This window comes from Melopsittacus undulatus, chromosome Z, assembly GCF_012275295.1.
Source record: "Melopsittacus undulatus isolate bMelUnd1 chromosome Z, bMelUnd1.mat.Z, whole genome shotgun sequence".
Lineage (NCBI taxonomy): Eukaryota > Metazoa > Chordata > Aves > Psittaciformes > Psittaculidae > Melopsittacus > Melopsittacus undulatus.
This window is the reverse complement of record NC_047557.1, coordinates 16,440,774-16,729,131: the sequence shown is the minus strand read 5'-3', so window position 1 is coordinate 16,729,131 and position 288,358 is coordinate 16,440,774. Positions and strand designations below refer to the sequence as shown.

The 288,358-nt window shown below is 37.6% G+C and overlaps 1 protein-coding gene across 1 annotated transcript; it reads left to right on the top strand.

The window, feature by feature from the left end:
- Positions 1 to 71,081: 71,081 nt before the first annotated feature.
- On the top strand, positions 71,082 to 266,700 carry HCN1 (hyperpolarization activated cyclic nucleotide gated potassium channel 1). Its single transcript, XM_005151964.2, has 8 exons — positions 71,082 to 71,461; positions 95,754 to 96,177; positions 177,159 to 177,320; positions 203,473 to 203,691; positions 222,167 to 222,313; positions 247,255 to 247,495; positions 263,796 to 263,960; positions 265,892 to 266,700. Exons 1-8 carry the CDS (start codon positions 71,082 to 71,084, stop codon positions 266,698 to 266,700), a joined length of 2,547 nt encoding a protein of 848 aa, XP_005152021.2.
- The last annotated feature ends 21,658 nt before the right edge of the window (positions 266,701 to 288,358 follow it).

The following is a 288,358-nucleotide window of genomic DNA, read 5'->3' as shown; positions in this document are numbered from 1 at the left end:
CAACTTGAAGTGTTGGCGAGTTCTACGAATCAATAGTTTGTTGCAGTGTAGAAGGAAACATATATTTATGTTAGGGAAAAAAGCTGAATGCATATTAAATCACACTTATAAGAGAATACATTTCTGCAATAGCCTATGAAGTGTAATACTGATACAGACACCAAATGCCAGGTAGCTTTTCTGAGATGCAGATGACATGCAAAAGGAAGCAAAAATGAGTAAGAACTGTTCTTGCCACTGAAAGTACCAGCACATAAAAGATCCTAACCAGACAGTTCTGAGACCATCAACTTCTATTTTAGTGAAACAGGAGACAGGTCTTCTGTTCTATTTTCCCCTCTTTTGACAGCAGCAAAAGATTGGGATAATAATTACTGCTCCGAAATCTAGGTGGTGAGGCTCAGTATTTGAAGTTATCTCTGCTTTAGTTCAAAAACTTTGAGGCTGGCACAGTAATTATTATATAACTCCCAAGAATTTTACTTTAAGTTTTGATGATGTTTTTATGTAGAAATCTATAATTAATCCACATATAAACAAGCACAGTTTTAAGATATCCATCACAACTTTCTGATATTAAATGTGGACGGGGTTGTCCAAGAACACCTACAAATGGGATGGACTGTTTGATTTTAGTCAACATAACAGGAGAATTTAGCCACACATGAAAGTATTGGTAAACTTAAAAGCAGAATTACAATTGAGCTTAACAGTGAAAGAATTCTAATGGAAAAGACAAAAGGAAATATTTAACACAGAAAAATGCTGAGGTATATGCCAAGACAATACAATTCTTTCTACATGATGCCTTATGCAACCTCTGAACATAAAACATCAGTCATATTTGCAGCAGTTATGCCTCTTTGGATAGAAATGACAGTGTCACACACAGTGTGCTGTGGCTTCCTTTTTGAAGAATGTGCAACTCTCAGCATGATGCAGAGAAAGATAATACTGCTGGGAATATGACAGTGGAAGGAAATTCTGCGGTGAACGTGCTGACTGCATTCTCTGCAGTGCTGTCAGGAAAAGAACACTTCCACATACTAATAACACAAGTGCCAAAGGATAAGATATGGCATGTTCAAAAGCAGATGAATAAGACAAAGATAGATGTAAGGGACATGCATCCAGTTTCAAATATGGAATGTATTATTCCATCTCTACTGTAAGTAAGTATCAAGAGAACAGAAAACAAGATTCATGAAGCCTGTTTTACAATACCCAGAAGTAATAGTAAAACTCACAAAATGAACAGGAAAATGCTTTGGGTTTTTTTTCCTATGAGGAATAATGGTTATAAAAAGACAATCAATCCTGACTTGCAATCCATACAAAGACACATGCAATTAAACAAAAAAAAAAGACCCAACATAAGTGTATACAGTACTAAACATCAAGAAAAATAAGGAAATCATATCCTTTTAATAATTTTTGTTAAACTGAATGACAGGTTCTTTCAGACTCCTTTCCTCTGCAGTAGTTTCCAGCATATGAATTGCATGAAGAGGGTACTCTCCACACACAAAAAAATTGACTGTTTTCAAGACAAATCTGTAGCTGCTTGCTTTACTCATTGGAATAAATTACAGAATACACTCCAAAAATTCTGAAAGGTAGTTAGTTAATGACAATTTACTAAGACAGTGAAGTACTCAGGTATCTGTTCTCAAACTTGTCAGCAATCCCCTTAAGAGTAAGGAAATTGCTTGCAAAAACTTAGGTCTTACATCTAAAAACTATATAGTGATTAAATCCTTTCCTGAGCTTTTATCTTACAGGTTTTGCTTGCTGAGGTTTTTTTTGAGGTGAGGTTGTTGGGGTTTTTTTAAATAATTTGTTGCACTGGGTTTCATATGAAAAACCCTTATTTTACTTTAAAATTGTATATGAAAATGAGAGTGAATATAGAGTAAAGGTCTGAAGGAAAGAAAGGCAGAGGTGGGAAAGGACAGCAAAGACAGATTTAGTCTTTTTTTTTGTTTTTCATTTATGCTGCCCATAAGGTTTTAACTGAAACATCTGCTCTTTAGTTGCCATAATTATGAAATTTCTATGCCTTTGACTGAGAAGTATCAAACTACCAAAAGATGAGAGCGCAAAAACACATTTCTACATACTCCTTAATTTATATTTTCATCTTTATTTGTGAAATCTGAAGAATGGAAAAGACCAATTAAATCATCCAGTCATTCCCCCTACTGACAGCTCTGAATAATTCTGTGTATTTTCAGGTCCTGAAAATACATCATTTACATACAGATGACAAAATACATTTTAATGAGCCAGGTTCTTTCTCCTGTGCTATCTGAGCAGAACTGCTCAGATGAAGGCAGCTTTTTGTCACAACAGAAGACTTCTAAGAGAATATTCACTTCAGCTACGATGAGTGCATGTTACTGGATGAAGCAATGTACTTGAACCGTTTATTATTATGCATTTCAGCACACCATAGCAAAAGGGCACATGCTAATCAAGATCAATCAGCACACCTTCTGAGGCCTTTTGTGTCCTAAATATTACTTAGACATGAGGCAAAATGTCCCAGTGCATATGATGAGGTAAACTTAAGTAAACCCCCTTGTCATTCAGTTAAAGATCAGTGAGAATCCACCATGAGTTCACTACAAAGTCACTCTGTCATTAGTGAGCAGCTCAAACTACCATTTGGCTATAATTGTAACCTAGAATTTTTAGCTATTAAAGAGTAATAAGATCAAGATGAATTTGTCATTCAGAAGATGACCAGCAGGCTGGGCTTTTGTCATGTGTCTCTTAGAGTGGAGTTAAGATCTGTATCTCAAACTTCAGTACAAGACCCAGTTGGACATTACCATCTTTCCTCCCCCCCGCAAAAAAAATGCTGCCTAAAAGCCATGCTTTGTGGAATAAGATGGAATGTAAAGACTTATTGCACCTCACTAGTATTTCTTTCACATTCTTTTAAATAAGATTCTTTTTTTAGACATGGCTCTGTATGACAATTTGAATGAGATGCCCAAACTCTACTTTGTTCTTTCAAGCTGTTCTCATCTGTTGGCATTCTGGTGATAACAACATGGAAACCATCATAAATCTACATGCAACATTTCTGAGGAACAAGTTCAGCAAAATTGTACAGACCAGACACTGTTCATTGCACTGGAGATTGCTTTATACCACTATCCAGGTGAAGGGCTTGACAGTAGGGAATTTTTTATAACAGAAGTGAACATTCAGACAATATTGAAGAAAACTGGAGATTTTACATCATGCAATTACTGATAAAAGTATGATAGCAATTATTATATAGAATCTATCAACCTGAATATACCTTTTTTTTTCTTTTTCATAATTCTTAAGTTTTTGAGCAGAAGTCACATAATGCTATATCAGATTGCTGGTAATAAGATTCAGGCAGTTTCTGCATCTATTTTGTTTTTCCTACAGAACTGTAACTGTAAGCCTACCAAGATTTTACTTTGTTTTTATGAGCTAGAGCTTTTTCAGAATAAGAGAACCATTCCAAATACATGGCTTTGCAAATATATACAAATGAAGATATGATGATCAATTGGAAATTTCCCCCAAGCAATTGCTAACAAAAGCCCCAAGCAGTTCTAACAAGTGTATACTGTTAGAAGTCACAGGCTAAGAAGAAAGCACTTAAATATACCAAGTGTGTAGCTGATCTATTAGCAATCACTTTTATTTCCAGATATACATAATAATTGTTCCAAATATAAATACTGTATTTATAGAATATGTTTTTACAACATGTAATGTAATTAAGGCACTCTACATTTATTAGATAATTTTGTAAATTATATACTTTTCTCTTGCTATTCATTTATATAGAGGGGAAGTGAGTACCTCACAGAAATTATGAAGCAATGGTGTAGCATGAATGGGAACTTTGCTGAAAAAGACTAATTCCAGAAAATTAACATAGACATCCCTATTAAAAACTCATCTTCATTTGCTGTTTCATGCTGAATCACATACTCTGCAATTCTGTATCTAAGTGGTTGAATCACCATCCCTGGAGGTATTGAAAAGACGTGTAGATGTGGCCTTAGGGACATAATAGACTTGTCAGTGTTAGGTTAATGGTTGGACTCAATGACCTTAAAGGTCTTTTCCAGTGATAAATGATACTATGATTCTATCATAAATTACCTGAAGGAACAGTTGACTATTTTACTGCATTACAGGAAGTCATCAGAGCTGGCAAGATCAAAGCTTGCTCTCCAGTGCAATTTTCTTTCCTCTCTATGCATAAAGAGATACAAAGAATTTAAAGGTACTGTACACCTTCATCCCAGAAATCTTATTTATCATGTGCTGTGCAAGAACACAGAAAAGCAAATAACAGTAGAGCAAGCATCAGGCAAAATAAATGTCAGTCTGCACAACCTCACTGTTTACCACCTGTGCAAATCCCAAAGGGTGCCCATAGAAGCACAAACACTGTGATTAGTTCTGTCACTGTGTTTTGTGTACTAACATATACTACAAAACATGGTAATACATATTGTCATAATTCGTGACAGCATATTAGTGACTCACAACCCTGTTTCCCCACATAATATGGTATAAAATGCTCCTTAGAAGACCCTTCTAAATATTAAAGGTTCTTCATGAAGATGGTCCATAACCAAAGCAAACCATCGCCAGAGTGGTGGCATTCATTAGCAGCATGATTTGCTCCAGAAATTTCTCAACCTAAAGAACTATTTGTGACAGTAAGAGACACTTTATGCCAAAAATAAAATCAAAGCATTGTAACATATAATTAGAAAAATTAAAAAAGAAGCATTAATCTCACAGCCTGTGTGCAGATGAATCTCCCCTTTCTGACTTTGCTATTTTACAACACTAGGAAACACAACAGATTGACAAAATGAGGCAAGAAAAAAAAAAAAAAAAAGAAGAGGAAGGAGGTGAAAATGACAATCCTCAGAATCTTTTGATTCAGCTGAAATAGGAAAGGAAAACTTGGGTATTTGTAGCATTTGGCTCTAGTTGGAGGAATTACCACCTTGCATTACATTTTTCTATCTGCTTAGTGATTTGCTGCTTTGGGAGTTGCTCAGTTACTATAAGAGCTGTTATTCAAATCAAAGCTGAGCTGGCAGGATTCACAGGGCTCTACTCCAGCCTATCTGTAGCAGATGGGAGAATCAGCTATTTTTGGCAACTATACAGTATTGATGTTTTTCTTTTTTTTTTTTTAGTTACAAAGCAGTGATACAGAATGCATCTTTTATTCATGATACACTGAATAAAAATTCATGATACACTGTAAATAAAGCTTAACTTCATTACTTCAGAGGCTGAAATACCATTTGTGCAAAATGGCTGTATGACACTTCTGTATTTTGACTTTGAAGTAAGTCCTGGGGATTTCACTAACATCATCAATCATGATCAATATCGATATCTCTAATTTTCTTTTTGATACAGAAAAAACAATTCAGTATTTGTATACTGTGGAGAAACAGAAGGTAAGTGTTATCATGAGCCATCTGAAAATGCCTGTCATATAAGCTTGAAAGGAGTTGTCTTTCCCAGTGTACTTCATCTTGTTTTTCCTGGAGACCCAGGAGGATTTGGTGAAAAATATGCAAATGAAAAAATAGATTCCCAAAGGATATATTTCAGTGAAAATAACTTGATCTTCCAAATTGTAACTAATGAACAAACAATCAGTTAAACATATTCTATACTTCCATTCACCACCATCTGTTCTTGGCAAGATTGTTTGTTCCCAGTTACAAACCTAAGCAAGTGCATGACCATCAATTTAAGGGAGAAAAGTGAATGTTGTGAATGATGCAAGGAAAAAGTGTGGCTGTTTTTCACAAAACCCCAATCTATTTGCACTTAAATGGCTAGCAGATTTTAACATTTACCAGAAACAGGGGAATGAGGCATTGGTACCTCAAAAACCCAAGGAGAGCAAAGTCACCTTTTTTCAACATGAAAGTCCCTTTCATTGCAGGGAGTTTTCTAGTTGTTGTCTAGGTCCTCTATACCTTTTTATTTGGATTCTATTTAATTTCATGCAGTAAAAATCAAATGGGAACAGTACCCAACTACAACAAATGGTGTTGCAATTTCAGGATGTAGGTAATTTCAGCATATTATGAGACCATACCCTACAAATAATTTTCTTTGGACACATGTAGGAAAAGGGTCCTGACTAGAGTATGGCAACGGACAGCTGGATGCTTCCATGTGAACTAAGTTTTGTCAGTTTCATGCAATTTCAAATCCTCCTTTCCGTTTAGGAAGAAGTTCAGTACTGTGAGGGTGCTGAGGCCCTGGCACAGGTTGCCCAGAGAAGCTGTGGCTGCCCCATCCCTGGCAGTGTTCAGGACCAGGTAGGATGGTACTTTGAGCAATCTCATCTAGTGAAAGGTGCCCCTGCCCATGGTGAGGGTTGGAACTGGATGCTTTTCAAGGTCCCTTCCAACCCAAACACATTTTAACACCGCAGGAAATCTAGCTGATTCTAATGGTCATAATGACCTGATTCAGAACTAAGTTGATCTCCTTTATATTTCTTCTGTTGATAAATGTCCATCTGTTTGGTAGAAATATGTGACTATGGTAGATAGAGAGGAAAAATTCAGAACTTGAGCTTTTACTTAGTATGAGAATACTATTTGATTCATGTTTGGTATTTCAACATTTCAATTTATGAAAGCCAAAGAATTTACTTAAAAAGTGAAACTTAGTTCGAACCCCTGAATTGTTCCATGGACTACTGTGACACTTGAACCAGGCATTTAGATAAATCAGCATTAAATCAGTCTTTAACATATAGCATTTTCTAAAGCACATCATACAAGGTGGCAGTGATCCACAACTCTCCTGTCTAGGAATCAAGATACCACGTCTTAAAATGGAAGAAACACTACTTAAAACCTTTGGGATTATAGCAGTAGGGGAAGGAAGAGGAATACTCCAACCTATCCTGAAAACGTCTCAGCTTGCCCCAAATACAGCTAATGTAGCGAAACAGTACAGGAATGCCTTCATTGTACCCAGTAATGCTGCTAACATACTGTAGAACAGATCAATTAGTACAGCCATGCTAGGTACTAAAAAATGTCTTGCTTCAAAAAAGAACAGGTGAAGTAATTTTGGGGATTAGGAGAGAAAAAGTAATCATAATCAGGAACCTGTGTAATGAATTTATACAACTGTCAACAAACTGCAACAGAAGGATCAGTCCCTCGGAGCAGATGAGAGAAAAGGAATGAAGAAAACGTACACACTTTAAAAAGCCATTCTGCCCACAAATTAAACAACTCAAGAGAACCTGTGGCAATCCAGTGAAGTTCCCATCAATTAGAAAAGAGGAAATAAGCCCCATTTTAAAATATTGATAAAAGGAAGACCTGGGGAACTGCAGGTCAATCAGTCTCACCTTGGTGTTCAGCAAGATCATGGAGTAGATCCTCCTGGAAATTATGCTAACGTACATTGACTGAGGGCAAATTATGCCTGACAAATCTGGTGGCCTTCTATACCAGGGGTATGTTGGCAGACAAGTGAAGAGCAATATATCTATGTGGACTTGTGCAAAGCATTTTTCACTCTCCTTCACAACATCCTTTTCTCTAAACTGGAGAGATGTGGATTTGACAGACGGAACACTCAGTAGATAAGGAATTGGCTGGATGGTTGTACTCAAAGAGTTGTGGTCAATAGCTCAAAGTCCAAGTGAAGCTCGGTGACGAGCTGTGATCCCAGTGTTGGGACTGGCGCTGTTTAATGTCTTTATTGGTGACAGGGACAGTGGGGTTGAGTGCACCCTTAGCAAATTTTCCAATGACACCAAGCTGTGTGGTGCAGTTGACATGCTGAAGGGAAGGGATGCCATCCAGAGGGACCTTGACACGCTTGTGAGGTGGCCAGTGCTAACCTCATGAAGTTCAGCAAGGCTAAGTGCAAGGTCCTACACCTGGGTCAGGATAATCCCAAGCATGAATACAGTCTTGGTGAAGAATGGATTAAGAGAAGCTCTGTGGACAAGGACTCTGTGGTGTAGATTGAAGGAAACCTTGACATGACCTGGTACTGTGCAAATGGTTGGTACAAAGCCAACCATATGCTGGGCTGCATCAAAAGCAGCACGACTAGGAGCTCAAGGGAGGTGATTCTGCCCCTCTGCTCCTGCGAGATCCCACCTGTGGTTCTGTGTTTAGCTCTGGGGCCCCCAATGTAAGAAGGATGTGGACCTATTGGAGCAAGTCCAAAGGACAGCCACAAAGATGATCAGAGGGCTTGTCCTGGGTTCAGCAATAGCAGTCATTTTTTCTCCTTCTTAGTAGCTGGTGCAGCGGGGAGCTGAGGGGGAGTGGCCCTGGGAGCCAGCAGTGGCTGAAGCGGCCTGGGAAAGCAGCCCTGGGAACCAAGCAGCAGCAGGAGCAGGGCTGGAGGCTGTGAGTGAGCAGCTGCCGGTGGAGGAGGTCAGAGCTGTCGAGGAGTGGAAGGAGGTGGCTGCTGAACAGCGGGAGGAGCTGAGCCCCACGGAGGAGCTGAGCTCCATGGCCGAGCCCAGCCCAGTGGCAGCTGAGAGCATTCCCTGGCAGCCGCCCACCAAGCTGCACGAGCCCGAGCCGCAGGAGGATGCAGGAGACCACACAGAATTTCCCAGCAAGGCAGAGGAGGAAGATCTGGACTCAGAAAAAGAGAAGATGATGGTGGGAGAGCTGGCAAGCAGGGCAGCTACACCAGCCCCAGTGACAAGTAGAGCAGCATCTTTTGAGAGTTCTGAAGGTTTTGAATGGCCTTTGGGTACCATTGGGACCTGCCTGCTGATTGCGATGGGGATCAACATGTTGGCACACATGCAGAGTGTGTTTTACCAATGACAATTTTGTCTGATCTCAAGAGTTAAGCAGAGTTGGGTTTGGGTCTTGTCTAGGGTTAGAGGATGATATAGGAGGACCAGATTTTCCCCAAGGCTGGACAGTCATGAGTGGCAGGGCGTGTGGGACAGCATGGGCAAGTATCCAGTCCACTGGGCCCCTCCAGTGCTCTGGAAGCATCGGAAATGGAAGGCAGCTGTATGGAGTAGCCAACAACAGGCTGCAGAAACTGCTGAAGGGGAGGATGAATTATTTTGAACCTGGTGGACCCATGATGCTTCAGGCCAAAAGGGCAGAGATGCAACATACAGATGGACTCATGATCCAGGGGTGGACTTAACAATGGACACTATTGCCCAGGTTATGCACAAGTGTGAACAATGCACACAGCCTCTCCTGCTCTGAAAGACTGTTAAAAGAAATGGAGCCTGACATCATGGACCAGATGGACTCAGCAGCTTTATAGGGACTGGTCCATGCACTAAGATAAGAATGCACTGAGATAAGAGTGATGGTATATTGAAAATGTGGGGTCTGAGCACGACGTGAACGGCATGGAATAACCGTTATAATATGGGTTCAGCGGTAGCAGTAATTTTTTCTCCTTCTTAGTAGCTGGTGCAGCGCGGTGTTTTTGACTTTTGGCCTGGGAACAGTGCTGATAACACCAATGTTTTTAGCTACTGCTCAAATGTTTAGTCTGACCAAGGACTTTGTGAGCCTCATGCTCTGCCATTGAGGAGAGGAAGCCGGGAGGAAGTAGAGACAGGGCACCTGAATCAAACTGACCAAAGAAGTATTCCATACCACAGCACGTCATGCCCAGGATGTAACTGAGATTTACTCGGAAGGGCTGGAGGACTGCAAGGTTGGATTAGGTATCGATAGGTGCTCGGTCGGGCGGGGTGGGTAGAGTTATCGGTCGGCAGGTAGTGAGGTGTCGTATTCTTTTCCCTTATTTCCCTTATCATTATTATTCTTGGTGGTAGCAGCAGTGATTTGTATTATACCTTAGTTACTGGACTGCTCTTATACTATCCATAGGAGCTGCCTTCTTTTGATTCTCCTCCCCATCCCTCTGGGAGAAGGGGGGAGGGAAAGAAGTGTGTGTGGGGGGGACAACAGATGTGAGAGAGAGACTGTGTGGCTGACTGTTTAAACCATGACAAGTCTGAAGCATCTCTCATATGAAGACAAGCTGAGAGAGTTGGGCTTGTTCAGCCTGGAGAAGAGAAGGCCCAGGGGAGATCTTACAGCAGTCTTCCAATACCTAAAGAGACCTACAAGAAATGTAGAGACTTTACAAGGCACGTAGAGATTGAACAAGGGGAAGTGCTTTAAACAGACAAAGGGTAGATTTAGATTAGAGATTAGGAAGAAATACTTCCCTTTGAATTTGGTGAGGCATGGGTACAGAGAAGCTGTGGCTACCGCATCCCTGGCACTGCTCAAGGCCAGGTTGGAAGGGGCTTTGAGCAACCTCGTCTAGTGGAAGGTGTCCCTGCCCATGACAGACGGGTTGAAACCAGATGATTTTTAAGGTCCCTTCCACCCAAAACCACTGTATTACTCTATGATCTTAGAATCATAGGATCCTAGAATAGTTAGGTTTGGAAAGGACCTCAAGATCATCTAGTTCCAACCTCCCTGCCATGGTCAGGGAAACCTCACACTAAACCATGCCACCCAAGGCTTCATCCAACCTGGCCTCGAAGACTGCCAGGGGTGGAGCATTCACAACCTCCCTGGGCAACCCATTCCAGTACCTCACCACCCTAACAGTAAAGAATTTCTTCCTTGTATCAAGTCTAAACCTCTGCTGTTTAAGTTTCAACCCATTACCCCTTGTCCTATCACTACAGTCCCTAATGAATAGTCCCTCACCAGCATCCCTGTAGGCCCCCTTCAGATACTGGAAGGCTGCTAGGAGGGCTCCACTCAGCCTTCTCTTCTCCAGGCTGAACAGCCCCAACTTTCTCAGCCTGTCTTCATATGGGAGGTGCTCCAGTCCCCTGATCATCCTCGTGGCCCTCCTCTGGACTTGTTCTAACAGTTCCATGTCCTTTCTATGTTGAGGACACCAGAGCTGCACACAATACTCCAGGTGAGGTCTGACAAGAGCAGAGTAGAGGGGCAGGATCACCTCCTTTGACCTGCTAGTCACACTTCTTTTGATGCTGCCCAGAATACGATTGGCTTTCTGGGCTGTGAGTGCACACTGAAGCTGGCTCACATTCATTTTCTCATTGATCAACACCCCCAAGTTCTTCTCCACAGGGCTGCTCTGAATCTCTTCTTTGCCAAACCTGTAGCTGTGCCTGAGATTGCTCCGACCCAGGCGTAGGACCTTACACTTGTCATGGTTAAACTTCATGAGGTTGGCATCAGCCCACCTCACAAGTGTGTCAAGGTCCCTCTCAATGGCATTTCTTCCCTCTAGCGTATCAACAGAACCACTCAGCTTGGTGTCATCAGCAAACTTGCTGAGGGCACACTCAATCCTACTCTCCATGTCAGTGACAAAGATATTATACAAGACAGGTCCCAACAAGCAAGCCCCTGACCACCTCTCCCAGAGCTCTGTAGTCCTTCTTTATACTCCTCAGGCTACTACTATCCATATCTCTAGCACCCACATGTATCACTAGAAGCGGGTAATAGTCTGTGGGACTTACTAGAGCAGGCAGCCTCTCCGCAACATCCCTGATCCGTGCCCCAGGGAGGCAACGCACCTCCCTTGCGACCGCGTCAGGCCGACAGATGAGCGCTTCTGTCCCTTTCAAGGCAGAGTCCCCTACTACTACAACCCGTCGCTTTTTCCTGGCGGCACCAGTAGAGATCTTCTGTACCAGTGCACCAGCCAGCTGTTTCTGGTGCAAGTGCATTTCCTCATTAGCCCCCTGCAGGACAGCAAAGCGGTTCTGGGTGGGTACAGCAGATTTAGGAGGAAGCCCCTTGCTTTTAATTGCTCTCTTCCTCCTTTTGTTGTTTTTTTTTTTTTTTGTTACTAATTCCCAGCTTCCCGGGATAACAGCCTCCTTCTTTCCTCCATGAGTTAGAGGGGAAGCTTGAGGCCTCCGCACAGTTTTGTCCTGGAGCAAACAGTCCTGCTTCCTCTCAGCTTCCCTGACATCTTGCAGCTTACTGACAGCATCCTATAGCTCAGCCACCTGCTGCAGGAGGACCTCCATCACGGAGCAGCGAGTGCAGCCCTGCCCATTGTGTACCCTCCCCTCACCAGACCAGTGCAGGCACTCTCTGCACTCTGAGCTCTGCACTGCAGCCTCCCCTTTTACCTCCCTTTTACTCTGTCTGGGTGCCTACGCTGACCACCATCAGGGCAGCCAGGGCAGAGCTCCCAGACCGGGCCCTGGTCATACGATGAGTGCTCACCATCCCGCTCAAACTGCCATGAAAACTGCTTCAACCCACTCTGTTCAACACGCTTCCAATCGTTCGCGCTCCCTGGGGCAGGTTTGTACCCAGTCAGGGCTGGTGCCGCTCCTGGCCCCGCTCCCTGTGAGTCCCTGCTCCAGTCAGCTGAGCTGCCGGCTCCTGGGCAAGGCCTCTCGAGGACTTGAGGCTCCCTCAGTGGCTCTCACTGCTCTGAGTTGAGGCTCCTGGGCGCTGATCTCCCCCCACTCCGGTGGTGAAGGCATCCTCTCTCGAGCTACTCACCTCACAAGTGACAATCTTAACAGTTCTGGAAACATTTAATACACAGAACACTTTTGGAGACAATACTTTGGCTGCTTGACAGGGCTGTATGTCAGAGTAGGTTAAATGTAACTGGGAAAATGATCCTTAGCAGAAATACAAGAATTTTCACAGAGAAGCAGAGAGATGTTGGAAAGCATGCTTAACCAAAAATAAAGAGCAAATGGTATCAAGTTTGATACCTGGAGCATTCAGCTTAATCTTCAAAGGACACAGGTAGAAGTATAGCTAGGAACAGATATGTCATGCACTGTGATCAAAAGGAATTACTGCTCCAGGTCTAAAATTGCATCTGGAGAAAACCAAGTGGTAAATTAAAGTTCTCTACCATGATATTGGCTACAATAGCTTGTCTTTGTTAGCAGTGCCCATTTTCCAGATGGCTGGAACAGGTTATCTCCATGCTGTTGACTCATGCTTTAAAACACAGAAGCTGAATATTTGTCACAGAACACAAACTTTGTCTCATTTCCTAATCCACATACATCAGAACAAAGTAGGTGTATCTTTTCCAATTGTTAGAAGCCTTCTCCTTCTCTCCCCAAGGCTTATTGAACTGAGCTGAACCAAGCATCATACTATAGTAACAAGTGGTGTCCCTCAGGGATCAGTGTTGGGACTGACCTCGTGTAACATATTCGTCGCTGACATGGACAGTGGGATTGAGTGCACCCTCAGCAAGTTCGCCAATGACACCAAGCTGTGTGGTTCCGTTGATATGCTGGAGGGAAGGAATGCCATTGAGAGGGACCTTGACACACTTGTGAGGTGGGCTGATGCCAACCTCGTGAAGTTTAACCATGACAAGTGCAAGGTCCTACGCCTGGGTCAGAGCAATCCCAGGCACAGCTACAGGTTTGGCAAAAAGGAAATTCAGTTCAGCCCTGCAGAGAAGGACTTGGGGATGTTGGTCCATGAGAAAGTCACCATGAGCCAGCTTCAGTGTGAGCTTACAGCCCAGAAAGCCAATCGTATTCTGGGCAGCATCAAAAGAAGTGTGACTAGCAGGTCAAAGGAGGTGATCCTGCCCCTCTACTCTGCTCTTGTCAGACCTCACCTGGAGTATTGTGTGCAGTTCTGGTGTCCTCAACATAGAAAGGACATGGAACTGTTAGAACAAGTCCAGAGGAGGGCCACAAGGATGATCAGGGGACTGGAGCACCTCCCATATGAAGACAGGCTGAGAAAGTTGGGGCTGTTCAGCCTGGAGAAGAGAAGGCTGAGTGGAGCCCTCCTAGCAGCCTTCCAGTATCTGAAGGGGGCCTACAGGGATGCTGGTGAGGGACTATTCATTAGGGACTGTAGTGATAGGACAAGGGGTAATGGGTTGAAACTTAAACAGCAGAGGTTTAGACTTGATACAAGGAAGAAATTCTTTACTGTTAGGGTGGTGAGGTACTGGAATGGGTTGCCCAGGGAGGTTGTGAATGCTCCACCCCTGGCAGTCTTCGAGGCCAGGTTGGATGAAGCCTTGGGTGACATGGTTTAGTGTGAGGTTTCCCTGCCCATGGCAGGGAGGTTGGAACTAGATGATCTTAAGGTCCTTTCCAAACCTAACTATTCTATGATTCTATGATAGCTATTTGCATGAAAAAGTGCAAATAGGAATAATTGTCCTAAATTCTTCAACAGCTGTTAGAATGGTAGGGATAATAATGAACAGAGAATAAGTTTGGAAATGGGGTTATAAGATTATTAAATTCAACAGTACTTGGGGGATTTATGGGTACAGGACTTCACAATTAAGGCACAGTTAAGCACCTCCTGGTTGCTATCCTGACCATTTTTGGCATTTTTTAAGGTGATGGGCATTAAACATAGAAAATGCCATACACCTAGAAGGATCTGCAAGAACTTGTCAGTGCTATGAAATCCTCTCAAAAGTGTGTCGTTTCTTGATTGTGACTTACTTTACCTTTTCAACTTTAACAGTCCGCAGCAGTAATACAGAAAACATTTTCAGATAACGGCCCAAAGGCATGAGGTATTTTAGCAGTGAATTTTTATTTGAAAATACTAACATTAAAGTGAATTTCAGTGTTGTTAATACCTCAAGATTCTGAAATTCTGTGTTCATAAAATAGTAATGCAACCTTGGTACCAGGGGACAAACACACTGATGGAAATGTAAATTCACTTTAAGTCATATTCAAGCTTCAGTCTGCTGAGTCAGGTAGTGGTTTTAAATTTTATATTAAAACTGTCTCAATTGAAATTACCTGCTTATTTCACAGTTGACAATTTTTCCCATTCCAAATTGAACAGTACTTGAATCAATGACACACAGAGAAGAGATATATGTATCACCTTTTTTTTATAATTGAAGTGCTGTATAGAAATCTCAACTTGTCCCTAACCGTGTGAGAAAGTACATATATATACTAAAATAAAATAAAATTAATCTTATAGATATAAACTTACATTTCATATCTATTCTACCCAAAAAAGCAGAAGATAACAGGCCAGCAGGTAACAAAATATTTCTCAGGCAATAATGTAACACCAAGGCAGGCACTAGTGTGGTCATCTACAGTTCATCTGAGGACTTCATAATTAAAAGAATTAATTCAAGAAACAGAAGTTACAAAAAGATGAATCCTTTAAAACAAAACAAAACCATAGACAACCATGTTTTAAACAGTACATTAAACTTAGCCAGAAATAAAAAGTGAAACTGTAATAGTGAATACTTAACATTGCACATAGCTGTTTGTACTGTCACATTATATAAACTGCTATAAGAAGCTGTAAGTCTGGCTGCTTTCCTCCAGAAAAAAAATCTTATGAGAGTACTTTAAACAATAAAGCACACATTTGCTTAATCAACTCCTAACCTATATTTCAGGTTATATTCTCAGTTCTTTCCTTTGCTTACAACAAAATCAGAGAAAAACAACACCCCCCCTGAAAAAAAATAAAAAACAATCTAAAATTTTTGTTTCGTGGTTACTTCTCACATTACCTAAACCCACCTAAACAGATTTAATCCCTAAGAGCATTTCCACATTTCTTTATGTGCTCCCTATATCCAATTCTATATAGAGGATTGTGAGGTCAAGAGAGGGTAGACTCACAAAGAAAGAAATGTTACAGTTATTGCAATAGTCCTTCTCAGCTATACAAAACCCACTAAGGCACACAAGGAGGGAAGTTACGCAGATTAGAGACATTTGCTAAAGTGAACTTTGCCTCCTCACCATGGTTAGCCATTGTTCTTATTACACAGTGAAAAGTTTGTGCAAGTATTTTAGGCTGTGGATTGTTTGCCAACTGGAAATTGAGCATTTGCTATTCAATTATTGATTAGTTGAGCCAATTAGCAGATCATTTAAGCTGCATGGTATTTTTCTATTTAAATGAGTGAATGAACTTGATTAATGTAAAAAACTTACTTCCTTTCTACAACAGTGTATTACTTGCAAATATTTGCTTCTGTTTACTTTTGTGCATGGATAAACCAAAAAACTTCACACATCGTGTTCAAAGGCATTCCAGGATTATTCCTTCAACTACTGCTCATTCATACATTGCTGTGGTTTTATCTTTTGTTATGGACAAAAAACTGATTTCCCAAATACCTGAACACAACTGAAGAACAGAAGAATTATGACAGCACGTAAGACCCAACACCTACATGGTCAAGGATGCCACCACTGACAGGGGTCGGGAGCACAGACATGCAGAATCCAAAGAAGAAATAGTTATCCTGGCATGACTTCCAAGCTTCAAAGAACCAGTGATTTACTTGGATACTCTGAGCTAGAAAGTTACACAGAGTGGTTAAGAGTCATGCACTCACAAAAAAGAGGGTTAAAAATTTTAGTAGAGGAGTATTTCCATTTTTGATCTCCACAGATCTGTGTCTAAGCACTTCCCATTTTAACAACTGTGGTGTAAAAAGTTCTCCACTTTTGATAATTTAGCTTGTCCGCTGTCTAATTATTTCATTGGTTTTCCTTACTCTATTATGCAAAATCCACAAAAGTTTATTATGTTCTATCCCGTATCATTTATGTCTTCATTGATCTATATAATGAAGTTAGTAAGTGATCAAAAATAATGCAAAGATGGTGAAGAGAAGCATATAGGGAATAATCAAAAGTAATGCAGTGTAGCAAAGAATTAGTCTTGTGCAGAGAGAGCCAGTCAGTGATTTATGGTACACACCTTTATGTTTTGGATAAAGTAAAATTATTGAACCTTAAAATACAAAACATAAACAAATACAAAATTCCCTTGCAAAGACATGCTCTGAACATCACTGAGTACTGCAGGTAATATCTGAGTGCCATTCAAAACACTGGGGCTCAGCTGTGTAGTTCCATTCAGGTTCCATACTTTTGCTAACTTTTGCTCCCCGATTTTCACAGTGGTGAGATAAGACTATATGCAGAAATGAAGTTCAGAATTCGCATATATATTTCTACCATTTATGGGTTGTTTTACTGACTACCAATGAGATAAGCAAGGCAACAAGACATTGACTATTTTTACAGTCACAGAGGTCTAGACTGGAAGTGACCTCTGGAAATCATCTGGTTCAACATCCTGCTGAAGGGAGACCTTTATATTAGATTTTCCAGGGATTTGTTATGGTAGGTCTTGACTCTCCCAGATTTCACCAATTCTTTGGGTGGTCTACTCCAATATTTAACTGTTATGACAGTGAAAAATATTTTTTTTTTTTTTTTTATCCACTTATAAACACAATTGCTCCTGAAGCAATTCCTGTTGCCTCTTGTCCTGTCATCATGTACTCTTGTACAAGAGTGTACCTCCATCTTCTCTAGCACTATCTTGTAGGCACTGGAAGAATACACTTATGCTCCACCTCAGTGGCCTTCCACTAGACCCTCGCCAGTTGTTCAGTGTTTCTCTTTAGCTGGAGGAGACCAAAGCTAGACACACTTTTCCAGGTGTGGTCCAAGAAGTGCCAAGTGGAGGGGAATCATCACATCCCTTAATCTCCTTGCTGTGTTCCTGTTCCGACAGTACTGAATGCTGATGGCCCTTGCTGCTTCAGCTGCAGGGTGGCTCCTGTGCAGTTCACTGTCCCCAAGGGCCCCAGGGACTGCTCTGCATAGCTGCTGCCCAGCAGGCACTGCCCAGAAAAGCTGTGTCCAACGTGGGTGGCTGCTCAGGATTATTCCCTCCTGGTACATGACTTCACATTTATCTATCTTTGTTAAGTCCCACACAGATCCCAAGGTTAAACTCTGTGCCCTTTTTCTTACTATAAAGTTTAAATTCACTGGATTTAGAGGTTGCTAAACTAAATAGCCTGCAATCTGATTCAGAGAAATAAAGGTTGACATTACAGTAAATGTGCCTGCCTGCTCTTCAAGAATCAAAGTTCTGTCTTTCCCCTGTTATTCATGACAGGTCATCCAAGTGGTGATGGGTTATAGAATCATAAAATCATAGAATAGTTAGGGTTGGAAAGGACCTTAAGATCATCTAGTTCCAACCCCCCTGCCATGTTATGTACAACACTTTCATACCTCAGGCTGAACATCCTTGAGGTGCAGCTTATTGAAACATAGAATGCCTTTTTAAACCACTCAGCATTAAACCATTGCCCTTTTAAAGCATTCAGCATATAGATATGGTAGAGCTCAAGCTGCTTTCATCCACAGATGAAAAGATGAAGATTTTCCCTAAGTCTGAGTAAGCCTACTCATTCACAAAAATACACCTTTTTCTTTAATTATAGTAAGAACAGAATCAGACTTCTCCCCTCCATACAATCAAAAAGCAATCTAGAACCATAGTACAAGTTGGTTTGTTATGTTTCTTTCACTGTTCCTTCCCCTCCCTTGCAGAACAGATTTCCACATGGGAGATGAAATAAAGCTATAAGCATCACTGGGGGGAACTGCTGCACTCCTGTTTTTTGTTTGGTTGGGTTTTTTTTTCCTCTGAGTATAAAATTCATTGCCTCAATTACAGAAGCTACAGACCTTATCAGTGTATAAACATTTTAATAGTTTTCAATTTTTCCCATTAAAATGAATAATAAAGTAGTTTTTCATAGAGTGTAGGAAATGATTGGAATTCTTTGCAGCAGGACATCATGGATGCTGAAACTCTGGAAGAGAAATATATAAAGTACACAGACACTATCTAAGCCTCTTCTTGAAATACTTTTATTTCAGTGCTGGGAGACAAAGTAATAAAAAAACCCCTTTTCTTTCATTCTGCCCTAAGAATTCATATTTCACCACTGTCAGAGATCAGGTTCCGAGCTGAATGATTGTTTCTCCTAGCTTATTAATGGCCTCCCTTATGTTTTTATGTTTTCTGTGCTGTTGGTACAAAACTGAAGTAGTCAAACTGCAACTATTTTATAGTACAAACTATAAAAGGGAGTTTGTACTTCCTGTAATTGTATTCCAAAAGGCCAGGGTCAAAAAGAGATTTCTCTCAGTATTAATAGAGGGTCCAAGCCCTAATGAAGGTGGCACCATGAGCGCAATTTCTCTGTGTTTGCTCACTAAATCTAACAAAGTATTCAAACACAGGTTGAATTCAAATGTGGACATGGACTATCTAGCTTAGAACTTGGAAACAACATGAGTAGTTCTCTTAATATCATGCACATTTATCTCACTTATTTCAGAAATTCCTTGGAATAGGAACATGACAAAATTATTACCATTAAAAGCATCTCTTTCACTCTGAAATGTCAACCCTGCAACTTATACAGAATGACAGAATTCTATACCCTTAGATAACTTGCTGATTTCTTTGACACAGTACAGGAGGACACAAGCTTTCCAGCACACTGCTGATTTCAGAATCAGGTCCTACAAGAACTGTGACAGTTCACCATCTTTATTGAACTCTTTCGAGATGAGCTCTTTAGTCTGAGTTTAAATGATGTATTTTAGTCAGTTATGTAGGTACTTGCTGAGTGCATGAACAGCATCCAGGCATTTTGTTTTCTTGTAACAATTTGCCTTATGAATGTGCCAATAGAGAAATTAAGTCCATATTGTAAGGGGTTCATATTTTGTTTTGCTTTTATGAAAGATGGAGCTCCATAGGAACATTATTTTATTTTCAATGTTATATAAGATTAACAAAGGCCTCCCACTTTCAAGAAAAATTATAAAAGAATAGCATTGATTTGAAATTGTGCCTAGTGCAGATGGTGATCAAGCTGACATAATTGCTTCACAGTTATGGAATATATTGCAGTCTTAGGGTGCAATGTTTGATCAAAATGAAAATGACATTCAGATGCTGGATTTCATCGATAGTTGTGGCTCCAAGAGTACTCATTGAAATTCAACCATTATCTTAAAGATTTTCCTAATTGTTTTGAGACTTGTTTTGAGCAAAGTAAAATATCAAAAATATAAAGCAGTCAAAAATTATTTCCACAGTAGTGTATTGAATCTAGTGTCATCTTCAACTGAACATTGCAAAGTGGTTAAAAATCTAGAGTGGAAGCATCTCATTACTCAGTCTGAAAAGTTATTTTATATTATATGCTTTGCAAAAAGTCCAGGAGACTTCATCCAAAAACCAGGATATGGACTTGAAGTCCATCTGACTTCATCTGCAGAGCAGATGCAGACAGTCCTGTACTACTAGTTATTATTTTAGTCTAGTAGTATTGCTGATTACATCATTCGGTCAAAAGCCAAAAAGTTGCAGAATTCTCTTTCAAATAAGAATCATAGAATCATTTAGGTTAGAAAGACCTTTAAGATAATTGAGTCCAACTGGAAACCTGTCACTGCCAATTCCACTACTAAACTATGTCCCTGAATGATTCATCTGTAAGACTTTTAAATAGATGGTGACTCAACCACTTCCCTGGACAACCTGTTCTAATGCTTAACAACCCTTTTGGTGAAGATGTTTTTCCTAATATCCAATCTAAACCTCCCCTGGAGCAACTTGAGGCTGTTTTCTCTTGTTCTGTCACTTGGCACCAAGGAAAAGAGATCGACACCTCCATCCTGCAACAACTTCCTTTCAGGCAGAGAGCAACAACCTCTATGCAGCCTAAACAACTCAGATTAAACAACCAGAATTCGGGGTACAGCCTCATCAGTGCCCAGTATGGGAGGATGATCACGGCCCTGGCCCTGCTGGCCACACTATTGCTGATACAGGCCAGAATGCTGTTGGCCTTGTTGGCTGCCTTGGCATAAACTGGGTCATGTTCAGTGGCTGTCAATCAACACCCCCAGGTCCTTTCCCACCCAACAGCTTTCCAGCCACTCTGCCCCAAGCCTGGAGCATTGCATGGGGTTGTTGAGACCCAAGTGTAGGACCTGGCACTTTGATTTTTTGAGCTTCATACCATTGGCCACAGCCCATTGACCCAGACTGTTCAGATCCCTCTGCAGAGCCTTCCTATCCTTCAGCAGATCAACACTCCCACCCAACTTGGTGCTGTCTGCAGACTTACTGAAGGTGCAGTTGATCCCCTCATCCAGAGAATTGATGAATATCTTAAACAGAGCCAGCCCCAGTACTGAGTCCTATGGCAGACTGCTAGTGACTGATTGCAAACTACTACCATTCACCATTCACCACCATTCATCACCACTCTTTGGGTCTGAACATCCAGCCAGTTTTACAAAGCAAACTCAGTGCCACTCCAAGTCATCAGCAGCCAATTTTCCCAAGAGAATCCTGTGGGAAATAGTGTCAAAGGCTTTACTAAGGTCCATATGAACAACACTGACACCTTTTCCCTCACCCACTACATGGATGGCCTTCTCATAGAAGGAGATGAATATCGTCAAGCAGGACTTGACTTTCATAAACCCATGTTGACTGGGCTTGATCAACTGATTGTTCTGTATGTGCCATGTGATGGCACTCAGAATGATCTGATCCATAACAAGCAAATTCTCATGCATTCAAATTCTCCTATGACACTACACAAAATGAGCTAACACTGGAACAATTTTCTTCCATGTAACATACCTCCATTTTACTTCACTTCAGCTCATTATATTTCCTGAGGAACCACATATCTTTCTGCAAATAAATAAGCACTGTTTCATTAGTATTAAGCAGATATTTTAAAAAGTAGCATTTTTATTTTAGCTACAGAAGGCCCTGCATCATATACATTTAATATGTATAAATTTGAGAATAAATAGAAGGCATGTATCTGTGCTATATATTTTTCCACTTTCTAAATAGGATAAACAGAACCTGCTATAAAGGATAATAATCAAGTTTAAAGCTGATAGAGTATATTCAATATTTCTTCCTACTCTTCATTATACATGCATTAATATGATCACAGAAATCCTTGTTATCACTCTTTCTTCCAATGTTATTCTCTTATTTAGTTTCCTAGTGTACAACTGAGTTTTAGGCAAATAATTTCATGGACTTGTGCACAGATACTTTTCCCTTAAAGGTGCTGTTAATTTAGAACACCACCTCAAGGTATGTTTGCAGTTACAATTATCTCTTTTATTGTGCATTGTACTGACAACAGTCAGTCTCATCTGTCATTCTGCCTCCCAGGCAGCTAACTTTGTTATTATCCTCCAGTTTCTCATAGCCTTCTCTTCTCCAGTAGTCACAAGTGTTTCCATGTTGTCTAATGACACAAGCTAAATGTTATCCAAACAGCCTGAGGAGAGGGAGAGAAAAGAATTTCTTTCCTGTTCACTTTCTTTTTTTTTCTATAAAATTGGTTATTATGAAGAAATACATATTTTTTCCTATCACATTTTGTATTATAATATAAAAGTACAGGTGGCTGAATATGTCTTCACAGTCCTGCTGTACTTTGGATATTTTTCCCTAGTTTAGGTGTCAGGTCTTCCTCTTCATTTGAATTTTAACAACCAGCATGCACAGCTGTGAACTTCCCAGGAACCATGAGTTTGTTTCACTGTCAACACCATCATCCCATGGTACTGACCACCACATAGTGTCAGAGCTGCATGTCCCTATAAACAGAGAAAGCATCTGGTAAAGATATATCACCTGCTTGTTTACTGTGACATTTATAGATTTATAGATGGAGCCTCTCACTTCAGAAACAAAGTCACAAACAGCAAACACCAAAGAGATAACAGAGTGCATGAGGTTAGTGAAGAAAGCTTTGTTAGCAGTGACAGCCATGAGAAGAAGCACATATGATTAGTGCTCTTTAATAGTTTGGTCTTTACAGCACAAGATACATTGACTGGAGTTCCAGTTCTGTAATGAGTAGCTTGTCACATACACATTAACTTCTCAGAAGTAATTACTGATTTTGTTATGCTGTGGCTATGCCTGCCCACAAAATAATGGTCATTGTTTGCTCAGATTGTCATGAACGGGTACAGAAAACTGGATGAGTTTATTTAAAAAAAAAAATCTCAACAATAAAGTGACACAACAACCTTAACAGATTAAAGCAGACAAGATTAATAGAAAGCTCTCAGAAATGCAAAGTAATTCCTATACATAAGAAAATGATTATACATATAATCACACTTGCTCCAAAAGCAAAACAAAATGACAAGCCCTCATCTCATGATCATGTTGGAAAACAGGAGAATCACAACAAAAATTCATAGCTGTCTAAAGTGGTTGTAAGCCTGAATGGACAAAATGCATTAGAAGCCTGCTGAATTATCCAGGTTACTCAAACTTCTGTTAAGGAGCCTCTGGTGCATGTCTGTTCATGCTTTGTTCTTCATCTAGTTGTTCTTTGTTCTTCATCTAGGATAATTTTATGGATGGGATGAAATAAAAGGATTTCACTTCTCTTTTTTTTTTTTTTTTTTTCCTAATACAGAATTAAGATGTTAAGCAAGTCCTGAGCTTCCCTGATGTCTTCAACTTCCCTTTAAATGTTGACCATTTTAGGATGTTTGTCAGTTGTTAACAAGCAGCAGGATCAGGGCTGGTGGCAGGGGAGGGAAGGGACAGAACTGAGCATTTCTCATTTCTGGTTTAATTCTGCAGATTAATCAGAACAAACTTTAAGACAAAAATGTTTTCCTGAAAAGCTAAAAATCCATAGCATATTATGCAATTATAGACTTAGAAGTGTCTTCTCTCATTCTTAAGTGCTTTGCTAGTTTATTTTTTTGCTCTTGCTTACCAAGTGCATTTGATGTTTTTCTTGACATAAAAGAATGAAAAAGAACAAGTGTTAACAGTGCCTGGAGTACATCCATATCTTCACAGTAAGATTCACGCAAGCAGATGTCCCTCAGGTTGCTACGCAAAAACTTCATTATTGCAGTGGAGACTGGCACAAGGCAAATAAAGCAAGCTTAGCTGCACTGTTAGTTACATTAGTCTCTGACTATAATATCTCAAATATCTGTTAAATGGCTCAGTCATGGAAAAGGAGGGTTACTAAAGACTCACAGGAAAGATTAAAGCATTTGCATGCCATAAATCACAGCTTGCTTAAAAGTTTCTTTGCAATGAGTATAAAGAAGATCTGGAAAGAAATAAATAACTTGCGCAATAACTGATTTACACAATTATAAAATTTTTAAAGAACCCGTAAACTTGAAACTTTGGCAACTAAAGACATGATGAGACTCTATGGTATACACTAGTGCAGGAAAACACAGCTAGGGAGTGTGGAAGTGCATTATAAACTTGCAGGTACTTACACTAAATACTGTATGCTGTGTAGGCACCTGCTTGTAAAAAAACCTGTCAGACTTTTTAGTTTTTAGTCTTTTCACCATGGGGTATGAGATTTTGTCACAAACAGCTGTGTGCTATGAAGCATGAGGGAGAGAAACAGGAAAAAAAAAAAAAAGATCAGAATGAAATTACAGCTTAAATCTAGTACCATGCATTTTTAAAGACATTTACTTTGAAAACTGTACAAGAAAAAATTTGGGAAGCCATCATCTCCTATTGTTTTATAACTGTTGAACAGTGGAATTAAAAAACTACTAGATATTACCTTCAAATCTGAGATGTGCAATAACCATTCTAACTCCAATTACGCTTCTGATTCAAGAAGACGGTTGGCAAAAGAGAAAACAACATTGAAATCTCAAATGGAACTATCCAAATCATTAGCTTTTTAAATGAAACAAATGAAACTAATGTTTTTTGTAGAATGAGTATATTCTGTAGACTGAAATTTCACTGGCCTGACAATAATACAGATTGAGGTATTTCAAGAATACAAAAGGTATGTAATCAGTGATTGCAAATTAAATTTCTCTATGCTGTTAGTCCACAGCAGGCTTAATTTCTAGAAGCCAAAGGCCTGGGGTTTTCTACCAAATTGTAATGCAAGCAGCTGTTCCTGAAAATTGAGTGCAACAATAATTGAATTCAGATGTAGATAACCAAATTCTCATTCAAAACAATGTCAAATGTTCCTTTTCCATGTAGCTTTGATCCATTAGAAATTCATACAAAAAAAGCCAATCATATAACACAGACAGCATTCACTGAAGTCAAAAGGAAAAGAGAATTGAACAGGACTATTCAGAGTCTGCAAGACAATACTGGTATAAAACTCAAAACAGAATCTTGACTTGTTCTATCTGCCTCTAAAAAGTTCTTGATCACTTTATTAAAACCCAGACTTTTTGTAAACTCTGAAAAGCCAAATACGGTCACCTATACTCCCCATACGTTTCATCTGTGTCTAGCATACATTAAAGAGATTCAAGACCTGTTCATTTGGTATGTGAGTGAAGACTGAAGAGCCCAATGAGATGGAGAATATGCAATATAGTCACCATACTTGGGCACCAGGTTGGCTCTCAATACCTTGATCACCTCCATTATTGGAGACTACTGTTCAGGCTTATGGGAACTGAACAATGTCAGATACTGCCAGAGTAATCATGATGAAAAACAATTGTAAGCTTCAACTTTAACAGTTGTCACTACTGTTTCATATGGGATAGTCCTGTTCTATTCACTGAAGTCATACAGTTCAACAAAATGGCCAGAGTTGCAAGCTGGTTGTACAATGACCAGCTTCAAATAAAACCGATTTTAATTGCTGAATCAGGAATAGCTAAAAAAAAAACCCAAACAAACCAAACCAACTAAAGAACAAAAGACATAGCAGTCTGTTCGCAGACAGAGAAGATAACTCAATACAAGTTGTAATATACAACAATAATCAACATCAGGAGTAAAATGCAAAGACCAAAGACTTATATGGACTAGCAAACATCAGTTCTTGTAGCTGTTTAAGTGCCTTTTTCTAGATTTGATTTCTCCTTCAGGGAAAGCTGCATAATGACCTGTGTATGTTGCAGATTCATACAAATGAACCCAAGACCAGACAGAATTTGTACAAGTAACAGAATATTATTATTTTCTGACATAATTTCTGTATATATGTCATCACAGTCTTGGGAGTTAAGTAACAAAATACAAAAACTAATCTATTTAAAACTGGACCTAAAAGAGAACTTCACAATACGGAGCTTCTCAGAGATTTATGTATGCTTGTCAGGGAGCATCCTGAACTGTGCTGGAAGGAATCTAGGACAAAATGATGCATTGTTTAGGACTTGCCTTACGGTTCAAGTTAAAACAGCTGGGACCTTCAATTCTTGTTACTGTGGGCTACACCTAATGGATCATATTAAAGCACAGTGCTTACATTTTGTATTTCTATCTTAAGATGCTCACTCAAATTTATTTTATTTAGGAAGAAAGCTGACATTTCATCCAGACAACTATCAATCAGTTCAGCTGGTGCCTTAATGAGCCACTCAAGTGTAATGGGTATGCTGTGTTTCAATTCAAGCTACAGAACAGATCAAGACAAATTAATTACATCCTCAGAAAGTATTTTCATTTTCATTGTAGAATATTTGTACATCAATATAAATAGCTCATAAGAAAATTTAAAGTTAATTCAATCATATAAAAGGAGCTGTCTTATAAAATCAATCTATTTTCTAACTGAAACAATATCAACTTACAGCCTCATTTTCAAAGACACCAGTTAACCTAGCTCACTTCAGAAAATCTTATGCTCATTTTCTGTTTCCTTCAGGGATGTCTTTTCTAGGACAGATTTTGATTTTCCTCTGAAGAATAAATTGACACCACACATCCGATACCACAAAAATGCCGAGGTGGAAGCAATTCAAGTAAAAAAGTGAAAAAAGTTTAAGGAAAATAAATTTTTTTCAACTGACATGGCCCATGTGATCAAGATGTCTACTAGTTACAGGACAACTTCAGCTGCAGAGAGAATGCATGACCTACACTTGTGGTTCTTGTGGTATAGGTTCTGTAAAAGCTTTTATATCTACAGTACTGAAAAAATAACAAAGACAGCATTACCAGGACTTCATAATCAATTCCATTTTCTTTAGAAAAAAACAGAAAACCAAAACCAAACAAAATTAAAAACCCAAACCAAACCCCCATACCTCTCCCCCTCAAAAAAAACCCCAAAACCAGAAAAAAACCCAAAACCCCAAAACCCCCAAAACAATAAAAAAACAAGTGCCTTTTGCATATCTTTCATTTGAAATGGAAAAGTTTGCACGATTACTTATTACATGATTTGCATTGCACATTGACATTATCTCTTTTAGATGGAGAAATGTATTGGAATAAGTTGCAAGAGGTTTGTATTTTCTCTTTCACCATCTTCATCAGAATGAAAATAAATTTGCCAAAGAGAAAAGACCATAATCAGAACCACTATCTGAAATGCTCACAAGTTCATCAAAATGCTCTAATTAGTAACAGTAGCCCTTAGTTGCAATTTTCAAAAGCAGAGGACAACTCTAGAAAGCAGGAGAAAGGCAGCAGGAAGCATGATCAATGAAGAATGCAGAACCTGCATCAAAGATTGTTCTTTTCTTTAGATTAAATATCCCAGGATATTCAAAGGTTATATAAACCACTTTTAGCAAGTTTATACGTATCTGATGAAAGGAAGTAAGCCATTCATGGTCACAATAGGACAAAAAGTTATAACAGACACATGGTCATGACAGGACAAAACCTAAATAACTTTATAGTTAAAAATATTCAGACCAGATATTAGAATTGTTTCTGTCAAGAGAAGACAAGTGAAACAGACTGCCTGACAAGGCTGTGGAATATCCATAATTTCTTAAATACCTCACAGATACTTTACAGATATTGAGAAAGAATTATAAATTAGTACTGGTATTGGGTATGGAACAATTAGATGATTTCTTAGGATCCCTCTGAGTCAATGATTCAATATTAGTCTGGTTTATTTTATATTCTGATGATTGAAGATTATGCTTGAGGGCTAGAATAAATTTTAAGGACTAAATATTAAATTATTGAGAGTCATTTGCTTAGCACATTTGCCTCCTGTTAATGATTGATTATACAATAAGACAGCAGAATAAATAATGCCATAAGCAACAGTTTTTCTCTTTTTTCCAAAAGATTGTTAACTATAGATTCTAGAGATAATTCCTGAATTTTAGTTTTCCTCTCTAGGATTCCACATGCTATTGACTTCATCAGGAGTCAGTGGAACTGCTAGTGCATGGCATCATCTCCTTTAATTGTTCTCCTTTGGCTGTTGAACTGGTGTTTCACAAACCTAGAATAATGTCATATCTTTATGTAGCACATGCTATTTAAATCAGTATACCAGAATTTTTGCTCTTAATTGGATTTGTACTATATTGTTGAATTTTCTCATTTGTCTACAAACAGATCATTTGAAGTACTAGACGTGGCTTTTGTGCTACTATAGGTCTTTTTTAACTTGTTTTACTCAACTTCAACCCATATTAGTCAGCTGTTGCTAGTCAGACATGAAACGGAATGCGCTTTAAAAGTTTATAGCGTATTTCAAAAGGTATTCTGTATTGAACTGGGTTATGAAAGACACAGTATCACCAAGGCAAAAGCAATCTGATACTGCATCAACTAAGGGCCCTCATGCCAGAAGTCACTATATTATTTAGCAACACTTTTTTCTTCAGAAAAAGTACAGAGCCACATTTCTGTTTGGTTCCTTGGTGCACTAAATTTAAGATAGAAAGTTAATGTGTCAAGAACTTTATGAACAAGTTTGAAAGATCAGATGAAACCTATTAAACCCTTTAAAAACAAATTCATTATGTCATTTAGCCTCAATCCCAAAACCTCCCCCAGGACAGCTATTTCTTATTGATGAAGATCTTCATGTGACACTGGCTAAGCACCATGATTAATTATGTGATGTTTAATATATTGGAATATATTTGTGCCAATGACTGAATATACCACATTGTTAATCCAAGCCACAATATACAAATTTTCCTTACAAAGACAGAAATCCTAACAGCTACTGAGAAGTCTCTGTCCAGGTCTAGCATTCTTGATTTATGGTAGATGACCAGACAATTTTTTGTCTTCCATCCCCAATAATAAAATAAGCCAGTTCACAATTGCACAAGCCCTTCTTTACCTTAGCTTCTTTTGGAATGTTGGATTCTGATTTATATTCAATGTTTGTTTCGTACATCCTTTTCTACTTAAAAGCTTCTGATGTAGTAATTTGCTGTGGCTTTCCTAATTTAGTGTAAACACTGATACCTGAATTTTCTTATGTAGCGAGTATGATTCCTTATTATCCTTTCTAACTCTCTCTGCATTGAAAGTCTATTTATTTTTTTTCAATTTCTATTCTATGTTTAAATCTAATTCATGCAAGAAGCACTGAAAACATGAAGCACCAAATTAAGTGCTTACAACAAAGGGCACACTCATTAGAAGACCTGTGCAACTGCTACCTATTCTGCAGGCATCACTGAAGCCATAGCATCAACATCTGCTTGCAGGCTGGCCCACAGATCTCATTCTAGGGCAAATCTGCAATAAGACAAAAGCCCTGGCTGCAATTCTAAGTGATATTACAGAAGGCCTGTTATCTTCCAAAAACACCGAGGCAGCTCTTGAAAATGTAGCCTGGATAAAGCTGCCTTTGCCAGAAGGAGTCCCACCATGCGCTCTCACCACCTTCCTGCTTAAGGAATGTAACAGGGTGTGGGTAACATGGTGATCGCATGAAGGGTGGCTAGGAATGCTGGCAGCCTGTTTTCTGAAGCTTGGGAAAAGCGCAGTCAGGTAAAGTCTGTATAAACTGCCCTAGATAGCCACAGACACAACTATATTATATCATTGCTAACAAAGCTGTCAAGATCTGTTCTGCCAGACTAACAGCAGCACGCTTTAAATGCAAACTAAATCAGAGAGCAGTCCTAGATTTTTTAACCTGTGTGACAACTGAAGATGTTTGTGCCACTTGAACTTACCACACCTACAAAAAAGAATAACCCTGCAGCTGCTCTATGTCACTGACTTATTTTGCTTCTGACATTCTGTGCTGATTTATATCTGCTAAGACTCCCCAATAGCATTTGAATCTCAGAACTGCATAGCTGTAAAGACAGGACTGAGGAGGTGTTGATGATTATGCTTACAATTATTGTTTTGTCACATGGAACTCTGCAACAGTATTTCATGAATGAGTCATAGTGAATTATGTTTAAATTATAGATTGTGACTCATTGATTTTCCTATTGCTTTTATCCTTCCAGCATTCTTCCATAAGAATCTAAGAGACAAGAGAAATCCTGCTCTGTCAGGCCTAGAAAAGGAGAGCTATTCATCTACACCCAACCAGTCAGAAGGGCCAAGAATGAGGAATAGATCACCCTAACCAAACAAAAAATTTAGTAAACCTTTTCTTGCATCTTCTGTAAGTCATAACTTGGGGGAGCTACATGATGGAAAATCTAGGCACAGTCTCGTTAAGTAGGTGACAGAACAATCCTATTTATGGTATCGCAACATCAGAAGCTACATTTTCTTGGTTGTTCTTGACTGCTTTCATCATTAGTACAAACCAGGCTAAATCAATCATTTCTCTGAAGGAAGAAGCAGAGAAGCAGAAGTTTATATGAAGAAAATAGCTTTTGCTAGCCACAGTTCTTTGGTTTTAACCCTTTAAAATTTCCTGGCTTTTCTTTTCTTTTTTTTTTTTAAATATATATCCTTCAACATTACTCTTTAAACAATGAAACTCATGCCAGTACTAGCTATTGTTCCACTAGTGCCATGTTAGCTTGTAGCACTAATGACACTAAGAACATGCAGAGACTGGACCCACCATAGAAAGCCTAGACTAGATCTAACACAGATTTGGGCAGTTACTTCTGGTGATAAGTGTAGGTCATATGGCAGAAGGTGTTTCTTTCCCTTGACAGTGGAGAGGCTACAGCCCTTTTGCTGCAGTAGGGTGAGGAACATGCTACCCTGTGTCATGCACTCTACCTCAACTGCACAGAAGCATCCTGGTGTGAGGCTGACTCCATGGCTGCAACATGCGAGGTACACCTGCTTTGCAGTTACATTCCCATGGTGGCTGTGGCTTCAGATGTGCTCCTTACAGTGGGGAGTGCAGCTGAAGAAGGACCCTTTCTCAACACACCTGGCCTGTGCTCTGAAATCAGCCTAGGTGTGGGGGACATCAGCTCTTGAGCCAAAAAGAATGTACCAGAGACTGTACCTGGATAATGGCATTTCAGATGTAATCAGAGGAATTAATGCCAATGAGCAAATTAATCTCCATTTTAATTAAGAAAACTTCTCCAGTGAATAATCAAATTCTACAGCTGGCTTGGGCATCTCAGAGCAATAAAAAAAAACAATGAGCTTATATCACAGTCTCTTTTAATGGCATATGGTTCTGTGTTAACTGAAAATAGAAGTATGTGAAACACTGTTAACTGCAAGGTAATTTCAGGGAAAAAATATTTATACATAGCAAGTTATATATACAAAATATATTTAACTATATATATAGAAATGAACAGAAAATACCTAGATATACATAGGTTGATACATATATTGATATATATGGAGAGATATCTCCATATAGATATATTAGATATATAGTGCATATATATCAGATACATATACAAATTGATATATTGGATATTTTTCTATATCGTTATTTATATATGTACCTATATATCTAGCTATATCAATACAAATTTATGTTATTTAGATGTACCTATATAATTATACATATAAAATATTTACATTTCTAGATCTAAATATATGTAGAGAATACATATCTATACGTAGAAAATAGGTATAATACAAACCTAGGGGAAAAAAAAGTATGTAACTCAGATGCATCATGTTTATTCCAGAAAAAAATGTTTCAGTGCAATGTGGGACATGCCAAATCACCTACATATCTAAAACTTCACGAAGAAAAATGCATCACAGTTTGGATTTCATCTGAATGTTTCATTTTAATGGGAATTTTGTTCCTAATATTTAATCAAACATTAAAGTTTTTAATTAAAACATACACCATGTTCCCAAATACTAGAAAATATTTTCTATTCCTTTTCCAAGATTTGGCTTCACTAAGCATTCTGAAATCAACAGAATCATCTTGGGTTTATGTTAGTATTTTTTTATGGATAATCATCTGGTGCTAACTATTACACATGGCTGAAAAAAAGAATAAAAATAATCTAAGATATCTGGTAAGCCAGAGGAATCTTTCAGCAACGGAGTTCAGATACAGGTCAATACAAACACCACTAAGTCGCTTAAAGGATATAATACTCTGGTTCAGTACTAGGAAACTGGTAGAACTTAGAGTTCTGTTATTTCAGCCTGGAATCTCACCCTACTGCTCAATTTATGTGACATGCTATGAACTTGCACAGCTACTAAAAGTCTAGCAGACCACTACAGTATGAGGTACTTACTGATGTAGTTAGTGAGCAGTAGGAGGATACAGCCCTCTCAAAAAATAAAAAAGCCACAGTAAGAGAACTTCAGAGAGGTTGCATAAACACCTAGTGCTCAGGACAGCAGGTGGCTCTCCAAGAGTGACCAACAAGCTGTTTTGTAGGAAGCATCAGTCTGTTTCCAGTTCTTTTGCTGAGCTCAATATTCATCACAAGGCCCTTGGGCCCTTGAGATTCCAGCAACCAGCAAGAAGAAAACAGCATGCTGGGGGAAGTGGCTGCCACCACACAAAGGTAGCCATGGTCAGTCTCCTGGGAGGACCAGAGGCTTGGCTTACAGCAAGTAACCTGCTTTTTTGCAGGATGCCATCTCAGCTTCCTACCTGTTATTCCCTTGCAGGCAGAGCCTCCCTTACAAGCTTTGTCAACATTAAATCAGTAACCCAGTAAAAACAAACTCTTCTGTGTCCCTTTATTCCCGGAGGATTCTCCCCTACTGCCTTTGAAGCCTGGCTGGCTGCTGCTTGCAGTCTCCCACCTCTGTACTGCAATTACCTGCCAAGCTCTCTTACTACATGAGTAAGCTCAGCTGCTCACCAGACAGGAACAGTCTCCTACGCACTTTTTGGGAAGACTCCAATATATGCTATGACTCAAACTCTGTAAACACCACTTTTTCTTTTTTTTTTTTTTTAAAAAGAGAAGGAAGAAGAAGGAAGGAAAGAAGGAAGAAGAAGAAAGGGATGAAGGGAGAAAGGGAGGAAGGGAAGAAGGGAGGGAGGGAGTGAGGCAGGAAGGCAGGAAGTATTCTTTTCAAAGAACAGAAGAAGAGAAAAGGGAAAAAAGCAATATGGGCTTTACGACATCAACTGCATGACTGTGCATATACTACCCATGAAAAAGATTACAAGTAGTGAGTGGGCAGAGATGAATGCATTAGGTCCATATGGAATGCATTCATCATACCTGGACTTATATGGACTTAAGTTCTTAAATAGGTTTCACTCAGACTTAAACCAGCTACGGTCAAATTACTAACTTCTTGTGTCTTTCAAGACTTCAGGATTTACTGAAAGGGTTATTGCTAGAAAAGGCAGTCCAGGCATAAGGTAGCATCTTACCCACCACCCACAGCCATGCGCTACCAGCAGATACCCTGTTGGAGATGCTCTGCCAGGATTATGTGTTCATTTTAATATTCCAATAAAAAAAAACCCCAAACCAACCAAAACAAAAAACCAACCTCTTTGAACCACAAGATCAAAACAAAGACAAAGCAAATCCTTTTGAGATCATGAATAAAAGGCATACCAAAAGCCTTACAACCACATGAGGCTGACATTTTGTAACCAGAGAAATAGTTATGCAATACTTTCAGAAGCTTTCCCAGTCCATACAAGACCTCTGTGGTCAGCTAGAACCTTAGCCTGAGTATAAAGAGAATGTATTTTTTTTCCAAAGAAAACTACAATGAAAGTTGTATGGATATATAACCATTCTAGATCAACTCCTATTCTTTCAGAGGCAGTGCTGGCATCTTCAGTACCTGAGAAGGTACAGAAAGACTGCTTCAAAAAGTCTGCAATGTATTCAATAATCCTGCTGTAGGAATTTGTTGTCATGATAGGTGTTCTATAGGAATTGACAAATGCATAAATAAAAATATAAAATATTTTGCAGAAATCCTCTGCAGGAGACTTATTTTGCCCTGGACATGCTGCGATTTGTTCTGTGTTTAATACTGAGTTTCTCAGAAGTATCACAGTTAAATTACCCCCTTTGTATCATGCACTCAAAAGAAGTGAATGGCTATCATCTATAATCAGAACAAAATAAATCAGGACACAGAAAGCAAAATAAGTTCAGAAGACAATGATTTTGAAAAATAAAGTTGTCCAGCTCACACAATAAAGATGTCTGGAAATGGAGCATCATATTTCATTACAGACACATTCAGTAAGGAAAGTAATTATACAAAGAATGAGATAGAAACACTTAACTGTTTGTAGTTCTGTGAAGACCAGGGTTAGCAAAGTAAGAGAACAATAACCTTCTCAGAAAAAAGTAAAAATTTCTCAAGATGACTAATATGTATGTGATGAACAAGATGGCATTGGCAATGTCACGGAGAGTGAGGTGTCCTCATTATGCCCATCTGTATAGTTCATACTTGAAGTTTGTGAGCAGAGTTAACTCACAGCAAATACAGAATACAAATACAACTCTTGAAACAATGTAGGACATCATACTATTCTAATCAAAATTAGAAGTGCAATATTGTAGTTCATGCAACACCTCCACAGCCAATAAGGGCTACTGGCAGTTCTTGAAATAAGCTTTCTCTGGCAAATTGTTAAATTGCCAAAAAAGAGTTTGTAACTACTTTAAGACAACAATTTGCATTAGGAAGTACTAGACTTATGGATTTATGAAATGCAAATGCCTTGCTTTTTTTCCCTGAATATCCTATCATTCCTCTGAATATCTCTGAATATCCTGTTAAAAGACTGTACCCATCTGGAAAAGACTGTCCATTTAAATAACCTAAACATACCCTAAATCCAATAAAAATCATAGGCAATAGACAAAACTAAATCATTTCTTAAGCCTTATAATTCCTAAGAATAATCTGTTTTGGCTAAAGATGACAATTATAAAGTGACCATTAGATCAATACAAAGCTTCTCTGTGTGAGGTAGTATGAACGAAAAATATTGGAAGTAAGCAATTATTTAAAACAAGTGAAAGAGTAAGGTTACAAGAATTCAGAACAAAAATTGCTACATTTTGTCCCTCAAATGAGTTAAAAGGTGAGAATAATGCTGCTATTATATCCACATAGAGGAACTCCAATTTCAAACCAAGATTGTCAAACTTTATCAGCTTGCCTGCTCATCATATCATGGGTATTTTTCTAACCAAGTAAGGACTCTCATAACTGGAGCACTATGTGATAAGAAGACAGAACTGATTTGAGAAGGGGATGTGAGGAATACTTACTTTTAGGGATTCCCTGAGGATCAAAACATTTCTCTTCAATAGCCTTAAAGCACAATACATAAGCAAAGCAGAAATCTCACATACACAATGAACATTTTTTTTTACTAGCCTGGTTGTCACTTAGTTTTGTCCAAGTTACAACTGAGTCAACAACTATTCATCTAAGTACTGTTTTTTTGTATATATGATAAAATCCTTGGTAGCAGTAGTTGGTAGCAGTTCTTAGGATAAGTATTATCACTTGCATATGAAGCAAGTAATATACATATGAGGTATCACTTGCATATGAATCATAGAATCAACAAATCATAGAATAGTTAGGGTTGGAAAGGACCTTAAGATCATCTGGTTCCAACTCCACTGCCATGGGCAGGGACACCTCACACTAAACCATGTCACACAAGGCTCTGTCCAACCTGGCCTTGAACACTGCCAGGGATGGAGTATTCACTGCCTCCCTGGGCAACCTATTCCAGTGCCTCACCAGCCTAACAGGAAAGAACTTCTTCCTTATATCCAATCTAAGCTTCCCTTGCTTAAGTTTTAATTCATTACCCCTTGTCCTGTCACTACAGTTCCTAATGAAGAGTTCCTCCCCAGCATCCCTGTAGCCCCCCTTCAGATACTGGAAGGCTGCTATCAGGTCTCCATGCAGCATTCTCTTCTCCAGGCTGAAGAGCCCCAACTTTCTCAGCCTATCTTTGTACAGAAGATGCTCCAGTACAGTCACTTCATCATCTTTGTGGAATCTCCCCTGGACATGTTCATATGAAGAGCATATGAAGTAGATGAGAAACGAGAGTTGTTAAGAAACATGAAATACTGGTGGCAGTGTAAAGGAAAAGTGTTCTCACCAAGTATGTCTCTCAGGTCTTTTCTGTGGTCTCTTGCAGTGTAGAGGACTAAACTCATGTTAACGGAATTAACAGACAAAACCTAACTGTTTGAGGTCTTAATCTCACCATATTCACTAAAAGCAAAAAAGCTTCAGTGGAATTTCATAACATTCAGGACATGCAAATGTGAAGCAAGCATTATTTAGATTTACTCTGACAAGTGATAGAATATGGCCTTGGATCAAGTTTGTAGGACACCTCCAGTAAACTGCAGTGGTCTTCTTTGAACCTAATGAAAAATCAGGTGTGACAGGAAGCAGCTGAGAAGGAAGCTTTAAAAACCATTACATTATCTGATTTGACTGTGTAAAAATGGGGCAAAGTTCAGATAATTCTGCTATTTTGTTGTTACACATGCTTTCTGCCACTATCGCAATCCATACAAGAATGAGAAAGACCAACATGGTGACGACGAAGAAAAGATGTTGGATGGAAAAATGGCTTTAAACAGTTACTCATCTAGATCTACATATTTCAAATTTAAAATATTATTTAGGTGGGCTGTGCAACTAAGTACAGTGTTACAAGTCAATGACATATATCAAAGCATAGATAAATGTCGTGGTTTAAACCAAGTCCCCCAACTCCCGGAGAGTTAGGAAGGAGAATCCAAAGAATGTAGCCCCCACGGATTGAGATAAGAATGGTTTAATTGCTAAGGCATAACACAAACCCCCTACTGCCATTTACTACTACAAATAATAATGATACAGCAAACAGCAAGTGAAAAGAATACAACACTCCACCAGTCACCAATCCATAACTCACTCCACCCTGCCCGGCCGAGCACCGCGTGCTCCCTCCTCCATTTTTCTCCAGAGCTCCACCCCTCCAGCTCTCTCTCTCTCCCAGTTGCATCCTGGGCATCACGTGCTATGGTATGGAATACCTCATTGCCTAGCCTGGGTCAGGTGTCCTGTCTCTCCTTCCTCCAGGACTCCCCTCCTCCACCTGGCTGGAAAAAACCTTGAACAGAAACACCCTCAAAACATGCTCAAACCATGACAATAAATTAATCCTAGTATATTGACAAATGTGAACTTCAGACCTCACTTTCAGTGCAGTCTCCAGTTGCAAATGACATTTAAATTACAGGAGCCCAATTTCAACAGTTTTATTTCTTCCATAAAATCTATGTGTATTGAAATTTGTCAAGAGTTGTGGGGGGAAAAAAAAAGCAAGGTGTTTTAGAAAAAAAAAAGACAACAGTTGAATTCACTGAATTAAAATAATTTCTCTGACAACTGCTAGAAAGCATGTTTTGAATCAGGGACTTAAATTTTGCTAGACAGAAACATTAGGTAACATTTTTGAAGGAATATGAAGCAGGAAATTTCAAGATGGTGAAGAACATCAAGGTGAACAGTAAGTTAAAGAAGAGCTGAAGAATTTAAAAATTCAAAATCCTAACTTGCATTCCAAGAGTCTGTGATTAGTGAGTCTCTAGAAAACAGAAGATAATCCTTTTTGTCAAGATTAGAGCCCAAGTAGTGAATAGGTACGGCCTCAGGAAACACAAGAGTATTGATTAATCAGCTGTGCCATGTAAATTTTAGATTATTTCTACAGTGGAGATAAATCATTCATTTCTTCCTACAATCTAGCTTTTAGCATCTGACTGTATTGAATTGTGTTACTAGAGACTATGTCATTAACAAAATTCACTGAATGACCAGAGAGTGATTAATTCTGGAGCTACTTAAATCCAAAGCCCCAAGTGTCTTATGGTATTTTGCATTTACAGCACTATGATATATAACTTACAAAACTAGAAAACACCACACACATTGAGAGCTATTAGTAGTCAAGTACTGCAGACAAGTCAAACCCTCCAAAATCTATGTTAGGAAGACATTGTGTAATAATCTCTTTTAATTGCTATAAGCTACTACTGATCCATTACTCATCCAGTAGCTGAATAACCATGCTACTTATGCTACATAATTTCATTTATGTGACTTCAATATCACATCTAAGTTTCCATTTTATATCACATACTTAATGAAATTTGTGGAGAAAGTTTGATCTAACTGGAAGCAAGGGTATTCTGCATCATGACAAAGAAAGTCACTGACATGTGGGACGTGAAGGATCTCATACACTAATCAAATTATTTATTATCAAAAAATATCCAGCCTACCAGATAAAAGTATGTTTTCATCCAAAAAATAACTGACAGCCATAATTTTAAATGATTGTTTTTAAATACATTTCTTGTCAGGATGCAAATCATAGACTTCATTCTTCATGTTTCATTTTGGATGGTTTATTTTAAACTATTATGTTCAAGATTCATGAGCAAAAATTTCACAGGTATCAAAATAAGTTGACTACACAGCTCTCTGTCTTTTTCAAGCAAATATCCACCAGGACTCAGGATAAATCTGGAAAGCTGATCCGATTGCTTTAACTTCAGAGAATCCCATCATGTGGTAATGGTCTTTCCATTTTTCAGAGAACAAAGTTCCCCCAACTCACAACCTGTTTTCCTACACACAGTATGGCAGAAAGACTGCATATCATTTCACAGACACCTGCAAGCATCAGGGAACTTCCCTGAGCACAGTTCCGTGGAAGCTAACGCTGTTATCTTCCTTCTGAAAATCTTTCAACTGAAAATCCACATAGATCACAGTCTGATGTCTGTTTTTAATCTACAACTGATCTCAGAGATGCACTAAAAAGCCATACTCAGTTACCTGGGAATATGGATATACAGAAACATGCTGTACTGAATTTTCAATGTAAAAAAGCCTGGTAATTTTTACTAATACTGGAAGGGATGAAGATGAGGCATTCTGGGCTCTTGCTCTGTTACACCACTCTGGACTGCAGTGGTTTACCATTTTTAAGTCCATTCTGCAATTTTTACAGGAAAGGAAAGAAAAAACATACCATGATGACATCCATCAACTTCAGTGAGTAGAGTGAGACTGACCTGAATCTTCAAAGGTTAGGTATTTCTTTTCATCTGTCACTGCTGTCCTCTAGAACACGCTCACTGACAGTTTCAGTATCAGCTGTAGCAAACTGTCCCTTTGCATTCTGGCCACATTTGTGTTCTGATCACATTCAGGGTGCATCATGCCCCCAGTTTCACAGCCCACATTGACCTGCTGCCTGCAGAGGCAGCAAGTGCCAAAAGCTCAGACCCTATCAGCAAGTTTGAGAGGTTGTCAAACACAGGAGGATATCCAGCATTTCATAGCAAAGGAATTATAGCTGGTAACAGTGACTGCTTAAGGAAAAATGTCTTCTACTATCCTTCCTATTCCCCATCTTTGTGTTCTATATCAAACATGACAGGCAACAGAAAACATCTTGTTTTACAGTACACAGGTCCTGAAACACTCAATTTCCCAGCAGCATTTCTCACCATTTTACCATTGAAAAAGACATATGGAGTGGGCTACTAATCTACATAACGTACAGTCTGCAGTTCACTTTTTTTGAAGACAAGAATCCTCTCTGACTGCAAATGTCAATCAAATTGATTACATGCAAATACCTATGAGACACATGATGTGTTTGAAGAGGAACTGAAGAGCATTGAGTTTTTAATCTGACCAAACATGAGATGTCTTTCCCTTACCAGATGCTTTCCAGTCAATTATGGTGGACACTTGCAATAATCAAGATGGAATTTGCAAGACATTCTTCCCTGACTTGCCTGTCCATTTTCGCCTTCCAGTTCCTTAAACCTATTTGTTGTGTGCTGCTTCATATTTACCAGCTTTACAGAACAAGACACACACTGTGTTAGAAGTATCAGCAAAGAGGGTTCCAGTATGATTCAGAACCCTCGGACCTTTTAGGACACAAGTTGACAATACATTAAGCACTTCAAAAGCAAGAGCTTGACTATATCTGCCCATCCACCCCATTCTGGGATTTGCACAGGAATCCACCTGTTTCATTCTTCTTAGCTGATTCCTGAAGTGCATTACATAACTCGATTTAAACATTTCTCTCCTGTTAAAACTTTATCAGGATAACACCTTCCCTAATGCATCTTATTTGGGAAGGCAGTTATGGTGCTGCCTGTTACTGATTTACATTAGAGAACTGACTTCTGAGTAATTTAAAAGATATATTTTTGAACTAAACAAAATACCATCGATGAACATATATGTGAGCCAACCCAAGCATTCGGGTTACGTCAAACTTGCTACCCATGCAGATGAATTTATTTATGTGCAATACCTACAACTAAAATTTCTTGGAGCTCCTGCATTGAATTAAGTTTTCCTGGCACAAAAAAACCTGCTAGAGTAATTTCAAACTATGCAAGTAATACCCTAAAACAACAATTAGGTTGTGAGAGAACATGATGTTGCTCCAGTCTTGACAGCAGCAGTTTAACTTTATCAGTATCTACACTACAATGGGTAGGAGACTATAGGAATTTTCAGGGTTACATGCTCTAGAAAACACTCTGAGTGTCTTTTGACAGAGACCCTCAGAGTTCTCATTACATGCGGAGAATAAGCAACACAAATTACAGGGCATTTAGGTAAATTTAGTTAAAAAGAGATCATGAGATCTGTCAATAAAAATGATACTTCTGTCCTGCAGTTGATTGTCCCGGAACACAAAAAAAAAACAGTTGGAGAGGTAGGGACTGAGTTTAAACAAGCCCAGACGTGTTTACCTTGTTGCAGCAGATAGATAGCTGAAATTTGAGGTATTGCCATAATGTCACGTTTCCTTATGCTGATCAAAGAAACCTGGAATTAATATAGGCTTTAGTGAACAGAAGAGATTTACTCTGAATGTTAAGTTCTGTCTTATAAATGCATTAAAAACCAACTTACCTGTGCTTACATACAGCTATTTATAATGTTAACAAGCACAATTAAATTCTTCCAAGACAGAAGTAATACATATTAAGTCACAATTCTGCTCACAACTGTTATATTCTCTAATGGGAGCCAGCAGCTCCAGGCTACGTACAAAACCTACTATTGAGGGGAAACCCTCACTGTGCTGGGTCCAGAAACTACACGTATGCTCTGCAGAAGAGCAGTAAGGACATAACTCGACCATCAGGAATCAGTAAAAAACATTTCACATAATCCCTAAATATCCAAAACACTAAACGGTTAACAATTACATCTTCAGACCCATTTTCCAATAAATTCTATTTCTTGCTAGTTTCAGTCTTCTGAACCATGTAGTACTTGCTTGATTTCCCCTAAATCATCCCAAATCTCCCATTTCAGACTCTTTTCATACCTAACTGAACAAGGGCTTTAGCTTCTGAAAAAAACAAACCTTCTTTTGTCTTAGATGGACTTAGGCAGCTCTCACTCCCTTAAAGCTTTTCTCTAGCCCCAAGTTACAGTTAACATTCTCACAGGCATTTATTCATCTTGAGTTCAAGGATAAGCAGCTGCAGAAGGTATTTCATTGCATTTCTGCCTTGGGTTTTTCCATGTTTGTGGATTGTGTAGAATAGGCACTTAGTGCTTTCATAAGCATCAGATTCATTCTTGGTGCATACTACAAAGACTCTGTGATTGCAGCTGACAGGGACCTTCAGCTGAGCACAAATGAAAGCGCTCATGAACAAATGCATAAACCCCTCAAATTTTGGACAAAATCTAAGCAGAGGAAAACATTCGGGGAACCCCAGATGTGACAATCATTCAGCAGGGGGACAGTGTGTTACTGTTTGAACAGATCAGAAAAAGTTTTTTGTAGCTTTTATTTTTTTTTAAGAGATGAAAAGAATGCAGTCACAGTCTTGAGCATCTCAATCTTTCTTTTTTTTTTTTTATACCTAAAAATACCAGAATGCTATTTTGCCTTTCAAAAACTGCTTAGCACAGAAAAAAATGTTTTGCATCTGTTCCTATGCAACAATATGCAGCAGCTATGCAGGGATTATCCATTCAATATTTAACATATTTTACATCATAATCTGCAACAGCCAACATTTAAGTAATATTTCAAGTATGCTACTACTTTAACTTGATTATGTTGAGCAGAACATATTACATGTAAAGCAACAATGATTTAAATTTAACAAAAACATATATATAAGTTTTGAAAGTGCAAATATAGTTGTTGTATTTCAACATACTGGTTAGTGATGGGTTTTTCCTCAAAAAAGTTTAGTTCTCCTAATAATATCATGTAAATCATAAGTGATGGATATTAGGTAAATCTAACAGACTACATAGGGCCAAATTTAATTAATCCTAGTTTACATTGTCTGAAATCTTTATTAGCTACATTGATTGAAGTGATTGCAAATCACTTTGAGATTCACTTTCAGATTAGTATGGTTTTGAACTTAAATGCTTGCTGCAGGAGACAAACTGGCAGTGTTGGCTTTACTGTAGTTTTCACATGTCTGGGCAGATCTTAAAGATGTGACCTCATTTGTAGCCAGCCAGCTCAATGCTTTGAGATCACTTTTTCATCCCATACGGCACTAACACATTTAATTTCTCAGAATAGTTGTCTTTTGAAAAAAAAAATCAGCACAAAATGAACAGAATATAAAAAATTTCAGTGTGTAATTTTTCTCTGTTTTTCAACTGTACTTTCTTATAACTGGAAGTGTAAGCTTTAGGCAACTGCTGCATCCTTTTGATGTCTTCTCTTGTTTAAGCACTGTTTCCCTGAATGACAGCCTTCTTCAATCTCATGAGACCCAGTTTTGTAGGCTATGCACAGATCTCATCTTCCGATTTTAAGACAAGTCTGCTCCATGAAAGGAGGCTGTAATCATAGCTGATCATTACTTTCGTAAGTGCAGCTGCAGAAGTTAAAGGACTACAGAGCTTTTAGAAAAATGTGGCACCTCATACTTCCCATTTCAGATTTACACCACAGTATCAATTTAAATCCTAATTTAAATCTAAATAGTTCCATTGGGGGGCCTTAAATACAGAGAAGTTTGGCTCTATATTGTTAATAAAGATAGTTCATTATAGCTAGTACTTTGTTAAAATCTGTTAAAGATGCTAAAAAAACTCTAACAAAACAAATAATAAAACTTTAGCTTTCAGCAAGTCTAAATTGTAACACTTCATTCCATCCAAACAAGACTTAAAGAAGATATTTATTTAAGTAAAATCAAATTAAGATCTTAAAGTTGGATGTATATTAAAATGACCTAATGCCATAATATTTTGTGCTGTCATCATTATGTTTTTCAGCCTGCACAGAACAATGACTATGTTTTCCTTGAATGCTGAATTCTATGCTGATTATATATACTGCCCTCACTGAGATTATCTATCTGCCTCCCAAATGTTGAACATTTTTGGTCTTCATGGATAACATTTACTTCATACTTTCCCTGTGTCTGACTCTTATTCAAATATTCAGACAGTGAATTGCATACATGACTGTACCCACACTGCTATACATTAGTACCTTTATATTACAACTGTTATCAACTACCATGTGTTCCACCAAACAAATTCATCAGAGCACACAAAAAATAACGTTCTCAGCAACCAGCAATCTGAAATTCTGAGTTGAATTAATTTCCCTAAATTTGTTTAAACAGCATTCAGAACAATCATTTTTTTTTTAAACTTTGGACTTGGTTTTACACATAAATCCTCTTTGTTCAGGAACACGCCATCAGCTTTCAGTGCATTCTGAGGATGTTCTTATCGTATGTTAATTTACATAATACATGATTGCTATGAATCAAATAAATCCAATACTATCCCCTAATGAAAGCCAAAATGTAGGAAATAATTCTTCTTTATTTTTAGCTGTAATTATATAACCCTAATTAGTTTTAATTCCATGAGACAAAGGAATCTCTACATGGTGTTGTGGATAGCGCTGCCAAAAAAAAAAATCCATCAAATTACTTCTCTTCAAATGTAATTGTGCACCTTTCCTCAATTATTAGTTATGTTTCCTTTGGAAATTCTCAATGGGCATGTGTAAAATCATGTAGAACCCTTCAGGATTCTAGTTTATAGTAAGCCATTACAGCCCCCTGCAACTGTTTTAAAGTTAGTTACAAAGATGAAAGAACCAACCTTTTTTACTAATGCCAGAGGAGTTAAAAAGGGACAGTAGTCACAAACTGTTGCTTGGAAAGGTCAGGCTGGACATCAGGAAAACAAGTTCTTCCCTAGGATGGTAACCTAGCAGTTTAGAAAAGTCTACTCAAATATTTCTGTAATTTCTATTTCTTGGATATATTCCAATCCTATCATGGCAAGGCTTTGAGCAATCTGATCCAACTCTGAAGCTAGCCCTGACTGGACATTTAAGGTCCGATAGTCCTACATGCCCTTTTCACAACTTTTCTATTATTTTATGGACCCGTATATAAACAAAAGTACCGCATCTTCAATTTTTTGACAAGTGTTGAACAGGCACACTGGCTGGTCTGGTTAATACCTTTCAAACTAATCTTTACTAGTTTAAATTGCAAGTGCTTTTGAGTACATGGACTAGAAGATTGGAAAAGCTACAGGAGTATCTTTCCTCCTACTGTGATCATGCAAAAGGGGCCAGATTTGCAATTAAAATATGAAGAATGTGAAGAGCAGGTAGTATTGCAGCCAGGACAGCAATCTGTTGAGAGCTGTATATGCAGGTACAGGGGGCTAGTTTTTATAGATATTGTCTGTCCTGATTACATAGCATGACTTCAACTTTTCCTCTTCCTGAAATCCAAATCACCAGATGTTGTATTGGCTAGATAAGCTGGTGAATAGAAAAAAACAGGTGATTATACATTGGACCATGAATAGCATTTATCTGCATACTAGCAAGAGAATGATTTCCCTTGCATTCTATAAGATGTGAATGGACTTCCCTGAAAGTACTTAAAAACCCTCATCATAGTGTGAGAGAGAGAGATATGCAAAAGCCCTGCCAACTTTTGTTACTCAGTTTAATCCTGTTCTCACTGAAAACAGCATCAAAAAGAAGCTGTCATTGAAAATGTGTTTTGCCAGAAGCTATGGAACAGTCAGTTATTTTAAATCACTGAGTTCAGAAACTAATTCAGCAAGTTTATGACTTCCTTCTCCTCCCTATAGTGTTGTTGATGGTCCTTCAGTAACACACCTGGTGATAGTCATCAAGGATAATCCTTCAAACAAACTCATGCTGAAAGAGTGAGAAGAAGATTTTTCTTAAGAATTTTTCCGTGGCATTTAAGTAATCTGAGTAGCTTCTAAACTCCTGCACTATGGCAAGAATTGTCTACGTCCACATGTTCACTTGGGAAACAAAGGAAGTTTTTACCTTTTTTTCCCCTTCTGGTTATCCAAAGCAGAGCGCTGCTTACACCACATGAATAAAACATTCCTTCCCTCATTTCTTATGTGCTGCTTAGAATTTATCTATAATACAGGAATCCAGTAAGTTGATTTTATTTGTACAGTATTTCTGTAGCAGCTGATTTAAAGAATTTACTGTTACTCTGGAACAGTTCCTTATCTACTGCTCCTCTCTTTAAAAGCATTTTCTATTTAAAAAATTATGCTGAGCACATTAAACTCTCTTAAGAATTTTAATTTTGCTTTCCCTGAATTTATCAGCTTACAGTTTGGAGAGAGTTTGCCCTTTATACAGGTCAGCAACTTGATGCAGTCATAACTACCAGCTACCCAGTTCCACAATAGCTGTAGGTCTCCACTGGAGGTCATTTTTAGGATTGTGTTGACTAAGCATAGTATTATGTCATAACTAGTTATCATGATTTTAACTTAAGTGGTTTTTATACCCAGGCCAGCAGGTTTACATTATAATTTATTTTCTTAGGAGAGATGAACATGGGATGTTCCACATGAGAGCAATAGCTGTCAAACTGTACTGGGGTACTTCCATCTGAACCACTTACTATGCTGCAACAAGGTCTGTAAACCTGTTTAAAGAACCTCTCAGAAATAGTGGGATTTGAAGGGAAGCTTTAAGATAGATACTGAGTAACCACCGTGAAGAACAGACTAATTTATGACTCATAAACACCTTGATACAAAAATCCAGAAGGGTAACATTGCGAACAAGCAAAGAAAGGTGTAAATTCTACTAATTTTGCTCATTATGTTGGGAAAGCACATGAATGTCAGCTAACCTTGTTTCCAAACATCTGCAGGTTTAAAGTGAGCACCCTCTTACAAAAAAAACAAAAAAAAAATAAGCCCCCCCCCAAAAAAAACCCAAAACAACAAAAAAACAAAACTAATGAAAAATAAAATTAAAAAAAAATCTCCAACCATATTAGTTTCATCTAATTCTGAATGCCTACAGTCATGTTCAAAACCAAAGTCTTTATTAATTGGAAGGTACATTTAATGGCAAACTTGAAGTGGGGGTTTCATCCCTTGTCACCTTTGTTATCTACTAAGTAGTGACAGTGTAAGCTAGTTAACTAGTCTTAGAGATGACACTAAAGATCAGAATTCTGCTTTGCAGATGCTTTCTAAGAAATCAATCTGTAGCAGAGATTTCACAGGCACATTGATCTGTTAAATTATACAGGTAACTGGTGAGTATAACTACATGACTAATCATGATTCAAAATACTTGCAAGTATGACATGATATCCATAGAAAGAATATGCTTGTGCAAACTGTTTTAAGTAGAGATGAACTGTCCTCAAACTAGTTGTGGAAGGACATTTAACATGGTGACAAGTCAGAGAAAATAACTGCAGAAGGCATAAGCTGAAAAGTAAAATGACCCAAGTAGAAGATAAATTAAGGGCATCTGAACCACAGCCTCACTGATCTACATCCCAACTACAGCAAAGTAGAAGGGCTGATTCAAGGCACCTTGACTGTGAGACCTGGATGAGGAGTAATTCAGGATCTGCTTTTACTTTTCCAGAAAGATGCAAAGACAATTTTTGACCTGTCAAACTGTCCTTCCCATTTGTATCTATCGTTTTCAGTGGTACATAGTTATCATGCACATGTAATATTTAAAGGACTTTTTCTTTTGGAGCCTTTCCAATCTGTTCATAAAATCTTGTTTAAAATCTTTTAGTGAGATTTTTGGGTATGTAATTATTTTTCTAAAAAAGCAGGAAAGATGTTTTGCTACCAATCACACAGGAATGTCAAAGAAATAAGTACACAAAATAATGATCTAGTTCATTCAGTTATTAATGGGAAACACATGCAATAAGCAGACACAAAAGTAGTAAATTAGCCTGAAAGTTCACACTTGACTTTTTTTAAGCATCGAGAAATTATATTGTAGACATTAATACATTTTCAGGACTGGTGCAATTTATAAATTCACAGAAAAATAAAGATTCTCTTACAAGTCAGTTAAGAATTATTAGCCTAATTCAGCTTCTATGAAACAAAATGCAGAGATTTACTATTAAGAAATTGAACTGTGCTGTCAAGAATTAGCACAGAAATATAATATTACTTTAGAAAGTGTCTAGCAGCTGCTCTCAATATCCTTGCTTTTGCTAGGATTTTTTATGATGTTGCCAACAGCTGCTCTTCTAGTACACAGTATGCCTGTCATCTGTCTATAAAATGATTTCATTTCTGAATAAACAAGGAACATTTTGATCTCAAAAATAGGACATAGCAGTCAATAGAAGAGGATTCATGGAACCTATTTTCTATAAAGAAGTAGTCATTACTTCTAGCTCATCTGGTTGTTTCTTCATTGTAGTAACTGTGTTTTGTGTTTGAAATTGGATGACTCCATTGTCATTTTCAGTCACAGGTTTCTAAGACTATGTGTTATATACAAGGTTGGACTTTTGGCCGAGTCTAAAGACGGAATCTGCTCTCTTTAACTGTGAGTAACAGGCCATTACTTTCTAAAGTGTCATCAAAGAGCAGTGCTGGTTAAAGAAAGGACTTATTTACTTTAAGTGCTCTGCACTGAGTGCCCTGAGATCCATTGCCTTATTGGTACCCAAATTACAGTGATTCTTATAATTTTCCCTGTGAGTGGTCTTTTACAGGGCTGAATTCTAACAATTTGTTAGTAGATTACCATGGTAAAATGATCAGGTTAGTAAATAAGTCTATCACTGACAGTGACATAGGTCTTAAAAAGTAATCTGAACAATGGCAATGACTGGAAAGCTAGGGCATGATGCAGTGATAGGGTTATAAGCTATGCTACCACTCAGAAAAGAAATTTCATCATGATGAAAAGCTTATGAAAGTATTTTTATGAAAAAGCTCATAGACGCCTGTGTGCAGCAGCAGTGAAAAAGCAAATTAAATATTTGGAATAATCAGGAACAGAAAATAGAACAGAGAGCATCATTTACTGTAAGAGTGACAGAGCACTGGAACAGATTGCCCAAGGGGGTTGTGGAGTCTCCTACGTTGGAGTTATTCAAGGCCCACCTGTACAAGTTCCTGTGTGATGTACTCTAGGTTACCCTGTTCTTGCAGGGGGGGTTGGACTAGATGATCTTTCGAGGTCCCTTCCAACCCTTGAGATTCTGTGATTATGGTACTATATAAATCTGGATAACACCTGTAAGCAGCCTGTGGTTTGGTTCTTTTGTCTCAGGAAGATTACAGTAAAAATAGAAAAAAGGAGAAAGAGGCAAAAATGATGATCAAAGACAAGAAATATCTTCCATAAAGGGAATGACTAAGTGAAATAGGTCTCCACAGCCTAGATCGAAAAGGGGAAGCAGAGATATCACAAGAGGTCTATAAAATTATGACTAGTAAAAGATGAGGTGAATTCAGCTTGAGTCAACTGAGGGACTGCACAGACAGTCATTTGCCTGGCAAGGATCATCTCAGTGCTTGACTGCAGACTGAAAAAGAATCCCAATGAATGGTGAGGTCAACATAGAAAACTAACACTCCAGAAAAAGAGAAAAAAATAGAACACAAAAGATGTTGAGTACTGGTAGCTAAAGCAATTGCTTTTATCTCTAAGGCATGATGTAAATGATTTACACTTTCCACCAATTTGTGCCTCAGAGAAGAAATTATCCTACCAGGTTTAACACCTTTCATCTTTATTGGTATGATGTTTTTCTCTAAAAAAAATAAAATAAAATTATTTCTGGGAAATATTATTTCAGGGAAAGGCTTGCAACTATAATTTAATCCATTTCTTAACTGCAGTGTGCTACTTGATACTATTTACTTCCACTTTTTAGCATTTCAGAATATATGTTTCAAAATAAAAAAATCCTAATTCTCTAAAATGCAATGGGAGGACTTTGATTTAAAACTTAAAAATTAAATACAACAGATTACTTCAAGTAATTTGTGTACATCTGCCAGTTTCATGACTCATGTTTCCACATTGTTTCATTTAAATTGTTGTGATAGTTCTGTGGCCACACTGAAATAGAGGTAATAAAATAAGTATTTGTATGTCATTACCAGTGCAAGAGCAGGATTACAACAAAAAATCAATCACTTGCAGCTGCTTCATTCACTTGGAAAAAAAAACCAAACCAAAACAAAAAACCAGGTAAAAAAGAATTGCATTTTAAAATCACTTATTTTAATTTGTTTCATTAAAGGAGAATGAGAGGGACAACTATACTTGAGGATGAAAGAGCAGTATCTAGTATTATGTTTCAAGGCAGAATACAAATGCAGAGATACTTGGGAAAATAGTAATAGCTTGAAAGGTAAAAGAATACTGCAGATTCAAATACCTTTATTCAAAACAACAGGATCTAGGCTTTCAGAAAGTAGAAGAACTTAAAACTTTTAATGATTAATATAATTCAGAATCATAGAATCATAGGATTGGAAAGGACTTCAAGATCACCTAGTTCCAACTCCCCTGCCATGGGCAGGGACACCTCACACTAAACCATATCACCCAAGGCTTCATCCAACCTGGTCTTGAACACTGCCAGGGATGGAGCATTCACAACCTCCCTGGGCAACCCATTTGTCCTGGTTTGAGCAGTAGCAGTCATTTTTTCTCCTTCTTGTTAGCTGGTGCAGTGCTGTGTTTTGACTTTCGGGCTGAGAATGGTTGCGATAGCAAGTATGCTTTCAATTACTGCTCAAATGTTTGGTTTGTCCAAGGCCTTTTCTGAGCTCATGCTCTGCCAGGGAGGAGGGGAGGCCGGGAGGAAGGAGAGACAGGACACCTGACCCAGGCTAGCCAAAGAGGTATTCCATACCATAGCACATCATACCCAGGAGGTAACCAAGAAGGACCCAGAATGGCTGGAGCTCTGGAGGGGATGGAGGAGGTATCAGTCAGTGCTCAGTCGGGCAGGGTGGGGTGAGTTATGGGTCGGTGGCTGGTGAGATGTTGTATTCTCTTCACTTATTGTTTGCTTTATCATTATTATTTGCAGTAGTAGTAGCAGTAGTGATTTATGTTATACCTTAGCCATTAAACTGTGCTTATCTCAACCTGTGGGGGCTACATTCTTTGGATTCTCCTTCCTAACTCTCTTGGAGTTGGGGGAACGAGGGAGGGAGTGAGTGAATGAACTGTGTGTGGACTTGGTTTAAAGCACAACAGTTCTTTTTGGCGCTAACTCTTGAAATCAGATGAAATAATTGTGGGCAAAACACAGCACTGCACCAGCTACCAAGAAGGAGAAAAATGACTGCTACTGCTCAAACCAGGACACCATTCCAGCACCTCACCACCTTCACAGTAAAGAATTTCTTCCTTATATCCAGTATAAACCTCTGCTGTTTAAGTTTCAACCCATTACCCCTTGTCCTATCACTACAGTCCCTAATGAATAGTCCCTCACCAGCATCCCTGTAGGCCCCCTTCAGATACTGGAAGGCTGCTAGGAGGTCTCCACGCAGCCTTCTCTTCTCCAGGCTGAACAGCCCCAACTTTCTCAGCCTGTCTTCATACGGGAGGTGCTCCAGTCCCCTGATCATCCTCGTGGCCCTCCTCTGGACTTGTTCTAACAGTTCCAAGTCCTTTCTATATTGAGGACACCAGAACTGCACACAGTACTCCAAGTGAGGTCTCACAAGAGCAGAGTAGAGGGACAGGATGACCTCCTTCGTCCTGCTGGTCACACTCCTCTTGATGCAGCCCAGGATACGGTTGGCTTTCTGGTCTACAAGTGCACACTGAAGCTGGCTCATGTTCATTTTCTCACTGACTAACACCCCTAAGTCCTTCTCCGCAGGATCACCATGAATTTCCTTTTTGCCCAACCTGTAGCTGTGCCTGGGATTGCTCCGACCCAGGTGTAGGACCTTGCACTTGTCATGGTTAAACTTCATGAGGTTGGCATCAGCCCACCTCTCAAGAGTTTCAAGGTCCCTCTGAATGGCATTCTTTCCCTCTAGCATATCAACAGAACCATACAACTTGGTGTCATTGGCAAACTTGCTGAGGGCACACTCAATTCCATTGTCCATGTCAGCGACAAAGATATTAAACAAGACCGGTCCCAACACCAATCCCTGAGGGACACCACTTGTTACTGGTCTCCAGCCAGACTTTTGTAGTCCCATCATAGAAGGCCACCAAATTGGTCAGGCAGGATTTCCCCTTAGTGAAGCCATGCTGGCTGTCGCCAAGCACCTTGTTGTTTTTCATGTGCCCTTGCATGCCTTCCAGGAGAATCTGCTCCCAGATTTTGCCAGGCATAGAGGTGAGACTGACTGGTCTGTAGTTCCCCGGGTCATCCATTTCCCCCTTCTTGAAACCAGGTAAGTGACAAAACAATACCAAGGGTAAATCAATAAATCCCATATTTAAATGCATAAATGCCAGCTGCATGTCTATATTCTGATTTAGAAATGCAGATTTTAAAATCAACTGTTGTTGTTTAAGTCCAGCCAGTAACTCAGCACCATGCAGCCATTTGCTCACGCCCCTCTTCTTCTCCCCCAGGGTGGGATGGGGAGGAGAACCTAAAGAATGTAAACTCCAAGGGTTGAGGTAAAAACAGTTTAATAACTAAAATAAAATATAGTCATATTGAAATAATACCAACAATAACAATAATAATAATTATTATTAGTAAGTCATATTCACAACTTTGAATTTTGTTGTATTTCACCAACTTAAGCTTATTTTGGGGTCCTTATAAGGACCATGTCCAACAACTTCATTTTGCTACCAGACTGGGGTGCTAGAAAAAAAGACAGAGCTTGCTTGCTATTTTAGAAGATAACGTACTCCCACAGACTGGCCCATGACTATGGAGGAGATGACCAGAGGAACTATGGACTATCACAAACCTTGCAATTTCCTGCTCCAGCTGTAAAATGTGTTCCTGCAATCTGGCTTTGTATCGGACAGAATGACATACAGATCCATCAAACTAACATATCTATTTGTGCACATCAATAGTACATACAGGTACAAAATATACTTTTCCAACTGCATGCATTTCCCTCTCAAGGGAAAAAAGTGAAATAATGAGCATGTAAGAGATGGTAATCAATTTCCTTAATGCATTACTTGAAGGCACTCAGGCTTAAGTGGTAAGAACAGCAAGGGTGGATGAAGCCTATATTAGCAGAGTAGGATACCTCAACAAATGGTAGAGAAGACACTGTCGCATTAACACCTTCTTATAAAAAATATTAATTTCTGTGAAATGAACATTCTGTGCTCACACACTATGTCTACCTGTTGGTTTGTTTTTTCCTTAATCTGTGGGTTTGTTTGTTTTTTTTTTTTCTCTGAGTTATTTCACTAATACCTTTTGCTTGACCAATGAAGCTCTGGACAGCTGTTAGTCAAACTATTAAACATTTCCCTCAGTTCACAGGTTCAGTACTTAGACCTTGATTTGCTCATTATTGTGGTGGACCGTTAGCAGTTTTTATTATTTAGGTATATTTTTATCCTCAAGCTGCAAAATGCTGACTTACCAGGTTCTACTCCAGAAAGTGTTTCAAGTTTTATTCACCGTTTATTAATGATCTGTCAAAAATAATACTGTCATGCACAATACTTTCCAAGCACAGAAAGCAGACGAGGTTTTCCCTCTGGAAATTTGGAAAAGCAAGTTCATAAATTATGAAAGTCTAAGTGGTAGACAAGGAAGAGATATTACAACAGAAATAAGCAACAGCTCATTATATCCTGTTGCATTTTATGAATAAGCATTCCATTAAAAGTGGTTGTCATTTACATATGTCACATCCAGCTTCTAGCACAGGGAAAGGTAGCAGAGCAGCACACTTTCCAGTGTTTTTAGGACTGCAGCATAGGCCTGAAAAACACCAGAAAACACTGAGTTCTGCTCATTTATGTAACACTATATTTCTTCTGTTTAGCCTTTTGAATATCAGGTAAAGACCCATCCTAAAAATATTCAGTGAAAGCACTGTGAATGCAGCATTAGCAGAAATAACTTATTTTTATTAATTATTATTTTAAAATTATTAATTATTAAATTGCTATTAAGTATTCTTGCAGTTAATCTAGCCTGAAAAACTGTGCTTTGATATCTTGCTGTAATAAAGTTACCAAACTGAAGCACCTGTGACAGTTCTAAATTGTATCTCTCAATCAGAAATGGATTTGTATCCTTCTGGGGAAAAAAAAAAAGAAAGAATAAAAAGTAAGAAGGTAAGAAGTTGGCCTAAACAGAACTTATCTAAACGTACCTAAATAGCCCCAAACTATAACTTAAAGCCATGCTGAAAGTTATCAGGCAGTAACTTTCTCAAGCCAAAGCTGCAAATTAATGCAACATTGAAAGGAAGCATGGTATTTGACATATTGCACAATAGAAGTAATTTGCCACTGTAGCTCAAAGAATCATTTCAACTAAGCTAAGTCCTGTATGTTTGGCATTCAGGAAGGCAAAGTGGAATTTTGTTTATCTGCAGTAACAATTGATGCATTATTTCTGTGCTAAAATAATCAGCTATGTGAGGCAGACTTGTTTTTGCAATATTATATGCTACCACTGTGAATTTCTTGATGCTGGGAAATCTTTTTGAGCATCTAGCAATTGCATTTCAGGACTACTGAACACAAAATTTCAACAGAATAATGAAAAGGTTATTCTGGCTGCTTTTGGAACTGTAAAATTAGAAAATAAATTCACACTGAACATTGGCATTTCTGTCTATTTATAAATCACTACAACTTTTGCTTTCAGCGTCTGGATGCATAGATCCCACTGTGACAACCAGCACACCTTGGTAAACATCTCAGTCCTGCTCATGACTCTGAATATCTCCCTATAATTTATGAGAAATCCAGAATAGAGGTAGATGTTCAAGTAGCTTCCTACAACTAGAAGAGCCATTGGTTTCAACATTTCTAGCTGCCTTAATGATCCCAGACTCATTCAGGCATTGAACTCACAGTGATTTCATCAGAGGTTGAAGCGCATGTGAGTATCCAAGCCAGAGAACAAAGTACCAGTGCTAAATTTGCAGGTAGTGTTCATTAGCCGAATGGCAGTACACAAGCTGTCTTTACTTACTTTTTGTTTGGTCTTTTTAGCACACAGAAATGTTTTAATTTGTACTGATAGATCTAGGCTTAAAAAAGAATTTCCACCCCCCTATATGCAAGTACGATCAATTACATAAACATAAAAATAGTGTGGGTTTTTTTCAATATTATGAAGTTCAAATTATTTTTAGCTGTTGGTTTTAAAGTACAGCTTCACCTCAATGCTCGTAAGTGGGACAATTCCCATCCCTAACCACTGGGAGGTAGCAGATGTACTATATATTCATTATTTAGTGCTCTCTAGAACTGTGCTTGGTACATTACCTGATACATAAACCTGTTGACCCATGCTGCCTACGGATGTTACTCTTCTCTTTAAATTGACTTAGTTTTGTTGAAAACAGTAAATTAGATGCAGTACAGTTAAAAAACACCTCAAATATTATATATAAACATAGATCTAATGGCCAACATTTTTACAAGAATGCTTTGAATAGTTATTAGTGACATTAGTAAACAAGTTGCTTTTTGATTTTTTAAAAATATTTTTTAGAAAAAAAAATTAAATTATTTGCATTCTACATAGGATTATCTCTACAATATTGTAGCTGTTCTCTTTCCTTGCTCTTGTTTTTTATGAACATCACTTTTCAGATGAGTGATTTTTTGAGCACTACAGATCTTGCCATTTTACTTAGTGAAATATACCCAAAAATTTAAAAAAAAATTACCAATTCAAGCATTATCCTGATATAACATTTTTTTCTTGGTATTTTGGTTTTCTAGAGAATAAAAACCCAGTAGTGCTGTAAGATTAAATAATCAGTGTTTACTGGGAGACTGAACACATTAATCAGAGAAATTAGTCTAAACATATCACAAGAAAGGGCTACTGTAAATATTTCAAAACTTCTTTGTTGTTCTGCAGATATCATGAGAATAGCTCTTTCTTTCATATTGTTTAAGAAAATGTAGAAAAGCCCACTTGCACAAATGAATTATGGATAAGAACGGGAAAAATGTGTCATACTAAAAATGTAGCTGGATTTTGTTTTCCCTTGAATAAGAGCATGTGAGCAGCTCCACTGACTTCATTTACTCTGTTCAGTACCAACAAAATAATGATTGCAACTTACTGATATTCAATAAAGACTGCACCAAAAGCCAAATACCTAGTCAGAATATTAAACAACTAGTTTTATTTGATTTCAGACACTACTACTTAACAGTTTCTACTGTGAATTTCTACAATTTACACTACTACTTGCATATTTCATTATTGGTCAAATAGGTGTAAAGTTATTGCTCAACATAAACAAATGGTTTTAGAAAAATACTTTGCCCAGCTAGATGTTTATGCAAAATTTATCCAGCTTCCCAAGATCACAAAGAAACAAAATAAAATTTACTTCCAAAGTAGTTTATGGATTTAGTTTTGTAGTATCCATTTTCAATTTTAGGAGAAACTGGGAAATAAATAAACAAAATTTTTTAAAAGCTTTACCTTAGAGATTTGATAATTATTTTTTTAGTTTATAATTTAAACTTAATCAGATTAAAGATTTCAAATCCTGCTGTTTTACTAGATTCTAACACCAGAAAAAACAACAATCCCTTTGCCTTTCCAGCTTTCTCCCTGCATAACCCAGCAACATCCTTGTACTTCTCGTGGGTTGACAGTTCCTTATTTCACTGGTGATTTAAGATTTATTAAGCCAAGAAGAAAAAAAGCTGGAGGTCGGTGATTAGAACTGTCATTCCTGAGGGAGAAAAAAAAGCTGTGTTCAGTTGTTTTTCACAAAAGTAGCCTTTAATTTCATCCACTGACATTCTGGTATTATAAATCCAAGGAGACCTAGCCAGTTTTCTATTGAAGAGGAGAAAGTAAAGGGTGGAAACTCAAATCTTTCTTTTAAGTCATTTAATCCCCATATTGTCAACTGGTTTATTACTAGCTTGTCTGTGGATTTTTACCACTCAATTAGTTTCATACGCAGGAAATCAAAAAAGCTTTCATGACTGCACTGCAAATCTGCAAGAAAATTAATTCATTATTGAAGATCTCATCTTGGGGTTTGAGTAGCCTTCAGTGAGGTAGTTCTGAGGACAAAACCTTAATTGAGGGAGTGATAGAGGAAGAGACTATTTGAGTTTGAAAAAAGTAAGTAATACTTTTTTTGGTGAACAGCTACCAAGGTAAATTCAACCCCTCTTCAGAGGAATTTGTGGTGGAATGCAGATGACACAGCAATTTTGTTATGTTTCAAAAATATTTTTGGTAATTATGCAATCAATACTGGAAACCTCTTTCCATAAGAAGAGTGCACGTTTTATTGGAAAATAATATGCCTATAAATCGTTTTTCTATACTTATATTTTAGAAGGTGCTGACATTCACTTTCTGTGAATTTTATGATTTGCTTAAGAAAGCACCTATGCCAAAAAGACTTTGGAAACAAACATCAGCATTATTTCTTATTGGTATAATCTTCAAATAGGAAATACTGGCAAGAGAGGCAAAGTGAATAAATCTATAATTGCTGTTACATGATAGTCTTTTCTCACAGAGGTCTAATGATGAATTTGATTTATAAAATATTTTTTGTTTGGATCTATGAAACCCAAAAGCCACTGTGATATATTGATTTTTTCAAATAATATGCTACATTATTTAACCTAATATGCTGTGTTTGAAAGAATTTCTCTCTCAGCTGCCTATAGAATGTGACACACTAATTTGAAACATTTTCTAGCAGTTGATAAAGCAGACTTAAAGATGTTAAAGAATACCAGGTAGTGTTTTATTCATTTCAGAAACTCGGTGCCAGTTGGCACATCAGTTTCCATTTATCCTCAAGAAAATGCTCGGTAAGAGAGGCCCAGGAAAAGCTGAATGATTTATTCAGACTATGAGGTTGTAAGTCCACTTTGGTCAGTCTCTTTCAGAGTTTATTCTCAAGTCAATGCCCTCAGCTACATCCAGCTTTATTATGCTGAAGAGAAAGTTTGTGGAACATAGAAAAAGAGATTTTGAGGCTGTGAACTCTGTACCATGAGCACTTTTCTGTTCCTGTAACAATCCTACATATTCTGCTGTCACTGATGTGAGTACAAACCACACAGTGAGCTGCCATTTGAGATTTACCTAATACGATAGAAGAAAGAATTTAGGGGTCTTTCTTAATATTTTGGCATAATTTTACTCAAGTATGAGTGAAAGTTACAGTCTTTTTTGCTATAGAAGGAAACTTCCATGTGGCAACTGCAATAGAAAGATCTATTGATGCTACTGCAGCTGAACCATGCAGATGTTATCATTATCCATAACTCAAAAAAGTCAATGACATTTAAATTATTTCCTGTACAACAAATGAATAAAAAAAGCTTTTAATCTTATTAGTAAAGACCAAAACTCAAAGACTTCAATATTTCTCTAGATAATTTTGGCAGTGCTGTTCTGCCTAGATGAAATTCAATCTGCATGCAAGAGTACCAGCTCCAAGATTTTCATCCTCATATTTTATATATAGAATTCAGCATACAGAATTTACTATCAATTTGAATTTGACTCCATAATTTGTAAAATTTAAGGAAGATACACTCCTCAGAGACACGATGGAAATAACAGATTCTTCTGTCACTTGCATTGAAATAATGCCATTAATCCACTGATTTCAGTACAATAATTTCTAACACATATTAACATTTAGGAAAACACTGCAGGTTTTATTTTATCCAAAATGAAGGAAAACCTCTGGATTTGTGGTTCATATATTTAGCATAATCCTAAAATTACAGAATCAACATAGAATCATAGAATGGTTTGGGTTGGAAACAACCTTAAAAGCCATCTCGTTCCAACTTGCCTGTCATGGATAAAGACACCTTTCATTAGACAAGATTGTTCAAAGCCCTGTCCAACCTGGCCTTGAACACTGACAGGAATGGGACAGCCACAGTTTCTCTGGGCAGTATGTTCCAGTGTCCTACCACTCTCAAAGGGAAGTATTTCTTCCTAATCTCTAATCTGAATCTATCCCCTCTAGTTTAAAGCACTCCCTGCTTGTTCAATCCCTACATATGAAGTCCCTCCCCAGCTCTCTTGTAGTCCCCTTTTAAGTAATGGGAGCTGCTCTAAGATCTCCCCTGGGCCTTCTCTTCTCCAGGCTGAACAAGCCCAACTCGCCCAGCCTGTCTGCATAGCAGAGGTGCTCCATCCCTCTAATCATTTTTGTGGCCCTCCTCAGGACTTCCACAGGTCCACATCCTTCTAGTGTTGGGAGTCCCAGAGCTGAGCTCAGTACTGCAGGTGGGGCTTCACAAGAGCAGAGCAGAGGGGCAGGATCACCTCCCTCGACCTGCTGGTCACACTCCTTTTGATATAGCCCAGAATGCTGCTGGCTATCTGGGTGGCAAACGAACAATGATGGGTCACCCTGAGTTCCTCATCAACCAACACCCCATTCAACAGAGTATAAAATTGCACTTTACAGTGCATAGTCATATGCAACTTTTACATTAGTCAGTGGATTGCACAGAGTTAGTTGAGGAAAGTGAAAATTTAAAATCTCAACAGTGCATTCATGAATTGTTATCAAATGGCCTGGGCAGCTTATTAGCTGCCTCTGATAGGGTTACATGAGCTAGAACATGTGAACCTGTAGACAACCCAGATTAGCTGAGGGAATGTGCACTCCTCTTTTTCAAATATTTCTATCAGCCCTCCTAAAAACTGTCTGGAATTTTAATTTATACTAGAACTTCAATTAGCACATCTTGAAGGTAAGTTTGGAGGGAATATAAAAACAGAAGACTAAAGATGTGTCCATACAATGAGCATCAGCGTATACAAAGATGATCACTTTGATGAACAGGTGAAGGACTGCATATTAACCTGAAAATTACACTGAGATTAAACTCAAAAAACTGTCTGTCTTGTAGTGGAAAATAGTTCTATGGGTAGTAGAAATTTTTTCCACTCACCACCACATTTTTGAATCTTTAGGAAAAAGAGCTTGGGGAACATGGAAGACTAGAAGAATCTTCTGCACAGGTAGAAAGGACTGACTGGCATCGGATACCCTGCTTAGATTTCACTAGGTCCTGATTTATTGAAAAAGAGTTCTTAAAAAATGCTTTGGTTTGGTTTTGTTTCTTTTTCTGAACAGAAACTGTTAAATTACCACCTTTTGGTATAATATTTCTAAGATTAATTCCATGAGAAAAAACATACCAAAGTGTACTCAGAAGCCTAATCCAAACCAAAGATGTATCTAGATGGGTACAATACTGTAAAATTAATATTCGGATCTCAGTTCCCCAAGACACGAGGTGCATATGAAAACATAAACATGTGCATGCTCTCTGTGAAATCGAGAAGACTACATAAGCTTAATAAATTTGCTGAATTACAGAGTAAATTACTAAAGGTAGATAAAATTAAGTATGTGATAATCACCTAGAGAATGCAGTAAACTGCTTACCAGTGAAGTCAGATTAAGCTTTAATCATTTATTAGGTTGTAAAAAATTTGTTTTAAAATAACATGGCTAAAATGGGATTTATTGGTTATTTCTAAAATTTACAGAAATAATCCTGCAAGCTCTGCAGTGTTACATGTTCCTGCTAGACACCAGTACAATATCTTTAAAAGGATGACCACAGACCTCTCTCTGAAGCTTGAATTGATTATCTTTTATAACCAAGATAAATAATCTTGTGCAGTATGAGATTTTTTTTTTATTTATGTCACAGCACACTTTGTTTGATTTATGACTGGAAGTGAGGTGACCTGCATGACAGTTTCCTCTTTCAGAGTTTCACAAAAAATCACTTTTTATCTCAATGACCATAGACCAAGGCATCATATGATAAAATCTGAAGAACATTTACAGTGTAAAAATCACTATCAAACAGGCCAGTGGTCAATCAGTTAATCGATGCCCAGCACACCCATAAAGGTGTTTGTCTTGTTGGACAGTCAGGGTCAGGGAACCATACAGACTGGCTTAGGAAAGATTAGGAAAAATGTAGAATCTAGACATTGTCTATCCTGCAGAACTGAAACTAGTGGAATCTCACTTAAAGAGCAGAAATATATGAATTTCTATCATGACAGAATTCTTAAAGATGGTTAAAAGTTTTCCCAGGTTATTTTTCTTCAATAGATGACAGCCAGACTTGCTTTATTACAGTCAACCTTGCTTCCAGTGATAATTTGATCCTACAGGTAATACAGTGCAATGATAACACTTGATGCTTTCTCAGCATAGCCTGCATGACTTTTGTATTAATAACATTCAGCCTTAAGGATTATCAAGTCAAATTTTTCATATTTAAAAGTTAAAATAATAAATTTCTACTGTTTTCTGAGACACTAGCTCTTCATTCAGCATTTCTATATATGTAGTCTCAAACCAGTATCATATTTCAAAAACAAAAGCTGCATAGATGACTCACTGTCAGTGCAAGTATCCAAGTCTCTTCATGCAGAATGAATGGACACACGTTTTAAAAGATGCACTATTTTAAAGACAACACTATGAAATACTTCAGTACGATTAACACTAGAAGTTCTGATCTGTTGGATTGCTTCTGTACATTAAAATTCAAGTTGTGTATTTAAAATTTGAATTCTAAAAGTCAGAAGATAATTTTAATGAATGTTTCTTCCCTGTGAAAGACTTTTTCCACAGTCCTATGGGCATTGCTAAAATTCTACCACTGTTATTTGTATTCTTTTTAACAGTCTCCTTCTAGAAGTGTGTGATCCATGTTTTTCCTCCTCCTGTTTCCATGTGGTAGGCAAAGATATTCCATGACTCAAAAAGCATTAGCAACTGAATAAGTTTTTGAGTGTACTGAGAAAAATGGAGAGACGGTAACAGCCACATTTCACAACAGTAGAAAAAGTGCTTGTGTAGCATTCACTGGCATAGCTGAGCATATGCTCTCCATGGTTCTTTAGTCATCTGCTTGGAGTGGGCAGCAGTGCTGAGGAAAAGACAATCTGTCTCTCTGTTAATGAAAAGCAGCTCTCTAATCAGAGTTGATTAGTATAAGGGCAAACTGTTCAGTGACTTAGAAACAGAGACACATGAAAAACATGTACAATCACTGTAAAAAAAAATTACCTTTTCTGCTTGAGCAGCTCAGGTAATTATGGTATATGAAACAAATACAGGAAAGCTTGTAGTACTTGTATACTTGAAGACAGAATGCAGGAATATAAAATATTTTTAACTAAATACATCTGGAAAATTATTAAGCTATAATTTAATCATTATAACTTTAATTTCCTCTCAAGTAGAATACCACCTAATTTTAAAATATGCCTACAGTTCAGTACAGAAATGCACAAGACAGCTTCAAAAGACATAGTAGGGGCAACAGAATAGATCTAGAAGTGTTAATGCATCACCTAAGCTCCTCTCATTCAGCTCTCACCTGGATAGCTTGACTCACATAGCATTCCATGCTTTTGCTACCAGAAAGCTTCATATAAACAATCTCTGTGCAGATAGCTTTACTATCTCTGAATGTTTCTCTTAGCTGCAGGGCAGGCATGTTGCTTATATAGATCTGAAATGGCAGGTGGCCCAGCAAATAAAAGTGAAGGTCCAAGTCAGCAGTGTTACCATGATCCTTCTTACTTTTTCTCTCACCAGAGAATACACTGCTAGCATTTTATCAGGCAGTAGTGACAACATAATCATGCTGAAGACTGGACTAACACCTTCTGTTAATAAAATCGTCCATGAGTGAAATCCATTTGTATTCCTGGAAAAAAGGGGATAAAAATTTTGTCAGCTGCACAAACCCACAGATTCTGAATTTTTTTATTTTTTTTTGTGCCAGCAATCTGCCTTAGGCTGAATTTTAGCAGATGGACAAAACAGCTCTTTTTTTTTTTAAAAAGGAGTTAGACAAAACAAAATATATTTCTCTTGTATCCAGTAGTGGTAATGTTTTCTTAGAATTTCCAGAATACCCAAGATTCTAAGAAAAAAAGACCCCATACTGGTTAAAGTGTCTTTTGGACAGGAAATAATCGCCAGTCTTTTTTCCAAATACATATTCATTTGTTTTCCAGTTCGAGTCCAGAATCAGAAATGGAACTCACTGTTCTCCTGCTGCCAGCAAATATTTATTAAATTCATTAGCAAAATGTCTCTCCTCCCTGTCTAGTACCAACTATACAGATGACACCAAGTTGGGCAAGAGTGTTGAGCTGTTGGAGGGTGGGAAAGCTCTGCAGAGGGATCTGAACAAGCTGGATCAATGGGCCAAGGCCATTGTATGAGGTTCACCAAGGCAAATTGCTGGGTCCTGTATCTGGGCCACAACAACCCCATGCAATGCTACAGCCTTGGGGCAGAGTGGCTGGAGAGCTGCTCCTGGAAAAGGGGCTGGGAGTGCTGATTGACAGAGCTGAACATGAGCAGCTTATGCCCAGGCAGACAAGAAGGCCAGCAGTATCCTGGCCTATATCAGCAATGGTGTGGCCAGCAGGGCCAGGGCAGTGATCATCCCCCTAAATTCAATTCTGTGTTCAGTTCTGGGCCTCTCACTACAAGAGAGACATTGAGGTGCTGGAGTGGGTCCAGAGAAGGGCAATGGAGCTGGTGGAGGGTCTGGAGCACAGGTGTGATGGGGAACGGCTGTGGAACCTGGGGGTGTTTAGTCTGGAGAAAAAGAGGCTGATGAGTGTCCTCATCACTCTATATAGCTACCTGAAAGGAGGTTGTAGTAAGGTGGGTTTCATTCCCTTCTCATAGACAGCACAAGATAGGAGGAGAGGAAATGGCCTTAAGTTGTGTCAGGAGATGTTCAGATTGGATATTATGGAAAGTTACTTCACAGAAAGTGTTGTCAAGCATTGGAACAGGATTCCCAGGGAAGTCGTTGAATTGCCACCCCTGGAGGCACTTAAAAGGCACAGATGTGGCACTTAAGGATGTGATTTAGTGGGACTTGGCAGTTTTGCATTTACAGTTGGATTCAATGATCTGAAAGGTCTTTTCCAACCTAAATGATTCTAGTTCTAAGTCTGTGTAGGAGTTACCTCTCCACTCTTAACTGGAGAGGTTTGATGATGGACCTAGATGTGGTCCTTTATTAGTTCTGTGGAGTCTTGTGTGTAAGGCTCCCATAGGCATGGAATTCATACACAATAGACTATTAACAGAGCACTGCAAAGGCTGCTGGTATTCCCTCTCTACATCTGGCCATATAGATATATGTCACCAACTGACATAGATCAACTATTGTCAAAAACCAAGTTCCAATCAGCTATACAATATCTTAGAGGTGGAACCCATTTATAATTACTAATTCATCTACTTTCCGAGCAGGAGAGGTCAAAGTATGCAAATCTGCTTCAAACCTAGACAACCGGTATCTGCAACTTAAATACTCCAAGTATTTATGGCAATTCAGGATGTTATATTTGTTCAGCTGTGCACATGGTACTGTTTGCTTCTGCCAGCTGTGATTGCTTATTCCCCTCCTTTAGCTGCAAGAAAGTTGCTGGTGTGAACTGGGGAATAGGAAGTCTGACAGCAAAACTGGGACAATCCTTTCAGAGTTGTGTGTTCAATGTCACGATTTAGACTGCATCTCTGAAGGAGTGCTATCAACAGGCAACAGTGCTGTGTGTTCTAATTACACATGCTAGTAATTGAAAGGTGCCTACCACCAGACCAGCTAGCAATGAGTAATACAAAGAACCTCTGAAAAATGATTACATAAATATGTATGTCAAAGACACCAAGTGAGGTACAGTTCTAGATTAGTGCTGAGACCATCTCTGTACTTCTCTGAACTCCTTTTTGTTGCTGAAAAAACTGAAGATTTAAATTAACACTGAAATTTATACTTCCACACTCTTCTCCCCAAAGTACTCATTAAAAATACAAACACCTTATCACAATTTCAATCTTAAAAAAATATTTCCAAAAGTTGTGAAAAGCATGTAGATTTAATAATTGTTTTGATAAGTATTTGGTTTTGTTTTGATTCCCCTTCCCCCCCCTCCCCCTTGCTGGCTTAATAGCTGAGATTTCTTGATTTAAAATAATTTAAAAATCTACCTATAACTTAGAAACAACCGGAGCACGCCAGTTTTTGTAGGCATGTAGCAACCATCAGCTTTCAAGAGTTTAAGTTATCCCTTTAAGAAAGATTGTGATAATATCTTAAAAAAAGTATATCTTACTTAATGAATATTATATTGAAGACAGATATTTGTTCTGCAAAACATTGATAAGGAAGTGAATACAAGACATATCTTACGCATATTGTTTGCTGCTCATTTCTACATCTGTTAAAATATGGTGGTGAAATGATGGATCTTAGGTACTTAAACCAAGACAATCATCACACAAGAGCATCTTGCAGGATTAAAATTGACAACAATTAAAACCTTAACTAACGAACTCAAAGTCAGTAAGAAGACATTTTCTAGCAGTATCTAAAATCACCCTACTGGCTCTGGTACCATGAACAAAGTTAGGATGAGAAGGTGAACAAGACTGTTGACTTCTGGAAAATCAGGACTAAGGAAAGAAAATTATTTCAAAGGTAGTCTAGTATCTGTCACAATAAATTCACATTGCAGCCAACTATTGGACAACATATACCTAGCCATAGAATCATAGAATGGTTAGGGTTAGAAAGGACCTTAACATCACAAAGTTCAACCCCCCAGCCCTCACTATGGGACTAGACCATGTCACCCAAGGCTCTGTCCAACCTGGTTTATGCTGATATTCACACATCATTGAAATATACGAGTTGAAAAAAGCATTTCCTTTTTTGGTCCTGGAACTTCCAGAGGGAAGAGATACCTAAATTGCAAGCACTTGTTTTTGAGGAGTGATTATACAATTATGTAGGAACATTGTGTGTAACAGGAGGAAAAAGCAATTGTTAATGTGAAGTTTCACTCCAGAGGACTTAAATGTATTTGCGTTTTTAGATAACTGGTCTATTTTTCTCATGTTACAGAGAAAAGATTCAAGAAGCCTGAATATAGTTGCTTCCCAGCACAGTATTTAGCACTCTGAATACTATCATGTGACCCTTCATAGCTTTATATACTGATTTTAGAAATGTTCACAGGATAAGGCTTAGCATTAAGCAGGTATCATACTTTATATATGAATTATTCAGAATTGTCCACACCTTTGCTGTATGAAATCATAGTTCTTCAAACCAATACAATCAGAAGATAAATATTATTTTAGAGAAAATTTAAAGTTTATATGGAGTTGAACTGCATATGAACTAAATCAAAAAGTATTATTTTTTATCATAACAAAAATGTGAAGTACAATGTCAAAGCTATTTAGCCCATCAGCTAAAGATTTGTCAGAGAAATTGATTTACAGATTTCTAAAGCACTGCAAATATCCAACAATGCAGACAGTACCAAAGATTAACAAACAATTTTTCCATACACCTACAACCAAGATTAAAAAAAAAATAAATTAATCAAATCAGAATTTCTTTTCCACCTTTTACTTTCTTTTTGTGGTGGTGGTGTCTCCTAAAGATTGGATAAGGATCTAGCAGGTTATTGAACGAATAATGAACAAGCATTAAAATATTGTTCTTCAAAAACAGTTAAGCACTCAGAGCACACAAATATCCTATCAAATTTAGAAGTGATTTGCATAAATTATATTCTAGAGCATTCATAAAAAAACAGTAGGAATTTTCTGTGCTTTAATTTCACCCTGGGATACAGGCAACAATAAAACCTTCCTGTCCCACTTTATCAGTTGCTGTTGTGAAACACCACATTCAGCTGTTGCAGTAGGGCTTCCAGCATCATGCCACGCCAGAGCTGAAACACATAAACCATGTTTCTGCAAAATATCATATCACTGCTTATGAGACCAAACAGGGAAGCAGCTGCTTTTCACGCTTCGCAATAAATTTATGTGTCAATTACCTGGTCAGGAAAACTTAGGACTTGAAACTTCTACAGGTGGAGCACATAGAATCATAGAATAGTTAGGGTTGCAAAAGACCTTAAGATTATCTAGTTCCAACCACATCTGCTCTTGTTGGTCTTTAGAAAAGTCACCAAGATCACATTTACATCAGTGCTTGCTGTGGATATTCAAACTATACAACAGGATAAAAGAAAAAAATTCACATAAATCCATGGATGGTTGCTATTTAACATTCACACTTGAAGGTGCACTTGCTTTGTGATAGTTTTCTTCAAGGGCTACACTAATGATTGCAAAAGTAAGATTCTTCCTTCTTTACAAACATCATGCAATATTAATATAAAATTTATTGACAAAAATTTGTTGCCACTAAATATGTATGACTGAATATTCAAAGTAATGTAAGTATAGTGGGACCAAATCAAAATTATTTTATTACAAACCTCAAGTGACCAGGCACAGAAAACAGTATATATTATGAATTGAGCTTGCACAGCTAGTCCTATACTCGTAGATACTGCCTTCACTCCTTGCTAATCCTGCTTTAGCACTTCATTTGATGGTGATCTTCTGTTGAGAAATAATATTTAAAAAAATCTCACAGGGCAGGAAAGTAAAACTTGAGAGACAAAAGCTTTGTTCTGTAGTCAAGCACATCTTACTGAGTCATCTCATAGAAGCCCCAGTTTCTTCACTGAACAAAATACATATGCTTCAATATACGGGCTGTTCTTTTAGGAGGGGTGGGGTGTTTTTTGTTTTGTTTTTTTTTTTTTTTTAATTTTTATTCCTACAGCTGAACTCTTCTGGATATATTTAGGTTACATCAAAAGGAAAAAAAATATGAGAAAATAAGAGAAGTGGGACTGTGTTTTCCACAGGCATAAACAATTTATTGTTTGGCAGAAGAAAAGGAGATTAATTTTGAGGTATACATTTGTATTACTGTTATAGAGTCATATAAAACACTGGAATTAATGATGTTATAATAGTCTGATGGAGTTCAGTAAGTAATCAAAATAATTCAATACAAACAATTAAAAGAGCCTAATAAATTTTTAGTAGTGAACCATTATTGGGTTGTTTTTTTTTCCTTGTTCTGCTAGCAGGGATTTCTTGGAAATTTAATTTATCTATTCTATTTTTTTTTTCAGTGTGCCTCCTGACATAGTCACAAAAGCAAACTTGACAGAAAACAAGCTGTACCTTTTGCTAAAGTAAGTCTGTGACCTTTCTACCACATGTAGACCCGGTGCAGTCTTCAGAACAATTCACACATCTGGTGCCACATTACTTCTCTGTAAAACCAGCTTTCTCTCATCTAAACTACCATGTTGGCTTGGGCTTCAGAAGAGTTCAATTTCCTGGCTGAAAACAACATAAGTTATTTTGAAGAATCTATTCTCCTACATAAAAGTAGGTTATGAACATTCTTTCTCATCCTTACAATCTCAGGATTGCTATTAAAAATTGCAAAATGCTGAGATGTTAAGGCTACTTAGCCAATTAAAATACTTATGACAAACAGCATTTGGACATGCATAAGTAAGCATACATTTTTTCTGTGTAGAATAAAAATTCTAAAAATCTAATCTTTGATCACAGGAATCACAAAGTATCAAAATAACAATTTTACAAACACTTTTATTATACATATGCTGTGTTTGAGAAGCATGCAGATAATGTGTTACATATAATGCATGTTATTTTCTCTCATTAACGAGTTTTCTTAAATTGTATGACTTTTTGATGTAATAAAAACCTTTTAGACTGATGTAATGACACCAACTGAAATAGAATATTTCCAGATTCTTTTAGTGGAGAAAGAGGGGGAATCTGGGCAGGAACAGTTATTTTGGTAGGTCTGTAGTGCATACTATGTAAGGACAGCTGTCCATGGACAAGTATGACATTTGAATACAAGCTAAAGTAAATTTTAATAAAATAAGAAATTGGATCTTCTTGCTGTGCACAATTTTCATAATCTAGAAAAGAAGAACATCACCATTAATTCAATGTTCACCAATTAAAGGAACGTACATCAGAATCTGCTTACTGCAGCTCTAAATGTCTCAATTTTACTGTTCTGATTTACTCCATTACAAGCCAATTTTCTCCTGAATAAAACTAGTGTTGTTTACCTTGTCATGGGAGAGACCATCCAGATCAAGGGCTGCATGCAAAACTTTCTGAAATAAGGACAGCAGAGGTAGGAAGATTGCTTGTTCTCAAAGACAAAAGGTAAGGCTGCAAAGTATACAACTGATGTGTGAAAAGTGTCATTTCCACTGACAGTGAGGCGGTAAACTGTGTGAGTACATAAAGCAGCACAGCATTACTTAGCCTTTTCATCCCTTGCCTTTATGGGTTTCTGTCAAATATGATGTGAGCTAATTCTTTCAAAGAGCAGCAAAACAGAAATAATTTCTTAGTTTTTAATTATCATTTGGTGACAGACTGGATGAGGGAAGGAGGTGGGCATCATCTGGGGATAAACCAGTAAGAAGGTTTTGTCAATCAGCAGCTGTGCATGAGCTGTTAGCAGCTGTGCACACACTCCTCACTACTTTAGGATAATATCATACAGAAAAGTATCACTGCAGATGATAGAAGCTTTATATATGTTAGCCCCCCACTAATCACACTGTGAGCATATTCCTTCCTGTGCTGGTCACTGCCCAGCCTCCAGCTATCAAACCTGGTGCATCTATACTTGCCATCTTCTTCCACACTAACGTCATGTTAACATTAACACCTTTCACATTTAATATATTAATATCGTCCAAAAATGGTGAGTTTAAGGTCACAAGGCATAAATATTCAGTTAGAGCTGGAACTGCTGAGAAAAGGCCTCAGATCCAGCTCCCCAGTGCACCTGATTTGCACTGTGCAAATTGTGGTGTGCAGATTTGCAGGTGTGTTCCTCTGTCAGAGTCTGTTTTAAGCATCTGTTATGTAAAGGACGATGTGGGTGACAAGAAGTAACAAACATCACTGGAAATACTCATGCCAAGCTTTGGAGACTTTACTAATTATTTCTTTCTGTACTTTTCATGTGCAGAATGAAAAGTGTGTTGAGAACGTGTGAAAAACAAACCTATGTCAAACCAAATGGAATACCAGAACCTATGCATATGTGCTGTAATATACATACTGTTACGCTTCTGCAGGTATGTGTAATGATACAGTTACTGTGCTGTCATCTGCAGATACTGACTCCCCATCATTCTCTAATCCAAACAAACCCACCTCCTTTTAGGATAAATATCAGCATCTTTCAGTTTTCAGAGCAGAGACCAAGGCCCTCCTCCTTGCTCACAGCTTGTAAACAGCTGCTCACCACAGGCAGAACTGCTCTCTCACATACTACCCCACCCAACAACCCCCCAGATACTATACAGTCATTTGGATAACGTGTGTGTAGATACCCAAGGCAATACACATCCAATTTCCTTTGTGTGTAAAGAGTATTGGGAGATGTAAATATCTCCTGCCTCCTTTTTGTCCAACAGCCTTCTCTCCATCTCCTGTCGGCTTTTTAACTATAACTGACATGCTTCTATGTCAGCTGCTGTGGGCTCTAGATCCGTTTATACACAAACAAAATCCATCACCTCTTGGCAAAGGTGGAAAGCTGGGTTCCATGGGCACACTGGCCACTTCACACCTCCCAGTGCGATGGCAGCACTGCCCCTGCTCTCAGTCCTGCACTTATCAGCAGAGGGAACCACTAAGAGGTAGCAAGATGCTGCCGAACTGGAGCAAACCGTTTTGTGTGTGAAAACGGGTGTCACTCAAAACATGGCTTTCCCTCCTCACTCACACCCCCTCCTCCTTCTTCTCAAAGCGCAGGTTCTGACTTCGTTCTCAGCAGCACGAACCCCAGATGCCTCTGCTACCTCTGGTTCATCACTCAGATCCATCTTTTGCTCTCTTTCAGTCACTCTGCTCCCTGACAGGCACCAAACAGGCTTCCAAGAGGCAAGCAAGCAGCGGGACCACCCTGCTGCTTCACTCCCAGCCGCTGCTTCCAGCCCTAGGCCGCCGCACGCCTTGCTCAAGGTGAAATATCAAGGCCGCTCCGCTACATGCTGGCAGAGCATGGTCGGGCTCCACTTCTCTTTCCCTCCCTATCTCCGCCCCGCCGTGGCCCTTCCGCCTCAAGCATCCCCCCTCGGCACCCACCGCCATGTGGCTGTAGGAAACCCAGGACACCGCCCAGCGGCCACCGCACAGGGCAGAGCCCATCTCCCCTCCTCCGGGCCCGCCCCTCGGTCCGAACACCTCAGCCCCTCAAGGACTCCGGGGCGCTCAATGTCAGGCGGGCGGCGCGGCGCGGCAGCCGGCAGGGGGCGGGTGAGGGGAAGCGGTGCTCGGAGGGCGGCTCAGAGGCGGTGGCGCTGGCCATGCTGGGCGGTGCGGCGGCGCGGAGCTGAGCCCTGCCCAGCCCAGCCCAGCCCACCATAGCCCAACCCAGCTCATCACAGCCCAAGCCAGCCAAGAGCACCACACCACACTACACCACGGCACGGCACAGCACAGCACAGTACAGTACAGTACAGTCGCTGAAGGGCAGCGGCGGCTGCGAGGCATCCCCGTGCTTTCCGTGGGCTGGGGCGCGCCTGCTCTCCCCACAGCATGGAGGCAGGGAAGCGCAGCTCGTCAGCCGGTAGCCGGGACGATGGCAGCGCTAACTCCTTCCCCTCCAAGCCGGGGGCCCCGGCAGAGAAAGCTCAGAGCAGCCCCGGCGGCGGGGGCAGCGGCGTGAAGGAGCATGGCAACTCGGTGTGCTTCAAAGTGGACGGCGGCGGGGGCGAGGAGCCCGTGGTGGGCTTCGAGGATGCCGAGGGACCCCGGCGGCAGTACGGCTTTATGCAGCGGCAGTTCACCTCCATGCTGCAGCCGGGGGTCAACAAATTCTCCCTCCGCATGTTTGGAAGCCAGAAGGCGGTGGAGAAGGAGCAGGAAAGGGTTAAAACTGCGGGGTTCTGGATCATCCACCCCTACAGCGACTTCAGGTGAGAGCGGGATGGCCCCGCTGCAGGAGGCAGTGCGTAGCCCTGCGCCTCGCACCGCGCCAGGCGCGAACTTCGGCGGGTTCCGGCCCGGGGTGGGTGCGCCCCGCGGAGATGAGCGGCTTCCCTGCGCATCGTCCCTGTCCTCCCTCGTTCCCTTTCTCCCTGCCCGTGGCCAGCCTCGCTGTTCCGTTCGGTGTCCAGAACTTTGCCTCTGCTCTCCGCGTTACCGACCCGGGCGGTGGGGAAAGGGCTGGAAGCTGGCCGGGACCCTTCTCCCTGTTCATTCCCCGCCACGGGGCTCGTCCAGGCCCGGCGCTCTCCAGCGTGCTGCACCCGTACGGGGCCTGCCGGGAGCGCACGGCCAGCGATGCGGGGCCGTCCCGGGCTGGCTCTGCCATGGCCTGCGGTGGGATAGCGGGCACGAAGCGGCGGCATAATAACCAAAATCTAGCGGTCCTGGCTGGGCGCAAGCCGGTTCCTTCCTGAGCACCCGGTGTAAACACTTGTTCAAGGGGTCGCGTGAAGGAAGTGTGTCTTGAGCAGAGTTGCAGCAAAACAACTTTATCCAATCTAAGGCTGTATGGAAAACCTTTTTTTCATGGGTGGACGCATAAATGTGGTTCTGAATTAGCTTTGCTTTCACAATAAGTTGAATGTACGCAAAATTGGAATATTCATTATTTGTACAAAAATCAGTGCAAATAAATTCCTGGGAGGAGATAGTTCCCTTTAAAATTACATTTTAAATGAAAGATTATTTCATTGCATTCTCTGTGCCAGCTGGCTGTATGCCTTTGTAAATGTAACACTCTTGACGATATTTGCTGAAGAACTATCAGTGTCGTTAAGCATATTTAATCAATGGCTCGAATTGAACAGCCTGCGTCTGTACAGAAAGTGAGTTGCACTGGATACCATGTTTAAAAAAGGAAAATCCAGAACGTTCAATCGTTACATAGATCATCTAAGAAAAAGTAGGTTAAATAGAACATGCTTCCAGTGGGAAAAGGAGAAAACACTTTCAAAGTCCAAGTTTCTGCAGGACTGCACAGAGTGGGGTGTTAGGCAGAGAGCAGTGCTGGCACCTTGCTGTCAAGCCTGAGAGCAATACAGCCACAAGAGTGGAGGACCAGGGCAGCACTGGGTTATGACTTGAAATCATGCTTCAAATCCCTGCTTTTTTCCTGGCTCCCTGGAGGCAATAAGCTGCACTTGTTCTTTTCCTGGAGTACCTTTCCCCCCCGTGCATGCCAGCTCAGCTGCACTAGCAGGTGCATTAAGGGGGGAAAGAGCCAAGAGTCCACCCACTCCCTTTCTGCCAGCCGAAGAGGGATGTAGCAGGTCACATCTGGTGCTGTGGCAGCATGTGTAGGGGATTAGGTGGGATCTGATAGCCTCTTACTTACCCCTGTGTGTGCCTGAGTAACTTTATTCATGTGAGGATTCCACTAAAATGAATGAGATTATTCTTGCAAGTAAATTCCCTCATTTTGTTGTAAGCTTAGTTTATGAGCAAGGTGCACAACCCAACGATGTTTTGGGCAATAGGATTTTCTGCATCCTGTTGTGCAGCATGTAACTTTTCAAGCTGATATGCGAAGCAGGTTATAAGTATGTTAGTTCTGTTTCATTACAGAAATATTTTCTAATTCTGCCCTCATTCATTCTTAATATGGGAAGGTTTAGCGATCATAGTATGTTTACTTCTTTTTTTTCAGTAGGAGTAAATGACACTGTATCCTTTTCAGGCCTGTTGTTCTCATATTCTTAAATTAATTGTATTTTTTCTGGGGGTTTAAATGTTTTTATTTTGTTATAAGGAGCTGCTTGTTTTTGAAATAAAGATCATAGTATTTCATTAGTCTTGGGATGATGTGGCCTGATCTGGACCCTATTTTTTTAGCCAATAGTAGTGTTTTGGTGAGAGGTATGAGATGTTTGTGTTGTTTTTCCTGAAATAATTCTCACTGTATAATGCTACTACCTTTTTTTGGGTGGCAGTGTTTATAGAAATGGATGAAGAAGTTGCAGTATATAGTCTATTTATTTTCCTATATGAGAATTACGACAATGCTAATGAGTACTTCCTAACAGTGTCTCTGTCCCAGAATAATTGCATGTGTAAGAATAGAGTTTTGATTTATTTTTGCTTGTGATTTTTTTAACAATGTAATGCTTGCATGTAGTCAAGCCTTAAAGCATCCAAAAAGATAGGGGTAATCAAGTTTCACTGTTTTAGTGTTGATTATCACCAAGAGAAGGAGCTAAATTTTCTATCAAAATAACAAGAAGGTAAAAGGCTGAGTATTTTACAGTTTCCAAGTGGAAAGATTTAGAGTAAGTTTGTAAATGTAGCTATTATTAGAGTATTTGTGGCACATATGAAAATGGACATTGTGGTAAATTTTGAATAGAGGCATATGCAGGAGAATATTGGGTTAACCACATAAGACATGGGAAAATTCTGGTATAGGCTCCTGTGGACTCTCATTTATTTCTGTTTTTCTAGTTCGGGATTCTCGTGTGCATTTGCTGATACTTTGGTTATATTTCTTGACCTCATTCTCAGGATTTTTATAAAACTTTGTATGTTTATCTACACGAAACAATATTTTGCTGTGTTGTTTTGGGGGGCAGACAGCATCCTTGTTCCCTCCTGCCCCCCTTTTTTTTAGTATGAACAGCATGTGAAAACTGTGTCTGTAAACTCAGTGCTCTGTGAATCGGTTACTCACGTCCATGCGGGGCTTGGTCTCTAGTTTTATGCCTCTCCGTCCTGCCTGTGTTTCAGGGAAGAATTTGCTCTTCATCAGGCAGATACACCCTTGGAGAATTAAATTCAATGAGTATTACATAATTTTTCCACAAGGGGACCATTTTGTTCCTGGTTGTCTTTTCCCAGTCTTCTGAGGTTAATGTCTAATTTGGAAGCTGTTATGTAAACCGAGCACCTAATGCACATCAAACCCAGCACAAGGCCTCTGTTTATCTCTTTGCAGCCATGATTACTGTGTCTCTAAACTTGAACAACAATTCTGTGTAATTGCGTGACTCACAAAAGTTAATTTATCGTCAGTGTTTTGGTTAGAGTTTATTGAAGTCCTGCATGCTTTTTGTGAGATACTGAGTGCCTCCGGCCATCCCTGCTCACGTGTGGAAGAACGAGCCTGTGGGAGAGCATCACCCATCCAGCCCGTGGCCTTGCAGCTGCCTCGTGAGAGCAGCACAAAGCTAGTGGGAGATGGGAGCAACTGCACGTGGTTCTGATGCTGTATTTCACAGCAGAGTTGTTATGGACACAGGCGTTGGGTGACTTTTATATGTAATATTCTTCTGGTATTAGTGGAAATGAACATGGCTGATTTTTCAGATGATTAATTACTCAGTGTCCTTTTGCATGTCAGTTTTCTTTAATGCTCAGAGGGCTTGCTTGTATGTGCCTGGGCTGTTGGTCTGGCTGAGTACGTCTCCATCCGTCCCTGTCTGTGGGTACACAGAGAAACCCGTGCTGTCACAGAAATCTTGGGTTTATTACCACATCACCTAGGGCATCTGTAGTCAGCAGTCTAAAAAGAAAACAGAGTTACTACCTCCAGAGATACACAGAAGAGCCATCTTTTGACCAGAAATAGCAATGTGTGAGAGAGACTGAGTGGGAATAATACATGTCTAAGTAACTGTAGCCTTTGCACTTTTGATGGTTACAGCTCTCAGTTTGATGTTTCAGAAAAGCCTTTGACTGAAAGTGGGGACAAAAAATTTGAATTGGCATCAAGATGAAGTGAAGTAAGACTGTGATATGGAGTTGTCTGGCAGGGTAGCGGATAAGGAAATGCAGTGCAGGCAGGGCTGAAGGTCTTTTTCCTGTGAAGATGCATACAAAGTCTGAACTGATTTGCAACAATAGCAACAAACTATTAACATTTTGTGTGGGGAGACTCTCTATGGGTAACTTCTCATCTATTCAAGTAGCACAAAACCTTATTTTAACAGTAACAGAAGAGTAAAAGCAGGATTAGTTCTGAACCTTGGAACAGAAAATTTTAGAGCACAGTGAGTAGTAAAGGTATGCCAGAGTTTCTTTTTTTCATGTGTGGCATTCGTGTTTCAAAACCTTTTTGCATGCACATTTGAGGGTTATCATGCAAGAGTATAAGGTTTATCACAGAAATCTTTATAAATCATAGAAAGCTTTATCAATGTAACCTTGTAAATAAATTTAATGCTAGATTTTAATCAGGGTAAAAGACACAATTATATTTGCATGCGTACATCTAGATACTCACAGAAGAATATTTTTGTGTCTGTTGCTATTTAAAACATTCTGTTATTTTCTGTAGTTTTATGCAACCCATCCATGTTGTCATGCAAACACGCAGCTTGATTTTTCAATTAAGTATGTGCCAAACTGCAAGTCATAATTGCAACATATTATTATGCTTCATATTTTTTATTATACTTCTCTCCACTTTGAACTTATATTAACCTTATGCAAATATTTTCTTTGTAATTTGTACCTGTCTTTTGAACCTGCATATGACCGCCAGCTGTCACCCTAACGGGATAGACTGTATGTGTTGTATGCACAGCTCACATAGATATTTATAACATTTGTGCGTGCATTGGTTTAAAATCTGTTCTTCTTTGGGACTGGTCTTCACTCTACGTGTTATACCTGCCATTTATATTTTAAGAAGCTTAGGGTAAGCACTTTGTCCTCTTTTGTCACATGTCTGTAATGTCTCCGTTGAAGCTAATGAGATTTATCGTTTTGTGAGCTGTTACATACTTAGGTTTATACAGAGCAGTAGAGTTGGAAGATAATACTGAACGCAGTGAAAACAAGATGTGTTGTATCATACTTGTGTGTAATTGATACAGATATATGTATGCAAATTAAGTATATAAATCATATTGGTTTTATTAAATAAATCAGACACAAATTAGTATGGGTTTTAATGTATACAGTATGTCACTGGTAGTGTAGGAGTATGAAATGTCTGTAATTTTGGATTCTCAGGGTAGTCAGATACAGAATCATGACATGTTTAGGGGTCATCTCAGGCTTCTTGCTCAGGATCTGTCATGAGGCTCTCCTACAGAATTGAGACTTCTGAATTATTTGTTAATAAACTGATAATCAGGGATTTATAATTATACATTCCTTGCACAAACCATTTTTTTAAAATTATGTTTTTATGACTGAAACACAGTTTTAGCTAGCGCTATCTTTCATGTATCATTTTCTGCTACTGTTGTGGTGAACATAATTTTTTGTTTCTATTGAAGATAAACTTTGTGCAATTGAACTATTTCTATTACTTGAACATTCACTCTTTGTATATGATGAAACACAAAGAAACTTTTAGTATTAAAAGGATGATTAGTGGTGCTTGGCTTTTTATTTCTTGCATTCAGACAATTATTTGCACTTTACTTCTGTAAATGCCCCAAAGGATAAAATGATAAAATTCTAGTATTAATGCATTCATAATGTCTGAAAATTCTTCCTGATAGTATGTTATGTGTTAAGCTTTATAATAGTTCCCCAGGTAAAATGCAACCCCCACAAAGGTAGCCTAAAGAGAAATATGATAAGTCCTCAAATGCAGAAATGGGTCTTACAAAGAGGAAAGAAATTACATAGAAGTAATTGTGTGAAATTGGAGCAACAGATACTTCAATTAGACTTCCAGGAACCAGAACCAAAAAAAAAAAAAAAAAAAAAAAGGCAACAAAATACTCTATTGGAAATGCTTTCATGTGGAATATGGGCTAGAAATGCATTAGGTTGTTTATCATAGTCATTTTTTAATTATTTTTAATATTGAATAATGTCTCATGTTGGCTGTCACTGATTCATTTGTTATGAAATCTAGTTCACTAAAGCTTGCTACTGGCATTTCTCTTTGTACCAGCTGTAAGGATGTATGAGTGAAAATTGATAGGTAGAAGTGTTATGTTGTGCTTTCAGGTGTATGAGGGCCATACCATCTTGTCCCTTTCAAGATTTTCTTCAAAAACCACAAAAGCAAGCTAACTGGGTCCACCTGAGGTTGGCACAGCAGCCACTCACCTTCTGGACCTCTAAAGGGTGTGGGAAGGATTATGCCTTTGCTTGTTCTAGGAAAGCAATTCATATTATTGATAAGTCATTCTTCCATCTCCAGATAATGTAGAATACTGTTGCATAGTTTGAGCTCACATATGAACATTTCCCAAGTTTCATTAGTCCTGGAATAATTGCCCATTCATTTAATTTTATTCCACACTTCTGAAACTCTTACGGACTTGAACATAGAATAAAGTTTACAGCAGACAAATTGCTCAGTAAGCATAACAAAAAATTCCTTGGTTCTCTGAGATAATCTAATTTAATTTGGCATGTTTTGAAGATTGCTAGCTGCACCTATGAAGAAATGCCAAAGTACCTTTTTTTTTCACTGCAAGATGCTTTATTTTAGAATATTTATCTACTTCACAGCAAATAAAGACAAATATCTTCATCTTGATTCTGAGATATGATTAAAAAAAATAACCAAACAAAAATCAAAATTAAATGTTACAGAATTCCTGTGAATAATCTAGAAGATTATATTTTTGGGAAGTTAAAGAACTTGCCTAACAGGTGAGTCTTTGGACTTTAACCTGGGATGCTCAATATCATGAGACTTCCTCTTCAGTTGTCTATTTATTTTGATTGCAATGAGAAAAAAAGTGCTTAATTAATGTTATCTCTGTGTATACTTACCGAAATACAGACCTCATAAGATCAACATCATGCTTGGACCCATGGGGAAAAAGAACTGATTCTGTAATTCCCAGTGATTATTTTAGCAAGACTGCCTACTTCTGAATATGTGCTTAGACTTTGTTAGCTCATCAGAATAAGTAACGATATTATTGAGTCAGTAAAAGGTTTTCCTATATACTAGGCTTCTTGGACTTGAGAATATGGAGGGAACTGTGAATTGAATACTATGTAAGAGCATGGATTAGTAAATAAAGGTCTGGATTTAGGATTTGGTTTGGGGGGTTGGGTGGCTACAAAGCTAAATAAAAATTGCATAACATTTGATAAGTTCAGGCTCTTTTTTATGGTTATATAATCAAGTTAAAATCTGAGGGCAGTTTCTGATTGTTCAGCCTGGGGTAGCAGAAATAGAGATGTATGTAATCAAAGGTCATTTAAAAAGTACCCATCTTTACCTCTGCATTTCTGTCTACCTATCTAACATCAGTTGCACTGTAATATTTAGGTAAATTTTGTCAGCTGCTTTTGAGAGGCTTGGTTTGAAGGTACTAGAAGGCAAAAGAACTTTTAGAGAGTGTATAATATGAAAAATAATGGAGAAATGTACTTCATTTAGTTGTAAAGAAGAGGTATCCATACTCCCCTGTGTTTTTATCTTAACAGCATGCCTGAAAGCTGTCTTTTATGTCAACATGAAATTTTTGAGAGAGGAAACTTTTAACCTACTTTACAATGTTCAGTTTTTAACCTAACAGTACAGTACTCGTTAATTGCTTAAAAGTCCTTTAGCTGTCTATTCCCTGATTCTTTCCCAGAGGCATGATTTAATTTTAAAAATCATGGTGTATTCAGTTCTAATTATTGGAGGGCTCGTTCTAGACACATAGTAAGGTATGTTAATGACCAAAAACTGTATCAGCTGGAGTCAATGTCAGTACTACCTCAAGGACATTGTCATTTAGCTTCTGTAAAATCTCTGCTAATATCTTTTAATCTGATGACAGTCAGATTCAGACAAGCTGCATGATATTTTGCAGTAATCTTATTGCCTTGGTTTGCAGTGCAGCTGGAATAAGTATGGGTATACTTGTGTTCAGAAATGTTCATGTGATTACAAAAGAAATTAAGTTTGCTTCCATTACATATTTAAAAAAAAAAACAACCAAACCACAAACCCTTTTTTATTTATGCCAGTGAAGTTCCTGTGTAGCTAGGAACATGATTTTGACCTTATTTCAGTAACTTCTATGTTGTTTATGTGGATATCTTATGTAATGAGATTATTTAATTAATAACTTGAGACATTATTGGAATTTAGTGGGCTGCTGATATTAATAAATTTTCTACCTCTAAAAATGTCATTTATTAAAAATTCCTACTAAGATATTTTGTTTTCAACTGAAAAAACACAGGCTGCTTTATGCTCATAGTCAAAGCTAGGTTGTTTTTCTTCTTTTTTTTTTTCACTTGGTTTATTTGTTTGATTTTTAATGATGTCATTAAAAATAGCCAATATACAAAAATATACATAAAAATTGTTTTGAATGCAGGGTTGTTGTTTTTTTTAGGTAGTGTTGCTCTTTTTCATTCAACTCAGTCTGCCGTCCAGAAGGACCTTGACACACTTGAGAGGTGCCAGCCTCATGAAGTTCAGCCAAGCCAAATGCAAGGTCCTACACCTGGGTCAGGGCAATCCCAGGCACACCTACAGTCTGCGCAGAGAATAGATTGAGAGCAGTCCTACAGAGAAGGACTTGGGGTTGCTGGTCAATGAGAAACTGAACATGAACTGTCAGTGGTACGCTTGCAGCCCAGAAACCAACTGTATCCTGGGCTTCATCAAAAGAAGCATGACCAGCAGTCAAAAGCTGTGATTTTGCCCCTCTAATCTGCTCTCTTGAGACCCTACTTGGACTACTGTGTGCAGTTCTAGTGTGCTTAACATAAAAAGGACAAGAACTGTTGAAACAAGTCCGGAGGAGGCCACGAGGATGATCAGGGGACTGAAGCACCTCCCATATGAAGACAGGCTGAGAAAGTTGGGTCTGTTCAGCCTGGAGAAGAAAAGGCTGCCTGGAGACCTAGTAGCCTTCCAGTATCTTAAGGGGGCCTATAAAGATCCTGGGGAAGGACTCTTCATCAGGGTCTGTAGTGATAGGACAAAGTATAATGGGTTCAAACTTAAATAGGGGAAGTTCAGGTTGAATATAAGGAGGAAGTTCTTTACTGTTAGGGTGATGAGGCACTGGAATGGGCTGCCCAAAGAAGTGGTAAATGCTCCATCCCTGGGGGTGTTCAAGGTTGGGCAAGACCTTTGGTGACATGGCTTAGTGTGAGGTGTCCCTGCCCATGGCAATGGGATTGGAACTTGATGATCTTAAGGTTCTTTCCAACCCAAATCATTGTATGATTCTACCGATGTTTCCCTGTCTGGTTCTGTTGTATCTTACAGTAATTTACCAGAACCTCCATGAAACACCTCTTTATGGCATGACTGCAACAATAAGCAGTGAGGTTCTGCTATGATCTCATGTTAAACAAATCTGCAGATTGCGGTAAATTTAGGGTAATATACCATAGAATGCTAATGGTATATTATTATAGCTGTCTCCAGGTCAAACTACAGAAAATATGCAAAACTTTTGTAACAGACATAGAGTAAGATCTGTCCAACTCTACCTAGAAGACAGAATAAATGTAGAGTTTCAAAACCATAGGGATCATAGAATCATAGAATTGTAGAATGGTTAGTGTTGGAAAAGACCTGAATATCATCTAGTTCACACTCCTCTGGAATGCAGTCAAGCTGTCACGTGACTACTGAAAGGTTTTCCATCAGGCTCCTGAATAACTTTTTTATGTTTTTTCATTCCAGGAGGACTTAACGATTTCTGTCTGGTAGAGAAATTACTATGAAACCAGTGATAGGTAATACCACCTGCTAAAACATATTACTGCTGCCTCACTGTACAGTTGCAAGCTTCTGGGCTCCCTGCATACATCCTGCACTACAGGCTTCTTGGGATGGCTATGTATAGGCTTATTTGCACTTGATTTCTTAGTGAAGGTAGCAGCCAAGCTTGCCAGTCACTGTGGTTCACCTTGTCTTTAGCACCAGACAAGCTCAGTAACAGCACAGAGATTTCCTATTCCAACTAGGAATTAGTCTGTTAGACACAAACTTTAAAAAAAAAAAGTCATAAAATAAATCTGTTGTATACCTCAAGCTTCAGTTCATTACTGGTACCTTTCTTGTTACCCAGCTTACCAAGTATACTTCAGAGATGGCCTTTTTTTCAGAGCTGCGTGTCCATTTTCTTGGAAACTGTCGTCTAGATGACTCCCTAAATACTGAATCCTGATTTTTCTGCCTTTTATTTATAGCATTTTTTATGGTCTGATTTTCAGGTAGTGAAGTCCATCTAAAGGGAACTTACATTTCTTGTGTGAAAGTTAGCAAAAGCTAACGTGATGAAATTGAACATGCTGTTACTGTAGATCTAATAACAAGATACTTTTCTGAAATTGTCCCCTCAGCCCGTTTATTGCCAGCTTGGAAATTCTAGTGTGGCTTCCATTACCTTAAACATATAAGAAACAGTTCTGTAATGTAAGGGAGTATGGTATCAAGTGTAAGCACTGCCAGAAGGCAGGCATCTACCAAAGCATTTAAAAGGGTCAAAATCAAAATGTCTGAAATCTAATGGCTTATTAAGTAATAGACATTGAATGTATGGGACAACTGAGAGATAAATAACCTAATTTAGGCACCTGGATTACCAAAATTGACTTTTAATTTAATGCATTCTTTTGGTAAACATCTGAAACACATGGTTTACTAACATACCGGTGTTTTTTAAAATTTGGGATAGTATATTAAGTGAAGCAATACACTGTTGGCTATTGAAAAGTTGAGTAGGATTTGGATTCTTACTCTACATTACTGAAGAAGTGAATTTATCATGATGGCTGATCTCTCTGAAATGGCAGAAGTCTAAAAAACAATTTCAGTGTTTTTGATGTTGAGAGGAATTAAATCCAGGACCATATAAATAATTGCATTATTTCATATGTGTATTTCTGAGCTCTGTGTGAACCAAATGCAACATAAATCATGACTGAGTCAGTTAAATGCCTTTGGGTTAATTTGCTATTTAAAGGTATTAGCTATGAGTTTAAAATTTCTTGCTTCTGTTTAAACTCTCCTCTGTTTTAATTTCCTAAAGGCAGATTTTCTTGTAGTCTGCTGCTTTGTGGTGCTCTGTCATTCACATGCATGCTAATTTTCTGTTTTCGAGAGGTGATTCTTATCAAGACAGGTCCAAGGAATACTCCTTTAGTGCTGTTCAACATGTCAGCATTGTTCAGCAACTTCCACTATCCCCCTCGTTTCCCTGACTGTGAATACTGCTGTATGTGACTATGTTTTTTTCTATAATTTCTAAGCTGTAGCCAGCTTTTGCGTTCTCCACAGGCTAGACCAGATTTGTCGTTCTGTGGAAGAGGTGGGAGAGCTGGAGTGAACTTCCACTCCCACACTTGTTCCTCACAGCGTGAAAGAGTTCAGATTTGCTTCAGGGAAGGAGAGATAGTTTTATAGCCCAGGAGTGCAGGTAATATGAATCTGTGTAAAATGGTGGCAGATGTTCCTGCTGCGACTACTGACTTGTAATTCCATGAAGTGTCATTGAATAGCAGCTCATCTTAACGTTGACTGTACATACCGATTTTCTGCCACTAGCAAAATGAGCAAAAAGAATATGTGTTTCCAGCACAAACTTTTCAGTTCCTGGAACGGCTTTGAAAATGTCATTTTTACCCAGTGCTCTGCACAGGGTGTGCAAGTTTATAGTATGTTAGATGATGATCCAAGATGGAAGTCAGGAGCCTGTCTATCTTTGGATTTCAGAATGAGCTAGGGACCTACATACTCGTAAGCATCTGGACTCTGTGCCTGAACATGTTTCAGAATTCTAACCGTAAATGGTAAAACTGATTTTTAAAAAATGTCATCCAGTGATGCTGTGCATTTGCAGAACTGGTATATCACAGTAATTTGAACACACTTCATGTTTCATTTCTGTCATATATTTTGATTTACCACTTACAGATCAATATATTTTCTGAAATTAAGATGAAAAGTTCTATTAATCATTTTTCCTCTCGGTTTCTTGCTGTTATCCAACAATGAATTATTAAGATCTATTTGGCTGTTCTAATTATTACACATCTTTAGCTTAAACATGCTTTATGAGCTCATAACTCACTGTCCTCCACAAATGAAACATAAATATTTGGCTAAATTATATTTTGTCTTTCTGACGAATATTGGCTTGTGGCTAAAACCTCTTCTGAGATCTCCAAAGTAAAATGTTTTCATTTGCTGAAAGCCAGAAACCTATTTATTATATTTAGACAACTTCATTTTGAGTGAATAGGGATAGAAGATAAAGATGGACATCTGGTGTTTTATTCACCGCAGTAAATGGAAGCTCTTTTTGTTTTTCTGTATCGAAGCAACAGTCATCTGTCTGTATGGGAGTAAATAGCTTCCTTGATATTTTTGCTGTTGTTAATAGTTGAGGTCATAGATCCTCAAAGTTTCTTTGAGTGCTTATTTTAGAGCAGCTTATCAGTGGCTATGATTATAGGCAACTTTACTTGCAGGCAAACACTTTCCCCTGTCACCCTTAACCTGTACTGTGGCTGATCCCGGGAGCAGCGTGAGGGCTGTGCTGTCATTAATAATATGGACTACTTCAGTTAAATTCTTGAAGACGGGAGAATTCTTGTACCAGGAGACTTCAAATTCAACTGTAAAAAACAAAACACTCTACCAAAATGTAGAACGGAGAAGTAGATTATTGAATAATTCCCTTTTATATTCTTTCTGATAAATATTTATAGGTGAAGCATATACAAAGCCTGTGGTTAAGTCTGAAAAATTTTCAGATCTTAGTATCTTTATCAATCTTTTATTTTTCAAGTTAAAAACTGGCATGTTTTTCTGAAGCTTAAAATTACTTAATCTCTCTTTTTTTTTTTTTTAATTTTGCTTAAAAAATGAAGGCAACTTTGAGGGAGAAAGCCCCTTATCTAATAAATGTATTTTCTTTGCCAACTCCTCTTTAGATGGTTTCATCTCAATGAATATAGAATAAAATTTTAAATTAATCTGTGCATTTGTAGCATACATCTTCCAGTGACTCAACAATCATTTCACATGACTAAATTAAAACAAAATAATCAACAAATGTATTTTATGCCAATAATTTGCCATAATTTAATAGATACTTTTAAATACAACATATGTTTTGTAAATTTAATACGTACTGGTTTTAAGAAAGAATCTTGACCATCTACTTCAGATGATGTGTATACCTGGAACAAAATATAGTGGAACCTTGTTTTTTAAATGCAGCCAAGTGATGAATATGACCTGCAGTACTGAGTCTGGCAGAGGTGTACTAGCAGAAGAAAAGGCCTCTTTGTAAAGGCAATCTCTTGGAATGCCTGATATTGCAGATTATCTCCTGTTTTGCGGATCAAAAAACAATATCATAAGTAACTATACATAGAATATTTTGTTGGTGGGTGTTTTCTTACCTTTTTTTTTAAGGCATTTGATTATGTTTTTAAAAGTAACCAAAGCCATTCCAAGGCAAAAAGAAAAAAAAAATTCTTTTTTTCTTATATTGAATTAAATTACAAAAGGGCCGTTCAGCAGTCACTTTCCATTACACTGAGGAAGTTCATAAATGCCAGAGACAGATTTTACATCTCAGAAATTTCATTTGTATTTCAAACATCCACACTTTGCTAAGCTGTTAGCAGCAGCAAGTAAGTGAGTTTCACTCAGGCCTACTTGTGTGGAACTTTCTGGAGTGTTAGTGGGTAAATACCATGGAAAGATGGTGAGAGAAGCAGAGGTAAAAGGAACAAGATCATGGCTACTTAGGCCAATGACTAGAACATCCTTAAACATCATGTATTCTCTTTCTTGTTTGCTTTGTTTGCTTTTCTGGGTTTTCCTTTTTTGTTTTAAACATTGAATATCAGGTCTATCTGATTACTGCTCTGTCTAGCTGCATAATTAGCTGATTTGTTTTGGCAGTGCAGGCAGAGTGTCATGCTGTCAAAAGGATGTTAAGACTGGAATGTGCAGTATGTAAATTGGGAAAGTTTAAAGAAATGTTAAAATTACATTGCATCTGCTTAGATACTGTGAAAGGCAAATGGCTAGCAAAGAGGTCTTGATGTAAGCTGAATAATGAAAAAGGTGGGGATTTCTGAATGTGGCTGTTGCAAGAGCTGCATTTTATTTCTGGTAGAGACAGGTGTTTTAGTGTATGAAATATGAAATTATGTTTTGAAAAATAATGGTAAAACTAAACACCGAACTTCCTAGCTGAGCATATGTCTTCCCACCTGCAGAGCTTCACCCTGTAAAAAGGAATATGTAATAAATACACATGTGGAAAACTATAAGCAAGCTTGTGGAAGATTACTTCTTTTGTTTCTTATATTATTTTGTGTTGTGTGCATTGTTTTTTCAAGTAGTTGATATTTTAGATGAATTGATATGATGAATTCAGTAATAACAAATCAATAATCATACTAATGCAAATTTGTGTGTGTACATTTGAGCATGTACCTGAATGTCTCCTGTGCCTGCTCAGAAATCAAAACTGTTCAGCCCAGATGTTGTAAGTGCAGAGTGATTTCCCTTTTTATGATGAAGAGGATCTGAACCTGTACTTTTAATTTTCATAGCACTTCTGGCATAGATACTTTCAATAATAACACCACCTCTTAGAGTTCTGCTTTAATGGAGCATAAAAGTGAGAACACCTCTCCAGTCAAGTGGTTGCTTTCCCTGGGAAAAAGCTTTTGGTTCTTGCTCTAGTTTATGTTTGTTTAGGGAAAGAGAACGTGAGCAGTGTACCACACTTCAGGAGACACATTATACCTTGGGGATGATGAATTTTCCTGAGACATGGGAAATCCTGGGCTTGGCTGTCCGCAGGTAGATGAGGAAAGTCAAATGGATTTTTTTTTAGGTGTTGGTACGGTATGGAGCTGTTTTGCAAAACGGGGATAGCCATGACATGACACTAATTACTTATCATGTTGCTCTGTTTTAAATTTTATCTTTTTCCTGTGCTTTTCTAAAAAGCATCTGAAATATATTTTAATCCTTTTTCATCAAAGGATAAGGAAAAGTGAAGAGAATGATAAGTTTGATTTGATTTGAACACCATTTCCTCAGTTTCTTGTGTTATTTTCAGAACAAACACGAATTAATATAATTTCTTAAATACATAAATATTTTAATTAATTAGTTTTTGAAGCAATTTTTTTTACACAATATTGATACATATTACAATGGAATAACTAATTCTTAAAACAATACTTCCACTTATTTTAGAGGGTTGAAATCTCAGTACTTATTTTTATATTTGAAGAAATATAGGCTATGGAACCAAAGATCAGTTTCCATTACTTGTTCTGCATTAGAATCGTGTACATCTGTGTAGAGTCAAAAGAGGTCTATAAATATTCACTCATGTATACTTGTTTTCACTCATTATATAGGAGTACAAAGTCTGCATGTATAATCCATCAAATTTTTCATACCTATACATAGTTCTTTCACACTTTTTTGCATCTCTGATTTTTCCCTTCATGACTTTGAACACTACCTCTTCTTTTTATAGTTTAAACATAAAACCCAGTCTTGCTTTCAGTAAAGTTTTTCAAGAAATTATACACGAAATTCTAGTAAATAAAAATTATTGTTTGAAGCTGCTTGTCTGAAGATTCTGTATCTTTGTACAGTTACACACATGAAGCCAATTTTACTTCTTGTTATCAGAATGAAATTGTTAGTAGTATATATGTCAAATACCAAAAATCTCAGTGTCTTGCTGAACCAAGTTGATGTTCCTAGTCTTGTTGGGTTTTTTTTTTTTGTCAGAGATTTTCACCTCAAAAAAAAAAATTGTCCCATTTCATTTGATTGTCACAGGCCAGTCTCCTTACCAAACTCCATGGCTGAGGTCTGTCAATAGCTACTGAGCAGTTTCTTCCACATCATCTCCTTCCCTGAAGATGAGTAGAGAAAATGGACTTTTCCCCATCAGCAGAAACTTTAAAAATTACACTGATAATTGAGAGATTAAATTGGCTAAAAAAGAAAAATCTGTTAAAGACGAATATTAGGTGATATTGTCTGGCTTTCTTGGTTTTGCGAGGGGGTGTAGGTTAAGTTACCTTCCTTCTCACACGGTGCTTTGTTGAGAAGAATTACAGAAGGCTTCTTCCAATTTAAGCCTCTGAATTTTTACTTTGTATGGAGGCATCCTAAATGTCATGTTTCTAAATGGCACTCTTAAAGTTACTGTCACTACAAAATTCTTAATTAATGCAAGTGTTCCAACATGAGATACGAGATAATTTTGCAGCTGAAATATTTTTAGATCTGTCTCTTTCAGACTTTTTCTCATGCCTGTAAAGTGGTCATTTCTAATTTGAGAATGTCAATGCGTATATTCAGTGATCTACTGAATAAACTTGCTGATACTTAAAGAATCAGTATGTGGCAATTTGAAATTGGTGTAAGAGCTGGTAGCATGAAACTGAAACAAATCTGTTGGAGTCCCTACACAAAATGTTGCCTGATACTGAGAGGCTATGTTCTAACAGTTTGAATGTAGAGGGGTAAATCTGAGGAAGACAGATTACTTCTGCTGTGATGCGTGTTGATGCAGAAGCAATCTTGATGATTTGAAATATATCTGTTCTGATCAGCATACAGGTCAGCATAGACAGATTAAGCGTTTTCCAGGAGAAAACTCATTTGTGAGTCCTGACGCTTCATCAACACATTTTTCAAGCTGGTAGCTATCTGGACAGGAACACTACCCTGCTTTTTTACTGAGGAAGAGGGATGATGAAAGGAGGAAGTGTGTGAAGATGAGGGAGTGATAAAGCCAGTATCAGAGCTCCACTGACAGTGGTGCGCTGTTCTTGCCCAAGGTTAAGTGGAAGTCAGCCTTTGATTCTTTCTACTGTAGCTTAATAAAGTTCTCTGGAGGAAAAACTAGAAATATCAAGCACTTTTGATAAAGGATTATTGTCTACAACCAAATAGACTCATTGTTAAATAATATTGCTGTAATATATAAATTTATTTTTTTCTTCTTCCTCTCCCATGTGCAATGAGGGCAAATTTACTTCTGTAACTTTGCTTCGTGGAAATCTGAGACTTTATTTAATAATGCATAGGAAGTGTTATAAAAACTTTAGGCAGAAGCTATTGCATGTGTACCAAGAAAGCAAGAATTAAAAATCTTTTGATGAAATGTCCACTGCTTAAGTATTAGTTGAGTCCATTAAAAAAAAAAAAAGAGGAATATTAATTTATTAATGTTACAGTCACTTTTCATGGATAGTACTGTGATCTTCTTTTCTAGTAATCAAACCTTTGAAGCACTCAGGCTTTGAACTTAACCAAATGCTGTAACCAAAGTCTTTTGAAAGTAGTTAATGGCTGTTCATTGGCTTCACTGGACTCTGATCAAGTCCCCCGAGGGCTGCATTTATCTAATCATCTGCCTTGTGCATAGAACCGTAACTGAGCAACAAACTGCAAATTTCCACTCCTAAGTGTATTTAGTTATCAGATGAAACTCATGAAGTGTATTTGGAAATGTCCAAGTTTGTAATTTTTAGGCATGTTCTATGGCTATGTCATAAAGAAGACAGTATTGCTGAATTTTACTAATCTCTCTTTGAATTCCTTTTTTTTTTTGGTATGAGATAGGAAGTTATGTCACTAGTAAAAAGATAGGGACAAGGCACATAAGTTGGATCTCCAAGTATGTATCACTAAACTTGAAATAAAAGACTTCACTATTAGTCTGAAATCAAATGAAGATTTCTGGGGTCCGAAAACCTCACTTTTATTTTATTTTTTAAATCTATTTCATTCTGAATCAGAATGAAACCGTTAAGCATGAAGATTCCCAGGTCCAGCATTGGTCATAATTCAGTCAGGGAAACTGAGTTTTCAGAAGATCAGCCTCTACCTCATCAATGACTGACCAGTCTCAGGCAGGTAGGGAATGTCTTTCTGTTGCTTCAGCTGATTACCTGTGAGGTTAATGGAAGTTTATTAAACTTGATACGTTTTAAATTAAAAAAGAATAGCAAAGATTCTGAATAGGGTTGAAACAGAACTGAAATAGGGTGAATCTAGCTGAAATTTTCACCTGAGAAAGAGTCACAGGCTTCTAATTACTAATATTTATGCACTTGAAGTATAAGAGTTACTGTTAGTACTCTACTGTAGTGTGTGCTTTACAATGTAAAAGGGTTAGGCATGAAAGGTACTCTGTTTCAGGTTTGCAAGATTCCTTGTTTGTGTTTACTTAACATAAGCTAAGAGCTGTTGAATTGGAAATAGAGGAGATTAAAGAATGAAAATAAAAAAAAAATAAGGAGAATAGTTTAATTTTTAAAAACAAAACAAAAACCCTCAACATTTTGTCTTTCTAAAGCCTTGCGAAATTAAATACATTCAAACAGGGAAAGTTTCATCTGTGTACCAAAGGGCAACACAACTGCAGAAGAAACCTGTTTGTTAGCGCAGAGCTGGCCAATGTAAGGAAGTGACACTTCACTAGTCATTTTAATGCATTTGTATTAATGTGATCACACAGATAGGTTACAGTAAATTCTACATTTGAATTCTTAAAAAAAATGCTGCTGATTGAAAATCACAGAAGCACTCAGCAACACATTTGCAACATTTAAACAGAATTTGTTCCATGGTGGATGTTGAATTCAGTACTTCATGTTAAAATAGAAGGGATTTCATACTTTGTATGTTTTTTTTCCAGAAGAAGCATGTTTCTCATTAGATGTGTTTATGTGTAAGAGAGAGACAGATGGGCAGAATGAAAATGGGTATCTGGGCAGAAGGGGGTATCCTCACTTTCAGGTTGTGAAAAAATACATGGTGGTGATTTCTCAGAAAGCTTCCAAGCACGGACACCTGTGCCATCATGAAGAGCCCTCTATTTCTGCATTCCCCTGTCCTTTCCAAGTAATATCTGCAAATTGCAGATGTTTTCAGGCCTAACTTTGCTCTCTTTTAGTAAAAGCATAACATAGTTGCACAGCCAGAGAAAGATGGTGTGTTGTATTAGAATCAGATTCTCACATGGATAATACCAAGTTCAGTGCATGTTACAATATTGTAGTAAAGTTTTAAATTACTGTTATTTCTGCTAAGATTGTTTTGTTCTATATAGGACATTGATTTCTCTGTTAGGTAAACTGGTGATGCGTGAAAGCAAAAGAAATAAAGCTGTGTTTGAAGGTGAGATAGAAAAAGTCAGTCATTTCACTGAGCATCTGCTAGTCAATCAAAATATTTAACTAAAGAGGAGACAAGTTTTCCATGGGAAGCTTGTGAAATTTTTTTACAGTTCCTTATTCTCTGAATATGTAGAGTGAAATCATGTTTCAGATACATCAGGTTTGGTTTAAAAGATAATTTACAAACAATTTGAATTAACATCTTTTTCAAAGATTGTCTTATTTATTATATTGCTCATGAGTATTTGTGACTGTATTTCACTAGATTTTATATATATGTTCTGCTCTTTTTTATTAAATAATAAGACTTTAATGATCTTTCTGGAGAGTTGGAAAACTTAATCTTCAGGAAAGCCCTGACAGTTCTGTAGCCTCAGGTCACAGTGCTTAGTGTCATTGAGGTGCTGTTCATTCTGCTAGGTGGCTAGTGACACCACTGACAACTTGGGTCAGTATGGATGCACCATAAGGATAGTTGTACATCAGACTACGCTGATGAAAGGACATTAAGACCGCTGTGCTGTGTCAATAGGCAGCGACCACGAAACAGTAAAGAAAGCAAATCTGAATTACTTTTTACCCAGTTGCATATGTGGCAAATTATGTAGCCAATAAGTAATCTGAGAAAGTTGGGACTGTTCAGCCTGGAGAAGAGAAGGCTGTGTGGAGACCTCTGCAGCCCTCCAGTATCTGAAGGGGGCTTATAAGGATGCTGGGGATGGACTCTTCATTAGGGACTGCAGTGACAGGACAAGGGGTAATGGGTTAAAACTAAAAAAGGGGAAGTTTAGATTGGATATAAGGAAGAAGTTCTTTACTGTGAGGGTGGTGCGGCACTGGAATGGGCTGCCCAGGGACACTGTGAATGCTCCATCCCTGGTGGTGTTTGAGGCCAGGTTGGGCAGATCCTTGGGTGACATGGTTTAGTGTGAGGTGTCCCTGCTCATGGCAAGGGGGGGTGGGACTAGGTGATCTTTAGGTCCTTTCCAACCCTAACTATTCCCTGATTCTATGATTCTAATCTAGAGCTGAAATGTCTTTCTTTTAGGCTCCATTTTCTCTGGGTTGGATATATAAAGTGGAAAATAAACTGCCCATTAGAATTCATAGTGCCTTACATTATTAAGCTTAGCATAAAGGTTGATTAATTAATGCTAAGTAGTTCTTTATCGCTTCTTGCGTAGGCACTTATTTTGAACAGACTGTTCATCCTATCCAGGGTAGTCTGTGGCAATAAATAAACCCCCAAAGCTTCAGCACCATGTTCCAGGGCTGTAAAAAGTATCATGTTATACCATAAATTTTGAAAGTATACTAGAAAAATTATGAGTGATATGATCACTGAAAGAGGGCTATGAATAAAGTTAGTTTTACTTAGGAATACCAAAGAAATTAATTAGCATGCTTTTTTTTCTTTTTTTAAATTTTTTTTAAATTCTTTTTTATTTGTTCTAAATTACTTTTTATAATTTGGAAAAATATGCCTCAAGCAAGTTTTTTTTATAATACTTGACGACTTTTTCACCTAGAGATGGTAAGCTTCTGAGTCATCCAGAAGCATTGAAAGGGTTTCAGCAATAGTTCGCTGTATTGCTGACCTCTGTATCTTCAGTCAGTATCAACTAGTAGTAGCTGTACAGAGTTAGCTTCAGATGGGTAGTAGTTCAGAGCTGTTTGCTATGGGGCTATGGTCAGTTCTTCCTTCTTGTCATGAGCTCTGAATCTGCCCAGCCTCTTTTTTTTATTTGTTTGTTTTTCTCTAATTCTTGGAGATTTTGTGTCATAGGCCTATTTTTTCCTTGCTTTTTGTCAGCGTTTTACACCACCTTATATAAACTGGTAACTCTGAGATTAGAAGTTTTAAATTTGAAACCATACTCACTGGACAGGGTGTGTGTGTGAAATAGTAAAAATAACTAATGCTAAAACCTGTTTGCAACAAAAAGCAGCTTCTGTGTCACAAAGGCAGCTCCCTGAAGCATCTTGTGAATCTTTTCAGCTTGCTCTTGGTTTCATGCATAGTAGGATGTTCCGAACCAGTAATCAAGGAACGCATTGTATTACTTTTTCTGCACAGGTCACAGAAGGGTAATACAGGGAATTGCATCTTGTTTTTCTCACCTGAAAGAAAAATACTATATAACATAGCCAACAGAATGGCTTTTGGAAGCCTTTTCCTGAAAGGAAATGTCTGATTCATTTCCAAATGAAAAATCACAATATAATAAGGGTTTTTCTTACCAACTAATCAGCTTATACTGTACTGTAGACTAAAAACAGACAACTGGTGCAATCTCACAGTCTTTCTCATGCAATCTTGCTTTATTACTGAAGCCCTAATGCTACCACTTTTGCTGACATTCAACATCAGGAACTCCAGTGTGTTTTGCATAATCACAGTACACAATGATCCTTTAAACTGCAGATTATTTTAGGATAAAAACGCCTGATTCTGTATTATGTTTTATGTTGGCTGGGTGGCTGGCTGTTGTGCAGCTTTGGTTAGCCTTCATTGCATAACTGGCCCCTGCACTGGTGAAACATAAAGGTCAATCTGAAATCAAGAAATGCTTTGCTTAGTGAGGCACAGATACAAGTACACCTCTTGCTATTATTTCTCAGTTGTTTTCTACTCCTTTTCAGGATTCCTGGGAGACATTTATACTCTCAGAACAGTTTTGTTCAGTAACATTGTAAAAGTGTGTGTGGTAGTCGTGCCTCTAGATCATAGTAGCAGTGATATATGAATTTAGAGATTCTTTCTCTATGGTAATTCCTAGATCACTGAAAAGAAATCTAGCTCAGGAAGAAGCCTATTAAATGAATTAAAAAAGATAAGAGAAATTAATATTAAAGTTTTTTTCCAAATACAATACAGTTATTGTGAATGTCATACAAGCTAAGCAAAAATACATACAGTCTGGAAAAAATGGGATATTTATAGTACTTAGTATTCACAGTTATTGTAAGACTGAAAATGTGTAAGACATAAATCACATTGTGGTACACAGGCAATTACTTGTAAAGCCTAATCCATGCAACTCCTTCAGTACCAGTTAAAGGTACTTTGCCATAGAGTTGTAGAATCATAGAATAGTTAGGGTTGGAAAGGACCTTAAGATCATCTAGTTCCAACCCACCTGCCGTGGGCAGGGACATCTCACACTAAAGCATGACATGCAAGGCTTCATCCAACCTGGCCTTGAGCACTGCCAGGGATGGAGCATTCACAGCTTCCTTGGGCAACCCATTCCAGTGCCTCACCACCCTCACAGTAAATAACTTCTTCCTTATATCCAATCTAAACCTCCCCTGTTTAAGTTTTAACCCATTACTCCTTGTCCTGTCACTACAGTCCCTAATGAAGAGTCCCTCCCCAGCATCCCTATAGGCTCAAATCCATCTCTGCTCTCAAATGATAAGCAAGCCTAGTCTCTATAGGTGTATCTTGGAATAAAGGATTTTTGAACTGGGAATTCTTTTGCCACTCTTGATCCTATGTTACTCTTCCTTTAGTGTAGTTTACAGTTACAGTTAATTATTGTGTTCTTAGATCAGCAATTTGTAAACTCAGACATATTTTCATGCATAAACATGAAATAAAAGGAACTTATAAACCTGGATTATTTGGCAAATACAAGAAGCAATCCTTAGAATCTGATGCAATCCTTATACTTGACACCAGTCTAGCAAAAGCTAAACTTGTGGTTCCAAAACTTTTTTTGGCCAATTAAGCAATTATTTTTGTTAATTTCCAAGAACCTTTACCAAGATGAGGGTGTTTGCTGTATAAAAGAGGCTGGTGCTAGTGTGGCGTAAGTGGCCTGGAAGTCAGTGCTGGAGAAGTGTGCTGGTGACATGTTCATCACTTGTCCACTGCATCGGGCCCCATGTGGCTCCTCTGGAGCAGGGAGATACTTGTGGAGCCACTGCTGACTCCAGTCTTCTAGAAGGTCTAATGAGTCCATGAGGAGCTGTTGTTGATTGGTTTCTGTGCCTCTCCAAACCAAGTTTAGTTGAAACAAGTCATATTCTCAAGCAGAACAAGAGGTTGTAAAATGGATTCAAGCTTTGTCAAATTCAATTGCAGTTCTTTTATTGAACAAGCATAATTTTCTTTGACAATTTAACATTTAGGAGTTACCATAATTTTCTTAAAATCTGTTTGGTATATACTACCATTGCTTGGAAATCTTCCATCAGGATATATATATGTTTTCCATGTAACAGGTAGGTTTGCTCACTGTTTCCATAATAGATACTAAAGTTCTGGGTCTGGCTCTTCGCCATATGTATCAAGCACCATTAGCAGTATTTTAAGAGTGTTAGAGCAGAGCCTTTGGATACTTCTGGATCAAAATGGTGAAATGCAGTAGCCATATTATACTGTGCAAGTTGGCAGCTATTATTACCCAGACTTCTTAGTTAGCTCTGGTAGAAGATAGACTACGAGGTTGTAAAAATATATGAAAGTTCAGTTCCGGTTGTAAAAATGGATGAAGCTTTTGTTGTTACCTAATTTTTGTTTCTATTTTTCGCTTCAGTGCTTTTTTTCTTCTCCTATAATTTTATTCCAGCACTGTAATGGTATGATTACATTTATAAAGAGGTACTTAAATTTAATATGTTATCTGTTAGATATTTGGATTTCCATTTGGATAGAAGCCTTAAAAAATATTGTATTGCTAAAGCACTTCTGATTAGGACTAGACATTGGTTTTAGTTACATAAACCTACTAATGAGTTTTGTTAGGAGTCTGGGTACACATGCACACGTTTCAGATATGTCATGGAGTTATAAACCATAGTACTTTCTTTATCCTAGATGCATGTTCTTGAGAAAAAAAACACATAATGAAACTTATTAATTACTTCTCTACTAACTGTGGGTATATTGAATGAGTTAAAACAAAGAGAATTTTCTTAGCATTAACAAAATGTCTAATGAAACATGTACCAACCCATGGAAGGGTGGTTGGAACTAGATGATCTTTACAATCCCTTCCAACCTAAAACAGTCTGTGACTCTATGTTTGAATATCTTGAGGTGAAGTTGTTGGCATCATAGAAACCATTTGTTTTTCAGTGTGTTTTACCATATTACATCAATCATTCTGTTTCTTCCTGTTTTTTGTTTTGTTTGTTTTTTTTTAGGTTTTACTGGGATTTAATCATGCTCATAATGATGGTTGGAAACCTTGTCATTATACCAGTTGGAATCACGTTCTTCACAGAACAAACAACAACGCCATGGATTATTTTCAATGTGGCATCAGACACTGTTTTTCTATTGGACTTGATCATGAATTTTAGAACTGGGACTGTAAATGAAGACAGCTCTGAAATAATACTGGACCCTAAAATCATTAAGATGAATTACTTAAAAAGCTGGTTTGTGGTTGATTTCATCTCATCAATACCAGTGGATTATATCTTTCTCATTGTAGAAAAAGGAATGGATTCGGAGGTTTACAAGACAGCAAGAGCGCTTCGTATTGTGAGATTTACAAAAATCCTCAGCCTGTTACGTTTATTACGCCTTTCAAGACTGATTAGATACATACACCAGTGGGAAGAGGTAAGATTTATAAGGTTATAACATAATTCACTCAGATATTTTTCCTACCAAAAAAAAAGAAAAAAGAAAAAAAAGTCGTGTCTCTCAAAAGAGCTACACAAAACCCAAAATGGAATAAAGAGTTATTACTCGCCAATTAGCGTAATTACATAAAGATACTAGTAAAAAAGCATTTTTAAAAGAAAAGGCATAAGGTAACCATCTCTCTGCTAACAACAGAGACAAACAGTATGCTTTGGACTATCAGCACAAGCATAGATGAGCTCTTTTGGAGAATAACAGCAATTTCAGCAACAATCTGAATCTGCATTTGGATTTGTTGACAAGCACTTAAACTAATTAAGTTAATGCTCTCGTAATCACAGGGAAGTTAAAATACATGTTCATATTTTCCTATTTCAGGAGAAATTGAAACCATTTATAATAGAGTAGATTTCCTAGAATGCTCATTATTTAAGTCTGCATATAGGCTAAATATATCAGATACTGACCTTCTTTATAAAATATGGGTAGCTCAAATTCTGAGTCATTGCCTTCTAAACTGTCAACTCCACTATTTCCAGACGTGACCTTATGCTGCCTGCTAATTTGGCACGGTAGCATTTCCAGGAAATTATGGCATTCCCTGTTTTGGCATGCTCATGCCTAGGAAGTGTTTAACGCTTTGGCACATACCGTCATGATTCAGTCATTTCATTTCTTGCCTGTCCCCATTTCTGGAATTCTAAATATCATCTTATGTTTTAACAGGAAGTGCTAAAAACATGGGAAAAATAACTGCTGCTTTCTAAACCTTTCTTGCAGCAAGTATACTGAGAATTATTTTGTAAAGCATATTCACGGAAATCATTAAAATAGATTTGCATATAAATTTACCTACTTTGATAAAGTTTTATGTAATTAAATGAATATTGAAGAATTATTTGGTACCATTTCTGCTTATCTCCACTATTATATTTACTTTCTAGTTTAATAGAAACCTAAATGTAAAGCCATTTCCAAATGAAGTCAGATGCTATTTAAAAAAGGCATGACACTGAATATCAAAAAATCAAATAAATTTATATTTGTTTCTCAGGAAGATCCTGAAAGAAGTTATTAACCTTTATTACTGTATTTTATAAATTTTTCTTCTTTTTGCCTCTTTGTAATGCACTGTAACTATTTTTTTTTTTTTGCCACAGAAATAGAGCACTGCCGTTTTGTACTCAATTTAACAGAGGCAAATGATTAAGCATATTTTGCAGTTCTGCTATAAAGCTGTGCTTTTTGTCTTCTCTGTGATTTAGAGAGACAACCTTCTGAAATACATTCAATGACATTATTTTCTGGCTGCTTGAGTTAATAGCTTGCCACTATAAAGACCTACTAAGCAGGGAAATTAATACCTCTCCTCCCCCCCTCCCCCCCTTCTGTCGTCAAAAGAGAAATCAGATCTTCTAAATAAAAAAAAATTACCCAGTAAGTGGGACTAGAAGTGACCACAGGATGTTGTCCAAACCAGCAATAGCTGGTGTTTGGTCTGTTTAATCTTTATCTAATAGCTGCTTGATTGCAACTTCACATTTGATTCCACTAGTAAAACTTGTGTAGTATCTCCTGTATGATATTTTATTTGACAAGTATTTAAAAACTTAAAAAAAATGGAAGTCCATCTTTTTTTTTTGTTTGTTTTTGGTAACACATTATAGTGCTCCCTAGATGTCCTCAGGAAGGCGAAATAGGATCTCAAGGATTTTTCTGTGTTTTGTTTTTGGGAGGAGCAGATGAGGGGGTTGAGCCTGCAATAAAGCACTGAGAAGCTCATTGCCTGCTTTTGAAAAAGATCTTCATACAGAAACAGTGATAAATAAGGAGACTGAATCAGGTTCTTATATATCCTGAAATTAAACGTGTGTAAGAAAAACAGTGATCCTGTTTTGACTTGTTTAGTATCTTACAGATATCAGAAATTAATGCAGTCATGGATTTTGACATTTGACTTTTGTGTTATCACAGTAGCTGATCATGTGAAACTGATTTGCGTGGTGATCTATTACCATTGTGGAGAAATTTTATATTACAACATTGAAATGTTTTAAAACTGAAGAAAATGGGTAGGCATGAACTTCGTTGAATTAGGAAACAATAGTTGGATGATTTCATTGGCGTAGTCAGTCAGACCTTTGCTGCTGATATTAATCTTTTCTGTATTGAGTGTGTTTGCATATGCACAACAGGAAACAACTGTTAATTAATTTTTGTGACACAGAAATGGAGCCTGTTTGTGTGTGGTTAAAAGGATTTAATAGTTTTTGCGTGTGGGCTGACACATTGGTTTTAAATGTGGTGCAGATAAATCTGAAATGCTATGTATTTGGATCCAGAGTAATGAACATTATGTCAAAAATATTGAGAGGACAGCCGGCAAACTCATTCTTCATAACTTGCCAAGGGGATATTTCATGGAAAACTGATTGATCAACAACCCAGGGTGTATAATAAAGCTGCTGTCTCACTGAGGTATTTATACATCCTCCAACAGAAAAGGCTTTGAGCTTTTTCTTTTTCAGTATCACATTCCTGGAATTCAGTTGGTCAGTATTCTGAACTTAAAGATAAGTATGCAAGAATTATAATGTTTTTATATGAAACATGGTTCTTTTTCTTTGCTCATTTCCACATCGCTTAAATAAAATCAATCATGATCAAGCTTCTGATAGCCAGATAGGGTGATGCTGGGGTAAATAATGTATGCATTGCAGAAGCTTTTTTCCTTAACTTTTGTGACGGAACAGAGCTATAGTCTGTGGTACAATATATCTGAAATCTGATTGCTATATCCATATCAGTCTGATATTAATATTTTACCTAGATGAATGACTCAGTGAAAATGGGATGTAACACTTTAACAAAGGGATGAGAGATATGTTGGTAGGAATTCAATTAATGAATTCACAAATTCATACTTTCTTAAAATTGCTTTTTACCTGCAATATCTAATATTCCAATCTTTTGTAGTTAATAGGCTATCAAACAGATCCTATACTTAGCTGAACAATATTATACACTATAAAATGCAAGTAAAAATATTAAAAATTTGTTTGCAGAAATTACACTTTTGCAGTAATTTCTGACAGTGGGTTTGTTTTGGATTTTTTTGTTTTATTTTATTTTTAGCCTAGGTTCCTAAAAATGCTGAACAGGACATACTGGATCTAATTCCTACTTACTTTAAATTATTTTATGAGACTGCCTAGGCTGTTGACCCCTGAACATTTTGCATAGATTTACATGCAACTCGTAAGTTATTCTTAGTTAAATATGCTCATAGACATCTGAACAATTAAAAATAAAAGATATGAACTATTAGGAACAAATGCATTGTTACATGTCAAATGATACACCACTTTGCTGTACATTTCTCTATGATGTAAATTTACTGATTATTTCAAATAACAAGATTTTCCAAAAGCTGCTTAAAGAGCAGGCTCTAACAGTTTTGCTCACAGCTATTCTAATCACAGGACAAGACCTAGCAGTTGTATGAGTGGTACTTCTGAAACTGTACACTAGATCTTTCTTGTTCTGTGATGTCCAACTCATTTTAAAGTGCCTGAATCCTTATTACAAGACGTACAATAAAGTTTTTGTTTCGCAAGAAATCATCTTGGAAGTTGCAGCCATACTTTATTTTGGTTTAACTCGTACTGAAATCTGGTTTTCAACTTGCTAAACCTTTTCAAGGTTCATGAACCTATGGAAGTGTTGATATCCATTCACATAGCTGCTAAAACTCAGGTGTTTAATGAACGTATTTCTGAGCATATTGCATAGACATGTCTTATTCTACTTTTTACTGTTTTTTCTTAATAATCACAGTAATGCTTATACAGAAAAGCTTCAAGCTTGCTTGAATGCTAAGTCTTACTGATATGCTTAAAAATTAAGTGTGGAAGAGCTTTGCCAAATCATGTCCTGCATTAGCAACTTAATCTCCTGCTTCCATGCTACCAACCCTAATTATCATAGATCACCACTAGGTGTCCTCTCCTTGTTCTGCTTGTTGCTCCACGGCACAGCAATACATGTTGTGCTTACATGACGTGGAGTCATTATTATTGCCTGAATAAAAAAATTGTAAAAGAACACTTGTGTTCTTTTCTGGACAACAGAAGGGAACACTTACTTCAGTAGCCTGCTGTTTCCATGATAGGTATACAGATAAGTTTTGTCCCCTACAGAAAATCACACCACTCTTTCTTTCCCTACAGCCACATAAGAAGGCAAGATTTTTTTTGTGTCTCCTGATCATTGATTGGGGAATTGTGTGGGAAAGGAAAGATGATGAGTTAGGTGGGTACTTGGTAGTGCTGGATGAAAGCACATACCTTTACTGCTTTGATTATTTATTTTATTTTAATAGGACTGTGTCCATAGGATACAATATTTTTGTGTCAAAGATGATGTTATACCATTTAATATTTTTAATTAATAGTCTTAAGGAAATGGAAGATGGTGTAATATCTTTTGCTTTCTTCTTTTTCAGTTTTAATTCCTGTCCCTGAAGGAGACAGTTTGAAATATATTTTCTAGGACCAATAAAGCTGTGTCAGTTAGCAAAGCACTGCTGGTAAGCATATCAGTATAGGTTGTGTGCAATTTGGAGTAAATTAGCTTAAACTAGGACACACTTCTTTATTGCCTATTACAGATACATCAATCAAATACAAATTGTCTAGCTCATAGGGAGTGAGAGGAAGAAATTTGTTAAATAACTCTAGGGGAAAGAAGACATAGGAGAGTCTACCTACTCTTTACAGGCACAAAGTCTGTGAGTTCTGCAACAAAGCCTCTGTATTGATGTCTTTAGCGTTCCTACCACTAAGAAGACAGAAGCAGAAAGTTCCTATTTCTTGCCAATTTCTACAGGTGGGAAACAAAAAAGCAGATTCTATATTCTTTTGGGAAGGATAAAGTTTGTGTCTTGCTACGTAGTCTATGTCTGGGGTCAGGTTGTGTGGATTGATCAGACATATCAAAAGCCCAAGCTCTTTTGGCACTTATTACTTTCTTCCCCTTCCCCCAAGAAGTGTTCCCTAGTCAGACTAAGCAAATATGAAAAGCATGATGAATTATTCATGTTGTGGTTTAGGCTGAAGATGCTTGCTTGAATATGCATGTCTTACACAGCTGACTTCCATTTTGTACTGGGCTGCATCTTAGACCACTGCAAGGTTTTCCTGGGGCTTCCCTGTGGTTCTGCAATCTTCCCTGCTAGATGAAGCTGTCATCATGTGTGCTTGGCATGTGCTGACCAGCTCCACTGCCACCCCCCACCCCCCATTTGCTTGCAGTTTGAATTACAGAATCTAAGAGTACTCCTTGCTCAACATAGCTGTGGTAGAAAGTAAGCTATCTGGCTTCAGAGCAGAGGGTTCTCCAGTGTTCCTTTTGTTCCTGAGAGTTATGCTGGCTGTCATTTCACTACTGGGTAGGACTTGCAGTGCTGGTATTCCTCCCTGATTCAATTGGCAGGTTGGCTAATGGATAGTCCATCTCTATGACAGCAGTCGAAAGCAAGGTATTTTATCTACAAACTCTGATCCCATAGAGCCAGAATCCAGACTACAAGCCCTTTTCTTTCTCCACTTAAAATCAGAGACTGTAGAGGAAGTTTCTTAGATACTGTGGAGGCTGTCAATAGTATGTCTTGTCAGTGTATATTTAGTTCGTTGACAAAACAAACTTCCATGTAAGTTTCTTATGTGAGTACAACTGAAATAATAAATGAAAAAGATAATATCTAAATTCCAAAATAAAGCATTATGCAATATGAAAGAATATGTGAATCAAAACATTTTCATAAAAGCAAAAGTCAGTCTCAGAAAATAGAGATATGTAAGCCTCAGTGCTGTTAATTTTTTTTATCATGTAACTTACAAGCCTACTTTCTGTGTTTTACTAAACAGTGCACCTAATACAATCTTTTCTGAATTGATAGTGTTCCAAATTGGAAATTATAATGGATCTCGTGTCATGTAAACCTTTTTGTTTACATGGGACTGTTCAAACCTTAATATTAGATGGGTAAATTGTGCTTAGGTTTGCCAGTACTTTTTAATTTACTTCAGTAAAAATTATCTATTTCAGGAAAGTGTGTATCCATGCTGATAAAGCACACATCCATGAAATATCACTGACACAGATGATGGAGCATATTTTCTGGGTTTTATTTTTTACTCTTAATTCTGAATTATATAATCATAGAATGTTTTGGGTTGGAAGGGACCTTAAAGCTCATCCAGTTCCAATCCCCTGCCATGGGCAGGGACACCTTCCACTAGCCCAGGTTGCTCCAACCCCCATCCAGCCTGGCCTTGAACACTGTCAGCTATGGACCACAGCTTCTCTGGGCAACCTGTGCCAGGGCCTCACCACTCTGAAAGAGAACTTCTTCCTAGCAGCTAATATAAGTCCCCTCTCTGTCAGTTTAATGCCATTCCACCTTGTCCTGTTATTACAACACGACTTTAAAAAAAGTCTCTCCAGATTTCTTGTAAGCTGATTTTAGGTACTGGAAGCTGCTATAACGTCTTCCTGTAGGCTTCTCTTCTTCAGGCTGAACAAGCCCAACTCTCTCAACCTGTCTTCATAGCGGGGTTCTCCAGCCCTCAGATCATCTTCCTAGCCTCCTCTGGATTTGTTCCAACAGCTCCACATCCCTCTTCTGTTGGGGACTCCAGAGCTGGATGCAGTACTGCAGGGGGATCTCACCAAAGCAGGGCAGAGGGAGAGAATCATCTCCTTTGACCTGCTGGCCACTCTCCCTTTGATGCAGCCCAGGATATGGTTGGCTTTCTGGGGTGCAAACAGGTCATGTTGGCCTTTTTGTCAATCAACACCCTAAGTCCTCCTCAGAGCTGCTCTCTATCCGTTCTCCTCCCAGCATCATTCTGTGCTTGAGATTGTCCTGACCCATGTGCAGGACCTTGTGTGTGGCCTTGTTGAGGTTTGCACTGTACAATAGTAGGAAAAGACACATAACTGACAGAGACAATTAGAAGGCAATATACCCTAATAGTAGAATACTAACTGCTAAAAAGAACAGCACTTTTGTAGAGGAGGCAGTTACTGAAATGCAAGCAAGATGGAGTATTCTGGGTTTTAGTCTCCTACTTATGGTCTATGCATAATCACTTTCGTGCAAAGAATAATCCATCCCCCTATGAAGTAAATAGCGTTAAAAGTGTGAATTTTCTTGCTTCATCTTTACCCCGTTTTAAGACTGTGAAGACCTAGCTGCCTTTCTTGTGTGCCTCTGCCAAGAGAGTAATTGTGTTGCGATGATGTTTTCCCTGGGAGATAAACCATGTAGAACATAGCCAGAGATAAATCTCTCTGAACTGAGATGCTAGAAGATAATGTTTTCTTCTTTATATGAGTTTTATCTGGCTTCTCTGGTAATGGGCCTGTTGCTGGCAGTCTTGTCTGTAGACCCCAAAAAGGTGGGTTTAACCCTGCAGTAGAATTTCGAGGTGCTGCCAGTCTGTTTTGAAAATGACCAGATCTGCATCAGTTTGTTTTCTAAAGTCCGACTTGTTCATTATGTTTTAAGCCATTCTGGAGATAATTCCTTGTTTTGCACTTGCTAGAGCTTGCACACATTACTCCTGGTTGCAGATTTGGAATAAAAACCGCCATCTTAAGCTTTTAACACAATCAGAAAGTCTGCTTAGCTTTCACAGAGTAATGGCCTGATGTATACATCCCATGTCAGGCAGGCGGCAAGGTCAGGGATGCTCAGTCCTCTTGTGAGACAGAGCTGCTGCAGCCCACCACGTCAGCATGGTCCCTCCTTTGTGTTGAGGAACTGTCAGAGAAGGTGATGACAGGCAAAGAGCTGTTTGGGCAGCCCCTGGTTCACCATTTGGACACTGTGATACTGCACAGTCCTTGCTGTGGTGAGCACACGTGTTACAAACTGCCTTTGGATCCTGCAGAGATGAGACAGAAGGGGAAGCTGTGAATTGTATTTTTCAGTTTTATTGTAATGTCTTTTAAAAAGAATGACAATTGTAGTGTTTGTTCCTTGCAGGCTAAACACAATCCATTAAAGTATCTTGCATTTTCAGCTTTGTATTAATAGTGACCAGTTCAGAATGACTGTTTGCACTTCTAAATTACTCATCAACAGTAATTTAACTAAAAGATATTCTCAGCTTGTCACTAATGCCTTGTAAGATCCTTCCCCTCTGTGTTTGTTTGCATAATACCAATAGATCTTTGCAAGTAAAGAAGTCAGTTGAATAAACACCTTACATTTGTGTACAGATTTTAATTTGTCTTGATATTCTTTTTATGTACCTGCTAGGCTAAGTCATCTCTAGAGACAGTTAGATACACGTTGTGTCCATTTTATGCTGTCTTAAATAGTCTTACTTTTCAAATAAATTTTTAGAAGATAATTTTGGAGGGGGTTACTAGTTTACATGGTAAAATATGCTTAGTTATCAGTTGAAATGGGAGTCTTATAACCCACTGTAATAATATTTAATATATTATTTATTTGCTTGTTTGTTGAGGAGAGCAACAAGATGTTCTTACATGACATTGTTACTAACTGAAAGCTGAGAAAGAAGTTAAACAGGAAGAAGAAATCAGAAAAGTGTATGAGTAGAAGTGGGTAGAAACAATTTTAACCTTTTCCTAACATTTAGGTGCAAGGGGCATTTAATTTTTAAATTTAGTAATCATGTATTAAAGTATGGAAAGATAATTCAGTAGGCTTCAAGTTCATATAATTCTGTGTTTTACTTTAGGGAGACAGTTGTCAGTTGCTGTGAACAACTTTTAAAATTAAAAAAACCCCAACACCCACCACTGTATTCTCTTCTTCTCCTATATATGGAATGCTGTGCTGGTGGAATTTGTGGGAGAGCATTTCCTAGGTTATCTCAGAAAGGTCTGAGAGTTAGAAAAGAGAGTTAACTGGAGAACTTGTGCTATGCTGGGTAGACCATTCGTATACTGATGCCTTTATTTATGCCCCATTCTGTCGTATTCCTTAGCTCATCAGGGCATTTTATCGAATAAGTCCAGGACCAAATGATACAGGATTCACCGCATGTCCATGGGTTGAGGATCATGGTTTGAGTTTGATAAAATTTGACTGCATTCTAATACAATAACATAGGGACAATACTTGTTTAAATAGGGTCTATTGTTACGGCTCCCATTGCAGACAGTGGAATGGCAGTATAATAGTTAATTAGGAAAAAGGTTCTGCTTTACAAGGATAAAATTGTCTGAATTAACCACTTAGGGAGCAGGATGCAACTGTAGAAACCAATTTAGAGAGGGCTGAGGAACTGAGGTGGCAGTGTAGAAACAGCTATTCCAGCTGGAAGCTATATTTAGTGAGTTAATTCTAACCTAAATTTCATGGAGTTTATTCCAGATGTGTAATATATATATATATCCTACATGTTTAATATATGATTTAAATATAGTGGTGACCTAGAAAGAACAGGAAAATAACCTAATTAAGAAATTATCAAATCTCTGCTCCTTGATTTCAAGCAGAAGTGAAGGCTGTGACTGGATTGTTAGGCTTGCTTCACCATGCTGCACTGGGAACATGCAGTTTCTACCTTTTTCATCTTAACCCAAACATGTGCTTTGCCATAGCTTTTCCATGTATCTAGACTCATACTGTTTTCCTCTTTGGTCAGTTTTTTGCTTTATTACTTATCTTACATCTCTTTTATTCTAGCTTCCCTGCTTTCAGAGCCAATAGCAGCAAGCTTAGCTATACATATGCAGTAATGGTATGGTGCCTTGTAGTTGAAAGTTCAAGGCCACGTTGAATGGAGCTTTGAGCAACCTAGTCTAGTGGATGGTGTCCCTACCCATGGCACTGATTTTCCTCCAACATCAATTATATGAACACTCTTTTTCCTATCACTTACTTATTTTTCCCATGGCAAAACCAATCTATACCATAAATTCGTTTTTCTTTTCATTATGTGGCCATTTTGGTAACTTAGTACATAGCTTAGCTAATGTGGATTTTTATTTATATTTCTTTTAATGTTTGCATAATGTTTCTTGATCTTCTTAAAATAGTTTAACAAAATCAGTCTGTTTAGTGCATTTCTTAATTGGCATAGTAACTGCCAGGCACTGGAATGAAAGTGTCAAAGTACTTTCTATGAATAGAATTAATATCAACACTGTAACCTTTCTATCAGAGTAAATCCATGAAGAGATAGCTTATTTTTAAAATATGCAACAAATTTCAGTAGAAGATTACATGCTTTTTTCTTTTTCATTGAATCTTCCCATTGCTATTCCCATGGAAGATAGTGAAAATAAAATCAGTCAACACCCAGACTTTTACAGGTATTGTTTTTATGCTTGTTAACATAACTAATTGACTTAGTAGTTCTTGTCAACTCTTGTTTAGCAGTTAATAAGTCTATATTTGAGGTAGAAACACTTTTTTCTTTTACCTCAGCAGGATGTTTAGAAGTGGCAGGATTTGACAGCAGCTGTACTGAATGCTATCTTTGTGACACAGCAATTCCCATGCTGTCTGCTTCAGCCCATTGCTCTTTAGGGTAAAAATGTAATTTTGCCAGCTTTAGATTTTGCTTTTAGGAAGATCTCTCTCCCCTTTTTAGTTGTGTATGGATCCTTTTGTGTAGAGTGAACACAGTCTGAAAAACATTTGAAGATATATACTCTTCAGCTACATCATAATTTTAAAACTGTGTCTGTCTTGAAGAGCCTATTTAGAGCTAAGAATTGAAAACCATGACAGCACACTATCATTATTTTTGGGCATTGTTTGTTATAGAGATGTATGAACACCTTTTTATTTGACCTCAGATATTGTCAGATGCTTCATCTAGTCAATTAGTTTCTTTCACGTTTTTTTGAGCAATGAAAGGAAGTTAATATTTGAGTTGTGAATTCAGCTCTGAAATGCAGAAGAAATAGTCTAAAACTTAAATTTTTAGTTCTTTCTTAGTTATTTGAGTACATAATTTTGGTTTTCCCTGCTCTAAGTTTTTAATGTTAGAGTCCCATGTGAGTGTTGATCATGGTCCCATAGATTTTCTTCCATTTTCTCAGATGTGAAGAATATCATGATGCTTTGTATAAGCAGTGATTATCTCATTCAGAATTAGAAAATTTAGCCAAGCAGTGGATTGTCATCTGAGCAATGCAAAATAATTCCCCATCAGTAAAAACAGACCTTTTTGCAAAGTCATGAAAGTCATATAGCTTCAGATATTTAAAACTTGAATTTCAGGATTTTTATCATACGTTTGAGGACCCTTATTTAGTTCTTCTTTTTTGATCTTTCGACAGTAAGCTTTTTTGAGCGGCAGTGCACCTCCATCTCTGTGTTCCAGTGCTAAATAGACTCACAAAAATCTAATACTATATTAATACTTATGTATGCTAAACCTAGGGAAGAGGACAGGAGTGGAAATATGAAAATCTGGTAAGGGAATAGCAAGGCAACGTCATGCCCATAAATTACTTTGCTCTTTATAACTGGTCTTCTTTTCCTGCTGTTGTTTAGAAAACCAGCATCAAAAAGCTCATTTCTGATATTTTCCTTAGAATCATAGAATAGTTAGGATTAGAAAGGACCTTAAGATCATCTAGTTCCAACCCCACTGCCATGGGTAGGGGCACCTCACACTAACCATGTCATCCAGGCTTCTGTCCAACCTGACCTTGAACACCGCCAGGGATGGAACATTCACAGCTTACTTTGGCAACCCATTCCAGTGCCTCACCACCCTTACACTAAAGGACTTCGTTCTTATGTCCAATCTAAACTTCCCCTGTTTCAGTTTTAACCCATTACCCCTTGTCCTATCACTACAGTCCCTCCCCAGCATCCATATAGGCCCACTTCAGATACTGGAAGGCTGCTATGAGGTCTCCATGCAGCCTTCTCTTCACCAGGCTGAACAGCCCAAATTTTCTCAGTCTGTCTTCGTATGGGAGGTGCTCCAGTCCCCTGATCATCCTCGTGGCCCTCCTCTGGACTTGTTCCAACAGTTCCATGTCCTTTTTATGTTGAGGACACCAGAACTGCACACAATACTCCAAGTGAGGTCTCACGAGAGCAGAGTAGAGAGGCAGGATCACCTCCTTTGACCTGCTGGTCATGCTTCTTTTGATGCAGCCCAGGATACAGATGGCTTTCTGGGCTGTAAGCGCACACTGAAGCTGGCTCATGTTCATTTTCTCATTGACCAACACCCCCAAGTCCTTCTCCCTAGGGCTGCACTGAATTTCCTTTTTGCCCAACCTGTAGCTGTGCCTGGGATTGCTCTGACCCAGGTGTAGGACCTTGCACTTGGCATAAACTTCATGAGGCTGGCATCAGCCCAACTCACAAGCATGTCAAGGTCCCTCTGGATGGCATTCCCTCCAGCGTATGAACTGAACCACACAGCTTGGTGTCATTGGCAAACTTGCTGAGGGCACACTCAATTCCATTGTCCATGTCACCGACAAAGATGTTAAACAAGCTTGGTCCCAACACTGACACCTGAGAAACACCACCAGTTACTGGTCTCCAGCTGAACACTGAGCCATTGACCATGACTCTTTGTGTGTGGCCATCCAGCCACTTCTTCATCCACCGAGTGGTCCATCTATCAAACTGATATCTCTCCAATTTAGAGACAAGGTTGTCATGTGGGACAGTGATGAATACTTTGTACAAGTCCAGGTAGATTACATCAACTGCTCTACCCCTGTCCATCAGTTCTGTAGCCCCACCATAGAAGGCCACCAAATTGGTCAGGCAGGACTTCCCCTTAGTGAAGCCATGCTGGCTGTTGCCAAGCACCTTGTTGTTTTTCATGTGCCTTGGCATGCCTTCCAGGAGAATCTGCTCACAGATTTTGCCAGGCACAGAGGTGAGACTGACTGGTCTGTAATTCCCTGGGTCATAAAATTTTCCCCTTCTTGAAAATGGGGGTTATATTTCCCTTTTTCCAGTCGTTGGGAACTTACCTGAGTGCCATGATCTTTCAAATATGATGGCCAGTAGCTTTGCAACTTCATTTGCCAGCTCCTTCAGGGCCTGTGGATGGATTTCATCAGGTCCCATGGACAAATAAAAAAGAAAGAAAAAAAAATTCCTGCTCAACACCCAGGACCTTCAGCATGGGGTCTCCACCACTGTTGACTTCCCTCTTTCAGTCTGAGCTATGTGGAAACTATACAGGTGACATGGCTGGTGGCAACACAAGCCTGTATGAATTGCATCCGCTATCCTGACATCCAGTTTGTGGTTGGAAGCTGAAAGATCCTTTTGTTTCTCACTTGCATTCTTGTCATTGCCCGTACTCAGCAGAATCAATTTGATGAAAATGAAATGAGACTGGTTGCTCCGCAGAAGATATTTCTCTGAATTACTAAGGCATAAAGTATACTCAATGTATTTTAATTTTTGTTATTATGGAAAGAATGTCTGATCTTAACAGAAATCATAATTAGGTCTTGTCAGTTTAGGCAGTGTAGTCAATTGAGGAAACTTATTCTGGAAATCACAATGTCTAATAGTTTCAAGACTTCTTGAAGACTTACTAACCTTCAGATTAGTTTCAAAAAAACTAGCCTTCACTGAGTTTTTTCTCCATTCTTCTCAACCACCGCCACGTTTTCATCTGTGTTTATGTTCTGGGACTTAAGACTTGACTGGCATGTCCAGGTTTGCAATACTATTTTCATGTAATATTTGAATTAATTAATAAATGACAAAGGAATATTCTTGCTGGTGATCAAGCCAGGTTAGTTGACTTGTTCTAGTTCTTGGATGCCTGTGAATCTCTGATTGTCTGGGCTGCTTAGGGTAATTTGGAATAAGTGTGGAAGCAGGTTTCTAGCTAGCTAGAGGACTTAAGTATGGTTAGACACATGTGGACCATGTCAGGGGTAGCAGCAGCTGAGCTGGACTTCTGTGAATTCTATATTTAGGACTGAAGTATTGCAAGTGAAGTATTTGCACCATTCCCCCTCCCTGTTTTCATGTGTGTAACATTTTTTATGTGCAGTATTCTTGTTGGTTATTGGAGTAGGTAGATAGGTTTTGAGGCCTAGCCTAGTTTTTTTTACTGTATGACTTGTGCTTGAAAATCTGATTTAGGATTACAGAGATATAAATCTGTTTTCTTTTTTTTTTAGCATTTTCACTTTTTTAATGGTTTGCATGGATAAAGTTTATCAAACCGTAATTTATTTTTAAATTGAGCTACAAATGCACTCAAGTGACCTCTAGCTTTTTTTCATACTGAGAAATGTGCTTCAACATCTTTTCAGTTCCCCACCTCTTCCTTTATATCTTGTAAGTGTCTTGTGAAGACAGAAAGCTTGTACTCTGTGCTCTATGTCCTGCTCACAGACAGTGACTGGGGAGGTCAGCGCCTGTCACTGAATTAGCAGCTTCACGTCCCTCGAGTGTTTCCATAGCTGAATATGCAAAACATGAGAGGTTTTAGTGACTTTTAGTGACAGTTTTTATTTAGGCTAGTACAAATAAGCATACCAAAAAGATATATGCTTCTGTTTCTTAGAGCTGGAAAAAAAAGAGAGGAAACCAATTTTCTGAAGTTCTTGCATTTGCTGTGTTAAATAGAGTACTCCTGCAAGTGCCCACATGAAAGCTATGGGACACTGAGTATTTTCAATCATCATATTTATTCCCCTTCAAAAATTTTCCACACAATACTAGCGCTTAATTTTATAAAAGAAAACACACAAGAAAGTCTACCATATCATCCTTGAAGATCATATCATCCTTAAAGGTCCTTCATCATCATGTCTTGAAGAAAGGAAGCAGTAGACTAGGAATCCCTTCCTTCCTTGGTCTGAAAGGCTTCAGGCAGGATTGGCAGGTGATAAGGTTTGGCACATTGCTCTACCTGACCTGATGTAACTCCTTGTGACAGACCCAGCATCTAATGAAGCACATGGCTCTGCCCTTGTGGATGGAGCACTCGTACCAACAGAGAGGCAGCATAGGTATATGTGTTTTCTTCTGGAATGACTGTTTCATGATACACACAGAAAAGGCAATGCCTCAGCTCTGACATTTCCCATCGACTAGCTGTCAGCAGATTTGCTCTCCCTGCTATGGTTCTTAGCATCACCATCTAAAGTGTCCAACTCCGAAAATTGGGCAGGGAGCCCAGACACCCATTAGGCACTGGAGAGTGAACTATTCAAAATAAGGGCCTTCTTAGATTTGGCTATTAGAGCTATTCTCAAGCTCCTGGCCAGTGATAGCATTTACTATAGATAGAGAATTTACTTTGTGTATGCAAGAAATAAGTTGTGTGACCTGGAGAGAATGAAAAGGTAAAGCTTGTTTAGTTTTGCCTTGTAATATTTTGAATTCAGTGGTCCAGTCTGTTGTTCATCTCAACTGACTTCAGTGAGGTTACACTGGTGAAAATTAGAAAATTTTCCATGTTACCTTTGGAAACCCTAGAGTCTCCTCAAGACTTACCATTTTCACCCATTTCATTGATTTGCTAGAGGAGAAACAGATCTGCTGAAAAGCTCTTTTAAATGTGGAACAGAGGAACAAATCTTACCTTTTTGAACTCTTCTTTTTAAGGTGCTATTCAGTTTAAGTGTAATTCATATATCTAGCATAGTCTGTTCCAGTCCTCAGAATGTGCCAGAGGTTTGCAGGGATACTGCTAGCATTCAGCTACCTTAGATGATGTTCTCAGAATATTTCTAAAGGAGCAGGCAAAGTTTAAGTAGAATTCTATCTCTTGATACTGTTTTCCATGGCAGATCAAGTATCTGTACTTGAAAAACAGTTATGTATTCTGTGTTAATGTGCTTTGGAAGAATTGTCAAATATTCTTGGATATACAGGGAGGACTTCACAAGCTCACTAGTGTTAGTTGATGAATACTGCAATGTAGGTAGAACAAAATCAATTCTAGTAACTCTTAAAGGCATAAAGATGCTTCAAAATAATTAGATGATTTAGCCCATTACAAGACTTTCAATCTTCCATTATGCCTGGTTTAGAAAAAAAATATTTCTACCAATGAAAAAAGCACATTTTAATAAGCCTTTTAGCCTTAAGTGCTCAATGTGAGTTTTCATGATAATGCTTTATGAACATCTCTGTAGGAGCTTGGTGACTTAATCTACCTCCTGGTTGAAAGTGTGATGAGATAAACTTTTGGTAATTGAAAAATGATAAAAGGTGGTCTAACATTCACACAGATCTGCTGCCCTGATAACTAATGAGTAGAAGAAGGAACAGTCAGATAAAATTACTCAGGAAACTGGAATGTTATATTTAAAAATCTAAGGTAAAAATATTCATGCCTTCAGTGCTATATCTGATATGGCATATCTTGCTTTTTACTGTTCTTCAAACTTTATTTCTACCCTGAATAACAACTTTGTAATTCATAGTACTGTCTTTGCTGGCATGTAAAAATACTGTACTCTGCCTTTTCGTCATGCTAAATACATCAGCATCAGTAAAGGCTAATATCCCATCTGTTGTAAGTTAATGTTTCTTTCACTCTTTACAGTGTCTTCCACTGAAATCCAGTTTCAAATGCAGTTTCAGTTGCATTGTTATTACACACTTCACCTGTGACCTTGGATGGTTTTGCCTATACCACGCACCGTCTACAATTTTTAATTCCTCTTCCTCCCTCCAGATGATGTCTGTTTGGTGTTCCTGATTTGCCATATCTTTCCTTCATTCTTTGAAAGAGTGGGGTAGGACTTATCTCAGAGTGGACTTCCAAAACTGAGATTACTAAAATCAATAGGCAGCTGAAGATTCGCCTCCCTTCACAATTGATTGTTTTCTATGGTGTCCTTGGCATACAAAAAATGCATCATAAGGTGCAAGGTTATATTGCCTTATCTCAACCAGTTCCTAGACAGTCAGCACTTTCCAAATTGGGAGCCAGTTGAGGTTTGGTATCCTCAGGGTAAGTCAGATTGGCCTTGGTATAATTGACAGCAATCCAGAATGATATTTGATATACACCAATTCTTACATTTAATTGTTGTCAGTGATTTCCCTGGTGCCGTAACACCACTTTTCAATAGTGTTACTAATTAGCTTTGTTTAATGTATTTTAGGTGTGCCATCAAGAAGAGGTCTTGAGACTCAGCAGTGGCCAAAAAGGATTGCTAAAATGATATTTTTCTTTGTAGTGAAGATTAGCTATCAGAGATCCTTAATCCATCAGTATTCACATGTCTGTATCCTTTTATCCTGTGTATTCCTGTAAGATCAATGGTGTTACAACAATCTCTCCACCTAGCAGGGAGTAGGTCTTTTACGAACTTTAATAGGCCGTTAGAGACAAGCTCTTTTTGATGCTCTGCTGGTCTTGCTCCCTTGTATCCATGCCAAGCCCACTGTTAAATGTACAGTGCACCTACTGTGGATTTAAGATTGCTGCAGTTCTTAAGCAGCATATTACTCTCTGTTGCATTTGAGTGCAGCTGGTAGGGAACTGGTATGCCTCACAGATCACCTTTCTGTTAAAATTTCTGTGAGCACTGTCTCATGGTAGCCAGTTCAATATTGTTTCTTAAGTCTTATTTCTCAAGCTACTTAGAACTGGCATACTTGATTATTTTTTTCTCCCTCCTGGAGTAGTATGTAACATGAATTTTCTTATTTTGGGATTTTTTCCTATTATTTGTTAGTCTTTTTAAAGAAACGCAGGTTTTACTGATGTTGTGAAACATTTAGTTCTGCTGGGGAGCAGAATTGTCTTCATTGGGGAGCATTTGACAGATTTTAGGTTTCAGGGCTGAAACATGAAATGCTTTACAGACAGTTTGAAGGCTTGAATTTGAATACAGCAGATTCTAAAGAAAAGATAGACTTCATGTGCTTTTAATAACCTGCATTTCTGAGAAGAAATATCACCTGCCATGTACTATTTCAAAAAGATCTTTTTCAGAATTTTGTTCTTTTTTTCTTCATAATGTCTGAAATTCAGTGATTCTTCATATTCAAGATGCAATTATAAGGGAATCCCAGGAGTAAGTATGTAGGGAGGGAGGGAACATCAGGAAGCAATGTCTACTGAGCAGGGGTTCTGTCCGCTGTAACATCCCCAGTTCACGTGTGAAACTCCAGGATTTTCCACTTCACGGTACAAATTTTTATTTTCAGTTTCATGAGTGATGTGAAAATAATGAAAAATGGAACTGTGCTGTGTAGCTGTAAGGCTAGTGAGCTTCAGTGTCTTATGAAAGCGTATTTAAAATTTATATTGTCGGTCTTGTGAATGTTACATTCCATGTATATAACTTGTTTGACCTCAGCCATTTTGTCCCTTTAATTTTCTTTTGGAAAGTGGCAGTAAGGAGTTTGTTGTAATCTACAAAAAGAAAATTTCACTTTTAGACTGTTAAATATTCCTTATCCATTAGTAGGGATTTTGTTTTCTTGTTCTGCTATTTTTATGTACCACAGACAATTCCAGTAACAGCAGTAGGAATGTCTGACCTTGTGTTGTAACACACACAAATGGCATGCCAATCTTGCCTTCATTTTGGCAGTGACAAGTTAAGACTCTAGGATAATTAGAGTTGGCATTTTCTGCAAATGTGAGGTTTCAACGAAGGATGCCAATTCAGGGTTGAAAAAAAAAAAAAAACCAAACCAAAAACTGTGATGCTACAAATGGAAGCTCTTTAGTGAGGAAAAACCTCAGATCTAAATATTTTCATCAAAGTGGTGGCAGCGGAGAAAGAGGTGCTGAGAAGAATAACATTCAATAAATGAGTTTGTCATCTAGAGTGAAGGAGATTCAGGTAAAGCCCCTGCCCAGCTACGCTCATATGCTCCCTAGTGAGTGGTCCCAGTTATCTGATGACTATCTACTCCCTTTTTAAGCTGTCGAAGCACTTCTATTTTCTTCACTATGCAACTACTTAGGAAATAATTAATCTAGTACTTATCTCAGATCTCCAGGTTGTATAGGGAGAAATGCCTCCCCCTTTGTTTTTTGTTGTATAGCAAAGATGTCCTGGGCCTATCAAGGTGAATACAAAAATGTCTATGTCTTGCTTGAAGTTGTAGGGGCTTTTGGGATTATGAGAACCTTTCCTGCTCATTCCTAAATGATGTTATATCTGCATCTTATTCCAAAATTTCAGTATCAAATTGAAACTAGTCTGTTTAATGTTTTCTGCACTGATGTTTCCATCTTATTTCCATTGAAAATTAACATTTCTCCATTTGCTTTCCTTAGCCTTGCCAGTTGTCACATTACTCTAAGGTGTTCAGAACCACCTGAGACAGAAGAGGTGGAAACAGCTGCTTTTTAAGTGTCAGAGCTGGCGGCTCATGAAAAATAATATTACCAGTGCTACAAAACAGCTGCTCATTGCTGAGAAAGCGGTCAATGCCAATGCAGTATAATAATTCTATTCCTCCTTATTATTAGTGAACTCTCTAAAGTGACCAGGCTTTTTGATGTATGTTGTAATGGAATGCTTGCTTACTAATAGCCCTTCATACCTAAGTAATTGATGTCCAGATAAATTTAATCATATTATTTTTAGAAGTGTTCTCAGTTCCATTGAGCTTGATATTGTTTGATTGCTGGTAAAATAGAGAGTACACGTATATTTGTGACTTCGAAATTTCAGGAAAGAGTTCATTAGCTTTCTTCAGATTGCAACTACAAAACACAATCCAGAGACTTGCATCAATGCTATTATTGGGAAATATGTCTTTTGACATAAAAATAACAGGACACAGAACCAATATCCTTACAGCAGCTTTGACTGTTCTGTCACCCCTGCCCCTTTCCAGTTATTGCCTTCTTTCTCTCTCCACCACCCCAGCCACTGACAGGAGATAATGTCCCTTTCTTAGGTCAAAGCTATTCTTGTAATTTATGTAATTTATTTGTCTTTATTTATCTACAAGTAAGAGCCATTTTTGTATATTCTATATGTATGTTCATGTAGTTCTAGAGTGCAGTCTAACTGTGAGGAAAGTCAATATAGAAACAATTTATTTATGACTTTTTAATATTGATGGATTTACCAAACCAGATTTGTGATAATTATTTCAGGACACTCCGAATTAAGTTACTCACTTATGCTTCTCAAAGCCATTGCTTATTTTATTTAGAGAATGATGGCAAAGAAACCTCAGTGAATGTAGGACCATAATTTTATATGTTGAGGATGTAACTTTAAGAGACAGCAGCTACAGCTGCATGACAATCTCTTGTTCAGCAATCCTGTTTTGTGAAGGATTTTATGATTTTGACTTCTTTCTTTGCTTTAGTAAAGAACAAAATATGGTAATGTCAAGCTTACCAACAGTAAGAATCAGCAATAATATTTTTCAATTAAGCTAGAATATTTTAGCTTAACAAAATCAAAACATTTTTCACTTTTAGTTTTTATTTGCACTATTATACATGCAGTTATTACAATTTTAGTTATAATTGAGAGGCAGGCTATTTAAATATTGTCAACTCTTTAACTTCCTCCTCCAGAAAATGTTGATAGAAGTGGAGTTCTTTCATTTCCAAATAAATGTGTTTCCCAATATGAAATATTTTTTATTTATCAGATATGCTACTGAGTTGCATAAAACCATCATATATTTTTATGCAGACTGAGATTAGTGACCATGCATTTGCAGAAGTACGATGACTCATTTTCAGGAACAGATAAAAACCATTATAGTGCCTGGAACACTTTTGATGCTGTCTGGCTTTTACTTTTCAATTACAGCATACATTATTCAGTACTTTTCATCTTAACGTCTGTATGCCTCCTCTTCTTTTTGCAACAGTAAAAAGCTAATAATATGGAAAGCACAAAAATTGTAATGGAAATTAGGGAGGACTCGTGGTACCCAATATTTATGCTGTTAATTATGCCAAGGAATTTGTTTCAGAATAGGATTCAGAATCATTCTGAAAGTTGTACTCCCAAACGCATGCATTCACCTTGACCCAGATGTGGTTGGGTAAATAATATAAAACACAGAGGCCAGAGTAATGTGGGATTCTGCCATTCAGTACTGTCTGTGCTCTGGTGGTAAAGGCGTACATCCTGTCAGAAAGTGGCAGGTCTTTCAGCCTGAAACAGTGGCCCACCTCTGTCATCATGGAATAATCAATTTCCTAACTACTGTATAAAAGCTAGGTATATTGTTATTAAAACTAATGGCACTAATACTCCCTTATCAATTCTTTGAGGCACTGACTCTCAATGGTTTGTATTAGGCTGCTTTGAGAACACCTACCAAAGTAGCCTTCAGAGAATTAGAGAAGAAATAGAGAGCATTTATTTAAAATACTTGAACTGTTTCAAGTTGAAAGTCAGTATTAAGCTGTATGGGCTGTCACAAAACTTTACATATCTTGACTTTTTATTATCACCTTCAAAGAACCTAAGGAAATAGGTGGCAGCTTTAGTGGGACTTTATCCGTCATAAATTTATATGCCAATTTAGGTCTTATATCATGTCTATAATTTCATTTCATTTAAACTGACAACATTTCTGCCATCACAAAAATGCACAGTATTTCTGGAGTGTGCTGAAGTGTACTCTGCTTTCTTGTTAGTGTCGACTTGATGGGAAATAATAATGAAAGCAGTGTAAAATTGGAAAGGTGTGTTTAGTTAGTGCTAAATGTGTTTATTAAGCCATCATGCTTTAAATTCACACAATTTCTACTTCCCCATGTTCTTCTTGATACTACACATCATCATGTAGGTATTATTTCAGATTGTCCTATAATTGCATTTGAGTACACTTTATCTGCATGGAAAGGGAGGTCACTCTGTTGTGTGAGCTGAGTATGATTGTATGGGAACTAAACTGACTGGAAAAGATAGTTTTAAGAAAGAAATAGTGCTTCATAGATGTACGTACATAACCAGAGGTATTCCACAGGATCCTGTCCTGGTCTATCCAGGTCAGGCAAATGCTGTAGGTGTAGATAATCCTACCTTCAGACAGTCTGATCTCTGGGAGTACTTCCAGCCCACGCTTCCGGGGGTGTAATGAAAATTGTGTCCTCAGCCCAAGCTTTCATTTTATCTCTTTGTATCTCTTTGCTGGTAATCCAAGTTGTTTTTTTTTTAATCTTCATACTTTTACTGGTTTAGATTTCATTGTTTCACTATTATAACAGGAATAAGAATTTTAATTCTTTTATGCCATTCTGGGTTTTTTTTTTTCTCTTTGTTCTCACTACTTCCTCATTCATTTTCACCAGGATGTCCATTGTAGTTGCACTGGAAGGTGGGAGCTACTGTTGGCTTGTCTTTCAGCTATGTTTTGCACAAGTTCTGTTGATGTGATATCTCTCTTTGCCATAAGTCTGTGGGCTGTTGGACAGGATGGAAGCACATGATCTTTGTCTTACAACTGGTAAGAGGCAGTGAGAGAGTAAGCCTATTTGACTGAGTCTGTAAGGAATTTTTATAAAATGGACCAGTTATTGGTTGTAAGATCTTTTTTTAGTAGTTCAATATTCATGTAACATTGAGCTCCATTTACTTCTCCATTAAGCTTCTAAACTAATCCTGAAATGCAGTAACTAAAAATTGATATTTTCTAATTAATAAAATGGAAGCTGCTCAAGAAGATAGCAACATGAAAGCTTTGAGGAAAATACATTGTCCTGATTTCACCACAGCAAGCGATTTGTTAGACATGTAATATATAAAGCCAAATTTTGTCACATCCATTACTTGAGTTGTGAACTTCATCATTCATCAGTTTTCCAATAAATGGAATAAAATTTCTGTGTTTTGATCTTGTGGAGGAGCAAGTGAAAGGGATATGAATAAAAGGAACATACTTAGAAGTATTTTCATAGAAGTAACAAAAAAAGTTACATTAGCTCATTGAGACATTGAAGAGAACCATATTATCTAGTCTTAGTATTGCCTCACTCAAATAGTTAAATTAAATCTAAGCCACCAAATGATTATATTCTAGTCTATTAATGGATTTAAATGCAGTATCACAAGATTTCAAGATGAAAAAAAGCTAATATCACAAGCAGTACAGTTAAATTGCAAGAGCAGGCAACAAAGACTTGCTTCAGTTTTTTGTATTATAATGAATAATGCAATCTATGCCCTTGTCTCGACTAAGTAGGACAAAGACAGTCACATCTTATACAATCCATTGACAAGTTCTTAAGAAATCTTGCATCAAATGGCGTTCTATATTTGCTCATTAATTGCGCTATAGTGCTACCTGAAATACTTCATTTGATGTTGGAAGTCACATTGTTTCAAGATGCAGCAGGAGGCTGCCCAAGGTTGTTAGCTGCAAGTGAGGGAAATGGAGGGTATCCTGTTGGCCTATTTAGTTCACTGTAAAGGTGTTTTTCAAAACATCCAAACTTTTCCCCTAGTATACTTGTTTTATGTCTATTTATATACAGTATTACAAGCTATACTGAATGTATCAGGTCTAATAAAAAATACTAATTGCAGGAAAACTAAATAAACAAGCATAATTATAGAGCAGTACAGAACAATTAGCAGAAAACATACCCCAGTGTACCAGCAGCTGAAATACATGCTTCCTGATAATTTTACTTGTAGAGTCAATGGCATGGCACCGATAAGGCTTACTGCCTCTCAGTGGAAATAGAGAAAACATGTACTAATTGTATGCACATTTTTAATAAGGAGTAAGAAACACGAGGTCAGGTTCCGGCAACAACTTTGCAGGAGCAGTGCCAGTAATTTACTCTGTGTCAGTTATTTTGTTTTCCACCAATATTTGACTTCGCTAGCTTGTCAGAAAAATTCAGACTTCTGCTTGTCTAGACTAACAAAAGAAACACAAGGAATATACCGTGACTGTTCACTTATTTTCAAGCCAGGAACTTACTGTGGTTTTCTTTGAGAGAAGGAAAGGGCATGGTGGTTTTCCTGTGAGCAAAAAGAGTTTTGTTAAATCAGTCTTTCTAATAAAGATCTAATCTACAGCACATGACAATTTACAAAATTAAGTGACTGCTATTTTTTATGGCAATTCAAATACTATAACTTCCACTTATAATGCATAAATAAGTAGATCTTATCTCAGAACTTAACTGAACACTGCCACTGTTTATAGTGTGTGTACTGAGTTTGTTTTTATTAACATTTCAAATCACTCATGAACCTGCATTATTTTAATTTATTTTTCACTTAGTACTTGCAGAGTATTTGAACAACAAATACATGAGTCTAGAATGTACACCATTCTGAGAAAGGAAATGTGGTTTTATGATTTTGAAAGTAGCCCTAATTAATTTACTAAACAAAGCTGAGTTTCTAAAAAAAAAAAAAAAAGAGGCGTATGCAAACCTCCAAATCTCTTCCAGCCATACTTAGAGAATTCACAGTGCCTCAGTAGCAGTAGATTTCCAAGTTACAGGACTATAAATATCTTTTCATCCCTACAGTTGTGTAGTTATATTGTAGTCTGTTTTTTTCTGCAGATACGTTTTATTAGAAACTCTCTTTTCATGTGGAATAATTCATGGGTTCTTTATTGCTTCCTCAAGTAAATGTATCTGTTTCTAGAAATGCTAATTTCCTTATCCGTAAGTGATTCCAGAAATGCTAGTTTCCTTATTTAATGCCTGACTGTGCTTACACTATAGTGTAAGCTTCGTTACAAGACTGTGCAAATTTGGAGTTGCTGAGATACACAACTAATAGATGAGGTGGGACGTGCAGCTATTTGAAGAATGGTCTTGTCCCAGTGTTAAGATTGTCTGCTTGCTTTACGAATCTGACACAGGGATTAGTTGATTTTTTCGCTAGATTAATATGAAACAGTCAAACCTAATTTTCCCTGTTCACTATTTACGTGGCACTTTTTCAAATTTATTGAGTAGAAACTGGTTGCTTCATTATTTCTGAAAGCAATTATTCATCTGCTGGAATGGAAAGTGAAGCTGGTGTTCAAATTTCAGATGATTTTGACTGAGCAAACGGTACACGTGCTTTTGTGTTCCCAGGATAGAAAATAAATCCGTCGTATTTCTGGTACAAGTATTCCCAGCTATAAATAAAAATTCTGTTTTCCAGTGTTCTCTAGTACGAATTTAAATGACCTGCTTTGGTGAATTATTCCTGCAATGCAAAGAGATGGCTGTGAATAGAAGTGAAAGGATCTGACAGAAAAGCAGTGTTAATATTCCCTGGAATTATTTGTCAGTATTCACCTGTTTATAGACATAATGTTCTTCCTGCAGCTATTCATTTGTACTTGTCTTTTTAATCCCTGTGACACCAGATTAATGTAGTCACTTCAGTAACCTTTTCAGAGCCACTTCGGTTTCTGAAATTGTGAAAAAAAATAAAAACTGCTTCTAAGATCCCTGCTCTGACACCTTCCCAAGGCACTATTTGAGGAGAGTACTTAGAGGAATGCTATCATACTCTGTGCTTCTGTGGCTGCAGCATTGTACCTTGAAAGCACGCAGGCTGTGGTACCCAGGAGGTTATTGCAAGAATCTCATGAGGCAGCTGGGGGAACACAAAGGCAATTTGTGCATCAAGGACTACTGGCACACAGGTTTTCAGGAAAGGGGGTATTCCTATCTTTTTTTGCTGTTTTGATTCCCTTTTCCTGACATTTTTTCTCTTGTCCCTGATTTGTTTATGCAAGTAGAAACCTGAGTACCTGCTCAGTCTCGCAAACTTCATGTTTTATTACTGACTTAAAATTCTGGCTCACGTTTGATCCAGAAAGTCTAGTTTGTCCATTTATTGTGCCTTATCTAAATTTTGGGTCTTAAATTCCATGGAGCAAAGACTGTTTGCTACTGCTGTCTGTATAATACCAGCACAGTTACATAAAGGTGTTGAGCTGGGGGTTGCAGGGGCTACCATAATATAATTAATAACTAGTATTAATGACTTGATTTGCATTCCAATGGCTCACTCACTGAGATATCACTGTAACCTCCAAGGTTAATGGTTGTTATTGTTTATACTCCTGTTAATGCCTAGAGGCTGAAGTCAAGTTCAAAATTGTATGGACACATAGGATAAATTCATCATATGAAATACAGATATCTACTGGGAAACCTTCAGCATTCTGTAAAATCATCATAGTAAAATGATTGAGAATTTACTGTTTGCCTCTTGTCAAAGTCAGTACTGTTTATCTACTTGTTTTGGGTTTTTTTTTTAAAGTGTAAATTCTTTCTGCGTTTCATGAGAACATTTTCTTTAACTTAGTTATTTCTGAAAGAAAACTAATGAAGTTACTATTTGAAATCAAAAATGTGAGTAGTGTAATCAGAGTTTCTAATGTAAAGATACTCTGTTTCGAAGCAAATTTTTATTGAGACTATCATGTTTAATGTTTTTCCTGTGTTGCCAGTAGCAGTCCTGTATTTTGTTTAGCAAGTCTTACTCTTCTGATTATGAATAATAGGGAACAACAGATATTAGAGAGCAACTCTTGCTGAGTGCTGAGTACTCTGTTTCCAATTTAGGAAAAGATACCTATATGAGGTGCAAGAAAGCCACATGTTATACCACAGTACAGTAGTTTTTATGTTAGTCTCTATTTCTTTCTCAATAACTTCCAACATATGATTTCCTATTTGACCACAGCTGATCATTAAGGTGCTCTTTTCATGGGACTATCATCACCTGAGATCTTGCTTCTGCTACAATGGTTAGCTCAGTGCTCATCATCTTGGATAGGGAGTTAAGGGCTTTTTTTTCACCTTGTGCATCAGTTTACACTCAAATAGAAGTTATTGTCATTTTATTGCTCATTTTTATAATGTTTTTCTGCAGTGTGTCTCAAGTGACCCTTGCCCTAACCAATTTTTATCAGCAAATTTTTTACCCCCATTCCAGGCTGTTCATGAGTATGGGGACCAGTACAGTCCCATCAGAGGTGATGGCTCCTCTCAACTTTGAAAACAGAGCCTTTCTCACAAGAAGGGGATGGTGTGATGGGCAGCCCCCTCCTGACCCAGGGACTGTGCTTAAAATTAAGCACATGAATTAATTCCATTCCACTTCAAGGCACTGAGGCAGAAGCTGAGAAGCCATATTAAGCATTGGATTACTTAGATATTAGGTTTGGGCTTGATCCTGCAAAAACTTGGGTTTTGTGTAAAGTCATATAGCACTTTACAGAACAGAGCTAAATGTTAAAAGCATGGTGTAAATCGTTGTCTTGTTTTTCATACCAGTATGCTTTTTTTCCTGTTTAAAGATGTTAAACATGAAAATTGTAGAAATAATCTGCAGTAGAATTTAGCAAATGCATATTCTTTGCATAAGCAGATCTTCAGCGTTGCTTAATTTTGATTTTATCTGTTCATTGCACATTCAGATTTAGCCAATAGCAGTTAAGTCGTTGTTTATCTTCTTTCAACATTGCCTCAGGGTTTATGAAGAACATAATACTGTGGTTACATATACCTTAATGGTTTAGAAAACAAGTCATTAATGGCATACTTATGAAAGTGCATTTTAAACCACAACCAATATTTTTACAGGACAGTAAAGAGATTTGTTTAATCTGCCCTATTTTTAAAGTGATATTACCATGTGACATAGGGTATTACTGTTAGAGAACTAGATAAACACATTAGAGTAATTAACCTTCCTGGAAAGAGGAAGCTTCTGAAACTTTTACTGTTCTAAAAAATAGTCAGTGTTGAATTATCAGCATTTGCTGGATAAAGACTAATGATCTCATTATAGCTTCTTTTAAGAATATTGGACTGATTTTATGTGAAGGCAAGTAAATTGAACTCAGATGAAATCAAGGGAGCTGAGTCAGTGTTTTCACACCAGGACTGAATTTGGAGCGTTTTTTCCCTCTATACTTTTTATTAGCTCTATTACAGAGCAATAAGCTATAAACAACTGTGTATCAAATTCAGTCCCAGACCTCTTAACAAAAGAATATTTTGCAGTTTTTTTTTAAATGGTGGTTTTGCATGTGTGACATTTCTGGTTTTTTATTTAATACCTCTATATAGCTCTTTACATCTTTTCTGACTCATGAGTAGCTTGACAAGAAGTGGCTGACATTTTCAGATGGCTTCCTGCTCAGAATTTCTTCTGCATCATCATACTGGCAAACTAGCTAAATTCTTGTTTTACTGTTTTGACATGCTGTTGCAAAGTATTTAAAATTACTTGCTTTTTCATACACATTAATACCACCACTTCATTAATTTCCCCCTTTTCTAAGACTGAAAATATTTAAAACTCACTTGGTGCTTTTATAATTGCTCCTATGTCACCTTTCCCCAAACCTATTGATTTGGACAAATGTTCTTGGTGCCCATCAAAAGAATATGAGTGTGTTTTATTTGGTATGTGACACTGGGGCAAATATTTCAATAGCTAGACTGAAGCATTTTCCTCTGATTTTTTTGAGCATGCTATGTTTTACTGGAGAGGTACCATTCAGAGGGAGTGTAAAGTATTTTTTTCTCAGCACACTCTTCAGTTCCTTAGAAAGTTGCTCAGCAGCTGCAGAGATTTTCCGGCTTTAGTGCCTCATTAATATATATTTCCATCAAGGCTAAGTGAATTTCTGATGAAAACTCACTGATGTGACCACAGTGCTGCTTATCTGGGTGTGAGTGTGACTCTTTTGTTAAAACTGTACCTATAAAAACTGCCATGCAGCCAGCCAGTGAAAATAGAGCTCAATGAAGTTGAGGTTTTGGTTGTATATGATGAACCGATATGATTTTGTTATTTCTTTTTTTCATCAAAATAACAAATAATATATTAATGTTTATTAATTCAGTTCTGGAGGGTTGTTCCATAATTTTTTTAAGATGAAGGAAGAATAATACCATGATATTATTTTATGCTTGAGGAGCTGTTCTAGAATTTTGTAGAGATTAAATATAATTTCACAAACTATTGATAAGCCAGAACAACATTTTTTAAGCTGTTACCACAGCAAGACAGTTAGGTACTTTTTTGTTATGCGTGGATATTAATAGTTAAAATTGCTAACACTTAGTGTAGATATCATGTGTTTTTTTGGTCTTGGATACTGATAAACACTGATAAAAATATGTCATGATAAGCATGAGAAAATGTGACCCTGAAGGTTACTCAGAGTATACACAAATACTCCCTTTCCTTACCACAGACTTAAGAGGAAAACAACGTTCAAAAGGAGTTAATAAAATAAAAAATGGTAAATGTTCCTTCCCAAATTACATGGCTAGAGACTTTGTTCATATTTTATTTTGCATATGCAAATATATTCAAATAGATGAATGAACATTTTAATCATCCTTGCTCTGAATCTGTCAAATGAATGACACCTACAAGTGCAAAACAACTGCAAGAATTTAATTGAAATTATTTCAGTTTAAGCTACATGGCTTACAAATATGGTAATAACAATCATGAGGAAGATCCTAAGTATGAGCTCAAATTTTTCTCAGTAATGTGTTAAGGATGTCACACTTAGGCTTAAGGCATATTCCAGAGGGTGATTACAGCTGATTCTTTCTGGCAATGAATTGATATTAAATTTAGATTGACAAGAAAATATTTAAGGCTTTTGACCTCATATGGAGTACACTCTGTTCTGTCTGCCTTACCAAGGAGAAAACAAATGCAAAATGTAGCCATCACTTCAGACATATTTGAAAGTAAGTAATTTTGCCATCCTTTGCTAAAAAAATATTTCCAGAACTTTCCATATGAATAAAGGCAGAATGTGGCCAGAGGTTTTCCTGCATATGGGCAAGAGCAGTGCTTTTCTACTTCCATTTCAACCAAGAATTAAGACAAATTTTGTACCCAGTCCAATTCAAGGTGTCAGTGTAAATATAAGGCAAACCATTCCTCTCTGGCTGTCTGGCACTTTGCCTCTGAAAATGATCTTGGAGACACACAGCAAGCTCCAGAGGGTCATTCGCCTTCTGGGTCTTGTAACAGCTGGTACATTCTGAATAGTTAACACACAAGTGTTTTACAAATGTAAAAGTAAAGGATGCCAGGAATAAAGGATGTGTTTATTGAAAGAAACATGAAAACAATAAACTCTCAGTGATTCTACTGGTTCTCTTTCTGGTCAGATTCTGCTCCCAGCCCATGACTGAAGGCCTCAGCTAGTAGCCATATTTTCAAGAAGTATGTTCTTTGTAAAAAGGGTTAATTGAGCATAAATGTTTGTTCTATTTTACTCTTGGCAGTTGCTTCGTCAACTCATAGGAGTAAATGTTTGCTTTCCCCATTTATTGATCTTTGCTCCATTCCTCTCCAAAAAAATATCTTCCTTTTCAGTTGGGTCTGTTCACAAGCTACAGCTTCACCTCCAACATTTTTGGTTGCCCATGTTGATACAGTTCTGATCTTTCAACTGCTTAATCTGTTAATTTTTAAATATATGCTTCTCTGTTGACAGAGTCTTTATGCATTGCAAGATGTACTTAAACTTTTCCTTCAGCTCTTTAATTTTGACATTTAGAAAACACAGGTGGTATCTAATCTTTTTGTGGCATTTCTAGCAGAAGTCCATGCTAGGCACTGCCTGCCTAGGTAACAGCTCTTTAGAAATGGCCCTGAGGGGCAGTGAGCTGCACAGGATCCACCCTGGGCCAGGCAGCAGTGAAAGCCTGCTTCACCCAGTGTTGTACAAGCAGGGGCACAACTAGGAGATGTAGGGAAGCAATCCTGCTCTATTTGACACCTCTGAGAGTGAATCTGGGGTGCTGGGTCCAATTTTGGGCTCTCCAGTGGCAGACAGACATTGACAGAGCGAGGGCAAGAGCAGAGGATGGCCACTAAGATGCTTGAAGGTCTGTAGCACAAGATTTAAAAGAAGCAGCTGAGAAACCAGGGCTTATTTAATGCCTGGGGAGACCTTACTGTCTACAGCTGCCTAAATTTAGGCAGCTTTTGGGAAGATGGAGTGAGACCTTTCTCAGAGGTGCCAAGGCATTTAATGGACACAAATTGCAATAATGAACTTGGATTACATATCATAGAATCATTTAAGTTGTGAAAGTCCCTTAAGGTCAGCTGCAACCGTAAACTTGCTTTAAGTGAAAGCCCAATTATATACACTTTACAATTTCCTCCAGTGAGGGAAAATACATTAGTTTCAAAGGTTCAGGACAAATGCTTACTCAAAGCATGACAGCAAATGATAGCAAAAGAAGGAAATCTAGGTGTGCTGATCCCCTGTATCTGATTCCAGGAATAAAGTACTAATACTTGGACTGTATAGACACTCACAGAATGAAGATTCACAATGGAATGGAGGTACTTCTCAGAGGTGACATGCTTGATATATCTCACCGTGAGACTAGCAAAATCCTAGAACAGGGCCCCAGCAAACTTGGGACATCTCAATCCCTGATAGTATTAAGAATTTCGCTAGATGTGGACCAAAGAAATCTGAGGGAAGGTGACCTTTTTTTGAACAAATTGTTGGAGCAAGTGTCCTGTAGAAGTGCTTTCCAACTAATGTGATTTTATGACTTTATTTTCTAGTTTGTTCTTCATCTATATGCTATTCGTACATTCCCATTGTTTCACCTATTTACTATCTTAATATCCAGTTAAATTTGTCCTGGCAAGATACTTGCTTATGCGTTTTTGTCCAATTTAAAATTAAAAAATGTTTTGTGCTGTCAGGCTGATAGCAATTTATCTTCACTAATGTAACAGCCTACGTTATGGCAGATGATGTCATCAGGACTTTTTGTCCCTGCTTGCAAATTCACAGAGCAATATTATTTGTTCCCTTTCTTACTTTTTTTTTTTTTTTGTGTAAGATAAGCATCATTTTTATACTACATTGGTTGCCACAACTTGTATGCAGTTGTTTGATTTTTGATAGATTTCAGTTTTGGACCCCGGAGGCCTTCCTCTCCTATTCATTTATATTCCTTAAAATGTCTATTTATGTCAGAACACTGCCCACACATCATAGGCCTCCTCTTCCTCACTTCTTCAAGAATATGCTGGGCTTCTGAAGCTTTTAACCAGTCATAAACTCCTTTATGTTCCCCTTCTTTTTTTTTTTTATTCCAATTTCCCATTCCCCATTCCCTTTTCAAGAGTGTATTGATCACATTTGATTTTTATGCTGTGCAGCACACACTTCTGTACTTTGTGTCTCCTGTACAGCTTTATATTGGCCTCTTCTTCCTGACTTAAAATTACTAAAAACATTACTGTGCTCAGAAATGGTTGAGATTTTTTTTTTTTCTACATGTTACCTTCTGCTGGTACCTGGTGTAGTTTGCTCTACTTTTAAAGAGAAATTTTCTGAACTCAATGTTGAAGATGGATACAGCTCAAAATGGCTAAATCACCTGGTATCTATCACTGTATGTGTGTAGGTTTCTTGAGCTGCATGGACTCAATTGTTTAATGTGTCATCACACAACAGGTACAAGAAGAGTAATGCTAGGGTAATCAAACATTTCCTCAACATGCAGAAATATGAGACAATGAAGAAATGTGTATTAAGAGCGAAGTAAATGTAAAAAGAATTGTAAATGAAAAATGAAAACTTTGGTTTACAAACTTCGGCTCGAAACTAACATTTCATATACCAGTTGAGTAACCTGATACTGGGCTATTGATATTCCAGCCTCACCTACTCTGTCTGGTTGTATCTTCTTTTCAGTGTTAGCTGTGGGTTTTTTTTACACATGGTGTAATTATTCTGTCAATGTAAAGTGAAAATATTTTTTCAAATCTCTACATTTTTCATTAAACGTAATATTCTTGCTATTTTTTTCTGGCCAGACAAGTTCTTTACTAGCTCATGCTATACCTCCTGGTCTTTGTTATCCTTAATCCAGTATTCATCCATCTGCAGATCAGCATTTCTTTAACAGTTTTCAAGTTGTTTATATACTGGGGTTCTCCAGTGCCAGCCCATCCAAAGCACAGCCTGTGTACCCACCTCTAAAAAAACACAAAGATATACAAAAGTAAAACACTAACCACGAACACCAGTTAGAACATCCTAAATAGGATGAAAGTTACTAATAAGCAGTAGTATACATTAAAGAGAAGTTTGTTTTGTTTTGGGGTTTTTTTACTTGACTATTGTAAAAAAAAAAAAAATTATGTATCAAATTCGTGTTGCAATAGAGGATATACAACTATAAATAGTTACTTGAGACCAGAACATGTGTAGCAAAGGAAGAATAATGGGATATGATATGCCACTTGCTTATTTCCAGCAATTGGATACCTTCATTATATTTAATTTTAAGCTCTGGCAAAAGATAACCATTTGAAATGATACCTGTAAGACATTCCTGCAACAGCAACATATCACTAGTATGCAGAACAGTCAGTACTCCCCTGAACTCAGTTTTTTATACAAGTAGGACTTGATGCCACAACACTACTTTTGACTAAATCCAGAGGTGATTGGACTGCATTATATTACCCACTCATATTTTACCACCACTGAGCAAAGTATTTCTTAAATTCCAGCTGCCACAAATCATGATATTTAGTGGGACAAATTTTTTATCTGGGAATTTCTTCTGAGAAATGGAGGACGATAATGGTCTTGGTGCGCATGAGGAAAAGATTGATTATGGAACAGTTACTGTTTCACTTTTGATGCTATGAGAAAGGAAAGTGCATTAGCTCACCTGAGTTAAACTTTGAGAAGTATTTTAGGTTTTTCTTTGATTTTGATGTTGCTGCAAGTAACTGAATTAGAAACAAAACAAAGCAAAAAAGTGAACAGAATTTTGTAGTTGCTTTGGGAAGAACACCTGTGTTCTCAACCTCTGAGTTTCAGCTTTTGAATATCAGTATGAGATAGCACTTCTGAAATCTATACTGTTAACAGAGGTTGTCAGCCTCACTTAAATAAATTGTATGTTTGATTGAGGACTAGCACCAAACAAAGTATCAAATAGAAATGCCTTCCCTTTGCAGGATTTTTCAGAACTCTGAAATTCCATTTCACTTATCCTCTATTCTGGGAAAGAAAGAGTGGGAGAAATGGCAAGGCAGTCCACAACTATTTTCTTTGCCTTCCATAAGTAGCTGCTTCAGAGATTTCTAATTCAGGATACCCATTATTTCCCTCTCCATTTGAGAGGTATTGGAGAAAGGACATCATCCATGAAGAGCCAGCTGATACAGTTTAAGAATTTGTGTTGTGGTTTAAAACCCCATCTCAGTCTCCCTCTCACCACCACCCCCCCCACCCCCCCTAGTCCTGGAGGGATGGGGAGGAGACCTAAAGGAATGTAACTACCACGGGTTGAGATAAGAGCAGTCCAGTAACTAAGGTATAACACAAATCACTACTGCTACCACTAATAAAAACAATGATAGAGGAAATAAACAAGGAGAGAGAATACGATACCACCCACCGAAACGAGCCTGACCTGGAAGAGAGCTAGCTTGAACCCTTCCAGCCAACTCTCAGTTACCTCCCCGGGCATGACATGCTGTGGTATGGAATACCTCCTTGGCCAGCTTGGATCGGGTGTCCTGTCTCTGCTTCCTCCTGGCCTCTCCTACTTCCCTGGGAGAGCATGAGACTCACAAAGTCCTTGGACAAACCAAACATTTGGGCAGTAACTCAAAACATACATGTTATCAGCACTGTTCCCAGTCTGAAAGTCAAAACACAGTGCTGCACCAGCTACCAAGAAGGAGAAAAAATGACTGCTACTGCTGAACCCAGGACAGTTTGTATGAGCTTAAAATGCCCCTTTGGATTTTCAAGAATGTTCCCAGATGGGTCCTCGTACATTCCATAACAGTCATGGATCTGTATTCCTTTCCAGTTTTCCTTGGTAATTCAGCTTGGAAGCAGGGTCAATGAATTAGAGGGACTTTTTGCCCTTTGTTACTCTTGTAATGTGTATTTCTCCTTTTCTATACAAGACTGTTTTTAATTCAGCTTTCTTCTGTGTAAAATATTGCCTAAAGGAAGGAGAGCAACTGTCTGTGTGAACTACTGCTTGAAACGCTAGGGTGTATTATACTGCTGTTAAGATGACAGACCATAGCTTCACAATCTTAGTAATGCCTATATATTTTAGTAACACATGGGAATAACCATTTAAATCTCAATAAGCTTATCTTAGAATAGTACAGCCCAGAAAGCCAACCATATCCTGGGCTGCATCAAAAGCAGCGTGACCAGCAGGTTGAAGGAGCTGATCCTGCCCCTCTACTCTGCTCTCGTGAGACCTCACCTGGAGTATTGTGTGCAGTTCTGGTGTCCTCAACATAAGAAGGACATGGTACTGTTAGAACATGTCCAGAGGAGGGCCACAAGGATGATCATGGGGCTGAAGCACCTCCCGTATGAAGACAGGCTGAGAAAGTTGGGGCTGTTCAGCCTGGAGAAGAGAAGGCTGCATGGAGACCTCATAGCAGCCTTCCAGTATCTGAAAGGAGCCTACAGGGATGCTGGTGAGGGACTATTCATTAGGGACTGTAGTGACAGGACAAGGGGTAATGGGTTGAAACTTAAACAGCAGAGGTTTAGACTGGATATAAGGAAGAAAGTCTTTACTGTGAGGGTGGTGAGGCACTGGAATGGGTTGCCCAGGGAGGTAGTGAATGCTCCATCCCTGGCGGTGTTCAAGACCAGGTTGGATGAAGCCTTGGGTGACATGGTTTAGTGTGAGGTTTCCCTGCCCATGGCAGGGGGGTTGGAACTAGATGATCTTGAGGTCCTTTCCAGCCCTAACTATTCTATGATTCTATGATTAGTACACTTTTAAAAATGCAGTTAATTGCAGGTTTACATTCAGACTTACTGCTGATGAACTTTACTAGACTATGTTCTTTACCTGAACTCTTGAAATAGCAAAGTTAATTTATGCACAGAAAATAACATACATACAGTACAAAAACAACTCCAAAACATTATTTTTCTTATGATCTTATGATCTCTAAATTTGAATTTGAAGTCTCCTAACTGCAGTGTATGTTGAAGTTAACAAGACCTGAACAGTTGATTTTAATGGACCCAGAAGCATACTGTATTGTTGACAGAAAGTTAATAAAAGCAGAAAATTGTTGGTTACTATGGCAGTAGATCTCCTGCTGCTTCCTTTTCACTTTAAGATTTTCTGTGTAGATCAGCTATATAATAAACAGTTTTGAGAAATTAGAATAATTGTGGTACAGAATGATCCCTCCTCACGATCTGAAACTACAGAGGATAGAGAACATGAAACAGGTTAGTGGACTAAATGGCACACTCTGAAGGAATAATAGATGTAAATTAGAAAGCAAGCTATGATTTTATACAGTAACAATTAGAAAATAATGCATGTCCAAAATCCAAGTAAGTGCTTGTATTTTGAATGTAAAAGTTTGAAAGAAATTTTATTTAATAAATACTCTATTTTAACTGCTTTTCAGGTTGTTGGCTTGAAAATTCCCTGATGAATGTAGTGAAGGATTTTAGTATTCTCCTGGAGTTCAGGATGAAAACTGTCTCCTTAAGAATAAAAACAGAACCCACTATGTTCTTTTAAATTGGAACCACAGGAGACCATGGTGCCAGTAATGTTGAGCAGTAGTCTCAACAGAGACCAGATAGCTGGTTGGAAATCTCACGTGGAATTGACAAGATGTAACTTAAGGTCTGAAGAGGTTCATGTTGATGCTGTCACTTCTCAACATAGCATTCTCCTGGTCTTTTGATAACTTGAGTATGTAGTATGGAGAGCTATCAGTGTTGACTGATGTTCAATTTGATTTAGTTAATTAGGTGGTTAGCTTTTGGAATTCAAATCTGAAAATAATGACTGTAATTTTTGTGTTTGTTACTCTTTGCTGGATAGTGTTGGGAAACCGTAAGTTGTATGTATGAAAAAATTAGCAAGTTCTCTGAGACTGCATCTGGATTTTTATGTCATCCTTGATACCGAAGTATTAAAGAGCTCTGTTTTCATATACATAGATAGAAATAGTTTGGGTTGGTCTTATTTTTTTCCTCAAGTATCGATTAATGCTTTACACCACTGTTTCTGGTTAAATAAGGTAATTAAGGTTAATTAAATTTTAATTTGGTGAATGTTTATGTCAGGAGTACGCATATGTCAAAATGCCGTGATATTTCATCTCCATCCTCTCATAAGTGAAACTCTTGCATTTGGAGCTGATCCAGAATTGCAAAGCACTAAAATTTCACATTTTCTTGCTGCTTGTACACTGTTTTCCAAGCACAAGTAACAGCGACATATTGTGCTATTGGAATCCTCAGAGGTGCTGCAAAGTTCGTCATTTGATTGCTAAATTCTTTGGTGAGCCAGTGTAAAAAGGTATGTATTTAGGATATTTGAGTACTTAAAAACCTCTAGCTCAGTATATGAAGGCTGTTTTAAATGAAGGATGAAAGTGATAATCAAAATGGTTCTGAACTGGGGATAGGCAAAGCTATTAGAAAATAATTAGCAAACACTAGAATAACTGTTAGAGAGCCTCTTTAATCTCTGCTTTGGTATTTGCAGGGAATCTAACATTTGTGCTAATTAGCAGGTCAAATATCTTTGTAAAGTAGAGGTGTCCCTGGTCAGGATAATACCTTTCAGCAGCTTCTGTCCACATATTGCCACAAAATACCTCAAGCCCATTGGTAATTACTTGCTTCTTTCTGATATACAGTATTAATTTAAGCTGTTCTTATAAAAAGCTTTAAAAAGCATCCTCTTTGGAAAATACATCATAAATAAATAAGATGGGATTGAAAGAGTAGCTGATCCTTGCTGATCCGGTACAGATGCTGAAATACGTGCAAGTAGAGCTGACTTAAAACACTATTTGTTATAAAACATGAACTAATTTGTTAGTTGCATCTGTATCAGGCTGCCCTCTGTAATCTTTCTCTCATTTCTTTCTTTTGCTCATCACCCTTAGAGGTTTCTTGGCACAAGTAGTTACAAGGTCTGCTCAAAATAATAATTCGTCATCTTTCTCAAGTTTGCTTGTTGCAAGATAGATGTTTTTCTGCTTATCAGGCATCTGAATGGCCACCCTTGTTGCCAGCTTCAACCCAGCAGCCTGGAAAGCATTGTCCCAGCCATTCTTTCTCATGTTGTTCTCTTTGGCTGGCATGACACAAACCCATTCCATAAAAGAGCATTCAACTTTAGTTTCTTTAAGAGCACAGCCGTGTTTTTAAGTACATTTCAGTCATATGCCAATGCCTGGTCTTTTATAGTTTGACTGCTACTTTTTTCACTATTAGACTCTTGTTTTCAGTAGAAGCATCCTGTACTAATGGATTTTTTTTGTTTTTTGTTTGATTGTTTGTTTTAATTTTTCTTCCTTCAGATGTCAAGACTCTCATATAAAAGCTTTAAAATTCTGTAACAAGAAAAGTCATTGAGTATTGGGAATCTTCCCCACTCCCAGACCCCTCAGCTGGAGGACTGATCACTCTTTTGTAGCAGTCCGTTAAAAAAAGCAACAACCCTCCTCTGGGTTTTGAAAGCTTAATATGCTAGGTGATCTGACAGGTTTGAACTCATCAGTTCCGATTTTTTAATGTGTTAAAAAACTAGTTGTTATATTCATATTTACAATGGTGAGAAAATAGCTCCCTTTTAATTATAATGACATTTTTCAGGTAATTTGACAGAGTAAGCATGTGCATGGCACAGAAGAGGTTATACATAGAATCACAGAATCATAGAATAGTTAGGGTTGGAAAGGACCTTAAGATCATCTAGTTCCAACCTGCCTGCCATGAGCAGGGACACCTCACACTAAACCATGTCATCTAAGGCTCTGTCCAACCTGGCCTTGAACACTGCCAGGGATGAAGCATTCACAACTTCCCTGGGCAATCCATTCCAGTACCTCACCATCTTCACAGTAAAGAACTTCTCTCTATATCCAGTCTAAACTTCCCCTGCTTAAGTTTTAAACCATTACCCCTTGTCCTGTCACTACAGTCACTAATGAAGAGTCCCTCCCCAGAATCCTTAAAGTCCCACTTCCAGATACTGGAAGGCTGCTAGGAGGTCTCCATGCAGCCTTCTCTTCTCCAGGCTGAACAGCCCCAACTTTCTCAGCCTGTCTTCATACGGGAGGTGCTTCAGCCCCATGATCATCCTTGTGGCCCTCCTCTGGACTTGTTCCAGCAGTTCCATGTCCTTTTTATGTTGAGGACACCAGAACTGCACACAATACTCCAGGTGAAGTCTCACGAGAGCAGAGTAGAGGGGCAGGATCACCTCCTTTGACCTGCTGGTCACGCTTCCTTTTGATGCAGACCAGGATATGGTTGGCTTTCTGGAGGGCTTCACTTAATTACTTGCCTGAGAGTTTTGTTTCTTTTTTTTGGTCAGGTTTTCTAGTTGGATTATAACATTCTGCTTAAAATGGAAAGCAGCAGATATATGTTGTGTTTAGAAACATATGTTTTAACAAAGAAGGCTTATTTTTCCTGTTTCCTCTTTGCATGCACAAGGACGAAAATGTATTCCAGGATACTAGTTTTTTACCTATACTGCTTATGTGGTAGAATTGAGATAAGTTTGCAGTAGATCATATCTCCTCTAGACTTGTTCTGGTGAGTTAATGTATTTGGGTTTTTGTAGTGCCTTTTACTAAGAGTAAACTTGGTTACTATTACATTTAGCATTAAGGTATCGATCACTGCATCTGAGAGAATGAAAGCAGTAGTGGATACAAGTGATTACTTGCTGAGCCCAGGACAGAAATTGCCCTTCTCAGAAAGTCCCAGCTGGTCTCTCAGTTATAACTGAAAGCCTGTTCAAATCACAAGAATTAAAATATTTGAATAGTTATGGTATTGTATGTGCACATGATTTTATTATTCTACCAGACTGAAGAGCGCAGCTTGCAGGTCAAATAATACAAACCCCTTGCATCTGTCAGCTTTTTAAAGAAATCCTGCAATTTTTAAAAATTCTTAAAAAAAAAAAAAGGTTTTTTTTTGTTATTTGTTTTTGTTTTGTTTTATGACAGAAAGGGTTCGTGTAAATGCTTTGTAATTCAGAATTCTTTCAATGCCAAAGATGAAAATCTGAAAGACGTAACTGAATATATTTTAGAAAGTAGTCTAGCACAAATCAAAGATCATTCAGAAGTGCTGGTGGAAATGGACAGGATTGCAGCAGTGATAGTGTTTCATAATCTCTGGAAAAATTACTTTAGATGAAAGAAAATATAAGATATCCTGAATTAGAAAGTAAAGTGATTTAAGCTCCAGTGAAATTTAGCTTTGTATAGGATTCTGATGGAAAAAAAAAATGCAACACATCCCTGGCCTTCATTTAGGCTGACTCTCAGATGTATTTGGAAAATGAAACACCACAACCAGGACAGATACTCTGATAATACATAAGCTACTTTTGTGACAGGATCATCTCTAAAAGAAGAAAGTTTTTATACTGTGCATTATATCTTACCTTTTATGGTAATTCCATCTGCACTGGCAACTCCACTATCTAATATCCACCTGCCTTTTGATGTGCTATTTCCTTCTCTTGTGTTGTCAGTAATGACTCCAAGGGACAAGCTGGACTGTTCTTTTATCAGTGTCTGGGCCAAGGGGGAAAGCATACTGACAGAAAAAAATACTCAGAGACATATCATACAAGATATTTAGCAGTTTCACTTACATAGGAGAAAAAACACAGGTTTTTTGGTTTGGTTTTATAAGTCCTCTAGTCCTCACAGATCCATACAACTTTCTCCATTGTCCTTTATTTTTGAAGACAACTTCATAGCAATTTTAAGTGAACCTGCCATGTTTATTCAGTACCAGATCATCTTTTGTTTCTTCTGTGTTCCTTGCTCCAGATTAAATAACATGTCCCATGTGTCTTATTTTAAAAGCAGGCTGGCTTTTGTACCCTTGGTACTTTCCGGGATTTTGAGAATGTTAATTTTTCTTACTCATTGTGCAGCATAGCATGCATGTGCTGGTTTCATGAGAAATAAAAAGATAAAAAAAAATTTGATTAATCTTCAAATTGTTGCTCAGTCTTGCAGCCTGTCATTTTATGACATATGAAGTATATTACTATAATTTGATCAGGAATTGCTACATTTTCTTTGATTTAAAATATATTAGTCTTTGTGTAAATTTAAGTGATCGGTTTAGATTTGGGCTCTTTTGTTCCAGTGCATATGGGTATACACATATCCATGCACATAAAGAAACCCCACATTTTCAAGGAACAACTGTTTATTTTAAACTCTTCCTGCTTAAAAATCTCCGCTTTATAAAGGCTTTATAGAGAGGTTAATGGATTCTTTAACATTTCTTACTCTGTGCTGACAGAATATAATTATCTACCTGAAGTTCATACACTGTGAATCACTTGTATTATTTTTTTTTTTAGTGTGAGACTCCTACAGTCTAAACTGAAGAATGCCACTGTTTCCCTCATCACCTTAATGCCCTTGTTACATTTCTTACTTCAATTTTAAATGCGTATTTCTGTGGTGAATTCTGATCCCACTGGAGTCAGTGGGTATTCTGCTAATGACTTTGATGAAGCCATAATGGAACCTTTTTTCTCCTGGGCCAGTATTCAGTTCCCCTACAATCCCTAAAGATACAAAATGACCCAGTGTTAATTACTTTTTACTTTCCTTTACATAAATCCAGATGCTAAATATGCAACTGTATAAAGACTTTTATAAGTATTAATTGAAAAATGCTTCTTAAGTGGTATATGCATTTTCATTTTAAGCAGTGTTTATTAAAGCATCTTGAACAGTTGATGCTTGGATAAAATGCCAGTCTGATGTCAAACACTGTAGTCTAGCAATTCTGTTAATGAGTTCTTACTCATTATATTCACAATCCTTCCTAATGCTTCCTAAATGTTTGGATTTACTTTGTGATAGCTGTCAAAATTATTTACTACGAAGAAATTTTGACAGGGGAATATGTAGCATAGTTAGGACTACCAGATTTAAGGCTCTGATCCTGACAGGCTGAGACATGTAGAGTTTGAGTATGCATTTGGCTTCTTTTAGGTCCAACCTTTTTATTTATAATATAGAAAATTAGAGTAGCAGCTTAGTGCTGAAGATGTGAAATTGTTCTAAACTCTTCCACAAATGAAACATATGTTTCGTAGTGGATTTAATGGAGCTGAATACAAACAAACTCACTAATTTAGCACTTGAAACTAAACATGAAGAATAAAATCACATCTTCACAGATGTTGCTAGCAACTTTGCCTAACAATATAAGTGAGGTCAGAATATAATTCAAGATTGAAAATGCAAGTGAGACAAATGCCATCTGACAACGTAAAATTACAGATTAAAAACTTGCTCAAGCAAAATTAAAGATTATAGTCTAAATTCTACAGAAGCTCAAAGACAAGAAATCAACATGCAAAAGATGTCAAAATATCTGAAATACTTTCAGATTGAACGATCCCATCACCACCCTGAATAGCTGCCCATTTTATTCCTGCATGAATCGTATATAGTCACTAGCTTTCTTCTCTAGAAAATAGGAAAGGGAAGAAGGAATCTTGTGATTTGTATCAGAAGATGGAAAGAGAAAAGAGCACTTTCTCCAGCTCTGCATGGGAACAGCAGTGGTGTGGTATCATGGAGCTTCTTGTCATTCTTATTCTTGCATCATTTGCTCATCCAAAGATAAATTATGAAAGAATTAGAAATTATACATGCCTTGAAGAAAGAGAATGGAATAATCCTTGTCAGTCAAATTCAAATCCTTACCTTAGGTTCCCTGAAAATACAAAGTTTTGGAACAACCAGAGTTAAGAAGGATTTTTCTTTTTGTGACCCATATGACCAACCTAATAAAATTTTAAGTTACAGTTCAAGTTTCTCCAGCTTAAAGATTGACATACTTAGAATTTGTTCTGAGTGCAGTAGATATGTGGCAATAAGATACTGATTTGGTGATTTACAGAAAGGTAATTGAAATGCATTTCCAAAAACTTCACTGATACAGAATTAATAACCATTAAAGAGTATTTGTAGAAGTCCAGAATTACCCATGTGCTATTTTTGTTATTTGAGTATTTTGGAGAGAATAAAATGACTCAATATTTTTATGATAAGAAATGTTCCGTAGCAGAATTGTATACATCAGTGGAATGCATTCCAATGCAAGTTCCAGATGTGCTATAAAATGCTGTAGCTGTGCTGTGGGGTACCAGGATAGCTCTTTCATCTGAGAATTTTTTATTTTTCTGTGTGTGGTTGTATTTTATCTTTTCTTTCCCAATTTTTAACTTGCATATTGTTTAATATCTAGAATCCCAACTGCTGAATTCTGATTTCTTAATTTGATTGATGCTGCTGTCACCCTGCCTCAAACAAATTTCTCAGGGGTCTAAACTGTTCTGTGTTTTTCAAATACAAATACTTCAAGACCAGGGATTTCCTGACCACTTCTTTACTCCAGACTGAATCACACAGTTTTCATCTCTAAAACCATAATAAAAGGATCTGTCAGTGTAGCCACTTCTATAAGAAGTTTGAAATATGAAAAGACCTCTTAACTACTTTCTCCGGAAGTTAATCTGGAGAACTTTGAAACAAACTTAGTACTAGCATAGGACAGAGAAGTTAGCCAGTTGAAACTGTCACTGACAGATGTCAAAAGGTGAGGATGAAAGAAATCTGCGATAAAACTAAATGTACAAAATGGTTCTTAAAAAAAAGGGGGGTGGCAGGGGCAGCAGAAGATCATGTCTATGTTAACTTGTGTTTCTGAGATTGTGAACTGCACATGAAAGACAACTTTTAAAATATTTTGTATTACTGCTGATGACTCTTTCTGTCATAACGGTAGCGCAAACCCATATCAGTCCAAGAAGTGCACCACTGGTTGACAAATAGTGAAGAAGATTGTCTAGTACCATGAGACTTTGCAGTCTGCAAATTAAAAACTAGAAATAGAGGATAGAAGCTGAATACTTCTGTACACTGAGCAGCACCTTAAACATTGCTGAAACTCTACCCAAAAAAAAAAAATTCAGACACGTGGCTGTTAACTATATTTTCTCACTGAAATTATACATGCCCTGACCATGCTTCTCCCTGCTGATGTGAGGTACTGGAGCCAACTTCTGTAGGAAGGGATAAAGCACAAAGAGGAAGATAAGAGCTAAAAAGAAGATTATAATTTATAGCCCACTATCTGTACAACAGTGAAGAGCAGAAGAGATACAGCTGGTAGAACTGAAGAAAGCCTCAAACCTTTTTGGTGGCACAGGGGCCAAAAGGGTGGGTTTATGTGTAGCTAAGCTGTGTGCTGATCTATACATTACAGTAAAGCTTTTATAGACTTGTGATTCTAGGTCAGCCCAAGTCTCCTGAAAGTGAGCAACACAGAGAATAAAACCATAGAAGATTAAAGGAAGATGAAAGTTTTAAACTTTAATTTCAGTCCAAAGCATCTGTTCACTGCAAGGGGATCTGACTACTTAAGAAGCCTGGAGTTTCTTTTTTTATGCTATAGAGCAGGACAAACCCTTACTTCTGTGTGTGTAATGCCAGCACAATTATGTAAACACATTATTTTCTCTACTTTATTCACAGAAAGACAGACAGTAAGTCAAGGTCAGTTTAGAAAGCAAATCACTCTTCCTTCAGTGTGGGGTTATGCATTTGAAACCACCATTTTTTCTGTACATACTGGCAACAGTTTGGCTGAATATATTCTCAAAAGTGTTTGTATTTGTCAGTATATGGAAATAAGGAGGAATTTGCCAGTATATACTGATGAAAAAAAAAAAAATCCCTTCCAAATCAGTTAGGACTCTGAAATGGTAAATTAATTGAACTATGCTTCGTATAGCTTGTTTATAAAGAGCAGCATGTTTGTTTACAAATACTTGGGACTAGCTCAGCTACTTTAATGATGATGCCAAGAAATTAGACAGATTTCTGTATCTGTGCTTTGTTCTTTCTGCTCACAACTGTAGATGGTTGAAATGCAAATCAATAACAGCAATGCTGTTGAGAGCTGTTAGCTCTGTTAAATTCAGGTCTTGAAATGCAAAGATTACACATCAGAGTTATTAACAGAGGCATGTGGCAAGATGGATTGTTTTTTCCTTCTGCTTCTGTCTAGGTAACATAATAGTAGTGAAAAACCCCGTCTTGAACCTATGTTCCTTTCCTGAATGATTATATTACTTGTGGGGTAGAGAAAGTACTTGAGAATACAGGTTTCCTCCCCTGCCATTAAATGTCTTCTGCCTTGTGGCTGGAGGATTTAAAATGCTGAGGGTAGCTTCCCGGTTTTAAATGCATAATGAATCCAAATAATCCAGCAGGAGATGTGATTTGGAGACCTCTTTTATGGTATTGTTCTGTGTACTCTCTAGGTGTATAGCTGTGATGTGAAACAGAAGACCTGGTTCATTACTCTTGAACTGGTCGATCTCTCCTGAAGAGAGACAAATGACCTTGATGAGTGAGGTTTCAAGAAAAACGAGAGTTCTGTAAACAGTTTAAGAGCAGATCCAGAGAGGAATAGAAGGCTGGGTTATAACATAACAGACTTCCAGGAAAAGGTCTGAAGGTGTAGGCTGTCTTCTTTGTAAACTGCTGTAATCTCTGCAGCTTTAGCATTCATGGAAGAAAAATACAGTAAGAGGGCTGTTTCATTCTAAGTGCAGATATTTTGTGCCATTGTAAAGACCAAAGTAAGGGAGAGTTAGCTGATTTTAGTTTGCCTACTTACAAAACCAACAAACAGTTTTCAATGGAATGCTTGATAAAAAATACGGGATTCTTTCTGATGCTCAGGACACAGACATATGGAGAAATAAAGTAGAAAGATCATTTACTGATGCAGCCTTTTTCATACTGGTTTGGTGTCAGGTAAAATAGTCTGGTTTTTTTTTTGCAGACGTGAAGTAGAAAATTGAGTATTCCTCTTTTATTTATTTAAAATAGACAAAAAGAAAATAAAACTCTAGTTTAGAATAAACCCTTAGTTTTTCCATCTTTGCTACATTTATAAACTGGTGAACACAATTAAAAATGCATTGCAAAAGTTATTGCAGATAAACAGGTCCTAAAGCAGATGGGACAGCTGATACATTAATGTGATCAAGGCAGCATCCTGATATTTAGAAGGAGCAACAAAATTTTACAGCTAGTTACCTTGCGTAAAACTGAGAACATTCAGAGCACTAATAAGTGGTGTGCTTTTAGGACATGAGGTTTAAGAGGGGAGGAACCATTAGACTCAGAGTGACTTTATGGCTTACTGCAATGCAAAGGTTTCTCAGGAGAAGGTCTGCAGAATCCCTGAGGACACTGAAAGCCAGGCTGAATATGGTTCTGAGCAACCTGATCTAGTTGAAGGTGTCCCTGCTCCTTACAAGGGCGTTGGACTAGATGACCTTGGAAAGTCCCTTCCAACCTAAACTGTTCTAATAATTCTGTGACTCTATGATTCTGTGATTCTATGATCAGGCTCTCAATGAGCTTGATAAACTTCACGTTTGTTTTGGAAAGGATCACCACCTACTTAAGCACAGTAAACTGCCACAGCAGTATGTTAGCATTAATAATCTGATCAAATTTAAACTTTTAACAAAAAAAAAATCTATCCCCTTGTTAAGACAAAGCTATTGTGCTGAAAATCTAGGAATCATTAAGTCCAGGATATTCTTACACAATATGTTATATCTGTTAAATCTATGTTGATAGTATTCCTTTAAATCTCTCATAAGGAACTAGCCATTGAGAGCTGCAGCATTTCTGTTGTCTGCAAGGTAAAGTAGCAGATCTCAGATAGAAGAGAGGAATTGTGCCACAGCCGGATATAATGGAGATGTCAGGTTTAATAATTTTACTTTGCAGGCTGAGAATGTAATAGATTTTGTGGGGGTTATTTAAAGAATCCTGTCTCACTGACATGGGGTTGGGACAGTTTTGGACATATTTTCCTTACCAAGCAAGTTTTCTTTTGCATAGGAAGACAGCTAAGATTGTGAGCCTCAGGAGAGACTAATTACGTTGGGGAAGAAATGTCAAAGAAAGGGGACATAAACTCATAACCTGATTTGGTAGTCGCTCTTTCTTCCTTGCAGTCTCCCTTCTAGCAGTGTCACCTGCTTTATGGTTTTATATGCCATCCCTTCAGTAGTGTCAGAGTTGGGAAAAAGAATGAGGAAAAGACAAATTTAGCAAGTCTCCACATTAAATATTGGCCGCTCTGTGATTTGTTTTCCATTTGAAATCTAAAAGACAAACAGCTGTTAGCAAGCTTTTCAGAGTGAGCCTGAAGAGACTTTTGTTACAGCTTAAATATGTAGGGGCCAACTTTCCTAATAATCTTTGAGTTACTGAATGGTACCAAAAGAAAATGTAATTGTCAGTAATGTACACCATGGCAGAGAATTACGCCATCAGAGCAAAAGGAGTGTCCTTTAGCAATCAGAATTAATGTTTCCTCATTTTGAGAATACAAATAAATATTAACATTCTTTTAATGGAGAAAATTTAGGAGGCCTAGTCATGCTTTTCAGGAAGATTTCAGTTGCATGTTCTAATGGAAAATAATTTTTGAAGTCTTGAATGAAAGACAGATTTCATTATTACCTGCTCTGGATGGCTAACAGTAGAAAGCTTTAAACCTGAACACCCTGACTGAACAAGTTCAATACTAAAGTCTAGATCTTTATTCTTATGAAGTCACTTGAATTTCCAGTTTATGTATCAAGCATTATCACCTGTTGAACTAAGTAGATAGGGTTGAGTTATTTTTCAACCGTGGTTGTAATGGCAGTTCATAAATGCAGAGGAGCAGCAGCTTGTCTTTGTGTTCTCAGACAGATTTTGATTTGGGTTGATCTGCTGCACCACACATGAATTATTGTTGGCTGGACTGAAATTCCACATTCTCTTAGGTTCCACACTGCTAAATCTTTTTAGCTTGGTTTTTGCTCCTAAACAGCTGCTTTACATTATTCTTGTAAAAACACCAAATTAAGATCTGGCACAAAATAAGTATGATCTTTCTCTGTCTTAGCAATAAAAAAAAGAAGGCTTCACACAAAGATGGATGCTGCAGAGATTCGTAACAGTAGCCTTATCATCCTAAATTCAGAACGTTATAGAATAGAATATATTAATCTGTAATTAACCAGTGATGTTAATCTATAAACAACAGAACAGGTTGCCCAGAGAGGCAATGGCATCTTCATCCTTGAAGATAATAAAAACATGATACAGCCCTGAGCAACCTGCTGTAGGTCACCCTGCTTTGGGCAAGGGATCGAATTAGGCAATCTCCAGTGGTGTCATCCCACTTCAGCAGTTCTCTGATTAATAAATAACCCAAGAAAACCTTCCCATTTTTTCAGAAGTCAGAATAACTATCTCGGACCAAAGAATCCTGTATGAAAAAAAAAAAGGCCCCAGTATAGGGCATTGTTGTGGACAGTGAATTATAGAAGCTGAAAAACAATCACTCTGCAGATTGCATGATTATAATTTAGATGTATTTTCCATATGCAAATGGATTTAGATGATCAGAATTTAGGCCTGTATCAATCCAGAACAATGAGGCTGGTCTTCTAAAACACTCTGTCACTATACTGAGCAGGACTATGTATTTAAGTTAGGCTGTCTAAACAAAAATCAAGAAACTGTTCAAGGATGTTCTTCTGGATGTCCAGAAAACTATGAATCCACATTTATTCAGACTTGAATTGGTAAAAAACCATCCAGGTCAAAAGGAGATTTGAAATCATTGATACATGTATATTTCTAATGAGTATGTAAATTAAAAGAAAATGGGAAGGCATTGAATAAAAATGTCAAGTCAGATAACTGGGAACTGATAAGAAGGGCTAAAGAAACCAAAGCTAATAGGGCTAAACATACTGAATACAAACAGAAAATTATCAGGTTATTAGAAGAATCTGCTCATTGTCCTGTGCTTTTTCATATATTTATCATCAGCTTGGATGAAAACATAAAACTTTTGCTTATGAAACCAGATTTTGAAAGAAAAAAGGTCAGACATTTTAGTCCAGCTGTAACAAACATAACAGATGTAGAAACAAAAAGCACAGTCTATACCTCTGCATTACTGAAAGAGTCTTTCTCAAAAGCTGTGCAGATGATATAGTTCCGAGATTATGCTTTGTCAGAAAAAAACTAGTTTGAAGTGCCTGTCTTGACCTATTTTACCTGAATTCACCCCATTGCACCGGTATAGGTGTTTGTCAGGTCACTCTATAAAGCAGACCAAGGAGAAGATCTGAGCTTAAAATCAAAATCGACTTTTTAACAGTTTTTATTTAAACTAATTATTTTACAAGCTCACTTTTCCTTAAAACAGACCAAACCGGGAACATGTAATCACTGTAGAAAGCTCTCCTGTACTGTGTACAGCTAGGACAGGAAAGGATGGGACTCCCTGAGCTTTTAGGAAGTCTTTGGATAATACCTTTTCAATTATGTATTTCTTTCCCATAATTTTAACTTAAAAACATTATGGTCATAGGTGAAAACACCTATAGTGTCTCTCTCTGTCATATTTTTTTCTGACCCTGCTCAAATGGAGATATGAAACCAGTGCTACATGTATATTAATGATAAATATGTCAATAACAGAAAAAAAAAGGAAAATATTTAATAAAAATGTCAAGTCAGATAGTTGGGAACTAAGAAAATCTAAAAAAATCAAGTTTGATGTGATAGATGAGGATTTTCTTGATATCAGCCTCATTTGTAGATAGTTACATCATCTATAATTTTTGTCGTGTCCTGTTATTTATGAACCACATATTTTTCAGCATTCAGGATTCAGGATCAGTCTCTCATTTTGCTATTATCTTTTAACTCCTTAGACTTGAGAGTTTAAAATACTGCGATCTGAGTTCCTTTGTGTATGTATATAATAACACAGAAATTATTTATAAGTACAACAATCACAAAGACAGCAATTTGTGCGAGTCAAAAGTACAAGGGAGGCTCAGAATAGAAATGTGATGCCACAGCCCTTTTCTAGGAGTGTGTGAAACTGCTGTCAATTAGGTCTAACAAGGAAATATTTATAACAAACAGTAGGAAAAAAATGTTGAATGGAATTTGCATGAGCTGTACATTGTGCATGAAATTGAAAAAAAAAAACAACTCCCCTCCATCAGTTCAGTCTGAATGGGTTCACTGTCTGGAGCTGCTGAAATGCACTTTATTCTGTCACAATGCAAGGATATACATGTTTTGTACTCTTCTGGAAAAAAATTCTGTATGTTCATGGACACTTAGTTCTGCTTTGGTGCAAGTCAGCAAGCTGTCTCAGCAGTTTGTATTTCAGTCTAGCCTCAAAGTGGAAGCAGGCTGCAGCTTCCCCAATGCTTTCACTGCTTAAATTTTTTACACTGTAGCTTTTTTTGCTTATGTAAAGCATGTTCTGTGTCTCAGAGAAAGTTCTTTTGCCATAGCAGGGGGAAAGTATTCCTGGCACACTTTTAGCTTAGACGGAATAAGAAATAACTGTGTTGTAAGGAGCAGTTGGGTCTCAGGTTGGAGAACCATCCTTACCCTTTTGGAACTGCCCATTAAGGCATGAATTCAGTGAGCACATCGATCTGCTGTCACAGATGCCTGTTTTTTTCCCCCATTCATTCACAAATGCAGCTGCATCTAGCTTTTAACTATTCCTTTAATGTGTCTTTGAGATATAATACTTTTCTGAGTTTGTAATGTAAACCTCCAGATCAGAGATAGAGGGTCACAAGATTACTTTTTCCTGCCACTGCTTTTCTGTCACTGACATCTAAGTGACTTTCATCTCAAAACACCACCATAGAGGAGCAGCAGTGTCTATGCCGGCTGCCAGCTTGAAACAAGACAGCATCACTCCTGAACTGTCTCCTTTTTCTCTTATTTATTAGAAAGGCATTAAGATTCAGTGAGCTTGTGATAAGGAAACCAAATATTACAAAAAGCTTGCTTCAATATATAAATATATTACTGTCAAAAAATGAAGGCACCATAATATTAACGTCTTATGGTGAGGGAGAAAGAAACAGTTTTGGTACAAGCATGTTCCTGAAGTGGGGAGAGAGGAATGATATTCATCAAAGTCCCTGAAGAGCAAAGGCTTATGCAGAGTGCTGCAGTGCCTCTGTTGCTGTGGTTTAGGAGCAGTCCTTAGGAACTAAAAGGGGTGATTGGTAACTTCTGTGATGAGAGAGTTTGTATTTACAAACTTTCATGTGAAAGTTCTTGCTGTGACCTCATCACTGGTGGCTACTTTCATACCTGTCTCACCTATCCTGATTGGAAGGCTTTAAATTGCACAGTCATGTTGGAATTAGATTTGCTGAGGACAGGGATAGAGAGCTGTCTGAGCTGGCTTTCCCCTGCATCCCATCATCTGTCCCATGTTGGCTAGGCAGCCACTGGCCTCAGTCAAAAGCTGTGGCAGCATCAACTGAGCTTAATGGGTTTCATGCCTGGTCAGGGCGGCCCTGGCAATAGCCTGGCAAAGTGTTATTTGGGTTTCTTCACACACTCCTGACTGGCCTTTGTCTCTCTGTGCTCCTTGGAGGTTGTGCAGCTTTTATAGCATAACATAATATATAAGACTCATAGGGATGCATGAGGTTGGGTGCAGCATCACACAAACCTGTGTTGCTTCTGATGTAAGCTTTTGTATTTGCGTAACACAACTCAGCGTTGCGTGAATTCACTGGTTTGAGTGAGTGCCACTGTGGGGATCTTTTCCTCTGTGCATTTATTAAGGTCTGTAAATGAGTACCTTTAAAGAAAGAGAAACTTTAAGGAGAGCAGTTTGCATCACAGTATGCAATTTTTATGGTTTCTAAAGAAAACCTGACATTTCCTGTGAAATTACAAGGTTGCTCTTATTGCTTCTCTGTCTCTGAAATTGCTCATAAAATGCATTCATGTGTGGTCTCTTAATTCTCAACAATTATGACTTTAAAAATGAATTTCATGCCTGTTGTTCATGCAATTTATACCTTTTTTTTTCCCTTTCCCCTTGAAATCTCTAGCTCAGTTAAATAAAGGAGCAAATTCCTTCCAGCTCAGCAAAAGTGCATTTGCAACCTGCTGTCATTAAACAGCTAAAGCTGAAACATCAGGGAGACTTAGCTGTCCCAGTCCCTGTCACTATTTTCTTATTCTGCAGCTACAAAGAACATGTTGTTACATAACTAACATAATTTTTAGTGTCACAGCAGGCAGCTGGTGAAATGGAAATTGAGAACTGGGTTATTTCAGTTAGGAAAGAAAATTAATATATTATTTAGATATGCTTTATTTACAAATAGAAAAGTTCCATATTTTGAAGAGCTCTGAAGAGAAGTTCTCAGCAGAATATCTCACCAGCTTCCTTCAGGCAATAGGAAGTATCAAAGCTCATGTGCCTCTGTTTAAACTCATGTAGTGCTGTGACTTCATTTGCACGTTACAATCTTTACCTGAAATTTCTGTGGCAGAAATTTTGGTTATTGCTTTTAAACACAGATGCTCAAAGTGGTTTCTAGTATCCTCACATGCCCATGCCTAAATAGAAATGGCCTCGTCTGCAGAGGTGTGATCAATTCTAGGTCCTATTGAAATCAATGGTAACTGATGAGTACTCAGTTCTTTTGAAAACCAGGCCATTTATATATAGGTGCCTAAATGTGGCACCCAATTTTGAAAAGCCTGGCTTTAAGATAATATGCCGTCTTCCTCCTTTTGATATCTGGGTCCCTGTGCTAAGAAAGGGTAGGAAGGGTAATGAAGAAACAAAAGAAGACCTGTCAGAACACTCAAGAATGTTCCTGCGCTGTTAGTACCCTATGATTATAAAAGTAATTTTTGAAATCACTGAAAGCAAGTTGCCACTGGGGCAAAACTTCCTCTCCTTTAATTCCTCCACTTTGTATTAGGAACACAAGGCCAACAGAATGGCTACTCCTGTGCATCACTGGTTATTATATTTATCACAAATAACTGGAAGATACAGACACAAAAAAAACCAACAACCCAACCTGATGCCAGAACAATTCCTCTGTAAATATTTTTTTTTCTTCTCATTTCCAACAGAAAAAATAGATGTTGAAATTCATTGGTGCGCAAACATTCATTCACTGGCTCTACTACTTTCCACAATACCATGAAAGTGACTTTCCTTAAAAACCAGTTCAATTTTCCACCAATTTTCACAGAATGTATAGTGGTTTTAAAATTTTAAGTACATATGCTGTGAAACAGAATTGAATTATGATCTGTTATCATAATAAAAGCTCTGCCAGACAATATGGTTAGAGGCTTTTGTAAAGCTTACAACACCCTGAGGAACTCATTTCAGCCGTACCATTAGTGTCCTCCCAAGGAAAGCATTCAGAGCCTTCAGGACAGATTTTGCTCGCAGTTACACAATTGTACAGAACCGCATATAACTGATTCAAGAAACTGAATACAAGCTGAAGCACTGGAAACAATTATTCTTCATTACATGATCACAAGATTACAAAAAGAAACCATGTGGAGTTTATGTCAGGTTTATGACCTCTAGGTTCTGCATTTCTGAGCTTTTCAGGGCAATCATGAGAGTGAGTGACTTGCACTTTTCAGGTTCTAGACCGGGAAACAGTGATAATTAACCTGTTTTCCCACAGCTTTGTTCCATGTGGATCCTCCTACATTTAATAAGGTGTAACCTCTGAACCTCTTTTGGGGTGAGGACCTCTTTATAGATTTGCTAGTATCTCATAGTTTGAGCTGAGTTCAAGGCCTTTCTCTTGGATGAGGAGGAAAGGTACGAGAGAAAAGGTGAACTCCCCTATCTAGCTAGCTATTTTCCTGAAAACTGTAGGAAAGGAACATACTAAAACCTGACATTTTGTTTCCTTCTGTTGGATTAAATTTTAAAATATGATGGCAAAAGAAGACTATGGGATTCACAGAACAAAAAATAATCCTTTTTTTCCCTTAAGAAAACAAACTAAACTGCAATTTGATTCTTATATTATCTCACCGTTCCACAGTTAATGTTTTAAGAAGAAATGATAAAACTAGATGAAGTTTTGGACAAGGATGGATAATTCTCCTTTCAAAGGCAGAAATAACTTTTTTTCACTTTATGGCAGGAGGCAGAATTTGAGACTGAAGTGCAGACCTTTTCTGGGCAGAGTCAATTCCATATATTTAAAGCTGAGCCTACCTGTAGCTCAGGTTAGTGTGGACTTGTAAGTGATGTTGGATCATTTAATTAATGTCTCTGAAGTGCAGTCAGAATTGAAACAAAACCTTTTCTCAGTTTAAGCAGCCCTTTGAAATAAGGTCTAAAAGATGACAATTAGGTTCACCTTAGTTCAAGGGTTTTGGTTTTGATAGCACTGTCATGTTCAGTAATGTAAACACATTTTAACCATGGTATCCCTTTTTTGGTATAAATGTACGAACTTCAATAAAGTAAATGGAAATTCTCTAGTTTAGAAGAAGTAAAGACATGGTTTGTTGTCCTTCAATATACTTTAGAGCTTGGGAATATTCAGACACTAATTTAAGTATTGTTAACGGGTTACATGTTTTGATGGGTAAAATATGGGATACTTTCTGGAGAAAGTAAAGCCAAGAGGGATAATTAATGTAAATTACAAATAATGAAACAATTAGGTAATATATTTCACGTAACCTATCTGGACCATATTCAAAGACCTCAACATCTCTGAAGAATCTGGTGTTCCCAATACCTCAGGGCTGTTCATGGAAGATGTTGGGTTGTTAACCAATAAACTGAATAGGTATGTAAACTCTATGCTGGTTTGAGACATGTTTCTCCCTTCTCTTCCCCAAATCTTCTTGTTGTGTACAAATGCTCCTTTATTTGTCCAGAGCAGTAAGTCACCTTGTTATTTCTGTGATGAGAGGTGCTGACTGTGGTACAGACCTGCTAAGGAGATCATGGTAGGCAGTGGGATGTGGCATCTTAAGTCCTACTCTGTATGGCGCAGCCTGGGGGATGCTGCCCCTGGGAAGGTGGCATTGAGCAGCTTGGGAAATGAAAGCAAGTGCCCTTGGGGAGGCCAGGTGGAGTTTAGACATGCAGTTGATTCAAGAACTGTCAGCTGCATCGATTCCATAATAAGATACTTTAGTTGGCGATTTTACTTATCTCTGTGGAATTATCTTTTATTCACTAAGGTCAGGCAGGAGATCTGCCGGCATAACAATAAATGGAAATGGAAGAAAGACATCAGCACTTTTGCATTTTTAATATAATCTCCTTCGGATGTTAGTCATGTAAAAGCCAAGTTAAAATATGTCATCCCAAATCCTTTTTTTGTGGGGTTAACTGAGAGAAGGGAAGCATCTGCACAGTTGAGAGACTTTGACAGTGTAGATTAATCTTAGGACATGTAACCATTTTTAGATTTAGAGGCTGTTAACAGGGATTTATTGTCATTCCATAAAATCCTTCCAGACCACAGAGATACTTGGTTCCTTTGGCTTCCTTGCAGAAAATCTGTTCTCTGTGCTTAGCCCTCCTAAGCCTCTCTGTTTCTGCTGTTGTTGTTAGCTGTAATACTGGCCACCAAATGCAATTAGTTTCCATGTCACATTGACAGCTTTACACATTTATGGTATGTATTACCTGGAGAAACAGGTTCTTCATGCAGATAATATTGTTCTTCTAAGAATTACAAGAATGTATAATGGCAGAACTGCTGTATCAGCTAGTCTGCAAGCCTTGTATTTCTTGTATCATTGTATATTGTAGCACAGCTACAGCAATAGATATTTTAAGCTCTTTTAATTCAACTGGGGTAGTGCCTTATACTGCTTTGAGAATCTATATTTTTGTCAGTTATGTTCATTAGACGTTGACAAATCTGAAAGTCCAAGTCAAGGCTGTTGCACCTTCATATAGCTAGGTTCAGCCAGAAGCAAGACTGAATGTATATTCTCAGTAGGTTACACACACACACAATACAGATATGCATGCGTATACGTATACCTGTACACATACGTGTATGCATACATATGCATGTAGCCAGCCACACAGACCAACCCAGGCAGAAAACATGGTGCAAACACAAACAACCAGTTCCCAACTCTTGCAAAACATACACATATAGAAATATATACATATAGAGTGTGGATCGCACCTGCAGCTGGGCTCAGACACTCAGTATGCTTTATAGGTGCTCCTGGTTCCATCGTCTCCCCCCTTGCTGACACCTGGATGTAAAACCCCTGGGGCCCACAGCCCTTACCATGCACACAAAGACACACACACATGCACAATGGTTCCCTGCAAGATCTCGGCTTAGAAACTCAGTCTTTGCAGTAGCTGCCCCTGGATCTCCATCTCCTGGACACCTTGAGTGCAGATACTCAGATGCATGCACACATTTGCCCTGCAACTGGTCCACCTTAGCGCTAGCCAAAACCCAGACCCCCTGATCTCTTCAGTAGCTGGCTTGAACCCCATGGCACCTCCAGCAGCAGACCCCCAGACCCTCCAGTCTCCAGTATCCAGCCCAACCTTATGACCCCATTGCTACTTTGTCCCCCAGTCTCTTATCCTGCTCACCAGCTGTTGCAGCTTGGTGTTTGCTGAGGTTTGCACACTGACATACACATCTATGTGCTATGCACACACAGTGGCTCTCCTTCTGCTCCCCCACTACTGGTGCTGGCACTTAGGCCTCCTTGCACACACATGCACACGTGCCTCTCAAACCAACAGAAAACAGACATGTAGTTTAAAGAAATAAGTAGCTGTTTAGCAGTGGTGAAAGATTTATTCCTCCATAAAACTACCACTTCATTGAATAATAATTGAATAATTGAAAAATTATTTGGAGTTCTCACCAGTAGTAGGAGAATCTTTGCTTGATTTAAAGAAATGTCCTGTACTATGTCATACAAAAGACTTGACAGATAATTGCACTTGTTCCTCCTTACATTAAAATCTCTAGTTTTAGTGCATGGAATAGTCTGCATTTCCAAGCACTTAGCTCAATGAAGAATTGGAAGGTGATGAGATCTTAACTCAGCCTGTAATATGCAGGCTGAGTTATGACTCTCAGGTCTTTCCCTGGAGCTGTTACTTAGATAATACTTAGCCTGGTGTTCTAATTGTATTCCAGGGAAGTCCAGCTGTGCACTTCCATCTCACTAATCCTGAGCAAAGATTTTCTACCAGTGCTGTACGGGGCCTACAGGGATGCTGGAGAGGGACTCTTCATTAGGGACTGTAGTGATAGGACAAGGGGTAATGGGTTAAAACTGAAACAGGGGAAGTTTAGGTTAGATACAAGGAAGTTTTTTTACTGTGAGAGTGGTGAGGCACTGGAATGGGTTGCCCAAGGAAGTTGTGAATGCTCCATCCTTGTTGGTGTTCAAGGCCAGGTTGGACAGAACCTTGGGTGACATGGTTTAGTGTGAGGTGACCCTGCCCATGGCAGGGGGGTTGGAACTAGATGATCTTAAGGTCCTTTCCGACCCTAACTATTCTATGATTCTATGATTTTTCTGTTGGCCTCTTGAGAAGAGAAAGCACCAGGAAATTGCAAGAGTGAAATGGATTTCTCTACCCTTTCATGTAAGTGAAGCTGGTCACTAAACTGTGAGTATGCTGCTTCCTTTCTCTCACTTTACCCTCACAGTCAAGTTTTCCACAGATGCACAAATCCAAATGAAATGTGTCTGCATGTGTCCTCATTGTCATGGTGTCCTCTGCAGCTTTCCCAAGGATAGTAGTGAATGGGGTGTCAAGAGGAATCTTCTTATCCTCTGCTCTGATGATTGAAAAGAGGAAGCTGGAGGTTATGCAGCTGACCTGAAAAATGCCAAATAGCCCCACAGAAAAGAAAGCCGTGGAATATCCAGTTAATAATAACATAAATATATTTGAAACTGCTTATTAGAAAAGAATACTTAAAATTAATGATCTCAAAGTTATCCATATGGTAGTTTCCAGGAAACTGGACTCCATTAGTTCAAACCTTGTCAAGCATGAATAAATTATGGTCAAATTTCAGTATAAAAAAAATCTCATGCACAGAAAGATGATAGCAGTGTAGCCATTTTATTGCCTTAACATATGCTGATTGTGAGTGCAGAATAATGAGACACCATAAAAAGCATCATTTTCAACTTTTGGAGAGGATGTAGAGGAAAGCAGGGCATAAAATATTAGGCAGGGTAATGGTAAATGTGATCTTGAATGCCATTGCCATATAAAATACTAACAAAATATTGTATATTTTACTGTTTTTTTTTTTAATCTAAATTCCGTTTTCCTGACAGTCAACTTCTGTAGACTGGAATGCACATTCTATCCTAGAAATGTACTTTGCACTGTAACTACAACTTCTGATGCAGAATATGTAAGAGTCTAAAAAGTACCAACAGATATATAGGAATGTCTTTATGCCGATCCCAGCTCAAATCAGTTTGCTCTGCTGTGTCAGATGCGTATAAATTTGCTTAAAAGCCAAGGGTAATTTTTTGCATATCCCTGCCTGAAAAGCATTTTCTAGTGTCTTGCACTTGGGCATCATGTGCCACACACACATACCCTCTGAATGTGTATATTGTAAGCTCTGATGTGTTCAGGGTGTGTGCTGGAATAGCTGCACCTCACAGCTGGAGCATACTTTCTGAGCACAACTTACTTAACACTTCATGTAGGTTTCTCTGCTGCCTTCCCCAGTTTGCTGCTCTTCTCTTCTCTTGGTTTGTTTGCCTGCAGTAAAGCAGTGAACAGCACTGCTGCCTCCACAGTTTGGCTGGGGATAATTTGAGGGTGCTGTTGCCTGCTTCCTTGCATGATCTGTATTTGCCTTTATTCTCCAGTCTAAAGGTATTATTTGTCCTGTCAAAGGGTCAAGCTGTGGATCAGGAGTTTATTCCAAGTAAAGTATCACAGTAGGGTCCTGTGATAGCACAGATTATAATAGCATACTGTTTCAGTGAAAAAGACTGCTGATGCCTTGTTTTCCATATTACTGAAGGGAAAGTGCAGAGTGAATGAAGTATGTGATGAGCAAGTTAGAAAGGTAATTTGGAATCTTACTGTGTTCTGTGCAAAATGGTGTTTCCAAGTGCAAACCAGAAGTCTGTTTGGAAGATTTGTGCCAGGGTTACAGCTGAGAAATAGCCTTTTCTTGTTAGCTATGTCTCTTGCAGCTGGATTTTGAATTGCTTGGAATTCACTAATCGGCTTTACTGGTAGACCTGCTGAGAAAGCATTGCTGTTGTCCTAGCAAATCACAAGAAAGAAATGTATGGATTAGATTGCTGAATAATTTTTAGGCACGGTATGAATCTGTCAGGAACGTTTCATAAGCATTGACAGGCCAATTTAACTGTAGCAGTAATGGGCTAAGAACCAAAAGAAGTCAATTATTTTTCCTTTCCCATTTATTTTGAGATTTGTACTTTGGTAATTTTCTTAGTCCTGGAAAGAAGGAATATTCAATGCTGTCTTCCATGGTCTAATATCAGACATTGATGTGTAAGTTTAGCTGTTATGTATTTTCAAGTGAAAACCTGACAGTCTTCATTGGATGGGTTGGTCTGTGTATTCATATAAGTGTGTATGAAACCTTTCTATTAAAACCCCGAGGTGACTTAGGAGTCCAAATTCAAATGTCAAAGTTCCATTAGATACTTTATATGAAGCATAATTGATGCCAAAGCATTTGACCTGGATTTGACAGTGAAACTGAGAATTGCAATTCACTATGTATTTCAAAAGATACACATGGGGCTTCTGCTCAGGAGCATGGATGGGAAGTGCTGGTGTGCAGTCCTGTTTCCTCTCTAATTGGGGCTGGGAGAACTGGTGGTGGGAAAGGGGAAGCTGGCTCTCGTGTCTGAGACTATGCAAAAGGAGGGTACTCCTTGTAGCTTGCCGAGAGGGTATGGAGTCCTTATTCTGTGCCTGTGTCCAGAGATGGCTTGGATGCGATGTAGAAAGGTAGTGTTTGGCTGAAACATGGTGTGAGAGCTGTTATTTTTTGCAGGGAGTCCTAAAATTCTTACACCTGCCTCCATGAAATAGCATAAAGGCCTTTAGTCAGATTTCAAACATCAAGTATCTTTGCTTGCTCTGCCCTTATGTCTCAGCAGGTTACTAGGTATCACTGGAGCAGTGAACCTAGATCTGGAATATTAACTGTCACTTGGGTGGGACAGCTTGCTCACATCATGTGCAGTGCAGAAAGAATTGAGTTTATTTCTATCCTCTGATACTCCCTTTCCCAGTCAGAAAGCATACTGATATTGCTGAATGTGCCTGCCTACAAACACTGATCCTTCAAAGTCTTATGTGGAGGGGCTTATCTTGACTATTCACATGTTTTACCCCATACTGTCTTACTGTGCTGATGTTTTTACTAGGTTCTTCACGGTTGTTGTTTATAGGCATTTGTTGTTTAGTCCATGCTGATCTTCAAGATCCACATGCTTTCTGTTGGTTCTCAGGTCTGAGTGTGGTCCCCCCAAGAGAGGTAGTTCATCTGTAAGAAAGCCACGAAGCTTATAACAAGAGTTTTGGGGTATTTTTTTCTCAGGTTTTATTCAGAATGAGGAATTCCAACTTAAATTTCTGGTGTGATCAGTGTCATGTGATCTCAGAGTAGAAGCACTGAAAGAAATAAACTCATGAATGCATGAACTGTCTCAAATAATATTCAAAAGGGAAGATGAGGTGGTTAAAAGCACCACTTCAGACACCATACTCGGCATGCATGTTGCCTGTTCAGAGCAGAAGGGGCAAACAGTGTACTAAGCAAATATACCACAGAACATGGGATTTAACTGGGATCACTGTATTACTTGTATTACCGAGAAATATAACAAGTTGTGAATGTGGTGGGGCTACACTGGGCTGGTTTTTCCCAGATTCATAAAAAATTCACTTTGAGTAAATGAAGGCACTAATTCATAAAGAAAAAAAAAAAACAACAAGCTCTAAACACTTTTTTTTTTGCAAGAACAAGGAAGTCAATAAGCAGTTTATCAGAGAGAGATACTTGTTTGTTCTGCATTTTTAGGCCTTTCTGTAACTCAGAAAGGTCAGCTCGATAAACTTGTAGTTATTGAACCTAATTTCAAATGTAGTTTTGCCTTCATCAATTAGAGTAATTTTAATTGTCCATAACTGTTCTCTGTCCATGAAGGGGAAAAGGAGTCTAAGAGAATACAGCAGAGAGGGGTTATTTTCAAATAGATGATTAAACCATTCCACTAGAAAATCAAATTAGATTGGAATGAAATGCAGCTATGGAAATGCTATTACTTTGGTGAATTGCATGCAAGGACTCTCATACAAGGCTTAATAGGACGTGTAGTATCTAGGTGCAGGTGTACCGTCTTCAGAGAAGAGAAATAATGTAAATGAGGAGGTTTTTGGTTCTGGTAGATGATGTAAAGCAAAGAATCCTCCAGGAGAGTGTAAAAGTGTTAGCTAAACTCGGAATGGATCTATGTTTTGACAGGTAAAAAGATATAATTCCAGTGAAACCAACCTAACTATACAAATTTGAAATGTTGGACAGACCCCTATTTGGTTAGTTTTGGGTGTTTTCCCATTGCTAATATGCTTAAAATAAAGTACTTGCTAAGTGATTTCCTGGATCAGGACCAGGGAACCCACCCAGCATTTTTTTTTTAAGATTGTGATTAATAGAATTTTACTATGTTAGTGTTGTATCATCTGAATGCTAACTAATAGAATATGAAGATTCCACAGTCTGCATTTGCTTTGACATTAGTACTTTAAAGTATGACTTAAATGCTCTCTCTTGTGCGTATGTTTCTAGTCCCCGCAGATTTCTAAGGGAAATGTTGAACAACTTCTTTGGAAAAATCCATTACAATACACTGTTTCTGAGTAATGCTTTCTAAATAATCTATACAATATCATAGATTCTTCAAGCCTCACAGACATTTTGATAACATCTTTGCATTACTTGACTGTGGAGATGAGTGGGTGTGCTTGATAGCGACGAGGAAGCTGTGAAAAGAACCCTGCTATGTGGAACATAGATCATTTGTTAAATGACTTGTCTGGTTTTCTTGTAGTTTCACTGAATAAACTCTGCTGCTTCTGCACTTAGGTGAGGGTTAGATTTTTTGTTATATCCAGTAAAACTAAATGATTACTGTGATGCTATGATCGAGTACAACTGAAAAATCATGTAGAGAAGTACAACAATAAATTAATTCAGAATATTAAAACCCGCATTTCCTGCTTATGTGGTATTTGAGAAAGTAGTATGAGGATATTCCATAGGGGCAGTGGCAAGCTGGACCCAGAGCAGCACTTCCCAGTTTGGTGCCTGACAAAAGAGGCAGGGTTGAGAGGAAAAACCTGCACATTTTCTGTGATGCCAAACTTCCTATGCAAAGTTAAAACTTATGGGCAGATCCCTGTTTGATTGTGGGGTTTCCTTTCTTTTTCACAGCAAATCAAGACAACTGTTCATGTGCTTAAAATAGGGTACTTGCTATACACTTTGCTGGGTTGGGGAGGAAAAGCTCATGCCGTATCACCTGGAAATGTGTATTTTGTTATTGAACAGATTTGTGTGTAAAGTTCTGGATTGGTGAAGTGCTGAGTTACAGCTGTGTGGTGGGTCCCTGCCATGGTCACAGAAGGTCATGAGGCATTTCCATTGCAAAGGCAGGCTGATTAAAATGTTTTTTCATGAGCCTGACCAGTTTGGTCATTACGAGTATTCCATTAAGAATAGCAGGGATAAGTCTTCTGCCTGTGTGATTTTCTGTAGTATTTTCTATTAAATAATCTGTCTGAAAAACCAAGCAGTCCTTATCCGTAATCAGTGATGTATGGTACATTAAAGGCTCCTTTCAGTAATAGTGTATTTTCATAAACTGAGTGTGTCTGAAAGTAGTCTATAATAGATTAATCCACTTTTCCATTCACAATCTTTCCAGCATAACAACAATGTATCCCTCATTGACAAAACTAGCAAGCTGGGGGAAAACAAAACAAACAAAAGAAAACAACCAAAGAAATAAAAAATGAAGTAAGTAGAAATTGCTGCTGAAGAATCCTCCTGCCTGGCCCATCTTCTGTTGGACCAGAGGAAATGAGATGGAAACTCAAGTGTGTGAAAGTTCTACACATCTGATACAACCAATTAATATGATTCTTATTTTTCCACTGTTTTGGTAAGGTGGGAATTTTGAGGTAGGAAAAGGTGGTTTTTTGGGTGGGGTTTTTTTCTCAGGTTTTTTTTCCTTCTAAAATGCAGATTATTTGTTTTGCAATTTTCTGTGAGAACCTTTACTTTAGAGCTACTTGCTGAGACAGAAGAAAATTAATTTCATGGTGTTTCTGAAATTATCAAATGTCTTACTCTCAGACTGAGAAAACCAAATTTCGTAAACCTCCCTTAATACATATTTTTACTCCTAAAAGTGTAGTGAGGAAGAATAAACCAAATTTAGAATATTTGAGCTGTCAAAATTCAAATTCATAAGCTTATGAATACCCCTAGGTGGCACTACATGCTTTTTTGTCCAAAAGTAATCAAATGCTTTATGTGTAAATAAAAGCAAAGTCATATTAGCTTAGTACACATGATGATCTCGAAAATGTCAGTTGTATAATAGACTCCATATTTTCTCTAATAAAAATGGCCAACAGTTCTTCTGTGAGGGTTTCTGGGTATTATTTGGAGTTAGAGCTTTTTTGTGAAAAATACATGAAAGGACTTGAATACATTTTTCTTTTAAAGAAGTATAAAAAAATAGCTAAAATATATTCATAGTTTTTATTTTTATTTTAACATGTTTTAAAACTTCCCTGGTAAAGCCATGACAACTGTGAGAGAAAGCGCAAACAGGAGTGGACTGTGTCTGTGTGGTTGGCCTGTTTGATAAGAATATAGGCTTTTTCAGTAAAGTTCAGATATGATGAATTGAAAATGTTATAAAGAAATGGCATTTTTTCTACATCAGGTGACAGCCATGTGTCTCAAGATACTAATGACACATTCAGCAGGATTTGAAGGGGTCTGTATTTTTTAAAGGTAGATATCAGGAGTTGCGTAAGACAAGGTTGGTTACATTATATTAAAATCAATTGGCAAACCAATAAACTGTTACAATAGAATTAAATATCCCAGTTTTGTTTTTATTTGCTTATGCATTTCTTTACATCCATATTTAGGCTTTTATTTCAATGGGAATTAGCACCTTGTGTGTTTATTGATCACTTCTAGTGATCAGTTAGGTTGCAGTATATTAATAATTGTGTTACTCTTTTTTATCTATTGACTACTTTTAGTCAGGAACTGTCCTAAAATACAAAAGAGAGGCAAGACTGCTTAGTGGGCTTGTTCAGAGAGAGAAGACTTCCAATGGGCCTGCTTCAGTTTTTCACACAGTGCAGACACAGGGGAGTGAAGCACAGGGACATTACTGCATGAGTACCCAGGCTGGCTTAGTGCTCACATCCTTGTGCAGGGTCTAGGTGTCAAAAGAGCCTTTCAAGGGAGCAGAGGAGCTACATTTGTTATTTCCTACCCTCTCAATCCCAGACAAACAAGGAGGAATGCCCTTGTAGGTTGGTGCAGACCTCTTTCAAGTTTCTTACTGCAGGGAACAAAGATCTTGCTGGCCCTTGCAGTGGAGAGCAATAAAACCAACTACTGCAAAAACCTCTCTGAGGGTATTTAGGTGCTAAGACTAGAATGTGAGTCTTCCCAGGTGTCTTTTAAATTCAGTGGAATGGTGAGACTCTTCCAGATGGAAGTTTCCATCATTCAGGTTTCCTACTCCAGCAACACTGGAGGATTTTTCCATTGAGGGTGCCCACCTAGCTCTTTCAGTGACAAAGGCAGGAGGTTTAGGTTTGGTCTGTGTGAGCTGTACAAGAGGAAAAACACGTGAGAGAAGTAGTCTCTTGTTCTTTCACTTAGCTTTTTCTGCAGAAGTCATCTGTATGAATTGCCATTATTGCTGTGTTCCAGTTGATAATTGATACATATAAGAATAGGTCCCTATACATTTGCACATAGGCTTTTCAATGTGATCACAAAAATCAACTGTATTGATTCAAAAGGTGAAGCATGACAGCTGAGCTGCAAGTGATACTGCAGAGGAATCCCTGTGGTAGTATTTCTCAGCAGTCATTAGTGGTGGTGACACCTGGGCCATTGCTGAAGTAGCACGGAGGAAGGTGGCTACAGTCTTTCTGGTTTGGGGATAATAATTTCTGTGTCACTTGGTGAGGAAGAACCGAAACAATCAAAGTGAAAGCCGCAAAAAATCTTTAACTGTGTCCTAAAATGATTAGCAATAGTGTGTGACCTTTGTCACCCCAAATGCAGTAATGGGAAAATAAGTCTGAAAGCAGAAGTGATTGGGGAAAAAAAGATTAAAAAAAAATCCTACAGAATTAAAATGCAATAGGCTATGTTGGAGAAGAGCAAAATGTTCAGACAGCCTAAGTGTTCATTTTATGCATTGATCCATGTGGTATTTTTTTCAATCCTTAATGACCCAGCTCTCGATGATGTTGCAAGTTGCTTAGCAGGGCAGGTTTTGTTTGTTTTTTTATTTTTAAGTTGGTGTAAAATAAGTAATAGCAATAATAGAGATAGCAAGGAAAGTATCTAATTGGGTTGTGCATGTTCTTCGCCAATTTTCCGTGCTTAGTTATTTAGTCTGTAGCTTGTATACTCGATGAAACAGACAGTGATGCCCAATTCCTCTCAGTTTCCTGCTAAATAGCATTAAAGTCCACAACACATATAAAACAGTGTCAGTGTATTTTCTCTTAGGTCTTCATATGAAGATACAGGAGTAGCAAATACCCACATGATGGTTCTCTTCAATTGGTTAGGTAAAATCCTGTCTCCATGTGAATCCTATGCAAACTGCTAAAGATGCAAAATATACTGATTTGTCTCTAGCTTGCTTTTCAGAAAAGAGCATATTAACAGCATGGTCAGTTCTACCAATGCAGGTACAATAAATGCAAGAACATGTAGTGCAGACTGGTATAATGCAGCTATTTGTTGATAACAGAAAGATGTGTATGTTCTCAGTGCTACACACAAATAAAACTTGATTTTTTTTATATTTATTTTGATGTAGAAGATATATAAGGCAATGCTTATGGATCCTTTTGCTATTTCAGGCATAAAACCAAAATGTGAAACATCTGATAGAATACTTGAACTAAAATCTATATGAACCATGACTCTCAGGTTTCTGTTATCTTTACCACAGAGTTGTCTCTCCCTCTTGGCTGTCTATTGAATTCATCCCTCCCAAATCCTTTCTCCTCTTGTGGCTGGGACATACTGACTGCTATTTAATTTAACTCAGCCACAAGAAGACAAGGGAAATTAAGTGAAATGCTGGATCCACTGAAGGCAATGCCAAACCCCTACAGACTTCCTGGGAGCAACGGTTTCCTTTGAATACTGAAGGTGTATATATCCTACAAAGGAGGTCTGTAAGTTCTTCAGTAAAGAGCCTTTTGAAAGTGAAGAAGAAATGGAGTAGGTGGAAAAGAACTATGTATTGAGTGTGGCATTGATTTGTGCTGCTTTTATACACAGGCACAATCCATTTGGTAGGGAAACACTGCTGAGGAGAGTGGGGGAAAGGTAGAAGAGTTTTGATTACATGAGAGCTACCAGGCATGTATCAAAAGCACAGTGTTATTTCTGCATACATCTCTGTCATATGTCATCTATGTTTATGTATGCATATACATACAGATGATATCACAAGAGTGTTAGCACCTTATATCCAGCATCAGAAACAAATTGTGCTCTGTTTTCCCATTTTAACAGTTGTATGAAAAGATCTAACAGAACACTAAATGGAATAATATTCTGCTGTAGCTGACAGTGAAATACTGAGAGAGCAGATAATTGTTTTATAATTGTGCTTCTTCAGAAGCAAAGAATCAATAATCGCTGAAGTGCAAAAAGAAGACAAATCAATTGAGAGGAAAACTAAAGAGTTTGAAGGAAGATGCTGAAGAGACCTGACTGTGATTTAAACAGGGTTTAGTCTGTGATTACAAAAACTCTTCCATCTTTTGAAAAATGTATTTTGTAAGTTGCTTTGTTTTGACTTGCAGAGCTAGCATCCACTTTACTGTTATCAATTATGTAGGCTTTTTTATATAAATAATATTCATCACTGTTTTTTTTCTCATGCAAAGACACTGAACACTCTCACTCCATAATCTTAGGGGCATAAAAAGGTTGAGAATTTTATGTCGGAAACTACATGTTGGAAGTCAGATTTTAGCTGGTCAAATGTTGAAGGATTTCTTAGAATGATCATTATTATGAGTTGGTTCTTTTTTCCTTCTTGCATTTAGCAGTAAAAATTATGACATTTTGATGTCTAGAAAACACGTGGGTGATGCAGGAATTAGTATTATTTGTTCTGGGCATGATACAGGAAGAAAAAACTGCATTTGTCAGGTTGTTGTATGAAAAAATGGCAGTTGTTTATTGCTGCTTCTGGGGCAAGGAATATTAGAGCAAGTTCCAGGCAGATGGACTACCCAAGTGTCAGGGTTATTTGGTCAGGTGATAAACTGTCCAGGTAATTTCAACATCGTACTTCAGAGAATACTGCCTGATAGACAATTGAGTAAGTGCTACTCCACACAGAATCACAGAATAGTTAGGGTTGGAAAGGACCTTAAGATTATCTAGTTCCAACCCCCCTGCCATGGGCAGGGACATTCAGCGGTCTTTCAGAAAACTCCCTGCAGCCTATTTTCACTTGTTTTCATGGCTTATGGCCTGTCTCTGCAGGGCAGTGATTACGTAGCCAAATAGCTTCCACAGCTCTGTAAAAGCACGGCTTTTTCTTTCTTCTCTCATGCCCTTTTTTGCCTTCCTTGAGTAATGCCACACACAAACACACCCCACAGGAACACAACAGTCATGCAGCTGGAAGAGCACTTGGGTATAAACCAGTAGCTGGCTTGTGGGATGGAGTTGCTTGGTTGCTCCTAGACACCTCATTAGAACTAAGAACGGCTAGTAAATAAGAGGGTCTGCTGCCATCCCTGCATAAACGCTTTGAAACACCCTGACTGTGTAAAGGGCTCAGTTTTGCTCATCATGGCATGAGTGAGGGCAGACAGAAAAACAAATGACAACCCACAAATATCCTGGTGTTATTATCATAATAGATGACCTCAGAAGAAGCAGAGGGGAAAGGGCATCCCCCTGATGGGGGGTGCTGGTGCTCCTACTGCTGCTCACCAGCTGTGTTACTCAAGAATGTGCTTCAGCAGAATGTGCTTCCATCTTTGTTGACCACATGTGAGATGCCATCCCTCAGTGCTTGTCATGGCACCACCTGAACAGTGTAGTCTTGCTGAGGCCATTTCCATATACTTAAATATAGACTTCCAGGATTTAGCTTTCTATAAATAAAGGATTTCTGTAATTTAGGACTAGCTTAGTAAGAATAGAATGATTGAAATATCATTGCAGACTTGCAAACTCTTCCAGTGTTATTGTAGGCCTTAGAGTATTGCTTTTTTCTCTACATCCCAGATCCTGAAGTTGTGTGATTTTATTAACATCTCAGATTTATTACGGTTTTCTTTTTTCATAGCTATTTTCAGCTTCCCACCAATTTCAAAAGGAAGTTTGATAGGCATGCAAGTATGAGCAACCCAAAGCACATTTTTAATTCAATTTCAAGTTTTATGTGTTCACCTAAATCATAATTACATTGGCTTGTAGTTGGCAATACTGCCACAATGTGAGAATTGAAATAGTAACCTCTCAATTGCAGCCACTGTGTACAATTAAACTAAAAAAAAAAAAAAAAAAATGGATAGAGTTACTTACTCTAAATTGAGAACCTTTTCTGTGTATTTTTTGGATGTAATGCTGAAGTTCTCTGTGGGGTTGTATAAAAAAGATGAAAAACAAAAGAGGATATGGCACAGGGATAGGGTATAGAAAAAATAGAACATTTGAAATAGATGGACTGAAAATGTACTACAGGGATGCCCTGTAATAATAAGAGAAAGTGCAGAAATCAGAGGGAAATTGGGGTCTACTTACTGGAAGTAAATCCTTTCCCTCCAGATGTTTAGTAACAGAAGAGCCTGCCTTCAAAAATACAAGCGAGTCAAAATCTCAACACCAATTTGCATTTGCTTATAATCCACAAAAGAGAAAGTAAAGCTACTCCTCTCTTTAAAGATAAAAAAACCCACAAAAACCAAAAAACATGTCACTGCTTCAGCAGTCTTTCTTTCGTTTTGAACATGAGCTGTATATAGAAAGCAGAAAAGGCAAACATCGGGATGTTAGACCTGTACAAAACAACAGCTAGACAGGCTGGAAGAAAAAGAAAGCAGTAGACTGCAGCCTGTTTTGTAGAGGAATTCACTCAAAAAGCAACAAGGAAAATCTCCATCTTTTAACATCAGTGTAAAGGGAATGGAAGACAAAACTAATGAATATCCCAAAGGATATTTAAACGTCCCCAAATTTTTCTTCTGTTCAAGGAAGAACTAAAAATAGCAGAGGTACACGGGATAATTCAAAGATGAGCAGCATGTTTCTTTCAAATTCCTAACCCCAAGCTTTGCTTCACTATGCCTTCTTTTCAGTGGCTGCCAGTCATTTGGCTGTCATAGACAGGTTATGTTGTTGTTCAATAGTCAGTTTGATTCCAGCAGGACTGTGATGTCAGCTTTAGTGCAGCAGACAGAGAAAGTAGAAACAGAAGACTAGGAAAAGGCCATGTGGTGGCAAGCGTATACTAAACCAGCCCAGAAGCTAGCAAGTGAATGTGGTCTATTCATAAGAAAATGTGAAATGAGAGATATTTTTTCCTTTGCGTTGCTGACAAACAGGAGAATTGCTTGGTGTTGTGCAGTATTGCAACACAATCTTGAACCATAGCTGGTGATGTCAAGGAAATGGTAACCCTATCATCAGCTTGCACTGACTACCATGCTTGAATTGGTGGTGTGCTGCTAGGGTCTGGAGGTGGAATAAAACAGTAAAAGTGATGTGCCCTTGAGGACTGACAAAATTCTGTCACTTTTGCTTTTGTAAATAATAAGCTGTAAGAAAGCAACCTAAATTACTGAGCCTTCAAGCAATGCTGTCTGAGAGTAGGATATTTCCCAACAAAGCTTGCTGCTAGGTATTAAACCTGTAAGGCCCTTTGTAGAACACAGGATGGATTAGGTCTGTGAAACAACGTGCAGTTTATTTGTTTGACATATATTTGCATCAATAGGAAAAGGCTGCAGCCAGTCCCACAGAAAAACTCCTGTGGTAAATCAGTGCAAGATGGCAAGGACACAGAAGATTGTTCCTGTTACCAAGTGCAGAATGGACTGAAATATTTCTCTGAAGGAGATCTGGCAATGGAATCTAGCTAGCAGAAATGCTGATATATTAAATCAAAATACATGAGAGGACAAAGGTTTTCCTGGGACAAGTGGGGAGGCATATTGTCTACCACAACATGAATGGCTGATTGAGAGCATACACAGAAATAGCAGCAACTGTAAAAAAGATGTTTATTTGTTTAGTGTTCAACAACAGATCACTCAAGACTCAGTAGTCTCATAAAAACTGACTGCAAAGATAAAATGTTAAGATCAAACTTGTGAAGATAGACCATAGATGATGACCTGAGATGACTCCAGTGTCAGCAGGAGCTGAAGTGGGGAATCAGACCCTGCCTTTGCAAAGTGCAACCTCTGTACTGCAGCAAAATTTAAGTGATTTATAGCAAAGGGCAATTTGAACACAAGACATGTGTTCTGTCAGATCAGCTAGAAAGTAGTAGAAAGCCACTGCTAAGACAGCCAAGAAACTAAAGTCAGGGAGACAAGTACAGATCTGTATATGGGAAGGCTTGTCTGTCACATCACACCCTCAGCAGGAATAAACCTGATGCGGTGCTTGCTAGGCTGGGTGCAACCGTCCCAGGAGAGATGATGTGCTGTGTCCCACAGAGGCTGGTTCTATGGGCAGCTGCTGCGCAAATGGGCTGGGACAAGGAGCATGCACTTCGAAGCACCTCTGTGCTCAGTGGTCGAGCCGTGTGAAAAGCACTGACAATATTAAGGTGTGGGAGAACATGAGGCGAGAGGAAGGAGTCAGGTTGGATTGGGGCTCAGCACACATCCTGTGGTTCTCTTGCTGGTGTGATAGAGAAAGTCCAAGAATGATACAAAAGGAACCCAAGGAAGGGAGTGGGGGTGTAGGAGTGTTAATTTAGAGTAAAAAGTTATTACATAGTATGGTTATTTTTAGTGAAGCTTGATGAGTCTTAGTAAAAAATTATTTCAGTTACTGTATTCATATTTTAATGTATGTTTCAAATTCACATTGTGTCATTTCTGAAGTAATCTGTCTCATTCCGGTATGACCTACAGCTAGGCATAGTGTTTATCAAGGTACTACTTAAAAAAATATTAATAATCTGTTATTGGAGAGACTATATAATTGTAAGTCCTGTGAGAGGCACCATAGTTTTACACGTTAAACTTGCTGACCTCTAGCAATTTTCTTTTTCAAAACACTGTAACATGGTAAGATACCAATATTAAAATATAATTAATTAATTAGTTAATTAATTAGCTCAAAAAATAAGGGAAAAAAATAAGTCCTGGCACCGTGTCTCCTCATCAGTTTTTCATCCTTGTAACTGATAGCATTAAAACACATTGTGTATTGAATTCTGAAAGATTTTCCCGATGAGAAACAAGTGTTATTTTAAATAAAGATTTGGAAATAGGCAAAAATCAAAGAACCCAAGTGTGATGAAAAAGTATTTTTTTTCTTCTTACTGTAGTTCCTCTTTTCTAACATTATCTGTATGCCTTTTCCCCCCCTTTTTTTAATAATTTCTCACTTTTTTTGGGCATTCAAAACTGAGTTATGTGTGTGGGTTTGTGGGAATTTCAAGCATTCACTCACTTTTCGTAATAATGTTAGCCACTGTTGAATGGTTGAACACAGTTACAAATCTGGAGTACTTCAGCATATGAAATTTCTGCTCAAGGTACTTTTACATACTAAACCAAGTAAACATGATATTTTACAAGAGAGTGTATTTTATACAGATGTCCAAAGTAATTTCTTTAAACGGGTAACATTTTTCTGACCACATGACTTTTTTACCAGGTAACTGAGTTCTTAATTTCTTCGGGCATTTTTGTAGATGCATCACTTTTTCAAATGCCAGAATAGGTCCTCTGTTTAATTTTAACTGATAGTAAGATTGTAACTGCAGACTGCATTTGCACTTCTCAGAAAAAAAGATTTTCGATAATGCAATTTAATTAGCCATATAATTTAAAAAATAATTTGTAAATATTGTGAAACATTGACTTAGACCTCAAATTGTTGATATGTAATTAGCACAATAATTTATTTGAATACATACTTTTAGATGTTATTTCTTTGATTTTTTAGTGTGATGATGTATAATTGATTTTAGAATATTTGCTATTGCCAAGATTTTCCAAAAGAATAAATGGATTTTATGTGGTTTGTGTTTTAAGCATTCAGTATCTGATGAAGGGATCTGACTTTCACACAGTATTTTCATTTATCATCTGCCTTGACTTGTACTGAGTCTTGTGTTTTAATAAGGATTGGCTATGAATTCTTCTTTCAATTTACTTTAAAAAAAAAACAAAAACAAAATTTAAATTCTTATACACTATGGAATTTTATATATTTTATTCAGAGTTTATGTTTAGTCTTAACAATCCAAATATATAAACATTAAAATGTAACAATCGTGAATTATAAAACAATAGTTTGTGGCTTTCTAAAATGCAGGTATCACATGCTATTAAAAGAAAGCATTGTAAATCAGTTTAATCTCAGAACTTTTACTCCATAGGAAATTTAACATAATGACTTTCATTTTCAATTCATTTCTCATTATTTCTGTGTTTGAAAGATTAACCTCAACAGCTTCAGTAGGACACCAACTTAAATTCCTCAGGAGAGGTACTCATTAATTCAGTTGTTTGCTATTACATCATGGTACTGATGTATTATAATTAGGACAATTAGTTTTAATCTAGTGTGACTTTGGGGCTAGACATCATGTAAGAAGAACTGGTGACTCAGTAACTTTAAATTATTGGAAACCATTTCCTTAAATCTCATACTGATTCTTTTGTTGGTTTAGGATTATGTAAGAGAAACCTTTTTTTCCTGTTATTCACACAATTTAATTTGCTTCCCAAGCCTCTTTCTTACGAAGAGACATGTTTGAAGCCTGCCGTGGCATACAGATTTAATGAAAATAAAATACATGAAGAGAATTGTTTTACAGAAACAACAGTTTTGGATACAATTTTCGTAGACATGCAAACTTTCAAGTTTCTATATGAACCCAATCTCTTGGTGCTTCACTTACTATAGGAATTAGGATTAAATTATAGGATTTAATTTTCACAACATTCACAGAGTTGGGAAATTAAATGTCTTAAAAAAAAAGAAAAAAAATAGTGTGGGAAAATGCTGTGGCTGAAAGAGGTCGGTTACATGTGGCCCATTTGTACATTGTGGATTGTAAAAATGTATTATTCTGGGATGTGCCATTACTTTCTACATATTTATAAATGCTATCTGCAGTGCATCTGCTTTTTGTTTATTCATTTTCATTGACTTTCAATGCTGGATCCAGGAATCTGTGAGTCAGGATCGTGTCCTGCCAGTTTTGATGGCAGGTGCAACCAGGGCACTGCCCTATTCCATTCCTTTAAAGATGTGACTCAGAGGAAAAGACCTGTCGTTCTGGGGGTAGAGTGTGATTATCTCCAAAGTTATGCTTTAAAAATAGAAATCAAAGGGCTTGGGGTTTGTGAGACTTGAGTGATCAATAATGTTGCAAAACAATGTCACCAGACATGGCGCTTTTTGTGGAAACTTTGGTACTTTCTAAGGTAATCACAGAGCTGTCTCAATGTTTTTTACACACTTTATGGTAGATTTATAAATATATGACTGGTATTTATTGCTTGTTTCATATTTATTAAGGATGAAGAATGCTTGTAAGTATAATAAAACTGGTGAATTTAGGCTTCAGAAGCTGATGTTAATTCCTAAAAATGCAGTCAGGTATCCGACTTTATGACCTTATATTTGAAACTTCGTAGGCATTGACATTTTTTAGGATTCACATTGTTCACTCTGCTGCCCTTCTCAATGCTATGGGAGTCCCTGCTTGGCCTGTCTGTGGGCAGATGAGTGATGATGAATAACTTCTTTTTTTCTTGTTGCCCCCAGAATGCATCTGCATATTTATATGAGCAACAGTTCTTCTCATTCAGCTAGTTACAAAAATCATAAGTAATATTTTGGACCATTTAGACTGTCTGTGTCTTCAAGCTGCCTCCTTTGTAAGATATAAATAATTATGAACAATAATAAATGAAATGTTCCTTTTAGACCAGCTCCACTCACAGATATCTCCAGCTTGAACTCAGTGATGATGTCACTTGAGATGCTTGAAGTGAAGGTCAGGCAGTGCTGATTCTTGAACTAATGCTGAGATGAAAATGGAGCTGTACTTATCTCTGTGCTCATGTACAGTCAAGTATTTTTTTGTCATATGGTCACCCAGTTTGGCACTATGACTTAAAAAGAGAGCTTCAGGTAAATTTTGTCACAAAAGTGGGGTGTTGGTATTGCATGTTTGCTGTGAACTATTTTTTGTTTGGGTTTACTTTGTTTCTATTAGTGAAGATGAAAGCTTAGCCTAGTAAGGTAGAAACTTCTACAGCTGTAAAGTCACAGTGAAAATTAGCACTGTAATTTTAATTCAGGATCCTGAGGATTGTCATTGTTGACTTGTTTTCTTTACTGCAGAGCTATAAAGTGACTGTTTCTCTCTGTTTAGATGGGAAGATGGGTCACACACTTTAATCACAACAGGATAATAAAAAAGCACATTTTGGCAGTGAAGTTATGTCCTCTGTGTGAGAAATAATATATTAATATGGCATTGGTCAATTTGCAGTAGAAAATAGATATTGCAGAACTTAGTTAATAAATTTTACTTCCTGGTTGTGTGTGACCTTTCCAAGGCTTGCCTAATTCATAATTCAGCAAGGTACCTTTATCAATGCTTTCAGGTTTAACCTGGATGCAGCGTGCTGTCACATTTATATGTTGTGCTGTTCTTTTTGCTCCATAGAAGTTGGTTTCCATTTGTGCATGACTTGAATTCAAATAAATAGAACTTCTATTATAAAACCTAATGTCAAATTGATTCCATCTAGAAAACAAATTTTAAAGGTCACATAAAATTGGCCATTCTCAGATCTTTTTTTCTGGATAAGGTTGATTAAAAGTAGTTTCTTCTGTTTATTAAATCACTGCATTTTCCATTCAGGTCCAGATCAGGCAGGAGCAGATATTTTTGTCATTAGCTTAAGGTCCCAAACACAAGTAAATTGAACAGTGCCATATACCTTTCCTGACTACTGAATTATCAATGGTGAATTATTTGTCATAAAATTAAGCATACACATGAGGAGTCAGTTGAGCATAAAGTGTTACCCTGAGGGTATAGCCAGGCATTTCAGTCAGTGGACATTTACATCTACTTGAGCAGATCTATGTCCATTGTAGAGTGTAGTAAACTGCAGCTCCCAAAAATTGGCTTTGGTAGCAATTGGATCAGACCCATAGTATCCCAAGTGATATTTGCAAAGAATGTCTTTTGAAATCCGTTTGTAGAATATTAAATGGCTAAACAAAATTACCTTTCATTATTTAAAGCAGATTGAGAGAGTCTGCTCAAAAAGTTGATTGAGAGATGATGCTCAAAAAGAGGCATTATGCTTTCTTCCTCTTTTTATATTATTTCATTTCATGTGGAGCTTTGTTACAACCAATATTTTACAAGTGAACACATAGCTCATGTAGGAAAATTTGGATCCTATGGTTTATAATCTCTGTCTGCTTGCTGCTCTGAGGGATAAAACTAGTAATTCTGGACTCACCCAGAGACTGAACCAAAAACCTCTTGTCATTTTTATAACTGTTATTTTGCCCTGCAGTCTAGCCTGAAGGTCCTGTGTTGCCCTTGGTACAGCTTTCAGCAGGCTTTCCAAAGCCTTCATGCACATGTGCAGCTCTTTCTGTCTCTCCACTGTGGGTATTTAATATTCCAGACTACACCCAGCTCACTTAAATATGTCATTTCATATTGCTTGAGGCATGATGCAAATCCTGATTTGAAGATTAAACCCAAGATAGCTTTGTGCTACACCTTTAGTATGTCTGAGGGGTGGAATAGATGTCTGGATGAAATCAGTGATGTAAGATTTCAATAAATTTTCTAAAAGTCCAAAGATTTACTTTCTCTTTCATTTTTTTATTATTAATCAAAGATTAATTCTAATGTAAGTTATATTTTTTAAATATGTAAACTGAATATAAAAAGCAAACTGAACTAAAACTCATAGCTAAACACATACTACATTCCAATTATCAGAAGGCAGAAGAGGTAACCTATGCATTCCATAACAACAGTTGAACACTTTTTTTTGTTGTTCATTCACTCAAACTGTATGTGCACTGTTAAAATTCCCTTAAATGCTATTAAGCAACTGGGACGGTAAGACTGGAACAAGTTTTCTGTCTCAGGTTCAGAAGTCAGGATTTTAGCAGGACCAATTAAAGTATACACTCCCTTATAAACAGAAAGTAACACAGAAAGAAATTCATTGGTCTTAGAAGTGAGTTCATAAACTACATTTCTTATTAAACTAGAATTTGAAGTATATGGAAGCTATTGAATAAAGACAATATTATAGCCGAAGAAGAAGAAGGGGAAGGAGAAGGAGATGGAGAAGAAGAAGAACGTAGCATGTGTAATTGAAATTGAGTAGGAAACAAAAATGAGATGCATCTATTAAGTTGTTCCCATTATGTGAAATAAAAATGTAGAAAGAGTTGGTTTTCAAGAGAATTTTACTTTTTTCTCAGTTGCACTAATCTTATGCCACTCTAGTAATTTATTTTTTTGTTTGTTTTCCAACATGTGAACTTCATTCTTGTTCAGCTGTATATTGAGGTATGAGATTAGGAGCCTAAATAAAATGGCCAGATTTTCAAATGTGTTTTACAAAAATTCCTGCTTAATTGCATGACATCTGTGGTTGGTAACTGCTAAATGATAACCAGAATTTTTACGTTTAACTATCTGAGATTTAGGAGCCTAACTTCAGTTGTGAGCAAGTGTTTTAATCATTTGTGTTTTGAATATTATTTTAATAAATGCATCCATTCATACAGGGAGATCTGAACACACATTTCTCCTGCAAAATCAAGGTAAATCGATTTGTGGTCATCCTGTATTTCTTCCTATCCAACTGGGGGACTGGCTGATGGGCAAACCAACATCTGCTGAAATGAGTGGCAATAGCTTTCTGTCTTTTAGTTCCTCTCTTGACAAACTACACTATACATGTCTCCTAGGAGCTTTAATAATGTTTGAGTCATTAATACAGAACCTGTACTTCATGAAAAGAAAATGGCATAAAAATATGACTTATCTTTCTATTCTTTTCCAACGTATCCCAATTTTTTCCAGAATGTAAGAACATAAAATATTAAACATGCAATATATGACTTTAGTCCACAAGGTAGTTTAGTTGTTTTTTTTTTAAAAAAAAAAAACATTCCCCCCCCCCAATGTAAATACATCAATATGGTACCATAAACAAATATTTTTTTTAATTTACAACATATACTTTGTGTATTTAAATGTGTCTTTTTTTCCAGCTAAGCACACATTTCCATGATAAGTTCCTTTTAAGAGAAAAAAAACACAGCTTTTATTTGCTGGGGAGACAATATGCTTAAAGGTTATTTTTTAAGTGTTTACTTCAGGTTTTGCCTATGACTTTATTTTCTTTAATCCAGGGTCATCACAGATCTTAGAATAGCCTACACAAATACTGGATTATATAAGCAAAATACAAGTGATAAAAGTATGATATGGTTGAAAAGATGAAACAGTGTTGTCATGTTAAGCAAACCAGATAATATCCAGAATATCATTATTAATTTTTAATAATACTGCAGGCTGAGCTGCACAGGAGCTATTTCTGGAGTGAAAGTTTTCAGAAATTGTGGAAGGTTGAAGTGTCATTCCCAGGCTGTTGCTGGCATTCCCTTTGCTGGATTTGGTTTTGCATAAAGTTTTCAACATGCTACTTTTCTTGCAGTACATGGTCACACTACTAATGAAAAGGCTCTGAAGAAAACTATAATTACACAGTTGTACCACTGTGACAGTATGGAATAGTCCTTGCAGAACCCAAACCCAACAGCAGGCCTCTTTGGTCCAGCAATACTCTTTAGCTTGAACTCACTGCGCCAGCTGTTTGGTTTGAATTTTAGTCAACTTTTGTAGTATGCTTTCTGTGTCCTGATTCTACTACAGCATTTGGGGAAACCTCACTGAGCCATCATACTGTCTCATGAGGGATTGATACATCTGTAAAAGCTAGGCATGATCTTAGATATGCTGAAATAAACACCTTGGCAAATCTATCCACCCAGGATTATTTTTTTTTTTAGTTTTTTATTTTCTGTGCACATTACCCAATTATATAATTTTAAAATTTGAAATTAAAATGTACCAGCAGAAAATGTTCTAATTCCTGGAAATTTGATATCAAGATATGAGTTTTGCAGAAGATCAGTGTAATCTGAATTGATGCCCCAAAATGGATTCCATTCAAGTGAAAGAGCATTGAATTAACATTTTCATACAGCTATGATCACAGGACACATGCACAATCTGTCATGGTGCTTAAGCCCTAGTTGCAGAGGCAGGATAAAGGTACAGGAGATTGGGCATATGCAAGTGCTGCCTTTTGGACTCTGGAGGGTTTTGGAGAAATAGATCTTCCCCTGTTTGTCACATGTACCTAGGATCATGTATAAGTTCTAAGTGTAGAAATGAAGATGTTTGTGGTCAGTTTGGCTCCGAATGTCTATTTGTGACCCATTTTTTAAAAAAAACTCCCAGTATCCAATACAGTAAAATATTCTGAAAATCTGTTCTCCTACTGTAAAGCTTAATGGGAAGCTTGAAGCAGCAGGGAAACAGTGTGGGTGAGAACTTTATTTTTGTCCAGCCATAGTAGAGAAATGTGATAACTTGATTTTCCAGAACAATAGAAAGTGCCTGGGGAAGTTGTGATCTCTATATAAAATATGTATGTTCCTGTCTGATATTCTGCACTTATTTAGACAAATATTCCTGCTTTCTCTGACAAAACTTAAGAAACTTTTCATGAGATCAGGAATTCATATGCACTTTCTGGTTGTAGTATAATAAGCATGTGGATAAAGTGTAACCCGAGTGAATGGTAGTGTTCCAAAACAATAATAATCCTTGTTATTTCTTCCACTTCTTTAATATAAAATTATTTTGGTTCACACATCTACTCTAGTTCATACCATGCCACTGAAACTGCAGCTATTGAAATCGTTGTAATGTAAATACATTTTTTAACAAGGCAAATGTGTAATGGTGACACTTTCCTGTTTATTTCCATGTACAGTATCTCCTAAATATCAGTTTAATCTCCTCAATTTTGACAAGAGCTAGGTGGTATTTGGATAAGACTTGACATTTTGAGTAATGTTACAACCATCTTTTTCCATTGTCTATCAAACTGGGATTGGAATATTTTCTCCTAAAATGGCCTAGATTGGAAAAAAGTTTTGCGCATGAAGTTAATGTCTAAGGTTTATTTCTACTATGAAGGTTTTGCATTTTGGGACTCTAAACATACACTATCATTTTCAAAGGAGGGCAAACTCCCATGAAAGGAAAATTATGTCGAGCGACACCGTAACATGCTATCAATATTTGAAGTTGCACTTATTTACAGTGTGGGTACTTCATCTTTGCTTTTAGTTTAGATATGTAAAAGTTAGGATACAAACACTCCCTCTTTCATATATGAATTCTCTTATTTTTAAATGCATAATGTCATATGCCAATATGCCTATATATCTCTGCCAATCTGATGTTTTCAGCACTAGAGCCTGTGATTCCTATGTCTGTGTGTACAATTAAATCATGATTTCTACTTAAAATCCCATTAAATACTAACTGGACATTGTTTATCTTCTGCATGGAACTCCTGCATAGTGATAATTATGTATATTAAAATGCAACATATTTACCTTGGGTTGACTGAATTATGTAATGAGTGAAGAATATGCCTGCATTTGTAGTTTGGAAGTTCTTTAATACCAATATAGCAAAATAGTTCTAAATAAAGATTTTTTTCTCCATACCATTTGGCAGCTGACTGCTGCTATTCATGCTAATTCTGTCCAAAAAATATTGCCCAAGAAAAACCTGAAAATGTCTGTGTTGTTTTTAAGAGTATACATGTGATTTGCTGTAAGACTCATTTCAGATGCAAACATTTTTTTTTGTCATAGAATGGAGAAATATTGAAATAAAAATTATTCTAGTAGCTTGATGTAAACTTAGCTACTGCAGATGTAGTAGCTGCAGGATGCTCAGTATTTCATGAAAATTGATGATCTTTAAGAGCAATGAATTAACCTTTTTGTCATTTTACTCCATGAACTGGTATGTGCAATTGGATTAATAGTATGGAAATGGAAGTGAGACTTGCTTCAACTGAAAGGAGTTGTGGGCTTTAAGAAAACACTTTAGTTGATGACCTTTTATCCAAAATATGCCATTTTTGACACCTTATAGAAAACTGATGCGCAGCCAAGCCCAAATACCTCTCTGCCCCAATGCACCTCTCTGCTCAAATGAATATGCCTAAATTAATGGTCCTTGCTGAGAAATCCCAGCTTTTTTTAGTAGTTCAGGATGCCTTTAAACTGCTCAATAAGAATGAAATTATTTTAATTTTGATTTACATCATGTATATCACCTGTAATTTTTGCCCACAGATTTTCCACATGACGTACGATCTGGCCAGTGCCGTGGTAAGAATCTTTAATCTGATTGGAATGATGCTGCTTCTGTGCCATTGGGATGGTTGCCTGCAGTTTTTAGTACCTTTACTCCAGGATTTCCCACCAGATTGCTGGGTGTCCCTAAACGGTATGGTTGTAAGTATTGTTCATTTTTCATTGTGCTTTCTAAATATTATTTTTCTAAGCAGTTAGCCTCAGATTTAAGTGTAAAAATACTTGGCTAGTAATACACTGCCCTGCAATTTATTAAAAGTTGCTTTTATTTTTTGTTGGTGGGCCCTCAGCACTGATAAAATTATATTGACTTATTGCCAGTAAATGAGCCAGAAAATGCTTTCATTTTTAAGATTGTTTTCATCTATTAACCCTTATTCCCTAAAAAAAAAAAAACCAAACAAAAACCCACCCCAACAAACAAAGAAACACCAAAAGAAATTTAGAAATACTCAGTTCACCAGTGCTTTCGATTTAGGCTATAGTTTCAGAATGCTTCTGAAGGTATGTTAATAAAGTTTGTTTCTTCCAGTGTTGTCCTCTGTTTGTTTTGTAAATACCTCGTAGGTCATTTCATGATCCCTTTACCAAGTTGTTCCCAACTTAACAGTCTGCATGATTTTTTTCTAAGTAAAATAAGAGAAATAGATTTACTCCAAGGGCTGAATGAGGTTGTGCCTTACTCATAAGGAACAGTAATGATGTTCTGCTTGTTTAACATGTGCCTTAAAGATCAGTAGCTGTGAAAATAAAGTAGTTTTTATCAAGTCAAATAATGAAGTAATACATAGAATATTTACTCAGGCAATACACTGAAAAAATTATTGAAATGTTCTTTTACCAAAAAAAAAAAAAAAGCCCTAGGCAACTCTGTAATTGGCCATCAGAAAACATGTTTCTCTCCAGTTTTTACAATTTTAGAATCCATAAGATAGTACTTTTACTCTAAATGGCCATCTTGCTCAGTCCTGCATATTTCTATTGTAGAAACATAGCAATATTTGTTCCTTTAGGAAAGTGATACTGCACATTACTCTGAGAGCTTGTTGATAAGGTTGTCAGTCATACAGACAAGTACTTGCAGTCATCAAGCAACACCTTTAATGATAAGCAGCATGTTTGCTGACACCTCATTGTGCAGCTTTTCTAAAAAGATATATAAATAGTGGCATATATTCAAAAATGGGATTGCTACAATAAAAGTAGGTCACCAGGATGCTGACTGGCACATCTTTGCATTTTGCTGCATTCTGGGTTCTGCTTTGTAACATCTTCCATTCATATTTACAAAGGGTACATTTTCTATGAGCTTGTTAAAGATCTGGATGGAAACCATGCTACTGAGTGAAATGACGCTTTGGATTACATTTAATTGAAGTATTTAACTTTTAAATAACACTGAACTGTTAAGTTCCCTCTCTTCCATAAGAAGAGCTATGTTTAATCTAAGAAGGCTGTGCATACTGTACACATGCTTAGGGAGACCATTCGTTCTGCCTGCCCACACGCAGGTTCTTTTATGGAAACACTGTCTCCTGACAGGCCACATACTAATGGAAAGAGTAAATAAAAAGTTACACCATTTTATTTTTTGCTATTTTATTTTATTTTATCTCATTTTTATTTTTTATTTGTTGACTTCATCTGTTGCTGTTGAATATGCATCGTGGAACTGAAAATTGAACAAGATTATGTTCATGGCATAGGCAGTCTTTTAGTCCTATGGCAAGAGAAAGAGTTGTGAACTACCAGTCTGGAATCAGGAGCATATCTAAGGCAAATGTTGGGGGAAACAACTAGACCTTTCTTCTGCCATGGTGTTACATGACATTTTCTGATTGCTTTCCAGGCTCTGGAAGTGAATTCTTTAGCACTGAACACAGACAGAGAATCCATCATGGAATATCAGTCCTCTGAAATTATAGAGGAAATAGAAGGATGATGATGTTGATGATGGTGATGATGGGTATATGCTTTGTTTGTGTATTCAGAGTCTACGTGATTGCTGACTTTGGAATTCAGAAGGGCTTTGTGTTCCTGCTACTGCAAGAGCTTTGGCAAGAGGGATACCTTTCTCCCCCAGTATACTGTAGCATATAACAATTTGATCTACTCTGAAATTTAAAATTTTTGTTACTGAAATGATGGCACTGAACACTGGGGTTTTGACTCAAGTTATTAATTCTCTGTTATTATTTCTTCTGACTTTAAGTTCTTCATGAACTGGTAGAGAAGGCCATGGCGAAAGAATAATATTGTCAGGAGGATAAGGTCCTTCCCTAGCCCCAGCTAATGCACCTTTCTGTTAAAGTCTTCCTTTCTACTCAGGTTTTAGTCAGAGATATTAGTAGATTAGTAGCTAAACATAACTCCTTGCACCTGCGTACATTTGGAGTTCGTTCAAATTTCTGCGTCAAATAATTCTGAAATACAGCTGCTCTAAGAAAGGCAAAATTGCTCCTCTTTGAATTTCTGGGTTTTTTGGTTGTGTGAGCATTTCCTGAGTTTCAGACTGTGGTTCCAATGTACTTTCCACTAAATGACATTGTTACAATGGCTAACCTGAAGCTAATATAACAGGTTTGCTTTGAAGTGATATTTTAACACTTGTTGTGATCATTGCCTTGAATAATTATTCAAGCCAGTGTGAGCTCAGACAGAGAAAGTTAGTTTTCCAGTATGCAAGTCAGTTGCAAGCCAACGCATTTGCAGATAATCTGTTGCTAAAGGAATTAGGATGCTATGTTGCCTCCTCATTTGACACAGCCAGCATATTCTTTCAGCCCTTACGTCTTGCACATTAGTTGCTTCAGGCTGGAGAGTGCAAGAACTTCTAGAAGCCTTCTCCTGAAAGCTGATTCTTCTGTACAATCCCCTAGGTGAAAGTACTGAAATTCCATAGGGATGTTCATGGTTTTACTCTATAAATACTGTTAAGAAAAATTACATAGCTAAAATTTAGTCTCACAAAGGAATAGGATAATGAAACCAAGCTGCATTTTGCTTACTGCCTCACTGAACAATGTGACTGGATACAATTAAAGCAAAATAAATAGTTGGATTTTCATCTTTGAGAGATGATAAGATGACATAGTGTATCATAAAGTCTGAAATTAAATGAAAAGGAACAACTTCTCTGTAAAAAGCAATGAGGTCACCAATGGTTAATTCTGCACCAACCTATACCATAAGCAGTTCAACGAAAGATCACATTGAGATATTATTGTCAATAATAATAATGATAATAATGAACTCATAAAGTACTCTCATGTTGGCCTTCTTGGACAGCTCTAACATTTGCCTTCATATTTCTATGAAATGAAAGCCAGAGTTGGAATCTTCCTTTAAGTTTTCTAAATGTGATTGCACTTGCCCACTTCTGTATCATTACTGCCATTTGATTGCACTGACTTTATTAATGTTGAATTACTATCAACAAGCGGGATCTTCTGCTATTCCAGAGTATCAATGTGCTTCTTTTGAAAAATAAGAAAACTAGTAAATACAACATAAAAGTGAGCAGCAGCTAGTTTTTCCTCTCACTTTAACTCATTAAGGGATTTTTTACAAGGGCATGTAGTGACAGGACGAGAGAATGGCTTTAAGGTAACAAGAGAGGAGATTTAGAGCAGATATTAGGAAAAGAAATCTTTTCTATGAGAGTGGTGAGACACCGGAACAGGTTGCCCAGAGATGTGGATGCCCCATCTTTGAAAGTGTTTCATGGCCAGGTTGGATGGGGCTTTCATCAACCAAGTCTAGTGGAAAATGTCAGGGGGATTGGAACTATATGACCTTTAAGGTCCCTTCGAACCCATTCTGTGATACTATGATTCTATGTTTCAACCAATCCATTTCAGATAATACCAGTTACTTCTAAAAGGGTGTTCAGCTCTCTGATGTCATTCCTAGTCTAACACTAGGATTGTGACTTTCATTCCTAAAGAGATCTGAAGAAGTTTCAGACTTTCACAATGATGCTACTTTCCCCGTGGCTCAAAAAGCATATTATCTGCAGCTCCTTGTGTGATTTAGCCTCAGCTTTCTGATCTGCATTGCTTCAGAGTAGTGTACTTCCATAATGATTCATAGACCAAACATCTTTACCAAACCTCAATGTTTGAGCCAACAGTTCTTTAGAAGATTAGGACTAAACCTTGCAGCTGAAAGCAAGAGAGGCACAAGAACAGAAAAGCACAGTGATCCTCTCTGATAGTCAATCTGTCCAAACAGATGTTCTGCATTTTACATTTGGTTTCAGCTGCAGTGAATTACAGAAACACAGTGTGCAAGTCCCAACTGATGAACAGCTATAGCCAGATCTTATATGGGACAGAGTTTCTAGCCAAGTAGAGATGAGAGATGACATTTTTGCCACTCATGCCATCTGGCCATACAAGTGTAACTGCTGCCATAAAGTACCCCTTGCAGTAGTTGATTAGTGTTTGTTGTGTTGGAAGTTCATTCTGGCTTTTCATATCACCTAAGGCAAATACTCAAAGGCATGTTAGTCCTTGAAGTAATAGCATTTGAAGATCCCCAACTTGTATTATCCTGTTTATATCTGCAGGAATTGGTTATATGGTTAAGAAAGCATACTGTCCTTTAAGCAAGGCACTGACCTGACATGTCCAGTTTTTTCAGGTATAATGTTCCCTTACTGAGATAAATCTCTAGCAAAGAAGAACAGAATTTAACCTGAAGTGTGATTTTTTTTTTTTTAAAGACAGATGGGATTGTAAAGCTTTTAGAAAGGGCTTGCTTCACTGGCATCTTTCGTGGCAGTTAGCCAGTGTTTGCTCAGCAGGAGCCCTTCAGGTATTCTGATTTCTTTGTTTCAGCTTTTTCTTACTGTCGCTGCAGTTGTACTGTTTGCAAATCTTGGAGGTTTTTAGGTGTTTGATTTAGTGAGGTGAGGTTTGCATTATATTAAACTCCCCTTTGTATTACATCACTTCCTCAGAGGCAAAGCAAATCAGATGTTAGACTTTTGCTAGAAAAAGAATTTGGAAATTTCTGCTGAAGAGTCTAAAATTCCCTGTCATTAGAAAATGAATCACTTAATTGAATACTTGATAAGGAAATTCATAAATACAGGAGATGGTGAGGATTTATGATGCTCGAAGAATTATACTAAGGTGTATATAATATGACCAAAACCTATTTAATAATAACACACAGAAATTAACATTTCTTTGTAAATATTTTTATTTCATTTGCACAATTTATTTATGACAAAATTTGGAAATATGGTAATACCAATAACAGCAATATGTAACTGACATTCTTAGCACTAAAGTACACATATTTTAGGAATCTACATCTAATAGTAATATCCCTTCCAGTACATGAATTATGGAGTTTAACCATGCAAAGTGCAAGCTCCTACACCTGGGTCAGAGGAATCTCAGGCACAGGTTGGGCAGAGGATATTCAGAGCAGCCCTAGGGAGAAGAACCTGAGGGAGTTGGTCGATGAGAAACCGAACATGAGCCAGCTTCAGTGTGTGCTTACAGCCCAGAAAGCCTGGGCTGCATCAAAAGGAAGCATGACCAGCAGGTCAAAGGAGGTGATCCTGCCTCTCTACTCTGCTCTCGTGAGACCTCACTTGGAGTATTGTGTGCAGTTCTGGTGTCCTCAACATAAAAAGGACATGGAACTGTTAGAACATGTCCAGAGTAGGGACACGAGGATGATCAGGGGACTGGAGCACCTCCCGTATGAAGACAGGCTGAGAAAGTTGGGGCTGTTCAGCCTGGAGAAGAGAAGGCTGCATGGAGACCTCATAGCAGCCTTCCAGTATCTGGAAGGGGGACTTTAAGGATTCTGGGGAGGGACTCTTCATTAGTGACTGTAGTGACAGGACAAGGGGTAATGCTTTAAAACTTAAGCAGGGGAAGTTTAGACTGGATATAGAGAGAAGTTCTTTACTGTGAAGATGGTGAGGTACTGGAATGGATTGCCCAGGGAAGTTGTGAATGCTTCATTCCTGGCAGTGTTCAAGGCCAGGTTGGACAGAGCCTTGGGTGACATGGTTTAGTGTGAGGTGTCCCTGCCCGTGGCAGGGGGGTTGGAACTTGGTCTTAAGGTCCTTTCCAACCCTAACTATTTTATGATTCTATGATTCTATACGCAGATGTCAAGAGTTCAGTTATTGCTCTCTTTTGCACGCAGCACTGTGTTAGTTGTTGAGGTCATTTTCCCCTCCATCAAGATGGTGAACTAATAGCCTATTCAGTGGGTTGGGGTCAAGAGATAGGCCTAAAAATAAATAAGCTCATGAGAATATGTGCATATGATTTGACACTGTAAGAAAATGGAAAGTAAAATTTTGGTCATTAGTACGTGCACTGCTAAATTACAAGGCATGTTTAATACAGTCTGAGGACTGAGGACACGTGTTAACTGCAATACCAAAGTTTCAAGCTAAGCTATGAAGTAGAGAAATAGGATAGCTGAGGATACAGTTGATTTAACTCAGTGTGTCATGACCACTGAAGAGGAAAACAAATCAAGTTCTCATTTGTCCAACAATGCTGAGGCTTTAAGAAGACCATATGGGTTTTGGCTTATTCTTTTTTCTGTTCTCTGACAGGTTAGCAGGTCATCCACTTTTGCAGGGCTAGAAAAGGAAGGACTGTATATTTTCAAGAGGAGATTTCTGATCTGCTTACCTACAAAGAGTTAATAGATTTCCTGTCCCTCATATTTATGGGAAATATTTCATTAATTATGTTTTGGGTTTTTTTCAGGGGGGGTTATGCATTGATTTTTGCCAACAAGAAATTCCAAATAATAATGATGTTTCTGTGGTTATAACCATATCTATACAATATGCTTTAAAAGTTATTTTCATCGTGGCTGCTGTTTCTCATCCTCAAAATTGTATTTTTTTTCCATGCTATCTATTTTCTTACTACTTACTTTATGTTTTCTGGTTGAGATTGTATTATTTGTATCTTTCAACCCGTGAAGCACTGGTGCAGAGCAGTGTTTTTCTTCTTTCTAAAATTATGAAACAGAGCAGAAATGAGTTTAGATTCTGTTAAAGTCAGGCCTCACTAAACCAATGACAAAAGCATTCACCTTCATGAATTACTGTCATTAATGTGTTCTTAAGTTATCATTTTGGGTTCATTGTATTAACAACATGAGCTAATTGAGATGCACAGTCTTCAAAGTTGGAAAATAAAGGTTCAAAATCTTTCACAGGGAGTTTTAAAACTTCCTCCAAGTTTAAAAATAGTGAAAATACTCACATTATCCCTGAATATTTGGATTACAACTGAGACAAAAATGAAAACAGTCCTAAAAGAAGATCTTCCCAGTTGTAATCTCACATCTGCAACGTTAGTAATTGTTAGTATTATGAACTCAAGTATTGTCTTAAGCCGTACTGCCTTACTTTACTCTCACTAAAATACTTTTAACTCAGTGTTGTAGTATTGATATAATTATTTAATGCTGATGGTGACAGTTATCTCAGTAGGTATAGGTGCTCAGTGCTACAGAGAAAGATCTAAATTAGGACACCCATGTTTGTAAGTGTTGATTGTAGCACTGTGTCATTAATGTGATAAAAGGTGCTAAAGAGGATGAGTTCTGTAATGAATTAGTTGGCTGCCTTGCATGCTTCTGTTTCTTTCAGATAGAAAGCTGGTCTTCCTTATATGGGATGAGAATAATGAAACAATTAGTTAGAGGAAGCATTCAAAGGCAAATTGATGTGCTTAATAGATACTAACTTATTACCACCCTTTTTCTTTGTTATCGTAACAGCTAGTAGGAAATTATCAAGATGTGTATGCAAGGAAGGACTTGCCCATTTAGCATAAAAATTTAATTTCCATATTTACCCCTCAAGAATCAATCCAGCTCATAAATGCTTATACTGCAGTATATTGTGAAGACATTACTGGTAACTGTAAATTGCAAAATATTTTATGTAAGCCTTAAACTTGACACAATTCAAGAAACAGCACATAATGTGGTTAGGTTTCATGTTTGGCAGACATTTCTAGGGGAAAATGTTGACATGATAAAGCATACCTTAAGCCATTTCTATAATTAAAAAAGGCAAACTAAAGAAAAATGTAAGTTGGACCTGTCATAGTTCAGAACTTTATATGCCTCATTTGCCTTAAAATGAGAAAGCACCTCATGGCAAAATGCAGGTTCTCTTTTGTAGAAGAGTGTTCCCTTTCTTCTAGAGGAGCTGGATCAGTTTACTTTGCTCTGTCTTTACAAATTTAACAGTAGTGTTTATCTGCATGCAGTGGTATTCTAGGTTAAACCGGGACAGCAGTGTGGAATAATCATTCTGAAGTAGTTCTCCATGGGTGGCCTTTTCTCCTGTGACTGGATTGAAAACTGAACCCTTGGTATATTTACACCAGAGCAGTTTTCCAATAATAAAGCCAAATGTAGATACATCCAGACAAATATCATTCATGTCCAGCTGTTCTTCAGCAAATCTTTCTCTTTTTCATTGCAAACCTATATTAATATGCACAGTCTAATTCTTATTCTGTATGCTTTAAGACCGCATAAAGATATTTGGCTTTGCACAAGCTGCATATTATGCCGAGGGGTCATTATCAGCCATATCACAAGCAGAATTTTCAAGAGCACTGATTACTTTTTGCCATATCAGATTTGAACATTCTACACATGGCTATTCAGCACCTGACTCATCCTAATATCTAAAGTACATCTGGAGAGAAGTGTCTGTTGAGATGCAATTAGACATAAAAATTGGCCTCCTGATATTGTGCATATAGAATGCTTACATTTCACATTAGAAAAAGTCAAACCAAGGTACTTTGTTCTGGGTCATGTATTTCTGAACTAAAGCACTTTCCTACATCAGACACTTGAGCTATTTTTGTTTCCATTCAGCTTTGTCCACCAGACTTATATCAGTAGTCTATAGGATGTGTAATCTGGATTCCCAAAACCCCAGAAGTAGGCGCAAGGTTCTCATAACAATATTTTTAAATCTTGTTATTTCTGAACTCCTCCTTCCATGGAAATTTTAATTTTTGTATTTTCATTTTAATTCAGAATGAAGCTGAAAACTAAACAAGGAGAATTCCCTGTAGAACTGAAAGTCTCATTTTGCATCCAGTTCTGATTACCAAAACATGAGAAAAGCAGCAAATATGTGGCATTACTGTTTTCTTTCGTTTGTTTTAATCTACTGATTTGCCTTAATGTCTAAATTAGTTTTCCTCATACATTTTATGCATATAATAGGGATATATTTAGGCTACATGTTTTTTGCTTGTTTTAAAAGAGTAGAATAATCTTCTTCAACATTGCTCCCTTCCCTCCCCTTTCATGCTCTTCCTGCTTTCTACACGTATGCTCATTTGACCAGGCTCAAACTGAAGTAAATCAAATAGAGGTACTAAACTTTCAGAAAATAAGTAATTTAATAGGAACAATGCAAAGGACTTTCCTTATGAGAAATACAGTGATATTCCACGAATTTTATAGTATCTGAAATGTACAGAATCTTTTTAATATTATGAGTAAATTTTGAGAAATATCTTCTAGATAGTCTGTGCACTGAAGTCTGTGCATTACAAGTATGAGCAAGCAGTGAGCAGTTTCTGCATGAATTATTTTAAACATTAGATGCCTCTGAAATATATTTTGTTTTCTTTCTGCTATCTGGATTTTTTATGTCCATTTCATTTAGGTTTAGGAGATACTATTAATTACCAAAGGAAAAGAACAAAGACATATGGTGAGATTTTTCTCTGGTCTGTAAACCACTTTTAAAAATTTGCAGTTGGTTTTATTTCTCATGTGACAGAATGCCAATCTTAGCTTTAAAAAATTGCTGAGTAACTATTTTAAAAAGGCTGCCATAAATAATTTACCAATCTATTTAATATAACTGTAAAAATAAAAAGTTTTCCTTTTTTTTATTTTGTTATTACCTTTTTTTGTACTCTTTATTTATTATCAGTTCTATTATAAAGGTTCGTGGTAATCTCAGATGAATAGCATTGGATCAGAGAGAGATGTACTCTATCAGGTCTAGTTCAGTAATACAATTTTACCTATATTTTGCACTACTGCTAATGCAATGGGAGAGATTCTTTGAAGCAATCTCTTTGAAAGTCACCAGTTGTCATTTGAATGAGACATATTCTTCTTTTCCTCACCTTCTTGTGTACAATTTTAGTCCATTCATTATGTCTTAATCTGTACTAAAAAAAAGTTAACGTAATTTGTCTTGGATTTTTACAAAATTTTCTTGTCCTTTTCTATATTTGTAGGCAAAAATATGTTATAGTCACTGTATTTGTGAAGTTAGCTTGCATTTGAAGTTACTGTAAGCAGTAGGACTTTATAGACAATTGGTACTTAGACAATAGAGGACACAACAAAGAAAAGGATTATATATATTGATATAGATAGGGAGGGACTAAAACGACTGGCTTCGAACAACTTAGAAGTAATATTTTCAAGCAAAGTTTACTCAGACAGCTAGTGCAGGTCAACAGATTGTAGAGTGGTTAGGAATAAAGGCAAAGCACAAATCTTTTCAATAATACTAAATATCCCTATGCTTATCTCAAATAGTAAAAAACCTTTTAAATTTAGCTCTTAGATACAACTAGAAAAGTGACAGGAAGTCTGAACTCAGTTAAATGTTGCTAAAACATTTTCAGAAGACTATTTGAAGGAATTTTCTGTTTATTTTTAACAGCTTTCCAGACATTCAGAAAAAAAAAGTTATGGTGCATGATACAAACCTTTGGTGGGAGAAAATATAAATTTAACTCAGATTTGTGTAAAGAGGATTCAAGAACTCATCCTGGAGAACAACACTGAAGGGCAACAGGCAGGCATCCTATGTTTTTAGTAGGTAAGGGCAGATTTGGCTCTGAAATTTCTGGACCTATGCAGTTGCCTCTGCAAACTGTCATAACCCATGCCATTCATTTAAAGGCCTTACCTTTATCTCTGTAATATAAAATACATAAAATATGCCTTGTTATTTTCTAACACTGGTTACCATGGCTTTATTTCCACAGTGAAACCTTTCTGCTGCTACTTAATCTTTTGTGTCTAAATAGAATAGTGTAAAACTTACTCTAAAAGAAATTAGTTTATTTCTGGGTTGTATGAATATGCAAGGATAAGGTTCCCTTAGGCTTTTGCAGTCTGTATCTTTACAAAGCAGCTGTTTAGGGAAAGGATAACATATAAATGCCGACAGGAAATGCCACATGCCCTCAGAAATAATGGTAAAACTGCACTGCTCCTAACTGAATGTGTTTTGCAGATCAGTAAAATAAAATATATTAACCATGAACCAGCTTAGTTGAACTGTGAAGGCAAAACACACACAAAACATGATGTGGGGAGGAGAAAGAAGGAATGACGCAGTTTAAATATAGTATCTCAAGCATGTCTTTTTATAAAAAAAAAAAAACAAAAAAAAAACCAAGCAAGAGCCAGTGCACTCATCCATCTCGGCATGATTTGAGGAAACATAAAATTGGCATGTGTACAAATAAACATGAAGGATTTATAGGGTTTAACAAAACTCATTGGTTTTATTTTTGTGCTTTTAAAATCTTTCAGGCTTGATGAAAATGCTTACTGCTTGGTCATACAGATAATACATAGTCATCTATAAGCAGACTATCGAGAAGATATTCTTCAAAATTTATTCATTAATAATAGTGTTAAAGGCAGAAAAATACCATTTAAATCCTCCCATGAAGTGATTTTATTCATTTTCACAGGTTTGATTCTAAAAGTGTATCTGGAAAATTCCTTAATGTATTTTCTTTTTTTATTAAGAACTGTGGAATTATAGTGTAAACTTCAGAAGAAAGAAATAGCCATATGATCTGAAATTAGATTTGACTCAAGGCCATTTCAAACCTAATTACAATGAAATGGGAACTTTAGTCCATAACATTTTGTGGGAATTCTGAAACCACTTTTGTAAGTTTGTAAGTCAGCTACAATTTTTCTATACCTATCTGCTTGCAGGATACAAAACATGGTTGCAATAAAAATAAATTATTACTTTTTATCACTATTCCTATTTAGTGCCATATATAATCTGAGGGTGGCTAGACTTATTAACATAATTAAACATTGACATGATACTGGATTCAAGGTAAATTTAGTTGAATTTCTTTACAGTGAATGATTTGATTAATTTGTTTCAATGGACCAACTAAGAGTTAAAGACTATTGTGATTATAATTAATACATAGAATTATAGAATAGTTAGGGTTGGAAAGGACCTTAAGATCATCTAGTTCCAACCTGCCTGCCATGGGGAGGGACACCTCACACTAAACCATATCATCCAAGGCTTCATCCAGCCTGGCCTTGAACACTTCCAGGGATAGAGCATTCACAACTTCCCTGGGCAACCCATTCCAGTACCTTACTACCCTAACAGTAAAGAATTTCTTCCTTATATCCAATCTAAACCTCTGCTGCTTAAGTTATGGATTATCAGATTTTTTTAAGATAACTCTTGTAATTTAGCAAGTGCCCAGTAAATATTAAGCTTCTAGTTAAGAAATGTTTCCAAGCATTTGCAAGTTAGATGACACAATTTTGAGGTAAATATATGCAATTTTCACTAGAATCTGAGTCCTGTAAGTTGTTTCCAATTTCCAATTCTCAATATTTTCCAAGCAAAGTAAATGCTATGCCTTCAAGATGTAGATTTTCAAACGTGCCCTGAAGCCAAGAAGTCTTACTATCATTTTGTGCTCTCAGCTGTAAAATTTTATCCGTATAAGTTTATAACCATGAAGTCTGCATACTAGGCATTTCTCTGTTCTCATTAGTTATCTTTTTTTTTGCCTCTCCTTGCTCCTATCTGTGATTTATGATAACATCTCACTGTAATAAGCCTACAAGAAAGCCACCACTCTGGAACTGAATTTACCTAGTCAAATCTCCATCACCTCTTACAGAACCCCGTGAACTTTTCAAGTCTTTGCAAGACAAACCCATGTCCTGATCTGAACTTGAAATTCAATTGCAAGAGCAGAACCATGGTTGATAAAATAAAACCATAGCTTGAGAGAAGAGATTCTCCTTACAAATTTTATTTTCTCCCCTAAGCTGGAGCAAGGAAGAAATGAGGAGGCACATCCACCCATGAAAACTGAGGTATGCTCAACAGGAGAGCTCAGGAAACTAACGAAGGCAGCATTAGCTGAATAAGTATCTGATGCAGCTGATGGAGAAACTCTCCCCTGGAGGTGATAAAGAGCACTTGCATTAACCTTCTACTCTGAATCACCATCTGCAGGGGTCTGATTTTTGCTGACTGTGTAGGGAACCTAGGCAGACTTGCCAACTCAGCCACCAAAAAGTGTAGTACCTGAAGTCAGCTGATATGAAATTTTGTGATGCTTTCTTCCCTTACTGCCCACACTCTCAAAAAAACCCAGGACAAGTTGGGCCACTGGGCATTGTAGATAGTCATGTGTAAACAATACAAAATGCAATGCACTCTTATTATTCCTGTTCATCTTCCATCGTTCTTCTTGTTCCTCTCTCCATCAAAAAGTAATCTTAGACTTCGAAAGACTGGATTTGTCAGGGGTTTGTCCTCTGCACCAAGTCATCTGCCTAAGCCATTCCTGCTTCAGTCAGAGCATTTTCCTCCTCACCATTTAGACTGAGTCAGCAGGTAGATGTTACATTTGCTCTGCAGGAAAATTCTGTGGATCTTCTTGTAATCAAAGTGTGCAGTTTAATTCTTCATTGCAGCAAGATACCTTCTTACTTTTTATATTGCAGCTATGAAGGTATCCCCTATGCTTCAAGCACTTCTGTACAGTTAAATGGTATTGCCATTGCTGTGTGGATGGAATGGGTGTCATAAATACTTACTGCTGAGCTTTCAGCAGGCAAGTTTACTAAAGAAAAGTTAGGCCCATGAAAAGTGACTTAGTCCTTTTCTGTATTCACTAATCTGTGGGGAAAAAAGCATATAACAATGAAGTTCATTTCTTAATTGGTCATAGCTCTTTCCAAATTTGACTTATTCAATGTATCTTTTTCCTGTTTCCTCAGATAATAAAGGTCTTAGTGGAGGTAGATAATTTAGAATAAGGAATGAGTACCTTTAAACTGCCTTTTCCCTGACAGCAACAAATAGTCTACTTAAAAACTATATGTGACAGTGAAAGAGGTTATATTCCACATGATTACTAATCAGGTAAATGTCGTGGTTTAAACTAAATCTGCACAGTTCCCCCTTTGTTTCCCCAACTCCCAGAGAGTTAGGAAGGAGAATCCAAAGAATGTAGCCCCCACAGGTTGAGATAAGAACGGTTTAATTGCTAAGGCACAACACAAAACACTACTGCCATTACTATTACAAATAATAGTGATAAAGCCAATAATAAGCGAAAAGAATACAACACCCCACCAGCCACCGACCCATAACTCACTCCACCCTGCCCAGCCGAGCACCGACCAATACCTACTCCATTTTCCTCCAGAGCTCCACCCCTCCTGCTCTCTCTCTCCCAGTATGCATCCTGGGCATCACGTGCTATGGTATGGAATACCTCATTGGCCAGCCTGGGTCAGGTGTCCTGTCTCTCCTTCCTCCCAGCCTTCCCTCCTCCACCTGGCTGGAGCATGTGCTCAGAAAAGGCCTTGAACAAAAACATCCTCAAACATACTTGCTATCAGCAACGTTCCCAGCCCGAAAGTCAAAACACAGCACTGCACCAGCTACAAGAAGGAAAAAAAATGACTGCTACTGCTCAAACAAGGACAGTAAAATAATGCAGTGAAACAGTCTACAAAAGACTGAACATGAAATTAGAATTATGCATCAATGGCTTTAGTGCACCTCACTTTTTATTGCAGAATACAAAAGATTCAGGGGGAGAGGTGGGAAGGTGGGCGGAAGAAAGAGAAGCACAAATTAAAGACAAAATGAATGCATAGCTGCATCCAAGTTAATGATTCAGCAGTTGAGAGTTGATTCAGGTGGAGCAACAGGACCAATGGAGTGGCTTTGTGAAGTCTAACCCACAGTGTGTCTGTCCCCTTTCCAAGAGTGGCAAGGAACAAATGCCCACTGAAGATCAGACCACAGCAAACTTGGATGATGTTGCCTTTGGAATACCCTACAAGCTTTCAGAAATTTGCAGCTGAGGGACTTCTTGATCCAGAGCTGGTATCCATGTGTTTAACAGCCTTCGCTGTGTTTCTTCCAGTAGTTTATCTAATCACTTTTTTGAGTTCATGTGAATTTTGGTATTAGGTTAGAGCATGAGCATGATGCCCCAGCCTCATGGCTCTGCTGTATGGTCATGGTTTTGAGCTGGTCTTGCTGCCTGTCCTGGGCTCTCTGCCCTGTGCTGACGTGACTTTAACCAAGAGGGCACAGAGTGACTGAGTGGGCATGTGCTGCTGGTTGTACTGGAGCTGGAACAGGGACCTGGGTGCTCTCACCTCTTGGGTGAATGCTACAGGGTCACTCTGCTGCTCTGTCAGCTCCCTCAAAGGCATTGAAGAGAAAAAGATCATATTCGCCTGCCTTCCTTTCAGAGTATTAAGTTGGTACTTCAGATGTTAGAACATTCTTCCACAATTTATGTTAACTTCCTTCTGATAGAGGGATTTTTTTATGACTCAGTTGTGTTTGAATTTGGTTTGTTGGGTTGTTTTTTTTTTTTTTTTTTTGCAATGTCTAGACATGTGGGAGGTGTTTAGGCTGCTAAATCATTTCTCCTTTATATTATTCTATTACCTGGAAAATATTACAGATTTTGGTAAGCACCTGCAATTTTAAGGGCATCTGAATTTAAGAACAGGTCATCATCAAAACCCAGATGAATTCTCAGAAGAAAGCCTCTGGCATAGATCCAGCCTACTTGCTTTGACACTGAGGTTTGTTCTTTTCCTAGACCCAAAATAGGATTTCAGCTACAAAGCTCCTTTTCTTCTTGCTGTCACTGCCTAATAAAATAATGTACGTATTTTTGTACAACATAGTATTTGATGAAGGATTGTATTTTACCAGAAAATCAGACTAGCCTCTTGAGGGCTCAAATATTTGGTAAGTTAATTTTCTGAAGAACTATAAGCAGATGTAGTCTAACATCTCAAATGTATCAGGTTAGGAAATAAATTGAAAAACTGAAAGGAAAAGAGTTGTCTTCAGTACCAGATAAGTGAAGAAGACTGCTCAAACTGGCACTGAACCCCTCTCTTAAAAATACATTACTTAAAGCAAAAATACGATATGATAAAAATATATATCCTTAGAGTAAGGAGAAAAATGTTTTGATTTGCCTTTCTGGTACCAAGCATCACTTTACCAGAGAAAGAACTTTTTTTTTTAAGCACTGGAACCCTGTATCCCAGTCCCAACCCTTATGCTGATTCTCTGTGTGAAAGTGGCATTGGTTCACCTTGCTTCATTTTTAAGAAGATTAAAACATATTCAGACCCTTTATGAGTGGATTATATTAGACTGTTTTAATCTACCGTAATCCACTTTTTTTTTCTAAATACACGTTCTTACAAATACTTAAAAATATTTTGCTAGATTGTTTATGCATATAGAACAAGGATGAAAGTATTTCCTGCAAAATCAGGCTTTGAATATTTTGAGATGTTCTTAGTGAGGAAGCATTGTGATACTATGATTTTGTGCGTGTCTATATACCTTTCAGCTTATGTATCAAGTTTGCCTCGCCATTTCCTAATACCCAGTTCTGCGACTTGCTAAGGTAGTTATTTCCTTCCTTGTTTTTATGTAGTTTTGAAATCCCTTTGAGTCAAACAGAATGGTAATAGCACTCAGGAAACTACATGTCCACTGCCAGAAACATATCATTTTCATTGATCATTCGGATTCAGTTGCTTTGGGATAATTTGCTGTCTAGTCTGAGTAGTTCAAAGAATGGAGTTCCTCTTGAGTTTCCTTTTCTAAATTGGTTGCAAATACTGCCTTTGGTGGTGGAGGTTCTTCCTAACAGTTTTCACTGTGCGGTCATGAGTCAGGTTTATGTCAATTCACTCCTTCAGCTGTCTCCCTGAACTGCACTATATTAAGCCCACATTATCATCTGCCTGTTCATGACTATCAGCTACTGTTGAAAACACAAAGCTTTTCTCAGTGGTTGCATTTTAAAAGCATTTCATAAAACATTTGATTCAGTGAACGAGGCTTAAGTAAACTATTTCATCTCATATCCAGCTCCCTCAATACACTCTTGATTTATCTCTCCTGGACTGTGCTATTTCATGTGCTTCAGTTTCTCACTGAAAATGCTTCCTTACAGGATTTATGTATTCTTTTATTAGACATGCCATTGTTGTGATGCTTTCATTTTTTCTTCTTAGAAAGTGTTCCTCTTTGAGATGCATTGCTTTCCCAGATAAATTATGTTTATTAAAAACCTGTAGATGTACTTGTTATAATCACTTATTGTGGCCACACAATACCCACTGTGTACTTATTGTGATTACAAAATATTTTCTCTTTAGCAGACAATATGTATCTGTTTTAGTCAGTCCCTTGTAAACAATGGCAACAAAGTTTATTTCAGGATCAAATACTTCATCAAACTCCAAACTGTGAGAGAGGAGAATGAAAGCTGTATGTCTTCATCAGATTTCTGGATTATCTGACAAATTTCAACAAAAGGATCTCAAAAAACAAAGTTCAACATAGAATGGCATGGTAACATCTACAGTTTCATAGAATCATAGAATAGTTAGCGTTGGAAAGGACCTTAAGATCATCAAGTTCCAACCCCCCTGCCATGGGCAGCGACACCTCACACTAAACCATATCACCCAAGGCTCTGTCCAGCATGGCCTTGAACACCACCAGTTCACAACTTCCCTGGGCAACCCATTCCAGTGCCTCACCACCCGAACAGTAAAGAACTTCCTCCTTATATCCAGTCTAAACTTTTCCTGTTTAAGTTTTAACCTGTTACCCCTTGTCCTATCACTACAGTCCCTAATTCTCCCCAGCATTCCTAGCATTATATGAAATTAAATTAAATTAAATTGAATTAAATTAAAACTCCCCAGTATTCCCGGCATTTCAGTGATATGCATTTTAAAAGACTTAATCTTTTGATATATTTTGTAATAATGACTTTGATTTCAAAGGAGGGGAGAAGGAAAGCTCTCCAGTGATAGTAATTAGGTAGCAAGATGATGCTACCTAATACGTTTGAAAATAGGTGCATAAAAAAAAGTCTTAACTAATAGATGTATTTAGAGCCTCCTAATGCCTCCCTTACAGAAGCAGTTCACATCCTGTGAGTTTTTCAAAAAAGTGAAACACAATCTCTTTAAAAATGCCTTACTGCTTCAACGCATTCTGATCACATTCTTAGCATACAGACACAAGATGAAGCAACAGGTACATTTTGGAAAATTCTTTCACCAGAATTCACTCCTTAGTTTGTCACTGACCAGTTGACATAGGGAGTGTATTAATTCTGATAGACTAAAAATCCCCAGGTCTGTTTTCTCTTCTGGAAGCCAGTTGCCTCTGCAGCCTGCTTCCATACAACTGGACTTCTTAGTTGCCAGGACAAGGTGACCTCAGCTGAACGAACCTGTGCTAACTCTCAGGCTGTGTTCAGTTGTTCTGGAGAGTACTAATTGGCAAAACCACCCCTTTCTGAAAAATTACAAGTACAGACAATCACATGTAATAGTGGGACAAAGCAGAGTTAAATGTTTGCATGGGAAAAATAGACGTAGTCTGTACTTCTAAGATTTTACTCTAAACTTTATAAAAGCTTTGTAAACAGCCTTGTGAAACTGCAATTCCTTAAAAGTTATTGTTAAAATAGTCCTTTGAAATGAAATGTAATTTTAAATGGGATTAATGCATTACAGACTTTCTTCCTTCTTCAGGGTTCAGTTAAAAGAGCAAAGTGACCAGATAAAAAGATGAGTCAGACCAGCCTGATTCATTGGCAAAAGAATAGAAAAAGTATTTTTCCCATAAGCCCTGATTTATTATTTTGTAACTTTATATATGCAGCTGTAGGAATTCATGATTGTATCTCTGATTAACTTAAGATACATAGAACAAAGAACAGTAGTGCAGTGTACAAGGAAGCCTCCGCTATGACATCCTGAGCATGTCTTCTTATGTGACCCATCCTTTTGTATGCAATGAGCCTATTCATGTGAAGATAATAAATCTGTGTGGGTGCCTGGGCTGTGTGCATAAGTCAAATATCGGCACTTCTGTTGCTCTTTATGAATTGCCATACTGATTCTACAATGAAAATTATTCATCCTTACCACAAAAAGGTGATCACAGGTAGATATCTTTTTGCTTGCTTTTAATGAAGGAATGTATTAGCAGATAAATATTTTTTTTTTCTGCAGAAGGAAAAATAGTCAAAAGAAAAAGAAAAATCTTTCTCACTGTGTTGTTTTTTGCTTGATGGCTAGTTCCAAAGGCATAGGACCAAAATATGAATAAGCTACACTAACAGCAAAGTCATGTAGCAACTCTGAACAAAGTAAATATATAATATTAGTCACTGCTCCTCCAGTCAAACCTATTTTCCTGTGGAATGCAATGCCAAACACTTTAAAAAAGCTTACTGCCAGTATTGGTCTTGAAAGTATATGCTGAGTCATTTAGACCATCTGTTATCTGTGCACTTAGCAGCAGAGAGAAATGTTGGAAAGTTTCTGAAGACATCTGCTGATTCCACCGAGCTTACTGATTCAGGTTTCTTTCCTTAAATCGTAGGTACTTACCTCCTAAATTGTACTCTACTTCCTTGCGGTTCTTAAAAATTTTAGAAGAGTCAAATTTTTAGTCTTCCAAGTCTGATGCCACCTTGCCTCTTTTTACTAGTTTAAAAGACAGCATGATATTCTTCAAATAATATCTGTGAAAAGAAGTAGGGCGTTTGCATGATAATACATTCGCCACTGCATGAGTTTTGAAACAGTAAAAACTGCAGCCTTTCTCATTGGCCAACTTCGTTAACCTTTGCAGTATTCAGATAACTTTTTGAAAAGTTGAAATGCTGAGGTGCATTTTGCTATATTTTCCTGTCTGGGAACAACTACTGTGTAATTTCTAAGGTACTTCATGATACCAGAGGTAGCAAATTATGTAATTGACAACTGATGGACAAGTAGGTAAGCTATATACCTTTATAGGTATATATACGTATACAAGATCCAGAGGGACCTTGACACGCTTGTGAGGTGGGCTGATGCAACCTTATGAAGTTTAACCATGCCAAGTGCAAGGTCCTACACCTGGGTCGGAGCAATCTCAGGCACAGCTACAGGTTGGGCAAAAAGGAAACTCAGAGCAGCCCTGCGTAAAAGGACTTGGGGGTGTTGGTCAGTGAGAAAATGAACATGAGCCAGCTTCAGTGTGTGCTTGCAGCCCAGAAAGCCAACCGTATCCTGGGCTGCATCAAAAGAAACATGACCAGCAGGTCAAAGGAAGTGATCCTGCCCCTCTACTCTGCTCTTGTGAGACCTCACTTGGAGTATTGTGTGCAGTTCTGGTGTCCTCAACATAAAAAGGACATGGAACTGTTAGAACAAGTCCAGAGGAGGGCCACAAGGATGATCAGGGGACTGGAGCACCTCCCATATGAAGACAGGCTGAGAAAGTTGGGGCTGTTCAGCCTGGAGAAGGCTGAATGGAGACCTCATAGCATGCCTTCCAGTATCTGAAGGGATGCTGGAGAGGGACTGTTCATTAGGGACTGTACTGATAGGACAAGGGGTAACAAATTAAAACTTAAACAGCAGAGGTTTAGATTGGATACAAGAAAGAAATTCTTTCCTGCTAGGGTGGTGAGGTACTGGAATGGGTTGCCCAGGGAGGTTGTGAATGCTCCATCCTGGCGGTGTTCAAGACCAGGTTGGATGAAGCCTTGGGTGACATGGTTTAATGTGAGGTGTCCCTGCCCATGGCAGGGGGTTGGAACTAGATGATCTTAAGGTCCTTTCCAACACTAACTATTCTATGATTCTATAATTTAAATAGTTACTAAATTTAAGAAATCATTAAGAAACTGTTGGAAATAATGGCTTGCAGATGAATATTTACAAATACCACATTATGTCTATCTAAGAAACACAGTTTGATTGTATTCCCACAGGAAGATACTCTATTTTTTTAGAGCAGATGTTTGTTGTTGGCTACTACTGCATTACTGTATGTGCTGCATATGAGCAAGGATGACTTGTTCTTTTTTCGACCTTTGAAGCTGAAACCTGAAATTTACACTTGTTTTGTGCAGTAACATTCCATGACAGTACTAAAACCAGAGGGCTTACTTATGGACTGTCTAGCTGCCTCCATGCTCACCAATTAGAAGTGTCCACTTTTAATGGGCATTGGGGTAGACTGGGAAAGGAGCTACCTACTGTATCCATATTATAAATCTTGTTTGGGTTTTGGCATAGGACAAGCACATAGAATTACATGTAGGAGTCTCCGCAACTCCCCTGGGCAACCTGTTCCAGTGCTCTTTCACACTTACAGTAAAGAAGTTCTTCCTGATGTTCACATGGAACCTCCTATGCTCCAGTTTACACCCATTGCCCCTTGTCCTATCACTGGATATCACTGAAAAAAAACCTAGCTCCATCATCCTGACACCCACCCTTTACATATTTGTAAACACTGATGAGGTCACCCCTCACCAGCTTCCTAGAAAGAATGGTTCCTCTCCCACAGCAGCTCCAAAGTAGACCAGCTGCTGTTGCTTAGGATAGCACTATGTGGCCAGTGCCACCTGAGGCGTGTTTCTAACAGTTATAACCACATGAACCACATTCTACAGCTTGGTAATGCTTTTTTGATACTTTTAAATTTACCAGGATAGACAAACCAACTATGACCTGTCAAGTTTTGTATCCCTCTTCCCTCCTTCAGACATCACTCACTTTCAGAAGAACTGAAAGGTAACAGTGGGCATGAATGGATGTGAAATTGATTACAAGGCAAGCTCTTCAGTGTAGAGACAGGCTACTTCACCACTGCTACTGTGGTTTTGAAATAGTGAATCAGGAAGGTGAGTTCCAAAGCCTATTTCCTTTAATTCCAAGTTAATCTTTGCTTCATGTTTGTAAAGCATGCCCTTGCAAACTGAGAGTACCATTTCCGTGACACATGCAGTGACTGTAGTGTGAAAGGAAAAAGGAACTGAGTAAAAAATGTGGAAACCAACTACTGTTGCAATAGTCCGCTTGTTACATGATTTCTAAATCAGTTTGTATCTCACTGTAAGGGTATGGCTGAGAGAAGATAAGCTGTGCCTGAGGGAATGACTACAATATGGAAGTGGAATTGATTGGTCTGATGACAACAAAATCTTCTGGTTGAAACTTTCATAGGTTCCAGTAAAACAGAAACCCTTTCTTCATCCACTGAGAAAAATAATTTGCCTTTTATTGCTGTCCCTTGGAGGATGCCGGGTGACCTTTCTGTGATTTATTTCTTATGAGCTGAGAAGTTAATATTACAAAAAGAAATTTGTAGCAGGTTTGTGTGATATTCTGAGACAAAGGGTAGCATCCTGTGATGAAGGAAGAGGCTTGGAAACAGAGTTTTAAAAATCAGAAGTGCCCTGTGATGAATGTATTCTTCAGGATAACTGCTAAGTTAATGTATGTATTTAGAGAACTAATTGTAAATGATCCGTGATTATTGCTTTCACAAGTGTGAGGATTTCCTAATGTCATCAAGATAGATTATGTAATCAGTCCTTGGAAAAACATCCTTGGTATTTCCCACAATTACAGTCTTAATAGTTTTCCTGAATTAGTGTCACTTCATTTAAAACTTTTAAAAATTACTGCTGCTAATATGGAAATAGTGATCAAGCCGGTGTCAACTGAGAAATGCCTGTTTTCTGATTGGTAGGAGGTATTTTTCGGTCATAGAGGTTTTTAAATCTATATATCAAAATAATAAAAAAAAAGACAATTTAGGCAAACACTTAGCATGTATATATAATTATTAAAATATAAAATTATATTAAAAGCTTAATGTGTAAATACAAGATCCTTTATTTCATAGAATAGACCTTTATTATCTCAGGGATATTATCTGAGAATGTGTTACATAAAAATCTTAAAATGCGAGGGAAAAAAGCTTCTTATTAAAAAAAAAAATCTCTCTAGGCTTGTAGCAGAGGAATGGCCATTCCTCACTTTTTTACAGTGAATACCAGCACAGTTGAGAGGGGTTGTGGAAAATGCTCCTGTTAAACCCTTAGGTTATACAGCAAAAGCAGAAAAATAAATAAATAATGATAATTACTATTATTTCATATAGTAACACTGGTAGTACCATATATGGTTTATAGGATTTGATATTAGAACCAATGTTTTTTTCAAGTGGTTTATGTAGGCAATAAGTCATACAAGAACAATACAAGTAACTACACTGAAATTCCTACCCTCTACAGTGGTATTTCTTCAGCATCATTTTGAATTAAAAAAAAAAGAAAAATATCCCCATAGAAACTAAAGAGACCAATGTTTGCAACTAATTGTACAAGAACTGGTTGGTGATTAAGGAAAAGAAACAGAAAAACACTAGCAGGTATTTTTAGCAACAAAATCCTCAAACAAATCCAAGCTGAATTCAAATGTTTTCAGGCTTTTTTATCAGGTCTTTTGCTAAACCCTTAGTACCCATCTGAGGACCAGTTGCTCAGAACCAGTCGTTCACAAATGTCTGAAATATGCATAACCTGTAACAAGGTCTATAACAAGCTACACTGTAACAGCTAATGCTACTTGTAGAGCAGAATCTCCATCTGAGGTGCCCTTGATCTCCAGTCTAGATTCAGATGCAATCATGACTATTTGAGGTGTTGGATCCTGCTCTGACTTGAATGTACATACGTGATTAAACATTTACTTCTTTATTTTGTTGTACATGTTTAGTTATTTCTTTTCTGTCATTACAGCTCATTTATTTCCTCACCATTACTACTTCTCAAGTAGCATTTATTTTTCATTCACCCTGTCATGTACTTAGTAGAAAGGTCTCCTTATATGTTGTTTCTTTTTGCTTCTCCTTACTTCCTTATCCTTTCTCAAAGAAAATGGTATTTTATGTAATGAAGTAATTCAGTCTTTGAAAGGGTCTCAGTCAAGAAATAAAATCAACCAGTGTATGGATTAACTTGAAGACTTTGATGTAAAAAATTAATTTTACTGAAAGATTTTTAGTTGAGATTTATCACACCAGCGATATATGATAGAATTAATTCATGGACAAGAACACTTTTTATTTTTATGCAGAATTCGTAATGGTTATGCTAAAAATATGGTTTAGGAGCAAGGTCCACTGTGTGGAGCCCTGCAAGAACTGAGATTTTGATCTTACAGCATCTTGAATATTGTAGCTTTAATAATTCTACTTGTAGCCTTAAAAAACATATTTTTCCCATCAAGCAGTTTATTGTTTTCTCTAATAATCATCTATATAAAGCTGCAACTTTATGAAATTTGATATGGATCTTTTAACAATTCCCTTATTATTTCCACCCAGAGGAGATTCATGCCAGCTGGAAGGAAAGCCCTTCAAAATAGACTGTGCCTTGGTTGCTCTAAGTTGCTTTCCTGGGAGACAGGGAACTTGCATTAACATAGCTGCACTGACCCAGATGGCAAGGAGTTTCTGTGTTCCAGCTGGGTATTTGAATCCTGAATTGGAGATTTTTCAGGCAAACTTCTTCAGTTCTTTCATTTTTTGAGTACTTTTTAAAGCCCCAGAACAAAAAGAAACTGATGTCCTCCTTACTTAATGAAACCCACCTGATTCCCAGTAGCCTAAGATAATTACCTTTTCACAACACAAAATTTTCCCTTGCGAAGACAGAAAGAGTTCACAAATGAAATTTTCACTTAGAAAGTGAAACAAGCTTAAATACAGAGAACCAGTATGTTTTAAATTATTATATTAGTGAAAAATAGTAATTTTGTCATCTGCAATCCAGGAATTGTTGGCTTGTTTCCTGTTACCAGTTATTTTAGCTAATAGCGAATCTAGAAAAAAACATTTTAATAGATGAAAAGCACAAGAGTGGTTAGTAACTTTGGCATTTAAATAGCAAGAGATCAAACCTGAAGCTTTTTGAGAAAAAAAAGAGCATTTGAGAAAAGCTTTTGTTGGTGGAAGAGAGACACAAATACTGATGAGTAAATTTTTGTATATAAATGCCGGTGCTTCTGATCTGGAAATTTGTTTATGTTAACAGAATTGTTGGTTTTGGTCCTGTGTGATAGACACTATACTGGATAACAGCCTAATCTTACTAACATGATCTCAGTTCTTCCTTCTTTACTTCTTAATTTCTGAAATTATTCTCAGTTCTTTGTGGCAAATACCAAGTTTTCCCGTGTATGCTGTATGCCTCCAAGCACAATTTGTTTTCCTCTTCTTGTTTCATTTCTTTGGCAAGTACAATAGAAAAAATCTGACAAGGATTCCCAGGGCTTTTTGTCTGCTTTTCTCTGGGAAGAGCCTCTTTGACTGTCTCTGTAGAGCTAAAGGGAGGATGCTGACACCACCTTTGCAATTCAAAAAGCTTGTGAGAGAGCTGTCAGTCCTTCTAATCTCCCAGAGAGAATGAGAAAGGGTAGCTAGCATCAGAAATACAGGACCCAGCTATTCACCTTTTCTTTTGAGCTGTGTTTCACAGTCTGTGAAACTTCAGATATAAATACAATATTACAAAAAAAAACGAGGATAAGTAGACATACAGCAAATAACTTTTTTTTTTCTTCTGTCCTTGGAAAGTAAAAGAAACAGCTGATAATATGAAATGTGCTTGTTTGTTAAAACAGACAACTCTGAAAAGAAATAAATGGGGCCATAGGAGTGTGTTCGTGCATATTAAAAAAAAAAAAAAAAAAACAAAACCTTGCACTTTGTAAGTCTGCATGCTCATCTTTTTCTAATCCATCTGCCATCGAATGTAAAATAGAATTGACCTTTAGGCTCCTTGTAATTAGGTTAACATCCACATTTAAGAATCATACAATACAATCATGTATTAAGAATAGTCAATTTTATTTCATCACACTTTGCTAGGATTATCTGGCAAAATCTCTGTCGCTTTATCTAACAATTTAGAAGGAATATCTCTTCTCATGCACAGGGTATATATCACCAGACAGGTCTTTCAGAGCCAGTAATCTGTGAAACAACTATACAGGTACAAATGTATTCTTCCCTTCAGCTGCTTGCTGGCTCAGTCACTTGTTTCTTTTCTTGCAGAACGATTCCTGGGGAAAGCAGTACTCATATGCACTCTTCAAAGCAATGAGCCACATGCTGTGCATTGGTTATGGAGCCCGTGCCCCTGTCAGCATGTCCGACCTCTGGATAACCATGTTGAGTATGATTGTGGGGGCAACTTGTTATGCCATGTTTGTTGGCCACGCCACTGCCCTCATTCAGTCTCTGGATTCCTCACGGCGACAATATCAGGAAAAGGTAACTAATTTTAATGTAACTCCTGAATTTCTGAAATAGGTTAATGGGATGTTTGGTTAATGGGATGTTTTAACTGTGGAAAAAGCTGTATAAGCTTACATGAGGAGCATTTGAATCCTCCGGCAGATGTCAGTGAACACAGGAATTCAAAGCACTCCATTAGCTCATCATATTCTCTCATGAACCCACTTTCGTTAAGGAACAGATGGTTTGGTGTGTCACATGCATTGAATGAGACTTTGGATGTGCAACATGCTTTAAACTCTCCTGTGAAAACTCCATCCCTGATTCAGACTGTGCTTTGTATTGCTGTGCTACACTCTGCAGGTATTGATCTGGGTATCTTGAACAAGGTCCTTGAGTGGGGTAGCTTGGGCATGTCTATGCGACTTTCTGTCTTTCCTTTGGATTGCAGTTCAGGGATAATCTTGAACATGACCAAAGACCCTTGAACTGAAGACCAGACCAGATCAATTAGTTTTGTTTGGAACTACCTCAGTGAAGTGGTCAGAAGAGGGCTGTGTTTGCTTTATAGTGGCATAGTCTACATATTAATCCATGACCTGTTTGATCCTCTCCAAGGATGAAAGGAACTGTGGTCAAAGGGTAGAAAAGTAGCGAGCATTTGGTGGAAAAATAGAGTTCTTTATGCAGCAGGAACAAAAAGGAGATTTGATTCCTTGTAGGTATGATTGGAATAAAAAGTACATAAATGGGTACAGGGTGGGAACTTTCTGCAATGAGTACTAATTAATGCTGTCAGTTGGGTAACAGAAGTCAGAGGCAAGTGTCAGTGAACCTAGTTATGTTGGCATAAGGAAGAAATGATCAGAATGAACCTCAGCAAGGAAAAATAAGGACCTGCAGAGTTACTGTGGTGCTTAAAAGAAGCCAAAATCAGTTATCATAGTAAACAGGGACCTGAAGAAGCCATGCCAGGAGAGATGCTAGCTGAGCAAAGTAGTGAAATCAGAGTTCCCATTAGCAAATAAGAAACACAGCCTGAGCAATAGTATTTGGCATGTGTCCCTAAGAAAGTCCAGAAAGGCAAACTGGGCAGAAATCCCAGTGTGATGTAACATAAGCCCGAGGAGAAACCTGGCAGGGCATAAGTAGAGGAGAGGGTGGCCCTGGCACTGGCTGAAGATGAAATGACCTGAGTTTGCTGGGCAGGAAAAAGAGAAAGGTCAAGAAAAGTTGTGAGCAGGAAGGATCGGGGTGTTTTCTTTCCAAGCAGGCAGAGAGGTAGGATATGAGAAAAAGAATTTACATTCTGTTTTGTTAAGCTTGAGTCACAGCAAGACCATGGGGTCAATATATCAGAGATAGGGAGAGGTAAGAGATTAAGGGATGAGCTGTAGATCCAGTAACGTAAAAATTACCCAGTGGCTGATATATTAACCACAGCTGTTTAAAACAGAAATCTGCAAGCAAGAAAGCCCACACAATGTTACACTGAAACATAGAATGAGAGGTTCAGGAGTGAGCATTAAAACCTGTAAAAATGTGAGCTCTGTCAGTGAACATGTGAAACCCCCTAGTGCATCTCAGCTTAAAGTCACAGGGCTAGGTCATTCAACCCAAACTAACTACCTTGTTGGGTCTATTCTGCCAGTTGAAAGAGAAGTAATTTTACCAAAATGGGAGGCTTGTAAGGAGTTGTAGGGCAGAACATCTTAATCATGGACATGAATGAAGATATAGAGAAGGAAACCCTAAACCTAGTGTAACTAAAGTTTTATTAGAGATTAGTGTCAACTTATACATACACATACATAGATATATGAAACCAGCAGAAATGTCACCATTCACCTGAAACCTCCTCTTGTTATCCTCAGACCTTGCCGGCTGCAGAATGATACAATGTTTCAAACATTGGAAATCTAGTACATATGTAAAGATACTCATCTATTTTAAGCTGTACTGAGCAAAGGCAGTTTCATTTGTGTATTTGGTGTAAATTAAAACCCAGCAGCAGTCAAGTGGTACTGCAGTTCTCATTTTCACATAGCAGCAAATAAAGCTTTTATTTGTTCTTCTGTTTTTTTTTTTTTTTTTTTTTTTTACGGCCACATTTTATTAAACATTATCATAGACATTTTTCAGTTTCTACTGTTTCAATGTTTTCATTCTTCCTTTTATTTTTACTTCTTATTTGTTTCCTGACATCAGAGGCAAAAGCATAGCATGGCATTGACAATCAGGAGTGGAAGAAATGAGACAGAAAGTGCATGTTTCTATGCTTTAGAAAGCTCTATCTCTCTTTCTGGCAGCTGTTTGTACCCCAGTTATTATGGACTAAAGCTAAACGATGTCTTATTTACAGTTTTTTCCTACTGATTTCTGAAGCTGCATGTATACTATCAGCTATAACAAGTTACTGACATGTTTGTATATTCTTGCCCATTGCTTTATCATAATTTTATCATGTATTTTGAAATAGATCGTTGATTAAAGCCTAAGAATTATAAGCCATTATGATATACTGCTAATATTTTTTATATTTGTCTTTACTCTGTAAATTAGATAAATGGGTATTTCAGAGATCCCATTGTGCTACCTTTTGTATCATCATAATTTTAAAATTATTTGCAGATAAAATAGCTTATATTTAACATAACTGAGACTTGAGGAAAAGCTAAATCAAACCTCCAGGCACAGGTTTCAGAGTTTTAATATATTCACTGCAATATCTATTTTTTTCCTAGTGCATTGCTTTTTTATTATTATTATTATTATTACTTATTTATTTATTTTATTTTATTTCTCTGGGAATTAAAAAATTGGAAGAATCAGTCCTATGACTTTTTCTGATATTTGCGTTTTTTTGCTTAAATTTCTATTTAGTTAATTTAATTTAATTTAATATTCTAAACTTCTTATATATAAAGTAACATCTTACATATAAAAGATTGTGTGTTTTCTGGCTCCATTGTTTTCTTTATAAGAATGACAGAATATAATGTAATTAACATGAATTGCTAGGTGTGGAGTGTCGTGACTATTATTTTCTGCTGTAGCTAAATTAATATGTCATCAAGATATCTGTGGAATGCAAGTAATGGAAGGAGAATTCTGGTCCTCCTCACACTGAAAGCAGCTAGTAGTAATACATCTGCTGATATCACTACATCTCATTCAAAACCTCCCAAAGATCAGATTATGCAAAAGTAGAACAGGCATAATTCAAAATAGAAAAATAAACACAGGAGGATGAAAGAGCTTTCATGAAGTGGAATAGTCACCATCTGAGAGCACCAGTTAAGAATTTGACCTATGCCTAAGCATTGCCCATTGAAGAAAATCAAAGATTTGTAAGAAAACTAATATTGACCCACATTTATTGTTATAGGTGAAAGACAATTTATCAGAGGAAATTAACAATTATTAACAGTCAAATAAAGAAGATGGACAGTAAAACCACGTGCCAAGAAATGCTACAGAAAAGTACACATTGGTACATTCTAGTCACTTTTGAGGAAGTTCAGTTGTTTTTCTACTGAAATGAGTGAAACTGTTCTCCGAGAAAAAATACCTCTCAGACTGAATACAGACACAGATCTTGGGATCAGTGAGTGAAGGGCCAATACCTGACAAGGGAGAAAGACATGTCCAGGACAGGTATACTCAATACATATTCCCTTTTCAGTAAGAAAGTCTGCCAGACCATTTTACCATATAAAAGGTCTGAATAAATAAATATATCAATGGCATCTTGTCACTCTGGCTCCTGCCTTTAGTGTAAGTCAGAGGTGAATGCAGTAGAAAATAAAAGTCACATTTTTAATAATGACACCTTTGATGTTTTCCAGTATCTAGGAAGTCACCACATCTCAAAGACATTTGCATTTGCAAAGTCAACATTTATTTGAGAAAACTAGAAATGTTTATGTGGAACTTGTTAACACCGTTGTGGGCATGCAATATATAGGAATAAAGTCACAAACAGCTAATACAGGCGAGATTTGTAATGGCATACAGATTGACTCACAGGATAAAAAATTATCAATTGTTTTCTAAAAATGACAGTATTAGATCAATTTTCATTATACTATAATTTTGTGTATTTTATTTTTTGTTTATTGGTAAGCAACTTGAACTGCATAAGGTTTCAAAACCAGGAACAACAATTAAAGTAATTTTACCAACCAATTTCAAGTACTAAAGAGGTATAAAATACATTTAATTCAACCATATACATATAATAAAAAATTGAAAAAAATACGAATATGGGCATATAGTGGATGCTCTCCCAGTCATAGGAATATATTTTAAATCATTATTAAAGCTGTGAAAGAATTCTGGGCTTGCCTTCAACTTCAGATGTCCCAAAGGACATCTCCTTCTAACCCTATACTCTATTTTTATCATGCCTCTTAATTTATTGTCTTTTAGCACATCTTCAGTTACATCGTTCTAATTAAAAGGAAGAAAAGGACCTAAATGTTCTTTTCTACAGAGAAAAATTAATAATTGCATATAAAGATAATTTAAAAGTAACTTGCAAATAGACATTGTGTATTTTTACATAGGCAGCATCAGGATTTGAAGCACAGATTACTTAGTTTTATTTCTTAAGCATCCAGATAATTTTTTACAAATGAGTAACAGATTTGGGGCAGGAGGGTGGCTTTAGATTTTATAGCATAAGGTCTTGCACTATCTTTTCAAGTCTGCCTCTCACAGGTCCAGTTTAAATATCTAAATTGTCCATGTAGTCCGTGGGAAGGCACTTAACATGCACTTTGCAAGAGGCAGCAAGCTATCAGGAGCAACTTTGGGGCAGCAGTAGCTAAAGCATGCTTCCATTTCCTTTCCCCTCCACAAGGTTGTTTTATATTGTTTCCCTCCACAAGTTTTATACTCAACCACCTCATGCAGTGAGATGTCTGAGGTCCTGTCTTCAAAAACTGGGGAGGGGACCCTCCTCTTTGTGCTTCTTTCTCTAAGTGCTTATTTTAGGGTATGGTGAAGAGGCTATACCATAGAGTAAATCAAGACTTGGTAGCCACTTATTCAGTCAGTGATGCCTTTGCATATTCTGAAGAGGAATGGGTGGCAGCTCTTCCATGTTTTCCTAAGTGTCAAGCACTTTGTGGTTAAACTAGAGGTGGAACAAGGCAGATACCAAGTTCTCAGCACACTCATTAGACCCGCTTTGGTGCCTAGGAGACTTTTGAAGACTATTAGGTACCTGTAAGTATCTCTTCTGTAAGTATCAGGGGCTTAATATATTTCCACTGAAGGCTTAAGAAACAGCAATTTTAGTCATGATGCAAATGTGTAGGAAAGGAAGAGCGATGATAAACTCAGTACCATATCACTGTTTAACTAGGCCTGTACCAGGTTTTGCTATATATTTTAACTGAAATATAAATGCAATAGAATAAAACAGATGAAGATTTTCTATTGCTTACATATTATACCTAACATTAATAAAAAAATCTTTGAGAATCTAGTTTCTGTTCTGGCTTTTTTTGCTTAAACTTAACAAATGTTCAAAATACAAATTGCAGAACTTGAATTTTAGACACCCAGTTTATCTTACAATACTGGAGTTTTAACATTAAATTCTTGGATCTGATCTGGACTGCAAAGTTTAGCATTAAATACTGATTTCTAAGTTCTGCTTTTTATGGTGCTCACATTTGTTTTAAAACTGAACCTCTTGCTTTTCTGCTAGTGATTTTTTGAAAGCCTGAAAATACTGTAACACAGCGGTGTTCTGTGACTGATCTCAAGTCCTTCTCTGTACTTAACAATAGGCCATTTTCATTTATATAGCATAATTTTAGCAATAGGTTGTGCCATGTTCAGATTCCTGGAGAAGCTGAGCCATCTGGGAGATAAATCTCCTCCTTTCTGTGCAGTTGTGCTATGCTATACATGCTACCCCAAGGAATTGCTTTTTTTAGAGAATGAGGAATGGAGGGATGGTTTAGCTTATACTGTACTTTCATCTACTCACAAGAAGAAAAAAAAGGGGAAGATAATGAAGTTTTGTCACTGTCACCAGCCTATAATTTTGCAAGTTTTTATAAAAGTCTCATCAGCTTGCACAGATATATATCCTAATTAGCTTTGCCACAGCACAGTATTTCAAATAATAAACAATTTTTGAAGTGTGTTACAGATGATCAGGTGCAAGAGTTGCTAAAAACTTGGTGCAGTGTCAAACCTTTGGGACTCATTATTGACTTTGCCAAAAGCATTTATATAGTCATCATAACAATATGAAGCAGAAAGGTCATTATTCATTAAATACAGAGGCATAGCTGTAACTTGTTGCCTGAGACAGTATTTGTGGATTGTTTGTGGTACTTATAATTCTTGGGTTTGTGATTTTATTTGGAAGTCCATGGTGCCTTAGAGTTAGAAAAAGGTCTGTAAGTCTTCACTCTCGGATTATTTCTGAATCATCTTATGCTGTTTTGGCAAACATCAGGGGGCAGTCTACTAAATGGATAGATGTATTCCTGTCTTCTGGGAGCCTCTTCTTGTAGAAGGTGCTGAGATTTCCTAGAATAAAGCAAGTTGTGAAAAGATTTTCAGTATAACCAAATTACAGAACATTTTTGAGGGAAAAAAAAAAACATGGCTGCAACTCAGAAAAATCTTTTCAGATATTGTGTTTCACAGGGTGCACATAGTTATTTAAAAGAACATGCATGTAAAATAACTTGTAACCCCCTTGGGGCTTGCACTAGATGACCTTTGGAGGTCCCTTCCAATCCAAACTATTTTATGATTCTATGTGTGCTTCTTAGACAAAGCACAAAAGACACTGTGAGATGCCCAGCCTGGAAGAACTACTTCCATGTCATTAGTACACAGCTATGATACAAGGGAAAGCCAGTTTCTGTTCTCTGATCAGAAGTCAAGAAAAGCAGTACATCCTATAACTGAGCAATTTGACCATCTTAGTTTACTAAAGTATCAATTTGTCCCTTTCTTCAGCTTTGGACAAACTTCCCACACGTGAAAAAATTATTGCTGTGCAAGTCTTTGAACTGGATCCTTTTAAAAAGCAAGTTCAGATGAACTGACATTTTCCACTAATTAATATAAAAAGAACTGGCAAGGCATAATTAGATTTCATCGGAGCCAGAATTTCCAGGATCAGCAGCTGTATCATGTTGGTGCTGCTAGTAGCATAGCTGTTGGCACAAGACTGAGCAGATGTAACATTTATGTTGCTAATAAAACTTTTTCTTTCTTCATTTCAACTGTTAAACAATAGATAGAACATAATATAACATAATTCTGACCTTTATATACTTTTTTCTACAGTTCTTTCTAAATCACTATTTCAAATTGCTTCTTGAAATAACTGAATTTCCTGTGGGCAAGATGCTAACACCTAAACATGTCCATTAGCTAAAGGCATTGTAGCCCATGCTGAATTCAGCATTATGCAGTGCTTCCATATTGCAGAATCAATGGGGTGAGATGAAGCCCATGCTGCAGGAAAACACTGCTGACCCAGTGGACAGGCCCAACATAAGTCTCTAAAACACTTTTATTCAATTGAAAATAGACAATCAACACTGTCACTCTTGTGGTCAGAACAGGCATCAAAGGCAGCTGCAGCATGCATTCAGTGCCTAGGGACAGATGCCCCCATAGCAGGTCCTTGAGCTCTACAGACAGATACTCATGCCCAGAACTGAATGAAGGGGTGATGAAGCAAAGCTGAGCTGATCTCCCTCACTCTCTGCTTCTCCCATGTGGGGAATAACTCCTGTCTTCCTCTCCAAGCAATGCTTTTAGTGTATATTCATTTTTACTGGCACAGAAAAATTGAAAAGAAAGAAATGGAATCCAAACCATTAGAAAGGTAAGGAAAATGTGCATGATGACTCAATAGTGAAAATTAAATTTCACTTTGAAATTGGCAACTTTAAGGAGGCCGTTACAGCATATCAAATATTTTAAAAGAAACTGTCCTCTGTACATTTTTCTCATTATGACAGAAAATTATCCTGCCTTAGAGTCAATACAGTTTCACCTATAGTAGCATGGAGAAGAGATGTCTTGCTTTTCATGCCTTGGAGCTGCAATATTTTTTTCATTAAATAAGAGATCAGTCATTGCTTCTATGAAGAGAAGAACTGAGCCTGGGTTTCATGCTCCTCCCCTCCCCTTCTTATAACAGTAAAATGCAAACTTGTGCAAGATAAAGAACACACTAAGAAACAAGTCCTATTCAGAAAGTTGCCTAAAACTTAATTAATTTCTCAATTACATTAATTGAAAGGAACAATAGGAGGTTTTGTATTTTGTGGCAATTGAAAGGAAATGTTTAATTACAGCATGTAAGTAAAATGACAGCTTAAAACATTCTTGCAAGCAACAGTACTCTTTGGGGGTAATTAACAAAAAATACATAATAAACAGATGATAGCTTTTAGGCTAAACAAGTCAATTCAGTTCCATTTCATGGTAAAGAACTATAAAAACCAACCTATCATACCATTCAGCAGGAAGCTTACTTTTTATTTTGATTTGTGGTTGATTATAAACTATTTTTTTCTTTTTGTGAAAAGATCTGTATGCTAAGCAGAGTAGCAGTGAAGAAAGCAGATTGTAGAAATATCTCTGGATTCATAGTGAATTCACCCAATCAGTGACTGTGGGATGGACAGATGAACTTATTACTTGCTGCTAACAAAATAAGATAACCAAATGGTTGATGAGCATGTTTACTGTTTGGTGTCTTCTGAACATAACCACATCTTTGATCATTTGAGAACCATCTGTGCTTACTCATTTTTGGTATATATGGTTATCATACCAGGCAACTGTGCTATGAGTAAATGTTAGTGCTAAATTCAAGTTTGACCAAATATTCATCCTTGACAGTCAGATCAGAAGCTCTCCTGGCTCATGAAATGTGTATTATGCATAAATAAGAGGTATTCATGAAATAAAAGTAGTCCCTTTTCTAATGTGGTTGGGGAAATGCATATATGAGAGAGACATGAGGATTTGACTCATATCCCCATTTGAAACATGGAGGTATTTAAACATGCAAAACCTTTCTTTCTTTTCCTGATAATCCCAGTAAAACCTAGGATGGAAAGGATTTTTAAAAGCAGGAAGAGAATAAATTCCAGATGTGCAATAATCATTGCAGGAGCACAGTAAAATTTCTTGATTCCTGGTTGAATTTTCAGTGAAGGATGAGAGTCCCCTTTGGCCAAGTGCACAGAAACTAGCTGTAGCCCTCTGTTGAATATGAAGCAGGAGCCTAAAGAGATTGTTTTTAATATTAAGACAGAATCAATGAGTCCAAGTCCTATAAGGTAAAAAAAACTGTTGCCATATGGAAGAGAATGAGCACTGCAAATACCATATACGTAGTAGCAGCTATCAAAGATAATGTTTTTAAATGATGGGTGAGACTGATAGATGTTGAGCTTAAATGCTTTAAGAATATTTATGCAGAATTCTTTATAGCTTGGGAAGGTGGTTTAGACCTTTCTCTCCTTTCTGTCATCCAGCAATGTGAAAACCATTCAGGTCCTCAATCAAGGGCTTTAGGTAAAAGCTTAGAGGTAGGCTATGCTTGCATAAGGGCCTTAGGGTAATAAGGAATACTTATTAGTGAGGTAGGATTACCTTACTGTAGAAGAGACCTGATCAGTGATCTCCACTCTATTCCACCTGCTGGTAGCTGAAGCTCCAGGCTGGAGGCATCAGCACACTTATACAGAGCCACCAGTTTGTTATTATATGGTTCTGTAGCTGTGAATCGAGGCACACAGTTGGGCTGTATGACTAACAACAACTGCAGAAAAGGGATAATAATTTTGGAGACCTCTTATCACCCAGCTGACAGGTTCATTAAATAGCACTATTTACAATCGAGATGGGAAAGATGCATGTAACAATATCCTGCAGCATCTGCATGCCTGGCCCAGATTCCCACAGTCAAACAATGGCTGGACCAAAAATACGAGCTCCCCATCTTTTGTGAGCAGGAATACTGGTTTTACCTCATTTGCACCACTGTGTGTCAGGAGTAACACAGCTGGTGGCACATTAAGGAGTTAAAGAGAAAAATACCAGGTTGTTGGAATAAATGTGACAAGAAAAAATTGAGTCTCTTAAATAGCCATTAATAAATATAAGCTATACAATTCTTCTCATTCGTTTCCCATTAATCTGTAACTTAATGTCTTTTATTATTATTTTAACATAGAATCCACTTATGAAGTTAGACTGGAAGTTCCTGCGAAAAGTGTAGCCTGCTGTCTGTGATTGTCTCTTTATTCAAATTCTTGCTGGGAGAATCAAGCATGAGGGATTTTTTTTTCAGACATTATTTTTATTTATACAGATTAGATTAATCATTCAGCAAACAGAAGCAGCATCATGTGATATTTAGACATACAACCATGCAGCTCAGCTAGTGTGTTGGAATGACTCAATACTGGATAGAGACATAATTTTAAAAGCTTGTAAACAGTCCATTATCTAATTTCTTGAATGAGTGGAATAAGCAAATTAATTTATTATTTCCAATGAGAGAGAAACATATCATGAAAAGGGGAAAATGTGCCCTGTAAAATTACACATTCTTTATTTTTGGGGGGAGGCCACAACAAGTAATTGCATTATGCAATAAAATATATGCAATTTAATTGAAACTGTTTATAAGATGTTTTGGCAAAGTGGTTGCTTTAAAATACACAACATTTTCATTCAAAATAGTATCAAATGGAAGTTATGTATTTTTATTAGTGGTCTTTGCACAGAATATTGCAAATTTTACCCCTTTAATCTTAAATAACACATATTTTGATGAAAGATTCCTTTTAAAAAGTGATTTTACTTCCTTTTGTAAGGGGAAAGTGTTCCCTTTATAATCTTTCAGTACTCATTCATTGCACCTGCAGTTGCCCTGCTGCAGAATGAAATCTCAACAAATGGAATATAGGTATATTTCTTACAAATTAACTGTCTGAGAATTTTTGGTCAGATGAAACTTCAGGTTGCATTTTTTAAATTCCTTCATCAATGTAATTTCAGATAAGTCAACGTTCAGTTGAATGCCAAATTTCATTATAGGAGACATATATTTCCATGCATTGAAAACGAGGATGTTATTTTGATATTTTATTTTACATAGGAATTGAAGTTTCTTGCATATATAACAATTTGTATAATTCTGTGATAATTTGCTTCTCCAGTTCACTTATGCATTTGAATAATTTTCAAGAGGCAATAAAACCTCTCACATAGTTAATATAACAAGGTTCTCCCAGCTTCAGTTCTTTGCTAATGTGTGATCATTTTTCACTTCTGTCCATTTCCATACACTTTGTTTTCTCCAGAGCCATGTATTAGCACTGCTTATGGGGAGGTGAATACTTTTAATGCCAAACACACTTGCCATGTAGCAAAATTTTCCACCAAAATCATTAGAGTTTACATACTTCAAGAAAATTATATCAATTTTTCCATAAAATAATAAAAAGAAAAAGAATAAACAGCGTAATTTTGATTTAGCTTAAATATTTTTATATTTTGTTTTGGAAAGCTTCAATATTAAACTCTATTTTCTTTATTAAACTGTATTTGCTTAAACAACCATTGCAAATGCCATCCCTCCAGTTCTGTACCTCAGGATATCTGCTGAACCTCCCCTTTTCCTGAAAGTTGTTTGTCTGTCTCATACCTTCTACAGAGAAGTGAGGGGCCTAAAACTCCATGAATGTTAAATGGGAGAAAATTTGTAACTATATTGCTTTATTAGAATGAAATATTTTATACTTCAGACAGTTTTCTAGTTTGGTGCATTTCATTTGGTGTTCAGTGATGTGATAGCATGCTACTTTTTCCTTACTCTGATTCAGACAGAACCTCATATATTGCCTTTCTAATGAAGAGCACCCATTTCCTTTTTCACAAAAGGAATCCAAAACACAAGTATAAAATCCTTACCTGTCATTTCATGATCAAAGAGTCTTCAGTGCCTCCTTGTAGCATTCAGTTTCTTCTGCTGATAACCAAATTAATTAGATTTCTTTCTTTAAGATTGAAATTTTAGCACACTTACATTGGTGATTGAACTTGAAAGTAATCCTTGAATCAGATCATATATATGTATCACAGCCAAAAGGTTAATATTTTAGAATCATAGAATCATAGAATAGTTAGGATTTGAAAGGACCTCAAGATCATCTAGTTCCAACCCCCCTGCCATGGGCTTCATCCAACTTGGTCTTGACCCTTAATTAAATTATTATTTTAAAATATAAGGTTACAGTTGATGCTTAGCTAATTGGTCAGTCCTACTTATTTAGATCTCCCCTAGTAACGCTGGAGAGGCAGATGAGGATGATGTGAGTTTATCACATGTATGCAAAACATGAAGCTTAGAGCAAGACTAATTGCCCTTGTTATCTCTGTCTGGTATGAAAGAATCAGGATAACTGGTTTAAATTAGACACTTGACTTTTAGAAAGCTGAATTAAGGTATCACATGAATAACTCTCCAATCTTTATTGTCATTTCACATTTTTCAAGACTGTTCTACCACAGAAAGAGAACAGTCTCTTAATTCTGCAATTCTAAGAATTTCTGTTCAAAGTCCAAGGTTAGAATCATAGAATCATAGAATAGTTAGTGTTGGAAAGGACCTTAAGATCATCTAGTTGCAATCCCCCTGCCATGGGCAGGGACACCTCACACTAAACCATGTCACCCAAGGCTCTGTCCAGCCTGGCCTTGAACACCACCAGGGATGGAGCATTCACAACTTCCCTGGGCAACCCATTCCAGTGCCTCACCCCCCTAACAGTAAAGAATTTCTTCCTTGTATCCAATCTAAACTTCCCCTGCTTAAATTTTGACCAGTTACCCCTTGTCCTACTACTGCAGTCCCTAATGCAGAGTCCCTCCCCAGCATCCTTATAGGCCCCCTTCAGATACTGGAAGGCTGCTAGGAGGTCTCCACGCAGCCTTCTCTTCAGGCTGAACAGCACCAACTTTTTCAGCCTGTCTTCATACGGGAGGTGCTCCAGTCCTCTGAATCTCCTTGTGGCCTCCTCTGGACTTATTCCAGCAGTTCCATGTCTTTTTTATGTTGAGGACACCAGAACTGCACACAGTACTCCAAGTGAAGTCTCACAAGTTTGGTGATATTCATGTTTGCTGCCTTTTGATTCAGTTGATAATTTGAAAGTAGTAGTAGATGAACTTATCACAGAGTAAAATCATTTAAGTATTAGGATGTATAAGGAATTCCTGGGATCTCTTCAATGTGACACCTGCTATGTAGACTGTAACATCTTATCTACACAAAACTGATTTGCATTAGGGTAGGTAAAACCTCATTCTTCTCTTAGAAGCGAAGTTGGTGTAAGGCAGCAATTTTGTTTACTTTCACATGTGCTGCCAGTCCTTCCCCTGATTTGGTTGTGGGCCCACTGGTGAGTTTTCCAGATACCAAGCTGGAGTAAGGCTAGTAGAAAAATACCTAAAGGCGCAACATTGTCACTGGGCTTGCATAATAATTTCAGGAGTTCAGTGATGGTATGAAGGTTATGATGGTATAAAACTTCAGATGCTAATGTTAGGAAAGATCAAGATACTTTATAGAAACAATGAGTTGAGTTCTGAGGGATAAGGTAATAGGAATAAGATGAAATGCAGAAATTGAGAATCCAAGGACTCAGGCACTGGTACAAGCTGCTGCTATAAACTGGAAAATGGAGGAGCACAGCAATTGCAAGTGGCAAGGAGAAAATGAGGAATCTGAGTGATGGAGCTGTTCATAGAATGACTGTAAACAATCATTTCAATGCATTTTGGCTTTCCACTAGGTGGGAAAGAAATAATAGTACAAATCAGTCATATTTCCTCTAAAATAGTATGTACATTCTAGTAACTGCATTTGAAGAAAGATGAACTCAGACTAGAGTGGATGAAAAAAAAAGAGGGACAGTAGGCTGTCTTCAGAACAAAAAGTATAATAAACTACTTGTATGAGGCTGAGAAGAGACGTGATTCCCATCTATAAATACTCCAGAGAAACATACCAAGGGATAGGAGCTTTTGGAGGTGCTAGATAATTTTGCAGTAAGTATTAGTTGATTTAAACTGCATTTGCATACATTTAGACTGAAATTTGAAATTAGGTTGAGAGATATATATAAGACCAGTAAGCTTCTTGAAACAATATTCTTAAAGGACTAATGGAGAGAGAAAGTCTAACTGTTCTTGAGATGTCTTGTTTATAAGGAGTAACATGATGTAAGGTTTTACAATAGCAGGGGAATAAACTCAGTAACTCAGGGGACCTATATACCCTAATGTAGTTTAGAAACCATGCAGAATTGTGGTGGTTCTTTGCTTGATCTTCATTATTTAGAAAAGCTTCATCTTGATCATATTGCCTTCTCTCAGCTTTCTGCTCCTTCTCAGTGAGTTCTTTGTCTATGACTTTTTCACATATTGTAATGCTGCTTAAATTCTTCTCTTACACGTGGCAGGGAAGCATTTTCAAATCATTTTAAGAATACTTATAAATTAATTCCAACTGAATTGTGGATAGAACTTGCTTAATTCAGCAGATTTTACAGATGATCTCACTTCGGTTTTACATTTCTAATTTGCATATAGGATTAATTTTTTATTTTACATATCTCATTGAAAAATTTGTATACATAAGGCTGTAACTTTGACTGGCTAAAAATCTGCAATAATGCAATAATGTAAAGTCCTCTTTCCTCTTACACAGATGTAAGAAAAGTTCCAGAGGTACTTTTGTGAATGTGGAATTAATACATCTCTTTTCTTCACACACCAAAACAGACAAGTAGAAAACAAACAAAGAAACAAAACCACCAAACACCAAGACTCCCAAGAAACCCAGAATGTTCAGTCTAGAAGATAACAGATGCAGGATGCAGTGTGATGAGAATAGTCATTAGGAAGAAATTATTTCACTCAAATAAGGAGATGCAGGTTCAAGTGTCATGTTTGATGGGTGACTCTGAATCAGTTACAGCTCTTTTAAATATGATAAAAATACAAAGTTTTTACAAGAATGCAACTTCACTGAAAATTTCACCGTTTTTTTTTTGCAGAAAATAATTCAGTTCTATTATTTGCATTTCTATGAGTTAAAAAAAATCCAGCAAAAATCAGTATAATTATTTAAAAGTGAAAAATATCTCAATTTCTAACCATTATTGATATGTGTGGTACCCACAGAGAAAATATTCTTCAAAATGAAGTTGGACAAATTAGTGATTTATTGCAGAAAATAAACAAGACCATGCTAATTTTGCTCTTTTTGTATCTTCATTTTAGCATTTCCTTTCGCAACTGGAATGTTACACACTGCAGTCACAGCTAATCTGGGAAACCCTCAATATTGCCAATAACATACAGCAAGCTGAAAAAATGAACTTGCTTTTCTCTGAAATAAAAAAGCAATCATTACTTGGACTGAGTGAAAGATATTAGATGCTGAAGAAAAAGTTAAATGTTTTGAGGGAACACGTGACATGAATGCTGTGGCAAGATGTCAAGAAGGGAGTAGTAGCAGCATGAATAATACAGAATATGAGTCAAAATCACACTCAGAAAGGTTAAGAAAAGATACATTACAGGGTGATGGTGATAGTGTATTGGACAGTAACAGGGTCAGATATTTTGACATAGAAGAGACCTTAATAGTAATTTAGATGATTAAATGTTTCTGTGAATTGTGGGAGACTTTAAATTCATTGGTGTAGATTTTTTACTAATATGCAGCTGTCCCTATTATTGTGTGTGTTATTAATTTAGAAGCATTTTAAGACACAGCAGTGTATGTCATTACATTCCTACTAGTTTTATTTTTTCCTTTCCTAAAATTCTCATCTGTAAGCATAATTCATGGTAGGAAAAAGAACTGCTTCTATGGGAGAAAGCACCTATTTAAATAACAGCACTAAAGAAAGACAGCAGTGTAGACTGCTGGCAAAGCAAATTGCTTTTAGCATGAATGTTCTCGTCTTCAAGGTCATTCTGGTATAAAACTCCTTTGCAGCAACCTAGCATTATACATCTCAACGAATGTATATTTTTTATTAGCAAGGATTACTTTTCATTTAGCATTGCTCAATCATGTTTGTATGTAAATAAAATCAGTTAGAGGGATGATAGTGAAGACCATTCCCTGTCAATATCTGTTGTGACACATGACACGTTGCATATCGCAGAATCACAGAATCCCAAGGGTTGGAAGGGACCTCAAAAGATCATCTAGTCCAACCCCCTTGCAAGAGCAGGGTAACCTAGAGTACATCATACAGGAACTTGTCCAGGTGGGCCTTGAATATCTTCAACGTAGGAGACTCCATAACCCCCCTGGGCAACCTGTTCCAGTGCTCTGTCACTCTCACAGTAAAGAAGTTCTTCCTGATGTGGAACCTCCTATGCTCCAGTTTACACCCATTGCCCCTTGTCCTATCACTGGATATCACTGAAAAAAACCTAGCTCCATCATCCTGACACCTCCCCTTTGTATTATACAAATATGTTACACATATTGATGAGGTCACCCCTCAGTCTCCTCTTCTCCAAGATAAAGAGACCCAGCTCCCTCAGCCTCTCTTCATAAGGGGGATGTTCCACTCCCTTAATCATCTGTGGCTCTGCGCTGGACTCTTTCAAGCAATTCCGTGTCCTTCTTGAACTGAGGCGCCCAGAACTGGATGCAGTATTCCATACATGAAGCCAAAGCAATGAAGGGCTGAAGGGAATATTGCACAGTGCAGCATCTTCTTTGTTTTGCTTCAGAAAAGCTGTAGCACTGCACAACAGCTGCAACTGTGTGACCGCCTTGGTGAGATATGTAGAGCACTGGGCGATCTGCTGTCCCTTTACTCCACATAAATCTGTGCCTAGATGAGCTGTAACTCATAGGTAAGGTAATTTTAGAAGCAATACTTCATTTATGATAGTGTTTGTCTTCTAGTGACCCAGATTCAAACCCACAATGTATGGATAAATTTCTCCATATCAGAACAGAAACCAATGATGAGCACACAAATTTAAGTGTCACTTCTAAACAAAAGAGGTGAGGAGGTCTTGCTTAAGAGATGCAGAATATCTGTACATGGGTTTAATCCGACTTACATATGTACCATGCATTGTTAAATTGTCCTATGCAAAATTACTTTGATTTGTGGAATGTATGCTGTACAAGTGGCCTTAATCTAAACTTTTGCCACTTTGCAAAGCAACAAGTAATTTCAGTTCCAGAGGATAGAGCAACCTTCAATTATACAAGTTAGAGGATATGGGATATATGCTGCAGTTCATGTATATGAGTCATGTATATTATAAATTCATTTAATTGCTCTACAGAGATGCTGATGCTAAGTAAGATTTCACTGTTTTTTTTTTTGTTGGTTTTTTTCATCGAATTCAGTTAGAATTGCCTCATGAAGCATGACAAAAATTAATTAGATAAATTAAGATTCTTCACCTAAGTAAATCAAGTTTTAACTCGCCTATAAGCATGGGAGTGGTTTTATCTTTCTGTGTCTCGGCACCTTATCCTCTTCATCTGAGTTAAGGATAGGTTGTCTGAGAGAAAAAGTCTTGGTCAGGCAATACTTGTCCATTTGTGGTTTGGACAACTTCTCCATTTTGTCGGCTCAAATGTATCACGCGCTTTAGTACAGTTCAACTCTGAGTACATTAGTTTGAGAGTTTCTTATCTGAAGGTTATGCTACCCAAAAAGGCTTTTGAAAAAGGTAATCAAAGCAGAAAGGAAGGCAGAGGACTAGTAGAAACAAGAGAACAAGAGGCAGAAAGCAGATGAAGTGAGGTCCTCTGAATCTCCTGGGTCTTGACATCAGTCTGTTCCCCATCTTTCTATTTCATAATGACATGCCTATTTCTCCAGTTCACTTCATTCCTTCTGAAAAATGCTTTCTACTTCATTATCTCCACAGATTTCAACTTTGTTCTTCAGTCACTGTATAAGCAAACACAATGTTATAGGTTACATATTCATGCAGCATAACCAGTTTCTGAAATTTCACAGCTTAAACTCTCTCTTAATGCAGCACTAGAGATGTGGATACTGTGTACAGGTTCTCTGTCTGCTGCATAGAATGAGCTAAAATTGGCGTTGCTGTATTTTCACAACTTTGGAATAGCTGGGAATTTAGGGAACACATGACAAGTGTGAGGGTTTAGCTTCTAAAACTTACATTTTAATGTGGATATTAGTATCAAGTATGACCACTAAAGGCAGTTTCATTGGCTTATAGTCATGCTACCATGTGAGCAATATTAAATTAACTAATATTTGTGTGAGGGTTCTCTGGCATGAATAAAAAATTATCTTTATAAAATATGTAAAGCTTAAGTGGATACATGAATGAATTTTCATTTTGCAGATGCCTTTAGATAGTTAAAATGTGCAGATTTTTCTGACTTGTCCTTTTATTGTCCTGACAGTACAAACAAGTGGAACAATACATGTCGTTCCACAAGTTACCCGCTGAAATGCGTCAGAAGATCCATGATTACTACGAGCACCGCTACCAAGGCAAGATCTTTGATGAAGAAAACATTTTGAATGAGCTCAATGATCCTCTCAGGGAGGTAAGATTAAAGTGTTTGAGTAGATCTTTATGGTACGGAAAACTTTTATGGCTTTGCTGTTTCTGTGTTGAAATGTTCTTTCTGATTCTATTCTGTGACATTTAATCTTATTTGACCTAGTCAATGCATGACCAGGGGAATGGATTTTATATTAGATTGACACAAAGAAATAAGCAGATTTACACTCTATTCTGAACAATCTGTCAGACCACTGCCACAAAGGGATGTAAGAGAGTAAAATCTCATCCTTAATTGTTGAAAGAAACTCATGGATTTCTGCCATTCTTTGTAGCAGAAAAGGGCTGCACCAGAATGGTCTTGGGTGAGATGAAGAGTTTTATCTGCTGTCCTTATTTGCTAACCATGCATCTGTCCAGATAAAACCACTGAAAGCCACCAGTGAAGGGAGAGCTGCTTTGCTTCATTCATGAAGTAGCGTCCTTGCTTAAATTGGTCTTTACTTAAGATGAGGAAGCTGGAATATGATAAATAAAACATGAAAAAGTATTTTTTTAAAACTGTAGCCTGTATTCTGCCTTTAGGGGGTTCCTTATATTAGGTCATGTTAGGATAAATTATGTGTGGAAGCACTTCAGATTTTCTTTGCTAAGGTGCTTGTGTGGGATGAAGGTAGTGTTCATCTTGCTTTAACAGAGGTTGATGCTTACTGGGAATATAAACCTGTTTTTCTTCTGTTGGATGGTGCCCATGCCTGATCTGATCAAGGATGTTTGTATTACCAGTTGGTTGATATCCTTTACTGAAAAAAGGAATTACAAAAAACAATCAACAGAGGAGAATAATGAAGTTCAAAAATTCAGAGAAAAGCATAAACAGGGGAAAAAAAACCCAAGTAAACAGCAGAATAAAGCAAAAGCAGTCTGCTGCATGATGAAACTTTGTGTTACTTCCAGTGATACCAAGTAATGCCTTTTGGTATCCTCTGCTATGAGAGGAGTGGTGTTTGAATGTGTTTATGTATATGTATGGTGTTTGTGTGTATATGTATGTATGCATATATATACATATATGACATCCAACAGAGCACAGGATGACATATGTATTTTTTTTAAGATATATGAAGGTGTTTGTTTGTGTGTAACAAGTTCTGTGGCATAAGAAGAGCATAGGTCTGTGATGGATGGCCTGAACCATTGAATCCTGTTCTTTGTTATGAAGGGAAAACATAAAGAAGTTATTTTGTTATATAATCCATTGCCAAATGTATTCAGTGTTATACATGGGTTACAAAGGTTATATAGTGGATTACAAATTTACACGATCCATTGCCAAAATCAATCCAGTTCCTTATGTAAAATAGTTATAAGAAACAATATAACAAAGAAATAAGAAACAATATCCATTCACAGGATTTGAGGGCATCTGGCACACTTTTGCCGTGTCTGTATTATGGAAGTCCAGTAGTGGCTTACCTCCTTAGACACTGACAACTGGAAATGGTGAATGGTGCCCAATATTGCTGGGTCATTGCTGGATGGTTCAAGTCAAAATCAGGCCAAATTGATCTTACAATTGTTCTAACAATTTAACGTTACAGGTTACTGAATTCCAGAACAAGGGCCCATTTATTTCCCTAGATGTAGCCTGAGTCTTTTCATTATATTGTAAATTTGTAAGTGTTTTGAAGGGCTGGTGCAGGGCTCTGGCTTCTGTACTGCCTCTGACAGCATACTCTGTGGCTCTTCTTGGTAGCTCTTCAAATGTCAAGAGGAGAAAGTGCTATAAAAATCTATCATGTAGGACAGGAAAAGTGTGGGAATTATCCCTAAAGTACACTGACAGTCTGTTCTGGGTTTAGCAGTAACAGTCATTTTTCTCCTTCTTAGTAGCTGGTGCAGTGTTGTGGTTTTGACTTTCAGCCTGGGAACAGTGCTGATAACACCGATGTTTTTAGTTGCTGCTTAGTAATGTTTAGTCTGAGCGAGGATTTTCTGAGTCTCATGCTCTGCCAGGGAGGAGGGGAAGCTGGAAGGAAGCAGAGACAGGACACCTGACTCAAAGTAGCCAAAGAGGTATTCCATACCACAGCACGTCATGCCCAATATATGAAGTGGGATCAGTTACCCACAAGGGCTAGATCACTGCTCAGTCAAGCTGGGTATCGGTCGGCGGGTACTGAGCAGTTGTATTCTCCTCCCTTGTTATTTCTCTTATCATTATTATTATTATTGATGGTAGCAGTAGTGATTTGTGTTATACCTTAGTTACTGGACTGTTCTTGTCTCAACCCGTGGGAGTTAGGTTCTTTTGATTCTCCTCCCCATCCCTCCAGGAGCAAAGGAAGGAAAAGGGGGGGGGGGGGGTGAGCAAACAGCTGTGTGGTTTCTGAGTGATAGGCTGGGCTTAAACCATGACAGTCAAACTGTGAACCTTAGCCCATATGGGACTTTTGTTTTGTTAAAAGAACATAAGCATGTACCAAAACATTAGTCACTGATATCAGAAAAAGTCTCATCTATTTCTGCTTTTAAGGAAAGCATTTCTCCATAAATGAGGTCTAATAACCTTCCACTGCAAAATAGTTTTTTTTATTCACACCAATTTACAGTTATGGCACTTTAATTACCTGTCTTCTTCTCCTTTCTTCCCCCCTGTCTGTTTAGTCACTCCCCTCTTCTGTTCCCTCCTTCCTCCTTTCTTCATTCTTTCTTCCTTCCTGTTTCTTCCCCTTCCCCTTCCTCTTTCTCTTCCTCTGCCTCTTCCTTCTCTTCCTCTCCCTCTTTTTTTCACTTTTTTTCTTTTTTCCTTTTTCCTTTTCATTTTCATTTTCCTTTTCATATCCTACTTCTGCCCTTTCCCTTTCTTTTTTCTTATTCTCTAAGAGGAATAAGTCAAATTTGGTCAAGCATAAGAAACAAAAAGCACTTCTATGGAGAGATAAAACATGGATAATTTAAAAAATTAATGAGCCACTAAAAACAGGGCATAATAATAGAATTTCACAGGAGGAATAGCTTCTGGTTTTGCTATGGCCATGCCGTACTTAGCATGTCTTCTTTTTTCTCTGTATTATGTAGGAAAAATACACTTGATCAGCCCAGATCAGGTCTCACACTGCACTGATGACAACATAGTAGTTGTTCCAGTTGGGCGTTTGCTTAGTTTAGCAGTTTCAAATTCTATTTTAACTACTACTTCAGTATGTGCAGACTGGTACTGCAGGTAGTGACTATTTGATTTTACTAATGGATAATAAATTGGAGCCTTTTAAAGGCAGAACACCATTGGTCATATATGGATGGGATATACCATCTTATGTGCCAATAACTGCACTGGGCTATAAAGTCCGGGTGATAACACTGTTATTCTAGCTGCATCATTTAAGAATGACTATTTACTGAATACTTCAGTTTTTTATGAATTGTGCATTTTATTATTCTTTTGTTTAGTGTAGGGTAAGAATTAAACATTCAGAGTCTTCAGGGGGCATACTTAGTTTGATGAAAGTAACGTCTAATGAAGATATTCAGCTTTATTTCCTCACTTACAGCAAGAAGAACAAATGAAACCACACACGAACTACTGCATAATTATAGCATGAATATCATCAAATGTTATTTAAAAAAAATTGCACTGTTTAGAGTTCTGCCTGTTCTCAGCCATTTCAATTTACTGTATGGGCTCAAACTTTCCATAGCTATGTTCTTCGGAGTGATGACCTTGGTTCCTTGCCAAGGTTTAACCCCAGACGGTAACTCAGAAACACTCAGCTGCTCACTCATTACCCCCCTCTCTACCCAGCCCTGCTGGGATAGGGATGGGAACAGGAGAAAGGTAAAACCTGTGAGATCAACAGTTTAATAATTGAAATAAAGTTAAATATAATAAATAATAATATAACAGTAATAATAATAACGGGGAAAAGAGAGGAAGACTAATAAAATTCAGGAAACTGAAGGGATGCACAATAAAGATGCTTACCCATCCTTGAGCAGCAATTGGCCCCTCCCAGCCAGCTCCCCCAGTTTATAGGCAAAGTATGACATTCTATCGTATGGAGTACCCCTTTGGCTAGTTTGGGTCATGTGTCCTGTTCTCTGCTTCTTGTGCCCCTCCTCACTGGTAGAGTATGAGACATTAGAAGAACTTGATCAGCGTAAGCGATATTTAGCAAAAGCTAAAACACTGGTGTGTTATCAACACTGTTCTCAGACTAAATCCAAAACACAGCACTGTACCTGCTACTATGAAAAAATTAAACTTTATCCCAGATGAAGACAGAACATCCATTTTTTGAAATTTTGTCTTATTCTTTTTTGCAGAAAAGTAATTATTTGTGATATAAATATGATCAACCATTAAAAATAGCTAAAGGACGTAGAATTACAGTAAAAATTTGGTGTAAAATGATTCTTGTGATAAATGCTACAAACAAAGATTTATACACATACAGTAGAGGGAAGACTAGGTAACAGGGAATGGATCTTCATTTTACTGAGCTTCTGAAAATTACATATGGAACATTAATATTATAGATTAGATTACTAAAATAATGAAAAGCTAAGAAAAGGTTTGATGCATGTGTGTGAATGGGTACCATTGGGTAACAGAAATTAAAAAAAAAAAAATCCTGAACATATTTTAGAATCATAGAATAGTTAGGGTTGGAAAGGACCTTAAGATCTAATTCCAGCCCACCTGCCATGGGCAGGGACACCTCACACTAAAGCATGCCATGCAAGGCTTCTTCCAACCTGGTCTCAAACACTGCCAGGGATGGAGCATAAACAGCCTCCCTGGGCAACCCATTCCAGTGCCTCACCACCCTAACAGTAAAGAACTTCTTCCTTATATCCAGCCTAAACCTCCCCTGTTTAACTTTTAACCCATTACCCCTTGTCCTGTCACTACAGTCCCTAATGAAGTCCTTCCCCAGCATCCTTATGGCCCCCCTTCAGATCACAGAATCACAGAATCCCAAGGGTTGGAAGGGACCTCAAAAGATCATCTAGTCCAACCCCCTTGCAAGAACAGAGTAACCTAGAGTACATCACACAGGAACTTGTCCAGGCGGGCCTTGAATATCTCCAACGTAGGAGACTCCACAACCTCCCTGGGCAACCTGTTCCAGTCCTCTGTCACTCTTACAGTAAAGAAGTTCTTCCTGATGTTAACGTGGAACCTCCTATGCTCCAGTTTACACCTATTGCCTCTTGTTCTATCACTGGATATCACTGAAAAAAAACCTAGCTCCATCATCCTGACACCCACCCTTTACGTATTTGTAAACACTGATGAGGTCACCCCTCAGTCTCCTCTTCTCCAAGCTAAAGAGACCCAGCTCCCTCAGCCTCTCCTCATAAGGGAGATGTTCCACTGCCTTAATCATCTTTGTGGCTCTGCGCTGGACTCTTTCAAGCAATTCCCTGTCCTTCTTGAACTGAGGGGCCCAGAACTGGACACAATATTCCAGATGCGGCCTCACCAAGGCAGAGTAGAGGGGGAGGAGAACCTCTCTTGCCCTACTAACCACACCCTTTCTAATGCACCCCAGGATGCCATTTGCCTTCTTGGCCACAAGGGCACATTGCTGGCTCATGGTCATCCTCCTATCCACCAGGACCCCCAGGTCCCTTTCCCCTTCACTCCTTTCCAGCAGGTCAAGCCCCAACCTGTACTGGTAAATGGGGTTGTTCTTCCCCAGGTGCAAGACTCTACACTTGCTCTTGTTGAACTTCATCAATTTCGTTGATGAAAATATTAAACAGCACTGGTCCCAGCACCGACCCCTGAGGGACTCCACTAGTCACAGACCTCCAGCTAGATTCTGCCCCATTGACCACAACTCTCTGCCTTCTTCATTTCAACCAGTTCTTGATCCACCTCACTACCTGATCATCAAGCCCACACTTCCTTAGCTTATCTATGAGAATGCTGTGGGAGACAGTATCAAATGACTTACTGAAATCAAGAAAAAACACACCTACCACTCTACCATCATCCCTCCACCTAGTCACTTCCTCATAGAAGGCTATAAGGTTGGTCAAACATGACTTCCCCCTGGCAAAACTATGTTGGCTGTTCTTAATAACCCCGTCATCCCTTTCCAGAGACGGAGGTAAGGCTGACCAGTCTATAATTACCCGGGTCCTCCTTCTTGCCTTTCTTATAGACTGATGTGACATTTGCCATCTTCCAGTCCTCAGGCACCTCGCTGCTATGATCTTGCATTTATGATGGTTAAACTTCATAAGATTGGCATCAGCCCACATCACAAGTGTGTCAAGGTCCCTCTGGATGGCATTCCCTCCAGCGTATCAACCAAACAAACAGCTTGGTGTCATCGGCAAACTTGCTGAGGGCACACTCAATCCCACTGTCCATGTCAGTGACAAAGATGTTAAACAAGACCATTCCCAACACCGATCCCTGAGGGACACCACTCATTACTGGCCTCCAGCCAGACATTGAGCCATTTACCACAACTCTTTGCATGCGCCCATCCAGACAGCTCTTTGTCCACCTATCAAACTGATATCTCTCCAATTTAGAGACAAGGATGTCATGTGGGATGTCGAACGCTTTGCACAAGTCCAGGTAGATGACATCAACTGCTCTACCCCTGTCCATCACTTCTGTAGCCCCACCATAGAAGACCACCAAATTGGTCAGGCAGGATTTTCCCCTAGTAAAGCCATGCTGGCTGTCACCAAGCACCTTGTTGTTTTTCATGTGCCCTTGCATGCCTTCCAGGAGAATCTGCTCCCAGATTTTGCCAGGCACAGAGGTGAGACTGACTGGTCTGTAATTCCCCGGGTCATCCATTTTCCCCTTCTTTAAAATGGGGGTTATATTTCCCTTTTTCCAGTTGTCAGGGAGTTCACCTGACTGCCATGATTTTTCAAATATGATGGCCAGTGGCTTAGCAACTTCATTCACCAGCTCCTTCAGGACCCGCTGATGGATTTCATCAGGTCCCATGGACTTGTGTATGTTCAGGTTCTTAAGATGGTCTCGAAGCAGATCCTCTAGTACAGTGGGCCCAAGGTCTAGGTTTTCACAGTCTCTGCATCTGCCTTCCAAGACTCGGGTGGTGCGGTCAGAGCCCTTGCCAGTGAAGACCAAGGCAAAGAAGCCATTCAGAACCTCAGCCTTCTCCAAATCCTGTGTAGCCAGTTCTCCCAATAGTTTCCAGAAGGGGCCTACATTGTCCCTAGTCTGTTTTTTAGCTGCTACGTACCTATAGAATCCCTTCCTGTTATCCTTAACACCCCAGCCAGGGATTTACCAGGCTATCTGTAAATGCTTTGTAGCTGAGTAAAACAACTGATTGCTGACCTGTATCATTGAAGAAGAAGCTTGTATTAATAAGGAGGCTCCCTTCAATGACTGGGAATTAAGGTAGACACCTGCTTGAAAATGGGACTTAAAAACTTTTTCTTCTCTCAAGTTAGTTGCACAATTTGTATATATTAGTCTCATGTTAATGTAGTTAATTAGATACCCACAGCTCTACATACTCAAACTGAATTAACCATACTTAGCCATATTTGGGATCCTACTACCTGCACATAAAGAAAAGTAATGATGAAATTAAATAATTAAATGTTTCTTTTCATTAAATACAGAAATTTCACTCTTACTGAAAGGCATATCTCTTTTTCACAGTTAGACTTATCCAGTAGTAACTGGCCAGCCTTCTTGAGAATTAGTCAGAATACTCCTGGCAGTTGTAATTTCTGTAGACAGAAGATTTTCAATTGCTTCTACCTGGCCATGAAAGATTGGATTCATTAAACCTCTCTGTAGCACCATATGAGTTCTGCAACAAGTCTGAGCTAACCATTAGACCCTTTTGCACATACCACCCTTCATATATACTCTTACTGTAATGCAAACCTAGCTGAGTAGCTTAGAGAAAGGGCTTTTGCAACTGAGCTTTCTTGAAGCAAAAGAGATAATATGGTAAATTCCTCCTACCTTTCCCATGCTGGTTACAATTTTGATAACAGCCTTAAATTGTATTTTTTTTTCAGGGTAAAGAAACGTATTGTACTTAATTCTTTCTAGCATGAAGTCATCTCATCCCCATGGTCATCTTTGCCATTCTCAATTTTTTTCCTGGCTCTACTATAGGCATTTTAGAAATGAGAGCACTAGATCAGCAGCCAGCATAATTATGGTATAACAATATGAGTAATTCTTCTTTTAGTAGTTCCTAATGTTAATTTGCTGCTTTTAATGACTGCCAGCTATTATTGGTTTTTTTTCTTAATTATAACTTTAACAGCTAACTCTTAAGAGGAAATTGATATGTTATTTTATGTATTTGTCTAGGTGTAACACATCACATTGTTTTCCATCAGTAATTTCCAATCAGCCATAGTAAGCTGCTTTCAGTTTCTTTTTAACAAGCCTCTTCAACTTTACCCAATGCTGTTTCTGAAATTGAGAAGGACTGCGTGAAGTTCTTTGCCTTCATTGTTCCCTGAGGGATAGTGAATATAAGTAGATTATGGTGCCTTTTATAGCCTAATGAGTCAGGTGTAAAGATCATGCACGGTGCTTAGTGGTGCCTCAAGGGTGGCATTTTGTGACAGTTTTTTGTAATGGAGGTACTCTCACAACAAAATAATGGGAAGCTTCCATTACTCATAATAATAATTGTATCTAAGTGAAAACAGGACCAAAAGAAGATAAGTTTGGTACATGTAGACAAGTTGAGTATATTTTTGAAGAAAGTATTTGGTCCATTCAAAACCAAATTTAAAATTACAATTTTTTAAGATCAGTAATTTTTTGGTAGTTATTAACCTTCTCCTTTTTCCCATTAAAACTTACTTCTTTTTGTAACATCTTTCCTCTATTTAATATTTATCTTTAGAAATCACAGAACATTATGTTCACATTAAAATATACTATAATCCTATGCAGAAAGGATGAAACATCTCCAGAGTTAATAATATGAGGGCAAAATGTGGTGTTTACACCATAGTATGCTTTAATCCTCTTTAATAGTGCAGTCATTATGATTTATGGATACAGGTCATAAAACATTAAAATAATATAATCAAATGAGTTTATTAAAAAAACAACTAAACTATCAAAGTCAATATTGAGTTATTGGAGATTCCAAATATTTCACTTCCATGAGAACTTATGTCCATAAATTTAGCTCATAACAGATGGAGGTAATTCTTTCCTCATAATCTACTGTAATTTTATGCATTTTTGACATGCGGTGAACCTTGGTATGAAGCTGAAAGAGAGAGATGAGGGAAAATGCATCAGAATTATAGATGTAGTCATACTGGAACTCATTTAGGTATATCTTTATATAGCTATATGCAGAGAGTGAATACCTCTATCTAGTGCATTAAAGATTTTTTTTCAAATAGACACAGTTAAAATATAACTTTAGTTCATACTCGGGAGTACTGAAATAATGAATTAATTATACAGTATGTCAGACATACCACAGCATTATTTATTTGACAAATGCTGGGGGCAGGAGGGGATGGGAAGAGTCTTGATATTTTTCAAATATCTCTGTAAGGTATGCTTAAATAATACTCTAAGGCTTAAGCAAAATCCTGAAAACCTTTCAGAAAGGACTATAATTAAGTTTTCAAAATTAAAAATAGGAACAAATAGGCCATTTTAATGTTGGAAATGTGCAGACAATCACCAAGTGATTGCATTATTGTGTTTTATAACACTTTACCCCAGCAGGTGTGACATTGTAACATTCTGTGTGCACACTCAAATCTGTTTCCCAGGGACCTAAGGACAATGTCGATTGATTTCCCGAACTGCTTCTTGATATATGCACATACACGGGTGTACGTGCTGCAGTTGAGACACAGCTTTTGAATTGTCGACTACTTCAATTGCTGTTGCAAATACTCAAGAAACTTCTGTCACAGTCCCTTCTATGCTTGATATTCTTTGTTGCCAAATCCATCCTGAGCCTCACATGCTTTGGCAAGTCCAAGATCTAACTGCTTTCAATAATACAGATAATAAGACATGGACAGTTCTCAGTACGCATGAGTGTGAACAGTGTTGTTACTGCACCTATGAGATTCTTTTGTCATAATTGTTCAATCAATATTTCAGACATGAAAGTTCTTTCATGAGCTCTTCAAATATACTAATCCAAATCAAATCCCCAAATCTTTGTGCACTAGTTGTTTTTCAAAGAAAGCTAAGTTGTTTGAGAAAAGTGTCAGACTATTTAAATGCAAACTAAATGCTGTAAGAGATGTAAAATCCCCTTACAGAAGAGTAAATCCAGTCTGTGCCTGCTCCTGTCTGAACTGCTATTCAGGCATCTGAAGAGCAAAATCAGAAAGGTTTTTGTGGACACCAGGGTCCTAATGCAACAGAGTGCAGAGGAGAATTTTGCATCATTGCCTTACTCAGTCTGAGATCATGCTTCCAAGTGTCTGCTGTGTGTTGGATTTTAATGAACTGAAGAACTGGTCAGCTAGCTGATACCCAGATATTGCTGGGGCAGCAGATGGAAAGAGTCAAACACTTCTATTTTTTAATTCCTTTGTGCAGTTTCTGCTCAAAGCCAAAGGAGGTTATTACGTATTAAACAATGCTTACCACAGCACCTTAATTCCTACTAGGTCTGAATATGCTGTTGCAATTATAGATGGCACTGCTGATTTATAGGAGGTTAAAAATAATAACAGAGTACTTTACCTGATTTCTTCATTATTTCTCCTTATGTAAACACACTCTTTTAAAACTGCATCCTTTGGTTTAGCTACTGTCGTCTCTGGTAGGATTTGGAAGTTTTGGGTTATTTAGCTAAATCCACATGGACTTTTGCCCTAATCCCTAGCTATGAGTCAATTATGTTAAAACATCAAAAGTTAACACATGTTCCTTTGAATCCTTTAGAGAACAGTTGAAGATAAATGAAGAAATAAAGAAACGCAAATACCTAATACAGTGTTGGAAACTAAGTGGCCTGTTTTAATTCAAGATTAGGAGATTCAGGATCTGCCTACAAGAAAGCATGCTGGTACCTGTCAGGGTTCTCCATTTTCCCCTCATGGGCTTCTACAATAAGAAGTGATGGCATTTACATAAGGAGAGCATGGGAATGAGAAAAGGGAAAGCAGATGGTGGGATGCAGCCCTGATCCCAGTAAAAAAGGTGTTGCAGACAAGACATGGATGCATGGTATGGACATGCCCACATTCCTTTCCTGTAAATATCCTTGGAGGTGAGAGGGAGCATCTGTCCCTTCATTTTTTACCATGGAATTCAAATTCTAGATACAGAAGAAGGGGAAAGTCTTTTTAAAGCAAATTTATTGGAAGTTGGTAAAAGTGCTATAGGGGTCATGTAATACAAAAGTTCCTCTGCTGATTGGGAACCCATTAAATGTTCCAGTGTCCATGAAAGTCACCACAAATAAATACTAGAGCTGTGACTCACCACCACTAAGAGGAGATAAATATGCCGTGAACTGTCTGATACAGAAGCAAATGCATGTGCCTATTTATATGCACTCAGATGCACATTATGATTATGGTAGTAAAAGCATACAGAAGGGTACACAGTATTTCCCATGCATGAATTTGGAGTTGCCTTTTAAAAGCATGTGATCTCAAGGGCAAAGACAAGGAGAAAAACAAACAACAGTGCAGTTTGTTATGAACACACATATATGAACTTAATTTCCAGTTAGTACACTGATGATTTAAGAAGGTAAACGTTAAAGCTGTGGGAGATGCCCAAGTTGAACTCTGCACATCAGGGATCATTTTCTTTGCTTTTTTTACTGGTGCCACTTGAACAAAAAATATTGTGCGTTATTTTCAAACCTACACAAGCCTCTGCCTAATCTGTAGTATTGGACTGTTGCTGTTATCTACCAGTTAAATAATGATAACATTTTCTCCAAAAATTGTATTGCAGGTAAGCCAAACCTGAAATAATGATTTCTCCCCTCCACTAAAGTCTTAGTACCTGAAAAATCAGTGGTATCATCGTCAGCTGCAAAATGTTTTGAAAGTTTAATCACTTTTGATGAAGAGTCTTTAAATAAGAGATTAATGAAAATTGCAAAAAAATAATTTTAAATTGCACATAAATGGACATGTAATGAAATTTACATATGTATGTACACAAAGTGCTCAATTACACTTGTTTAATTTAAAGGTAAGCATCTAACACAGAAGGTACTTAGTGTCTGATATTTTTAGTGATTTCAACAAGCCTTCCTTCCCTTGGAGACTGAACTACTGTGTTACAAGTTTGCTAGTGATGAGTGGAGTTAAAACTGGTGCAAAATGTGAAGTTTAACATTGCAACTACAGGTGCAGACTTTGCGATAGCTCCTGGGCTGAGTTCAAGGCAGTGGTTTTTATCTGTTGTCTTTGCCTCTTTCATGATACCTTCACAGGGTTCTGCTCAGCAGTAGCACTGGATCCTCTGCCAGCCTCTGTAAGAATAGAGCACTGACTGGGGAGGAGTTCCCTAAGAGGATTTTAATTTCCCAGCTTGTTCTGTGGAGTCTATGATTGCTGATTTTCTTCTGAATAAGTCCATTTAATTTTCCCGTATTTGAAAGCAAAAACTCTGTGGCTGGTTGAGAGGACACTAATAAGGTGCCCTAAAGCACATAGAGTAGCAAGTTTTATGAGCTAATCATTGCGTGTGTGTATGCTGTGATCTCTATAGCACATTTGATGCAATGGATCGTGCCTTGCTAGAGGGTTAAACCATTTCATAGATAAAATAGATACATTTGTGATTATATGTATTTTGCAGAAAGACATCTTTTTGTAATTAACAGTTTTCATTTTATCTTGGATTTCGGTCATTAGTTAACTGTCCTACTGAAGACTGTTATTTACTTTTGTGATCTCAGGAATGTCTCTTACAAAAATGAGTTTTACTTCAGAGTGGGAAGTTTTTTCTTACATTGAATTAAAAATCAGGAAGCAAAGATGGGTCTGTGTCTATTAAAAGAAGTAAGAAAAGAAAAGAACTGCTGAGAATAATTTGAAAATGTACCTGATGAGAGCATTATGCTGTGGGAGTTGTATTTTGGAAATAGAGTGGCTAATACAGTCATCCAGTGTCCCGAAGGCAAAAATCTATCTACACATTTTACTACTCATTGCCACTCACTTTTTAAACATTTGTTTATTTCTGAAAATTTAAATTTTCACAATCATCCACATTTCACCAAGGACAAAAGTCTTTCATCAGTAGAGGTTGGAAATTAAATAGTTCATGCTTTTTGGCATTGGCATGAAACAGATTCGTTACTAAGAGGAAGAGAAATGTTTTCAATCCTATGTGTGAATGGCTTAATGTATAACAGACCTTGAAAAGAATTAAGAGGCAATGACATCTGTAGAGAAGAAAAAATGGAGACGTATGTAGCTTGCTTTGTCATTCTCTAACACCAGATATGCTCTTCATAATATTGATACTTATGGCAATGGGACAAACTTAGAATGTGAAAAAGAGCTTAATACCCTTCCTGAGCCATTATTTAAAGTTCATGGCTGGCCTATTTTTAGGCCACCATGTGAGAAGATGTTCACTGAAAATAGATACAGATCATGTGTCCTTGCAGAATATAGAACATCAGGACATTTCATTTCCAAGGAATATAATTGGGACTGGGAGCAGAATCTTCTTTCATCTCACCTTTTTGCTTGTGGATTATAAATTCAGTTATACAAGCACACACTCTTACATGAATTATATTAACCCCTAAATAATTAACTAGAAGCAATTTGAAATACAGTTCTAATGTTACATGTAAATTAGTTAAACTTTTTTTTTTTACATGAAAAGTGCAAAATGTACATTAGTACTCATATAGGTATGTCAATGTACACATACAAATATGTGTGTGGGAGAGCATATATATGTATGTATGAACACACACAGACTTTCAGGCACACAGATGCAAACATATTCAAGATGTATGAGTGAGAAGAATACTATGTAACACTGTGTTGATATCTTTGCATAGGACTAAGTATATGCATTGCATTATGTAGGCCAATATGGTCTATGTTTCTCACTGTTACAGTATGCCTCAACATATATTTCTTATGCCACCAGTCTATGCTTATATTACCTTAAACTGAACTGTAATGACAAGAGTTTGAAAGGCTCTCCTATGGTCTAAAATCAATATAGATAGATTTATTAATGCAAGTAGAGATTAAGATACAGTCTTAAGATCATTTGAAAATCTTTCTGAATAAATTATAGGAACATATTTTTTATGGAAATAATCCTCATCCTATATATAATTCATAAAATGAGTAATGTAATTATAGTTAAACAGTATTAGTGATAAAATGAATTTTAAACTTTGGGCAAGCAGATGAACTGAAATTGTTTTGAAAAAGAATATTTAACTGATGTAAAGAACATGCTTATGCATGTGCATCCTGTGGCTACTGGGTCTCATGCACAGATGCTAATTGCAGTTACCAAGTGCCCTGGTGTCATCAGGCCCTCTAGCTTTTAGTGCATGTCTAGTCCTGTAGAGAAAGCACAAGCAAAAATATTTAAGACCTTAGAGATTTCATGCAGAGAGCAAGCACAGCATAGCTACTAAATATGCATGCCAAAAGGCTACAGGTATCTCCTCTGGTTTCTTGTGTATTATTTACATTATTCCTTTCCATGCTCCCTAGAACAAAAACTTTCAAGATGTGCAAATGCTAAGATGTCCTATGCATCCTTGTTCTGTCAAGGTTTTGACTCTGATTTGGCTCCTAGTTGCAGTGTGACTCTTTGTTACTCTGATATGCCATTATTAAGTGTGTCTGCCTACTGGATGCTTAAGGATTCTGATGCATTAATTTTACTCTAGCTGTTATTACTAATCCACATTGACTAGTTTACTCCTGCCAGTTTGCCTTCTTTCTTCCACATGATCTGCTATCAAGGCTGCTTTTGCTGTCACCATGCCTATTTGCACTCCTCAGAATTTCTTCCACTCTTTACACCTCCTGTGCCATTTACGTGTCTCTTTGCCCTGCAGCTACCAATATTAGTCAAAGTGACACTCAAACAAATTCTATCTTCAGGGCTGTCTGGCTGTCACTCTGCTATGTTATTCCCAGAGACTTCATCTTCATTTTTGCCATCAGATAATATCTCTTCTACAGCCATGTTTCCATGTCTCATCCTTATAACTGAGCATCGTCCTCATGTTTCACTGTAAAATTGATCGCTAGCATCAGTACTTTCAGTATTTTTCTACTTTGCATGCTTGCGCTCTGTCACAGTGGCCTGAATGTGGGTCATGAGCTCCTTACAGTCATCTGAGTAGTAACTTGTTACTCACAGCATAACATCACCTTTGCCCTTGATCACACTCCAGCACCCTTTTAAGTAGTTTCCTTTAAGAGGCACATTCACATGGTCTCATAATTAGGTTGTCCCAGTTCACATAGCAAAGCAGTGACGAAGGCTGGTTCAGAATTAGAAAGGGATTGGGCATCCTCCTTATCTTCCTTTCTTGCTGTTATATATAAATGTGTACATATGTAGCTGGCATTGTAAATATTCTAGCGTATACAAACACAGGCATTCAGAGTTCTGTCACACATTTGTCTAAGAAACACAAATTTTCTTATTGTTTACAAAAGCTTTTTTGCCATGTTAAGATGTAGATTGTACATAGTGTAGCAATGTTTTGATTTTATGTATTGTGTAAAGTTAGGAGTTTGCTGTTTCTCCTATATCATAACATAGATTAAGCCTTAATTGAATAGTTACAAATCAAATTAGATGCAAACAGAAATGTACTTTAAAACTCTAAACATAATTTCAGTGTGGATATTTCAAGCTCAGTTATCTGGGATTTATCCAGTATAATCAGTAATATTTCATTTAAGCCAGTTAATAATTTTATAGAGAGAGGCTTTAACCAATGGGTGTTTAATTCATAATAAGAAGTGTTAACCTAGCAATTAACAAGATAACAGTATTTGTGATCCAGAGCTCTTGGAGAGCCTTAAAATAACTCAGTGAACAAAACCACTGATTTTTAAATAACTGTTTTCCTGGTTGTTGTTGTTAGAGTGTCAGCTAAACCATACACATAGAGTGTAGATAAAGCACATTCTCTAGAGAAATCCTTGCTGACTCAGTTGTTTCGGCAGGTCAGATTGCATCACACAGGGGACTACAGAAGGGATAGAGAGGGAGGGATGGTATGGCAGAAGGGATTTCTTGCCTGTTTCGGAGTTTGCAGTAAACTCTTTGTGGAACCATCCCTAGCTCCAGTTTTTGGTTTTGAACAAACAAGTGCAAACCAGAAATAAGTCAACAAAAAAAGTTGTATTCAAGCTGTAGCTTTCTGTTTCTTCAAAGACATGTTGATTTTTTCCTGCCACCTAGTTCTTCCGTACTTCTTTTTAGCTCAGTCAGCCCCTTTCTAGTTTCAGACACAGATTTTTAACTCCCTGCTTTCATCCACAAGTTATTCTCTTCATGGCCTTCTCTTTCTTCAGTGAAACTGTGTTGCTCAAGTAACACGTTCTATTCTGCATTCTGCCTAACATATTTTACTCAAAAAAGCATCAAAATCAATATACTTAGTAGGCCACACAAATCTAAGTGTAACTCAGGCTGCCTTGGTGAAACTCCATTGTATCTTCCCTTTTTCCTTCTTTCATTCACAATCACTCTTCTTTGTAATAGGGTGAATCAAGCATTGTCCTGAGAACAGGAGCACTCATTCCAGCACTGTTCTAAAACAAACCCTTTTTTTTTTTACTGGCATCAGACAAAATCTCACTGACTTTGGTGAATATAAGAAATGCTAAAGAAAAAAAAAGAAAGCTAAAAGTAGCATTTGAGCTTTTGGTTTTATCTCAAAGAATATAGTAAGAGGAAGCTGCCACAGATCACATATAAGGTCAACCACAGATTGATTGGTGTTAGCAAGTGGTGTCACTAGAGTTTCAGTACAGATGCACAAGAATGAATATGGTTTCCAGAATCATTAGATCACCAGATAGAGGAGTTGACTGGAAGATCCAAAGTCAGTGGAAATTAAATGCTACAGTAGGTATGAACCTGAAAGTAAGCAGACAAGGTAAAGTTTTGTAATTGTTAGCAAAACCATCTCCTGTTTCTTAACCACTGTTTATTTGTTAAGTTTATAAAAGAGAACAGTCTCTACAGCAACTGCTGCATCATACAGCACTAGTTCCATATTACCTTCTGTAATAAACTACGGGTGTTTTGTTACTAAATGCATTCAGGTAATTCATTCAGCAATACAGTTCAGAAGGGAAAACCTACAAGAAGTAGGTGTTGGTCAACTGGACTAAACCTTAAGTACTTATCTGGATTATAAGGATTTCTCAGTCTTTGGAAATTAGACTTGCTATCTCACAATTACAGGCACCCTTAAAACATTGCCTGTATTGCTGTTTTCCTTTTGATGCCTCTCATCCTTGTCTCAGCTGGAAAACAAACTTAAGAGGAATAGAACACTTCAGAACATTGTAGATTCCCTTTAAAAATAGCCCAGTTAACGACTGGATGGACAGTCGGGTGAGTAGAAGGGTAGATAGATAGTATCTTTATTTCTTCCTTGCCTTCCTTCTTTTACTCTTATTTAATCTTCTAACTATAATGGAAGTTCCTGAGAAGAGAAGCATGAGGTGCACAGAACTGCTCTCCCTTAAGCTCCACTAAAACAATTGACAAGCTGGGGGAAAGATGGATATCCTTCATCAGACTGACTGTATTGAAGGTTTGGTTGAACGATATATCCTCAAAAGGATTATTCTGTCTGCATTTGAATTTGACGCAATAATAATTCTGTAGCATAAAAAATGTATATAAGGAGTTTAATAGAAAATTCTAATAAAGGAGGGAATGATAGAAAAGTATGCAGAAAGCCAACATTTAATCAGTGAAGCCAAGAAAATATAATTGGTCAAATCTATATCCCTTCTGCTTGCAAATGCATAAAAAAGATTGCTTGCTCTTAAAAGACAGAAATACTAGCTACCATATGCTCTCTTTAAGGCTGACTTGTTTTAAAGTGAGTTGAACAGAGCTAGACAGAAAAAAATCAAAACCTGCTTCAACTCAGTCCTGGTATAACACAAGGAGGGGATTTCATTTATCATTTGGCTGGAAAGCCTGTTTATTCCTTGCTTCCATTTACCTGCCTAAGCATATGTGACAGCTGGCTTGAAAATTTTATTCATGTGGGCAACCTGTATGCAGGTCTGGTGGATGTGTTGAGAACCTGAGGGCTTTGAAAATGAAGATACAGAGGCTGGCCACTGGTTTTCAAGGCAACTGAGATCATGTGGACTGTCTTTGCCTCAGAGAATTTTTTCAAAGTTTTTTCAGGTTTTGTACTTTGTAGGTCAAACAGTAGGTTACCTTGGATCAGAGCATTCTTGGAGTTTAAAATATATGTACAATCATAGACTCATAGAATGCTTTGGGTTGGAATGGACTTTAAGGATCATCGGGTTCCAACCCCCCTGCCATGTGCAGGCGCACCTTCCAAGTTGCTCAAAGCTCTGTGCAGCCTGGCCTTGAACACTGCCAGGGATGGGTCAGCCACAACTTCTCTGGGCAGCCTGTGCCAGGGCCTCACCATCCTCATAGTGATGAACTTCTTCCTAATATCTAATATAAATCTACCCTCTTTCAGTTTGAAGTCATTCCCCCTTGATCAATTAATTGATCAATGTTAAAATTGATCAATGCAATTAAAAATGGAAATTTGTGGAAATCCCATTCAAACAGAAAAATGTACATAGTCATATTTGCTTATATGAAAGCAAAATATGAGCAAAATTAATTTTAAAAACATACATTCTTTATGGATGATTAAAGAGAATGTGTTAAACAGCTTTAACAATTTCAGGTGCACCAGAAATGAAAGTATTGCATTTTGTTGCCACATGTAGGTTTTCTGGCATTTAGGAAGTTGTGAGATAATGATGTAGTCATCCCCTCAGTGGGGTACTAATCCTAGTCTTCCTGATTGCCTGCTGTCATAAAACCTATGAGAACTTAGTATCAGTGAGATGCCTCCTTTTTGCCAAAGTTGACTATAATTGACCGATGAGTTAAAAAATTACAGGGAATCATAACCACATAGAGAATATGACTCCTTAAAACCCAATTTAAATAATCTGTTAGTACATCCCCAAATCTCTTAATATCATTATTTTTCCTACTGTTCTCTCTTGATCACTTGCTCAGTAATTTTTCTTCCATGAATTATTTCTAAGAGTAAATATGGCTTTATCAGTAAAGTGATGTCTTACTTCAGTGGCAGGAAATCAAGACTGATTTAGTTTCTTATCCTTTAAAAACAAAGTGAAAAGGAGGGACACTCAGAAAAAAAAAGTATTAAAGTTATGCTCTGTATTTTTACTCTAGTATGTAGAACTGACCTAATGAAACTAAGCTATTTTTCAGTGTAGTCATAAACAGACTTTTGAGGCCTAAAAATCACATAGTAGATGGAGGTAGTACCTTCAGTAGCTCAATTGGATTAGTGAGAAAAAGGAAAGAGCCTTTGAGGCGTACAGAATTTTTTAAGAACTTTGTCTGCTTGTTTCTAGCAACAGCTTTTTCCAGTCAGTCTAACTAAAAGCACTACTGTTTAAAAATCTTCTCCTGGGGAAAAGTCCCTAAAAACTCTTATAAGGTGCCATCAGAGAAGGTGGCCACCACTGTGCACTGGGTCACAGTTAGGACAGCCCTGCAGCTGCTTTGTAAATGTGACATCTTCAGATGCCTCAGAAAAGGCATCCAGAAATACTGAACCCATGAAAAATGATAATGTCTGATGCTTTAACATAAGTTTGAAAAAATTACCAGGAAGGCCAAGGTGAGTAATAAAACCAGTACACTATAAAGAAGCAGGAGCCAGCGTAATTGCCTAACCAGTCTCTTATATAAAGCAGACCATTGCACCTCCAATGGAGTTGCTCTGTAACAGAGACCAGTAGTTGAACTTGATAAACTTTTACTTCATGTAGTTCTGAATCACTCTTGCCCTTTAACCACTTCAACTATATAATACACTCCTAATCCTTTCCTCAAGCTTCACTTAGTATTTTCTTTATGCACAGATGAAACAAAATCATTGTTATTTCATTTAATCAAGACATCATGTCATATGGGCTTCATAATTTGGTTCCATTCTGGCTGTAAAGAATTAAATCAAAGAAAATATAAGTGAAAGATTTTTCTTTACAAAAAATGACAACCTTAATTTGGCAATTTGTTCTTTTGTTACCCTTTTTTTAAAGCACAGAACTATTTCTCCTACTACTTTGAGTTATATAAAACGCATTCATAGTCTTTAGTTTCTTTCTGCTCAAGATGATATTTAAAGTAACACACAAGAACCTGAAATTGCAGCACTGCCTGTGATTAAGATCAGGGAAATGTGTTTTACTTGCTCTGAATGATCTCGTATTTAAATAAAAGAACACTTTAAGGAAAAACGAAGCACTTAAAAATGACACATTTCTTTGTCCCTCAGTAATTTTCCACCTGCTAATGTGTTTAATGGGAAAGTTTGTACTTTGGCATAAACTTTCACATAAAACTAATCAACAAAATGAATGCATTACTAGGACTGAAACAGGAGATTTAGGTGAGATATAAAGAAGTTCTTTACTGTGAGTGTGGTGAGGCACTTGAACAGGCTGCCCAAGGAAGTTGTGAATGCTCCATTCCTGGAGTTACTCAAGGCCAGGCTGGAACAGCACCTTGGACAACATGGTCTAGTGGAAGGTGTCACTGCCTATTGTAGGGGATTGAAAGTAGATGATCTTAAGATCCTTTTCAACCCTAACTAATTTATGATTCTGTCTTATAACAGCTGAAATTACCATGTCTGGGTGGTTTGTAGCTATGTTGGTACCTGCAAGAGGCAACTCAGGCTGAGCAGGTAACTTGTGTGTATACATGTATATATGCAGGTATAGATTATCTATCTATTGAGACAGAAACATGAGTAGAAGATGGAGCCATATCAAGACATGAGGTTGCAAGGATGAGAACTTGATATGGGAACTTTGTATCAGTGAGAAAATCCTGCAACAAGGGCGTGTTTTGTTGGGATTCCCAAGATGAGATGAATTTTTTCCAGTTGGGCTGGACTGGCTCTGTGTAGAGGAATCATGCAGGTCTGAATTTTCCCTTCTCTCTATATCATGCTGTCATATGATGCCGTTATGATATGTTACTGATCACTTGTCTGCTTTATTTTTCCAATTTCTCTTTTGTTTACTTCATCTACCTTATTTCTCAGCTTTCACTCCAGACATTTTGTATTCCAGTGCTCTTACTGTTTCAGGAATTTCAGTTTCTCAATCTGTTTTTAAAGTCCACCTTACTACTTTCTTTTTTCACTTCCTTTTTGGTCTTTTTGTTTTTCTCCCATTCTCTCTTAATACTACTCCAAATAGATCTATTTTATTTTTTCTTTTTGATCATGACTGAAGTTGAACTTTTCACTCTCACAGCCTTTTCTCTGCTTCCCACCAGTTCCTATATAATTTCCAGTCAATTTTTGCTTTCATGGTAATTTCCTTTCTCTACCTGCTGGGCAGGCAAGAAAAGCTATTTACTGTCAGAAACAGAAAACAAGCAGCAAGCCTACTGCAAAGTCCCTGAGCTAGGCAAGAAAACTAATAGTTATTGCCACTTTTTCTGTGTCAGCCAAGGCTGCAGTAAGACAGTCTCATACGGAGCCCAGAGTGTAATTTGGAGCTTCTCACATGGTGACACCATACTGTGAGCAGTGGGAGTAAACAACTTCCCCTTGGAAGAGAGGCGGTGGTTGAAGATTTGCTGAGAGATAGAGTATTTAGATGAGAAGGAAAACTGGCTTTTCCTCATCCCTTAGAAAGACAGTTGGCTAGAATCTGTTTTCAATATTTATTCCCTTATACAGAATATACTTGAAGGGGTAGCCAGGGATTGCTTCTCTTGACTTAATGACTTAGAAGTATTCACTGATCTTGAATGCCAGTGACAGCTATCTGGTACCTATCTTGCATCAAATTTTCCATGTTTTTTTACAAGCAAAACTAACTTCAAGGGGAGGGGTGGGTGTTTAAGCTCTGATTCTGATGTCATGTGTGTAGCCAGTGTTATCCTATAATGTTGCACTGGTAGCATCGATGTCTTTGCCTTTACTGAATGTGAGTGTTAGCCAGACTGCTCTTCCTTTCCATAAGCAGGGAGTCTCCCAGTCATTGCAAAAAACTGTGGTATTTTCTTCACATCTTTTCTGTTTCTACTTCTGCCATGTATTCCTGTACATTTCAAGCTTCATGCAACCATAAGGAAGTCTGCTTTTGGCTGCAGATCTGTCTCCTGTCTTAATCCAGCCCATTTATGCTTAGCCATGAAGACCATACATGATGCAGTGTTTCAGGCATGTCAGAATGCTCATAACAAGGGAAAATTAGGACAGTCAGAAGGAGATGAAGGAGAGTGAGTCAGTATAGTGAAGAGTGATGGGCAGAGAGGGTTGTTCTATTTCCATCATTTATAAATAATTCTTAGATAAAATGTTCTTAGTGGAATCATATCCCCACTGAAATCAATGAGAGTTTAGTGACTGACTTAAAAATTGTAGCATCTTACTCTTCAAATCACTCTATCTTTAGCCCCAAAATTTTAGAATTAATTCTGCATTGTTATAATTATATAAAATTATATATTTTATATCTACTTGTCTCATTCCAAGAGAGAAAAGAAAAGGAGGGGAAGAAGTCTTATATGCAGTTTATCTAAGTATGTAGAGATGATGCTATTGAGGCCAGGGTTAATGAGAATAGCTGTGTTGTCCTTTGTTAAGTTTCTGCTTAAAGACACTTCTGTTTCCACCTTGCCATTATGTACTTTCTTGTGGAACTGTAAGAAGCTATCATAAGTCTAACCTAGAGTAGCACTAGTAATTTTGCCCTGTTTTTTTCTCTTTAATGGAAAGTAAGACATTGGAGATAACAGCTTTTGGCTTCCCAGCTACTTGGTGAGATGTTGTGTTCCACATTATTTTTTGCAAGTTCTTATTTTGAAAAGATGTAATTTCTTAGAGAAAGGCGATTGTTTCTATGCTCCCAGATCATGCCCATGCGTCTTGATTGCCTCATTAGTCAATTGCTTCCCTTCAAAGAGAGATTCATGTCTCATTCGCAGATGCAAGGGGACTGATTTGAAGAACCCATTATGATTTTGTTGCTTGTACTGTGAATTAGCTGGACTGCCCCATCACAGCCAATGACACCAAGCTGCATGATGTGATCAACGTGCTGGAGGGAAAGGATGCCATCCAGAGGGACCTGGACAGGCTTGAGAATTGGGCCACTGCAAAGCTCAGGAAGTTCAACAAGGCCAAGTGCACATTCCTGCACTTTGGTCAGGGCAATCCCAAGTACAAATACAGGCTTGCCAGAGAATTGATTGAGAGCAACCCTAAGGGGAATGATTTGAAGGTGTTGGTTGACATCCCTAGAAGTGTTCAAAGCCAGGCTGGACAGGGCTTAGAGCAATCTGTGTCTACTGGAAGGTGTCCCTGCCTGTGGCAGGACGTTGGAACTGGATGAGCTTTAAGATCCCTTCCAAACTTAATGATTCTATGATTCTATGTCTGCAAGTGGGGTAACACACAATGGGGGTGGAGAAGAAGAAAGGAATTAATCTGAACTGTGGACAAGTATATCTGAGGTTGCTGCTCAGAGATCTGGCTGCATGGGATATATGAGATATTTAAGTATGAGACAGCAGATGCATGGGAGTTGAAAAAGCCACTTCCAGCAGGAATGCAGTGTGCCTCTGTCAAAGGAATGAAAGAACTGTTAAGTGGGCTGTCTTCTTTACATCAATCACAAAGCCTTGGCTTAGTGTAAGAAATACTTGGGATACTCTATTGACAGTGAAATTACATTTAATTTTGCAAAACAGTTGGGTGATTGCTTATATTTTTCCTTTATTTGTTCTGTGACCATTTATATACAAATGATCATATATATGTTCTTGCTGTTGTGTTTGGCTTGCTAACTCAGTAGATATTACTTGCCTGAGCCTTTCTCCATGTGTAATACTGATTAGTCTCAGCTCTTCCATACATTGTTAAGTCTATGTGGCAACTGACCATGTTAATTTTCCTAAGACAAAGTAAGGTCTGCAACAATGAGCTTGAAACTTTCAGAAATTGTTATTTCTTATTATTATTTAAAGCAAGTTTGATATTAATAGCTTTTTGGTACTGCTACTTTCATGTCTATGTGCTTGTAGTCAGCTCTGTAAATATAAGTATTCTTGGTGGGAGATGCCCTTAAGGCCTATAGAAGTCTTACTGAAATAACAAGGCTTTCTTCATATGAGGGTCTACTATATATACATTTTTTGAAGGGCAGGAATGTATGCCTCTATGCTTATAAAATTAGTTAAATTCTGGAAAGGTAATTTTCCTGTTGATTTCAGCTAGTCCAGCAGCAAACTGTAATGTACATTTTATTACCATTGCACTTGTGATCAGAAGGATCTTACTGGTGTAATATTTGAAAACACATGGTTTTCATAACTTCATCACTTACTACAGTTGTTGCAACAGATAATTATGTTGTCAGGAAGTGTAATTCCTATTTAATTTTTATAATTCTGTCATGTTTTTCCCATTAAATTTGAAGGGGAAAAATAAATAATAAAAAAAAATTGCCTGAAGAAGACAACCTTTCACCTCAGAAATACAAATCAGACTGTCATTTCAATCACTTCACTACCAACAGACAATAACATAATGAAAAGATTAAAAAATCAGGCACAAAACCACAGAAAAGTCCAGTATGAGCTAAAGAGCTTATTTGTGAAGAAAGCAGAATGTGTTTTTTTTTCCAATGCCCATCATATTCTGTATATTTGCTGACCATTTTTTTTTAATATGTTGCCTTCCCTTTTAGGAGATTGTCAACTTCAACTGTCGGAAGCTGGTTGCTACAATGCCTCTTTTTGCTAATGCAGACCCAAATTTTGTGACTGCCATGCTAAGCAAACTGAGATTTGAGGTGTTCCAACCTGGAGATTATATTATACGAGAAGGGGCTGTGGGTAAAAAGATGTATTTCATTCAGCACGGTGTTGCTGGTGTCATCACCAAATCCAACAAGGAGCTGAAGCTGACAGATGGCTCTTACTTTGGAGGTGAGTAGGAAAACATGAATGATAACACAGGATTGAATGCACTGGAATAAAACATGTTGAGATACTAGACACATGGAGGCATCAGTGTAAGTCTACTGACTGTCTTTTGCCTAAACAATTCCAACTGCAGCAAAGAGTGCTCAAAATATTTCCAAGATGTTCAGTCTGCTTACTGTTGTGAGGCTTGCTGTTAAATATGCAGAGTGACCTTCCTGAGTTTCAAACTAACTTTGAATTAAGAGCTCTGTTAATACAGTAATTAAGTAAACATATGATAATTTGCATAACACTTTTATGGCTATTTCAAGATAAAATAAACAGGATTCATCTGCTTTGAAAAGGGAATACAAATTTTGAGTCATAAAGTACTTCTAAAAGGTAAAAGTCACTGTAAGATTACAAAAATAGGCAGTGCATTATTTATGTCAGATATTCTGGTATTCATGAATGTTTCAAGCTGATACTAGTACTTTTTCACTGAACTTTAGCATACAGCAATGTTCATACTTCCAGTATACTATGAGAAACTGGACTACCTATCTGACTAGACAGCTCTCTAACAGATGTATATCAACAAAAAACAGACATGAATTTTAATCCAAATTAAATTGATCTGATAAACCTAATGAAAATTAGGTTTTTGTTTAGATTATGGCATCTGAATATTTCTATTTGGATGAAAACAGTCTCATTTTTTTATATAAAATAATTGAAAGGCATGAAAATGTTGTTCCTTGTGACTGTAAATTGTCCTTGTGCAGTAGAATAAGTGTCTTCCTCTGTGAGTAGCAACAAAGATGGTTTCCAGAAGCCGGTTGAACATTTGTGTGTACTGGTGCTGTCCAAGACAGTTCCAGGTAGTTAGTCATTGCATTAATTTTCTGTTGTACCCCATGAATCATCCCAGAACTGCATCGAAAACCTTTCAGAAAATGATCAATTGAAAACCTAATCAGTGGCATTTAGCTAGTATACAGAAGTGGGGAGCTTACAAAAATGAATTGGTTCATGTCTGAATTGGGATGTAGAGTTACTTAACTAATCCCATTTTAGAATAATATGCTAAAGCAACCCCTCCTGATATGGCCAGCAGGCCTTGTCATTCTGCAGTAGTCTCTGCAAGGTGATTTGTACCAGTATTTGCAGAAGCACTATGGTAAAGAAGTCTTGTGCTTATCCAATGGGCTTAAACTGTAGATGCTGAAGACAGGAGATTAAGGAGAAAGAAAAGGTAAAGTGCTGAGGATGAAGAAACAGAGCAACCTTGGTCTTGGTCTTGTCTATGCTTAGCAGTGCCCCAGTTTATGAAAATGATTTTGCAAGAGCCTGCAAGCTGAATCTGACCATAATACTCCTCTGAACCAGCATAGGATCAGAGGAGATTGCACATGAAAGTATTTTACATAACTGTCAGCCTGTTGTTGCAATGCAAGTGACTACTTAGCTCATCCTGCTCATCCGCTACCCTTCTTAGCAGGAATGCACACAAAAAATAAGCTATTTGTAACACCCAGACACCACAGGAACTTATTATGCTGCATACCAAAGCAGTTTTGCTCTTCCAGACTGCAGCTGGGATGAAACATAGGGTGCAAAAATGGGGTCAGATACATCCAAAGCATGACAGCTGCTGGGGTAAATGGGAAATAATAGCTGCTGCTGGATGTAGCCTGGACAGGTGAGGTAGGACAAGGTAAAGAAGGGCAAGTGCACAATGAGAGAGAACCTGACAAAGTAAGTGCCCTAAGATGGAAGTGGTGTGATTCAGATATGTTTTAAGAACATATTACATAGCATTGTGTATTCCCAGAAGGGAATTCAGAATTCAGACCCTGGAGAAAACAAACCTGTTTGACTGAAGCTGAGAGGAAACTAGCTGCACATCAGATAACTGTGAATTGAAAATGCTTGGTTTGTCAAAGCATAGAAAAAAGATTTCTGATACTCTCATTTCTCTAGAGAAGACAATCCTCTCCTGAAATGTGTATCAGAGTCTGAGTAAAGCTTCCTGACACATGAAGTGTTGTACAGTGGTAAAATAAACTGCAAAAGTAAGTTGGTGTTCAGATCCTAAATTTGAATAAATATACCCTGTTTTGCCTAATGGAGACATACAGAGTCTGAGACTGATATACCGATTAAGAAGCTGCAACTTATAATTTCAACTGTATAGCTCCCGGGTCTGACACAATAAATCAGTATCAACAGTTACTTCCTTACAAACAGACATGAGTTGGAGGAATGTGCCATACCTAAACAGACAGGAAGTTTCTGGTCCCAGCTCAGAGGAGCCAACTGTTGGATGTCAGGTATGTCCCGGCGCTGAGTCTCCCAGGGGCCCTGACTCTGGGGAGGTTAGGTAGGAGTTCCTTGAGAGGCAGGCTTGCCTCCAGAACTCATGGAGGGTTAGACCAACATCCTTCCTTGGATGTGGAAAACATTGATCAAATTCAGAATATGTAATTTTTTTGGGTATTGTCAACATTATACTGGTAGAAAATGCATGATACCAGAAGTTGTTGGAGAAACAGCAATTAATGTGAAAGCTAAGATGTAAGAAGAACCAAATCAGTGCCAGCAATATTTGGGAGAGGCTTGAATAGAGACTTTTGGGGAAATGAGTGTGTGGAAAAACAGAGTTGCAGTAATAAAGGAAGTATCTGGAGGGTGCAAGACTGAGATACTGTTGAACATTTAAATTCTCTTGCCTGATGTTTGTTCTTGATTAGAAAACAGGACTCCCTATGGATCTGGGTGTTATAAATCTCACATGAAGCTAGAAAAGCCTTACAATTGCTTGGAAATTCTTCCCAAAAAGAACATGCCTGGGTAGCCATTAATGGAATGGATAAATCAGACTACACCTCTGCTTTACATTTTTGGTTGATTTTTTTTCTCTAAAGAGCCATCCATAGATGTGGATTTAATTACTGTCTGCCTCTTTCCTCGTATGTGCTCACTGGTTTCTCTTTTCTGTAGGAAAGATAGGAGGAAAGACTAAGTGCAGGACAGTAGCCACAGAGATCTTGTGGATTGTTCATTGGTATTCCTATGGCAAGAGTCCCTTAACCTTCATGTGTATTCGTAAATCTAATCTTTTTAAACTTTGTGTGCAGCAGCATTACTTAGCCCTGCAGCATGGAGGATGCTTATTTTCATCCTATACACTTTTTTTCAGAGTACTGATTGAATGATTTTATCATCCTGTGTATCTACTCCAACTGCTAGTAGGAATTCAAAAGTAATTTCTGGTGCTATGCTTTTCCCTAGGCTGTTTGCCCCCTACTCTCTCCCCCATTTCCTCTTCGATGGGATAAACATAATGTTTAAGGAAGCACATGAGAAATACTGCTCAGTCTATGCTACCTCAGATCTGCAGTCAGCATATCAAAAACCACTATCTGCAACTATCAGATGCTAAATATATTCAGACAGAAGTGTAAATATGTTCAGGAGAGATTGACTGTGTTCTTTCAAACTTTCAGTGATGACCACAGGGGAAATGTTTTGCAGAGAGTGCCATAAATTATGTTTTGAACAGGCATGGATCAGTGGAAAGAATGTTTCAGAAAGATTCAGGACAATCCATTTTCTTCGCCTTTTATTGGCATTTAAAGAAAATAGTAACTTTTTATTGCTGTACCTTTAAATTCCTGTCTTCACCTAGTCTGCTTGTTTGAGATTTTATAAAAAGGACAGGAATTGGGCCATGAAGACTACATGAAGACAATTTTCACTGTATTGCACAGTTATATAGTAATTTCTGCATAAGTTAAATTATGTAAACCACAGCAGTGGAGAATTCCAGGATTTTAATACTCTATAGCTGCTTTAATTTGATTCACCAGGACTGTATCTTGTTGTTTTCTGAGGAAATGCAGCAATACTCTTTCTTTGTAAATTTCTATGGATTTTTTTTAATGTCTTTCTTGACTTTTTCCCTGTTTTATAAAATGTCTCCCTGTTCCTTAGGAGTGAGATTACTGCTACTTACAGCAAAGCAGTAAATGCATCTTTTCTCTTTACAAATAAAAGAGAAACTTCTCCCAGTGAGACCAACATTTTTTATATGAGGGGAAACAAGGTTGCTCTCAATAGAAATTATGACCTTCTCCTCCTAGCTGCTTCTGTAGGGAGAGTAAAATGTGAATGAAGAAGGTCAGGAGAGAGTGGATGATCAGGGCTTTGTTAACATGTAGCACACAACAATAGGGAGTGAGATGGAGGTACATAGAGAGAGGAGCATGTGGGTGAAATTAGGGTTGTGAGTGGTGCAAAGAAGTATGAGACAGAGGAACTGTGAGTGCAGGGATGTGGACATGATATCGATGGGAAAGAGAAGAAAATCTAAGGGCATAGAGCATGTCTAAACCTTCAGAAACTGCAAAGGAGTAGGAAGGTGCTTACACCTATCACTTCTGAACAGAAAGTAGGAAAACCTGACTGCACATGTGTTTGCAGCTAAGCAAACTTGAGATGAACACACTTGAATTTCAGCCTTTCTGGGATGGGGAATAAAAATCAGGAGGCAGGTGAAAATGTAAACAATTGTATTTTGAGGATGTTGTGATGCCTAAATTATTTAAATTTTTGCCATCTTTTCAGTGTTTTGAGGATCTGCAGTTTACAGCACTGGAAAGGTAGTCTTGGTTAATTATGAGGTGATTGTATTAGAATTTACTCCACAGTTTCTTGTTATAGGAGGAATTAATGAGCAGACTGCATGTTAGATCTTCGTTAGACACATAAAATCGGCAAAATGAAAAGATTTTTAACTCTTCTACAGATGAAGCACAAGGATGAGCCTTTTGCTTATAAAGAAGTATGAAGCTTTACAGAAGCATAAATAATAATGTATCTAATGAGCCATAACACTAATCTAATTTACATTATACCAATGTATATTGATATAAACTGGTGTAATACCACTGCTATAAGAAAATTCTGACTTTTGCTGTGGCAAATGATACCAGAATTACTCCATATTAATATTAAGTATGTTAGTGGTTAAAAATGTCTTATGATTAATTGCAACAAGCATCCAGGAGCGTAATAAACCAAAGATCTGGCTCTGCAATTTCTTCTTCCCTTGTGGAAATGCCTTTTGCTCCCTGACACCTTGAGATCCCTCCGCTCTGCACATCTCCAACCCCAGCCCCAGTCTGCTGTTGTTTGCATATACTTCACCGCAAACTGCAAGCTTCTGCCTGGGAACAGAGAAGAGCAACTTTTTGCCGTTTTATAACTTCCCTCAGAATGTTACCCCTACAAACATTAATGTCAAAGTTGTCCCAGAGCTACTGCCAGAGCATGTTGATGAGCAGGAGTGGTTTTGTGATGACCTGTTCCCCTCCAGCTGCTAGCCATGTGAAGTGAGATGAATTACTCTGTGCATACAGTCTCGATACAGCTAAGCGTGTGCAGAACTGCCTGTGTGCTTAACTGGTGTGTCAGAGTGGGGCTGACATGCCTACAGAGAGAAAAAGAAAAGAATAAATCCAGACTACCCAAACTGTAAGGATCAGCACAGCTTTTAAAAACAGGATTTCTGGGAACACGTTTAGGACTCTGCTGTTACTTCATTATCTTGCTTTCTGGTGGACAAAGGACTGGTTGTTCACTATGGTCTCATCCTACTCTTGCTGTAGTCACTGGCAAAAATTCCTCTCAACCTTAAAGGACACAAGATAAGACTTGTCTCCCTGCTATCTTTTCCTTTCTCCATCTGTTTTCCCACCTGTGTTTACACAAGCTTTCCTTAATTCAGCAACCTAGGCGTATGTTCCAGGAAATTTAACCCCTCGTTTTTGGTTTTAAATGATACTGTGTTAAGAGTTGAAGGAATGCCAATATTGCTAGGGAAGTCCAAACTGAGTGAGTAGGAAGTGTAGGTATATTTTTACGAATTGGGTCTGGGGGCCCTGTGAAGATTTCATTGTATTTGCAGTGGGAGGGAGTTTCCTAGTTCCAGTAGGTAAGCGTGCAGTAATCTGCTGTAACCAGTCTGTGGTGTGTCCATTGCAGCTCCCCCTCCCCACTGACTTTTCTGCTTTTTTCCCTCTTTGAGAAACCCAGTGGTATCATGCCACTTGGAGTCATTCAATAAACCAATTTGTAGACTGACTAAGACTAATATTGCTTTAATTTATTTTATTTTCTATGCACTTTAAGGTATGTTGAAAATGAAATATTGCATGTGATTTTTTAAAAACTCTTTTTATGATAATATGTATGAGAGCTGCTGTATGTGGTTATGAAAACATGATAGTCTACCTCATACATTGTACTAAGAGACAAAAACACGCATTTTACTTAATTGAAGGTAGACATCACTAACTGTGCTGCATATCATCATTCATCTAGAAAATTTATATGTAAACCAGATTCTCATCCCCATCTTCCCAAAATAGGTCCCAGAGAAATATTATGGCATCTTTTCTTTTTTGGTTTCTTTTTTATAACAAGTAGCTCATGGAATACTGTAGATTTTTAAATGTTTCTTTTAATTTAAATTATTTAATACTGTTTTAACACTTAATCCTTCCACACTTAAAATTCTAATAAATTGTGGTTTGCATTTGCTTCAGCTTGTAGAAGACCAATCAGATAGAACTTCTTTGACCTACCTATTATTTATGGAGCTTTTCCCCCTTTCAGTACAGCAACTGTCAGTATATTTTAGACCAGTGCAGTGGAAAATAATACCATGGGAAATGTTGAGTCACTTTAGATTATATTTTGCCTCTTTTTTTTTTCTGGGTGCACTTTAGGTATCTTCTATTGATAGATGACTTTTCAAGATTTTCAATATAACGCTGATTATAATACGAGAAAATGATGTTAGAGGGCCTGACTGCATGCTGCCTTGCACCTGGACAGTATGATACGACATACTGGTTTACATTTTACAAAAAAACTACATATGGCTACTCCTTATTCAAAATAAGGGTGAATTAAGTTTCTCAGTATTTATACTACAATACAAATAACTGATTATAAGTAGCGTCTCTGAGGTGTGATTATTCACATCCTTAATGGCAAGTACACAATTAAGTGCTTTAAGGGAGCAGGATCTCCAGATCACCGTACCAGCTCTTTCACAGAATACTCTTCAAGTAAAAAATATAGAATATTTTTCTAAAAGTATTGTCTGCAAGAGGTCCGAAAAATTAAATATTTTTTTTGGCATAGATTAGTCTGCCGTTTTGAGGATAAATTTTGTTATGGTATGACATAGTTCCTTGTTCTACATTGTGTTGTTATTTTGACATGATACTTTACATAGAAAATACTATGCAATCAGAAGACCTTCTTCCTATAAAGACATAAAACTATTTTTAATCTAACATTTTTTAAGAAGATAGCATAAAAATAATTTACTCTGTAATGCTAAAAGGTAGAAAATGTGTTTGGGTTTAGGAGTTTTATTAATTAGCAAATACAAATATAAATTTAACTATTAAAAATAACATTTCTAGTAAAAAATTGTGCTAAGTAAATAACATAGTCTTAAAATCAAATTATAATTCCACTTCTGCAAATTCATGAAGAATATAAATTTTTAATTTACACTTGATTCATAAAAGAACTAGACACAAGCAAAATATCCCATTGGCATAGACTGGCTATCTGAGGTGGCCAACAGAGATAAACCAGAAGATGATTTGCAAGTACCTTCAATTTTGCACAGTAGAATTTAAACTAAATATTTGAGTTTAGCTTAAATATTTAATCTAAATATTTAATTCAGAACTGACAGTCTCTGATCATTTGTTTAATAATTTAATGGAAAAAAATGAAGTGCAATATTTTTACAGGCCACTTAAATTCTATCTGAATAGTTTAATTTGTAACTGTTATTGTTTGCCAAACTCAAGATGACAAGAGCATAACACTGAATATATAAGGAAACAGGTGACTTTTTCTCAGTAGGTAATAGACATCCATCTGAACAAAGGTAGACGTAAATTTATTACACAAAATCCCTTTTGGCCTTTGACTCATCAGTGTGAAAGCTAAATCACTACTTAGGCACTTTATCTTAGAATTTAAGCTTAAATCAGTAAGCATGTTATGCTCTTTGTCGCAGAGCTGCTGACAAGTAGCATATTAAGCCTTCTTCAAGGAAATGGGCTGATATGAACAAGAGTTGTTTCAAGAAACAGGCTTCTCCTAAGTAGGTGCCATAAAAGACAACTTTTGGGCAAAGCAAAGAAAGGAGCACACTTTCAGTTCAGGATTGTTGACAAACCCTAAGTAAATATGAACATTTTCTAAAATAAGTATTCCTCTATACATCCTCTGAAAGTTTGGGTCAATTAAAGTTAGGCAGTTCTTTCCAGAAGAATATTTTTTACTCCAGGAAGTTTGTGCTATGTCCAATGAAATAAATGGCATTCTCTGCCAAACAAAAATACTGTTAGGGGGAAAAAAAAAATAATCTCTCTAATTAAGCCACTTAACACACCTAATGTTTTACATATATATAAAATGGTTAAGCAAATGAAAGCTGGGAAGGGAGACCTTTAGAGAGTAATGGAAAGAAAGAACCAGTCATCTTTCATCTGCATTTTAGATCAGAAGAATGGTTATGAAATGCATATCATGGATGCCTGCCTCCAGCTGCTCCTAACCCACCTGTTTTGAAGGTTCCTTTTTGTCTCAGAATGGTTTTGGAGATGAACCTGGTAAAATACTGTTTGTAGTGGTGATATTCCTTATAATCTACTTCTTTTTCTGACTTACTATTTCCTGCCTCAAAAAGTCTAAGCCCTCTATTTTTATTATTGGCTATTATATTGTACCAAGATGTCATCCTCAAACACAGAAGCAGATATTCTTTTCATACTCCATTGCATTCTCTTCCTTCCTTCAGATATATGACATTTTATATATGTGACATCTTCATGATGGAGAAGTATTCTCAGATGGTAAGAGTGCTAGCAAGCAGGCACAGATATTTGTAAACAAGAATCATGTTCCTAAACTGCAGTGATTTCCACAAGTCAGTAAACATGTGTCTCTAGCTTGCTAAAATGAAATATTTTTTTGCATTTTTAATTGCTATATTAATAGAAGTGTAATTCACATCTTTCTAGTCTTTTTTGGTTTAAAAAACTGACAATTTCAACTCTGCTGGTTATGGCACATTTTTCTATTTCTTTTATTTGTTTTGTTAAATAAAGTAAAATAAATTAAATAACATCCTGAGAACTTACGTGTCAGGGTCTTCAGAGCCAAAATAGTCAAATTACTATGAGTAGACAATAAAATGTGAAATAAACTAAACTATTTGGGGTTAGTTTTTTGTTTGTTTTTTTTTTTAATATGATGACTACATATGCTGCAAGTAGAGAAATTTAAATTAAGTTTAGGAAAATAGTTAAAAAAAAAGTGACAGGAGACCAAAATTGAGGTATTAAGGAAGTTGGTTTGGACCCTTAATTGTAATTGGCCATTTTCACTCCCTCTTCAAAACAGTAACTACACAGCATTGTATACAGGCCTCCGTCATGAGCCCTCTCTCCAGCTGATCAGCACATATATGTGAAAGCAACTTTACAGCAATTGTTTATGGCACTTTTTAAAAGCTGAGCCCATGCAGGCAGTATCTGCTATTGCTCACTCTGACAAACTGTCTTTTTTGCAATTCCATATTTAGTGTGAATAAGGTGGGAAAAGGTATAGGCCTTGTGTAGCTTTCTTCTGGACAGTCCAGATTACAAACCTGTTAAAAGCCAATAATTGTTTTCCTTACTCCTTCAGTTCTTTGCTGCAGGAATGCTTCTCTTGAGCAGTGACTGTATTTTAAGGCTCCTTAAATATAGAACTGCTGAATTCAAACATAAATGTTACCTGAGCCTTTTAATTTCTATCCACCCCATATATATGGATTTGGGAGATACCACTTCCTTCCTGCCTCCCTCCCCTCACCTCTCCACAGTCATGACTAATGGAAATGTAAATACTGGTTATTGCTTTGCCAAACAACTGCAAAATAAAGTCTAAATAGATATTTGGTATAGCGTTTTTGCTTGTTTGTTTTTGTTTTTTTTTTTTTTTTTTAGAAAGTAGATTACTGAAACACATTTAATTGGTGTTACTACGTTCTGACTAATCATAAGACCTGGTGCTAGTCATTTTAGTTTCCGTAACAAAAAAGCAGCATATCTCTGGGTTCTCTATTTTGTGCTTTGTGCACCACCAATAATATATTGAAAAATAAAATACAGTTAAAAAAAAATAGAAAAAAATAGATGCATTTAATGCTTTCCAGAGTTTAATGAAGAAAAAGGAGACAGAAATGCAGAAGTATGTGTTAAAGCAATAACATTTTTATCATATGAAACAGCTTCTCCATGTTTGCTTTATGAGAGAGTCAACCTGAGTGGGAAATTGATCCATTTCCAAAAGAATGGGGTGTACAGAAGCTTACTGTTTTTTTTTAAATTTCTTAAGGTTTATGTAGTCCTTTGCTATGAATCTTATTACCTGTCCTAAAGCTGAGAGCAGAGTGCCCCAAGCTGAATATCTCTTCCTGTGACTGCCACTCCAAGAAAGTGCCATTAGCTTGTTCCCGCGCAGTGGACAACTTCAGCAGCATAAGGGAAGTAAAAAACTGTTTAACTTTGCACTACGCAAAGAGTTGCTGTTATGAAGAATTATGTTAGAAACTTGCTCTGGAGACTTATGGGTAAATGGAAAGAGTTTTTTGTACGTCTAAGTTTTGTCTATAATTGCTTGGGAACTCATTATTCTCTGTAAAATAAACACGGTTCTAATCCACTGTCCTGTTCTCATAAAGCATTACGAAATACATTAGACCAGCTGATCCAAGTCTTTGAATTGCTTTGATTTTCCATCTTCTGCTGCTGAAAGTAGCCAAATGGTCTTAACAGCTCCTTGGCTGTTTCCACAGCAATGCATGCGCCTGCTACAAGATGAAACAAGTTTCCTGCTGAGGAATTGAGGCAATAGTCAGCTGTCCTTAGCTGGAAGGACACTTCATTAGATCCTGTGATGTTAAATCTGACAGATGATGGGAAACCTGATGCAGCATTGGAAGGGGACAGAGCACTTAATAAACTGCTGTTTATTTTCACTTGATTTTAGTATGCAGAGCACTGTATGGCTAGAATACTCTTTAACTTGTTTATTCATTACTACAGAAAATTAATTCCTGCACCTAGTAAAATGAACTTTTGCTTTCATTCTGGTCTTCACATCCTTGCAAACAAAACTTTGCAAATGATAACAATTCACTGTATTAGTTTTCTACATGTTACCACATACTATCCTAAGCTAAGGAATACGTCATGGAGACAGAACCAGTCATGCCCTTTAATGAAACAGCTAACTACAGGTCCCATAACTGTTTCTTTTATCAGCACAGTTTGTCTGTTGATGTGCATTTTGTCTGCAAGGCAACTTTATACTAATGTTTAAGTAATTTCATCTGGAGTATAATTTATATCGAAAATGAATTGATGGTTAATGGACAGCAGTACTGTCAGATAAACAGTACTTCTTCTCAGTGAAAAAAAGAGTTTTTCCTGGGTCTGTATAAAGTGGGAACAGGAAATTATTGCTAGGGCAGCCAATCCTGGGAAGACTTAAAAAGCAATGCAACATCACAAATGGTGCTAGAGATAAACAACTCCCACACCCCAAGCAGTTATTTTCTTGAAGAAATAAATGTTTAGGAATCACATTGCAACAGGAGAGGGGAAAATTATCACCTACAGTGGCTTATCAATACAGTCAACAAGAATGAGGAACCTGATCTCAGTTGAAACTAAGACTGTGGCTATTATAAAAGGCCTTCTAATATTCTTTGTAGGTTATTCTATAGGTTGTCATTCACCTTAATCATCTTACTGTCATTCAGGTTTTCCTGAAATCAGTCTTTCTTAGTGCTGTCTTTCAGGTATGTAGAATTTCCTCTCTAGAGTGTTCTGTCATAATCTGTCTGTCCCCCGTTTAGAATACAGATACTGGAAAGCTTTTTTAAAAGTTTATGGTGCTCGGAAAACCTGAACGTGATGCTCTTCCTGAAATACTGCTATAGAATCACAGAATCATAGAATTATTTAGGTTGGAAAAGACCTTTAAAATCATCTAGTCCAAGAGTTAAGACAACACCACCGCTAAACCATGTCTCGTGCATGCGTGCAACTGATATATTCATTTTTGGGTTTGATTATTATAATCACTAACCTTCAGAACAGGATTAGCTTTAAACTTTCATCATTGTGCTTTTTAGTCAATATCTTGACAGCAGAAAGTACATTATATTTGAGACCTTTTCCATGTTCTTTTGAGAGCTGCATTTTTCTGTGAGAAAGATCTGGTGGTAGCAGAACACAAATAGTAATTTTCACAGACAAACTGCATTTGTATTAAATATGAACTTTAAGAACAAACGAATGTTTTTAGCATCATCAAGTGCTTTTAAATAGCCATTTTTCATTAGTGCAACCATAGATATTTGTTTCAGAATGTTCTATGGAACAATTGTCCAAAGAAATTAAATAAGTAAATTAAAACTTGAACTGAGTTGAATTGTAGGCTCATTACAGCCTAAGACAATTACTAATTAGAATTGAAGACATTCTTTTATTTGGAAAAGAAAAATAGAAGTATTTGACACTTTGAAAGTGCCAGCATGAAATCAATGCACCATGCCAACCACAGATGGGAATATGAGTGAGTAATATGCTGCTGCCACCTTCTTTTTATGCTAATAGAGAACCTTGTTTGTCCAAGCTGTTGGAAAATAATCTGTGCCCTTTGTGTTTCTCTGCACACTCTTGTGCTATTGTTTGTATTTCATAGTCTGCTTAAATCAATTGAATGTCAAGGAGAGCATAATTGTTGGGGGCACCTAGTGTACTTGATGTCACTAAGACTCATTTTAAATATATGATGGTTCTTTTAATTGCTTTGTTCTCTTAATGAAATCTATTGTTTATTTACTCATAAAAAAAGATATTTATTTAAAAGAACACGAGTGTTTGATAAGGGCATGTTTTGACATTATGTCTTCATCCTCTGGTCCAAGTAAATGAGATTTCGTATATTCCGTTTTATTATGCTGGAGAGCTTATAGCTAATAGATTAAATTAATTTAATTGTGGAACGCATACAGTTAAGAAGCACATCAGTCTTGCGGCCAGAGTATGCTATAGATACGTATAACAAGGCAATATAGATGATGTATTAGTGACTATATGTAATGCAAGGTAATATAAGGTAATACAATCCTATATGGAATGTAGTGTTTCTAATCAATCAGGGAGCATGGCTGGACGTGCATTACATGGGTATTCATCACATGGTATTTTTTCAGCCAGAAGGCTGTAGTTCATCTTTTGAATGAGTCTATCCAACTGAGTCTAAGAACATGAAGTCTTCCTTGCTTTGTGAGCAGGCAGGCTCCGCTATGGCACTCCCTGGTCAGTTTCTAGGTTCTGTGAGATCTGTCATATCTTTTCTGACCCTTGCTTTTTTATAATATCCAAATAGAAGACTCTATTATGGTTATTACTTCCAAAATGTTGTTCTTCAGCTAGAAGCTGTTGGCTGACAGTGTTTGAAGAGTGCAATGTATAGTTTTCATTGATTCTTTTCTTTCCATTCACCTTATTTGACAAGAATGGAAGATGAAAGAAGAGGAAAAAATAATTGTATTTATTGCAGTAATATCCATGAATTCTGTGGTCTCATTGTTCTCTGATGAAATCTGACATTATCTCTTAGTTTCTTCCCATATAATCTAAAATGCAGAGTTCTAGATTAATAGCAATGAAAACAGCAATTTCTCCTTTTTTTTCTTTTTTTTTTCTTTCTTCTATAATGGTTTGGATCCATAGTCAACATTTGTTTTGTTTTGGGCATGTGATGTTTTTTAAACTCAAGTTTTTTATTTGTTGGGTTTAGCAGACGGCACCTTCTTATGTGTGTAGTATTTGCAGCACTTTGAAGAAACCTGAAAATCAAGAAGTGATCATTAATCACACAGATTTTCCAGATAGTTATCTCTAATTTCAACCTTATATTGTAAAACTTTATTCTGTGTGAGATCCAAAGAGCATCTTAGGAAGTGGAGCAAACATTGAATGCATTTAATTGCTCCCTTTGGGCAAAATGTCCTTCTTACTCTTGTAACCAAAACACTGTGGGTTCAATCAAAAGAAAAGGTGTCAGTGTGAGCTAAGATAGAAGGGGAAAGGGCAGACTTACATTTGACCTGTCCACTCCTTGCAGGAAACATTATTTTGTGCACATCAGTTTTTGTGAGGGACATTAGGCCAAGATTCTTACCATATATGTTAGTCTCTAAATTCATCCCAAAGCTGTTGGAGTTTAAGTACATTCCTTTCTAGTTCCTTGCCAGCACTGTTCCCACATTAATATACTTTGATTTAGCCACTATTATTTAAGCACCTTAACCCCTAAGTGTGGAGGGTTAGGTGGCATACGGAAATTCATCAAGAAGTATGAGAAGAAAACCCATCAAGATTCTCTTGCATTCTAGATTAATTAGAAAAAATATTTTGTTAAAGACATGCAAAAAAAAAGAACTATGCGAGCTCTTTATAGATCCGAAGAAAAGCCTGATAAATTCTGTATTTTTGATAACATAGAATATTTGGGCTTCCATACTTGAGACTGATTGACTGAGATTGAGAAAGATCACTTGTGACAGACACACAAGCAAGGTAGAAGACAGTTCCCTAGCTAGTATCTAAAAATGAACAAATATGAACTTGCTGCTCTTGATTGAAAGAACTGGGTAAGGAAACCATCTCTCACTCTGTCTGAGCCCAAGAAGTGCTAGTATTTCTAAGTGTTCTTATTCCCCAGTGTTGTGGTTTAAAACCAAGTCCGCACAGCTCATTCACTCACTCCCCCCCTTGCTTCCCCAACTCCCAGAGAGTTAGGAAGGAGAATCCAAAGAATGTAGCCCCCACGGGTTGAGATAAGAACGATTTAATAACTAAGGCATAACACAAATCACTACTGCTACTACTACTACTACAAATAATAATGATAAAGCCAATAACAAGTGAAGAGAATACAGCACCTCACCAGCCACCGACCAATAACTCACCCCACATTGCCCAACCGATTACCGACCGATACCTCTTCCATCCTCCCAGAGCTCCAGCCCTTCCGGGTTTCTCCTGGTTACATCCTGAGTATGACGTGCTATGGTATGGAATACCTCTTTGGCTAACCTGGGTCAGGTGTCCTGTCTCTCCTTCCTCCTAGCTTCCCCTCCTCCCCTGGCAGAGCATGAGGCTCAGAAAAGGCCTTGGACAAACCAATCATTTGAGCAGTAACTCAAAACATAGGTGCTATCAGCACTGTTCCCAGGCCGAAAGGCAAAACACAGTGCTGCACCAGCTACCAAGAAGGAGAAAAAATGACTGCTACTGCTCAAACCAGGACACCCAGCTTGAAAATGGGATCAGCACAAACACTTCTTTGTGCAATTGACTTATTAATTGTTAATAGTTTAATATAAATAAATAAATACTCTTATCCATATGTCTTTCTGTTACAAGCCTTGGACCTTGACTTTGGCCTTTAGCTGGTAACATTCTTCTTGTGGGTTTGGGAAATTAGCAGTCGCAAATCTGGGGCTGTTTCTTGGGGCTCTGCATATGGCTTTGGTATCCCCTGTTTAAGAATGATGAATTCCAACAGGAGACACTTGCAGAGAAAGTCTCTTAGACTAGTAAAATGGAGTAAGCAGACATTGAAAGGTTTATGGCTTTTAGCCCCCCCCCCCAAAAAGTTTAAAATGAGAACTTTATTTTCACAAAATAGCTATGACATTAAATCCAAGGAAAGAAGGCATTTTCATGCCTGAAATGTTTTTCCTTAGAATAGCTCTTATATTCAAATATGATTACATCATTTCCAAATTAGCTCAGTAAATCTGCTGAGTTATGAAAGGAATTGGTCATCTATGTCAGCTAGATATTTAAATAAAATCAGTAGCATTACCTGGGTTGAGTCAGCAAAGTGTGTTTGACAGCTGATGGATCATTTCTTACAACTTTAGGGATTTTTTTTTTTTTTTTAAGTCTTGATTAAACAAGAGTCCAGACTGGGAAAGCAAAAGTAGAATCAAATACCTTCAGAATTTTCCCTGGAACCTTGCATAAGCAGCAATAGAAAAACTGCTGCTGAGTACTCACATATTATTTGTTAGCACTGAGTCATTTCCTGGCTTTTAGGCCCACTAACCTCTTTGTTTTGTGTGTGTGTTGTTGAATTTTTCTCTTTCCAGAGATTTGCCTTTTGACCAAGGGCCGTCGAACTGCCAGTGTACGAGCAGACACATACTGTCGTCTATATTCCCTCTCAGTGGACAACTTCAACGAGGTTCTAGAAGAGTATCCCATGATGAGGAGGGCCTTTGAAACTGTGGCAATTGATAGACTTGACAGGATAGGTATTATTATTATTATTATTAATAGGTATTATTTTCACAATATTAGGAAATCTTAAAACCTTTCTATACTTTCTTTTCTGTGAGTTGCAGAATAAAATGCTCAGGGTAAACCCTTTTTGAAAAGTTTTCTTCATGTTGCGCTGCAGTAAATGTTCTGTTGATCTATGAATAAGACATGTCCAGGCAATAAATACTGCAATCATACTCTAAATAATAAAAAAAACTTTTGAGTTTTAGGAAGCTCTCATATTCCTTTGAGGATTATTTTGTTTACTTTAATTATCATTAGTATTATTTATTAATCCTGTATGTTTCTTTTTGCTGCCCTCAGCACTTAATATGATTTATGCTGTTTTATGAGCAGTAGATGATATTTTCCTGCATAAATTGTTTACAGATGACATCTATAATGCTGGGAAGAGCTGAAGCCTCTCAGCACTCACAAAACCCCATGTCTGTTGAAGTGAATTAATCCTTTGCAGCAGGGCTCTCATTTTCCTCACAACATGGGCATTACTAGCACTGATGGCTGCACACTGGCTTTGCTCAGACCTGCTTGCAATCAAAAAAGCAGGACAATGACATCCAAGTGAAAGGCAGAAGAACATGGCAGATTATCAAAACAGATTGTGCCAAGTGTGCTGTTGTTCATTTAGACATTCTGGACCCCTCAAGTATAACATACTAGATAAAATATGTGGTCTTTAGCTGGGAGAATTGCACTCTTACCATCATTATTGATATTAGTTTTAAAATGCAGCTATGCATAAAAAGGAATTTATCCTGTTTGATGGTGTTTCCTCAGCTTTACAAAAAAGTTCTAGTATAAGGATTTCCCCACATCACCCTTTCTCAATAAGGTTATGTTTGCAGTCTCTTCGAAGTGAATACAGACAGAATTGCAGAGCAGTGTCACTGCGCTGTCCTATAAGCTGAAGCTTTGATTTGGAGGAAATCATGTTTTCTTTACTATAGTAGGATAAAAGAAATTAAATACAGATGTACGGGTTTCTAACATTTAATAGCCCTGGTTTAGTGTTTTGCAGATTGTAAGCACTCAGTATTACCACTATTATCAAGACTTTTAAAACTTACACAATTTGTATCTCTGGACAAAGACTCTCTGGAAACGTAGTCCAACTCAAAATAAAACTGCTTTAGACAATGTTTGTCCTAAAGTCCAGTCTGTTACTGGGGTAGCAATCCCATCTGAAGTGATGTGTTTTATCAAAATAAAAAAAGGGACAGCTGAGTGCATCTGATCGCACAGAATGGTGTCTACACCTTGCAGACACTGACAGCTGTCGGGCAGACATCAGGTCACAGTGTACATCATCCTTTATTGTGCAAGCATCACATTGTCCATGAGTTCATACCAGTTCGCAAACCTTTAAAAAATTATTTCTGGGAAGCTAGTGGTCACTAGTTACTAATGCCTAATAATTAGTTTCAGGGAATGTGCTAAATGGCAGATGTATTTATAACTTATGTAACAGTTTAGTGGAAATTAGGACAGTTTTGCAACAATGGAGAAGGACATTACTCATGCAGAACCCAGTGACTTTTTCCACCCTGTTCAGTAAATTACCATGGTTACATTTTCAGAATAACTGGTAATTGCAATGCACTGCAAGTGGAGTGGCACAGAAAATCCAGGTGTCTTTGAGCACAATGGAGTTACAAAGCCCCACCATGCTCGTGCAGGGAGAGAGGGCACTGGTTGTGTGTGAAGGCCAGCCATCAAGAGCTGTGCCAGCAGCAGTCACTGTGGCAGTACCCCATGTGCCGTAGCCTGCTGCAGTGGACTTAGCACTGTTCAGTGGGGCTTTTGTGGCACACAAATCCTCATTGATGGATGCTGAAATGCAAATTCAGAGGGGGGATCTGCCCCTGCATGTCAGACTTGCTAACTCTTCTGCCTCTCTGTGAAGGGAAGAAGAACTCGATCCTCCTGCAGAAGTTCCAGAAGGACCTCAACACTGGTGTTTTCAACAACCAGGAGAATGAGATCTTGAAGCAGATTGTGAAGCATGACAGGGAGATGGTGCAGACCATCGCCCCAGTGAGCTTGCAGCAGATGCCCACCGTGAACTCCACCACCTCGGCCTCATCGTCGCGCCCCAGGACACAGTCTCCTCCTGTGTACACCACCAGCAGCCTGTCTCACGGAAACCTGCACTCTCCATCCCCCAGCACGCAGACACCACAGCAGGCCGTCATCCTCTCGCCCTGCTCCTACACCACCGCTGTCTGCAGCCCACCCGTACAGAGCCCTCTGGCTGGCCGAACTTTCCAGTATGCCTCACCGACTGCCTCGCAGCTCTCCCTCATGCAGCAGCAGCCGCAGGCACCCCAGCAGCCCCCTGGGGTCGTGCAGAAGAACGAGGTCCACAAGAGCACCCAGGCTCTCCACAATACCAACCTGACCAGGGAGGTGAGGCCCCTGTCCGCCTCACAGCCCTCCCTGCCACACGAGATGTCCACCCTGATTGCCAGGCCTCACCCCACCGTGGGGGAGTCCCTTGCCTCCCTGCCACAGCCCACCCCTGGCCCCAGCGTGCCCCCAGCCAGCCGAGCCAGTGTCCCACAGCGCGTCTCACTCTTCCGACAGATGTCCTCGGGAGCCATCCCCCCGAACCGGGGGACTGCGCCGCCACCGGCAGCCCTGCAAAGGGATTCTTCAACAGTCTTAAGCACAGAGCCTGAAGGAGACAAACCGCGGTTTGCGTCAAACTTATGATCCCTGGTAACTGTGAGCAACGGACTTGTGACAAACCAAGCACCATCCCCAGAACTGTTTTAGCCTGTTTCCTAATGTACCCCAGCAGCCTACTATGAGAAAATACTTCAGACAGCTTTGCCCTACGTAACGAATGTAAAATTATATATATATATAAAACATACATATATATATATAAAATAATTCAAAAACTTGTTTGAATTCATATCTTCCTTTCTTGCGACCATTAAGGAAGTTTAAATTTAGATGTAATGTTACTTATTTCTAACATATTGACTTTAAAGTCAGTCTAATAGATTTCTGATTTTGAAGTTTGCTATGTCAAGGGGAAATTATCAATATAATAGCAAACTTCAAACAGATATATTAGAAAAAGAGAGAGAAATATCAATCTAACTAACACATAGCACTGACCTAGTGATATTCTGAAACCTTTGTTATTTCATTTATTGCATACACGTTTTTAATTTCTTGTGAAAAATTCAGTTGTATGTCGCAATGCATTTCATGTGTTGGCACTTTCCGTTGGAAATTAGATTGGAAAAGACATAAATTGCAAAACACCTGCAGTCAATAGGCTGGCACTAGCACTCCTCTGGATAGATTGTAACCTCATGACATGTCAACCCTTCTGTTTCAGAAAACTGAGTGGACTTATATCTTCACACTGCTAAAGACTTTTACAAAGACTATGAATATTGCCATTGTAAATAACTTTTTAGACCCAAACAAAAATAGCTGCTGTGTGGTGTACCATTGCAAGGTCTTTGTTTAGGAATTTAGGTTCGGCTTTCAATTAAAAATTTACAGTTTTAAAATCTGTTAAAGCTAAGTGCAACACAATTGTTAATTGTAATGCAATGGCTTAAAACCTACAATGTTATTTTACATGCAATGTTTTATGCAAAATTGTACGCTTGATCCTGCAAACTGCTTTTACTTCACCAGTACCATCACTTCTCTTCTCCTTGCCCTCAAATCCTCAATAGCATCTGAGAATATTCCATGCATGCTTCAGGAAAAAAAAAAAAAAAAAGAAAAGAAAAAAAGACAATAAAAATAAGTTCCGTCAGTAGGAAAAGGCTTTATGGTATCTTAGAAAATAATAACCACTCATTAATTGTGTCTACCTTAAAATTCCTATAATGCTGACTTTGAACCTCTGGTTTAAGTCTAAAAGTGAGATTTTTCATTTAAAGGATTATTTGTAAATCACAGCTTGATTAGGCTTTCAGGTGCTTTCTGTGTCTTCACTGTAGTTTTGTAGTTGACTGTGGTGTTAATTTACAAAAATAAATATAATATAGCATCAAGTCTGTCTGGAAATGCACGATTTGCTCTTTGTATATTGTAATTAAATGGTTAGTATATCCTAAGGCATGTAGTGTCAGACATAGCCCATAGGTATGAGGTTTATTATTTTTAATGTCTTCAAAACAGAAAGGAAATGGTTACAGAAAGCAGGGTTAAAGCATACTGTTTTGTGAACGTTTTGTTTTGTTTGCTCAAACCTTTACATTATCTTATCCACAAAAAAAGTACTTTCGTGATCATTTGTGCCTGATTTGTCACAGTAAATAGAGATTGAAACTAAATGTGTCATAACTTTACTCATTGAAAAATCAGCATTATGGATCTGATACAAGCATATATTCTGTTCCTTAAAACCCAGCTGACTCATGTTAAGGAAATGAATGCAAAGGAGTTCGTATTTTCCTATTAATGCTGAGTTAAATGATGCATGGAAAAATTAAATAACATCACAAACTATGTAATACAGTGAATCCAGATGTACTTGAGAGCCAAGTAAATATTCTAAAGCTAACAGAGCTTGAACCCATGCTGCCTGTTATGTCTTTTACTGAAGTGGTACATCAAATAAAATTTTTAAAAAATCTTCCAATTCTTCCCTGACTCCCACTCACCAGTAAAAAATTATGTAGTTAACCCATTAACATGCTGCTGCCATTAATTTCACTGGCCCAGAGTAGTATATGGGGAAGTAATTGTTTAAAAGTGTTTGGAACATTATGGATACGCTGCAAGACCATTTATTTATCAGTACAGTGCCCCTTATATTATTTTAATACTAACAAATTCTGTCAGTTAATTAAGATCATATACTGATCTTTCAAACTGTTTAAGGTTTACATTAATAGGAGTAATGGGGTTAGTAGCAAAATATTTTTATATATATTTTTATTTTATTTTAAGCACTATAAATAAATATTAATTCACATGGTCTTTCAGTGAAACCATAAATAATTTTTAATGACTTTGTAATAGAGTGGAAAATACCTAGCATTTGTATGTTAATTAAAAAAAATGGTACAGGGTATAATAAAATTATATACGTATATATATATGTATGTATGAATGTATATATGCTTAGATTAAGAGACAAATGACTCACATTCCTGTAATATAAAAGACCATTGCTAGTTTCAGAGCTGACTTATTTTCTCTGTACATAAGTAAGCCCATAAGTATGAAATCCCACATCTGTACAGGATGAAATGTATTAATGAAAAAGGTTGGATCTTACTGCTGCTGGGAAGGCTATAGATCTGATTCCTATGATAACTGTATGATCAGGGATGAGGTAGATTTTTTTCTTTTGTCTTTGCTCAAGCCATAAATAAATATATATGAAAATTATTAATAAATTGAAAAAAAATATATAAAAAAATAAGGGCCTGATTTTTTTTTGTTCCAGTATCTTTATAACTTCATAATGTGTGCAGTCCATGTCCTGTTTTGTTGCTTCAGTATAAAGGTTTTAAATGGAAATACCTGGCTTTGAAATAAGAAAAGCTCCTATATATCAGAGGGCAGTAACAACAAATGTCAGTCCTTATTATAGACAGGTAAGCACTTTGTGGTTCTAGAACAGGCTCTTTTTGAACTGGATTACTTATGTTTTTGCAAATTCAACATAAATAATGGATTTGCTGTGCTTGTTATACCAGAGGTGTAGACTGCATTGTTGAGGAGATGGCTTCAGCATTTTACACTAATTAGTTTTTTCTAAGTGCTAGAGGATTTACGTCCAATTATTTGAGTTCCTGTAGTCCAGCCAAGAGTCAGTGTGAGCAATAACTGATGCCAGGTCATTGTCCACAGCAACAGGAAATCTTCTAGGTAAGGAGAGAAGACTGACAATATTAGAGGTACTCTTAAAATATACCATAAGTATTCCTAAATATGATCTGGGCTGATCAATTCCCATCTGAATCTTCTATGATGAAGTAGATTACTTTGTCATTGCAAACCTTGTAGTTTGTTTGGTTGATTTTTATTTTTTTTTTCAACTCTGCTATTCAATACCCTTTCTGCCTGTGGTTTGTATTCATTCTATGCTAAGTCATCTTGACAATAGAAATCATAGAATCATAGAACGTTTTGGGTTGGAAGGGACTTTAAAGTTCATCTATTTCTAACCCCCTTGCCATGGGCAGGGACACCTTCACCAGACCAGGTTGCTCCAAGCCCCAGTCAACCTGGCCTTGAACACTGCCAGGGATGGGGCAGACACAGCTTCTCTGGGCTTTGTTGACAGCCTAACTTTTTGGCTGGAAGGCTCCTTACTATCAAACACGATTTCTATAAATTTCTATAAATTCTCTGGGCAACCTCACCACCCTCACAGTGAAAAATTTCTTAATATCTAACCTAAATCTCCCCTCTGTCGGTTTAAAACCATTACCCCTTGTCCTGTTGCTACATGCCCGTGTAAAAAGCCCCTCTCCAGATTTCTTGTAAGCTCCCTTAAGGTATTGATATGTACCAATATTTGGAGACAGTGCTCTATCTTAACTGTATTTCAGATTACCTGATACCTGTATGTTGTTATTCAAGATTACGAAATATTAAAGGTAAGCAAAAACCCCCTAGCAAATCCAAAACCAAATAATAAAGGAAGTGCATTTCATGCATTTTACCAACCGGTGTTATGCTAATGCCTTCCTCCAGGAAGGGCTTCAGTAATTTTAATGGTTCATTTGGAACTTTGCTATTATATCACAGACATAATTCTGGGCAGAAATAATGAATGCCATGTAAAAATCCAAGTAAATGGTTTGAACATTCCTTTATTTTCTCCAGCAGCAATATGTTGTTCATCAGGTCCACCAGACAAATTCTAGATGGGAAACGCAAGACTTTTGGTTTTGTTGGTGTTTATTTTGCAAGACAAAAAGATGTGGACTATTCTGAACTCCTAGCCACAATCTTGACTGAACTAATGTACATATTAAAAATAAGCTTTCTTTATAGAGCCTTTGGTAATCTTATATCAATTGACACATAACAATAAAGCAATATTTTAGGAAAAAATCCATTTGTTCTCTGCCACATATGTGAATAAAGATGGTATGTGCCCCTAAACTCTATATAATCTGCTGTGTGGGTTAGACCAAATATAACCTCTGAGCTAGAAAGAGAAAAATTGTGTCTTTGGGCCATTTATTTTACACCTTGCTAAGAAAAAGAAAGTTGGCATTGTCAATAGCTGTTAAAACCTGACATATTTAGGGTGAAGTTCCATAGTGTAGGCAGTGCTATTACAGAAGATAGCACTGAGCATAGAGCACCATATGTCATCCTCCTGGTTGCACTGTCTGTTTCAAGTCCCTGAGGTTAAACAATAGTTTATTGCTGCTCTCTTCTGGGTCACTTTTTGCTGTCTTACACCGTACCTAATAGAACTATGCCAGACTGAGATAGTAGTGAGTATCTGGAACATGTAGAAATCCTTCTGTCTTCTAGAACAGCTTTTTCATAATTTCAGCTGTGATAGGTGATAAAATACATTTTGTCAAGTGGAATGTTCTGTGGTTTGTTTTTTTTCCTCAGATGTTTAGGGGAGCTTCTCAGTAGTAATAGAACATACCAATGTTGTTGCCAAAGAGCAGTGAAAAGAGCAAAAGTGACAATAACAATGAGTAGGAGAAAGGCAAAGAGAAGTGCCTGAAGCAGAAAAAAAAATATTTCTTTGGTATAAGGCATTTGTGTTGAGATTCCCTGAAGGACATGAAAGGGATAGGGGAGGAAAGATGACAACATGTCATGTCCTATTTAAGGCTGTCAAGCAGCTCTGTCATGAGGGTAGCAATAAATCAGGAGGAGCAGGAGAAATCAAGCTATTGTTTCCATCACAAATACAGGACTTCTCTTAGGAAACTTGTTTAATTTATTTTGAGAACTAAAGCAGATAGACCCATTTTTTCTGGTTTCTTCTGTTGTTATCAGAGCTTGAACTGCTAGAATGGTTTGAGAAAGCACCTGGAAAATCACAAAATTCTGGGCACTTTTTGTCACTGATCTAATGCACCCTTTTAGCACGTTTTGCACGATGAAATATGATGTAGTGATTTTTTTGTCTTGGTATAAAGTACTGTACTGTGTGTTTAAATCACAGAATCCCAAGGGTTGGAAGGGACCTCAAAAGATCATCTAGACCAACCCCCCTGCAAGAACAGGGTAACCTAGAGTACATCACATAAAGATTTGTCAACATTTTAAATTAAACTTTATAATAGGCTGAAGCAAGCTTACTGTGAGTCAGTCCAAATAGCAAAGATGGAAACCACAAAAAACGATGCTGATCAGGACATGGTGGAGGTTGCGACACAGCATAACCAACATAGAGGATTTCTGAAGATGTTTCTCCACAGATTTATTCTAACTTAGACCAGATCTTACCCCTGTACAGATTCCCCTATCTTCCTCATTTGCTGTGGCTCATCTCCCATTTCTTTTTTCGCACATCCTGTAAGTAATTTGTTGGCTTCTGGGAGTGAAGCCAAAACATCACCGTACTTGTGATGAAAGGCAACAAATCATGACAGTACCCCAAAAAACTATGACAAACCTCTCTTTGACAGCCAGAGCCTATAATTAGAAAAGGTTACTTTCTCGCTTCATAGTATGTCCTGCAAACAGTAAGGGTAAAAAGAGGCATGCATTATTTTGAAATCCATTTAGAATAAAATATCCATAATATCATTGAATTCTACCTATTTGTACATTAAGTTTTAACACTACATTTAGGGGAGACAAGCTCATTATATATAGCAAGTCTAGGATAAATAAATTTAGTACATGCTAAGTATGCTTACCACCCTCCAGCAAGTAAGTAATGGGAAGAAGCATTCTTAGCATCTAAGAACATTCATGTAAATTTCATTTTGTGATGGAACATCTCAATAAACATGATGTAAATTTCTTGAAAGTTTATTGGTACTACTTGAAGTACATACTTTGAAAATATGCCCTTCCAACAACATCATGGAAGGCTGTTCAGTGATGTATAAAGTAAAAAAAAAATAATCTAAATGATAAAGAATATAATAAAACTGAAACATATCCACTTATTTCCATATATCTAAATATCCTGCGTGAACTTTTATGCAGATAGAAGAACAGTCCAACCTTTTATACCTTGAATCCAAAGAATACACATTGGATGTTAAGTTGGTACAACCATCTGTGATCTCTAGCCATTGCTAAATAGATGCAATATCATGCTCAGTGGCTGATAGGACGGTTTTTCAGCCAGCAGAAGAATACTGGGAATCAAAACTAGTAAGTACAAACTTAGGTGTAGAGAAAAGTTTTAGCTAAAATTATTTTTTTATCTTAAACTGTTATATATAAAATATATAGCTCAGACAAGGTGGAGCTGGACTTCTTAGTGGGTAAGAGGTGATGAACATAAGCTGGAGCATATGAAGTTAGTTCCAATTAGATATGAAAGAAAAATGTTTTTTGAGCCCCTCTACTCTGCTCTCGTGAGACCTCACTTGGAGTATTGTGTGCAGTTCTGGTGTCCTCAACATAAAAAGGACATGGAACTGTTGGAACAAGTCCAGAAGAGGGCCACAAGAATGATCAGGGGACTGGAGCACCTCCCATATGAAGACAGGCTGAGAAAGTTGGGGCTGTTGAGCCTGCAGAAGAGAAAGCTGCATGGAGACCTGATAGCAGCCTTCCAGTATCTGAAGGGGGTCTACAGGGATGCTGGGGAGGGACTATTCATTAGGGACTGTAGTGATAGGACAAGGGGTAATGGATTGAAACTTAAACAGGAGAGGTTTAGACTGGATATAAGGAAGAAATTCTTTACTGTTAGGGTGGTGAGGTACTGGAATGGGTTGCTCAGGGAGGTTGTGAATGCTCCATCCCTGGCGGTGTTCAAGACCAGGTTGGATGAAGCCTTGGGTGATATGGTTTAGTTTGAGGTGTCCCTGCCCGTGGCAAGGGGGTTGGAACTAGAAGATCTTCAGGTCCCTTCCAACCCTAACTATTCTATGATTCTATGATATTTACACAGGAAAACAGTGGAGCAGGAGCTGAGTGAGGCTGTGGCATCTCTGCTGATTGAGCTTTTTAAGACCATGAGCAGCCTCATCCAATTAGATCTGTTTTGAGTTGAGTGTTGTACTGGGTAGACCCCAGAGATCATTTAAAACCTAAATTGTTCTACAACTGTGTCATTACAGTGTCACAATCTGCCCACTCCTCCTGCCCCTTCACAACCAGTCTGGACAAGCTTGGGTCCAGTGGCCTATGTCACAACACACAGCCACTGCTTCTTCATTGTTAAAATGGAGGTTTTTCCTGGCATGGGGTTAGGGGTTTGTAAAGTAGCCCTTGTACCAGGCTTTAGAAGGAGTGAATTGTTGTGAAATTGCTTCTCTAGTTAAAAGAAAGGGATAAAGAGAAGGGTGCAAATTTGTGGAGAAAAGAAAAAGGCAATAAAATGTCTCAGGTAATGCAGTGTCCTTCCTGCTGGAAAATCCTTCTGTAAAACTGCAAATTCTTTCTTGAGGCAGTGTTACCTCTGCATGTCCTCAAGTTTCTGCTGTTCACTCAGTCTACAAGTATCTTTACTATTCTTTCATTTAACACTACATTGTCAGCAGGCTGGGCTGCACTCCCTTCTGTCTCCTGCTGTAAACCAGAGCAAAAACTGTCATCAGACTTGTGGTTATATAGCCGAAACTCAGTCTTGATTTGTAGCAACAGCGCAACAGTCAAAATTAAAGTTGATATAAGTATGTTTCTTATGCTTTCTGTGAATTATAGCCCAGCATCTTCATCTGTAATATGGAAACCAGGATATCTTTAGTTTGTATTCACTGTCACTGAACACGAGCTGAGCACAGCTCTGTGTGTTAGCTCTGTATTGAAGGGAATTAACTATTTTGCTAAGCTACAAACCAAACCAATTTTGTGTATGTGCAATGATTGTTTATGGACCAATTGTATTGAAAAAGTAAAGAAAGGAGAAGAGCTAATACCTGTAAACACTGTCATATGAGGGAGCAATCTTCAGCTGTGTTTTTCTTCCAGACGTGCCTATATTGTGTTACGGCCATTGCTTTTCATTCAGGCAGTGACATCAATTAGACTTCAAAAAGTTGGTTATCTTTTTTTCATTTTATTTTTTTTTTATTTTTGAGGACAAAAGATGCTTTATGGTTGAAATCTGGCAGAGATATGAACTAGACTCTCTGGCTTTGCTGGCTGAGTGGCATACTTAGGTTTCTACAGGCTAAACCAGTCTTAGTTACTGAGATTGTCTTCTCACATCAGAACAGGCTCATGGCATTTTCAAACATTTCCTTCCAGTCGTCAGATCTCCAATGCGCAATCACGTGGTAGTTGACAATATCTGGGCGAGCTAAGAAGAACCACAGAGAGGGACCACTAACCACAAGCAGTTGCAGATTGCTCTTGGTAGTATTTATTTAATTAGGACATTAAATATCAACATGAAGCACTGGCATGCTACATACTGCCGCAAGTTTATTATGTTTCTCAAATTTGGTGGTAGACTGTCTATGTCTAAGGAGGCTTTAGTCATTTTTAAGTACATGCCACAAAATTCAAGGCTGTATGCCTGTTTAGTTACTGAGCAGATAACCATGGTAACTATATGACTGCTTTAACACTAACCTTCGTCAAATCTAGGTAGCCAGGTGAGGTACTCCACTACCATTCAGTCAGCTCTGAGTCATTGTGCCCTATCTAAATATTTCTACAAGGACTCTTTTTCACAAGAATCATAGAATAGTTAGGGTTGGAAAGGACCTTAAGATCATCTAGTTCCAACCCCCTTGCCATGGGCAGGGACACCTCACACTAAACCATATCACCCAAGGCTCTGTCCAACCTGGCCTTGAACAACACCAGGGATGGAGCATTCACAACCTCCCTGGGCAACCCATCCCAGTACCTCACCATCTTTACAGTAAAAAACTTCTTCCTTGTATCCAATCTAAACTTCCCCTGTTTAAGTTTCAACCCATTACCCCTTGTCCTGTCACTACAGTCCCTAATGAATAGTCCCTCCCCAGCATCCCTGTAGGCCCCCTTCAGATACTGGAAGGCTGCTATGAGGTCTCCACGCAGCCTTCTCTTCTCCAGGCTGAACAGCCCCAACTTTCTCAGCCTGTCTTCATACGGGAGGTGCTCCAGTCCCCTGATCATCCTCGTGGCCCTCCTCTGGACTTGTTCCAGCAGTTCCATGTCCTTCTTATGCTGAGGACATCAGAACTGTACACAATACTCCAAGTGAAGTCTCACAAGAGCAGAGCAGGGGGGCAGGATCACCTCCTTTGATCTGCTGGTCACACTCCTTTTGTTGCAGCCCAGGACATGGTTGGCTTTCTGGGCTGCAAGGGCACACTTTCAGCTTATGTTGAGTTTCTCATTGGAATGAGAAACTTTTGCTACTTTCTTTTTTGTTAACACATTTAGAAATACGGATTCAAATGAATCATCTTTCTGAGGATGATGCATAAACCAAAAGGAACACAGCAGAAGTTTCTTATCCCAAGAGGTCCTTCTTGTCATATGTTGGGAAGAGAAAGAAACAGCTTGTACTTTGAACAAACATGGTTTATAGCCACTGAGACACCTGAGATGCAGAGCTTTAAACAGTTGAGGTCTTGTAGTGACTTTTTTAATGTGGAACTGCTTTTCCAAAATTAATGGTTTTCCACAGTTAGTTACATCTTTGACTGCATGGAATGAGTATTTATAATAGGACTTCACAAATTGCGAAGCACAGCATTACACTCTCTGGCCCCAGGCAGGAATTCTTCATTTCATAGAATTCACAGTGGTCAGCTTCCTTCATTCTGAACAATAAAAAGTTTAAGAAAATCTGAAAAGTAAAATACTAACATATGTGTCTGACACTGTTTTAAGATTTCTTTTTACATGTTCCCTTGGCCTGTCATCCTTGCATTAATTTCTTCCTCCATAGTGTAAGTTAGTAATAATGTCCCCTTTTATTGATTTTAATTGATTTATTTTGTTGTAAACCTATACTTCTGGCTTTTAAGTTCTCTTCTTCTTAGCAGTTAATGACAATATACTTTATTTAAGTCCAGCCTTACACCTGTAAAGATAATTTGCAAGCCCTTGTAATTAATTAAAAAGTAAAGTCAATCTGGAAATTTTATTCAAAGCCATTAAGTTTACTGACTCTACTTAGTCTTAAATACACTGCCAGAGCACTGATGCTGAAACAGAGACATCTTAATAGCTCTCTTGGCCCATGTGGAGTCTATATCCAAGTTCAAGAAGAAAAGCCAATTGCATTAACTGATGATATGTGGGAAATAATTTGCCCTGTGGTGTGAGAGCTGCCTTGCAAGTTTTGCTTCTTTAGTTCTATCATACGCAGTGTGGAGGAAGAAAGTCTTATGGATTACACTGATGGAGGATCTGAAACTATTGATTGAAATAGAAATGTGTTTTCCAAGATAAGTGCTCTAAGTGGGAAAGATACAGTTTCTGTCTATACAGTCTGAAAAGTGTTTATACCATGAATAAAATGAACAATCCTGCTAATGGTATAGTTGATCAATTTTTTTGTCTATGAAGGATCTTGCAGTCTAGGGACTCCATGTATCCTTGTTGCAGCTGTGTCAGCAGAATCCTGTACTGCAAAGGATATTCCTTTATATCCTCAAGAAATAAATATTATAGGCAGCTTTAGTGACTGCATTTGAATCGCATAGTCAGCCATGTGAACAAAATTCCCAAGAGAAAATATTTTCTGGTCTGTGGTCTGAAGGTGTGCATGATACATTTCCAAAAAAGAGTAAAGTTTATTTTTGTATCTTCTGGAAATCTGTGTTGTAAAATAAACATAGAATTTTGTAAAGAAAAGGAAATAATGATATAAAACAAGCTTATAGTGTTTATGATAGTAGATGTTTTCATTCTAAGAGAAATAGAAGTTAAGCAATGAATTAATTACATATCAGGAACAGTTCATATCAGGAACAGAGTAGTTCAGTGCTGAAAAAGCAGAGTCAGCAGAGACCTGTTAGTGTAATGGAAACTGAGAAGTTGGGTGTGATTAGCTCTAGAAAAGATTGCTGTCCTTTCTCTTAATTGCCCTCTCTGTGAATTGCAGATGGATGATACCTTCTTTTTTTTTTTTGTAGCATCATTAAAATCTTGTTACAGAAGGAAGAATGGTCGCTGACTTTCGTGATATGACAGTATTTAAATCTGGGTTTCTAAAATTAAAAAGAGATGGGCTGAACTAAGATACTTGATGATTTCCAGTTCGTACTAGTTTTTTTCTCTGTAAAACAATAACAAAAGAACAAAGTTCATTAAGAGCACAGTATAGCTAAACACCATATCTTCCAATATAGTTTCCAGTTTGCCTCACCAAAGAAAGCTTCAGAAAGTGGTACAATTTTTTATTCATATTAGTGTCACTCTCTATTGAGAATACATGTAACTGCTGCTTTAGGGACCTTACAGCAGTGTGAAAAGCATGCACTGTGAACTGTGGTTTCTGTAAGACACTTCTTTGCTTTGACAAGATATTTTATTACCTAATTAGCTTAAAATTAGTCAGGTTTTCTTTTTGGGGGTATACAGTCAGGAATAAAGTAAAAATAATCACACAGAAGTAGAAATTTGAGAGGAAGAGTGGTGAGACACTTGTATTTTTTTACATTCTAAGAAGGAGTTAAATAGATATTCCTTACCCATCAGATGTACTTTCTGCTGGATCTCTTTACTAGTTTATCCTTAAGTTGTGCTATGGAAAAAACATTGTACTGCATAGCATATCTGATGATTAAAAAACCCATTTCATCTAACATTCATTCCACAGCTCTAGACAGTTCTAGACATTTTGTAAATGTCCTCTTTGTCTTATAGGCAACATTTAATATTTTCTAGCTACTCACTATAACAAAGATATTAAAAATTTCTAACCATCTATTGGAATATTCTGGGAGACAAGGGAATATCGATATCAATTTATGGATAGGGAACAGAGTAACAGGACCAGTAATTAATGTCAGAGTCAGGAATCAAACAATATCTTTGCTCTTAAAAGGGTCCTAAGTTTACTCCGCCTCAGACAGTGCATGTGGCTTTTAGTGTAAGTCTTTCTAACCCTTATGATACACCACCCCTGAACTGAGGCTGTTGTTCAAAACAAAGTCCAAGTGGTGTAAATCCTGAGTATTGTTCTGCCTATTGCGATGGTGACATATGGAGCCCCAGAGATGCAAAACAAGAATAAAGTTGGAATCTGTCACAAAGAATTAATTAGTCTAAGGGGCAAAGAAACAGCTTTGTGGTCCACTTGAAACTGAAGTCATCAGGCACCAGTATAACTCACTATAAGGAAGAGTAACCCATTGCATGAGCGTACATTATGAAGAGCAATAAAGAAATTTCCAGTGCCTGTTAGAGAGGATCTACTTAAACACAGCCACAGTTATCTTCATGGACATGGTTGTGCATCCCTAATCAAACTGAAGCTTATGTAGCTGACAGTTTATGTTAGAAAATTCAGCCTGGTGTCAGTTGGGTACAACTTCTGTCCTGTATTTCATGGAGTAATGATAAGTGAAGGAATATCTTTCAGTGTTTCTTCAAGAATACATGGGCCTGCTTAAAGGAGTAAAACTCCTTAAGCCCAATGTCTCTCAGGTTATAGAGACTGGAATCCAGACAAAATAATCTTGAGGCAAAAGGCATAGAAGACAAAAGAACTAGGAGGTAGTATTTTATTTTCTATGAATGTAACTAGGCTGCTTGAAAACCAAGGTCCCTTTTACAGGTATTCCTTGTTAGTCAGAGAATAAATCAACCACATTTGAGATCTAACAGTGTGAAAGGAAAGCACTGGAGCAAAGCATAGGAAAAACATCTTGCCTTTCAGCTGTGTCACTTCACACTGGTGCTCTGCTCTGTCACATGGCTGTGTGTCTCTGCTGTGATGTTAGGCTAGCTACTGAGCACACAGAAAAAAAGAATCACTCATAGGCTTCAACTTGTATGTCAAAACTATTAACAGCATCAAGGCAGATGTTGCTTCCTTTCTGTGTCTTGGGATTACAGTTCCCATTTTAGGCCACACACTGCATGACTTTTTGGCAAAGAGTAAGGTAAAAAAATATTTCAACAAGAGACTAAGTAGGTGCTTAGAAAATTGTTAAGTAATTACTTAAAAAAAAGGAAATGAACCAACAAAAAAGAAACATTCATGTTTAGACAAACCCTTTTCCCAGCTTGAATTTTCCTAGGAAATTAGTGCCAACAGAATCTGCTTTGGGTTTACACCTAAATGGATCCCCTTTTGATTTAAACAATTAAAAGGATGCAAAGCACATTGCTATAAAATTTTTATACAGACAGTGACCATGGTTTCTTATAGCCATCTTATTATGGTACAGTGTCACCAGTCCTTACTAGTTTCTTGTGAATCTTCTGGTATTTCCTACTTTTTTTTTAACAGCCCCAAAACTAGATGAATGCATATACTGGTATGTCAGCTTCACTAAGAGAAAACCAAACTTAATCTTACTGCTATATAGCCAAAGTGAAAGTATGTTCAAGATGTGAGGTAAAAAAAAGAGCTCTGAATGTGTTGCAGGAAGAGTCTCACTGTTGGTCAGCTCTAATACATGATTTTTAAAAGCCTAAGTCAAGTAGGGCACTGTCGCTGTTTGAATGCAACAAAGGCAAATCTTGGCAGAGACCCTAGTACCCAGTCATCACCTGACTGCACTGTGACCAGCACAAGTGTAGATGGAGGGGCAAAAGCTTTTTGAGTTTTCACCTTTCCCTGTGAGTACTTCGTGTGGGGCAGCTGCATGTCCCATACATGGTGAATCCTGAGAATTATTGCCTTTGGGCTATTTTGCAGTACTCAAGAGTGCTAGTACTATCTGATTTATCATACAGCAGCTACAGTTAGATAGAAGATTGCTTATATTTTTATACAATCTTGGCACAGTATACAACTAGTTGCTACTTTTGCACTGATTTGATGTTAATTGCTACAGTGAGAGAAAATTCAACATTATTGATGGATGACAGAGAAAACCCTCAATTCCTTACTCACATTTTAAATTCAAGTCATTTTAATAGTCTAAGCAAGCAACATTTGTGAAAAGTAAAAATGGCTTTTAAAGATATTCTATAATAAAGATATTCAATTAATTTAATTTGTATTTACTTATCAGTGAGGTAAATTTTGTCTTTATTACCACTGGATAAATAATAGTAAATTTTAACAGAAACCTACTTGACAGAGTAGCTATATACACATTGTACACTTTATGAAACAACTAAAATTTGTAAACCTAATTGTGACTTCTTATTTTGACATTATTTCCTTGACTCAATAACTTACAAGGTAATATTAAATATCTATTGATAACTGTGTTCTAAGTTATTCATGCAAGGCTAGGCCACCAAATGCTGTGCTTCATTGTAATATATGATTTTCATCAAGTGTTGGCTGAACTGACAAGGCTACTCCATTAATTTAGTGAATACTAAAATGACTCTACAAAAAAGTGAGGTATGTTTCTTTGCATAGAAAAAGAAAAAAGATTTACACAACCTACTATTCATGAGCTTTGTGAAAAGAACAAAATTATGCATTCACTCATACACACATATATGTACATATATACATACATGTAATCACTCCCTGCCTATTTCTCCAGACCCTTATTCCTCTAGTATCCCTTAGAAACTACTTCCTTGTTCCTAAAGATAAATGATGTAAAGATGTTAAGGACAAAGAGATTGGTTTTCTCACAGGTTTCAGGCTTTTTTTTTTTTTACTGTCTCTGGTTTAGACTGTGCCTAGTTTAGTATTTTGATTCAGAGCCATTGTGGTATTCAAGCAAATCCCTGATCATCACCCATATTGGTTCTGGTTTCAAAAGGGTTCAGTTGCCTTTGCAAACTGAATTCTGGGCCTCAGCATCATCTATCTCAACCTACTGCTGCTGTCACAACAAATTACTTATTTGTGTGTGTACAACCTTTGGGGTGAAAAAGGGTAGGCGACCTCTTTTGCCTTTTCAGTCTTTTATCCTTGGTTCATACATGGGGTTATGTCCCTGGGTCATGACGTTTGGTCATTCATGTTCTTTGGTCTTGGAAGTCAAGTAGTTCTAGACTATCTATTGCACATTTAGGGCTCTACCTAAAAGCAAAAAACGTTTATAGGAGTTAGCCAAATTCAAGAAACACCAGATCACAGAAACTGAAAGTTGTTTTGAAAGACTTCATTTGTCCCTACCAAGCTGCTGCATTTATGGAAGTGTACAAAGAAGATTCCTATAGTAGAGAACCTGATCAAAGGCTAGATTTTTACTACTTTGCTTTACTCATTTAATATTTTGTCCTTCTTTGAACATGAGATACAGTCACCCTCCAATGCTGGGACCAATTCTGTTTAACATCTTTATTAATGACCTGGATGATGAGGTAGAGTGCACCCTCAGCAAGTTTGCAGATGATACAAAAGACTGGCCTGATACACCGGTTGGTTGCCCCACTATCCAAAGGGATCTTAGCAGGCTGGAGATATGGGCCAACAGGAAACTCATGGAGTTCAACAGGAGGAAATACAAAATCCTGCATGCAGGGAGGAGTAACCCTTGGCATCAGTAAATGTTAGTGACTAACTGGCTAGAAAGCAGCTTTGCAAAGAAGGATCCAGGGGCCCTGAGAGTCAATGAGATGGTCATGAGCCTAGAATAGGCCTTTTAGGCAAAGAAGGCCAGTAACATCTTGAGCTGCATTAGGACTGTTGCCAGTAGGTGTGTGATCCATCCTCTCTGCTCAGCACTGATGAGACCTACCTGGATTTCTGGGCTCAGTGCTGGGTTGTGAATGTACTAGAGTCTAGCAAAGAGCCACTGGGAATACTGAGGGCTCCAAGTATCAGGGGTAGCAGGAGAGACTGAGAGAGATTAAGTTTTTTATCCTGGAGAATGGAAAGCTCAGGGGAAATCTCATCAATGTGTAAATTCCTGACGATGAGAAGAAGCAAAGAAGATGAAACTACCTCCTTCTTAGTGATGCTCAGTGACAGGATGAAGCAATAAGCATAAATCGAAATTCCACTTGAACATATGAAGTTGGGGTTTTTTGCTGTGATGGTGATCAAACACTGAATCAGATTAACCAGGGAATGGTGTGAATTTTTCATGCTTGGAGATATTCAAAACATGACTGCACACAGTTCTGAGCAACCTGCTGTAGGTATCCTGGATTTGACTAGGTGATCTTCAGAGGTGTTGTCCAACCTCAGCTATTCTGTAAATCTGTGATCTTGGTGTGGAAAGGGAACTTCAGGCTTCCCCTTCTGGCTCTGGATTTGAGATGCCATCCTTTTATGCTCAAGTGGGATGATACTTTAATGACTATTTCATCATGAGCTGATGCATCAAATCTATCTTCACTTTCAGGTGCTGCTCCAGTATTGCAACCATTGAATGAAATGCCTGTACCTCATGCACAACAAGCTGAAATTATTCATCAACTTTTAATTCCAAAATGTCCCTATAATAGCCATTTTATGACTCAGAGCACAGCTTTTCAGTTACAAGCTATGAAGCCTATTATTCACCAACTTTTAATTTCTAAATGTCCCTATAACAGCCATTTTACGACTCAGAGCACAGCTTTTCAGTTACAAGCTGTGAAGCCTTTTTGCCTCTGTATTGCATCTCTGATTTTGTTTTCCCTGTGATCTGTTGAGACTTAAAAATGCTTTCCTGCTCATCCATCTCTGAGGAGCTGAAAGGGGCGTACTGTGAGAGCTGCCCTTGGTTGAGCACTTGCCAAGGTGGAGGGAGACCTGGGAAATACTGTACTTGCAGAGAAAGAACAGGCTGCAGCCATTTGAAAAGCAGCCAGTCGTGGTGGGGGGTAACTGCCTTAATACTGGAGCACTGCTACAGTAGGCTGCTACAGGTTTAAGACCCTTATGAAGCTTTTCTGGAAAGTGTAATAGGTTTTTCTTGATGGTTTTTAAAGACACGTCATAGGAAATAAGTTCTAGGACTATATTGAAAACCTGAGAGCTAGAAGCCCCACTGTTGCTTGAAAATCAGACCAGCATCACAGGGAGCCAAACCCAAATGTTGCTTCCAAAGTCTGTTATATGCTTCTGCCCTAAATTCCCCAGTTTGGAGACACTGAGTCACTGTGACTTGCCAGAGGGGTCCTGAGATGAATTTATCTTAATTTCAGAAATTTCTATGTTAAAGATGGTTAATGCATGATTTTTCTTCAGAAATGCCCACACTTTAGGAAATGTCCCATTCCAAGACCACAGTTTCTCTCAAGTCTGTTACCTGTGCCTCAGGCGGTGCCATACTCTTCATTTTCCTAGCAACATTCAGCTTTCAGGTGGAAGTGTTCTTGAGGACATGTTTGAAAAGCAGTACATCATTCCCAGAAGTGCAGCTGATGAAAATCTGCACTAAAGGTGTCTGTAAGCTGCATGTTGCCTTTACAGATGCAAATGAGTCACTGGTTTGTGGACCAAGTATGCACTCCAGCTCTGTCATATACACAGCAGTCCAAGCCCATGATGGAGCACCATTGCAATAACACTGATGCAATGCTGATATGATCATAGCTACAAGTCACTGCAGTGGGGTCAGGGCACAAATTTGCACTGTGAGCAGCTCTATGGGAACTTAATCACACCATCTGACAAAATCAAAGGAAAGTCCTTTTCTGTGAAAAAAGGGAGACCATCTCTCACCACAGAGTAGAAGCATGACCGAAGACATCCTGAAATAGTGCCAATTCATATCTAGTGTCCACTCATGACAACATTTTTGAATGTTTGTTTCCTATATTGCTGCTTGCACTGCAGAGGCAGCCTAAGAATGTCCTACTTATTTCCATTATCTGATCCAATTGTGTATGCACCTGTGGGCATGCTGTACCAGTTTAACCACAGAATCACTTTCTCACATTTTTGTTACATACAGCTTCCCATGAAAATACTCTGCTAGCTAAAGCCGTGACTTTGCCCCCAGCATGACTCAGTAACAGATGCAGGCCCAGAAAGGAGTAAAAAAAGGAAATGGGAAAAAGGAATTGGGGTCAGGCATACCAGTGTTTCTATTTCCATAATTCATATCTCAATGCAGATACAGTGTTATTATAAAAAAAAAAATCAAATAAAATTTAATCATTACTTATGACTGTCATACTAATGAGTAGTTAGAGAACTGCTAAGCTGTTGCACATAGCATTTTCATAAAGCTCAGTATGCTGAGCTGTGGATTACTGAAACAAGCAATACAGTCAAGTACATCAAAAGCAGAGGTGACTGCTTAAAACAGAAAGAAAAGAAAAAAGGTTGTTCATGGGTAGAGAAGCAAGTTTATTTGAAAAAATGGTCAGGAACACTCTGAAAACCTGATCCTTAATGTAAAGAAAGCTGCATGATGTTATTCTAATATGCTGAACTTATGTATTTAAGTTAGAACAATGAAGGATAGATGTCTACACTGGGATCCTAAGTGAGACTTTAGCAAATTTGACATATATAGGTTTGTATAATATAAGACTTAGGTCTCCAGTTTTTACAATAGAAGTTAATTTTTCATTGCAGTAACAATGATTGTTTGATATGTCTGTTTTCAACATTGATGTGATTTGTGGAAAAAGAAATACATGCTGTTAGGAACAATATTGATTTAATAGAGGAAAGCTGTTTAGAAGACATGATTCAAAGTGTTGGCAGAAGGTAGACCTGTGAGATCCAGTGGGAAGTTTTCCGAATTTCTGATGTATATTGTAGAATAAAATGGAGCTGCTAGTTGGCAAAATCATAAATAAACTGACAAAACAAAATGGCCTTCTTTAATGCTAAGGTGCAAAACTACAGCAGGTAACAGTCAGGAGATTGGTTTCAGGACAGAACTGGAGGGAGGCAGTGGGGAGGCAGTGAGTTACCAGCATTACTGGTAACCAAGATGCTGCTTCTTTGGGATTGGTCCACAGTCAAAGGGAAATTTCCATTGAGTTCAATAGACTTCACATCTGGTTCCCTCTTAGCAAGCTTTTGGGTTTATTAATTCACCATATGGCTCTTAATAACCAGATCGCTACTAAGAAAGCTGAGAAATTATATTAAGAATTCAACCGTGAAATTAGATGCAACCAGCTAAGTCAGAAGTAGAACAGCAATTAACAAAATACTGGTAAATGCAGATCTCGGAAAATCTTGTAACACCTTTATACATCAGCAAGAACACCGGCTCATCATTTCTTTCTAAAAATGCGTCTCGTGGTAAACAAGAAAACAGCACCAACAATTCTTTTACTCCAGTTGTCATTCTGATTACATGAATGCTTGGGCAACTGGCATCTAATTTCAGTGCCATCCAACTGTAAATAAATGTGAAGCCTTTGTGCCTGTGCTGTAATATATTGCCATCTCTATGGAACCACGTATACAGATTGTGTGAATCTCGCCCCTTTAAAACTAATGTGGTTTCAGCCAGAGAAAGAAAAGTGTTGGAAAAAAATAGCTTGCAAGAAATTTGAAATGATTTTTCAGTGTTTCTTTTTGGGCGGTAATAACAGCTTAGGGTTCTGAGTGTCAGAGTGAGAATAATAAAGCTGATTCCCAGCATTCAGACTTTTTGTTTGCTGCCTTTTTCCCCCATTTCACCCAGCTTGAACAAGGAAAACAGATTGGGCAGCTTTCACATGAACAAATGTGGAACTACAGGTACAAGTAAAATTTTCCTTCAGTAATTTTCTAATGTTCATTCCAGATTGCCTATTAATTTTGCATGAGGAATTGTTAAAACTTCCATTGCCTTTGTTCCTTACTTGGCCTTTAACATTCTGTCTGCCAGTTAGAATTACAAGTCTTGAATCAAATGTTTGATATCTCTCAGGTGTGATTGTTACACAGCTAAAACTTTGTAGTCTCTCTTCATCTCCAAATAGTAGTCTACTTAAGGGATTCTGGTGGTTTTGGAATTACCTTCCCCCAGCAGTCTAGAAGTCATATTTAAAAAACAAAAGAAACAAAACAAAATTAAATGTAATTAAAAGTTATTTACGGAAGGTAAATTGGTCAAATTAATATTCTGTGTCCCTATTAGAAATATTTGATGTGTATTTTTTAATATCTGTTGTCCTCATATGCACTTGGAAACCATGCCTTGGATAGGCTGAGAAAGTGTGATATTCACTGGCATTCATTTCATTAGCAATGTAAATCACTTTAGATGATATATTTTGGCAACGTCTCTTGAAAATTGCTGCTGATTAGCTGGGAAAGAAGCAAGCATTGCAGACTACTGAATTTTTTTAGGCTGTTCTTCACAGTATTCACCTTGATGGGACTTCCTGGTACAATGCATGTGATGAGTTAGGTGTCTACAAATAGTGTAATGACAGAGCTGGTGAAGACCAAACCCAGAAACAACATTTCAAGGGTAAAAGAGAGCCAAGAGAAAGAAAGCCATCCTCAGAAGAAGCCATGTTGAGCCATGTACTTCTTTCAAAGAGAAGCATTTTTCCTCCATCCAGGATGCAGGGTTGAGAATCCTCATCTGGTGTCTAAACAAAGCCAGGGCTTCATTTCTGGCTAAAAGTTTGGGATTTTTGCCACATAAATGAATACAAATTCATCTGGGGTATGAAGGACTGCAGCTCAAATATCCGTTTTCTAACCCGGCAGCAATGTAACAGAGATGTTCCGAGCTCTTCAGTCAGCAGGGTATTGCATGGGGAGATTTTGTTAACACTTCCAGTTGAAACTGGTCCATTGTGATTATCTCGCAGCCTGCTGGATTAGATGTTTTCCAAGGAGGTGGACTGTATGGATTGAAATTTCTGTTCAAAGAAAGCACAGAACCTTCCCATATCCCAGAGATGCAACCACATCACTGACCTCTCCGTTTATTGGTATGAGTTAGATGCACTGCCCAGCTGTTCAGCCACAGTTCATACTAGGTACAGGCTTTTCAATAATGAATTAATTCATTTATGGGGAAGCATGTAAGGCAAGGATAAGAGTCTAGAAACAGTAGACACATGTTTAATAGCTAATGGGCTCACAGTTTAATAGCAGAGCTGCTGGGAATATCATCAACTTCTGTGTACAGGACCAGGGCATCTATAGTGCCCCAGGGGATACCACTGCATCTTTGTCAGTCAGATCAGAAGCTCAGAAATTAGAATGAATTATAATATTTTCTCTTTTTTTTGTTTGTTTTGCATAAATCATTGTCAGTTAATTACATTTTATCCCTATTCTTCGTATAGTGCCTGATCAGCTACTGTCTATCTGCATGTGCGATATCTCTTAGTG

What these genes read in the sequence shown, in the direction of transcription:
- HCN1 (XM_005151964.2), top strand. Translation starts at nt 71,082, where the DNA reads ATGGAGGCAGGGAAGCGCAGCTCGTCAGCCGGTAGCCGGGACGATGGC. An exon ending in CACCCCTACAGCGACTTCAG is followed by an intron (nt 71,462 to 95,753) that starts GTGAGAGCGGGA and finishes GTTTTTTTTTAG; the next exon opens with GTTTTACTGGGATTTAATCA. An exon ending in TCAATGATCCTCTCAGGGAG is followed by an intron (nt 222,314 to 247,254) that starts GTAAGATTAAAG and finishes CTTCCCTTTTAG; the next exon opens with GAGATTGTCAACTTCAACTG.